Source organism: Oryza sativa, chromosome 3, assembly GCF_034140825.1.
Source record: "Oryza sativa Japonica Group chromosome 3, ASM3414082v1".
In the NCBI taxonomy this organism is placed as follows: Eukaryota; Viridiplantae; Streptophyta; class Magnoliopsida; order Poales; family Poaceae; genus Oryza; species Oryza sativa.
This window is the reverse complement of record NC_089037.1, coordinates 35,246,756-35,492,216: the sequence shown is the minus strand read 5'-3', so window position 1 is coordinate 35,492,216 and position 245,461 is coordinate 35,246,756. Positions and strand designations below refer to the sequence as shown.

General features: G+C 44.0%; 31 protein-coding genes, 6 long non-coding RNA genes and 3 other non-coding genes across 65 annotated transcripts; 20 read left to right on the top strand and 20 right to left on the bottom strand.

The window, feature by feature from the left end:
• The first annotated feature begins 7,763 nt into the window (after positions 1 to 7,763).
• Positions 7,764 to 10,781, top strand: LOC4334606 (expansin-A7-like). The gene is made up of 2 exons (NM_001402311.1): positions 7,764 to 8,469; positions 9,836 to 10,781. The coding sequence occupies exons 1-2, from the start codon at positions 7,985 to 7,987 to the stop codon at positions 10,143 to 10,145; spliced, it is 795 nt and encodes a 264-aa protein (NP_001389240.1). The 5' UTR covers positions 7,764 to 7,984; the 3' UTR covers positions 10,146 to 10,781.
• A 613-nt stretch (positions 10,782 to 11,394) lies between these two features.
• Positions 11,395 to 16,098, bottom strand: LOC4334605 (receptor-like cytoplasmic kinase 176). Of its 2 annotated transcripts, XM_015776450.3 has the most exons (6): positions 15,662 to 16,098; positions 13,392 to 13,717; positions 13,093 to 13,228; positions 12,836 to 12,978; positions 12,626 to 12,749; positions 11,395 to 12,067 (listed from the first exon to the last, which is right to left on the bottom strand). In XM_015776450.3, exons 1-6 carry the CDS (start codon positions 15,723 to 15,725, stop codon positions 11,586 to 11,588), a joined length of 1,275 nt encoding a protein of 424 aa, XP_015631936.1. In that variant the 5' UTR covers positions 15,726 to 16,098; the 3' UTR covers positions 11,395 to 11,585. The 2 variants fall into 2 exon arrangements, with proteins under 2 accessions (XP_015631936.1, XP_015631935.1); XM_015776449.3 differs by having other exon boundaries at positions 12,836 to 13,228.
• Positions 16,099 to 17,751: 1,653 nt separating this feature from the next.
• LOC4334604 (uncharacterized) lies at positions 17,752 to 20,830 on the top strand. Its single transcript, XM_015772944.3, has 11 exons — positions 17,752 to 17,950; positions 18,035 to 18,105; positions 18,217 to 18,274; positions 18,404 to 18,510; positions 18,645 to 18,690; positions 19,379 to 19,513; positions 19,654 to 19,743; positions 19,841 to 19,969; positions 20,075 to 20,158; positions 20,259 to 20,323; positions 20,403 to 20,830. The coding sequence occupies exons 1-11, from the start codon at positions 17,864 to 17,866 to the stop codon at positions 20,587 to 20,589; spliced, it is 1,059 nt and encodes a 352-aa protein (XP_015628430.1). The 5' UTR covers positions 17,752 to 17,863; the 3' UTR covers positions 20,590 to 20,830.
• Positions 20,831 to 22,132: 1,302 nt separating this feature from the next.
• LOC4334603 (pentatricopeptide repeat-containing protein At4g21065) lies at positions 22,133 to 25,842 on the top strand. Its single transcript, XM_015773470.3, has 2 exons — positions 22,133 to 24,172; positions 24,799 to 25,842. Exon 1 carries the CDS (start codon positions 22,199 to 22,201, stop codon positions 24,005 to 24,007), a length of 1,809 nt encoding a protein of 602 aa, XP_015628956.1. The 5' UTR covers positions 22,133 to 22,198; the 3' UTR covers positions 24,008 to 24,172; positions 24,799 to 25,842.
• Positions 25,843 to 29,789: 3,947 nt separating this feature from the next.
• TRNAS-UGA (transfer RNA serine (anticodon UGA)) lies at positions 29,790 to 29,877 on the top strand. The gene has a single exon. It is a non-coding gene; the product is annotated as a tRNA-Ser (tRNA).
• Positions 29,878 to 40,673: 10,796 nt separating this feature from the next.
• Positions 40,674 to 44,349, top strand: LOC4334600 (protein phosphatase 2C 35-like). Its single transcript, NM_001402310.1, has 4 exons — positions 40,674 to 42,259; positions 42,353 to 42,466; positions 43,536 to 43,800; positions 43,938 to 44,349. The coding sequence occupies exons 1-4, from the start codon at positions 40,835 to 40,837 to the stop codon at positions 44,051 to 44,053; spliced, it is 1,920 nt and encodes a 639-aa protein (NP_001389239.1). The 5' UTR covers positions 40,674 to 40,834; the 3' UTR covers positions 44,054 to 44,349.
• Positions 44,350 to 45,811: 1,462 nt separating this feature from the next.
• Positions 45,812 to 49,746, top strand: LOC136355749 (uncharacterized). 7 transcript variants are annotated; one of them, XR_010740081.1, is made up of 6 exons: positions 45,812 to 45,921; positions 46,013 to 46,116; positions 46,432 to 46,577; positions 47,211 to 47,374; positions 49,171 to 49,285; positions 49,439 to 49,746. It is a non-coding gene; the product is annotated as an uncharacterized lncRNA (long non-coding RNA). The 7 variants fall into 7 exon arrangements; XR_010740082.1 differs by having other exon boundaries at positions 46,013 to 46,121; XR_010740080.1 differs by having other exon boundaries at positions 46,013 to 46,121; positions 47,171 to 47,374.
• Positions 49,747 to 53,940: 4,194 nt separating this feature from the next.
• Positions 53,941 to 54,736, bottom strand: LOC9272554 (uncharacterized). Its single transcript, XR_010740074.1, has 2 exons — positions 54,393 to 54,736; positions 53,941 to 54,279 (listed from the first exon to the last, which is right to left on the bottom strand). It is a non-coding gene; the product is annotated as an uncharacterized lncRNA (long non-coding RNA).
• A 7,226-nt stretch (positions 54,737 to 61,962) lies between these two features.
• On the bottom strand, positions 61,963 to 64,398 carry LOC4334599 (dof zinc finger protein DOF2.4). 2 transcript variants are annotated; one of them, XM_015773320.3, is made up of 2 exons: positions 63,924 to 64,398; positions 61,963 to 63,629 (listed from the first exon to the last, which is right to left on the bottom strand). In XM_015773320.3, exons 1-2 carry the CDS (start codon positions 63,978 to 63,980, stop codon positions 62,442 to 62,444), a joined length of 1,245 nt encoding a protein of 414 aa, XP_015628806.1. In that variant the 5' UTR covers positions 63,981 to 64,398; the 3' UTR covers positions 61,963 to 62,441. The 2 variants fall into 2 exon arrangements, with proteins under 2 accessions (XP_015628806.1, XP_015628807.1); XM_015773321.3 differs by having other exon boundaries at positions 61,963 to 63,623; positions 63,924 to 64,256.
• A 3,979-nt stretch (positions 64,399 to 68,377) lies between these two features.
• On the bottom strand, positions 68,378 to 72,721 carry LOC4334598 (heat shock cognate 70 kDa protein 2). Its single transcript, XM_015775881.3, has 2 exons — positions 72,372 to 72,721; positions 68,378 to 70,313 (listed from the first exon to the last, which is right to left on the bottom strand). The coding sequence occupies exons 1-2, from the start codon at positions 72,586 to 72,588 to the stop codon at positions 68,581 to 68,583; spliced, it is 1,950 nt and encodes a 649-aa protein (XP_015631367.1). The 5' UTR covers positions 72,589 to 72,721; the 3' UTR covers positions 68,378 to 68,580.
• Positions 72,722 to 74,656: 1,935 nt separating this feature from the next.
• LOC4334597 (uncharacterized) lies at positions 74,657 to 79,692 on the top strand. 3 transcript variants are annotated; one of them, XM_015776228.3, is made up of 7 exons: positions 74,657 to 74,924; positions 75,539 to 75,988; positions 76,825 to 76,970; positions 77,147 to 77,242; positions 77,697 to 77,953; positions 78,270 to 78,490; positions 78,766 to 79,692. In XM_015776228.3, exons 2-7 carry the CDS (start codon positions 75,653 to 75,655, stop codon positions 79,132 to 79,134), a joined length of 1,425 nt encoding a protein of 474 aa, XP_015631714.1. In that variant the 5' UTR covers positions 74,657 to 74,924; positions 75,539 to 75,652; the 3' UTR covers positions 79,135 to 79,692. The 3 variants fall into 3 exon arrangements, with proteins under 3 accessions (XP_015631714.1, XP_015631715.1, XP_015631718.1); XM_015776229.3 differs by having other exon boundaries at positions 74,657 to 74,928; XM_015776232.3 differs by having other exon boundaries at positions 74,657 to 74,969.
• Positions 79,693 to 80,591: 899 nt separating this feature from the next.
• Positions 80,592 to 83,915, top strand: LOC4334596 (zinc finger protein GIS2). 3 transcript variants are annotated; one of them, XM_015776233.3, is made up of 4 exons: positions 80,592 to 81,016; positions 81,216 to 81,452; positions 82,822 to 82,911; positions 83,111 to 83,915. In XM_015776233.3, the coding sequence occupies exons 1-4, from the start codon at positions 80,970 to 80,972 to the stop codon at positions 83,616 to 83,618; spliced, it is 882 nt and encodes a 293-aa protein (XP_015631719.1). In that variant the 5' UTR covers positions 80,592 to 80,969; the 3' UTR covers positions 83,619 to 83,915. The 3 variants fall into 3 exon arrangements, with proteins under 3 accessions (XP_015631719.1, XP_015631720.1, XP_025879829.1); XM_015776234.3 differs by having other exon boundaries at positions 81,192 to 81,452; XM_026024044.2 differs by lacking the exon at positions 82,822 to 82,911.
• An 829-nt stretch (positions 83,916 to 84,744) lies between these two features.
• LOC4334595 (actin-depolymerizing factor 4-like) lies at positions 84,745 to 87,383 on the bottom strand. Its single transcript, NM_001418969.1, has 3 exons — positions 87,225 to 87,383; positions 85,318 to 85,583; positions 84,745 to 85,228 (listed from the first exon to the last, which is right to left on the bottom strand). Exons 1-3 carry the CDS (start codon positions 87,225 to 87,227, stop codon positions 85,078 to 85,080), a joined length of 420 nt encoding a protein of 139 aa, NP_001405898.1. The 5' UTR covers positions 87,228 to 87,383; the 3' UTR covers positions 84,745 to 85,077.
• Positions 87,384 to 87,660: 277 nt separating this feature from the next.
• LOC4334594 (actin-depolymerizing factor 3-like) lies at positions 87,661 to 88,586 on the bottom strand. Its single transcript, NM_001418968.1, has 2 exons — positions 88,458 to 88,586; positions 87,661 to 88,293 (listed from the first exon to the last, which is right to left on the bottom strand). The coding sequence occupies exons 1-2, from the start codon at positions 88,458 to 88,460 to the stop codon at positions 87,844 to 87,846; spliced, it is 453 nt and encodes a 150-aa protein (NP_001405897.1). The 5' UTR covers positions 88,461 to 88,586; the 3' UTR covers positions 87,661 to 87,843.
• A 2,058-nt stretch (positions 88,587 to 90,644) lies between these two features.
• LOC4334593 (zinc finger protein ZAT12) lies at positions 90,645 to 91,340 on the bottom strand. The gene has a single exon (XM_015773786.3). It carries the CDS (start codon positions 91,216 to 91,218, stop codon positions 90,784 to 90,786), a length of 435 nt encoding a protein of 144 aa, XP_015629272.1. The 5' UTR covers positions 91,219 to 91,340; the 3' UTR covers positions 90,645 to 90,783.
• A 2,671-nt stretch (positions 91,341 to 94,011) lies between these two features.
• Positions 94,012 to 94,860, bottom strand: LOC4334592 (zinc finger protein ZAT12). The gene has a single exon (XM_015773758.3). The coding sequence runs from the start codon at positions 94,784 to 94,786 to the stop codon at positions 94,274 to 94,276; it is 513 nt and encodes a 170-aa protein (XP_015629244.1). The 5' UTR covers positions 94,787 to 94,860; the 3' UTR covers positions 94,012 to 94,273.
• A 5,053-nt stretch (positions 94,861 to 99,913) lies between these two features.
• LOC4334591 (NEDD8-activating enzyme E1 regulatory subunit AXR1) lies at positions 99,914 to 106,156 on the bottom strand. Of its 6 annotated transcripts, none has more exons than XR_001543993.3 (15): positions 105,992 to 106,156; positions 105,191 to 105,363; positions 104,932 to 105,095; positions 104,513 to 104,623; positions 104,243 to 104,322; positions 103,991 to 104,141; positions 103,801 to 103,894; positions 103,121 to 103,209; positions 101,885 to 101,958; positions 101,609 to 101,771; positions 101,100 to 101,185; positions 100,716 to 100,889; positions 100,536 to 100,619; positions 100,264 to 100,444; positions 99,914 to 100,180 (listed from the first exon to the last, which is right to left on the bottom strand). XR_001543993.3 is itself a non-coding variant. In XM_015772276.3 (14 exons), exons 1-14 carry the CDS (start codon positions 106,051 to 106,053, stop codon positions 100,097 to 100,099), a joined length of 1,596 nt encoding a protein of 531 aa, XP_015627762.1. In that variant the 5' UTR covers positions 106,054 to 106,156; the 3' UTR covers positions 99,914 to 100,096. The 6 variants fall into 6 exon arrangements, 2 of the variants coding, with proteins under 2 accessions (XP_015627762.1, XP_015627763.1); XR_010740214.1 differs by having other exon boundaries at positions 100,264 to 100,420; XR_010740213.1 differs by having other exon boundaries at positions 100,755 to 100,889.
• Positions 106,157 to 107,124: 968 nt separating this feature from the next.
• On the top strand, positions 107,125 to 108,648 carry LOC107280342 (zinc finger protein ZAT12-like). Its single transcript, XM_026024043.2, has one exon. It carries the CDS (start codon positions 107,535 to 107,537, stop codon positions 108,180 to 108,182), a length of 648 nt encoding a protein of 215 aa, XP_025879828.1. The 5' UTR covers positions 107,125 to 107,534; the 3' UTR covers positions 108,183 to 108,648.
• A 19-nt stretch (positions 108,649 to 108,667) lies between these two features.
• On the bottom strand, positions 108,668 to 111,951 carry LOC4334590 (ras-related protein RABE1c). Its single transcript, XM_015772371.3, has 9 exons — positions 111,785 to 111,951; positions 111,607 to 111,703; positions 110,144 to 110,216; positions 109,958 to 110,058; positions 109,807 to 109,872; positions 109,621 to 109,718; positions 109,242 to 109,304; positions 109,004 to 109,096; positions 108,668 to 108,933 (listed from the first exon to the last, which is right to left on the bottom strand). The coding sequence occupies exons 2-9, from the start codon at positions 111,677 to 111,679 to the stop codon at positions 108,856 to 108,858; spliced, it is 645 nt and encodes a 214-aa protein (XP_015627857.1). The 5' UTR covers positions 111,680 to 111,703; positions 111,785 to 111,951; the 3' UTR covers positions 108,668 to 108,855.
• A 6,560-nt stretch (positions 111,952 to 118,511) lies between these two features.
• Positions 118,512 to 122,080, top strand: LOC4334589 (uncharacterized). The gene is made up of 5 exons (XM_015772529.3): positions 118,512 to 118,920; positions 119,526 to 119,617; positions 119,744 to 120,559; positions 120,743 to 120,875; positions 120,970 to 122,080. Exons 1-5 carry the CDS (start codon positions 118,767 to 118,769, stop codon positions 121,626 to 121,628), a joined length of 1,854 nt encoding a protein of 617 aa, XP_015628015.1. The 5' UTR covers positions 118,512 to 118,766; the 3' UTR covers positions 121,629 to 122,080.
• Positions 122,081 to 123,379: 1,299 nt separating this feature from the next.
• LOC4334588 (chalcone--flavonone isomerase-like) lies at positions 123,380 to 124,551 on the top strand. The gene is made up of 4 exons (NM_001418952.1): positions 123,380 to 123,559; positions 123,657 to 123,818; positions 123,895 to 124,118; positions 124,200 to 124,551. The coding sequence occupies exons 1-4, from the start codon at positions 123,463 to 123,465 to the stop codon at positions 124,416 to 124,418; spliced, it is 702 nt and encodes a 233-aa protein (NP_001405881.1). The 5' UTR covers positions 123,380 to 123,462; the 3' UTR covers positions 124,419 to 124,551.
• Positions 124,552 to 125,736: 1,185 nt separating this feature from the next.
• On the bottom strand, positions 125,737 to 127,622 carry LOC136355823 (uncharacterized). Its single transcript, XR_010740296.1, has 2 exons — positions 126,744 to 127,622; positions 125,737 to 126,627 (listed from the first exon to the last, which is right to left on the bottom strand). It is a non-coding gene; the product is annotated as an uncharacterized lncRNA (long non-coding RNA).
• Positions 127,623 to 130,869: 3,247 nt separating this feature from the next.
• Positions 130,870 to 132,868, top strand: LOC4334586 (protein SODIUM POTASSIUM ROOT DEFECTIVE 2). Its single transcript, XM_015773298.3, has 3 exons — positions 130,870 to 131,357; positions 131,922 to 131,997; positions 132,321 to 132,868. The coding sequence occupies exons 1-3, from the start codon at positions 130,962 to 130,964 to the stop codon at positions 132,458 to 132,460; spliced, it is 612 nt and encodes a 203-aa protein (XP_015628784.1). The 5' UTR covers positions 130,870 to 130,961; the 3' UTR covers positions 132,461 to 132,868.
• Positions 132,869 to 134,677: 1,809 nt separating this feature from the next.
• On the bottom strand, positions 134,678 to 136,558 carry LOC4334585 (glycine-rich protein A3). Of its 2 annotated transcripts, none has more exons than XM_015776841.3 (3): positions 136,175 to 136,345; positions 135,738 to 136,092; positions 134,678 to 135,509 (listed from the first exon to the last, which is right to left on the bottom strand). In XM_015776841.3, the coding sequence occupies exons 2-3, from the start codon at positions 136,066 to 136,068 to the stop codon at positions 135,283 to 135,285; spliced, it is 558 nt and encodes a 185-aa protein (XP_015632327.1). In that variant the 5' UTR covers positions 136,069 to 136,092; positions 136,175 to 136,345; the 3' UTR covers positions 134,678 to 135,282. The 2 variants fall into 2 exon arrangements, with proteins under 2 accessions (XP_015632327.1, NP_001405874.1); NM_001418945.1 differs by having other exon boundaries at positions 135,144 to 135,494; positions 136,175 to 136,558.
• Positions 136,559 to 136,560: 2 nt separating this feature from the next.
• TRNAE-CUC (transfer RNA glutamic acid (anticodon CUC)) lies at positions 136,561 to 136,633 on the top strand. The gene has a single exon. It is a non-coding gene; the product is annotated as a tRNA-Glu (tRNA).
• A 51-nt stretch (positions 136,634 to 136,684) lies between these two features.
• On the bottom strand, positions 136,685 to 140,882 carry LOC4334583 (Epoxide hydrolase). Its single transcript, NM_001418944.1, has 4 exons — positions 139,774 to 140,882; positions 139,062 to 139,295; positions 138,624 to 138,950; positions 136,685 to 137,204 (listed from the first exon to the last, which is right to left on the bottom strand). Exons 1-4 carry the CDS (start codon positions 140,755 to 140,757, stop codon positions 136,914 to 136,916), a joined length of 1,836 nt encoding a protein of 611 aa, NP_001405873.1. The 5' UTR covers positions 140,758 to 140,882; the 3' UTR covers positions 136,685 to 136,913.
• Positions 140,883 to 156,737: 15,855 nt separating this feature from the next.
• Positions 156,738 to 160,814, bottom strand: LOC4334582 (APETALA2-like protein 2). 3 transcript variants are annotated; one of them, XM_015772885.3, is made up of 10 exons: positions 159,871 to 160,814; positions 159,745 to 159,770; positions 159,602 to 159,632; positions 159,382 to 159,469; positions 159,124 to 159,269; positions 158,694 to 158,738; positions 158,497 to 158,600; positions 158,269 to 158,405; positions 157,869 to 157,979; positions 156,738 to 157,294 (listed from the first exon to the last, which is right to left on the bottom strand). In XM_015772885.3, the coding sequence occupies exons 1-10, from the start codon at positions 160,275 to 160,277 to the stop codon at positions 157,259 to 157,261; spliced, it is 1,131 nt and encodes a 376-aa protein (XP_015628371.1). In that variant the 5' UTR covers positions 160,278 to 160,814; the 3' UTR covers positions 156,738 to 157,258. The 3 variants fall into 3 exon arrangements, with proteins under 3 accessions (XP_015628371.1, XP_015628369.1, XP_015628370.1); XM_015772883.3 differs by having other exon boundaries at positions 156,738 to 157,175; XM_015772884.3 differs by having other exon boundaries at positions 156,738 to 157,175; positions 158,497 to 158,588.
• A 5,638-nt stretch (positions 160,815 to 166,452) lies between these two features.
• On the top strand, positions 166,453 to 167,705 carry LOC136355789 (uncharacterized). Its single transcript, XR_010740175.1, has 2 exons — positions 166,453 to 166,783; positions 166,865 to 167,705. It is a non-coding gene; the product is annotated as an uncharacterized lncRNA (long non-coding RNA).
• A 1,923-nt stretch (positions 167,706 to 169,628) lies between these two features.
• On the top strand, positions 169,629 to 171,869 carry LOC4334580 (40S ribosomal protein S23). Its single transcript, NM_001418942.1, has 4 exons — positions 169,629 to 169,799; positions 170,917 to 171,072; positions 171,149 to 171,275; positions 171,352 to 171,869. The coding sequence occupies exons 1-4, from the start codon at positions 169,795 to 169,797 to the stop codon at positions 171,490 to 171,492; spliced, it is 429 nt and encodes a 142-aa protein (NP_001405871.1). The 5' UTR covers positions 169,629 to 169,794; the 3' UTR covers positions 171,493 to 171,869.
• A 429-nt stretch (positions 171,870 to 172,298) lies between these two features.
• On the top strand, positions 172,299 to 175,902 carry LOC4334579 (PHD finger protein ALFIN-LIKE 3-like). Of its 2 annotated transcripts, NM_001418940.1 has the most exons (5): positions 172,299 to 172,524; positions 172,650 to 172,682; positions 172,814 to 173,036; positions 175,089 to 175,209; positions 175,290 to 175,902. In NM_001418940.1, the coding sequence occupies exons 1-5, from the start codon at positions 172,416 to 172,418 to the stop codon at positions 175,545 to 175,547; spliced, it is 744 nt and encodes a 247-aa protein (NP_001405869.1). In that variant the 5' UTR covers positions 172,299 to 172,415; the 3' UTR covers positions 175,548 to 175,902. The 2 variants fall into 2 exon arrangements, with proteins under 2 accessions (NP_001405869.1, XP_025879826.1); XM_026024041.2 differs by lacking the exon at positions 172,650 to 172,682 and having other exon boundaries at positions 175,290 to 175,899.
• On the bottom strand, positions 175,831 to 178,757 carry LOC4334578 (cinnamoyl-CoA reductase CAD2). Its single transcript, XM_015774368.3, has 6 exons — positions 178,565 to 178,757; positions 178,297 to 178,481; positions 177,998 to 178,186; positions 177,159 to 177,321; positions 176,398 to 176,584; positions 175,831 to 176,163 (listed from the first exon to the last, which is right to left on the bottom strand). The coding sequence occupies exons 1-6, from the start codon at positions 178,698 to 178,700 to the stop codon at positions 176,019 to 176,021; spliced, it is 1,005 nt and encodes a 334-aa protein (XP_015629854.1). The 5' UTR covers positions 178,701 to 178,757; the 3' UTR covers positions 175,831 to 176,018.
• Positions 178,758 to 178,921: 164 nt separating this feature from the next.
• Positions 178,922 to 184,251, bottom strand: LOC4334577 (uncharacterized). The gene is made up of 11 exons (XM_015774360.3): positions 184,070 to 184,251; positions 183,818 to 183,902; positions 183,202 to 183,501; positions 182,278 to 182,436; positions 181,638 to 181,778; positions 181,496 to 181,552; positions 180,958 to 181,096; positions 180,572 to 180,676; positions 180,254 to 180,471; positions 179,609 to 179,650; positions 178,922 to 179,494 (listed from the first exon to the last, which is right to left on the bottom strand). Exons 1-11 carry the CDS (start codon positions 184,207 to 184,209, stop codon positions 179,321 to 179,323), a joined length of 1,560 nt encoding a protein of 519 aa, XP_015629846.1. The 5' UTR covers positions 184,210 to 184,251; the 3' UTR covers positions 178,922 to 179,320.
• A 1,390-nt stretch (positions 184,252 to 185,641) lies between these two features.
• LOC112938389 (U1 spliceosomal RNA) lies at positions 185,642 to 185,801 on the bottom strand. The gene has a single exon (XR_003241588.1). It is a non-coding gene; the product is annotated as a U1 spliceosomal RNA (small nuclear RNA).
• A 492-nt stretch (positions 185,802 to 186,293) lies between these two features.
• On the bottom strand, positions 186,294 to 191,485 carry LOC4334576 (protein FLX-like 1). Its single transcript, NM_001418929.1, has 4 exons — positions 191,167 to 191,485; positions 188,164 to 188,336; positions 187,397 to 187,581; positions 186,294 to 186,765 (listed from the first exon to the last, which is right to left on the bottom strand). Exons 1-4 carry the CDS (start codon positions 191,190 to 191,192, stop codon positions 186,673 to 186,675), a joined length of 477 nt encoding a protein of 158 aa, NP_001405858.1. The 5' UTR covers positions 191,193 to 191,485; the 3' UTR covers positions 186,294 to 186,672.
• A 2,177-nt stretch (positions 191,486 to 193,662) lies between these two features.
• On the top strand, positions 193,663 to 198,636 carry LOC4334575 (protein trichome birefringence-like 33). The gene is made up of 6 exons (NM_001418935.1): positions 193,663 to 194,192; positions 194,280 to 194,503; positions 196,417 to 196,588; positions 196,867 to 197,066; positions 197,479 to 197,637; positions 197,785 to 198,636. Exons 1-6 carry the CDS (start codon positions 193,962 to 193,964, stop codon positions 198,122 to 198,124), a joined length of 1,326 nt encoding a protein of 441 aa, NP_001405864.1. The 5' UTR covers positions 193,663 to 193,961; the 3' UTR covers positions 198,125 to 198,636.
• A 5,610-nt stretch (positions 198,637 to 204,246) lies between these two features.
• LOC4334574 (protein trichome birefringence-like 33) lies at positions 204,247 to 207,886 on the top strand. Its single transcript, NM_001418924.1, has 4 exons — positions 204,247 to 204,395; positions 204,474 to 204,691; positions 206,275 to 206,649; positions 207,008 to 207,886. The coding sequence occupies exons 1-4, from the start codon at positions 204,315 to 204,317 to the stop codon at positions 207,513 to 207,515; spliced, it is 1,182 nt and encodes a 393-aa protein (NP_001405853.1). The 5' UTR covers positions 204,247 to 204,314; the 3' UTR covers positions 207,516 to 207,886.
• Positions 207,887 to 209,590: 1,704 nt separating this feature from the next.
• Positions 209,591 to 213,936, bottom strand: LOC107280356 (uncharacterized). 5 transcript variants are annotated; one of them, XR_010740307.1, is made up of 7 exons: positions 213,192 to 213,936; positions 212,969 to 213,082; positions 212,800 to 212,902; positions 211,662 to 211,745; positions 211,543 to 211,561; positions 210,563 to 210,640; positions 209,591 to 209,778 (listed from the first exon to the last, which is right to left on the bottom strand). It is a non-coding gene; the product is annotated as an uncharacterized lncRNA (long non-coding RNA). The 5 variants fall into 5 exon arrangements; XR_010740309.1 differs by lacking the exon at positions 209,591 to 209,778 and adding an exon at positions 211,903 to 212,009 and having other exon boundaries at positions 210,424 to 210,640; positions 213,192 to 213,768; XR_010740306.1 differs by lacking the exon at positions 209,591 to 209,778 and having other exon boundaries at positions 210,424 to 210,640.
• Positions 213,937 to 214,167: 231 nt separating this feature from the next.
• LOC107280358 (uncharacterized) lies at positions 214,168 to 217,828 on the top strand. The gene is made up of 4 exons (XR_001544370.3): positions 214,168 to 214,904; positions 215,416 to 215,535; positions 216,242 to 216,338; positions 217,418 to 217,828. It is a non-coding gene; the product is annotated as an uncharacterized lncRNA (long non-coding RNA).
• Positions 217,829 to 219,208: 1,380 nt separating this feature from the next.
• LOC107276675 (uncharacterized) lies at positions 219,209 to 221,327 on the bottom strand. The gene has a single exon (XM_026024042.2). The coding sequence runs from the start codon at positions 220,494 to 220,496 to the stop codon at positions 219,357 to 219,359; it is 1,140 nt and encodes a 379-aa protein (XP_025879827.1). The 5' UTR covers positions 220,497 to 221,327; the 3' UTR covers positions 219,209 to 219,356.
• Positions 221,328 to 226,117: 4,790 nt separating this feature from the next.
• Positions 226,118 to 229,185, top strand: LOC4334573 (protein trichome birefringence-like 34). The gene is made up of 4 exons (NM_001418911.1): positions 226,118 to 226,827; positions 227,503 to 227,674; positions 227,781 to 227,977; positions 228,503 to 229,185. The coding sequence occupies exons 1-4, from the start codon at positions 226,340 to 226,342 to the stop codon at positions 229,065 to 229,067; spliced, it is 1,422 nt and encodes a 473-aa protein (NP_001405840.1). The 5' UTR covers positions 226,118 to 226,339; the 3' UTR covers positions 229,068 to 229,185.
• Positions 229,186 to 245,461: the final 16,276 nt, after the last annotated feature.

Sequence of the window (245,461 nt, the reverse complement as noted above, 5' to 3'; positions counted from 1 at the left end):
GTCTTCTTCTTCGCATTTGCTTGCCGTGATCGGGCGGGAATTTTTTTATCAGTTTCCCTTTGTTCTCATCGTGGATCGGAAAAGCGACGGCATGATCGATCCACAACTACTACTGCTGCGATAGTACGTACATGAGTCGGGTTCCGAGGCGAGAGAAAGGCGAAAGTAGCACGTACGTTCTCCGCTTCTTCCTTTTGATTGGAACTTCGCTTGCCCTTCTGTTTGGCTTTATCTACTCCCTCTGTCAAAAAAATATAAATCATGGGTTTTTTTGTCCAACGTTTGACCATCCGTCTTATTTAAAAAAAGTATGAAAAAAATTAAAAAGACAAGTCACGCATAAAGTATTAATCATGTTTTATCATCTAACAATAATGAAAATACTAATTATAAAAATATTTTATATAAGACGAATAGACAAACGTTGGACACGAAGAACGAAGAACCATAGTTTGTTTTTTAGGACGGAGGGAGTATATCTTCGAGTCATATCATCTACTACTGCGTCTTTTATATGGGAAATACTTCCCCATCTATAAATATACTCTCTCAATTTCATATTATAAATCATTTGATTTTTTTTCTAATTAAATTTTATTAAGTTTAACCAAATTTATAGATAAATTTAACAACATCTAAAAAATTAAATTAATTTCATTAAATTTAATATTAAATATATTTTGATGGTATGTTTATTTTGTGTTAAAAATACTACTATATTTTTTTTATAAATTTAATCAAACTTAAAGAAATTTAACTAAGAAAAAGTTAAACAACTTATAATATGAAACGAGTGGAGTAGTATGTTCATCCTAAAATAATTTTACTTTTTATTTATCCCATACATATCATTACAATATGTGCTATAATACCATTTCCTTTACCAAATTCTAATGCATTTATCTCCTACTTTATATATATGCTTCTAATGTATTTATCTCGTACTTTTAAAAACTCTAATACAACAATTGCTTGGAATTAAGATGAACTTAATTTAGGATGGAGGGAGTAGCAATTTAATTAAGATCGGATAGAATACATCTCAATACTTTTAATTAAATTTATAGTAATATGATGCGTCCTACTTTTAGATTACTGTATGTTGGGAAAGGAGTATGCACGTAATCCTATAGCAAACGAGAACGACTAGTACTCTTCTTTCAGCTACGTCGTCTACGTGATGTGATGAAATGAAGAAGATATGGGATGGTTAGGCCGCAATTCTTGTAGCTAGAGTCGTCAACTTGTCAGACAACTAGTATGTCCATATGCATGTTTGCTCGGTTACCTAGAGGCCAACCCCCACCTTGATCTGTCCAACAAATAGCCGAAAAGTTCAGAGTTAGGGTTTGTTCACATCCATCTACTAGCTCCTTACTGCCGTCTCCTTTTACTGTGCTGCCACAAGTCTACAACACTACAATCGTCAGGTCAAATCGTTCCAACTTTGCCAAGGAAAACTCCAAAAGCAAGGTACTTAAGGCCATATTTTTTTCAGCTTAAGATTATTATAATCCAGATTATTGAGAGTAAGCTGAAAGAAACAGACAACTTATTGAAGTAGCTTATTATAATCTGGAGCCCAGCTTATTATTATTTGATAAGCTCATTTAGGTGAGCTTTTTCCAGATTATTAAGTGAAAAATTACCCACCATGCCACCCCACTCCCTTTTTAGACTTGCAAACCCAATAATCTAGGCTCTAATAATTCAGGAAAGAAACAACTAACCACTTATTCTACTATAAATTATAACAATCTAGCTTATAGTAATCTGAGTCAATAATCTAGATTATAATAATCCTAAACTGAAAGAAACAGTGGCCTAAATCCTACTACTGATTTGGTCCCATTAGCCGCGGCGAAGGCGGAGTTCATATATCAAAAGTGAAAGAAGAGTTTTGTGTGCAGTGCAGTGGCTTCCGTTTATTCGACCAACAGCACGAGATTGCCATCACATGGCTAGTTGATCTACCAGAAGAGGAGTCCTAGTAGAAGATATGGCCTACTCCTAGTACAACAACAACACCTTAACCTTTCACGAGGCTGCAACCAACCACCCTGGGTGGCTGGTGCTGTAGTAGCCTAGTAGAGCTGACCAACGGCGGCAGCAATGATTGACGACGAGTAAAGTAAATCGCCGTACAACTCTACGTACTATGAGCTCAGAGTTGACTTGTTTTCTTGCCGGTAAAACGCACCCAACCCTGCATCGCGTTGCATCTGATCGAGTGGGCATCACCAGCGAGCTGAGGCTGCAAATGAGATCAACCGAAGCGTAGATGCAAAGCAACCACACATATATATCAGACTATCAGTAGTGGTACATACATAGACTGTAGTAGTAGATGGAGATGGGCATAATAAACTCGGTGGCCGGATGCGACCAAGGAAACGGTTAGAGATGGTGCGGGTTTTGCTCGGTCACCAGCCACATGCGCCCGCGTACGTGGCCGAGACAGCGCGGCGGGCGTACGCTAGCTGCGTTAGTACGTGTGCCCCGCCCCCGCGCGTCGCCATCGCATTCACGCGCCGATCGATCGAGCCACGGGGGGTTCTCGCGCTCGCGCACGTACAGTCTACTTACCAAACCCCAGCCAAGACGCCCCGTCGCGTTGCGCCCATCGCGCCGCGTCGGGAGGTGCGGGCGCGCACCGGCCGCCTGTCTCGCGCGCGCGCGCACATCGCGACGTACGTTACGTTGGTGCGATACGTACGTGGCCCGCGGAGGGCGACCGCGACGGCTCACTTGCCGGGCTCTCGCTCGATCGGGCGCCGTCTTGTGCTGGCCTTGGCCTGATAGCTACTCCAGTCGCGACTTGGTAGGTGGATTTGTACGTACTACTACTTCGTTCGTAGTGGTGTCGTCAGCAAAGTGCAAAATGCAGCTACTGAAATTTACAGAGGATGCACAAATGCAAGGGAAAAAAACGTGAGCACTTTTCGTCGCGGTTGTGATTAAAAGAGAGGGCGTGTCACGCACTCACGTCTCACGGCACGCACCCACCGCGAGAGGCTAGCGGAGAGGAAGACGTATCCCGTTTGGGGTGACCCATGCGTACCTACCTAATCCCTCCGTCTAAAAAAACTCAATTCTTAAGTTGCCGTGTACAACATTTAACTATTTATCTTATATGAATTTTTTCTATAATTAGTATTTTTATTGTTGTTAGATGATAAAACATGGATAATATTTTTTGTGTGACTTATTTTTAATATTTTTTAAAAATAATACGGACGTTCAAACGCTAGACACGAAAATCCAAAAATTGAGTTTTTTTTAGAGGGAGGATATGCGAGACCCATCGACCGTACCATTTATATACGCAGGCGTGCGTCACGCATACGCAGTAAATAGGCATGGAGGCTCACTGCTTTGAAGTGCGGGTGGAAGAGGGAGGAGGGAGGCTCGATGGATGGATGGGTGTTTGTTCAGGCGCGCGGCGGGACCGGGCGCGGCGCGGGCGGGCGTGCCATGTGTGCGGGGAGATCAATTCTGGTGCGGTTTCGAGGCTCGAGGTGGGGGCACACCGGCGTGGAAGGGTGGGTGTGTACGGGCAAAGTCACCAAACCGAACAAGGGCTCCATCCCGCGCACGCGGAGGAATCCGAGGGCGCCGTCTGTGCCTGTGCCCCTGCGCGTCCTCCACTGTCTACGATGTGCATGGGGCGCACCTCATCGTGTTGAAATGCAAGGCTGCATTATCCACGGTTTCAACCGTAGCAATGAGGGTTTACCCTTGTATTGGCTCTTCCACTTTACATCCCGTACGTGCATGCGCTAGTAGCGGTAGGTAGCAGGAATAGGTGGTTGATCTTATAAAATCTAGATTTCAAAAATAACTAACTATGGGCTTTGGCATATAAAACGATCCTGACAAACTAGCACAATTTGATGATCAATAGTAGGTTCGACTAATCGACATGTGGTGTTGGATTATTGAGATCAACTGCTGACGTCTAGTGAGAATGGATATGGTTGCTTTACATTGCTACCGTCGAACATGTTCTTGGAATACGAGTATTTTGGTCATAGTTAGTAATAGAGGTTGTGTTTACTTCACACTAAAATTGAAAGTTTGGTTTAAATTAAAAGGATGTGATGGAAAAGTTGGAGGTTTGTGTGTAGGAAAGTTTTGATGTGATGAAAAAGTTAGAAGTTTAAAGAAAAACTTTAGAACTAAACACGGCGAGAGTTGGACAGAAATAGTGTTCAAAATAACCTTACAAACTTCAAATAGTATTAGAGTTCGCTTTAATTTTTTTGGGACATTTAAGAAACCTTACTAATCTAATGAAACCATTTTTTTCAAAATAAATAAATAAATGAAACAAGCATTTTTAGTGTATGGAACCAAAAAAACGGGAAGCTTGTCTGTAGATTACATGCTACAGGCAATTCAGGCCTCTTTTAGTTCCCAATTTTTATCACAAAAAGATCACGTCGAAACTTTAGACATATGCATAGAGCATCAAATATAGATAAAAATAAAAACTAATTGCACAGTTTGTATGAAAATCGTGAGACGAATCTTTTGAGCCTAATTAGTCAATGATTAGCCATAAGTGCTACAATAACCCACATGTGATAATGACGACTTAATTAGGCTCAAAAGATTCGTCTCGCGGTTTCCAGTCAAGTTATAAAATTAGATTTTTCATTCGTGTCCAAAAACTCTTTCCGACATACAGACAAACATCTGATGTGACACATAAATATTTTCTTTTCGCGAACTAAACACACCTTCAGTCCGATGCTCCATCCGTGATACTGCAACCATGACATCGATGGATGAGTGGCAACCCACATCTACACAGTGCAACTGTTTACGGCTGCCTGCATGATCAAATTAGTTCTTTTGCCGGAGCTATTTTGCCAATTTGGCCCACCCTAGATGTTTTTTTATCGATTTAGAGGGTGTGGTGCCAACTCACATGTTTCTATGGAGTCATAGAGTAACATCTACTCCTACAAACAGAGCACGCATGTGCTGCAATTGAAACACAGTTCTAATCATAGTTGATGTCTATCCTTGTGCAACAGTATATGTGTACATACAGTACAATTCGGTAGGTCGTATGTGTTAGAGTAGGATGTACGTTCTCTGCTTGTAGAATAAACGAAAACTATTCGCTGATTGCTGTTTACAATGCCGTACGAAATGTAGGAAATGAAGTGGATTTCGAGACAGGTACGGTGTAGAACACAGGCGTCGGTGAAATGTCCAAACGTGCAGGGACAGAGTTTCCTCTGTTCCAAGATGTCGCGTTTCTTCTGTTTCACCTGGTGGTTTTCCTGCCGTTTTGAACTTGAGGTTTTTTAAAAGTTTAAAACTCAACACCACTGCAAATCCAGGTTGTACAGTCGGCTAGAATGGATTTTCGCATATAGTTTGAGTGATCACCTATAACAAAAGGCCTATAAAAATAGTTTGATTTTCCACATAAATGTCCGGTTCTTCGAGAGGTTCGTATGCGAAAAACAATTTTCACATATGACAGTCCAAACAACCCCTCTTGTGCGGATGTATTTTAGCAAAAAAAAAAAAGTAAATTTAGATCCAATTTAACTTGCAGAGGATCACAAATTCCACAAAGCCCTAGCCACAATTGTCTTTGTAGTTGTTGAGTCGAAGGCCTCGCAGCGGCCACCATGAAGAATTCCATTGTGGATCGTTGTGGCATTGGTCGATTGCTGTTCTTTTAGGGCGGTTTGATTTGAAGTAAAAACTTACCCTACCAAGATATTGGCAAATTAAACAATAGTAGCCTGGTAATATTTGGTTTGCTACCAATACTTACTTATATCACACAGATGCTACCAAAAATATTTAGGGCCAATTTGGTTTGATGTCAAAATATGCACTACCAAATTGTTGGCATTTTGAATAGTAGTTTGGCTAGTGTTTGGTTTGCTACCAAAATGTGCCAATAAGACACATAAGTTGCTAAAGTATTTGGCATTACCAAAATTTGCCTATGATTTGGTATTGCCAATATTTTGACATGGTAGCAAACCAAACAAGCACTTATATTTGACAAAAGGATGCCCTTGATTTGGTATTGTCAACATTTTGCTATGGTAGCAAATCAAACCATCCCATAGTTACCTCGGCAGAAGAGTGTCCTTGTGGCCTATTATGGCATCCATTAGTCCTGTAAAGCTTGCACCTTATCCATTGTGTCATGTAAAGCTTGCATGCGTCTTTGAACTTGAAGAGTGACAGCATGATGGTCGGCTGGTCGCCATAGTTGGGTCTAACCTTACCCAGCACAGCTATGTTCAACAAAAGCATGCTACATTGCTACTTGCACAGTGTGGTACTACCAAGATCATTCTTGAGCACTCATCATTCTTTTGAGTCGCGGGCTGCATACAGTTCAATATCACAACATGGATGGCACAAATGCATGCATACATCGTGTTTAGTTCCAAAATTTTTCTTCAAACTTCTAACTTTTCCATCACATCAAAACTTTCATACACCACAAACTTCTAATTTTTCCGTCACATAGTTACAATTTCAACTAAACTTTTAATTTTGATGTGAAAACACACCCATACATACATACATTCAAGTGGTCAAGGAAGGTTCACGAGGCCGCGGCGGCAGATGGGGGGCTTCCCTCCATATTTTCCGGCGCCTTTTGTTCAAACATGGCATTGGCATCGAAACTTTAAACCACCACCACCGTATCGTATCGTCTAGCCTGCTATGCTACGTACTCGTCCTACTACCCCAGCAGAGCAGCAGCAGCTGATCGATGCGGTAGAAGAGGTGAAACCGCGCGCAAAGCAAAAGCAGTGGCCAAAACGAAAAGGAGAAGCCCCACACAAACGCAGGAGAACGTCAAGCCGTCAACCTGCACAGGCCACCGGCCATCCAGAGCCACAGCCGCGGCTGGCCGGCCGGCAGCGAGAGAGAGGTGCAGTGGATGGAAATCGGAATGGCACAACTTGCGATGGAAGCAAAGCGAAAGGCGAGCCAATCAACGCCCCAGCCGTTTGCTCCGTGTCCACGAACACGCGCCAGTGGCCGCGCCGCTTTTGGTCTCCCCTTTCCCTCCGCTGCCGCCGCTCCGTGTCATCGCGGCCGTCCATTTAGAACGAAGGGGATGACACATCTGCCACTGGCGTGTGGGGTCCCCGCTGTTTACACCGGCTGCGCGAAAGGCTGGAGCGCGAATGATAGGGCCAAAATCTGGCCGTGCCAATGCCATTGGCGAATTCGCGTTACGTCTACGAAAATGTGGTGTTGAACTTCTTTTTTTTGTTCGAGATGACAGTTACGAATTCCAAACGGATCGTTGGAGATTGTCGTGTTGGTGTTTGATGGGCAAAGATTTATGACTCGTGGGCTCATACCAGGATCCTGTACGATCTTGCAGCCGATTCCGCCGTGCATCATGCGATCGGATCACAACTTCACAAGCAATGCAAGGCAAGAGGTAATTGGCCGTGGAATCCAATACGATCCGAGTTACTCAATTCCGGATCCACTGCCCTGGCTTCCAACAGATTAATCACCACCAATCGGTGAAAAGAGAACAAACACTTCGCATGCATGCATGCACGCAAAGATTAATCTGCTCATGCTTTTGCTTTAGTTCGAACCAAGCCAAAAAAAAAAGAAAGAAAAAGGAGAATGAATAGTTCCAACTGCCCCGCGGTGCACGAGATGACGGCCGCAGCGAGGAGGCAAAATCACAGCTGTGGCAGTAGTACTTGTACGTACACACACAGTAGTAGTAGTGTACTACTGCTATTGCTACTACTACCACGCAGCGGGTGACACACACACACACAAAAAGTCACAAATCTCTACGTTTTTTTTCCTCGCGAGGCGTAGGGCGCGCATACGCGACGCGCGCCATTATTTGGTCCGCCTCGTGCCTCCATAAATACCGCCTCCGTCCCGTCCGCCTCCTCCCCCACACTCCACTCCACTCCACTCTCGCCGCTCGCCGTTGCCACTCGCACTCACAATGTCGCCGGCGCCGCGGGTGTTGGTGTTGGTGGTGGCCACAGTGGTGGCGCTGCAGGTGTCGCCGGCGGCGGGGCGGATCCCGGGGGCGTACGGGGGCGGGGAGTGGCAGAGCGCGCACGCAACGTTCTACGGGGGCAGCGACGCGTCAGGGACGATGGGCGGGGCGTGCGGGTACGGGAACCTGTACAGCCAGGGGTACGGGGTGAACAACGCGGCGCTGAGCACGGCGCTGTTCAACTCCGGGCAGAGCTGCGGCGCGTGCTTCGAGATCAAGTGCGTGAACCAGCCCGGGTGGGAGTGGTGCCACCCGGGGAGCCCCTCCATCCTCATCACCGCCACCAACTTCTGCCCGCCCAACTACGCCCTCCCCTCCGACAACGGCGGCTGGTGCAACCCTCCTCGCCCCCACTTCGACCTCGCCATGCCCATGTTCCTCCACATCGCCGAGTACCGCGCCGGCATCGTCCCCGTCTCCTACCGCCGGTAAATATAATCTCTCACCACCATTCTTGCTGCTAGTACTGCATTTCTTGGTGACGACATTCGCCTTGGTTAGAGGAGCAGGAACAGTAGTACTTCTAGGCTTGTTTTCTTGGTCCAATGGAAGCTTTTGTTTTGTTTTGTTTTCATTTCATTTCGCGTCTTTTGAGACGGCGTGGGGCTGCTGCTGCTGCTGCTTCTGCTTCTGCAGCGTTTTGGACTCCAGCCACTTCTGCTTCCGCACTGCTTTATTACTGTAGTAAATAAATTTGATACGGTATACTCCAGCGCGTAGTGGCTGCACGGCCAGGTGAGTAATATTTTCCGAGTGGGATGGAAATGTGCACCGACGGCGCGGCTTTAAAAGCGGAGGAGCGTGATAGTAGCGGCTAGAAACGCTGCTCACTGCCCGTAAAAAGTTGGCTTGGTACGTAGCTATAAATGGGGTGTCCCGTGTTCGCTTTGCCCTTGTGCATGTACTCGTGTACCGGCGCTACGCACCGTGGCTCGCATTGAGCCGAGCCCAAACTCTGCTTAGCGCTTAATCACTGCCAATTTTTTTTCCATACATTTGCTTGTAGTAGATCTCATGCTAGTGGTTACATTCCCATGCTTTAATTAACAGTACAGTAGAAAGGAGGAGTAGATTTTTGGGAGCATTGGCCTGAATAATTGTACCACTACACCATAAAGGGACACAAAAGATGTACAGGGAAAAAACAGCACTGTTACTGTGCAAATGTGTGTAGTGTAAGACCACTGGGCGCACTGGCAGCAGCGAGAGGCCCAGAGAAACATCCAACGCGAGTCAAGCGTGTAGTTGGGAGGAGTAGTAGAATTCCGTAGGGCCAAGGCGCACAGGCAAAACGCGCACACGCGCTTTTGACCTTTTTCGCTTTCCGCTGTGTTGTCCTGGCCCGGTTGGGTGGTTGGGTTGGTGCCGCCCCGTGATCCCGCTCCGTACCCGCGCCTCCCTCGCTTCGCTCTCCGCAACCTTGGCGTGGCGTCTCGCCGTCTCCCATGCCCTGGCGGGAAAGACGACGGTGTGAGGTGATGAGGTGAAATGGCAGGTCTGCCCCTCCGTTCCTTCTGTGGCTGGTCCCCTACTGCAGGGGCCTTCCCGTCCTTTCGTCCTGCCGGCACAACGTTACTACGCGTGAGGAGGCTGTGTGGCCCCATCTCTGCATGAACGACTGCACTCTCTTCCTGGTCATATGTCCTTGCCTCCTTTTGGCTCCTTGCTACCTATAGTTACAGCGAAATAATATTTGCTCCTACTACTAGTATTGTTCTGTTGATCTTGATTTTAATGTGATAATAATGCGTGGTTAATGAGTGATGAAAATGTTGGCGTGTGTGTGGTTTGCAGGGTGCCGTGCAGGAAGAAGGGAGGGGTTCGGTTCACGATAAACGGGTTCAGGTACTTCAACCTGGTGCTGATCACGAACGTGGCCGGGGCCGGGGACATCGTGAGGGCGAGCGTGAAGGGGACGAGCACCGGGTGGATGCCCATGTCGCGGAACTGGGGCCAGAACTGGCAGTCCAACTCCGTCCTCGTCGGCCAGGCGCTCTCGTTCCGCGTCACCGGCAGCGACCGCCGCACCTCCACATCCTGGAACGCCGCACCCGCCGGATGGCACTTCGGCCAGACCTTCGAGGGCAAGAACTTCCGGGTCTGAATTGAATGAAGCAAAACTGCAATATACCCTCTTATTTACTCATCTAGTAATTACTGTCATTATAGCGAGCAGGTGTGTTTTTTACCTTGGTTAAGTTTGGGTTCTTCTTCGGTTGGTGGCCTTGTCAAAGTGAGGGGCCGGGGGAAAACAGGTGGTAAAGACTAGTACTAGTGTCAATTAGGGTTAAACTGGTAAATTGCTAGTACTGCTGTTACTCATCATCATCATCGCTAGTGGTCACTGCTAGTAGTAGTTGTGCTAGTGCATGTATGGTTATGGATACTGCATCATGTTGGTTGGTGATGGATTTTGTCCATGTTTTGCCAAGGGGTTTGGTTTGGAGTTGGGGGTGATGGGGAGGATTTGTGCTCAAAGAGTGGCTGAAGTGGCTGCAAAGCTGCAGCTGAATTTGGGGGTGGTGAGTGTAGCCCGCAGCCGCTTGTGCCGTGTCATTTGTCTCTATGGCACTTGATGTTTATCATGGACTTGATTTATCATTATGGTGATTGGAGCTTGTAAGAAGATTAATTGCCTCTGTTCCTCTCGCTCTGTGTGTGTGTTTTATGTGATGTTCTGGTTGAGCATTTCAGCTTTGTAGTGCTGGAATGATGATTCTTGCCGGCTTCTTTCCGTGAATGCATTCTCTGTGTTCTCCGTGAGTTGCTCGATGGGGGAGTGCCGAAATTACGTGAAAGGGATAAAGGTGAAAGCAAAAGTGCGATGCGAGTAGACCGCTTTGGGAATGATTTTGCCTGTTCCGTTGCCTCAGTTCAGATGCAAGAATGGTTCATGATTGCGATGGCGTGATCGGCCATTCCATTCCTAAGCACGGCTTGCAGCATCATGCATTCATGCTGGCCTTGCAATTGCCATCGGAGGGCTACTTCAGGATTGGGAGTTATCAGTCTGCATCATCATGGGATGGAAGAACCAAATGCGCAACCTCTCTTCCTTAAAGTCAACATGCTGGATAGCCATCATCAGGTGTGTTGGGGCCGAAATCAATGGCTTTGACAGGGAGGTTAGCATTTGACAGTGTGGCTATAGCCCATAGCTATTTGATAAATTGTTATCCATCTCGCCGGAGATTTCGGCCCAAACCACTTCAGCATGACACCATCAGACCACTGAACACAACAGTAGACACCACTCAGTATGATCCAATGATGTGTTGATGACAATGTACCTATGGTGCATGCTGATCGATGAGCTACCAGGAAAGCTTGAACCCATTGAGACAGCCACGCCAGATTTGTAACATGAGCTCTACTTTAATGCCATGAGTTTCGACATACAACAGCATCTAGTTAGCTGAAGTTAAGAAGCTCATGATAATGCACAAAAAGGACTTGTTGCCAAAAGACTGATGACAACAAGGAATATGCACAACATATTTACAAACTACCAAATACCAACTAATGACACTCACATTCTGCCTTGCTAATGGGAGCGGACCAATGCTGTTGGATTCGGACCAATCTTTTCCCGAGTTTCTCCCAAGCTTTTCCGACGAGGCTTACCGCTGTTCTTGCTAGCATTTGCAGTAGGGGCTTTTTTGCCTGTACCTGTGGTGGATTCTTGACGCCTCTCTGCTGCTGGTTTCCTGTCCACATGGCTGGATTCTTGAAGCTCTTCAAGAATAGTGACCACAGCTTCCATAGAAGGCCTCATCTTAGCTTCGTACGACAGGCACTCAAGAGCAAGGGTGGCAACTGTTTGTGCTCCAACGTGAGAGTATTGACCTTCTAGCCTGGTATCCAGGACACGGAATATCTTGCGCTTATGTGTGAGGTATGGTCGGGCCCATTCCACAAGATTGTGTTCACCCTGGGGCCGGTTCTTGTCAATGGCACGACGACCTGACATCATCTCCAGCAGCACCACCCCAAAGCTATAAACATCACTCTTCGCAGTTAAATGGCCTGAAAGTATTGATACAATAAAACAAAGCTCAAGGCATATTGTACATGCACTTCTGGTACATCGTTCTAAAAATAACACGGTGATGTAAATCACTAAATGCACATAATTGCAACAGGTCCACAGTAAATAAAAGCTCACAACGTATGGCAAACAATGATTTGTTTCCCAACATCCTTCCATGTACATTTTGCAATTGAGATTAAACTAAACATCAAGCCATATATATCATTCCCCAAGGAGTGCGCATGCAGAAAAGGTGTATATGAAATTCATGGAAAGCAATACATTGGAGTGTTCATATGTTCATGCTTAGATGAGTTAGATTCTAAGCTAGATCACATTCCCAAAGTCAACAATGCAAAGAATGTCATAAAATGACATTTCCGATGTGGAGGATGCGTAAAAAACAATTCCACGTTATTAATATGCTTATAGCTATAACAATTCATGTAATTTACTGTAGACAACTACCTGGCCTGCCAATGTATGAATTTTCTAATCCAAGATCAGAAAACATGGAGAAAACTGAATACCAAAAACTACACTTCACAGGTTACCTGTTGAAAGATATTCTGGAGCAGCATAACCATATGTTCCCATCACCCTCGTGGATACATGGCTCTTCTCACCAACAGGACCATCCTTTGCCAATCCAAAATCAGATAGCTTTGCAGAATAGTCCTGAACAGTAATATAATACATTCCTTTCAGCAGGGATACATGCGCACTGAAGTGAAGTTGGTTATCAAAGATTTACTTTCACTTACTGTGTCAAGCAGAATATTGGAAGTCTTGAAATCTCGATAAATAACTTTTGCCTCTGAACTGTGAAGGTAAGCTAGTCCTTTTGCAGCTCCAAGTGCAACCTTCATTCTTAGGTTCCATGAAAGAGGCTGGAAATGCGAACCTCCTGCAACATGATTCAGATAGCAATTTATGATAAAAGGAACACGTGGCAATAGTGTATGCAATATGAAAAGAATGCCCCCAGATGAGCAGTGGAACAGGTCTTGTTTTAACTTACTCCTAAACAGATGATTTTCCAAGCTCCCACGTGGCATGAACTCATACACTAGCAGTCGATGCTCATCCTCTAAGCAATACCCAAATAGCTTCACAAGGTTGGGATGGCAAAACTGACCTAGGTAATTAACTTCTGCCTACATATTGAATATTTATACATCAAAGTTAGAAAATATCCAAGTAACCTTTCAAAAGGATAAAAAAAACAAGTATATGATTGACAAAAGCTGTATCCAATGGTATACTTAAAACAAGCATGGATTTGAAGGCAACACAACATAGAATAGCAGTCATACTCACCAACCATTCTCGGTGCCCTTGCAAACTCTCCTGGTTGAGTCTTTTCACAGCAACAGCAATTCCAGTGCCAGGCTTGCAAGCAGATAATGTATTCTCATCAATCCATCCTTTATAGACAGATCCAAACCCTCCTTCACCAAGTACACTGTCAGGACGGAAGTTCCTTGTGGCTATCCTGAGATCACTAAAACTGAAGATCTTCACATTGGCTGACTGCAGTATCTCACATTCAGTTTTCGCAGTTGGAGGCATGGAAGCTGAAGAGGCTCGACTACTGCAGCCACTAAGCCTACTCCCATCTTTAGCACCACTCCTTGAGAACATCCCTGCATACATTTGGTACAGTTATAATGAGTAGAAAGCACATGACTGCATTTAGCTGTAATCTAGAAGTTCTCTAGAAAAAAGTCCCAGTACTAATCTTTCCCAGGTCCATAGTATGATAGCACAGTAATAATGTATATAATGTTCTGAATGTTCAATTCTATTTTTAAAAGGAAGCTTTGCACATTAATTAGGAATCAACTAAATCAATCATCAGTTGATCCTTCGCTAAAATTTGGTATGAGTCCTGACAGATGAAGGATTTGCTATCAGCCAATTGCCACGCGCCTACATGTAGCACTACTAGATATACTAGATTTGCTATCAGCTTACGAATGATGATGTGCTCTGGTTTAAAATAACAAAATGACGATTTTGCATAGAGTAGTAGCCATGAATATAATGGGAACAGGGGGAGTTCCCACCCAACCAGAAACTGGAAACAATCATATGCGCTAGTAACCTTATTCCATCAGAAGTACATCCGCTACCATGCGGCTCTCCAGAAAGCTCATATTTATCTACTCTATCTTTAGTAATAATACATTTCTTAAGTAGCCGTTATGATATGAATCAACTAAGTTCAAATCAAAATGAAGCACCTGACATAGAAGTGAGCTATAGTCTTTGTAATTACATAGAACTTTAATGAGGCATACACGGTCATTTTCATATATTCAGATTACTGAATACTAAGCAAATAATCGATCTTGATACAACCAAAAAGTGTATGTTGTAACTGGAAAAGAGAAAAGGTTTGTGATGTTATGTCTAACCGCCTCAAGCCATGTAAAGTACATAATCAATTATTGACAGAACATTGCTAAATCTGGGCGGCAAACCAAATTAAATAGACAGGACGAGTAAAAAACACACACGATCCAATCTCATACCATAGCATCAAATTCAAACTAAATAAGAATCTAAGATTTTTCCTCATTCTATCAATAATTTATGAACTAACAACACATAAAAAAAATCAATTGCAATAGAGAAACAACTAATCTAACAGTATTGTTTTTCTTAACAAGCTGTCCCATAAATTCTTTTGAGACATTTTGCAACAAGAACATATAATATGTCAACTGCAAATATTCACAACAGAATGCCATAAAAAGGTTACTATACGCATTACTAGCAGACTTGCTTCAATCAAATGTTACCTTTCGTCGTCAACACAATATATTATAGACATCGTCATGCCAATTACGAGCTGCCATGGTTGGAGGAATCCAGTACTGGGTCTATCCAGTAGATGGTAGTACAACATTACTACACATGGTACTAGTTAACGATATCAAGCAATGAATGAAGCCTGGATATCCCCATCAATACACATAAGAATGTACCCCCTCACCTAATAATTTAAGGCCTTAGCTCCAATGGCACAACCACCTACAGAGCCTTACAGGCACAGCACAGCCGAAGCTTGAACTAAACTTCTCTAAAAAAAAAGTGATTGTAAAGTCTTACGTTGGCACATAGCTTAACATATTGAGGATGCCACGGTGTAGCTAAAGGGTTGAAATCATCTAGTCAAATTAACAATTGGATCATCAGGAGTATGCCTATCTAACAAGCCAAATCATCCAAACAAGATCGAAGTAGCTTATTCACCTGTACTGTGGAAATCAAAATTTCTAGAAGAAAATAACCCGAATGCTAATGTTCATACGATTGCAACACAAGCTAAATTCTGCGCAGCAACAAAGACTCCACGGCTTCGAAACTCCACCGGAATCACCATAAACTAATCGAACATGCCATCACATCTCGTGGCATAAACAATCCGAGTAAAATGGAAACGGACTGAAGGAATCATGCATCTACGCGATTGAAGCCGGCAACCCATCGAATCATGAAACAAAACAGCACCATAACCAGGCAAAGCAAGCACGCACGCAGGCAGCAAGAGAGAGAGAGAGAGGAAGGATCGCGAAGCATACCAGAGGCTCCCGGTTGCGGGCTCCCATCCTTGATCCGCGCGCCCCACCCACAGCAATTCCCCATCCCCCTCCAACAAGCGACTCGCCCGCGGCGCCGAGCCCAGTCAGGATCGAACCAACCCTCCCGCCGTCCCGACCCGGCGGCGCCGCATGGGGTGAGGGGGGAGGAGAGCTCCACCTAGGGTTTTGGGGGACACCAAGCGCGAGGCGGAGGCGGAGGCGGAGGCGTTGGCTATATAGCGACGAGGACGAGGTGCGCTCGCTGGCGAGAGATGTGGCGTGCGGCGCGTGAGGTGAGGCGAGCGAGTGAGGAGTTAATGGCGGGGGCAAGGGAAGCGGCCAAGCGGAGAGGGAGAGGGAGCGAGGCGGCCCGCGCAGCCACGCCGCTGCTGCTGGCTGCTGCTGCTTCCCGCGTGGCTTCTTCCGGGGAAAAGGGTGGTTGGTGACGGGGAGCGTGGGGAGGAGGAGAGGCGTCGTGGTGCTTGGTGTGTGACGCTGCCGCGCGGGGACCACCGGGCCTCCGGGTGCGACGATTTTTTATCTTTTTACCGCTTCACCTCTCCGAGTTACTGCGCGACTCTGTGAGTGAAGTTACAGTGACGTGAGACTCTGTGGGCTTTGGCCCGGTAGGCCCACTAATTTTATTATGGGCTCGACTTATTATGCGTGAGCATGGCCCAAATAAAATTGTTTACACGCCTGGGAACACCTGTAACTTGCCCTCCAACTTATCAACCGCGGCAAAAATTAAATTTTACAACTTCATTTTAGAGTAAAGTTTGATGTTTTTTGATCGGTGTTTATTTTTTAAGTATTTGCTTTTAAGTTGTTACAAACACATATAAATGTTTTACGTATAACTTTTTTTTGTTGCTAACAAGTGTTACGACATCTAATTAGTTGTAGGTGAAATGTACAGATTATTTTTTGATGTTGTCGTAATAGATTTCTGTCGGCAAAACGTGCAAATATCAAAGGAAGTTTTATGTAAGGGTGGAGCTAATGTATTTCCGCCAAAAAATTGCCCTATGAAGTACCTTTGGTGCAATTTTAATACCAACAATACAACATATAACGATCTCTTTCATTTGGATTGCGATATTCCTTTTTCCTCCAAATTAAATTCCTCTGTTGTAAAGTGGGCTTTCATGCCTAGTGTAGTGTATGGAAATATCTTGATTTCTTGAGCACAAATATAAAAAGTACGTACATATTGTATGTGACAAAGTGTACAGATCCTTTGAAACACAAAAATCGGGATCTCAAAACACATAGTATGGATTTGCGCCTTTGAATGGTCTATCCAATTGTTCAGTGCTACAGAACATCTATTTAGCGATGTATTAGGATTCATTCCCCTTGAACTCTGTCTTTATTAATAAAAGTTTATGAGTTTTTTTTAAAAAAAGAATGGTCTATCCAATTGTTCAAAAGGAATTTAGGGAGAAAAATATCCTAAAAATTATGACAGTTTAATCTTAGAAAAACTGATGTGGCACATTGTGATTCAATCTTGATTTTTATAACTATCCACTAATTAAATCTGACGGTTGAGATTCTTTTGTGTGTAAGAATTTAGCGTATAGCATCAAATTCGTACATGTTGATGGGTGAGAGGGTATAACTACATAATATGCCTCACTATTTTGTGTGGGGATACTGTAATCCCAATTGTAAGATCGGATACCGTAATAAACTGGTAAAACTAGACAAAAACTATCAAATATGGAGTTTTTGTTTTAAGTTTTTTTTAATCTAATCTGTTTCTGAGCTATTAACGTTACCAAAACCTTGTTAGTACGGTAAATCATGTTGCACACTCTGAACCGATCTTGCTTGATCATGACTAAATACGAATATTAAACCTTCGTGATACAATCATCTCATTTTTTAAATTCGAGTAATTTGGTATATGATGCATTTGTTCTACTCCAAGTACCTTCTAACCGATTTGAAAATGCTTACCTTAAACTCCACTACTCAACAACTACTAGCGTGGTTGTTTCTCTTTTGACAACCCGTTCAAACAAAAAGAGATGGGAAAAAAAAAACCGGCCTACAACCTTTGGGCCGGGCGTGTTGAACCCTTCGGACCCAGGCAGATCTCCCCATCTCCGGGACGGGACCCGGCGCGCACGCGACCCGACGCGACGACGCAAGCAGCAGTGGTGGGTAAGGGTGGACTCGACTCCGGCCGTCGCGATGGCGGCCGCCGGCTGGCCGCTCTCCTCCTCCGTCGCCGACCTCCTCCCCGCCTCCCTCTCGCTCACCCTCCTCCTCGCCTCCCTCGTACACCCTCTCCCCCCCTCTGCCCCCTTCCTCCTCCGCCTCCTCGCGCTACTTATCCCTTCTCCCCGCCCCTCCCGTGCGCAGGTGGTCGTCGTGGTGCTGGCCGCCGCCGCCTTCTTCTTCGAGCACATCCGCAAGATCGGATGCACGCACTCGTAAGCGATTCTGTGACTCCCCCCAATCCTGTCGTTGTTTTTGCTCATGGCGATCTGCGTGCGTGCGGTTGTTTGACTGGTGTGTTGTTTCTGGATCTCGGCCGCCTGCAGGCTGGAGAGGACTGAAGTCTCGGCCGCTTTCTTCGAGGACCCCAACTCGCTCAACAAGGTAAGCGAGGGATTCTGTTTACCCACTTCAAACTGAGTATCCTTTTCCCGCTATTTGTTTCCGGTTGCTCGGACTGTGAATGTTGTGCGCGTTAGGTGTTTGTTCATTTGCTCCTGTAAACTGTGCTAGGTTCGTTGCCCTTCAATTTACGACCCTGCTGAGAAGTACATTTCGTTGATCATCCCCGCTTATAACGAGGAGCACCGGCTTCCTGAGGCTCTCACAGAAACACTCAAGTAAGGCTCTGATATGAGCATTTCCTGTTCCTGTTGCTCCGTTGTTTGGAGTATCTTTGAATGATACAGTGGCTGTGTTGTTCTGGTCATTGCTCTGTTATGTTAATCTCTGTGTTCTTTTGTTTCTCTGGTAGCTACCTGAAACAACGTTCAGCTGTCGAGAAGTCATTTACTTACGAGGTATGTCAGGGCAGAACATGCTAACAGCTTTATTTGACACAGTAATACATCAGGGAAGAAAACGTTAGGCTGATTTTGCAAGCAAAACTAATCAAGCGTAAATGAGAAAGTATGCATTTCACCATCATGAGATATGTTAGCGAGCTGGTTAATCACTTCGCCACAATGGTGACACCGTGGCAGTCCATTAGTCTTGCAATAGTAACTGTTTCTATGTCATATATTCACTTTTTACCTGAGATATATCAATATCTTGTTTGGAATGACATTTGAATCACTGAATTTGTTAGCTAGGAAATGCACAGTGTGGGAGCCAAACACTATTGATCCAATAAAGCATTTACCTAAACTGGTGTGTCAGGTTGCTCGGACCTTAAAGATAGGACTTTGTATCTAGGGTAGTGATGTTTTGTTGATACCGCTTGCTCTTTAGATCAATTGAGACCATAAGCTATGATGCCTTTGCAATGCTTCTGAACATATCAGCCATATCTCTCAATTATATCATGCTCTTTAAACACATATTATGTATAACTCTTATTAACATTTGCACTATTATATACTGCATAACACCATAACCAGATATTTGGCATATTATTATTGCAGAACCTTTTATTCATAAATCCTGCTTAAATTAGCTAACATTGGAAATCGGAGAACTGATTTGCTTTTACTGAATTTCATAAAGGTCTTGATCGTTGATGATGGAAGTACTGATCATACATCAAAAGTTGCCTTCGAGTTTGTAAGGAAACATAAAATTGATAATGTTAGAGTTCTTCTACTTGGGAGAAACCATGGTAAAGGCGAAGCAGTCAGAAAAGTGAGTAAATGTACCAGTCGATCCCCCCCCCCCCCCCCAACTCCCCTCACTAGTTCAATAAACACACCCACCCTCACCCAAACTAGTTCAATGAAATAAGCACTGATTAATTCTTTCCCATCTGTGGAAAAATTGTACAGGGCATGCTCCATTCACGTGGTGAACTGTTACTCATGCTTGATGCTGATGGGGCAACTAAGGTTACTGATTTGGAAAAGCTTGAAGCCCAGGTCTGTCATAAGTTAAATCAAAACATGTTTTATAAAGTTTTGTTATGCATACTTTGATCGTGATTGGTAACATCTTGGAATCATATCGTGCTCCTAGGTTCGCGCATTGGCTAAAAAGGCTGAGTCCAGCCTAGCACCATCTAGCAGTCCATCTCAGAGACTATCTGATGCTGAAATTGCTGTTTTTGGTTCACGTGCTCATCTGGAGAAGCAGGCTCTTGCCACAGTAAGTGCCCCCCACCCCAAAACAAAAAACCTTTTCAATCGTGCGTTTTTGTTCTCTTAGATTTTCATGTTGTGTTGTATTTGTGCTTTTCCTGGCGTACTGCAGAGGAAATGGTATCGGAATTTTCTTATGAAAGGTTTCCACCTGGTAGTTTTATTGACAGCTGGTCCTGGGATCAGAGACACACAGGTATGCTTTGCAAACATAAGTCGTACCATTAATTCATGTGGACAGTTTTGCTTTGGTATTGTGCTATGAACTAAATTCCATTTTCTTATTGCTAATTTAGTGTGGTTTCAAGATGTTTACTCGAGCTGCTGCAAGGAAACTTTTTACAAATATCAGATTGAAGAGGTACCTTTGTTGTTATGTTCTCTAAATATTGTCATGCTTCTGTTTATCAAATCCTGTCTTATTTTTGGCGTGTAACCAGGTGGTGTTTTGATGTTGAGCTTGTATACCTATGCAAGCATCTCAGGATCCCAATGGCTGAAGTATCTGTAAACTGGACTGAAATACCTGGATCCAAAGTGCGTATGACAAGCATCCTGCATATGGTATTTGAGCTCCTGCTGATCAAAGTAGGTTATGGACTGAGCATATGGAAAATCTATTCATAGACCATATGCACGGTACGCTGACAATCACCATAGCTTATCATCACTGGACTGTATACCAAGCTTAGTCTCACATGTAAAATTTTTCCAAGATTTTCACCTAGAGAGAATCCATTTGTGGCGCTGAGTATTCCATCATAGATTTCAACAAAGATATAGATCACGTGTATTGTTCCTGCTGATGAAATTCTTTAATCATTTTTTTAGCATTTTACGAAGTTGGGAAGAATCGAAAATTTGACTACCCTTCATGTTTGATGTTTGATTTGACGGATCGTTTTGTTTTTAAAAAATTGGCTTGAAGTACTATGCCTTTTGGATGGTCTGAATGGTGAATAATGGTACCGATCATATAATCACTAAGTATACCATCTATATAGTTAAATCATTAGCTATGTAATAAATGAACAATGGTGTGCTTCACCGTCTCGGAGAAGACTGTCAAGAGGTTTTGTTGTCTGCCATGTAAAGGTTTGCTGAGAATTACAGAATGTGCTCCAGAAGCCATTTTGTGAAAGGACTTGAGCTGATGTTATAGGCTATCAGTTGTATGGCGATGTTGGTACAGATTCGACTGCCTATATACTTCTGACATCACCAATGCGGTTTTTTTAGTTTTCACTTAGGCTGTGTTTAGATCAGTACAAAGTTTGGATTTTGGTTGAAATTGGAGATGATGTGACTGAAAAGTTGTGTGTGTATGACAGGTACATGTGATGGAAAAAGTTAGAAGTTGGATCTAAACACAGCCTTAGCTATTCGCTCCATTCCTCTTCAATTCATTAGTATTTGAGTTGCAATAAATTATAGATGACTGAACATTTACACTCTACAGGTCTACCGGACTTTCTGGTAGATTATACTCTCTCAGATTCTTCATATTACAGTACGGTATCATGTATCAGCTGAATATCTCAGCTGGCAACAAAAGCATCTCTTCTTTTATCTCTTTAAAATATGTTTATAGCTGCCTTATAGTATGCTATGTACCTGCTCTAAATAGCTTAATACCATACCATTATCATTAAGTATACCATCTAGGAAGTTAAAACATTAATTAATAAAATAAATCTATTACAGTTAACTAAAGGTATTATACAAGTCGGAAAGATTGGAGTACTAAGGGTGTGTTCAGTTCATGCCAAAATTGGAAGTTCCGTTGAAATTGAAACGATGTGACGGAAAAGTTGGAAATTTATGTGTGTAGGAAAGTTTTGATGTGATGGAAAAGTTGGAAGTTTGAAGAAAAATTTTGGAACTAAACTCGGTCTAAATAACAGTTGATGTAAAAGCATACTAATATTTTGCAAAGAAGGCCCCGTTGTTTTCTTATTGAGATGTACAGTAGATTCTACCTTGGTTTCTATTATCATGTTTTTCAAAATATTAAATAGTATGTTTCGTGCAAAAACTTTATATATAAGTTTTTCTAAAATATCTAATAAATTTATTTTCAAGTTTATAATAATAAACATTTAATCAATTATACCCTAATGGCATCCGATACAGGAGTACTATAGTATCCAAGAGACGAGTGGGCTGATTTGCGAAAACGTATTCTGAAAGACCAAAACCGAGCCGCCCTGCCTCGGCGCGCCATGTGTTCGAGCAAATGCCTCCTCCAGTCTCCTCCCCGTCGGCTCCGCGCCTCTCGCCGTCCGCGGCGCGCGCGGCCGAGCAGCATTGCCTCCGCCTCCTCGCGGCCTCCTCGACGCCCACGTCCCTCCTCCAGTCGGTCGCCTTCCTCCTCAAGTCCGGCCTCCACGCCAACTCGCTCGTCCTCACCCGGCTCTTCGCCGCCTCCGCCTCCGCCGCGCCCGCGCTGCTCGATCCCCTCGTCACCGCCCTCCTCCGCCCCTCCGTCCCGCTCGACGCCTTCCTCGCCAACACCCTCATCCGCGCCCACGCCACCTCCCCGATCCACTCCCTCCGCCTCCGCGCCGCCGCCTTCTTCCCCCTCATGCTCCGCGGCGCCGTCGTTCCCAACAAGTTCACCTTCCCCTTCCTCCTCAAGGCGTGCGCCGCGCTCCCGGGATCCCCGGACGTCGGCCTCCAGGCCCACGCCGCCGCTCTCAAGTTCGGGTTCGCGACGGATCAGTACGTCTCCAATACTCTCATACACATGTACTCCTGCTTTGGCGGCGGGTTCCTTGGCGACGCGCGGAATGTGTTTGATAGAATGCCCAAGGAGAGTGCCGTTACCTGGAGTGCGATGATCGGCGGGTATGTGCGTGGGGGGCTGTCGAGTGATGCTGTCGATCTCTTCAGGGAGATGCAGGCCAATGGGGTACAGGCCGATGAGGTGACAGTGATTGGAGTCCTGGCGGCGGCCACAGATTTGGGTGCACTTGAGCTGGCTCGATGGGTCCGACGCTTTGTGGAGAGAGAGGGGATCGGGAAGTCTGTGACACTGTGCAATGCACTGATCGACACGCTTGCTAAGTGTGGAGATGTGGATGGGGCGGTGGCTGTGTTTGAGGGGATGCAGCAGCGGAGTGTTGTTTCATGGACATCGGTGATTGATGCGCTTGCGATGGAGGGTCGTGGGAAGGAGGCTGTGCGAGTGTTTGAAGAGATGAAGGTTGCAGGTGTTCCACCTGATGATGTTGCCTTCATTGGGGTGCTCACAGCTTGCAGCCATGCTGGTATGGTGGATGAAGGCTGTGGCTACTTTGATGCCATGAAAGTGGAGTATGGCATTGAGCCTAAGATTGAGCACTATGGTTGCATGGTTGACATGTTTGGTCGGGCTGGCATGGTTGAGCGGGCGATGGAATTCGTCCGTACAATGCCTATACAACCGAACCCAGTAATATGGCGATCACTTGTTTCTGCTTGTCGTGCGCATGGCCGCCTTGAGCTAGGTGAAAGCATCACAAGGAGCCTTCTTCATGAGTACCCGGCCCATGAGGCCAACTATATCATGCTCTCGAATGTCTTTGCACTAACACAGAGATGGAAGGAGAAGTCAGAGATAAGGAGAGAGATGAGCAAGAGAGGAATCAAGAAAGTGCCAGGCTGTAGTATAGTTGAGCTTGATGGAGAGGTCCATGAGTTCATAGCCGGAGATGAGTCTCACCCGCAGTACAAGGATATATACCGGATGGTTGAGGAAATGGCAAGAGAGCTAAGGCGCGTTGGGCACATTGCAGCTACCTCAGAGGTCTTACTTGATCTTGATGAGGAAGATAAGGAGGGTGCACTTCAGTGGCACAGTGAGAAGCTGGCAATTGCATTTGCACTACTGAGAACTCCTCCTGGAACACAGGTCCGAGTGGTTAAGAACCTACGTGTGTGCTCGGATTGTCATGCAGCTATAAAGTGCATTTCACAGGTTTATCGACGGGAGATTGTAGTGCGTGACCGGAGTCGTTTCCATCGCTTCAAGGATGGTTCCTGCTCATGCAAGGATTTCTGGTGATGAAATTGTGTTTTACAAGGTTATTCTGTTTTGGACAAGATGCTAATGAATTTTCCAGGGAGCTCCTGCAAGTCTCACACATCTGCATTGCAACACAAAGGTTTTCCACAGAAAAATGTGATGCTTATTCAAGGACGATGGAATCAGAATTGGAATATAATTCAGGTACTTCTTCTTGTAAACTGAGTCTTCTTGATACATGCTTTTCTTTTTGGATCAGCTGTCAGTATAATTCATAACTTTTATGCAAATGAACCGTATGCACATCCCCAGTTCTTGCATCAAAGGTTGTTCTAAAAGGCCTAGAGAAACATAAACAAAAATCACTATGATGCTAATCACACAAACAAAAATCACTATGATGCTAATCTGTGAGCAGTCCAACATTTTTATACAGTAACACACTCAGAAAGTGTGTTCTGGATTTTGACAGTCTATCTGAATATACGGTGCCCACATTTCTGATGCACAAGTCTTCATCTTATTTAGGCTATACACAAGTTTTGTCTTATTTCAAAATATGCATAAGCTTCATACGAAAATTTGGAAATTTCATGATGAGCACAAGTTAATTGCAAAAAACAAATTAGGCCATCTTCAAGTGCAGAGGGTTCCTACCTCATACTCCCACCGTCCCAAAATATAAGGGATTTTGGGTGGATGTGACATATCCTAGTATTACGAATCCTTATATTTTGGGATGGATGGAGTACTATTTATTCTGATTGCCGTTTTCATGTTTTTCTAATTTTGATCCATGTTTGCTGACAATAATTCACTTGATTTTGCAGAAAATATCAATTATCAAGGTTGAACTTTTCTTTTGTACATACACCAATAGATTGGATCGATCAATCCTGAGGCATCATTAAATTTTGATCTCTCGACAGTGTGAGGTTATGGATTCTGCCCGCCGCATGCATGAAAATGGGATCTTGATCTATCTGGAGCATAATAAATGACTGGTGTTAGCCCCATGGCTTGAACGATGGTTCCTGCTGCAAAGAATTCCGGTGATGGAACTTTGATTGACCAAGGTTGTGGAAAACCAAGGGGAGTGCTACGACTTTACGACAGACAAGAACGTTATGTTTGGAGGGGTGGAATTTTGAGACTAGATTGGGCACATTTCAGAAGAACACGAACTTTTCTTTTTATTTTTTGCCCTAAACAGGACAGCATGTGAGCTTGGTGGGATAGAGTTCGGTGGTTGCTGGTCGGAAATGAGATGTAAGATCATTTGAAGAACTGAGAGAAGAACATGGTAGAATTGCAGAGAGCCAGTGACAGATAAATGAAGTATTTCACTATTTCGGTTTAACAAAGACAGATGGTAATTGGTGACAAGCTAAAGACAGATAGTGACAAAAGATTGCCATTTGATATATGGTGGTCTATTATTGATGCGTTCAAATCTATATTTTCTGCGGACACAAGTTAACCAGGCTGTCAAAATATTCCATATCTTCCGCCAAGCTCTCCATGGAATGCACAAAGCTGCGGAGTTGATCTATTTCAAGGTCACATTCCATAATCTCTTTGTCGGCGATGGCTCTGACTGCATCGAGGACGCCGTAACCCTGTCGCTCAGCTTCCTTGAGGACATCGGCCCAGCGAGCCAGCCATTCCATTCTTCTTATGTCAAGTACTGGCACGATCTCGACGGACTCGCCGATATCAACCAAGGCTTGTTGGAGTCTTTCCTCTAGTTCATGGAGTTTCCAGGAATCTGCTCCTTCAGGTAGGGAAACGCCGTCTACCTGAGCGACTGAGTCATAATTATCAAATGACAACACTTCCATGTCGTTAAATGACAACACCCCCCCTTTTTTTAATACGCGAGGAGCATATCTTTATATTAAGAAGAAATAAATATATGTACAAAGCGGACGAAAAAAACAAAGCGAAAGGGACAGGGTACAGGAGGAGAACCAAAAACCAAAAGCCTAATCTTCTACTAAAATTTGCGACCCTTCTCCACTAACATGGGCTACCAAAACAGGGATTGCAGCTCTAGCTAAGCCGCCACAGCTCCGCTTCATCCGTTATAACCCTTGCAACCTCCGCCCAAGTTTTGCTCTTCTGGTTGAAGACATTGTTTTTTTTTCCTTCCAGATCGTCCATGCAACCAACGTTGCGATGGTGTTGAAACCTCGGCGATGTTCCTTGACCATCTTCTTACGACAGTCGCACAACCATGAAAATAAAGAGTGTTCATTGAGCGGTAAGCACTCCGAATGCCCGATAGCTCTGAGCGCAACCCACCACAGTAGCCGCGACTCCGGGCATGCGACCAAGAGATGATCAATCATCTCTTCGCATTGATCACAAAGAACACATCGATCTGAGTGCAACAAACCACAGCTCCGGAGGCGGTCCGCTATCCAGCAACGGTTAAGGGCGACCAACCAAAGGAAGTAGAGACGGCAAGGGGGCGCCAAAGATTGCTAAATTGGCTTGTGCTGGAGATGAGTTCTACCAAAAAAGAGAACACGATAAAGCCGAGCGGGAAGAGTATTCTCCTGAGGTCTCCCACCGCTAAGATAGAGACCGGTTCTTCGGAAAGCTACACTGACCGAAGGCAATCCCAAAGCTTAAAATATTCCAGGATCGCTTGAGTACCCAACACCGAACTGATGTCCTGGATCCATCTTTTGTCAGTTATTGCCTCGGCCACCGTGCGATGATTCCGGAGACGAGCAGGGACGGCTGCATAGACAGCCAACGCCAGCGACCGAATGGAGGAACCCTGCAGCCAGCAATCCTCCCAGAACAACACCGAATTCCCATCTCCCACCAAGCATACGTGGAAATCGATACTAGATTGCGCTTCTTCTGCGAGACCGGAATATTAAGCCCTTGCCGCGGCTTTTCCGGTGAAGTTCTCTGCTGCCAGAGCCATCTCAACCTCAGAGCGATTTCCAACCTCTCTAGATCGGGGATCCCCAAACCACCATACTCCTTGGGCGAGCAAACTTGAGCCCAGACGACCCGACAGACGCCGCCGTTTGCAGAAGCTTTGCCAGCCCAAAGAAAGCCGCGGCAGATCTTGTCAATCCCTTTGATAACCCACTTCGGTGCATTGATGGCCATGAGCAGGTAAACGGGAATTGAGCTCAGTACAACGTTCACCATGGTAGCCCGGCCAATAGGCGTCATCAAGTGAGACATCCAAGAAGGCAAACGGCGCGCGATTTTGTCAACCAGCGGCTGCAGGTCTTCCTTCTTCAGGCGGAAGATGGACAAAGGCAACCTAGGTATGTGCAAGGAAAGGAAGCGACGTGACATGGCAACTCATCATGAAGAGTTTGAAGATCCGTCTCATTGCACTGGATTGGAGCGCCGAACATTTAGCAAAATTTGTTCGAAGACCAGACACTTCTCCAAAAATGGCAAGAATTTGCATGGCTGTGCGAATCTCATCCACAGCTGGCCGTATAAATGCGACCACATCATCAGCATAGAGGGATACACAAAAAGGAATCCCTAGCGGCTGCAGCAAACCTTCAACCTCAGCCTTGGAGAAGATGGAACTCAGCACATTCATGGCTAAGATAAAAATCATCGGGGAAATTGGATCTCCCTGACGGACGCCTCGCCGATGCAAAATTGGGCAGCCTGGCTCACCATTGATTAAGACCCTCGAGCTAGTTGTTCGAAACAACATGGCAATCCATGAGCGCCACCGAAGGCCGAAGCCTTTGTGCTCCAAAACTTCCAAAATGAATTGCCATGAAATGGAATCGAAAGCTTGGGCAGTATCAAGCTTCAGCAGCGCCGATGGAGTCCTTCGATCATGCAAGCGTTTAGCTGATTGCCGCACTAGCATGAAATTGTCCTGGATGCAACGTTTCTTCACAAACGCACTCTGGTTTTTAGCGACCAATGCATCCAACTTCGGCGCAAGGCGGCGAGAGAGAACTTTTGTGAAAAGCTTCACAAAGCTATGTACCAGACTTATGGGCCGAAAGTCCTTGAGCTTCCTGGCATCCGACCTCTTAGGCAGTAAGGTGATGAAAGCCTTGTTAACCTTACCAAGGCTGGACCCATCCATTCGATGAAGTTGATTCAAAGCCGCCATAATGTCCTCCTTAATGATGTCCCAACAGCAGTAATAGAACTGACCAGAAAAACCATCCGGCCCCGGGGCGTTGTCACGAGGGCTGTCAGCGATTGCCTTCCACACCTCATCCACAGTGAACGGTTCCTCCAAGTCAGAGAGCTGCTGCCCCCTTGGCTCAAAGTAGTCAAGATCCACCGAAAACTCACGATGACTGACAGAGCCGACTTCAGAGAAGAAATTATGGGCAAGGGCGGCCTTTTCATCTGGGGCTGTGGCGATCTGCGAGTTGTGCTCGATTTGTTGCACAAAATTCTTTCGACGCCGCCAGGCGGAATGCTGATGAAGGAATCGTGTGTTGGCATCACCTTCCTGCAACCTAAATGACAACCCTTCCATGTTGTTTGAGGACATTTGGCTACGGCGCCGCTTTGGATTCGGCGAGGCCTCTAGCTGGAGCAACGCTATGAACTCCCCGATGTTCGCCGACTCTTTCTCCAGCGCCTCCACGGCGCCGTTCAGCTTCTTCACTTCCTCGTCACTGGAGAAGAGCGCGATGGCTATGGTGATGACGCGCTGTGCCATGCCTGATAGGGCCTTCCTTTTGAAGGACAAAGCAGTAGCAGGCACAGAACTGCTACTGCTGCCTTCCTCCTGCTGCTGCTGGTGGTCGCTGGCGTTCTGACCAGTGGCTTCGTCGACGTCTGCTTCCCGCTGCTGGAAGCTATGGAGAACCTCCTCACCACGGGAGGCGGCTTCTTTGAGCTTGTCCTGCCACTGGATCAACGCGGCGCTCTTGATGGCGCGCTTCTCTGACACCTCGATCGTGCTGTGGATTTTGATCAGCAGCATCTCCAGCCGCTGGAGCTTCTCGGCGGTGGCCGTTTGCTGGTTGAAGTTCTTGAGAATCTTGGACACCGCCCTGTCTGCGACCACGGCGGTCACTGCGGTGGTGATGGAGCGGCGGGAATCGAACCCGTATCCTCTCCTCGGCAAGGAGATGTTTTGCCGCCTGGGTCGACCGTCTATGTCTGGGTCGACCGTTTCATTTTCTATTTGAGTTTTCTTTTTATTAATTTAATTGTCTGTCAATCAATTCGGGGTGCAAATTGCATTTTAATGCGTCTCACAATCCGAATAAACGGCCCTTTTTTATTTTGTATTGGGCTACTAAATACTAAACACATTTAAGAAATGAGAGAATTTAGAATAGCTACCAGAAAGACCAGTCCAATCCATAATGATGTACCGGAAAATACAACGTTTTTATTGTTTGACCAACCATCAGGAGAAGCAAATACAAGGGGTACACTAATGACTAAGACTGAGGAAGTCACAATTAATGCAAAAACAGCTAATTGGAAAGCAATAGTCATATTTCTAATCCTCCAAGTTACCATCAAATAAAGTTGACTACATATTATATTTGATCCCTCACTTAATCAAAATTGTAATAAAATACAAGAAGTAAGAGGGGTTTAATCATGAATCCATTGATTCTTCTCTTTAAAACTTATTACTCACCACTTTTTTTATTTGGATATGGGGTTGAGGGGGTTTTATGCTTTATTTCACAAGCGGATATAGCGGATCCTGTATACATGGATACAGTATACAGAAATATATCGAAAAGGGACTTGTATTCGAGATGTTTCTAGAGGTTAGTGAGTCATTTCGTATGGCTATGTTCTATTTGTAGGAATAAAATAAGGATTAGGCTGTGGAGAGATGGCTGAGTGGTTGATAGCTCCGGTCTTGAAAACCGGTATAGTTCTAGGAACTATCGAGGGTTCGAATCCCTCTCTCTCCTTTTGCTTTCCTCTCTCTCTTTTCTTTTGCGTATTGAATACGTTTGTTTCTTTATTTGTTTTTTTTGTTTTGTCCCCTTATCTTTCTTTCATAGAAAGGAATGAATGGCTCGGCTAGATAGAATACCCGAGCCAGAACAGAAAAAAACAGTAGAACCCTAGATTGTTTCTTATGGCCATACCGCCTGAAGGATTTAATAGGGACTTGGTGACACAAACTAGGCGTGCCATAGACATAGTTGGTGTCATCATAAGGCCGACCCTCCATTTATATTTTTAATGGCGGAAATGGGCCAGCCCTGCATTTTTTTTAAAAAAATGGAGCTACTTCACATCAGCTAAGGGCCTAAGAACTCACTCAAGGCATATAAGTTCCATCGCCATTATTTTGTCCCTTTATAGTTGCACAACACTACACAAGGGCATCAAGTTAGTTCCACGGGCAAAGGTCCACCAAGAAGTTGAAACATGGCATGTCCAATGCCAACCTATCCACAGTACGCGCAAAGCCGTAAAGATCATCTGCTTTCTCACTGCCAGCTTTGCCATCGCCGTCACGGCCGGCGAAGATTGTGCCAACAAGGACGTTGCCTCTCTGCTCAGCCTCCCGTAGAATAGCCGCCCACTGTCCCAGCCATTTGAAATCGTCCAAGTTTCTTTCATCTGCCTCCTCGACAGCCCTGCCCATACAGATCAGCACTTGTTCTAGCATTTCGGCGAGCTCCTTCTGATCCTCCACTAGCACCTCTGTATTTTCAAGCTCCTCACTCGTGATGGTCTCCTCCGTCTTTTTAGTTGATATCTTCAGATTTTGCATTGGCAATGTCTGGGTGGATAATAGCCTATGAAGTGACATGACAATAGGTTCAGAACTCTCCTCCTCCGTCTTTTCAGTTGATACCTGCAGTTTTCGAATTGGCAATGTCAGGGTGGAGCATTTGGTTCTTCGGTCGAACTCAATATGTTGAGAACGCTTCATCCGTTTGCTAGGTCTCTTCTCCAGCTTCGGTGAGACCTCCAGTATAAACTCTTGGATATCTGGAGACAGCTCCCCCAACCTCTCCAACGATCCATTCAGCTTTTCCATGTCTTGGTCGCTCGCGAAGAGCGCCTTCATGGCGCTGTGCATCCGCCGTGCCATGCCAGAGAGAGCACTCCATGTGAAGAACACGGCAAGGGATGCGCCGGTGGCCACGCCGGCTCTGCTGCTGCCGCCGCCGCTGCTTTGCTGCTCATCATCGGAAGCCGCGAAGCGCCCGATAACCCTCCTCGACGGCTTCTCTGAGCTTCTGGCGCCACTGGAGCAGCGAGCTGCTCTCGATGGCGCTCCGGATCCTGAGCAGCAGCACCTCCAGCCGCTGCAGCTTCTCGTGTGCGGTAGCTGGCGCCTGCAGCCTCCGCCCAACGGTGGATATCGTCCGGTTAGTGATCTGGCCGACCACCGCGGAAGTGACTGCTTGTTCTGCCATCTCTCGGTAATGTTAATGTTAATACTCGTCGAGTGATCAATCTCGCCAGAGATCGATATATATACAACAAGTACGTTATATTCTGGAGAGAAAAACGTGAGCTTGATCTTACTAGTTTCATATATACACAACAAGTACGTAATATTCTGGAGAGAAACGTGAGCTTGATCTTACTAGTTTCCATCGCCTTACGGTGATGCTCTTGGGACAGAGGCAGACAACAACTGCAGATTGGCTGGGCACATAGTTTGTATCGGGCTAAGGCCTGCAAGAAATAAAATGGTCGTAACGACGTGTTGAGTTTATCAGTATGACAGTATCTGGCTGTCCTATTTAAAAAACGCCAGCACTGTCTCATCTCGGCTTCTTGGATGTACTACAATGCACAAGCTTCTTGGATACAGAGGAGCACAGCCTCACGCCCTCACGTGGAGTCACGGTTCTCATAGCATAGCGCGCAGTGGACACGGGTGATTCCTTCCTGCTGCTGCTGCTGATTTTTTTGGTGAACGCGTAAAAAAATTATACGTCGATATATTAGAGGAAAAAAAATTTTGTTACACAGTACAATCGCTGCTGCTGGGCTGCCCGCTGCTGTGGAAGCTGGGGAGAGCAGAGAGCCTCCTCGCCGTGGGAGGCGGTCTTTGTGGGCTTCACACGCCGGGGTGGTTTAGATGGGCCGCAACGGAGCACGTGGAAAGTGACCCCGTCCCAAGGCCTCTTGTAGGCCGTTGGAAGAGATTACGCGAAACATATGGGCCTCTTTTCGCCGATGTGATGTACTCAACCCACGGTCTTACAATGGGGCACGGCGCCAACCAGCAAGAGAACGAAACGCTGCTGATCCAGACGTCACAAGCGCAAGAACGCTAGCCATCTACCACCATGTACAGTAGTAACACGACGCCAACCCAAAGCTTCGTCAAAAGCCAAGGGGCCCCTCGTACTACAACTCTCTCTAGATCGATCGTCAGTTCTCTCGCTACGCCCGGCGAGAACAACGGCGAAAGCCGGAAAGAGACGTGACACCGCCGTTCCCCACCGCACGGGGCGTTACGACCGTTTCGCCGTAGCAACCAACTCATAATCACACATCCATGCAAAAAAACCGATCGAGCTGTTTCCCGGCCGTAGCAGCAGCAAAAGTCAATCCCTCACTTCTGGAAGCTTACTTAACATGCAAGTAAGAAAAACAAAATCCGACGCATGCATCGATCCATTTCTTTAATTTACGGTCAAATCAGTCCCATGAAAACCAGGAGGATCTTAGTAGCTTAATTATCTGTTGACCTACTGTGCATGTCCGTAATTTGGTGGCGCTGGCCTGAAAGCTTCTCCAGTTCTGACTTTTTGCAGGCAGAGTGTGTATAGCTAGTGCTCTGACTAATCCGGCTCTCGATCATCAGCTGATCTGCTTCTTGCTGGAGGTTTAACTGTGAAATGATGGTGTCTGCTCTGCTTTTCCCTTTGCTCCTTCTGGAAAGGAAAGCATAAACATTGACATAATGACAATTTCAGATCTTAGTGACGACTTAATCTTGGAGATCTTGCATGCAATTATGTCAGGGTCAAACTTTAATTGGTTAGTTTAGTCTCGACCTCTCGTTGTGTGCACCTCACTTAGAATGGTCAGCTAGCTACCATGCTTGCATGCATACATGAATTCATATATATACAAACTGGTTGAACAAAAGCTAGTAGTAGTAGATTAGTCAGACACTTCTCCTTTCGTTTAATTTTAGGTGTGTGAAATGGTCGTTGAACGCCAAAATGTCTAAGTGGGCTTGCACGAGTTCAACGTACGTACCACCAAATTAGCTTTCCTAGTCATAAATCACAAAGTACTGTAATGAGTACTAAAATAAGTCAGCTGGTGTCATCAATTATATATTTTCGTACTCCACGATTAGTCCATATATTTAATTTCAGTGGCTGACTAAAAACGCAAGCCAATTATAGCTTTTCCAGTACACAGTATTATAAGCCTGTCATATATACACATGATGTTGTTTCAAAATACTACTACAAATTTACTCGTATATATTGAACTACAATCAAGATACATTTGGGTATTTCCTCCGACCAGTTCGATTTTTATAGCTTCTTTAGTAATAGTAACCCAGTTTGGTTTATGAGCTATAGTGAAACGTTGAAATCAATACAATTGCCAGACAAAGTTTTTTATTAAAAAGATTGAGACTACAACAACCAAGTTTATTTATATACGGCAGCTGCTAGCGCACGATTTAAATATGCAACTCCATGATCCACATTTGACTACAAATCTACAAACTAATTTAATAAATACTAGTAGCAAATACATTAACTATTGAGTCAATCCATAGGGAGCACGCCTATGTAGACCTTGGCTTTGTTTGGAAAAAAAAAAGCAATATGTTTTTTGTTTAATCCCGTATGATTGTTATTTGCATGCCGACGTGAGGATCAACCTAATCCATGTTAGCATGATGGATGCAAAATGCAATTAAGTATTTGATTAGTAGGCCGGAGTTAGTGGGTGCTTACCAGTGTGCACACTTGGACCTTAACTTTTTCTTACTTGAAATACTATAAACAAATTAAATAAATCCTGCTCTTAGTAATTTGAATTATGGGGGTGTCGTCAACCATGCATTGATAATTAATTTAAGAGGCCATCACATACTAGGGCATTGACTTGTGCTACTGTCAATCCATTGGATTGGATTAGTTGTAACCCACCTGTTTTAAAACTTTTGATTTGTATTTCTTTTTAGGTCATCGGAAAGATACCAAGTACAACAAAAAATGTTGGTGCCTCTTGTCGGCTCTTGTTATAATGTCAGTATGGTAAAAGAAAAACTATTTGATTTATGGCAGATACAAATTTTGAGCTGGTGACCAGCTCGAGATCAATTGCAATGTCGTTTAATATATATTAAGGAATAATGATTGGAAAAGAAAGTCAAAACGATTTGAAAATATAATATGCACTGTATTGTATCGTACGTTTTCATGAAAATTCAAACTAATCTTTTACGTATCTGGGTCGGTACATCGATCTGCTTAATCTGTATTGAATACCACTTGAATGTTGAAGCCCAAAACGTCCAACAAAAACAGATCAATGAAACCAAATCTCACCAGCTCTGTTTTTTTTTCCTCTTGTACGACTCTAATTACGTGACGTATTAATTTTATCAACATGTTAACACAGAGTTGAGAAATACACATGACGCCACGATTTGGTAAACTGCCTGGTTGGTCTCCAACATCTGTTCTTTGACCAGGAGAAAAAAAGCAATTAATTAAAGCAGAACATATGCAAGACATCAAAAGGGTAAGTGAGCCTTTTGGTTAATTACTAAGTACATTTATCAGGGCATAGCAAGGTGAATAATTACATGTACTTCATTATGCATCGTGATGATGCATTTCCTGTACTGTTTGCACATGCATGCATGTGGGGTTGCACATGTTAGGTTAAGATGTTGCACTGTAAAGAGCCTTCAGTTTATTCAACAAATTACCACCTTTTTTTTTTCATTTACCTCCCAAATAACAAGACAAAGAACGCCACAGCTAGTAAAATATTTCACGGTGAATTCAGAGTTTGGGGCACATGCATGCATGAAAGCGAAATGGTAATGTTTTTTTTTTACTACCTTTGCTGACCACAGCTTTTTAATCTCCACCGGCTGCCTAAAAAAAATTCTGCCCTTTGTCAAAGCAAGTAATTAACAGCGCAGCTAGCTGAATGTGACTGTCCATCTGCCTTGCTATCTTGAGCTGTAAATTACTCATGCAGTTTACTTGTCTCCTGTCAGCTGGATAGATAAACAAAAGCCAAAACAAGGAACAGCAAGCTAGCTCAAATTGGAACCATATGTTCTTAGTATTTTCTTGTGTATAGCTAGTTTGATGGTGAGCTCTCCCTTTGTTTTCCATGAATTTGAGCCATGGGGTAGTTGAATGTTGGGGAACAAGTGATGGCGACCGGGAAAGGGGGTGACCTAAAAGTCCATCCATGCATGCATATATTCAATCCCAGCTGATCCCCACGACAACTGTAGTAGGAGTATATGTTTTTACAAGTCAACGATCAAGACGAGAGACGGGTCCCATTGCTGCTCCATATGTTAACTCATATGGTCCAGAACACTCATCTTAGCCATAGACCCGAATCAGATTCTTTGTAAGAGGTATATATGGGCAATATGGCCGTATAGGTATCGAGAGATACTAGCAATTAATCTTGTCAAAATGTCAATTATGTTATACCATTTTAGGATTCTACTCTTCTAATTAAGTGTCCTAATTCTACAATTCTAGATATTAGTATAGAATATATGATCTTATGATCGTACTTAGAGACCTGATTGGGTTTAATTTAACAGCCTTACTAACAGTTACTAGCACTAGAAAGTGTCAAAATGACTGTCACTCTACAAAAGATGCATCCTTAAACACTATCATAAATATTTAACGTTTATGATTAAATTTAGTCAAATGTTTAAAATTTAAACCACCATCAATTTTTAAATGCTTAGTTAGTGGAAAAAATATGGTTCGATATAGATTTAGCTTAAAAGACACCATCTAATACCAAATATTTATTATATTTTTTAAAACATAATACAAACACAGGCTTTGAAACACACGTGCACTGATCATCATCAAAGTTTCAAACTTTTAATAAAATCTTGTCCTAGCGTATTTACAAAGACGGAGTATATTAAAAATAAGAATTCTCTATCGCGCTTACCGCTATACAGAGTCGCCAAAGACCAAAGCTGTCATGTTGTTGAGGGCAACGGACTTGATCGCCGTGCACGAACGGTTGGGAGCGGCCTGCGGTCGGAGAATTGGACGAAAATTGCCAGCGGCGGTGCGTCGTTTCCCAGTCCATTTTTTGTTGTTGCGCTCCGGTTGCTTGCTTGCTTGCTTTCCCGTGATGCAGGGCAGCAAAAGCTGCCTCCGTCGCACACACGACCACCATGCCTTGCTCTGCAAATCTGTCTTTGCACCTGCACCACTGAATTTGTCTATGGCTCTTGTCTACTCTACGCACGCATGCATGCATGAACACATTAATAATTTTGCTTCTACAAATCTTACGAAAAGAAATACTGACCATTAATAATAATTCCAACTAAAACCATTTTTTTTCACATTAGGTTCTGCATGTATATAATTTCATGAATTATGTTTAACATGGTTTGGGTATATATTTGGAATACGTACGGGAAATAAACTAATTTATGAGGCGATTCCGTGAGATCTCATGGTACAAAAATACGGAGTACGTGTGATCGTCATGTTGACTTCTCCAAATACAAAGCGTCATGCAACCGGTACCTATCTCGGTTTACCGAGTTTGAATAATTAATACGAAAAGGTAATCCGGCGCCGGCCACGGCTCGGAAACCACACGAACGCGGTCGCGTCATGGGCCACAGAAAAAACTCGAGGTTATTCCACACTCACCCCCATCGTGATCCAGTGATTGATCATCAGTAGTAGGAGTACGTGCCACGAAAGGAGGGCAAAACGAAATGTCGTCTCGCGCGTTTTGTCCCCGCACACTGTTGTGTTTCCCCTTTGACCCGGGCAAGCAAGTAAGCAAGCAAGCAAAGCGTTCGCGTTGCCATCTACTCGTACGCACAACGCGTTGGTGGTCACCTGTCGTCGTTTGCGCCGGCGCGTTTCTGCCGGTGTTTGTCACGCATCTGCTCGTCAAATTCTTGCCTATTTCCCCACTCCCCAGCGAGAGAGCGTGCTGAGCGAAAGCGAGACGGAGCAGCAACGAAACAAACGCATTCGGCCAGAGCTTAGGTGACTCGGATCGGATGCCTTTGGAATTTGCAGGACCAGATCGTTGGCAATAAAGCGGTACTGCGGTAGGGATCCAATTGGACCTGAGAAAAGCACGTGCAGCAAGTAGCACCAGTGTGTGACTAGTGCAGCTTGCGACTGGCACACAGCGATATGATACAGCGTGCTGTGACTGTGCGTAGCTACCAAAAATGGAAAGCAGGTTGAAAATGGGCACATGGAAAAGCGCAGCTGGACTGTTGAGATCGAAGTCAATACTCCCTCCGTCCTTAAAAAAAAGATAAACCGCAGTTTTCTGTGCCAACGTTTGACTGTCCGTCTTATATGAAAATTTTTTATAATTAGTATTTTCATTGTTGTTAGATGATAAAACATGATTAATACTTTATGCATGACTTATTTTTTTAATTTTTTTCATAATTTTTTTTAAATAAGATGGACGGTTAAACGTTGGATACGGAAATCAGGGTTTGTCTTTTTTTTTTAAGGACGGAGGGAGTACTACTTACGCAACTACTACTACCGCTGGTACTAGTAGCGTTAGATTTGATATATATCGAGCAGCAACCAACCGGCGAGTTCCAAAAGCCTCCGATCATCCAACGCCGGCCACACGCGAGCGTACGTGCGAGAAGACTCTGACCGACTCAAACAACGGATCCTGAAATCATCTATTGTGGACCTCATCATCACTGACCCCCGACAATTAGTACTAGGAGAAGAGGGGGGAAAAAAAGATCCAACCGTCCCGCTGACTTGCGGTGTGTGGATAGCAGAAAGCGTACGTACGTTACGTAGCAGCAGCAGCAGCAGCAGCAGCAGTGGGCGTGAGCCGTGAGGTGAGCCACGGCCCACGCCCACGCGCGCGCCGTGCTGAAGCAGGAGCAGTCGGGATGCTCGCGTTGGCGCGGCGCCCACGTGAACCGAGGGCGCCACGGCTCTCTACAGTCTAGTACACCCCAGCCACACCCGCGGCTGCGGCTGCACGGCCGATCGATTCGGTCACCCAAACTGCGTGGCAGCGTGGGGGGCGCGCGCGGATGGACACCGCGTGAGTGCGTGGCCGCGGGCGCGGCGCGGCGCGACGATCGGCTACGCGGGCGTTGGGGTTGGGGACTTGGGGTAAACGGGGAACGCGTCCAGTGGCGGCTACGCACGCATGGAGGAGTCCTCTTCGGCGCCGCGGCTCGCGAGTCGCGACGCCCACGTACAGTAGGCCACTACGACCCGTTCTCCAGGCTGATGTCTCCGGCGCCGAGCAACTTGTGCCGTTGGGGAGTAATGGGGTGTAAATGGCGCAACGTAATACTGCTACTTGCGAGTTGCGATTTCACAAAACTATAGCTACATTATGGATTATTGTCGTTTTGTAACAAAACTATAAATTTAAGTTGCCACATGATCACTGTAGCCTATTGAGTTAATAATTCCCTGGGACATACTCCCTTCGTCTCTTAAAAAAAACCTTCTAGCAATATGTAGATAGAGTATGTACAGATTCATGATAGAAATTCGTTTTTATTCCTATGTCTAAATTCGTAGTCAGAAAATCATTTTTATATGACAGAGGGTGTACAATGCTATATAGATAGAAATACTCTAGAATATGTATTTTTCATGATACTATTTTGGTGTTAATATGTGGTTTTACGATATTATAATAATTTTGACGCTAAATTCTTAGTTTTGTTACTATATGTAATTTTACAAAACAATTTTTATTTTTTTTCAAATTACTTCGATTGCTAGGTTTTGCTTCTATAAATTTATTACTTTCACAAACTATAGCTATATATAGATTGTTTCTACTCAAACGTACTCCTTTCTGCGAAAGAAAAATAAAATCCTTTTTTAAGCTGTAAAGTTGATTTTTTTTATCAATATAAATTTACGGTAAGCTCTTCTTCACCTTTTCTTATAGGCACCTTTATATTTTCTATATTATAAGATTTGTCAAAGCACATGAATGCATCACGGTGAAGAAGAAAATAAAACAAAATTACATCCATATATAAACATAATATAGTGGCCAAATTGCTTTCCATTGGTGCGTACAAATTTAGTCAAACTATCTGCATTATTATTACAACATAAAAGACTATTTTAAAAGGTATAGAAAACAAAAGGTGAAAAAGAAGAACATGCTATTTTCTTTCTCGATGGTTGACAAAGGAAACCAACCGATCCAAGCAATGGCAACTGGCAAGACAAGGTGCGCCTCCTTCACAGTGTGGGCCACACGGACGCGGGGCGCAGAAGGTCGCATCAGGTTTCCCGCACCGAGGCGCCCGCCCGGACCCACCTCCCAGGTCCCGCGGCTGCTGCCTCGCCTCGCCTTTGGCGGGCTCGGACGCCCACACGGGTCAACGCCTAGAGGTGGAAACCACCTTAAAACGATTTTTGCTACTTCCGTTTCACAAATGTAAGTCATTCTAGTATTTCCCACATTAATATTAATGCTAATAAATCTAGATGTAAGTCATTTTAATATTTCTCACATTAATATTGATGCTAATGAATCTAAACATATATATCTATCTAAATTCATTAACATCAATATGAATATGGAAAATGCTAGAATGACTTACATTGTGAAATGGATGGAGTATATACTTATAGGCAAATTTTTTTTAAAAAAAATAATAGACGTAAATATTGTACAATACTACAATCATAGTGTAATTATATTGTGACATGTATATAACTATAATATAATGTAATTCGTGCAAGAGAGAAAATAATCACAACCCACACATGCGAGGGAATTTTAGGTGGTGTTCTTTTCTTCTAAAGATAAAGATGAAGATTAAATTTTTTTTATGCAAAACGAGGTGGTATTAACGTATGCTTGGTTGAGTTTTAATTATTACACACTTCAAAAATATATTAATATGATATTATAGAGCAACTTTTATTTAGAAAGTTTTCGCACGAAACACACCGTTTAGCAGTTTGAAAAGCTTTGCCTCAAAAAATCTTTATCTTCATCTAACTCTTATTGGAGAAATGAATGCGACCTTAGCACCATTATACATTCATTTTCACAAAGAAAATATATCACCTAGGAATTTTTAAAAGTTACATATAAGTTACGCTATAATTACATATCAATTTTGTTATATTTACATACTTTCTCCGTCCCAAAATATAATGAAATCAGATAATCGGATAGAACATTTCGTATTGCGAATTTGGACAGACAGCCCATATAGATTCTACCTCCATCTCAAATATATACGACCATGAGTTTCTATACCCAACTTTAATCTCCCGTCTTATTTGAATTTTTTTTATGATTAATATTTTTATTTTTATTACATGATAAAACATGAATAATACTTTATGTATGACTTCTATTTTTAAATTTTTCCAAATATTTTTAAATAAAACAGATAATTAAAACTGGATACGAAAAATTATAGCTTTGCTTAAAATGTGTATTATATTTTGGGAGGGAGAGAGAGAGAGAGCAGGAGTATGTCCAATATATAGGTAGTCGCCTAGTCCCTCTTAAAATATTCCGGCATTTCAACCCCACCCACTCCGCACCCCCGCAAGTCAACTCTCTTCCTTCCTCCTCCGTGCTTAATGCTCTCCGCATTATAACCACCCACCTCTCCTCCTCCCCCCACCTCCTCTCTCTCTATCTCCATCTCCACCGCTACGCTTCCCAGCCATGGGCAACTCCCTCGCCTGCTTCTGCTGCGGCGGCGGCGCCGGCGGCCGAGGCGGCCGCCACGTCGCCCCCGCCGCGCTCCCCTCCGACCCGGCCTACGACGAGGGCCTGGGCCACTCGTTCTGCTACGTCCGCCCCGACAAGTTCGTGGTTCCCTTCTCCGCGGATGATTTGGTGGCTGACGCGAAGGCGGCCGCGGCGGCGGAGGGGGAGGCGACCACGTTCCGGGCGATATCCGGGGCGGCGCTCAGTGCCAACGTATCCACGCCGCTGTCCACGTCCGTGCTGCTGCTGATGCCGGAGGAGTCGTCGGCGTCCGCCACCGCGTCGTCGGGGTTTGAGAGCTCGGAGTCGTTCGCTGCTGTGCCGCTGCAGCCGGTGCCGAGGTTCTCGTCCGGGCCGATCTCCGCGCCCTTCTCCGGCGGGTTCATGTCGGGGCCCTTGGAGAGGGGGTTCCAATCTGGGCCACTCGACGCCGCGCTCCTCTCGGGCCCTCTCCCTGGCACCGCCACCTCCGGTCGTATGGGTGGCGCCGTCCCTGCGCTCCGCCGGAGCCTCTCCCACGGTGGCCGCCGCCTCCGCAATTTCACCCGCGCGCTCCTCGCGCGCACCGAGAAGTTTCAGGATTCTGCGGATCTAGGCTCGCCGGACGCCGCCGCCGCCGCCGTCGCCGCCTGTGGGGGCGATCCCTGTGGTCTGCAGTGGGCGCAGGGGAAAGCCGGCGAGGACCGCGTCCACGTCGTCGTGTCGGAGGAGCGAGGCTGGGTGTTCGTCGGCATCTACGATGGGTTCAACGGCCCCGACGCCACCGACTTCCTGGTATCCAACCTCTACGCCGCCGTCCACCGCGAGCTCCGCGGCCTCCTCTGGGATCAGCGGGAGCAGAACGTGCAGCACGACCAGCGCCCCGACCAACCCGGCTCAGCCCCAAGCACCACGGCCTCAGATAACCAAGACCAGTGGGGTCGCCGCCGCCGCACCCGCCGCTCAAGACCGCCGCGTGGCGCCGACGACGACCAGCGGCGGTGGAAGTGCGAGTGGGAGCAGGAGCGGGATTGCTCCAACCTGAAGCCACCAACGCAGCAGCGTCTTCGTTGCAACAGCGAGAACGACCACGTCGCCGTGCTCAAGGCGCTGACCCGTGCGCTGCACAGGACCGAGGAGGCTTACCTGGACATCGCCGACAAGATGGTCGGCGAGTTCCCTGAGCTTGCGCTCATGGGCTCTTGTGTTCTTGCCATGCTCATGAAAGGAGAGGACATGTACATCATGAATGTTGGCGATAGCCGGGCTGTGTTGGCAACAATGGACAGCGTCGATCTCGAGCAGATCAGCCAGGGTTCATTCGATGGATCAGTCGGGGATTGCCCGCCATGCTTGTCGGCCGTGCAGCTCACGTCGGATCACAGCACTTCAGTGGAAGAGGTGATTGAATCGACTCATATCATGGTTCAATCCTATTGGAATTGCTGTTCTTAATGTTGCTTAAGTCTCATATTTGTTTCTGCCTGAATACAGGAAGTAATCAGAATACGAAACGAGCATCCTGATGATCCATCTGCCATCTCCAAGGATCGCGTGAAGGGCTCGCTGAAGGTGACCAGAGCATTTGGTGCTGGGTTTTTGAAACAGGTTAGTTCATTTGAATATGCCCTTTTTTTTTGCAGAAAGACATTTTTTTGTGCTCCGTTATGATTAAGCGTTTTGCCATTGGCCAAGTTTCAAAGTTGCGTATGTGGATTTATTTTTTGGCAAGTAATATGCAATTTCAGAATGACACAATTAGTCAATGTATGAAATAAGTATGTGACCTGACTTCCTTCCTTGAATTTGGGATCTGTATTGATGATAAAGCATACGGTCCAAACTTGATTATACCAGGAGCGGAATAATTAAGGTCAGTTTTGCTGCTATCCTGAGTCAAACACATAATTAAGGTCATAATTAAACTAGGTCAGAAAAAGGAAAACTGGATCTGGTCTAATTGGTCCAAAGTTTGAAAAGTAAAGTGAGCCACTCTAAATTCTCACTTCTTTGGGGTGAGAAATATGACCATCCTACACTGAAACTGACCATGTCTGACGGGGACATCATAAACCATATGCTAATTTCAATGGGCAAAAACTTCAACGCATGAAAACTAATTAGTTAAATTCTTGAGTCACCGCGTGTATAGCCAGTTCAAAATTTTGAATGAGAAGCTGCTCCAAGAGAAAATGAAGTTTCTTTTGCTTCTGTCCAAGTACAAAGAATCTGCTTGTGCAGTACTAAAATGTGGCCAGAAAAGAGTGAGTTGAGTGGCTTTGAAGGAAGGTACGTTTCTCCTCCCATGCGAAGAACTATTCTCTATTGTCAACTGCACAAATCTATCTTGCTGCTATGCAAGAGGGAAGTCTCTTTCTTGGACATAAAGTGAGCTATCTGATGAGACAGACATGGCGATCTGCGATATTTTGTCAATGAAGAAATCCCCCAAAGTTAAGCAGCACAGAGAATTGAACAAGTGCATGAGGCAGCCCTTTCTACTGATTTAGTTGTCGGTACAATTTTCAGATAGCCTGGTTGGAAGTTGCAAATAGTTAATTTTACAAGCAAATCCATAGCGAACAATACATGCATCATTTGTTTTTGCTCTCTGTCTGCACCTTATATCATAATTCCTTAGCATTTTGATCTCACAATTCTCTCTCTTTTTTAACAGCCCAAGTGGAATGATGCACTCCTGGAGATGTTCAGAATTGATTACGTTGGGTCCTCCCCATACATATCATGCAATCCATCCCTTTTTCATCATAAGCTCAGCACAAGGGATAGATTCTTGATATTATCTTCAGATGGACTTTACCAGTATTTCACCAACGAGGAGGCAGTTGCTCAGGTCGAAATGTTCATCGCAACAACCCCTGAAGGCGACCCTGCCCAACATCTTGTGGAGGAAGTTCTTTTCCGTGCTGCCAACAAAGCAGGTGTGTTTGCAAAGAAGTCACCATACATGTCAAATGTGTCGACCTCATTTTGCAGTAACTTTTGAACTTCTAGAACATGATGCTGAATTTTGTCAGTCAATGACCTGACCTCATTTTTACATCTATTGCTGTTGCAGGAATGGACTTTCATGAACTGATCGAGATACCACATGGTGATCGTCGGCGATACCATGACGATGTATCTGTCATCGTCATCTCTTTGGAGGGCAGGATTTGGAGATCCTGCGTGTAAATAGAAACAATAGTAGGCTAGTGAAACAAAACGTATAGAGGGGGTTCTTCCCATGCCTTCCTTGAGCTGAGAGGTGTTCTTGCGGCTACTCTACTCCTCTTCCCCCAGTTGCTACTGTACAATATCAACCAAGCACTGTGGGGGGTTGGATTCGGCTTGGGCTCTCGGCACATCCAGCTGAATCGCCATGAATCGCCCGCAGGGCTGGCCGCGTGGTATAATATGTTGATGTAAATGAGGATTTGTTCAATTATTAATAATTTATAAAATCGACCAATTGGTCAACTTTCTTTGACATTTTGCATGTGTTTTTGTTCATGCATTTGGGGGGTGAGAATTTGCATGTGCATGGGAGACTGATTCTAAGTTGGACTTGATGATTCTAGAGAAAGGGTTCCTTTTGGTCAGGAACCGTTTGCTGTGTTGACCTCTTAACTGATGATAGCACCAGAGCTACCCCAATTTGACCTTTTTTTAAGGCACACCATCTTGAACAATTCAGCAGGCACTGCCAGGTTGCCTGCCTTATCAGTTAACACGATGATCCCTGGGTTATCCTTGCCATGAATGAACCTAAGTTGACCTCTGATCTATTTACTACATACAATCAATGTGCCCTTGTGAAATTAATTTTGTGTCTTGGATTCAGCACCTCCTCTTCTGATTGGCTCAAAGATCAGGTGGCTGATTGCTCCTCACCAATAATTGACATTTCTGGCCATGTCTGCAAGTGGAATTGTAGATTATTTCCCACTTGCTTGCATGCACTCCTTGGTTTCAACAGAAATGATATCAAATGATGAACAAAGCTTATGTTAAAAGAAATATATTTCTATGCAATAAAGGATGACAAACCGGCGCGTATAGGCGTATATAGCTTTGAATTTTTTTCCCCATAATCTTAAAAGTGAGACATAGTCATCTTCGAATGTTTTAAATAGATAACACTATTGTTAAGCAAGAGAAAGTAGGAACAGGTGCTTTTCTTTAAAAAATGTATGTTTTTTTTTCTGATTGGTTGCTAGAGCGAAAAGAAAGGCGATCGTGCGAGGGCATTTTCCTGGTCATGTCTCTCCCTCCCACCACTATGCATACTGACGTTGAGTTCCATTTCTGCACTGCAAAGTTAGAACTGTTATTTTCCAAGCAAGGGACGCTTTTTTCATACGGTTGTAGAGGGGGTCCTTCTTTTAGGTACACAGAATTTTCTTTACGGTTTTTTAGGTACACAGTCACACAGAACACATAGTTGGTCATGGAGCTTACCACATTAAGGACCTGTTTGGTATAGCTCCAACTCCTAAATTTAGCTCCAAGAGTTAGATTTCTAGTGGAGTTGTGGAGCTGCTTAAATCCAGCTCCATCTCTCTAGCTAATTTTGTGAGAGAACTCCACCCAGCTTTGCTCCCATTTTAGGTGGAGCTAAAAACTGTTTGACTGAGCTTCAGCTCCAAAAGAGGTGGAGCTGGAGCTGTGCTAAACATGCCCTAAATTATTGGAAAGTATCATACGGCATAGATGAAATATTTCAGCATGTGGTTTCCTTTTCCTTTTACATGAACACAGTTCCTTAGAGGATAAATTCATTTTTTTCAAAGGCAAAACATGCTGCTAATTTGCAAAATCAGTAGTGCAAAAAAGAGAGAGAGAAGGGGGGCAAAATTTGCATTTTAGACGGGCCTAGCTAAAAAGGCCAAGCCCACCAATATTGTTCCCTTTGACCCATAAAACTATGGGCCATAGCCCTTCTGTGCCCCCGGGCCGCCACTCCTACTTAGCAGCAACCCCTCTCCGCCGCCTAAACCCTAGCGCCGCCGCCGCCGCCGTCGCCATCGCCGTTCTCACACTCCGTCGGCGTAAGCTCACAGGTACTCCCCACGATGACGACTTGCTTCTGGTGAGTTCGTGTGTTCAACTTTTGCGCCTACGGGATTCGATGGGAAGCTTTTGTTTGTGCAGGGACGGTAAGATGGCGCCGCCGCCGGCGAAGGGCGGCGCTGTTTGTTGGTCTGAGATCCATCGGCTACGGCTTAATGGCTATGACTATTGGGATCTGTAAATGAGTAAGGTTGCCCGCCGCCAACCTGATTGTTTATTTCTTGTGTTGAAAATTGAAATTGCTATGCTCGAGCTCGACTGCAGTGTTAATTAGTACCGTAAGTCTTTGAAATGCTAGCAAATCATACTAGTACGATTGTGATGCGGCTGTGCTTGATCAGATAGAGACATTTTCAGAATCCGAAGATGTCACTGTACTTCTGCGATTGTGCTTGATCGCCGCGTTATCTTTTGGTCACATTAGCCACGATGCTGAATCAGTTAACAATCTAGATACCGCTTTGCTTTCTGAAGTATATTTGTGTATAATTGTATACTAGGATTGCACGATCCCTGAAGATAGTTTTTCCCTTGATGGTTCTTACTTGATGAACTTGGATGTGCCGTGTGAAGCACATATTGTCTGTGGAAATTCCAATGACTATGTGACTATCTGTTGATCTACTGCTGCATGTATGAGAACATGGTATGCTGGCTTCAGTGCTTTCTATACCTTTAGCTATACTTGTGGTGACTTGCAGGTGCTATGATTAACCATGTCCTTGAAATTTATTTACACACTTGCAAAAAAGGAGTATTTTATTTTGCATATATGTTGTTGAGATCTTGATCTCCAGGATGAAAATTAGTTGATTCAATGATCAAATTTTTAAAACCAAAATTTGCTAAAGCGTTTAAGTAAGAAACGCTGAACCAAGTGCCCTAAGGGAATTCTACTGTTAGGTTTAGCTCATTTATTTTGTGTCTTATTTCCAGTCCTCAGCTTTTCAGTATAAAATTGGTGGCGAGTCACTTGTCTTAGAAGCTTATCCTCTTTTCTTTTTCTTTTTGTTTTGCATATGTTACACTGTTGCCATGTGTAATAAACATGATGCATGCATGATTGAGTGGCTTTCCCGCAGTGTACTTATGCTGTTCATTAAAGAAGTTATTGGATTTTCTTAATCTATATTGTTATCTTGTAATTTTTTGAACAGCATTAATGAAAGCAACGAGCTTTCATTTTCCATATGAAAAGATACAGTTGCATTATGAGTGTAATATTGAATTTTGTTTCAGAAAACTAACAAGAGGGTCCTTTTTGTTCCTACTTGCCTAGGCAAGTAGCCGGGTTAGCACCACATGAGAAACATATCACCGCGCTTCTGAAAGCCAGAAAAGAAAGAAAAACGTGCAGTCGTGCGCTGAAGGTAGCAAAAAGCACACTAGCTAGAGAGCTAAGACGAAGCGTGAGGAGATGGCCAACGTTGTTAGGAAGATGAGGTACGTTTCCTCCTATCTATCTCTCTCTTTTTGGTGGCGAAGAGAATGTTGCCAAATTTCTAAAGAGAACCTGCTTTTGTTCGAAGGCCATAAAGTTTAAGTATCAGAGCTGTTATGACTCTAACTAATCATCTAAAGTTGGACCAACTTGAACACAGGCCACCTTTGGCTTAGCCCTTTAGAATTGAGCTGTGCAGCAGTGCTATCCATACATCGCTATATATATCTCATTCAAAAAACGGTCATGTGGATGATAGTGTAGGATCATTATTGCATCAATACTATCAGTTGTTTTCATTCTTTGCCTACTTGAATTCTTAACTGCAATCTCTGAAGAATTGACAATTGGTGCAAGTTAAAATTTATATTTTCATTTTTGTCTCTTTGTATGCTACAAGATGATGTTCCTAAATTTTTTTGCTGCTGGACTTTGTCTGCCAATGTGAGGTTAATTTGGTGGCAGTTTTTCTGTTTTGGGACAATGTAATTCTTGAAAAGAATCCTTTTAAAAGAATCATCGATTCCTAGACTCGAAATTGTGGCAAAGCTTCTCTTTCACTAAATCAGTGAGTATACCAGCTATTGCTATTGATTGACTAACGATCATGCCATTAATTTTCCCTCCACTTCAACAATGCGTCAGACATGCTGTCTGTTATGTAACGTATATATTTTCAGAATCTTTGGCAGTTGTTGATTAGTTTCAGAACTGAGATTTATTTAAGATGTGTGTGCTAACACTTAAAGATAGTTGCATTGCAATATTCTGTACACATAAACAGATTCATAACAGTCATAAGTCATATACATTGAACCAATTATAAACTGCATGCTTTTCCTACAATTGAAATCATCATTGTATAGCACAAGGAAAACGAGAATGCCTTGGGATAAAATTATTGTCATAAAGAGGTTACCTAGTCTGCTACCCTCTACTGTTGTCATCCATTTATGTGCAAATGGAGGTTTAGGTCATGTTATATATGGATGTGGATTTTCATCCCTTGAGGGGACATTCCCTCTTTGTTTGCATGTCATCTAAATAGTTATAAAAAAAATTGAAAGAAAAAATGACAACATAGATTAATACGAATTATATCACTCCACAAACATGCAAGACCAAATTCAACTTCTATAAGTTGCAACAAAAATAACAAATTAAAGTGAAAATAGTTATCGCACATTCGCAGCTATATTTGTTGTTTTTGTTACAATTTGTAGAAGTTAAATTTAAAGTTGCATGTTTGTGGAGTGATATATTTCATATTAATCTATGTTGCCAAAATTTTTTTTCATATTTTTTGATGACTATTTAGGTGACATGCATGAAACGAGGGGATATCCCCTCGAGGGATGAATTTACTTTCCCGTTATATATGTCCATGACTCTACTTTTCATGATATATGCTGTGGTGTTTGGCATCCCACATGGAAGCTATCCAATTATTGTCCAAAGAGATGCTTGTATATCCTGTAGGATATAGACTAATAATAGGGAGGTGAGAGAACTATTTTGGGTCTTGGGATCCAGCATACATCTGAATTGTTCCTGTCAAAATCTGCCAGTAATTTTTTTTTGAAACAGACACGATGCAATGTTTCATATTGGTATAGCAGGAAAAATCTGACAGTAATAGTTGCACTCTTGCCTGAATATCCTCTACTGTAGTACTAAGCTACCGAAACCAACAAATTTATAGTGCAGGGATTGAGACCAAACTTTGAAATACAATGTTGATGTTGTGCCACCCTTGAACACTTTCTTATTGGTATTCACAATATACTCCATCTGAAAGTCTGCAGATCTGCTGGAGCTTCTGACAAGAAAAATGAAACAGTGCAACTTCGTGTGAAGACATGCGAGATGCGACCACTATGGTTGAAAAAAAGACATTGAACTTCGGTAACCAGGTGTGTTCAGTATAAGACATTACTGTTTTTCAGTTAGACTTAGTGTTGATGTTCGAATGTTCGACCATGCCCTTTATAGTTCATGAGCACTGCTACACTTACTAAATTCTCTTACGTACTAACAATGATTTCAACCATTTGATTTAACTGCAGGAAATCGAAAGGCATGACGCATCAGTATTAGTTTTTGGAAATTGCATGAACCCACATGTTTACACTCATGGAATTTAATTACAGGGACTGATTTTTGTCAAAACATTGTATGGTTAACCCCCAGCAGTGTACTTTAGTATTCCGGAGCTGCATGATAGAAATTAAGCTAACTTCTGCCCTTATTAGTATTACCTCCGAATGCATTTGGCACTTTGGCATTGGCATGTTGTAAGGAGTGCGGTTATCGATCCTGGAACAAACAGAACACGGTCAGTGGCTCGTCTCGTCCACTCGCCACTTCTAATCAACATTCTGTTGCCTACTCCATACTACTCCCTCCGTCCTATATTATAAGGCTTTTTAGATTATGCGACACATCTTAATACTATAAGATGTATTATATGTACCCAAAATCTTTTATAATATGAAACGGAGGGAGTACTATCTGCTATGACGCTGGATTTCTGTCACGACGGAGTTGTGGAGTGCTTCCCTGCAGCGCACATACTCTCTCCATCTCAAAAAGGATAATTTCTGGTTACGAATATAAATAAGATTCGTAGCTAGAAGTTTTGCTTGCCCGCAGCGTACATACTCTCTCCATTTCAAAAATGATAATTTCTGGTTATGAATATAAATAAGATTCGTACCTAGAAATTTATTTATTAGACAATTTATTTATTAGACAGGGGCGTAAGCTCCTGCCTCGCCATCCAATCCGTCGTAGCACGAGCGGCTGGAAATGAACGAAGACGTCACACATACAATCCGGCGAAAATTCCAAACTCGAGGTGGTCATTTCACCTCACCTGTTTGCAGAGGCGGCCAGGCAAGCGATGGATCGAGGCGACCTGTGTTTGTTGTTGTGCGCGCCAACGCGACATGCGCTCGCGCGGAGAGATTCCGTGTGCCGTACTACGCGCGCGGGCACCACCTTGCCTGCCTGTACGAGCGCTCGAGCTCGCTGCTATTACGTACCTACGCGCGCGCCGGGAAAAAACGCCAAAATACCGTGCAATCGGCCCGATTCTCCCGGGCGCCGCGTGGTGGCGGAATGGAATCGCTCAATCGCACATTCGCATTCAACTGTTCTCGTCAAACTTTCAACTTTTCTTTTTTCATATAGAACTTTTCTATACACAAGCTTTAAACTTTTCCGTTATATCTTTCTAATTTCTTCAAACTTCTAATTTTAGCGTGGAACTAAACACAGCCTAAACCTCATGATTTTTTACAGATCACATAATCATGATATATACAGTAATCGTACGACACAGCGAGTTGCTGAATGCTTATAGTGATAGTGCGAGTGTGAAGGTGAAGCAGCTGGTAGGGTAGAGGGCACATGTCATCCATGGAGGCCCAAAGTAAAGGGGGAGACAATGCAAAGGTGGTGGGCGGATTGGACGGGATAATCCCATTTCCCATAGAGACCGCGACGTCGAGAGAGAGTATCGTACGTTATCCCCGGGCGGGTGGGGGGACGGTGGACGAGAATCGAGGAGGGTGCAGCTGCAGTGCAGGGACAGGGGACCGATCCGAATCTGCAGTGCAGTTAAAGTTTGGGCAGCGGAGGCTTCTCCTTGACGCTTCCTCGATCGATCATCCTGGGCGCATGATAAAAAGCGGCTCATGTGCGCATGCATGACAAGGACGCTTGCCGCCGGCCTCGCGACCCAGAGATTCCACGGTCAAATCGCAGTGTCGATCGATCACCACCCCGTAAAACCACAGCTACTTCCTCTGTTTTATAATATAAGGCCATGTTTAGTTCGTGAAATAAAAATTTTTGGTTGTCACATCGGACGTTTAATCGGATGTCAGAAGGGGTTTTCGGATACGAATAAAAAAACTAATTTCATAACTCGCCTCGAAAACGCAAGACGAATTTTTTAAGTCTAATTAATCCGTCATTAGCACATGTGGATTACTGTAGCACTTATGGCTAATCATGTACTAATTAAGCTCAAAAGATTCGTCTCGTCATTTCCTCCCCAACTGTGTAATTAGTTTTTCTTTTAATCTACATTTAATACTTCATGCATGTGTCTAAAGATTCGATGTAATGTTTTTGGGAACTAAACGGGACCTAAGACTTTCTATATTACCAACATTTATTTAGATGTTAATGAATCTAGACATATGTACGTGTTTAAATTTATTAACATCTATATATATGTGGGTATTGATAGAAAGTATTACATTGTGAAACTGAGGGAGCACTACTACTCTCGATCTGGCGGAATAAAGCTAAGCTAATCCGACGGCCGGCCCAAAGCGAAGCGACCTGCCGAGAAACGCGAAGGAATTTCACCCCGCATGCGATCCCGATCCATCTCGCGCGCGGTGGATCGATCGTTGTATCCCACAGAACTCGTCCGCGCGGCCGTGTACACGGGCGCCGGGCGCAGATGGTACGTACTCCTACGAGACGTGCTGTGTCGCGCGCGATGCGTTGCCCACTGCTACTAGTCAATAATGCCAAGCAGTTCGATCGATTTGATGGTCTTGCATTGCGTGGTGATGACTCGATCGATGGATGTAGCGTCTCTGCGCGCAGCGTTCGTCGCTGTACGCGTACGTGTGGGTGTTGTCAGACTGGGCACCAAAATGCATGCACGTTCGTACGCACGCACTTGCAGGAGTAGTACTGTAGTAAGTACGTCGTCCATGCATGCACTCCATACGATATGATGGGCCCAGATTGTTTGCATTGCCACGCGGGCGAGTGTACGTACGTACCATGCATATATATATGGAGTAGTACTCTGGACGAGGCAGTCAAATTTAATTGTACGTGCGGCAGCTAGTACCATTCAATATCGTACCGGTCTTCGCCTGCTGGTTGTACGTACCGTGTATTAATTCAGTCAATCGATCATGCATATCGTATCGTATTATATTGGTTTTGTTTGAGGGGAGCCCGGCCGGCCGGCTAGCTTAGCTCTAGCTAGCTGACTAAATAAATGTACCCTCTTATACGTACAACTAGTAAAATCGAAATAAACCATACTAGAATCTACGTAGCACCTTGTGTTTTAAAATATGCTCCATCCATCTCAAAATATAAGAACAGACGGGACATTTTTTAGTACAACGAATTTGCATAAGCAGGACGGAGGGAGTAGCAAATAGATACTAGATTAGACACAATATATTACTACGAATCTAAATAGGAGAAGTACTAGCTAAGTTACAATAATTTAAAATTGAGGAAGTAATTAATTTGTGAGAAATACATGCAAATAATACATATGTACATTCTCTTAAACAGACAAATTCTAATGAACTGTGTTTTCGTCAGGCGGGTGTGGAACAAGCTATCTGCGCTTGGTAGGTTTGCATTCTAATGAAGTGTGTTTTTTCCTCAGGCGGGTGTGGAACAGGTTGCCTGCGCTTGGTAGGTTTGCATAACCTCTTTCCTGATCAGCAATAAGCGGTATTCCATCCTTGGTGGAAGCAATCTTGTGGTTGGATGCACGAGCACCTCAGAAAGGGGTTCGACGACTATGGTTACTTGGCAGCTTTGGTTGGAGTGAAATTCTCATGTTTTCGATAACGTTATTTTCCAAGTAGACACGGTGGTGGACATGATATTGCAAAGAGGCGACTCTGACATGAGGTGAAACATTCGCGTCTCTAGTAGTTTTTTTTTCCCACTTGTTCTCTTTAACTAGCTAACTCTTCCTCGCCCCTTTTCCTTTTTGGAGTCTGTTCCGGTTTAGTTAGCATGCTTTTTTTTGCTTGGTCCTCATCCCCTCCATAACCGTTACTTTTGTGTCAAAGTTGTATTCAAACTTCTTTCTTCTATATATATAGTAGTACTTCCTCCGTTTCATATTATAAGACTTTCTAGCATTGCTTACATTCATATATATATTAATAAATCTAGACATTAACATCTATATATATATGAATATAAGCAATGCTAGAAAGTTTTATAATATGAAAAGAAGGGAGTAGTATATATTATAGTGGTTGTGGGTTGCATCTACTATAACTGACTCTGAACTGCCCTATAACTCAAAACATGCATATACTTCATTCATTCCATATTAAGTTTATCTTCAGCTCTCTCTATTTGTCCCAAAATAAGTTTATTTTAGAGTGATCATATTGCATTAAATTTCACTACTAGAATCCACCAACTTCCCTAGAGCCAAATACACTAGGGATCAGGGGAAAAACTCTAGGGAACAGGTTTCCCTAGGGTAAACCCTAGGGATTTCGCTCTAGGGATCCATTCTACAGGAACAACCCAGTTCCCTAGAGTTTTTCCAGGAAAAGCTAGGGAAAGACTTCGTTCCGTAGAGTTTCACTCCCTAGGGACAGTTGTACATTTGGCATCTGAATCTGACGTGTAAAGTGGATTTCTTTTGGTTTTCAGCCAAATTTGGGGAAAATATTGGCATTTAAATAAAATATTTATTTCATTGTTTTATTTTGGTTTCTTTATTTTACGGTCTTCCTTTGCCTCAACATCAAAGCTAAAATATTACTAGTTGAAATAAAAATGCCATTCTATTATTAATAGAAAATACTCAATTACATTGATTCTTCATTTTACATTACATTGATTCTACGACAATGGAGCTGAAAATATTCCTCTCACAAACATATGATGGACACTTCAGATGTGCTGATGAACTGATTCTATCATCGCTCAGATCCAAACGATAATAAAATAAAATACAACACACGTTCTTGAAAGCAAATCTAAACCACTTGATTCTAGCTTGCTTCTGCAACAACAGTGGAAAGCTTGAAACTTGAAAAATTGCATCCGCAAAGAACTGAAGTTGAACTAATCTTCTTTGTTCTCCAATGCTTCCTGCCCTTGCCTCTTGAAAAGAAAACCCGAATAGCATGCTCAACAGCCCAGATCAAGATAATATGCAAATGGGCATGTATATGAAAGAAACTTCAGTTCGAGCTCAGTTGGAACAACACTTACTTGGATCATGATGGAGGCTGGAGCAACAGCAATCTTGTGGTGCTCACTGCTTGCCGGAGTGGGCTCTTGTGCTGCACGCTATGAAGAAAGAAAGTAGAGGAAAGGAGATGAGAAAGTTGGATCAGAACAACTAATGCAAGACGGAGACAACGGCGTGCGGTGAGAGAGGAGGCTCCGTCGAGCTCGTCGAGAGCGGTAGCTGTTGGGTGCTTGCTGTCGACCGGTTGCTGGAGCTCGAGCTTTGGTTGAGGAAAGGGAAGGGGCCGCCGCCGCGCGCCGGCCGGCCGCTGGGAAGAAGAAAAACGAGAGGATGTGGTTTGCTTGAGTTGTGGAGAAGATAAGGTGGGCCCAAACTTTACTGGGCACAAATTTTGTATGTCGAGGGCACGTTCCCAATCGCAGCAAGGAAAAAAATTGAAGAAAAAATATATTGGGAGTAATCAGACCACGATGCTGATGTGGAGCAGCTGTGTGTTCTTTTCAGCCAAAGTTCCCTAGGAATACTTCTTTCCCTTGAGTTTTTAGTTTGCACCCTAGGGATCATTTTGGTTTCCCTTGGATTGCTTTAACAACCTAGGGAACATTTTAAACTCTAGGAAACCCATTGAATTCTAGTAGTGATTATAGTTTGCAAAAATAGAGAATAATTGTATCGAGAGTAGATAAAGTAAAGAATATTTGCATTTGGATTTGATAAAGTAGGAGTATTCTAGTCTTTTGTTTCTATATTGGTATGTGTGAGATGGGTGAAAAATAAATGTATGTTGAGACGGAGGTACGTAGTTGGTAGTATATATATACTATAAGCATCGATCTGTGTAACTTTATCAGGTCGCAATTGACCAATGCAAACATCAATTTATGTCGTTGTTTCGTACGTGTCATCAGGTTGTCATGCATATATACGTCGTACTACTGTCTGCGTGTGTGCAGTAGTACGTTTGGATCGATGCACGTATATCGGTGAGTATATGTGTAACGACATGCCACCTAGCTAGTCCTTTGGTAAATATGGGCAGACACATTCTGGTCCCCCATTGAGAAGTGGCCTGCATGATTAATTTGTTTTCTATGAATTCCATCTAGCTACAAGATCATCACAGAACAGAGATCCTTGTCGGCCCCGCTAGCTAGCTAGCTATCGTGTACCTTGGTTATTTTATGCAGGTAGGATGTATTATATCAGTACAGTATATGTCATTGTATTCTTAATTTGTTAGTAGTAAGTAGTAGCACTTATGTTAAACAGGTATAAAGATCGACCACCAGTGCATATGCTAATGTAGATTATCCTAGATGATACGGTCTGGATCTTAACCTTTTTCTCTGAAAGTGCGAGTGGGCAGGATCTTAATATATGGGAACAGCGTTGTACTACTACTCTTGTAGGAGAGAATTAATTGAAGCATATGCAACCCAATGCCTAGCTAGATCTCTCTTGATTTACTTAAATATACAGAGTCCTAAACATTCGCAAATTAATCGAAGGAAATTAAAATTGATCGAGTAGCTTTACTATAGATACACACACAAGTACAAGCCAATGCAGTGGCATCAGATTCTTGAGCATTGGGATCTCTGCATTCATGTACACGCCAAGCCGCTCCTGATTAACCTATAATTTAGAACATACATTCCTTGGCACCTTCCCTGGGCCAAAACCAATTAGTAATACTCTCCTAGAATGTATAGAGTTTCCCAGTTTGCCATCACTGTATTATACACTTATACATAATGCATGTGCATGGGTCATGGGGTGCAAGCTTACAACTTGCAATGTATGATTGTGCTCATGTGATGCAACGTGAGCCCAACCACAGTATCTCTCTGTCTTAGACTCGCATACACACACATGTATGCAGATATATACTGCACAATTATAAGTTGTAAAACTAGATAAACTACTGTTGTTGCCGCGCACTAGAGACGACACGGATCTACTTCCTCCGTCCTAAAATGTTGCTACCTAAAGGACAACGAATCTGGACAGAACCTCTCTGCGACGGAGGTAGTAGCTAGCTACTAGCAAGAAGATGAGTAACCATGCGAGTAAATTATACTCCCTCTAGCTACCTTCAAATACTTGTCGATCGCCAGATATTATTTACAGTATCTTTAAACTTTGCACTTATCTTCTTTTAAAGAAAATATGCTTATACTCAAGTATTCCATATTAATGAAATGTATTGTATCCTAAATATCAGCGACGGAACCATAAATTATTGAAGAGGGAGGGCTAATGTAGGACTTAACTAATGAATTGTTAATTTTCTCAAATTTACATGCATGGTGATTTAAGATAATTTAATCATGATTTTGGAGGCAGAGCCTACGGCTCAAACTCTAGCTGTCTTAGAGCTGTCTCCGCCCCTGCTATATATATAGGGTGTGTTTAGTTCACGCTAAAATTGAAACGATGTGACGAAAAAGTTGGAAGTTTGTGTGTGTAGGAAAGTTTTGATGTGATGGAAAAGTTGGAAGTTTGAAGAAAAAGTTCGGAACTAAACCATGCCATAGTATGGTCATGAACTTTTGTATATCGTGGCATAACCATTATTTAAAATCTATTGATGACCAAAGTTAAAATTATATTGTTCAACAGCTGGAGATAGTTATTCGAAACCGGAGGAATTGAAGTACAAAAATTACAATTCAATTGTGTATTTGTCGTTCACATTTCAATCCATACAGGTAGAGGGCCGTAGCATAGGACCCAAGCAGAGGAGAAAAAAGTAAGGGTCTCTGGAGCTTGGGAGGGAGGGGCCTGGTGTATAAAGCTAAAGCTGCCATTTTTTCTGATCCCTCTCTCTATGCGTGTGATTTGTAGTACAGTCTGACAGGAATCTGATACCCCTGGCCTGCTGTCCTGTGCTAGTACCTCCCATTTGAAGATCACCACCTCAATCATCTCTCTCTCCACTCTCACCCACACATGTACACACACTCTCTGACACTGCACACACGCGTATGAAAATTACTCTCTCCGTCCCATAATAGATGACGTTTTTGACTTTTTATTTGCAACGTTTGACCATTCGTTTTTTTTGAAAAATTAGTGCAAATATAAAAAAGATAAGTCATATGTAAAGTACTTTTGATAATAAAGCAAATGACAAACAAAATAAATAATAATTTCAATTTTTTTTGAATAAGACGAATGATCAAACATTGACAAACAAAAACTCAAAAAGACAAGTAATATGGGACGGAGGTAATAACTAGCATGAATTTGATGTCTATACTATTTCTGCTTCCAGCTCTGAAATGAATTTGTGTTGTTCTGAAAGGCACAGTAGCACACTACTGGGAATTTCTCGATTGCAGGAGAAAAAAATGCAAGTGTCTAAGGCCACATGCGATGTTGCGCCAAGCGAGATGAGAGAGGCCGCGACAACGGCGGAAAGCTAGAGGATAATCGAGCGCCATTTGATTGATCCACCAATATCGATACAGATCTGTGTCGACGACAAATTAAAGCGCAGGGCGAGCGCCCAAGAGGTTAGATCTGACTAGCTGGTGTAACAGTTGAAATGGATGGTTGTAAGTGCATGCACACTACACTGATCTTTGGTACGGTGTATAGTGATGTAGTCTGTCATATCATTCATATGTAATCAATCGATATATCTTACATCTTGATCAAATAATATAATCTAACTTGTATAAGTTACACATCAAATGTTAATTTGTCTGGTTTGTCTGCATTGAATTTTTTGCTATCATGCATATATTGATGTCTGATTCTAAACATGAATTTTCTACTAACTACTAATATCTTTTACGCTAAAAATCTACATCTTAATTTAAGTTCAGCCCGAATTAAGCTCTGTGAAATTTGGGGCTCATGGGGAGGCAACAAGAGGACTGAAATGGTCGGTACATAATAAACTCTAATTAACGAACAAAAATCATGCTTCGATGTTAGTGCAGTGAGAAATCATAGGTACAAAATTTAAATAACAGGTAAATCCAAATAAGATGGAAAAGTGGAATACAGATATGCTATGGAAGTAATTTCTGACCTAATTTTATTTATTTTATGCCACTTGGATTACCCTATTTCGATTTAGTCTCCTCATTTCTTACTCAAAATATTCCTTGACCTACAATAACTAGAGAGAGTCTTGAGAGAATTTTATGCACAAGTCCACTAGTCTTCACCTATACCTTTCTTTATATGAAGTTGTATACTCCATCCGTCCCATAAAAAACCAACCCAGTATTGAATGTGACACATCCTAGTGCTATGAATCTGGACATACATTTGTCCAGATTCATTGTATTAGAATATATCATATTCAATATTAGATTTTTTTTTGGGACGGAGGGAGTATATATCTACGGTAGCTAATCGTCGGAGAACAAAATAGGCGAACATCCTTATTCCTTTCTCCATTATACATTGTTATATCCCTTTCTAGTTGCAGTGTGTATTCGATAATTAGCTAGGTCTCTGTTGTATTTTGTCAATATAAGGAATCATATTCTATTTTTGCCGGGCTCAGCGGAAACTGGTATAACAAATTAATATGCGTGCCAAGATGGTGAAAGGAATATATATTGTTCTCTCTCACAGTCGATAAAATCATTGTGACTCGAGTGTTTTTGACATATAATGTTGGAATTCAATGAGAATCTGCTTGTTGATTTATACTTCCTTTGCTTGAAAATATGTATATATATAAACCTGAAAAGAAATTTTCATTTAATTTCCCCCTAGCTAGTTATTCTAATGAGCTACTCCCTCCGGTTCTATATTAATTGACGTTTCGGATAAGGTTGAGGTCAAACCTTTATAACTTAGACTATTAATAACTTTAAAAATATTTAGTTTAAAGAAACTAGAACAATATATATAGATTTGTCTTTTAAAATACTATAATAAAAGTAAACATGCATTTATTTATTATATATATTATAATAGAAACATAAGGTCAAAGATGTATCATCTTTTAGACCGTGTCATTGTCCAAAACGTCAATTAAAATAAAACCGGAGGGAGTATTTATATAGACCTTGAAAAATGATAAGGATGCAAAGAAGAAGTGCGGCTGATTAGTTTTGTGATTGCATTGGAACTTCAATACTATTAATTTACATAGGATCATCAGTGATGGTCTTGTAATTAATTTGATGAAATCCAAACATATAAACACATGGGGTCAAGGTGAGGTCGTAGCCTTTATTCCCTCTCCAAGAGGGGAAGAGTACTGCATTGGACTGCGCGAAAGCAGACGAAAACTTAGATTCCCTCAGACAGCGACAGGCAAACAAACGAGAGAGAGATTGAGATTGAGGCTATACATCCAGCACTGAGCTTAACACTAATTAATTAATTGGAGTGCCAGGATAAATTTAATTACGAAATTTTAATTTTCATCGTCAATGACCACTAGGTGGCACTAGCTAGTTAGCTCTCTCTTTTAGTTACTGTACATTAACAAGGCTCTCTCTCTCTGCTGCGCTATATGAGCTGCACTGCACTGTGTGGCCGGTGTGCTAGCTAGCTTCTCCTGCATGAAGTAATCAGCTTAGCTTCTACATAAACAGACAAACAATCTTTTGCTTTCCACATTGCGTTGTCTATTACGCTTTCAGAATTCAGAGATCAGAAATTCAGAGCCTTGCTAGCAGCAGCTAGCATCGATATCGTAGATTTATCTCCTAAAGTGGTAGGCAAACCACGGCATACGCATCAATTTTAGCGCGCGCGCGAACACTATCGATTCATCGTGATTCGTGAGTCGACCATCTCCTTAATTTTTTCAGTTCGTCGATGCTCTATCGATCGGAGTTAGTAGCTATATGTCAACAATTAATGTCATCCACGATCAATAATTTGATTATATCATTTCAAGTTTTCATATGATCATCGATCAAATTAGGTCAAGTATATGATTTAACCCTGACTGGTTTCTCTTGATGGACAGTTTATGCTCATTCCTGATGCATATGGTATGGTTGTTAGCTGTCGGGGAATTTCTGCATTCTGGTAGTGGCATAGGCAACACATGGTATATGCTGCAAGCTTACCCATACATTGAAACAGATAGCTAGATTTATATATATTATTGATCGAGTATTCTGGAATCAACAGACAAATGAAAATAATCGAATTAATTACGATACAATATATCTGCTGCTGCAGGTTGAGCAGGATGAATATGCACACTTTGATGTGGCATTCAGTCAATGGCCGGCCGGTTGGCTTCAAACCTCTAGAAATGCAAAGCTACTGACGGCCGGCCGTTGCCATGACTCCCATCTCCTCTCCTCGATCGAGTAGCTAAAGGTAAAAAGATGGCAAATGGGGGGCCAAAAGAAGCAAAAGAACAAATTCTTTGAGCACAACTAAGCAGATTGCTCGCCATTTCCTGCACACTTCTGAATTGCAGTCAGTACACTAGCTAGCTTGGTTACTGGCCGGCTGGCCCCTTCAATTCATTCTTCCTTGGGGTGTGCATGCACATGAATAAATGTCTGTCTCTCTGCCTGCACTGTGGGGACATTTGCCATGATTACCGTGGTCAGGGGAAAAAAAAGGCTTTGAATGGAGATTGGTGCTTGGAAACCTAGAAACCTACACTATCTCATTCCCATCTCACATAGAAGAGAGATAGAGAGTGAGGAGAGATGTGGCTAATGCTACTAGCTAGGACCATATATGCATGCATGGAGAACTGGGTCACTATAGTGCATGCATGATCACTGATACTGCTTATACTATGTGTGTATGTGTGTGTGTGTTTGTGTGCCGTCAGAAGTCTGTGTGATCTCTCAAAAGATGAGAAAATGGAACCACTAGTTTAGAGCTTCTATGGATCCCTCATGCTCCATTCTTTGCGTTGGTTATAGTTGAGCCGCATTTGCAAAGATTCATCTGGATAGCTAAAGGAACACATACATTATATTCAACATGTGTCTGCATAATATAATAGTTGCATGGATGATGTCTTGTGTTCAGTACTTGCAAATATATGTGTGAATATTCGATGTTGGTTATTCATCAAAGTACTGTATGCGTATGCCGGCGAGAGTGGGTGCAGAAGATGATTAGCAAAGGATCATTCTTGTATGCATGACCTAGCTAGCTAGCTAGCTTAATTTGTGTGTTAACAAGTACTACAAATGGAGTCTATGTGCACCTATATATATGTATAGATGCACATATCATCTAGTCTCCACAAGACACTGAAAGTGATCATGGTTTCCTAAATGTGCATAATCTCTTCTCTTTTTTTTGGCAAATGTTTGCAGAATTGGAGCATTGCCAATCACGACCTTATTCATTCTGAAATGATAAAGTGTGTAATTCAATGCAACATCATCACTGATGTGTGTGCATGTTTGGAAACTTCTTCTCAACGATGCATATACATTAATAATACTTTGGTGAAGTAAAAAACATCGCATACATGCATGCATTATTATATGCATTACATCAAGTAACCGACAACCATATATCAAAATGCAATTCAGCTAGCTCACACATATGAAGAGATTGCATGCATCATTATATATATGTGGACCAAATTAAATTAACTAACTCCCATTGAGTACTCTCGTAGTCTTGTAGATAAATATATATCACCTTAATTCCACCATGAACACATTGCACCAATCTAGTAAACCTTACCTAGCAACAGCATATATAGCAAGTTTACAACACATATTGAAAATGGAGAACAATATAGAGAGGAGAAATATAATCCCACCATCTTATACGCGACAAGTACAAGAACCAACAAGAGAAGCAGAAAGAGATAAGAACAGCGAGAGGAAAAACTCAAAAGCAAAAACTAGCATCGCCTAGCATTTCTCTAGACAAATTGGGTTTGAAGCAGCTCGATCGATCACGAACAATATATATGGAGATATATATCAATGCAGCCCTAATCTTGTACTTGCACCACACACAACTCCTTAATTCTCCTTTGATCTTTCTCAGAGAAGCCATGACTAAAATTAAGCTTCAGGGCTCGTTAGGGTTCTACCTCTTTTGCAGCATTGATCCATTCCATCATCCATTTCGCCGGCAAATGCGTCGTGTCACAGTATGTTCCCCGACGACGACGAGTTGAATCCGGAGAGATCAGCCCATCCGCCGCCGCTGCCGCCGCCTCCCGGAGCGACACCGGCGCCGCTGCCGCCGGTGGCGCCGTCTCCATTGCCGCCGGGTCCCGCGCCGTTGCCACCGCCCCAGAATTGGAGGTTGCCGGGGAGGCCCAAGAACTCCCTCGGCGAGCTGTTCATCGCCGCGGACTGAGCGTTGCTGTCCTCCATCTTGACGGATGCGAGCTGCGTGATCAGGCCCGACGAGCCGGGCACCTTGGTGCCGGCCAGCAACTGGCCGGCGAAGCCGGCGGCGTCGGCGGCGGCCTCCGCGTCGAACGGGTAAATGCCGGACATTGGCGGCGGCATGGCGTCGTTGCGGCTCAAGAAGGGGAATTGCTGTATCTGCGGGAGGCGCCACTGCTCTAGCCCGATGGCGGCGGCGGCGGCGGCGCCGCCGCCGAGCTGGTAGTCGACGGGATCCAGCGAGCTCAATCCGGGAAACCCTAGCCTGGACGCACCGGAGCTGTAGTGATCGCCGCCGCCGAGCGGGTGGTGCAACGAGGCCAGGAACGGCAGCTGCGCCTGCGGCGGCATCATCGCCGCGGCCGCCGCGGCGCTGCTGCTGCCACCCGTGGCGGTCGACGATGTGGACGACGACGTGCCGCCGGTGGCGGAGGCCGAGCCGGCGGCCGACGTCGACGAGGACGACTTGGACGACTTGGTGCGCTTGTTGCGGCGGCACCCGCCGCCGACGGGGACGTTGCGGAGCGCTCCGCCGCGCGTCCAGTAGCGGCGGCACGTCTTGCAGAAGTGGCGCGGCTGCGAGAGCGAGTAGTTGTTGAAGTAGCAGAACTTGGTGTTGGTGGACTCGCAGCGCGGGCACTTGAGCCCCGGCTCCGGCTGCGGGATCTTCGCCAGCCGAGCCCGTTCCGTCATCGAGCCCGGCCGCACCGCCGTGCCGCCGGTCGGGCCGCCGCCGCCACCGCCGCCGCCGCTCGCCGCGACGGCCGCTGCTACCATGTCAGGCCGAGGCGCCATGAGGCCGCCGTGATGCGGCGGCATCGGCGGCAGCTGGTGGTGGTGGTGGTGGTGGTGGTGGTGCGCGTCCACTCCACCTCCGCCGCCGCCGCCGCCGCCGCCGTTGCCGCCACTTGGAAGCTGACCGTGGTGAGCTTGCTGTTGCTGAAAGCACCACCATTAATTCCAAATCAAACACGTACACACATGCACCAAAGAAAGAGAATTAAAGGCGACGAGAAATCAAGATCACAAACTAAAAGACGAGACGGTATATTCAACAAGAGATCGATTTAATTCTCAAAAGAGCGTAGGAATATTTCCTCAGCGCATTTTATTTGGTTTTGCTTTTTTCATGAAGAAGCCATACATACATACATATATGGCCATCATCCTACATAAAAAAGAAAGAAAGGAGAGAGCAAAAAAAGATCTTGGCCAAGCAAGAAAAAATTTCACCTGCTGGTTCCAATTGGGTGGATCAAGATAGACGGCCGGAACCGAAGAAAAGACCATGGTATAGAATTGATTTCTTTTGATCTTTTCCTACTTGGGGCCTTCTTTTTTGGGTTTTGTTTGTTCCTCTCCTCTCTTCTTTGTGAGATAAGGGTATATAGCTGCTTTAGGCCCAGGATCATGCAAGGATGGGGAGGCGGATCGATAAAAGGCGGCGAATAACACACCCACTAGCAAGCTGGAAATTGTGTGTGAGCTCTATCTAATCTAGCTGAGCTGAGCTGCTTGTGAGAAGAGAGAAACTATATCACTACTACTACTACTCTGGCCTGCGTGGTGATGAGTTAGCTGGTACAAAGAGAGGAGGAGGAGGAGGAGGAGAATGAAGAGAGGAGGGAAGCTAGAGAAAGGGAAAGAGATTGGGGTGAGAGGGAATGAAAGGGAGAGGGAATAAAAGGGAGAAGGGGGGCTTGCCACCCCTTTATTTTCCTTTATTTTTTTGTGTCTTAGTGGTGTGCTTGCATTATATATATTGGGTTGTGAAACATATGCATGGGAGGAGTTGAATGGTGAAGAGTGATGTTTCCTTAGCTCATAAGCATGTGTGTGTGTGTGTGTGATGCATGGATATATAATGGATGTGGCATGGCTAGCCAGCTAGCTAGGGATCAGTATGAGAGATCATCAGAGAATGGGGTTTTATGCAGGGAGAAAGCTGATGAAAACCCTAGATTTCTAGGAGAAGGAGAGGTGGCCTTGGCTGCTAGCTGCATGCACTGTTTATTGGAAGTCTCTGCTGGATTTGTTTGTTTGCTGTTCTAGCTTGGCTGGTTATTAGTTAATTATCAACCAGCTGATCTATATATCTATCTTGGTGTTTAACAGTACTGGATCAGGCAGAGCTAGCTAGAGGTTATCAAAATGATGTGAGCTAGCAGCTACAGGTGTCTAGGGGTGGCATTCTAGTGTGTATTTTGCAGGGTGTTCAACTTTATGTCCATTTTGATGAAAGAGATAAATCAGTAAAGCTGGTCTTGCTAGTTTTAGTCCTCTTGGACTCTTTGGCCAGTGGTGCAGCAGGTTGTGGTGTAGAATTCTCCTTCTCCTTCTTTCTCTAAACAAAGTTTATACTGCTAAGTACTACTAATTAACAAGTATATAGTATATGGCTAGCTATAGCTAGCTGACGTACAGTAGTCTCATGTGGTAATATATATGAGTAGGTAATTAGCTTTATGTGCATATAGATATATGCATGTTAATTGAATTCTTTGGTCTGTATTCACAATATATATATAATACTACATGGTTATTAATTTCATCCAAGTCTTTCTAGCTCCTGTAGCTTGACATGTCTGTGTGCAGAATATGTGATACTGGTAGTTCAGTGTGCAAGTACTGGGAAACTTCAGGACATGCATCAATTCATGGCCTCATGGATGATAGGCTACATAGATGAATAGATCTATGCAAGCTTTGTTGCCTTTTGTTCTTTTTTTTCCTCCCTCCTCCACATTGTACAAACTAAGCAAACATGGCATTTGAATACACTAACGATCGTAAAGCTTTACACATTTGAATTGTGCAAGATCTGAAAAGATCACAGTCCATATTCTTATTCTGTTCTGGTCGTCCGATAACTAAAATTTAACTGACTTTCATGCATGGCATTCCCTTAATATAATACATGGGCAGAATCTTTCCTGTCAAATATTCTGCTTTTGCCACCACAATATCACATATACTGATTATTTTTCTGCAAATGATGAGAGAACAAATGCAAGCTAGCTAGGATCAGTGCTCATTAGCGCTTATAATTAGGTTATTATTATTCTCCCTAGTTTAGATAGGTAGCTAGCTACCGGTTAACTTAATCGAGCAGAATAGACCCCACTTTTCCTTGTCCATGACTGATTAGAGAGATTGGACAGAAGATAACAATTTTGATTAACAATAGGATCTAACTAGTGTGCCCAGCTCATGTACCGATGAGCTCTCATTCAGACATTCAGTCATATGGGGATCGATGAGAAATCAGATACAGAGACAAATTAACTAGCTAGATAGAGTAGTACGTAGTTGTACAAGTGATTGATCGATCAGACATGGAGGACTCCAAAAGATTCAGGTAATGCGTTCCAGAGTGCAGCTGATTGGAGCATGATGTATAAGCGGCTACCATCTAGTGCTGCCCCATTTACAGTATACACACTGCTAGCTAGATATCTGTGTGTCCTTGCTCGCTACCTGATAAACTAGGGTGTCAAATTATTTTATATTAAATTTGTTGATCTATGGAGTCAAATTTCTCAATCATGTCTGCAAACCCTTCATTGTTCATGCATGTATATTCAATCCGGATTAACTAGTATAGTAAACTGCATATATTTTGAAGGTGCCACACCTGCAGCTGTATATTTATGCTATAAGGTTCTTATGCTGTTTATGTTCAAAATGTCGACAGGAAAGTTCAGATGGGCGATGTTGCTTGGCTATACTCAAGTAATCTTTCATCATTCGACTTTGTGGCGAATTGCTTTAGCAGTTAAGATTCTGCTCCGCTTTTGCTTCCTCTGATAATTTGTATCATTGTGTGCGCACTACTGCAACTGCTCATTTCTGCTTTGGAGATTGTACGTGGCGCAGTGAAGCCTCAACACTGACAAAATAATTAACCCATTAGATAAGGTCTGGATTCCTCTTGGACCGAGAGAACAGCATCACCTTTTGTTAAAAACATGACCCTTGAGGTATTAATTTAGAAGGAATTCTAGATAGTATCATGGAATCATCAGTGGCAGGTAATTAACTAACTTAATTAGCTCACGAACATGTAAGCTCGCTAGAATCACCGAAACTCTATGTAAAGAAAAGGAATTGTAATTTCATCTTACTTGACTGTGTATACACAGCATATGTCGAAGATGTAAATCATTTTTATTATAAAAAATATATATCTCAATCTCAAAGTCGATCTTGCCGGTTTGCATGGGCAGCTAGCCATCCTGCCATCCATGTCGAACATGTGGAACTCTAGAACACACATACAAGTGATTGAGGCACAGGCTGATGGGCTGATCAGCAAGTGCTCAAAATGGAGGAATTTTACGTCAATCAGGCATACGTCAGGACTGGATTTCCAACTGCCGGTGAAAAGCGCAACCCCAGAATGCCGATAAAGTGATAAACGCTCGCCCTGCTTTTGTTTCCTTTATTTTCTCCTTTTTAATACTGACAGTCCATCACACTGTTCTCTGCTGCAGTCTGCAGAACAAGTGCAGTATTGCTACTGGTGCTGAATTGCAGATGAAATCAATATTGAGCAGTTAGATTGTGTAGCGAATTGGTAATATTCTTTAGGATAATAGAAGTTCTCGCTCATCAATGAAGGCATCTAAGCCTCTACACCGGCTGATATCAGGGCAGATACAAGCCTAACGCAGCTAGGGCTTTAGACGCAGGCTTCCTCTATAACCATGTTTATATCCTCTGAATTCACCACTGAAAAATAGAAAAAAACCTACAATTTATTAGCAGAGCTCCAGGTGAGCATTAGGCTTTGGTAATTTCTGGCTTTGTACCTGGCTGATATGATGGTCATCATGAATGTACAGTGATGTTTAGTATTAACTTTCTAACTTGCTCCTGGTAGTACAAGCCAGAGATCACCTGAGCAAATCATGTGTTGGGAACACAGGATTAAAGAGGTGAGGTGATGCACGTAATGATGATTAAGGCAGAGATACCGGGTGTGGGTTCTTTGGGCGGGTAGGACCAGGGAGTGGTCGCTTTGGCCTGCATTATTATTGCTTATGACTCATTGGGCCTGCTGATTAAAGCGAAAGACGCAGCAGTATAGTCCCTCGTAGTGTGTATGTCCCCAGCGAGATCACATTGTGTGACTTTCCTTTTCTTCTCCCGACATCGCAGGATGTGAGCGAGATTCCGGGACATGCAACACATGTACTAGTAATCCGAGCTTTATCGTCGGACTAATCCGAGAACCTTTAGGTTTATCGTCGGTCGAGCTAAGCTGAGTACACAGCTTAACCAACCTGCGTGAGTGCGTGACGACTGACGATGATAATTGCATCGCAACAGCAACGGGGGCAGCATGTTTGGAGCCAGGGGTTAATTAATCACAGCGGCACGGCACTAAGTAACAAGACATATAGGACTATCAAGGATAGCATTAGCTAGCAGCATTATGAAAAGCACAGGCCTGGTCTAGCTATTACATGTGTTTCCACCCCGGTTCAAGATAAACTGGACAGTGGAACACTCTCATCAACAGATCAGCAAATAACGCTGTTTCACTAACAAAACATTTAAAACATTTAAAGCATATTAAACATTTAAAACATATTTAAGTAACCGGGGGCCAAACCCACCTAGCATAATCAATTGCAATTGTAATACAGCAGTAAAACAAAAGGGGTAATTCTGCCGCGGCCACCTGGTAAAAACTGAAACATCATCACATTACTGAATGTCTGTTCGAATCTGAGACTAGAAGTCCAAACTCAAGCATCAGGTGATAATAAGTCTTTAGTTAACAGAAAGTACGAGTAGCCCAAGTGGTATGATTGCCAACTGGGATTTGAAAACAAAAGGTGTATGATCAATATTTTTCTCATCACATATACGAAGGTGTATTGATTTAGTCGACCTCCTCAATCTTAGGGCCAGCACCACTCCCACCAGCAGCCGGAGCATCATCGTCCATTCCACCACCCATGTCGGCACCAGCACCCTGGTACATCTTGGCAATAATTGGGTTGCACAGGCCCTCCAGCTCCTTCATCTTGTCTTCGAACTCTTCAACCTCAGCGAGCTGGTTGTTGTCCAGCCACTGGATCGCCTGCTCGACCGCGTCCTCAATCTTTTTCTTGTCGTCAGCTGGCAGCTTGGAAGCAATCTTCTCGTCTTGGATAGTGTTCCTCATGTTGTAAGCATAGTTCTCCAGGGAATTCTTGGCGTCAACTTTCTTTTTGTGCTCTTCATCCTCGGACTTGTACTTCTCGGCGTCCTGAACCATCTTCTCTATCTCCTCTTTGCTCAGCCTTCCCTTGTCATTTGTGATGGTTATCTTGTTCTTCTGGCCAGTTGTCTTGTCTTCGGCAGACACATTCAGGATACCGTTGGCATCAATGTCAAAGCAGACAGTGATCTGAGGGACTCCCCTAGGGGCAGGAGGGATTCCAGACAGCTCAAATTTGCCAAGGAGATTGTTGTCCCTGGTCCGTGTCCTCTCACCCTCATAGACCTGAATCAACACACCAGGCTGGTTATCGGAGTAGGTGGAGAAGACCTGCTCCTTCTTGGTAGGAATGGTGGTGTTCCTTGGGATGAGCACTGTCATCACACCTCCCGCTGTCTCGAGACCAAGAGACAGTGGAGTCACATCAAGGAGAAGAAGATCCTGCACCTTCTCGTTCCCCTCTCCACTAAGGATAGCAGCCTGGACGGCAGCACCGTATGCCACAGCTTCATCAGGGTTAATGCTCTTGCAGAGTTCCTTCCCATTGAAGAAATCCTGCAGAAGCTGCTGAACCCTAGGGATTCTAGTTGAACCACCAACAAGGACAACATCATGGACAGTGCTCTTGTCCATCTTTGCATCCCTCAGGCACTTCTCCACAGGCTCCATACATTTCCTGAAGAGGTCCATGTTAAGCTCCTCAAACCTGGCTCTGGTGATGGTGGAATAGAAATCAACACCCTCAAAGAGGGAATCAATTTCAATAGTAGTTTGGGCAGTGGAGGAGAGGGTCCTCTTTGCCCTTTCACATGATGTTCTGAGCCTCCTCAAAGCCCTGGGGTTCCCGCTGATATCCTTCTTATGCTTTCTCTTGAACTCTTGGACAAAGTGGTTCACCAGGCGGTTGTCAAAGTCCTCCCCACCAAGGTGAGTGTCACCAGCTGTTGCTTTCACCTCAAAAATACCCTCCTCAATGGTAAGGAGGGAGACATCAAAAGTACCACCACCAAGGTCAAAAATGAGCACGTTCTTCTCACCAACACTAGTCGCCTTCTTGTCAAGACCATAAGCAATTGCAGCAGCTGTTGGCTCATTGATGATACGCATAACATTAAGACCCGCAATAACACCTGCATCTTTAGTTGCCTGCCTCTGGGAATCATTGAAGTATGCAGGAACAGTGACAACAGCATTCTTCACAGTTGACCCTAGGTAAGCTTCAGCGATCTCACGCATCTTGATAAGAACCATGGATGAAATTTCTTCGGCAGAGAATTGCTTCTCCTCACCCTTGTACTGCACTACAATCATAGGCTTATCCCCTGGGCCAGGAATAACCTTGTAAGGCCACATCTTGATATCGCTCTGGACAGAGGCATCAGAAAACCGTCTGCCGATAAGACGCTTGGCATCTGCAAAGTGAAAGATGTATTCAGAAATCTCAATTGGATATATTGGCATTAATCAAGAAAAGGTAATTGTTAACATGAATAGAAGATAAAGAAGTTAAGATAATAAAGATGATTGCAAAATATTATTCATGTCCTTGCTTTGAGTTGGACGAGAAAAGATAGTGAACCATTATAGTAGCGGACGAAAGAGACTGCTAATCTTATTGTTCATCACAAAGGTTTTGCCTGTTTTGCATTTATCAGCTAGATTTTTTTCAAAACAGGAAAGAAGCACAAGTTCAAGAACATCACAGCTGCTGAATGAAGCTGCAATGATCATAACAATTACAGCTCGCAAACAAGAAATCGTCAAGTAAAAAGTGTTGGTGGAATAGTTTTAAATCTAACAACATGCAAGATAACATTATCTGAATTCAATAAAAAGTCTAGTTTAAAACTTTATAGATAAATTAAAAATAAGCCAATTGTGACTATCCTGGTTTTCATGGTAATAGTAGCCTACTTTAATCAGCAGGTACCTTAAAATAGAGAATTAAAACAACAAATAAAAAATTAAATAATACCAACAAAAGCAAATAACCAAACAATACAAACAAAAGCAGATATCCTAAATTATTTCTCAAGAACAGTATTTACTTTCAATACACCAGCCTGCTTTCATAACAATTCTAATTTATGAGCAATAAAACGTTGAAAATTGAGGGTATAAGCATAAATGCGAAAATATACAACGTTTATTGGCGCTTTTACAAACACATAATATAGCTTAAGGTGTATGGGTGAAACTTAATTATATTTAATGCCCGGACATTTGCAAGTAATGTACTAACTAAATTCCTGTGGATCAAAACAGGTTGTGCAATGGCGTCAGTTACTTTTGGGAAATAAACCTGTTGAATAACAATCTTCAGCATATGCAGAAACTAAAATGTATATATAGCCTACTTACATGAGAAAAGAAAGTATAATCAAGAGCAATGAGAAACAGAGCAGCAAAAAATAATCTAATATAATTTATAGCTGTGCAATAATCAATTTAAACAAAGAAAAAACAGATACATTCCAAGCGGCTGGATCCATTCCAAGTGGCTGGCTGTTGGTAGTGAGCAACTGAGCATAGCAAACCATTCAATAAAGCATGAAGAGAACTATTGAATATGACGAGTTGCACACCTAATACAGAATGGATTACTAAGATAATTGACATGCAGCTTTTCAGTCACAAAAGGACAGTTTGACTCTCATTTATCAGGAATAACAGCCAACTTTAGTTCCATTTTTTTGACATCCTAAGCATGATTCAGAAAGCACTTTCATGTAAAGGCCTCTCTGTTTCATTAATTCTAATTCACACTAGGCCCTAACAGCACCATAGCAATGCAATGTAAAAATAAGTGCAAGTTGCCACACGCCGACTGATTCAATCTTTCCCTTCCATAACATCAACATATGCAAATAGCAGTTCAGTCCAAAAGTGACAGCACAATTTTATAGGGAGACAAAGAAAGAACGTACATGAAAGAACTGTACATGATTACAAACAACTGATTCTTCTATCCAACAGTTCTGATTGAAACTAGAGTGATTATTTTCTACCGGCAAGTTCCTACGTGGCCAACAAATCAACAACACAGAGCCATAGAAATTAATCGACTATGCTCCTGCTATATAGATCTACCTTGTACTGAATATATTCAGACGTCACTATGAAATTATATAATAATGATGGTGATAAAATCAGTGGTGTAATCTTAAAAAATTTCAGCGCGTGCTCTTCCCCAGCCCAACGAAAAAACTGTGATACCAAATCACCAGTCGTTTTCTGTTAAAAACATCGCCTATTTTCACCTACAATATCATAATGCAGATCTTATTCCGCCTACCGGCTAGTACATCAAGCATTGCGTCTCTCGCATTGGAGCAGTGCTAAACATGTACTAGACTTGACGGATCTAGCAAATCGGGCATCACATTACGCGAAACACAGATCACACATCTAGTCGCAACAGTACACAGATCGAATCAGAAACAGGGCAAAAGCGTCGTGGCGTTACTCACCGAAGACGGTGTTGATGGGGTTCATGGCGACCTGGTTCTTGGCGGCATCCCCGATGAGGCGCTCGGTGTCCGTGAACCCGACGTAGGAGGGGGTGGTGCGGTTCCCCTGGTCGTTGGCGATGATCTCGACGCGGTCGTGCTGCCACACCCCCACGCACGAGTAGGTCGTCCCGAGGTCGATGCCGATCGCTGGCCCCTCCCCCTTGGTCGGCGCCATGGCTCCTCCTCCCGCTCGCGGGTCGCGGCGGCGGCGCGAGGAACGAGTGAACGAGGAGAGAGAGAGAGGAGGCTAGGGTTTCCGCGGATGCGGGAGGAGGAGTGGAGGAGAGGAGGCGAGTGCGGCTGCGGCCTCCGTGTGCGGCGGCGAGGCGGTGCTTTTATAGTGGCGGGCACGGTCGGCCTCTTCCCCTCCCGGAATCGCGGGGGCGTGGCCCATCCAGGCCCAGTTCGTACATTAAACTATTGTTACTGCAAGTTGGGCCCCCACAGGTCAAATGTCCATGTAGTAGGAGTAGGAGTACTCCATTTTTCACGCGTATCGAGCATGGTTTCTCTCTCTGCAGGTGGGGTCCCAGTTGGGCTCCCACAGGTCAAGTGTCGATGTAGTAGGTGTATTTTTCACGCGTATCGAGCATGGTTTCTCTCTGCAGGTGGGGTCCCGAACATTCGTGTACACCAGTGGGTCCCACGTACAGCCTCTGAGAGGTGATCTTTCGTTATGTGTGGCGGACTTGTGGGAACGAGTCGTTTGGTCAGGGAGTGGGTGCCAATATTTGGGGAAGAAGTTTCTACGGACAGAGGCTTTTTTGTGGACAGGATCAGTAATATGCGCATAAAGCACTCTTTGATGTCGCTACAACCATTTGATCGCGTTCGAAGGGTTTGGATTAACCGGACGACTCACGCAGCTTGAGTTATCACACAACAACTGAACAATGCTGGTATGGATCATCCAATAAGCTATGTTGGGGTTACAGTCAAAGTTCCAAAGGTCTTCGGACCCATCAGCTGCCCTAAAAAGAATAAGCCAAAGTTAAATTTTAAATTTAAATTTTAAGATCTTTTTAACATAGTTTCTTTTTCAACATACTCCCTCTGTTTCAAGTTATTTACGTTTTGATTTAGTCAAAGTCAAACTGCTTTAAATTTGACTAAATTTGTAGAAAAAAGTAGTAACATTTTTAATCCAAGACAAATTTACTATGAAAATATATTTAATTATTGATTTGATGAAACTAAGTTAGTATTATAAATATTACTATATTTGTCTACAAACTTAGTCAAACTTAAAACAGTTTGTCTTTGACTGAAGTCAAAATGTCTTAAAACCTGAAAAGGATGGAGTATCTTTTAAATCGCTAAGAATGCATATAAAAAAGTTTTACATGCAGTTTTTTTTAATAGACGTTGTGGCTTATAGTCACCTTCTGCGTAATCAATGAAACCCTTTGGCTAGTGTCGTGTCACGTGACTGGTTATTAGAGGCTACCAATGATACGGACGATACTAGCAAGAGTTGGAAGTAGGGAAGTTTAATGCATCGATGTCTTGGGATTCGTAACGCCAATATTTTCAACGGTATGGTGTGCTCATTTTCTTCATGTATAAATTAGGGTGGTTTGAAGTGCGAAAGGTAAAATATTGGTTAAATGATTATCAAAACAAGACAATGATAATAAAGTAACTAAAATGAAATGTACTCGCTTTCCTTTTATTTGTTAAGATGGTGGTTTGACGATCGTTCGTGCAGGTACAACTACATATCACATATCTAGGCTATATTATTTGGGTTGGACCAAGTTAGTGTTTGGTACATTGGCATTTTTTCTTTGGAATTGTGAGATTTTTTTCGAAAAATTTCCAACCGATTTCTAATAGATAGTAGTTTATGTTTATGAGAAAAAAATTCAAATTCATTTATGTTTTAAAAAATTTCAAAAAAATATATCTCCCTATTCCTAAAAATAGGACAAAAGCAAATACTTTTCACCGGTTTCACGCTAAGCATCTAATGTCTCGGAGCCTCATCGGTTACCCATATTCACTAATAAATCAAAACTAATAAATCAAAACAGCTTATCAAGAATAAAAATCATTTTAGAAGTAAAACTTTTATATATCTATCCATCAATACTAATAAAAATAGGTTAAAAATATCTAAAAATCAACTACGAAATCAAATTTAAAAAATTTAATTTACTTATTGGGTGCTCTCGATTATTTTCCCCGTCAGTTGACAGGCAGAGACAGAGACAAGGAGGAGGTCGTGCGAGACCGCGAGAGGCGTGTGCGCCGTGCGCGTGTCCTCTGCCCCTTCCCTTCTCCCCATCTCGCCTCGCTCCCTTCCCTTCTCTTGCCCACCGCCACCGCCCCGCACCCACCCACCTCTGCCTAGATCCGTCTCCACCATCGATCTCCCTCCCATCCCCGGATGCGCAAGGTGGAAGGCAAGATCGAACCCTAACCGGCGACGGAGGAGGAGCGGCTCCACCACCACCACCTCGAAGGAGTTGACAGGCGGGGGATGGATTCTGCAGCGTGATTTCATTTGTGGTTGGTACGGAAGCCCTAATGCAGCATGCTTGGATTGCTCGTAGGGTAATTTGTTGTTTGAGCAACCAATCTAATTTGTCCTGTCCAATCCATCCTGCTATTTGTGGGTTTTGTTGGATTGCTCTCATACCAGCTTGTTTCCCAAAATTTTGGGGGAAAGTACATAACCTGCTTTGGGTCGGGTTTCCGACGATTAGTGGGAGATACTCTGATTGTGTTTGATTAGTAGCTAGGTGCCATATTGTTTGGACTTGGTGGTAGTATAGATGGAGATTTTTCGTCATAAATTGGGAGAACTGGATAATTAGAGTCCCCCTATGTTGCTTGGATCATTTTTAGTATTATTATTGTTTTTGCTGGGAGATTTATATGTATGATAGTGCTGGACCGTATGCTTCCATTGTAGCTAGATAAAGATCAGTTATAGAACCAAGAGAAGTGACATTCATATCAGACAATATATCCATATCTCATTTCACCATATAGTTAGGAATAGTCAATGAAGACTGTTCTGTTTGCTGGTTTGATTCTTAAAAAGTTAGTATCAGTATTTTTTTTGTTTACTTTTCTAACACCTCATGCTGATGGGATTCACTTCTTGTTTGTTTTTTCAGCTCCATTTCCTGCTGGTTCGATGCAACTGCTTTGTAACTGTTGATTGATGTGGTGATACATTTCAAAACCAGGGATTAGATTCTGTTTATGCCTATGCTTCATAAATCATAACGATGGCCAGTTCAAGCAAAAACTTCCAGTCATCAAGCAAACCAGGCAGTGACAGGAAGTACCAGGGTGCATTGGTTGCTTCTCCAGCAAAAGCCATTTCACCCAAGACAGTCAAGCAGATCGTGCCAGGAAAACATTTAATCTTGAGCGGGGAGTCTACAAGTCATCTGGCATCTTTTTTGGTAAAGGTTATTGCCTTGGAAGTAGTAAGAAGATTTTCAAAAGCAAGATGCCCTTTTATATGGAATTCTATTCAAGCATTGCAAGTTCTTGGGTACCCTCCATTTAGGTGGATTCAACAGTGGGCGCCACTCAAATTTATTGTGCAAGGCATTCAGGTTGTTTTACCTCTCGGTCCTTCAAGGCCTTAACTCTCTTTTTTTAGATAATGGAAGTAAAGACCTTGATTCTCTTGATTTCCTAGATACACACAATTATTTTTCTTCTATCAGCTTGTGCTTTTGAAAATTGCTTGCTTAAATGAGATATATTTCTCTTGTTGCCTCTCAACTAAGTAGCAATTACCAATAAGAACTGTCACTTATGTTGATTGTAGCATTTTATATTCCACTTTTGACACTTCTGGTTGCAACCATAACATGCACCAGGTTCAGATGCAAGCCACACACTCTGTCCACTTAATCATGCTCAACCTGGACTTAAATTTTCACGGAGAAATGAATATAGGTCCAGCACTATTATTCTTCACATAGGCTTTTAGGCTGCTATAATTTTCTTTTCACCATTACTATATTCTTTGCTGACAGCAACACTAGACCATTGTATTACAGGTTTTTACATATGAACGATTCCATTTGGCTTGGAGTTTGTTTTGGCATAGGTTATCTATTTATCATGCATGTTGGGCTTTTTGAAGCATGTTCTGGGCTTCCACTTAGTTAAAGATTAAGAAACTAGAAATGACCATGTCTTACAATTTCTTGCGACGTATGTTAGCTACTTACTGAGTTAACATAGTGAATCCCAGATCAATTCATGTGAATAATATGATGGATATGTCCATCTATGCTAGACTAAACCTGCTTCAATCCTCGTTTTGAACATGGTTGTGGGTTTTTACTAGTTTGATGAATTGGTGCACTGTGACACTTCTGCTATGCTGTTTCACTTGTTTCTTTAATAATTTCTTTCTGAATATTTTTCTCCTATACAGAAATTATCGACACCACTGTTGTTTCTTTCTGTCACAACAACATTATGTGACCGGTCCTCTAAGCGCAATGATGAATTGGGTAGCAATACAGAAGCTCCTGATGTACCTTCTGAATCAGATGAAACAGCATCAACTTCTGGTATAAGGTTGGTTAAGACTAAAGAAAGAAATACTAGAAGTATCTCTTAGCTGAGGAATGTGTTGCTAGCTTCTTTTCATTGAATCATAGCGTTCTAGTTCTGACCATATCACATCACAATAATGAAATAAACTTACGGAAAGAGGGCTAAATTTTCATCTAGTGTTTTATTTCTTGTTTTAGGGATGTTGCTGATGGCACAAAGGATACCGAGCCAGATAACTGGCTCATATCACTGTTCAAGGAACTTGAGAAACAAGGCATCACTTTGCCTGAAAGGTAAATCTAAAAGTTTGTTTGTTTTTATGAACGATACATTTCTATATGTATCAATTATTCCCATCCAGGGTGCAGGATTAAAAAAATACAACATCTTGAAATGGATTTTCTAATGCAGCTCTTGTTATTGTGATGTATCCAGTACTAAAAGTGCCAACTTACATATAAGAGTGGGAAGTGCACAGATGTGTACAGAAGTGTGATATAGGTCAAATAAAGCTTTATATATTTTGAATTTCATGAGTTGTATCTTGTGGGTATAGCTGAGGGTTTCAGGCTATGTAAGCCTAGTTTGGTGTATGAGCTGGTGTTGAGCTTATTTGCATTGAGCTTAGTGTTCAAACATGTCTTTCTGTGCGATTCTGAAGTCTTGTTATAGTTGTATATACACACCAGTGCCCTGAGCTGCAAAAATGACATATAGCTGAGAGAATTTACCTTATGGACATTTCAGGTTCAATGAGGATGAACTACGCAGATTTTACATTGCAGCCAATGGTGACTTTTCAAGTTTGCTCTCTTCAGTTAAGAAGACAATTCGTTGGAGGGAAACCTTCCATATACTTACATTGCACGAACTCGAGAAGTGGTCCCATTTAGTTTTTTGGCATGGATTCGATACTATGCTTCGGCCCTGTTTAATAGTCCGTCTTGGTCTTGCATGCTCTAGTCTAGCCCCTTCTGATAGACCTCGGTTTGGGCAAGCAGTAGGTAACTTCTCAGCCTGCTCTATACACCCATTCATTTATGTCCTAGATTGTCTTCATGTGATAGTTTTTATCATCTTTGAACTGGGAAGGAACATATAGTGTGGGAAATTGCTTTGTTGCTTGCAGTAAGATATTTTCTTTTTCAATAAATATGGTTCATCTAGCAAGATACTGTCCATCAGCAGTTAGTTTGACAGAAAGAAGGCCATCTTTCTTTAACAACATTGTCTATCCAAGTTTTGAGCAGATAATAGGATTCTGTCCGGCTGATTTACCAAGAGGATCACTAATAGTAATCTCTAACATTTTCTTTTCAGTTTCTCAAATCGACAATGGTATTGTATACTTGACCAACAAAGAAGATCCGAGAATAACTGTTTTGCTGGATTGTCATGGGATTTCTCCATTCAGATTTCCAATGCAAATGATGAGGTCGTTTATCACTATAGTTCAAGAAAACTATCCAAATCGTCTTGGGGTACTATTTATTGTGCGTCTTCCTCCTGTTGTCAGAGTAATTGCGCAGACTCTTATTCAGGTAACTTTCTCCACCTACATGTCATCTCAATAACTATTTAACTGTCCCCACTGACCACAAATGAACAAGAGCATGTCCCACAGACATTTGTTAGGGGGGGCATAGTTCATTCATGAGCACAATTGCTTGAGTTTTGACTACTTGGACTATCTGCCTAAACAAGGATGGCTACAAATCAGAACTAGCATTAGTTATGACTGTGAGATGACAAACAATTGTGTCCTGCTTCCTCACCACATCTAATGTTACTTATATGTTCTTTCTAATCTACCTAGGTTCTGAAACCATCCACAAAGCAGAAGTTGCGTTTTGAGGGAGAATCATATAAGAAGACATTAGCCGAGTTCTTGCAGATTGTGCCAACTTTTCTTGGTGGCAAATGCAGCTGCCCGCAATGTGAGAAGCCGCGTAATATTTCAGTAATACAGGCAGGGGAAGGCAGCAAGAGCCAACCTCGCCAGATAACCATTGATGATGGATCACCTGTCGCAAGCATGAACTTTGATGAGGCGGAGCTTCCATCTCCTTATAGCTGCGAGAATGCCATAAGGGCTGCCATCATTGGTGTTCTAATGCTGTGGGTCTTCATTGCATTTCTCGCTGGGATGAACGACCCAGAGTCCATCTCGTCCCATGCCCCCTAAAGGGCCTTGCATTTTTTTGCCATGTCAACCAGGATCCACAGAACCACCTGAGCTGTCAGTTGTCTTCCATTTGCATCTGTGGTTGCTAGAGGCGTTTTTCATAGCAGATTTTCGTGGTCTGTACTATGTGCGCCACATGCTAAAGCATCAAAAGAGTATCTTCGAGTCGCTCACTGGGAGGTCATATGAGGTGTGCGATTCAGCATTACCTTGAAATAGTCAGTTAGAACAAGACAATTCCTTGTTTTGTTTTGGTGCCATCTTAGTATATATAGTAGTATTAGTTTGTCTGTAAGTTTGCCGACTTGTCAGTTTATCGTGGGTGGCTATATAGTATCTAGAAGATGGTTCTTACACTTAATACTTCCTGGAAAATTCTACGAACGCTACTTGAAAACTGGAATTTCTCATCTGAGAAGCCAGGTCCCTGTGCTATGTATGGGTGAACGGAGAATCCAGTCTGGTGCTGAACTACTAATGAATGAATGCACGTGCTTGTCGAACTCCTAAATAATATCTTTTTTAAATAAAATCTTTCTACATATGATTTTCTTGTAATCTGTTCTAAATCTATTTTTAACATTATAATAGTTATTTGTTTATTTGTACCTTAAATAATTATCACGTATCCTTGGGCTATTCAGATATTCAGCTCAAGAACACGGCCGTCAGATCATGTGTGGACGGTCACGATTACCAAGAAGCTTAAGGTTCCGTTGGTTTATTTTGGGACGGAGGAAGTAGTCGTATAGACTCTTGTATAACTCGCCAGTGTCCTTGTTCTAAAATGTCAAATATTTAGGATCCTTATCATCAAAGTTTTTGATCGAATTTTGTTCTAAAATGTCAAATATTTAGGATCCGGAAAAATATTTTGGGAAGGAGAGTATAAAAATATAAACACTTTACTTTATCATATATCCAAACTTTTTAAGAACCTGTTTGATAACTTACATAAATAAAATGAGATGCATATCATTTCTCGCAATATAGCTGGGCAGTTGTAAAAATTGATACAGTCGAAGTCAAACAGCCGGTGATGAAACTAGGTATATGGATAACAACATAGGAATGTTCGCTGTCGATGGATTGTGTGAGCAAGCCAATGGTAAGGTATAGTTTCCCGCGGTAGCATTTCCTTTTAATTGGTATTATTTGCTCAATCCAACACACTCCAATTGAACAGCTAGGTTGTCCGGTGTAGAAAATGTTACAAGAAAGCACCGCCGAACCTCCCAATGCTTAAAAGTCAACATAGTCATATATTTAAAAACGAAATAAGTAATTATTTTTTATTTGAAATGATATTATAGCCCACTTACTCTGTAATAAAAGTAGAGGGATTTTACTCTACTACTCCCATACAGTATATGTAGTGAAAGGTTTTTTCACCAATTGTACCACAGACAAATCCAAACCAACTTTAAAGTTGGGTTGAGTGAAAGTGGCAAAGGAGCAATTTCCTCGAACCCTACCCTAACGCCATTCCCCACCCCAGCAGCAGCAGCAGCAGACGCCAGTCACCTCGCAATCTCACGCGGTCACCCGCCGCATGACCGCGGCTCGATAGCGCCGCCGCCTCGCCGCCGGGCGTCCTCCTCCCCGGCGCCACCGCGTCGGCCTCCCTCCCCTCCCCTCCCCTCCCCTCCCCTCCCCGAGCGCCCACCGCGTCGACCTCCAACCCCCGGGCCCCCACACCGCGTCCTCTTCGAGATCCGCATCCGCCCCCGCCGCCGCCTCTTGTCCTCTTCCCCGGCCGCCGCTGTTCCTCGATCCTGATTTGCTGGTGGCCGGCCGCCGGCGGAGCAGCCCGGAAGGTCTACGGCGCGCCGGCGATGTCGCCCAGCACCCTCGCTGCGTCGACCAGTATGAAATGGAGCAGGTCAGTTTCGAACCCAAAAAATTGTAATCCATTTCATGAGCCGGCATGGACAGATTAGGGATCCATTTGGAATTCGATTGATGTTTCTCCTGTCGAATTAATTCATCCAGTTTCGTCCCGATTTGATTTACTAATAGCAATTCGTTTCCATTTTATTTATTTATTTGTGGTTCAGCTGAATCCCCAAGCCTCACTTTAGGTCTGCCGCTGTTACAATGAGTCCATCAAGGAGCAGGAGCAACAGCAGGAGCAGAAGCAGAAGCAGAAGCGGGAGCAAGAGCAAGAGCAAGAGCAAGAGCAGGAGTCGCAGCAGGAGCAGGAGCCGAAGCCGAAGCCCTCGGCGAGAAAGGCTGCGTAGTGAGCGTGTATCACGTCGCAGCCGCAGCCGCAGCCGTAGCCGTAGCCCAATTCGTAGAAGAGAACATCGCGGCCACAGGTGTGTCTCCAAATCTTGCTTGCAAGTGATGCTACATTGAGTTGTATATTTGCGTAGTTCTAGGAGCAGATGCCGGAGTAGGGTAGCTAAAGGCTTCATCTCTATTGCGAAGCTCAAATACCATGTAGATTACCCTGCTAAGTTCTAAAAAATTAGGAACTAAAAACCCACTTGTGTAAAATTATACTAGCCCAGCCCTAGGTGAGAGCTAAATCTGGCTCCGCCCCTGCACGGGGTGTTTATATTACCTGAATGGTACATCCAATAATAACATTGAGTTCACACAATTTTTGTTTGCCTCCATTATTGTGTTCATTGTCTGCTCTTCACTACATTTTGGTCATGGACATACGTTAGCTCCATTGAGGGAAATGGATTGTTAACCAAAATTTGGCTTGTGGTCAACTGGTCACGGAGGTGTTAGGATAATTGCATGGCAAATGTATGGTAGGGTTGGCGAAAAGCCCAGAGGAAGAAAGAGAAACATGTTAATTTATTTAGTTGTTCTGCCAATCCCCCAGACTTGACCCACCTCAACCCCCAAGGTATTATAAAGCTTGTTTCAGGGTTCAGTCCTATTAAGCTATAACTATGAAGTAAGTTTAAACTTATTAAAGCATAATATCTTTGAACTGCTGGTTCAATGATCCAACCATTATTCAGACCTATTAGACGTTGAATTGGTCATGTAACCAGTTTTTAGAATCTGTGGTATGGATTCTGGAGGGGCCTTTACTGTTTCCATCAACAAATATAGCATGAAAAAAAATCTAAATGGTAGGGCTTAACTAGTGGGATAAATGTTGAGAAATTTTAAGAAAAAAAACTATTATTCATCAGGGCCTGACGTTGTCATCTGTAGTTCTCTGGTACAAATTTGAGAAACAAGGCTAACTCAGTATCAGGAAGTATGGAATGTAATAACCGCAACTCTGTTACAATGCCTTAACAGCGCCCTCACTGAACTGTGTTATATTTGTGATAACTAGCACATTATTGAAAGTATTTCAAATCAGACAATGCTATTCTGAAGCAAATGCAATGATGTTTTCCCCCATCAGTATGAGCCCTTGGCAGTTGTCCCACTACATGTATTATGTATAATGGTGTGCACTTGTAATCCATGATCCACTTTTCAAATTCCAATCACATTAAAGACCTGAGCACAAATTTACTTAGTGCAGATACACCATGTATATCCACTAGAAAGTGTCAATTACTCGTGTCATTTATAAATCTATGCTCTCAATTAAGAAGACACATGCCCTTTGAATCTAGTTATGCCAAATGTGTTTTTTTTTCTGTATATTGGAGTACAATCTGTCGAACCCTCAAGGGAATAACCATGTTAATATGAATAATTTTCCAGGGATCTTATATGCAAGAATTGCAGGAGGCCTGGTCACTTTGCTAGGGATTGCCAATCTACTGCTACATGCAACAGATGCAATCTTCCAGGGTAAAATGAGATGAAACACTCACTTAATGTAGCTGCATCTGCTTCATTTTGGGGGGAATCTAGATGTTGTTATCATTAAGTGTTTCGGGCCTAGTACTGTTAACTTGCTCTTGTGTTCCATTTTCTGCTGCCATCTTTTAGTCTTGGAAATATATTGAAGAAAGTGCGCTAACTTCTTTTTGGGCGTTATTTTAAACAGACACTTCGCAGCAGAATGCACTTCTGAAACTGTTTGTTGGAACTGCAAGCAGTCTGGCCACATTGCTACCGAATGCAAGAATGACGCCCTGTGTCACACCTGCAGCAAGACAGGTCATCTGGCACGTGATTGCCCAAGTTCAGGATCTAGTAAGCTATGCAACAAATGTTTTAAGCCAGGCCACATTGCTGTTGACTGCACCAACGAGCGGGCTTGCAACAACTGTCGTCAGCCTGGGCACATAGCTCGGGAGTGCACGAACGAGCCTGTTTGCAACCTGTGCAATGTCTCTGGGCATCTTGCTCGGAACTGTCAAAAAACGACCATTTCTTCAGAGATACAGGGCGGCCCTTTCCGTGACATTACCTGCCGCTTGTGTGGCAAGCCAGGGCACATCAGCCGCAACTGCATGACAACCATGATCTGTGGCACCTGCGGTGGGAGGGGTCATATGTCATATGAGTGCCCATCTGCAAGGATGTTTGATCGTGGGCTCCGCAGGTTCTGATGACAGCCATCCATACGCACTGCTGGTTCTGATGCTCGGAATTTCGCATTGTTCCATTGATTCTGCTTAGATAGCTTGCTTGACTATACCGAAACGGTTCTTTTATACCTTTTGCTCTCTGGGAGTTGAGGAATGATTCTGTAGGATGTATTTGGGTGAAACTTTTGCTTGTGTTAATCAGGGTGTTGTAGCCTTTCGTGGGGGAACAAAATGATGTATCTTCCCAAGAGAGACATCCAGAAAAACTGCTTTGGTAGACCAGGCCATATCAAGTATTGTGCATGACTGTTTGAGCTATTTGACTCCTCCAAGCTTGCTCCTCCCCACTGACTGTTGCGTCGAGTTGTCCTCATTGTTCTGTATTCTCATATTATCTTCCTGGAAGAAAAGTTGACGAGTGAGATCAGGATAATCAGATTATGACAGTTCTCTGATGGTCTTTGCCTTTAGGCTGATTTGGTTAAGGAAAAAAAGCTCACATCTTCCTAAAAACATTGCGTTTGCCCAAAGAAAATTTATAGTTCATATTTGCATATTTTGATTATGTGTTTTGTATTTTTTTTAAACCTTTTCCAGTTCATATTTTGATTATGTTTTATTTTTTTGTCTTTTCCCAATTTTTATGCATTTGCCCAAAGAAAATTTACACTTCATATTTAGATTATTATTATTTTCTGCATTTTGCCAAAGAAAATTAGCACTTCATATTTTGATTATGTTTTTATTTTGTCCCACAAGCGCATTTTCCCAAAATCACACATCATATTTTCCCACAAGTGAATTTGCCCAAGAGGTTATCTTTTAATTTAGTCCCACAAGTGCATTTGGCCAAAGCCAAAGTCACGTTGTATCCAACAAAAAGAGGGGAACTATCTTTATCTTTTAATTTTGTCCCACAAGTGCATTTGCCCAAACCGCACTTTCATATTTTATCCAACAAAGAAGCAAACGAACCGAAACGCTACATCACTCAACCTTGATGAATAACATAGAACCACACAAATCATCCAAAACATTTGATATTTATCAAAATAAAGAGCAAACGAACTGAAATGCTGTATTGCTTAACCTCGATGAGCTAACATAAACCACACAATCCTCCCGAAGCATTTTATACTTTATCAAATAAAGAGCAAACGAACGGAAACGCTGCATTACTCAACCTCCATGAGTAGTCAGAACCATACAATCCTCCCAAGGTGTCCATGAGAACTGAGAACATATCAGCAATTTATTCTGTAACTTGAACATTGACACATCTCAATTAAACTTGGAACAGTGCATCACAGGCCCATACATTCTGAGCGCAACAACGAAATACAGGATAGAGCCATATCTCCATGGTTCCATGAACAAACCCACAAACCATCAAGCAGTCTCACACTACCAAATTTATAGTGACACACAAATCCATAATAGACAAGTCCATATTGCAAGATCATGAAAGGCATGGCAATGCTTATTTCACACGATCTTTGAGCGCATCGAGACTGATTTCGCCGGCGTCAGTAGCCTGCACTTCCAACTGAATGCCATTCAGCTCCTTCTTGAATCTTTCGTTGGAGCTAGCATAAAGCATCTTGCTCCTCACTTTTGCATTGTCTGGGGACCTTCAATTCAATCACAACATATCTCATAAGCGGTAAGGGTAGGCCTACAGTAAAGTAACTATGGAATAGACGGGGCACAGAAGCAATACCATAAGATATAGAATATCCTGCTCTTTGGCACATCCTCTGCAGTAAGGAAGTCAAAGTCATAGATTGCAAACCGGCAGTCCCCTTCAGGCAGGCTGCTAGTGAAATCCTCATAGCTTGTTGTGCGATCCCCAATCTTGTCCACAATGATCTCTTTCCCCTTGTTATCCATCATGAAAGTTATGAAGCGGTGCATCCTTTTGGACTGTAGCTCATTGAACTTCAGCTTGCAATCATCATGAATTGCAACTCCAGATGATGAATTTGCCTGTGTGTAATGTAACATCATGTAAGGAAATCTATGTCAGTTCATAGTTACTCGAGTAATTCAACCTTGACCTTTTCCTTCAAACAATATAAACTCGTGTGAACTTAGCATTCAACATATGCATGCAGTTGCTTCACCTCTTATAGCGTTGCCAATTATAATTTACATCCTAAAATCAGACTGTTCTTCAGTTTATTCAGGTAGAGCTTTATCGTTTTTAATTAGTTAATCCGCTGTAGTTATTTGTTCTCTCAAACCTGATGGGGAGTCTCAATATAAAACTAGACTGGTGGTGCTACCGTGCTACTGCTACCTCAACAGATGTGCCCCCAAATTAAACAATTTAGGGATTAATAGGAATGTTCATTAAACACTATGCAATTCAATTGGCATGGTCGAAAAGACCAATGAGAAAATATCCAGCCAGTAATAGGCAAAGAGGTGTGTGCCATATGAGACCAAATGATAATATCTAAACCATCAACACACACTCCAGTATCCATATCTGCAGGCGAAGGTCACAACAAAAAAAAAAGATGAGTGATACAGTGTGCATGAAGATGTTCGATTCAAAGGTGAATCCTGTTCTATGCAATCCTTTTCATGCACATTCACTGTTATTTTTGCAACAGTTATTACACCAAGTGCCACATACAAAGTTGCAAATTGGCAGCAAAAGGACATAAAAAGGATTGTATGAAATAATTTTTACAAGCTATGACTATCATGCAAGGATATGGACTACAAAAATATGGATGCTGACGTACTGTATCATATAGTCTACGTTTTGTGCACGGTCACTTGTTGCTGGTGGTTTCATCAGTGCCAATTGGAAGGTGTAGTCATTGCACTAACCATTCCCTTGTTAATGGCACACGTCCATAGGGATCGCATTAAACCACATTTAGCTGTCTTATACCAGAGATATCCCCATAAGATCAATAGAATCAGTGGGATCTGAATAAACTGAAGAATCCTGATGAGAAACAACATGCAGCAACACACTCTTTTCGCTGCTAATTCCAGAAAGGCTAGCTGGCAGCTATCTCATCATATCTGGACATATTGCAGTGGTCTAACCTCAGTCAGCATGTGATCCAGATACAGATCAACTTAAATTCCACGACTACTCGACGTCTGACGATCTGAATCTAACAATCTGGAGCTCATCAGCTAGAAGCTGCCAGATTCCCAGGCTTAAATCTACATCCACGCGAATCTCATCACACCGCCCCCGCATGTGTGCTTTGACTTGGTTCCGCTAATCTCAAGACCGGACAGTGTCACTCCAACAACCCAAGCGAAGACCTCACCGATCGACGAGAAGACAACATCCAAAATTCCTCACGATCCAGTCGGCGGCGATGAGAAAAACATCAAACCTTACCCCGCCGCAACATAAAGGAACAGCCGATCCACAACCGGAAGGGCCCCAAATCCCCCTCGATCCACCTCGATTCACGACCACCACACCTACTATCCCGCTTCTACGCCCCCCAAACTCCACCAAAAATCAACCAAAGGAACACAGCCACGAACCCCGGAACCGATCTGAAACACATCTACCGAAACCGACGCAAAACATCGCAGACACACGGGGGAGGGGGAGGAGGAGGAAGAGGAGAAGGAAGGCGTACGTACCATTGCTGAGCTCGGAGGGGAAGGGAGGGGAGCGGAATCGGCGGCGGCGGCGGCGGAGGCGGCGGCGCAGCAGCAGCAGCAGCAGCAAAGGGGAAAGCGAGACGCTTCTGCTACTGCAGCGAGCTCGGGCTTTTGTTCTCGTGTCTTTGTGTTGTGTTTGATGGAGTCGCCGCGGCGTCCACTGCTCCCAAGTTCCCAACCCAAGTGGTTGGCCTACCTCTACACGCCTCCGCGGTCGTCGGATTCCCGGATGGACGGCTGAGATGAGGCGTGACGGCCTATCATTGCTGCCGAGAAAAGTTGTCCAGGCGAAATGTCCTTGCTAAAAGCGAGATTTTTTCCCCCGTATTTTATTTATTTATTTTTATATTTTATTTTACCCTTTTATAGAGGACACGTCGTTATATGCTTGTGCTGATCTGTTCCATGGACGAAATTAAGGTGCAAGCGCGATCGACCGATCACCGGTTTAATCGTCTCTTTATTATTCGCGTAATGTAAATTAACCACACACGTACACAATCCAAACACCAAGCAAGCCGTACAAACCACACATACACATGGGCTGCAATGCCAACGTAATTACTTGGAAAATCGAGGTAATTAACGGCGTGATTAATTAGGAGGTGTGGTCCTTGAGCACGTCGAGGGTGAGCTCGCTGGGGTCGGTGGCCTGCAGGTCGATCTGGACGCCGTCGAGCTCCTTCTTGAACCCTTCGTTGGAGCTCGCGTACACCATCTTGCTCCTCACGTCCGCCGCCGCCGGCGACCACGACACGAAGAAGATCTTGCTGCGCGGCGCCTCGCCGCCCTCGCCGGCGGCCGCCGTGGCCGTGGCGTCGCTGACGGTGAAGTCGTGGTCGTACACGGCGTAGCGGCAGCCGTCGGCGGGGAGGCTGGCGGTGAGCTCGTCGAAGCCGGCGTCGCGTGGGCCCACCCTGTCGACCACCACCTGCCGCATCGCGTCGTCGATCTTGAACACCACGAACCTGTGGGCCCGCCCCGCCCTCAGCTCCTGGAACCTCGCCTTGCACTCCTCGCTCACCGCCACACCCGACGTCGCGTTCGCCTGCACAAACACACGCATAAAGTTCTGAATTCTGAAACTTCGAACAAACTGATCACTGAATTATGACCAAATCAGTGAAGAACTGATCACTGAATTCTTGGCAAATTCAGTTGGCAAGACAACAACCTGAATTCTGAAGCAGTGAGCAGCTTTATCATGCTTACCATGTTTCGTTCGAAGTGTCCTGGAGAATGCTCTGAAGAAGTCTGAAGAAACAATTAGTTGGATTCTGCAATGGTCGATCAGAAGTTCGCAGAAAGTAGTTGCAATTGAAGATTTGCACTCAGTAGCTTGTGAGTGTTTTATCAGAATATTGGATCCTTTAATAGGATGTCCGAGTCCTTTTCGAAGAAATAATTTAGAGGGAGATGTGTACACGTGTGAGCATACTGTGGCTTTGTTAGTTTTGCTCTGGGATAGATGGTTCCAGTCTTCCAGATGGTGTCTTGACGTGGCAGCAGGAAGCCTAACTCAAGCCACAAACACTCTCCCAGCCAAAACTGAAACTACAAAACTCCAAATTCCGCTTGTGCGTCGTTTCTCTCACAAGCTTCTCTTGATTAATTCAAATCAGCTACGTCTTGCTGACTGAACTAGTCATGACGTTGAAGCTTTCCATATGCGATCAGAAATGATAATAATTAGCTCTAATACCGTTACAGCGAATTCATGATGAGTCCACGTTGTCATGCATATGTTGAGGATCGATGCGAGAAATATGACACCATGACAGTAAACAACTGAAAAAGCTTCAGAATTCGCAGCTGTTGCGTACTAATCGTCTGACCTGTGCAAGGTAGCTGCCCCGTCACACTTTGCTGTGCAAATGGACCAAATCCACCGAAACAAATCGGCCGGCCGGTGACTTTCCAGGACGGCACCGGCGCACCAGTTGCTCGTCGCCACCGTGTTTTCTTTTTATCAAGGGAAGAAACTCAACTGAAATGCGCCCAGCTTGGCATGTCTGTACTATGCACTGCCTTGACAGTGCCACGTACACAGACTCGAACGACTAGCCGCGTTTCCTTCTGATAGCTTGCGTATATGAGCTTTTCTGATCTGTGACGCCTGGTAAAGTGGTAATATCATGTACGGTCAATTCACCGCTGTTAGGCGTTACTAGCTGTGAGCCTGTGATGTCTGACAGACCATAGAATGGAATGGGAACCATCGGATTAGCTAATAACGGACGGTCATTTTTGTTCAGCACCTCAAACGTACACAAGAACTGTAATTCCCAGGGCGAAAAAAATTAAAAACGGCACTTATTAACCATTTCCCACCTCCACTGAGGAAAAAAAAAAGACTACATTTTTAAGCACATAGAGGTACCAATTTTAGATAAAAGTCTATGCCTATAATATTAATATATTTTTTAAAATATAATACTTATAATATATCATAGATGTCATCACTACAAGCTGAGCGTGCCACGTGGGGAAAAAACGACGTGTGGCATGGGAGCCAAATATATATGGTTCTCCTTATGCCCTTATCCTCAGCTTCTCCCGCTCCAGCTCTCTTCTCTTCCTCTCCATCCGCGCCTCTCCCCAGCGACCAGTGGTCGGCCTCGCACCCTCCCCCCCTCTAGTGCTTGGCAGCTAGAGGCCCCGTTTATCCCCAGCCCTCTTGTGTCGGATTCTTTAGTGACGGCAAGGGTGGTGGCTCCAATGCCAGATCTAACATGTCCGAGCTCGAAGACCTCCAGATTTGGCCCCGCGCGGTGCCCTCCACCAGATCTGCTCTCGATGACCTCAATAGCAATCTTTCCTCAACAACCGCCTTGCCTCAGTCGATGCTCAGTGGCCAACGGCCTTCCCTAGACGTCGTGAAGTGAATGGTCGACGGGTTTAATTTGCTGATTTGCGAAAAAAAATTTGTTGTCTTTGATTATGTGTATGCCCACGTTATGTGATTTTCAATCGATCTTGGTGACGATCTAATTTGGATTTGAGATTTGAATTGGAGTTGGGGTAACGAGGAGTAACTCGATGTATCAGCTCGATTTCTCAATTGAGCCTTAAATGTGCTGGTTATGGAACTGGCACCAATGACTCGGAGTCATCTACGCCACCCGTAATGCCGGTTGGAAAATTCGGCACCTATAGGGATTTCGCAATAGACACCGATGGTCTTTCTGTAACAGTGGTATGGTGTAGATTATGTGTATGTACACAGAACAAACTACGCTTCCATCATGTGAGTAAGATCTCTGTTATCTAAATTATTCTGGCATGTACATGTGTGGTACATATATAAATCAATATTTGAAAACAGGGAACAATGGACGTAGAACACAGCCGATTCGATCGAACAGTCTGACACAGATAAAATTCGATTGGAGAATTGACTAATGAATGAATGAATGAATTAGTATATCCAGCGTAAAGCAATTCCTACAATGGTAAAATCTCTATCTGAAAAAAGAAAAATAATGAATGCAATAGCCACAATCGTGCACCAATATGTACAGGCAGCAATCGCACGAATCTAAACGAAGAGCTCGAGCAGAACGGGCGGCGCGTGCACCGCCGCGGCGGCGGCGGCGGCCTCCTCGCGGTGGCGGCGCATGTGGCCGCCGAGCGCCTGGCCCATCTCGAAGCCTTGGCCGCAGATGTGGCACTCGTGGGTCGCCGCCGCCGCCGGCTTCTCCTGCACCTTCTTGGTGGTCTCCTTGGCCGTGGCGGCGGCGAGGCCGAGCGCGAGCCCGTGGCGGCCGCGCAGGTGGCTGGTCCGGTGGCCGCCCAGCGCCTGGAACGACGGGAACGCGCGGCTGCACGTCTTGCAGACGAAGTCCCCACTCCCGGACGCCGCCGGCGACGACCCGCGCCGCGGCTTCTTCCGCTCGCCGCTATCCGCGGCAGCGCCGAGCGTGAGCGACAGCGAGAGGCTGATCACCTCGCCGTCCCTCGGATGCTTGGTCATGGTCAAGAAAGAAACCGAACGAACTGGAGATCGATCGAACACAAGATGATCGACGAGACGAGTTTTAGCTAGCTAGCTTCTGACTCGATCGAGAGAATGGTTAATATTGCTGTGCTGGTGTTGGGACTGGGTGTTATGCATGGGGTGGCTCTTATATACGGTACGAAAGGAGATGAGATTGTCACGTGCACGCCACGGCGCAGGCGCGGTGGAGGACGCCATGGCGAGCGCGTCGGTCGCAGTCGGCGAATCGTCTGAAACGTCGGAACCTTCTGTACGTACGCTTTGGGTGGGACGCGTTTACTACCTTGGGCCGGCTGGCTTGGCTTGGCTCAGATGTGCGTGTGCGCTGGCCTCACACCGACCGCGCGGCCCGCGGACAAGACAGGAAGGGTCCACGAAATAGTCAAGTGGGCGTTAACATAAACGGTGGGGGTTACGTTAGAACTCCGTATAAAAAAGAGTGTAGTTTTACAGTGCTCACATCCAAAGTTTAACCGTTTATCTTATTTAAATTTTTTATAATTAGTATTTTTTTATTTTTAGATGATAAAATATAAATAATACTTTATATATCACTATTTTTTTAAATAAAATTATAAATTTTTTAAATAAAACGGATGGTAAAATATTTGACACGGAAACTTGTATCTGTACTCAAATTGGGACGAAGGCTGTGTTTAGTTCAGCGTAAAGTTTAGATTTTAGTTAAAATTGGAGATAATATGACTGAAAAGTTGTGTGTGTATAACAGATTGATGTTATGAAAAAGGACTGAAGTTTAAATACAAACTTTGGATCTAAACACAGCCGAAGGCAGTAGCTGCGAGTAGAAAGGGTGTGTGGGGCCCACTGGTGCTGCACCGTTGGATGGTTCGGGGTGGTGGGGTCCAACCGACGTTTGGTTTTGACCGGTCAGAGTGCTAGTCTTGCACCCGAAGAAGAAAGTGAGTAAACTTCCGTTATTTGGTGCCTTCGCGTTGGATTGATATCGTCATGCGTACTCACGTGAGGTCAGTACTAGTAGTAGAAGTACTTGGCAGGAAATATCAGGTACTAGCAACCTACCACTTCCAGATTTGGATCCGCGCGTGTTCTCCAAACAAGATTGTGGATAAAACAAACGGAACATGTAAGGTGTTTGTGCTGTCAATTGTATGATACTACGTACTTTCCCGTGAAGTATACGTAGCACATACAAGCAACTAACGCGCTCAAGATTATTCACCCGTACGTACTCGGTACTCCTATGTGAGACCATTCAATTCATACCTGAAGAGAAGTGCTGAATATTGGCTTGCTGTTTCTTACGAACAAAGACTCGTTTCAGTTTCAGGTTCGGTCCTAGCTTCCTGTCACTTTCCTTGTTCCATCCTTACGAAACAATTATACTAGTATATAGTAATACTAATACTGCGAAGTATCCGAAGGGGATTGATTAGCTCTAGCTTGATTAGTTTAATTTACAGCTCCTTTCGATGGACATGCATATGTATGCATGTGTGTGTGCTTGCTCCTGCTGTGACTACGTCTACAAGCGTGTGCTCAAAAACTGTGTAAATTAATATCTACTATGTGATCGTTTAGTCGGTGATCTGTTTGCTAGGGAATCAATTAATTAGTGAACTGACGGGCGCGTCTTCGGTCGTAAATCCCTGAAATCCTTCTCCTTGATCAGCTTGAAGAGGTCCAAATGTGTTAATTTCCCCCAACTAGCGTCAATAATTGAAGAAAAATGATAATTCAAAGAGAGTGTTGTTTTCTGCCAAGTGTTGCCCTATGCTAATATTGCTGAAGCAGTTTCTCTCTTTGACAAATGTCCCTCGTGGATGAGATCAATTGCATTATAGTTTCTATCCAGCTAGCTAGGGACAATTTTCTGTTGTTTTCTCTCAAATGTTTGGGTAGGCACTTAATTAATGGATGAGAGTATGGAAGAATCACACATGATCGTACCTATACAGTGGTGGTTAATCTTGATTTCTTTTTTTTTCTTAAGAACAAGGGCGAGATTTGTCTAGCCTGTATTATGTAATTTCGGAGTACTTGAGGTAAATTAACAGAGAGTGGATATATGTACATACTTCCTCCGTCCCAGTAAAATTGACGTTTCAACGCCCCAAGCTTGTCCCAAAAAATGTGTCGCTACACAGAGAAGATGCACTCCTGGACGCCAAAGCAAGTTTAATTGTTGATTCAAATTTTTGAATATGTTAATGATGGCTTTGCCCCTTTATCAAACATGTGGCCAAGGCGCCAATTTGTGTACTCCCCGTAACACGTGGTAGTGAGTTGTGGTTACTTCATTACTGCTGGAAACATCCTCTAGAATATTCGGAATGCATGTATAAATGCTGGAAATGACAGCTGAATCAAATCATGGGGATAATTTGGTAATTTTGCACAACAGCTAATCTTGGATGCTAACCTTAAAACATCAATTTTACTGGGACGGAGGAAGTATCAGATATGTCCCCCCAGTAAGGATCTAGTCAGATCACATTTAGAGGTTGAAAGGGATATGACGTGGCTACACGTATAAGGAACAAATTCACAGATATATGTGTGTCTCCGTCAGATTCTGCACGCAACAGTGCAACACTGTTATTACGCATATCGAAGCTCAGTTGAACTTGGACTGCAAATTTGCAATCAGGGACTGGGAAATTTAAATATCTTTTTTGCTTGAAGAATAATCTGGGGATAAAATTTCGGAAATAATGATCAGGAGGAACAGCGCGCTGAATTTATTTCTGGCACAAACATAAATGTTGCATATATTTACAAGAGGTATAGCTATGAATGAAAGAATTATATTACATCTGTGTGTGTATATACATCTGAACTCAACAAATCTCCACCAAACGGTTCAAAAACTGACCGATTCAAAACCGAACAACCCAAACGCTAATGAAAAAAAAAATTAAACCCCTATCATAGTTACAAGATCGATGAACCTGACTTTTTTTTTCTAGACATGTACATGAACTAATTAATGGTGACACACACTGCGTCAGTTCAAAACTTGGACGAAACTAATGGAGACCAGCGGTAACTAGGCGAACAACTCCAGCAACACCGGTGGCTCGGCGGCGATCCCCTCCGGCCGCGCGTCGCAGCGCCAGACCCAGTCGTCGGCGGAGGATCCACCGCCGGCGGCGGCCATCTCCTCGCGGTGGCGCCGCATGTGTCCGCCGAGCGCCTGGCCCATCTCGAAGCCGAGGCCGCAGATGTGGCACTCGTGCTTGTCCCTGTGCTCCTTGTCGGCCGCCCTGTGCAGCCTGATCGCCTTGTCGCCGATGGCGCCGAGGTCGAGCCCGTTGCTCCGGCCGCGGAGGTGGCTGGTCCGGTGGCCCCCGAGCGCCTGGAAGGTCGGGAACGCGCGGCTGCAAGTCTTGCACACGAACTCCCCTTCCCCCGACGTCGCCACCACGCTCCTCCGCCGCGCCCTCTTCCTCCTCGCCGCGCCGCCCGCCGCCGCCGCCGACGAGTCCGACGCCGTCGACGAGCAGTCCGTGCTCAGCGCCAGCGCCAGCGACACCTCCTCCTCCTGCCTCGGGTGCTTCATCTCCGATTCGATAAGCTTGTGAATTAATGGATCGATGGATTGAGAGAGAGATTTTTGGTTGGGGGGAGATCGATGGATGGGTTGGTGGCGCGCGCCGCGCTTATATATAGGTTTTGGAGACGAGGCGGTGGGGGCTTACGTGTTTGCCAAGGAGGTGAGGGGGAAGCGACCGACATAGTGGCGAGGTGGCGTGGCTGCGCCAATCGCGTGCGGCCAACGCGACGAGCGGCGAGGTGGACGGCTTGGATTTGGATGGGGTCGGGGGGAGTGGGATGCGGGCGAGACGGACGTGTGGGTGGGCAGTGACCTCATCAGCTGGCACGGCATGGCAAACCATGGCGCGTGGCGGCTGTTGGTTGCTTAGCCGCGGGGGCAACGTCGTCGCCCGCGCCGCCACCGCCCGCGGCGGATAATCCACTCAATTATTTTATTCCGATCGATTATATTAGCACTAGTTGGGCCCTGCTTGGGGTTGCTGGAAGGGCCTAGAACGTTCTCGAGCTCGATTTGCTGAGCGATGGATTGTGTCTATGATCGCGGGATTAAGGGCTGGTTTGGTTTGAGGTCTAAATTAGCCTTATCAATATTTATCAATTTCAATAGTGTTTACTGTTTATATGGTTTGAAACCAAATTTAGGTATACCTAAGAAAATAGGTCATTTCAATAGTTAACTTAGGCTATTTTAGCTCTAATCCAGACATAAATTTGCCTTGCCAAAATTAACCATACAAAAACTTGCTAAAATTTAGTATCGACGAAAATTGGTAAGACCAATTTAGGTCACAAACCAAACCAGCCCTAATTAATTAAAGCACCTATAGTGGTCAATCGACCGTGACCATCCAGAACATTTGAACCCGGTCTACTGCAGTACTTTTATGGAGTACTAGTATTGGTTTTACTATTTGTTACGGTGAACCGTGAATCCAGACCATAGACACAGTTGTAAACCTGTCTCCGTTTTGTGCGGCCGGGGATAGTCAAACGTATATACATCGCGATGCATGTACAGTCTCGATTTCCTCTCAGACCTGTAGAGCTGTGTAGAAACTGTACGTATGACCTGTGACCGTGATGTGAATTCCGTCCCACCACACACGTACGGGAAGTCGGAACGGGAGGGCGCGTGCGATTAACCGAGCCGCGCCTTTCGCGGAGGCCGGCCGCCGCGCGATCCACTCCACGCACGCACGTAATTACGTACGCCCCCGGTCGGTGACAGCTAGCGGCTTACGCCCATCAACGGCAGGCGGGCATCAGGCCGGCTTAACCCCAGCGCGGCGCGCTGCGACGCGGCGATGAGATTGGCAGCACGGCCGAATCGTGAGGAAAAATGGCAGAATCTACCGCGATATTCTCACGTTCTCCATTTTCCCCACAAGCGTACTAGTCCAAGCCGCACGGGCGCGCGGCTTCCGTTTGCCTCGCGCGCAAGGAGCGGTGGTTCCTGTCGTTGCGTCGCGTGCGCGTTGCGCGATGATGTGTAACCGGTGTTGCCGCTTGCTAGTGGAAACTGCTCGTACTAGTCAGCGGAGTTTGGTCCTACTGGCTACTAGTACTACTCGGTTGCATCATGTTGGTTCGTATCTGATGCCACGACTTTTTATCTTTTTTTTCCCTGCATTGAATTTCTAGAGAGTTGGGGGTTGGGTACGGAGAACCTGGCCTTTTTTTTCTTTTTTTTTCTGGGAATACAGAACATCGATCTCTGGTTTTGTTTATGCTGGTTCCGGGAGGCCGCCTGCCTTGGTCAACAGTACTTCGAAGAACGAACCGGCAACAACCTCTAGAGGGAGCATTAGATTTGCAGTGATGTCATGGCAACGGTTGTTAGTGCTCTTTCTTTTGCTCAAATTTACGTGTGCCCCAAGTGGGCAGGAGTCTGAACGCGTACTAAAAATTCTTAGGCGCCGGACATGAGCTTCATGATCATAACTACAGAAACTAGATAAATGGATAAGGACATCACATGGATCAGCATCGGCGTCTCTATCCTGATTTAAAATATAAATCAGGAGAGAGAATAGCAGCGGGCTACAGATTTATATCCAGCTGTAGCACGGACTCCAAGACGCAGTGTATCTATGACATGTGAGACTAGATATTAATAGTGTATTATATAACTATTGTATAAATGAGCTATTAGATTGGCTATAGATGAATTGGAGCTAGTAGTTGGCTATACTATTGAACTTTCTCTTACATCGTCAAGTGTCTACGCGGTTAAGCAGGTCGGTCTGTTCTTGCGCAAAAGGCTAATAATATCTACTCCCTCCATACTCCGTTTTATATTATAAGTTGCTTGTTATTCTTTGCAGTAGAACTTTATCAAGTTTGACTAAATTTATAATAACAACTAGAATATCTAATTAGTTTTATTAAATATATTTTAATAATATATTTATTTTATGTTGAATATTATTTTTTTATAAATTTAATTAAATTTAAAAATATTTTATTAGAAAAAAAAGTTAAATGATTTATAATATAAAACGGAGGGAGTATATATACATGTCATCGACGACATGATACCTGGTCGTCGAATCAGAGACGAGTAGTGCAGTACGGAGTAGTCCTGAACGAGTCCTGACCCCATACTTGGACGGTAGTTCTTGGATGGATTTCGCGTGAGTTTCGTTGATTGAGCTCCATATGGTACGGTGCAAATTAGGCGGCGTGTTTTCCTTATATCTGAAGTTCCTTACCGGGCGCCGCTTGCTGCGTGACAGCTTGAGCTGATCACCTGCTATAGGTTTCTACATGCGCCTCTGTTCTTCGTGTGAACAGTGAGCTAGCTTACTGCTGTGAGCCTGTGAGCTGTATATATGGTGGATCAATCATGTATACTTCTACTTGGGTTGCCGACATCAACAGCTTCCCTGCCTACTGAGGCCTGTTTCTTTCATCTTAAAATTATTATAATCCAGATTATTAGAAGTAAACTAAAAAAACAGACAACTTATTAAAGTAGCTTATTAAAATCTGGAGCCCAGCTTATTATAATCTGATAAGCTCATTTAGGTAAGCTTTTTCTAGATTATTAGGTGAAAAATTACCCACCATGCCACCCCACTCCCTCTTTAGACTTGCAAACCTAATAATCTAGGAAAGAAACAACTAACCGCTTATTCTACTACAGATTATAACAATCTAGCTTACAGTAATCTGACTCAATAATCTAGATTATAATAATCTTAAGTCGAAAGAAACAGAGCCTGAGTTAAGGCCTTGTATAGATTAAAAAATTTTAGCCAAAAACGTCACATCAAATATTTGGTCACAGGCATGGAGCTTTAAATATAGGGAAAAAACCAATTGAACAGTTTGTATGTAAATTACGAGACGAATCTTTTTAAACCTAATTACGCCATGATTTGACAATGTGATACTACAGTAAACATTTGCTAATGATAGATTAATTAGGCTTAATAAATTCGTCTCACAGTTTATAGGTGAAATATGTAATTTATTTTATTATTAGTCTACGTTTAATACTTCACATGTATGTCTATATACCTCAAAGTTTTTACATCTGAAGAACTAAACACACCCTAAAAACCAAAACTTGAAAACGCGTTGCACCTAATATCCCTGCAGTACATAGGCTGACAATTGATATGGAATCAGGACATGATTGTAACATGAAACTTGTAGTGATAAGAACGACGTGTATACGTGTGTACCGTGTACGTATATGCGGTGTGAGCGTGTTACTTGCATCTAAATATTATCTAGAAAAATAATAATATCACAAACATGGCTATTTGTGTCGTTAGGTTAATAGGAACCAGAAGCTATACTTGTATTTTACTCCGTTTTGTTAGTTCAGCAGGGTCGATCGACGAACTCAAGGAGTGGGTAATCGTATACACTTATTTACTCCATAACTGGTTGCGCGTCAACCCATTTATCTTTAATCTAGCTTATCAACCATGGTTAAATTTAAATTTTAACACTTAATTTTGTAGTAGTGGATTTTTTATGTTTGTTTTATCCGAGATTTTTTTTTACGTTAACTCTTAAGTAGCTAGGAACAAATATATATAAGTTTTTACTCATAAATTATTTTTAAGCTGCTAATAAACATTACAATTTATAGCAACGAAGAAACTGATTGTTAGAAAGAAAAATCTGACGATAATAAGTGAGCCACAAATAGAAAGGACACCGACCAACTGCTGTCCACTGTTGTTAGTCCGGTGATTTTGGTATGCTAAGAGCAAGTTCAATAGTATAGCCTACTACTAACTCCAATTTATTTATAGCCGATCTAATAGCCAATTCATACAATAGTTACTTACTATACTATTACTATACTATTAACATATGGTCCCACCTGTTATACACATATTGTGTCTTAAAATCCATGCTGCAGCTGGCTACAGATCTGTAGCCCGCTGCTTTTCTTTTTTATTTTTTATCTTATTAAAATATGTTTATAGCTGGCTAATAGTATTGTACCTGCTCTAACGCAGACTCTAGACTGCTTAGCATACTTCCATTGCGGCCATCTGGCTTTTAGTCGGTTAGCATACACGGTTGAGCTCACAGCGTACTGACGTTTTGTCCCATGAAAACGACGTCGGTGATGACGTGTTCTCCTGTACACGAAGAGATAGAGCTCAGCCGACATGCTTCACGTTACGTGTCGTACTTTTATTAGAGGCAAACAACCTGAAGCAGTACACGTTTTCGTCAGCCTGATGACAGGTTAATCCACTGTAAACAATCAAAATTCATAATCCGCGTGCCTTGCAGGGTTTGACTACGTTATTTACTGGTATTCGTCCGAACAGAATAACACATGACTACGTTTCAGATGCAAGCTCCTACCGCCATACGCTATGCGCGAAATTGCCACCTTGAAGATGCGTCATGCCCTTGGGATACTTTTCCTCATTTCACTCACTCTTGAAAGCCACAAACTGCCTAGCCTGGTTTAAGGCTCCCCTGATCAAAACATTTCTCTAGGCAGACGGTCAATTTTTGATTGTTTAATAAGTTCCTGGCAAAATTAAAAACAGCATCGAACAAGAAATTTCTTCTCTATTAGGACCTAAATCTACCTACAGAAACACAGCACGCTATATTGGTAGAGAAGAACACGGAGATCTCACAAAATTCATACTGTTTCAAGGGGTATTTTGACCTTTTCCCATGTAAATACGATGATAATTCCAAATCTGACAATGATCATTTATATGGACAAGTGATTTTCATTGCACCGGAAGGCCATAATACAAAATCTGGGGCAACTCTAATGTAATTAATTGGGTGAGGTTCCGAAAAGCTCTATACCAGATTGATGTTATAACGCCAAAACTTGAGATTTGTGATCAATCCCGTTGAATATAAATGTTCCCAGCAAAGGCACAAACTGTTTGGTGACCAGCTGGAAAAGGGAATGAGTAGTTAGTGCGATGAAAGAACAATTAATGGTTGTCCACAAATTACCGTCACGAGATCAAAACACACCTTAATTACTTCTTGGGATGCTACTCCGCCAATGAAGGCAGCCACGGGATGAATCTCTGCACCCCCAAACCGGCACATTTCAGTAATCAGGTCTTCAGACAAAGGTGCCCCGTTCATACCCATCTCACTCATTACTGAAACAGCAGCTGTCTTCAGCCTAGGCACATCCTCATCAATCTCACTACCGAATCCAGTGTATTATTAGTATTATAAATACATGTACGATGTTATAATGTTCACCGAAAGTGAATGAACATTTTACTCATGCTTACCTTTCAAAGATTCCAGGGCATCTGTTATAGTTGGCTGCAAGTCGATCAACAGCACGTAGCAGAACATAGAAGTTCATTGCAAAGCTGCAGCCAAATTTGCTTGTCATTTGAATAACAAATAAATCAATAAGAACAAGATAACAATGGCTAGTCATTCTAACAACAGTTCCGGCAACATACAAAGCAAAGGAAGAAACAATAGCTGACTTCTCCACCTACTCCAAAGTTGCACTGCATGCTACAGTGTGACCAACTATTGGTTTGAAAGAAAACTTGTGTTTGCAACAAGACGATGAAACCACAATTCGAAGCAGAAAAAGTCTTCAATAGGTTCAATCAAGGCATCTTGTAATCCTGGTATTGCATTACAATTCAGTTTAACAGGTATTTTCAATTTCTATGATTTAGGATAGGCTGATATTCTAGGATGCAGCAACAGCAGTACTACCTTTGTAACAGCTGCATGGAGCTTGAAAACTAAAGTAAAGATGCCAAAGTATATGAACAGAGAAAGTTCCATAACATTAAAAAAATGACAAGCACAAAGGAGTAAAAGGTACTGACCAGTAGTCTTCATCGGTGAAGTATATTTGAACTTCAGAAAGAACAGGAGAGCTAAACTCTTCCTCCATACTGCGGTACCTACAGACCTAGACAGCAGATATCACTTACTCAATAACTATCAGGTATAGTTCTACAATATTTATCAATCATGATATTTAAAGTGAGAGATAAGAATTAGCATGTTATGTCAAATAGAAAATTGAACACATGCATTCCAGTGGAGGAAAATAAATCAGGAGTGGCATAGTTTAAAAGGGACAATTGCACCTCTTGTACAATTTAATTCTTTTGAAACAAGTGCAAAAGCAATGATCAGTACTAGCTAGTAGCTAGTATACCATACACATACAATCAGCTTTGTCTTTATCAAATATATGGAATATGGATAGGGTACAAAATACTACAAGGTTCTTCTCAATTAAAACTAGTTAGATCAAATGATTATCAAGCACATCATTGTAGCCATCCCAAACAGGTGTTACAATGTATATTTAAAGAAAGCAGCTTACTCTGAGTTTTCTAGCATTTTTGCAAAATGTTTTTATGTATGCCCGTGAAATAGAATCAGGGTCTCTATCAATTCGCTTCAAGATATCCTTTACATGATGCTCCAAGGCAAGGCAGTCAGATTCAGCCTTAGCTTGGTAAATCTTTTGCAGGCTAACATAGTACCTGTAAGGTTATAAAAGAGAAACAGCTGCATTCATGTGATAGAAGAAAATAGTTCGGCAGAAGTTGACTGAATCTGAGATCATTGCAAAGCTAGATGACTGCAGGGCACTAACTCAGTAAGTGAAGTCATATCAGGTATCGTCCCCTCAAGAGGTAGCTCACCGTTGCCCTCATTTGCAATAAATTCCTGTAAGTAGCAAGCGAGAGAAAGAAATCCAAATTGAGACATGAATGCTAATAAAAAACAATAATTTCAACCAAAAAAAGAAAGCATAAAGTATGAGTAAGTCCATGTTACACCCCTGAACTCTCAAAGAAATTTAATACCCTCCAAAATAATATCATATATTCAGAAGCTATATACGCTTTCTTCCGGTGGCACTCAAGAGTCAGACTCACTACCATTGGAAATGTCAATGCTGTATTTCTTTTTCTTGTTTGGATGGTTTAGACAACTAAGCAAGCTAACCTTTTGAATTATACCCATGATGTTACTGTCGATATAGCAAAAGAACAGAGTTTTTTTTAATCAGAAAGAACACCTTGAGTTGGATTCATGCCAGCAACTGCGGCTCCTCCAAAAACACTTTGGGTTGAAAATTTACCAGGTTTACTAAATTTTTGGTGCTCGATAATCAATTTTGTACTTGTCAGTGTTCGATATATTTCCTGAGAAGTTGAGGTGCGTTTAGTAGACTTCTTGCTAAGCTGAGGGATGTAAAATGGAAACATTCCTAAAGGGATATATGGTGCAACTTTACAGATGGTAAGTGTGAAGATAGTTCATAAACAACACATTATTTCAGGCTTTTTAATATACATTCATTATGAAAGCAGCTTCAGACACACAAAGCTTCTAGAGCTTTTTTGTTCTAAATGAGCATTCTCCAGGGAGAGAACTCATATGCAGCTTTAGCATAAGTATCAAAATTCCAAAGCTACCTGACATTTGCTTCAGGTTATATGAGGCATCTGGCTAGAGAGAAGATTAACCTTTTGGATCTGACTTGTTATTTTAGCCCAAAAAATAAAACTAGAACTGGGTGTCTAGATCATGCAGGTTCATTGAATATCGCAGAGACACCTCAACTAACATATGATTCACTTTTTTAAAACAAAGAATCATTGAATAGCGCCGAGAGACCTCAACAACATATGATACACTTTTTTAAAAAAGAAAAGTATCATTGAATATTGCTGACACCTCAACAACGTATGATACTTTCCAATTTGGTTTCAACAACAAACTTTATCAAGAGTGCCTGGAACCTCAGATAACAGCTCAGTGGTATGGCATATCAGACAATAGAAGTTGGCATTCCATAATTGTAAATCACAATTATAACTACCTTCAAAGCAGCCACTAAAACCCAGAAATCTGAAGAAGATGAATTCACTTCAGCGGAGCTATCATCAATTATCTGACGGATCTCATCACCTAGAAGAAATTAACCACTAATTAGAACTTGCAGTTCTGCACAGAAGCTATGTTATATTGTGTACACGTGCATGGCTGCAGGAACATACAACAAGAATACAACAGATATTTATAAATAAGTTAAAATATTTATGGGTTCAAAAAGAGACTACGGCTGTGTTCGGTATCCTTAGTTCCCAACACCTCTTCCTCGTGTTCCGCGCGCACGCTTTTCAAACTGCTAAACCATGCGTTTTTTTAAAAAAAGCTTCTATACGAAAGTTGCTTAAAAAATCATATTAATCCATTTTTGAAAAAAAAATTACGTAATACTTAATTAATCATGTGTTAATGGACCGTTCTGTTTTCCATGCGCAGGATAAGTGTTCCCAACCCTGATGTCCGAACACAGCCTACATGTAAGTACAAGACCCAGGAGGTGTTTGTTAACACATAGGCCACATTCATTCATTATGTAAACTAGAGTGACAACTTCAAGTTAATTCAAGTAGTTTTTACTAGTGGTATTTAAGAAAGGAAATAGTCAAGCACACAAAATTATGTCTGCAAGTAAAATTATGCTGATAGAAGAACATTTAAAAATAAACTTACTGATCCCTGGAGTAACAGAGACTTTATACGAGGACTCCACTGCTTCTTTGTAGTTTTCTTCATCTAAATTAAGCATATATTCTCGAATCAGTGCCTGAAGAAGATATTAGATTAGTCAATAACCTGACAGTCCCCAAAACACATTAGCAACCACTTTTTACTGATTGGGGCAACAACCCAAAACACGTACCTTGAATTCATTTTTCTCTTGCCTAGTCGAAGGTAAGCGCCCATCATGTGCATCTGCCCATTTTTCTGCAAGCCTCACAAGGATAACAATGTAGGGAGTGTGCTTGTGCACAACAGGATCTTTATCATTTATATCAATTGACTTTGCAAATCTGAAAAACATAAGCATTAAGATCAACAGTGATTTCATCTAGAATGAGAAAAGGATCATGCAACTTGCTATGCCAACAATGTAGGTACAAATAACTCTTACTGCTTGAGTTCAACCCATGGATTGTGAAGGCGTAAATCATCCAGGAAGTGGTCCGGTTTTGATTCTATAACATTGTGCTCCTGCTCAATAGTTAGGGAAACAGTTTTCAGTCTGGTGAAAATGCTTTGGCTCATGACTACTGTGGAAATGAAAACCGCCAAGCAACATTAATAAGTCCTAAATAATGAGGTCAGGAAACAAGATGCAGTCCACCGCTAAAAGTCAAATAAAGAACAACTCAGAAACTCTTGCACAGATCAATAAAGGTACCTTAACGCTGATCCTGACTAGACCAGTTAGACCATATGAACGTGCAGCAACCAACACAATATTTGCTTTCCTGCAGATATCATCTAGTTTCAGTAAAGATCTCTCTGGAAGCTGCAGTAGAAAAAACTGGGTATCAGCAAAATTTGGCCGCGAGAGGAAAAACTACGTGCACATTGTTCCTAACAATCCATGTGTAGTAAATAGCTAAAATAATAAAAGTTTGACTGTCCACACTAAAAAAGCATCTCTTACTAGAGGGAGTATATCTATGAATATCTAATGCGCCTGTGCGATTATAAAAACTTGCCAATTCTCATTTCCTTGACTTTTAAATCTTCTTGTTAAATGTTCTGGCTACGCAGAGAAGTCAAGAAAATCAATCACTGATTTTGCATCTTACCATAAGAGTAAACACACACCTGAGTAGCAATGACTACGGTAAATTGGGAAAAGAATGAAGGGTTTGTGTCTATGAGAGCCAGAGGAGACTCCTCGACAAACTTGGCATTTACAGCATCATTCAGCTCTTGCAGGAACGAACATACAGATTTTGCTCTTGATTGCCCCAAGCATTCTGCATCCACTGAACATAAACAGAGTACTCGGAACATGAGTTCCATTGCTTTACTGGAAATTTATCGAAATGGAACAGGAATAAACGCGGAGCACAGAAATTACACAGGAAATTGTTTCCCATGTCAGATTGTTCAACTTTGGAACCATCAACAACAGTAACACTCCCTACTCCTCCAAGCACAAGGTTCTTCATCGCTTCAGTTCCTGTAGGGCCACAGGTAAGCAAGCATATGCTAGCCTTCTCCAGTGCAGCCTGTCCTTGATCACCCCATATCCTGTACTTTGCATTAACAGAATCATAACAGGTAGTTTTTAGTATGTGGGTTGCTTCTTCCTACTCGGATGCAAAATAAGCAGAGAATAAGAAGAATACACAAGTCGCAGGCTGGAAAAATGAAGGTCAAATTTTATAAAGTAAAACTGAACTGTGCTATTTATATATGCAACTGAACTACCCATGTGAAGCACAACTACAGCTCAGATAATCAGATGCACATAAGAAAACACCCAATTAAGCCACAGACTAGACCACCAACACCAATTATGGACCCCTAACATAATCCACTAGGGTCTTAGTAATCAGCAAAGTGCTATCAGTCGGTATCCCCAACTACATGTGAACAACGTAAACAATATTTCAACCAACCAAGCTCCAATGCATGACCGGCAGCGTTCGAAACAATTTCTGTCAGAGAAAATCCCTCCAGCTCTTGACCACCCGTCACCCGAACAGAAGGAGCTCCAAAACCCTAGATCAGAGACCGCGCCCACTCGAACCGCACCCGAACAGCGGTGCCGGAATTCCACCACCGCGAAGAGCCCTAAACCCTAGGATCGAACGGCAAGCGCCCGGAATCTACCCGTCGGAGATGAGAGAGCGCAGATGCGCGCCGGTTGCGTTACCTGAGCTGGCGATCGTACTTGGTCTTGGGCTCCGCGAAGGCGGCGGCGGTGGCGGCGGCCATGGCTTCCGGCGGCGGCGTGGTCTCCTCTCCGCGTGTGGAGTGGGCTCTGCCGCTCTTCCGAGGTTTTGCTTTGCTTCGCCTTCGCCTTCTCCTCCTCCTCCCTGAGCGAGGAATAAAGCGGTCTCAAGCTAAGTGGAGGCGGAGCAAGGAGAAGGGGATCGTGGGCTTTGGAGGCCAATGACATGGGCCTAATCGTACGCCCCAATATTGTAGCTACTTGGGCCTATTGGGCCGATCCAGTTTAGTTAGCATCTACCATCTCTACACCAACTAAACAACTGCACTTGCCATAAACAAGTGGGATTAGCGACATGATCTTACTTGTTTGACTTAAAGTGTTATTAGTGGAAGATAATTAAGGATTAGGAAGGTTCGTTAGTCGTTGGGGGAGACGACCAGACATGGCTAGATTCATTGTACCAATTGGGCCATTACCAGACAGCAGTACAGCACGATACTACTGAATAAGCGTTGCTGGATATTGAAGATATACGCAATTGGAGCTCTTGCTCTGATTGGTTCCACGCAAGGAGAAAACTACACATAATAGCTCCGCTTTTGAATTTTAATTTGAGCTAATTAGTCATGGCTTACGATCGATTGAGTCGAACATTTACGTGCTGTCCTTTCTTTCTCAGCACTCTTTTCTTTTTAATAAACAGTGCATAAACTTAACCTGGTTTTCAATTTGAACTAACTGCTCGATTATGGCTTACAGTTAAGGTTGATCGGTTCAGCCATTAAGGTGATCTTTTTTTCGCCATTTCTTGTTTATTAAACTGGATCAATGAGGTGGTTGCAGATGCTTATAGTTGAAAAACGGATTTCAGCGCTTGTTAAATGTTAATTATGCGAGTCCAAACTCAAAAGTCAGAATTGTTAGACAGTACCAATTCGGAAATTAGTGAGTCAAATGATATAAAATAATCCACCTCGACCAAACATGAGAAGTTCAGCTTGCAAAATTAACAATTCATTGCTCTATGATGAAGTTTATCCGACTAATAACTACTCCTAACTAGATAAGATAAACACCAATATTTTACTAAACAGCAACATAGCTAGTAATTAAAAACAAATTTGATTTCCTTGCTGAAAGAAAAATACATCAACCCCCGGAATGCCGCGGTTACACGCCAATGCTCTATTTGATTTTTAACCATGCAACAAACTGAGATTGAAACAGTACTTAATTAGCACTAGCGTAATCAACTAATCGTTGTCAATGTACACGTGAGCTCGACTTAGATTTCATGGCTAGCAAACCAGCTTTTCTCTAGTTTAAAAGTCCATCTTTCTGAAATTTTAATGGAACAACCAGTAACAGAAGTCTACTTGTACCTAGTTTATTATTAGTACAACTAGATGAAGCAGCAAGTCAACTAGTAGCGCACAGCCAAAGTCGAACACCACTCTTCGTTCTCTTCGCACCCAAGAAATCCATTTTTGCGAGCTTGGTCATCACCGAAATCTCATTGGCCATGGAAGAATCTTATATAAATAGATGGAACACCTACCTCTCCCACGATCGCAACGAATTGAAGCATTTCGTCTCGAGGCGCGGCACGATGAAGAGGCTGACATTCGGCGCGGAACCGGAGATGGTGGACAGCGCAAGCATAGCTCAGGAGGTCATGCTGCTCCTCGCGCGGAGCGGCGGCGGCGGCGCCGGCTATGTCGTCGGCCACGGCGGCGAGGCTCCGCGCGTCTTCGAGTGCAAGACGTGCAGGCGCCGGTTCCCGTCGTTCCAGGCGCTCGGCGGCCACCGCGCGAGCCACAAGCGGCCGCGGGGTGGTGGCGGTGGTGGCGCGGCCGCCGCCGTAGCCGCCGCGGCGGGCGAGGGGGAGGCGGGTGTCGCGCTCTCGCTCGCGGCGGGGACGCCGGCCGTGAAGGCCTCACGCGCGCACGGGTGCGCGGTGTGCGGCGTGGAGTTCGCGCTCGGGCAGGCGCTCGGCGGCCACATGCGGCGGCACCGCATCGCCGGCGCCGAGGCCGACGAGGCGGTGAGCGCCCGCGGCGGCGAGCCGGCGCCCGAGCGGAATCCACGCGAGGCGAGGGGTGTGGTTGGCTTGGACCTGAACGCTGCTCCCGCCGACGACACAGGCCTCCTGCTGGTAGACTGCCTGTAATGGCATTCTGCCCTACCTAACCATGTGATCGTTTCTTCTTTTTATCGTTTTTTTTGGTTTTGTAAATTTGAAAAATTGGCAGCTGTTCTCCAAAAAAACAGTAGGATCAATAGTTCAAAATACAACATGAATACGATTTGATTACAGACTTGTAATTACAGAATTGTAGTTTGCCTTTCTTGCATGAATCGTGCAAGATCATTCTTTCTTTGTAATAAAATAAAATAAAATAAATACTATGGGTGATACTGGGCTTGCAGCGGGCATCGGCCAATAGACAAATTCTGGAGTTGATTATGTTATAGTTCGTGGTCTTCGATTTCTTCTACGTTCTACGTGATCAGTAACCCAGTGTCGCAAGTAACTGTAGTTGAACACTGCAGAAACGCAATTAACTACATAAAAAAATTTGCATACTTCTATGTTATCTACTGGCTGTAGCCTCAACATCAGCACAGCCAACCCAATTCTATATGCGCTCATCATTATCAAGAGCAAGAGTTACTTTCCACCAATATTCAAAGTAATTGTTCTCACTTAACACCCATTTGTCCAAATCAAGACAATTGCAATAAGTTAAATAACGCACAAAGAGAGTAGCTGACAAAGAATGAAATGATAAAAATTACAAGCACCATTTCACCACCATTTTATCCATGTAGTGAGAACCCTTCTAAGATCCACAGCAAGCTGATTTCTGAGCCGCCGCTGCCTCGGCTTCCCCTTCCGATTTGATCTTGATGGTTCGGTCCTGCAATCAAAAGAACACAATAAGGAAAGGCGTTATTGAAAAAAAGTATGTCAAACCAGTTAATTCATACCTCAGGCTTGGAATCAGTCTCTGAGAGTCTTTGTTTGATATCTCTTGCTATAGAAAAGAAAACCTGCTCAACATTCAGGTTTGTCTTTGCACTCTGCAGTAGTCATAATGAAACGAAATTATGCATGGGATTGGCTACAGAGGTTCGGGCATCAATGCTTAGGAGAAAGCAACATTTATTGTCACCAACAAGTTACGATGAAGGAATACCAGAACAGAAGTTGTGACTTCGCACTAACCGTTTCAAAGAACTTGATTCCGTATTCATCAGCAAGAGCCTGTCCCTTTGAAGTGGGTACAGCCTGCACGAATGAAATTCAGCCGATATGAATAAGAGAGCTAAGAAATATTCCAAACATACAATTTGAGAAGGTCATTGGGAACTGTAATGGTAGGTGCATAATGTCGAACACGTTTTCTATTATGTTTACGCTTTGACACAACATAAATATATCTAGTGATGACCATGCTAGATGGATCAGAGTAACACCACAGGATGCAAATCTTATTCACGAAATGTTTTTCATACTGCATATGAAACTAACCATTCCAGAGCATGAAATAAAAATGAGATGACAGAATAAACATGTGGAAACAGCTAAGCCAAGTAGATTATACCCTTTTGCTTTCATCCATATCAGCTTTGTTCCCCACCAAAATTTTGTTCACATTATCAGAGGCATGTTGTTCGATGTTTCTGATCCAATTTCTTATGTCTGAAATCCAGCAACAATGGAAATATTCAGAAATTTTTGAGCTTAAGTACTATATCAAACAAAGCATCTGAAGTAAAGTGGTCAATACTGTTGAATGAAGATTCATCGGTGACATCATAAACGAGTAAAATGCCCATTGCTCCCCTGTAGTAAGCTGAAACAATGAAGCCCATTTCAGAAGCTTGATCAATGCAATTGCCAGAAGCAAACTTAGCTTTGTTGAAAGTAAACAAACATACCAGTGGTAATAGTTCGAAAGCGTTCTTGGCCAGCAGTATCCCAGATTTGCAATTTAATCCGTTTACCATCCAACTCAACGGTCCTTATCTTGAAGTCAATACTGTTTCAGAGAATTCAGTGAGGACAATATATAAGGTGATGCTATCATTCAGATGTTTCCTTTGGGGACTTTTTACAGGACATACCCAATTGTGGTAATGAAACTAGTCGTGAAAGAGCCATCTGAGAACCGTAGGAGGAGACAACTTTTTCCTACACCTGTATAATGTATATAAACCTTTTAAATAGAATGTACGTGCCACTAAACACTGAAACATAGTATGAATATCAAGTAAGGCCACAAAAGGAAATACAAATACAAGAAAAAACATTGATGTGGAAACAAAATCAACATGAGTTAAAGGGCTCCCCTAGGTACACAGAACCAGACAGATGCTATTTACTCACTCCGCTTCATATTATAAGTCGCTTTGACTTTTTTTCTAGCCAAACTTCCTTAAGTTTGACCAAGTCTATAGAAAAATTTAACAATATCTACTGCACCAAATTAGTTTCATCAGAACTAAAATTAAATATATTTTGATAGCATGTTTGTTTTGTATTGAAAATGTTGTTATATTTTTCTATAAACTTGGCCAAACTTAATTAAGTTTGACTAGGAAAAGAAAATCAAAGTGACTTATATTATGAAACGGAGGTACCAGTTTCATTTTATTGTCAAACTAGAAGACCACCATACCGTAAATATGGACCAGGCCACATAAGCACAAGGAAGATAGTTTAGTTGAACTCTGCTTGCAAAGCTGCTAGTGAGTGGGAAGGAAATGTTATTGTATGATTTTTACACATATCCTCAAATATTTACTCTTTCAAGGATGAAAATGAACAATGCTTTCACATAGTAGAAAACAAACAGCATGATTACAGAAACCCTTTAGTAAACTTTTATGTGGTACAAATATTATTCGAGCCTCAAAATACTGTGGTGGGAGGGCTGGGCTGGGTGAAAATATCATAGAATATACTTGGAGCCTAAGCCTGCGCAAAATTCTAAAACATATGAATCTCAGCAGCTCCCAGGCCTGAGACGAACCACAGCCTTGAACTTGGCTTGCCTCAACGGCTAAAAAAAACACAGAGCGAGGTTCCAACAGTGCACGTCAGGTCATCAGGTGAAAGTGTTGAAACCATTGTCAGTTCTCTTATAATGACTTAATGAGAACCCTTACAACAAACAAAAGTAACCACAACAGCTACTTACAGGCGTTAGTTTCACCAATAAACTATTCATGACTTCATATGGCGATCAATCTAACAATACCAGCATTTTAATGTGTGTCTCAGTTTGAGAATATATCAGGTCATAATCACATGATTGTCGCAAGCAGGAACAGAATCGCTATTACAAAACACTTATGCGTAGAAAACTGAAACAATTGTTGCCAACGGTTTCGCATGCTTCGATTCATTCACCCATTCAAATTTCACACACACACACAAAAAAAAATCCCCACAAACTGATCCAGATAACAGATCCCGCTCGAATCCTCGGATCAAACGAAACAACACACTTCACGCCGGAGGAACCAGATCTCGCGCGCGTAGATCGAGGGAGTGAGAGAGAGAGGAGGGGCCCGCGGCTACTCACCGCTGTCGCCAATGAGGAGCAGCTTGATGAGATAATCGTAGTCGGCCCGAGCCCTAGCCGGCGGCGCCGCCATCGCTACCAATCAATCCCCCAAGCCCTAACACACAATCAACATCGATCAGATCGGATCAAGCAACGAAACAGCAAGCCGAAAACGAGCAATGGCGAGCCGCAATACCGTGGTACACGCGCGGCGGGGGGGCGCGGCCGTCCGAGGCGGCGGCGGCGGCGGCGGCGATCTCCTCCGGCGTCGTCTCCCCCTCACGAGCAGCGGCAGCGCAGGCGGCGAGTTGCGTGGGGGAGGGGAGGAGATTCGCGAGGCGGAGAGGGGGATCGAAGCACCGCGCCAGCCTGGGTTGGGTGGTCGTCTACTTGGGTTGGGTTGGCTCGGTCGGAAGCGTCGTGGTGGAACCGGTCCACTCGTCTGACTTTTCACAGGTGTCGCGCGCGTGCGCCCGACTGGGTCCTAGGCCCGGCCCATTCAGGCCCATTAGGATAAGGGCCCAGTGCGAAGAACGAGGCCTGAATGCTGTGTGGGCTGTCTGGCCCGATGAAACATGATGGATTTTAGTTTTTTTATTTCAAAAATGAATTCGGATTTTTTGTTCAACTAAATGCCAAACCATGTGTGGATTTGAGCAAATAAACATTTTAGACATAGAAAATCTCCACTTGTCAGGGGGGCCGAAACTATTTAAATTTCGCGGCGCGCGAGTAGGTCTGCGGTCGCGGTCGATAGTCGACTTAATTTGCTTATCAGCAAACGTTGCGCGCTTTGCGTAAGCACTGTCTTTATCCTAGTGAACCACAACACGAAATTTCAAGTCTTCTCGATTACGCCATTTGCAATTCGAATTTCGAAATATTTAGACTTACAGTTTTGATGTCTGTCCCGCGCATTTTTCGGTGCAAATGCAGCTAACCAACAAATATCTAGCATATTCGGTGTGTTGTCTTTCATGCTTGCTTGCTGTCACGCCCCGAACTAGTACCGACCGGAACTAGCCCGTGACGCTCCAATTTAACCTGTTAATCGATACCAGTCCCAGGACACAGTGCTGATATCACAGGAAGACAGATTATCACAGCAACAGAGGTCTCTTTATTATAGAGTAGATGTACAGTCATGTTGGGCTGCGGACAGATCCCGATCTCACAACTGCATTACAAAAGGGAAACGGAAGCCGGGACTTGGACCAAACAACACAGGCGCGACTTGGGAACTAGGCCGAAACCCTAAAACTCATCGTAGCCGGCTTGCTCCTGGAAGAACTCCTCATCAGCAGGATCCGCTTCGTCTTCTTCAGCGACTGGGGGGGATTATTTATATAGAGCAAGGGTGAGTACGGGGAGTACTCAGCAAGCCAAGGGAAATAAGTGTTTAATGCAGGCTTCAAGGAAAGGCCGTTGTTTTTGCAATTGATTTTAGTTGAACTCTTTTCTGAAAACAACTAAGTGAGTGCTTCTCAAACGACACGGTTGTGACAGTGCGTCTCGTCCGGTCGGAGTATGTGCAATGTATCAGTCTTTAGAATTGAAACAAGGTTGGCACCCGGCCAACAGCTTTTCAAACGGCCACCCGGGCCAACAACTTTTTAAACGGCCACCCGGGCCAACAACCTTCAAACGGCCACCCGGGCCTAGCTGATCCCATCAGCTGCAGATTTTTCAAACATCGAACCCCTTTCCACAACAGCAATTTCACAAGCAGTAGTCAAACAAAACTACGCTAGGAATCACCTCACATCCGCCCATGACCGTGGGCACGGCTGTTCGAACAGTTTGTTAACCTCTGCAGAGGGGGTACACTTTACCCACATGACATTACTAACCCGGATCACCCAGCCCGTGGGGATCAGCCACGTCGGGAGACCTCCAAGCTTTCATGACAAGGCATTTCCAAAGCCGATACAGGTTTACCATATGCCGACGAGAGGGGTCCCAGACCAACAACAGGTTAGGTCCCAGACCATACTGTGCCAGGAAGCCCAGGGGTCCTCCCCGACACCACACCGGCGAATCCACATGTCTCTCGACATCAAGGCTCCCCTGATAAGCTAGTTACTCAACCAGGGGTGTCCCATTCCACCCATGTGGTCTTACTTGTCTTATGTTTGGATGAAATTCCAAGGAATCGGTCCTTAAGTGCGAGAGCGGGAAAACCGTACACCCGGTACGTTCCCCGGTCCGCGGTTTTGGAAATTCATTTAGTTCACAAGCACCGACCCAGGTGTCGGGTTTTCCAAGTCTTTTGTAAAACTCAAGTTTTACCCAAGAAGTTGCTCAGATTTTAAATTTGAAGGCGCCCTTCGGTACTCGCACAGATTGCACGATTTCCGAGGCGCAACTGGGTGGTTACAAGGGAACATGGTATAACAATTAACAAAGGAAGGATCAAATGCAACAAACTAGGTAGATCCGCCAATCTGCCTTGCAGACGGGACAACAGATTAAGTGCGATCCTATCAATGCATAATATTTTGCAAGCAACATAATTAAATTTCAAGTATAGGCTCAAGATGTTCAAAGGTGGCTTGCCTTGCTCGAGATCTGGAGCTTGATCCTCGAAATCCTCGCACTGCGGGTCTTCGGGCTCCGGAACTACACGCGAAACGGGACAACTCAACAAACGGCGAAAATGAAGCCCTAATAATGACCTCTAAGCGTGCCATTTGATAGATCTCGAGATTTGAGGAATTTTGGAAGTTGAACGGAGTCAAACGGATCTACGGTTGGAAGATATTGAATTTCTAAGATTATTGGATTTTTGGTCTAAAGGAAAAGGATTTAATTAAATCCTTTTTGGAAAAGAAAAAGAAAATAAAAGGGAAAGAGGGAGGGATTATAGACTTCTCCTCGGGCGGCTAGGGCGTGGCCCAAGGGAAAAGGAGCGGACCGGCCGAGCTAAATGGGCCGGCCGGCCCAAGGCGGCCCAAGTGCGCGCGCGCGGGAGGGGAGGAGAGAGAGGGCCGGTGGACCGGGCTCACCGTGCGCGGTCCCGGGTGGGACCCGCTTGTCAGCGGTTCGGCTCACCGTGCGGAGGGAGCACGCGGCGCATGCGCGCGGGCGGGGGAGGGACGCGGTGCACGCGCGCGGTCTGCGGAGGAACGGATGCGGTGGGCCCACGCGCAGCCTCACGGCTCGCGGTGGAACGCGCGCACGGGAGGGGCTGACCGGGGTCGGCCCGTCCCGACCTCGGCTGAGCTGGCGCCTACGTGGCTGCCACGCGGGCCGGTGGGAGGTAGACGACGACGCCGGCCGGAACGGACGGCGGACAACAGCGGCGAGCGGCGGAGCGAACCACGGCAATACCGGCGAAAGCGAGCACACCGGGTGGTTGCACGAGACGAGGGGAGACGAGCCAACGGCTCGGATTCGCCGGAGGAAACTTGACGGCGGCGAATCGCGGCGGCGGCAACCGGCGGGGAGGGAAGAGGGAAACGGCGACGAGGTCACGAGGGGCCGATTCCCGGCGGTGAGAGCATCTACGCGGCCACGGGAATCCGATGCTAGCGTCGGATTGGGCGGAGCTACGCCGAGCGAGGCTGGCGACGAGCGGGTGCTACGGAGCTCGTGCGGCGACGGCGGCGAGCACACGGCGGGCGACGGCAACGGTCGGGGCGGCGCCGGCTAGCTACGGGGAGGCTACTCGTGCTACCACCGAAAACTAAGGGGGGAGATGGAGCGAGGAGGAAGAACGGAGGGAGGCATCACCGAGGTGAGGAGGGGCGCTATGACGAGAGGCCGACGGCGCGGGAGGGATCTCTCCGGCCTCGGGCCGGGGAAGAGGAGGAAGACGAGCGCCCGGAGTCCCCTTCCGCGTCCTAGTGCGCACCGGCTCCTCCGGCACACACGCGACGGCTGCGGTCGGCGAGAGGGACGGCAATGGCGCGGGCGAGAAACAGGGAAGAGTGGGAGAAAAGGGAAGGGAGGGCGTCTGGGTTTATAGGGGGCGGCAATGTCGGTTTGGAAACCGACTTTGGCGGTCAAGGCGCGAGCTGGCGCTCCGGCTAGCGGCCAAAACGGCGACAGGAGGGAGGGAGGATGACGCCGGCGGGAGGAAAAGGGGAAAAAGGAGGGAGAGAAAGGGGGGCTCGCCCCTTTCTTCTTGGGAAAAAGGGGGAGGGGAGCGGGGGCGTCGCGGCAGAGGGAGGAGGGCTCGGCCTCCGTCCCTTGGCGGCTTGCGCGCGGAGTGGCGGGGCCGAGGCGATGACGACGGCGATGACGGCGGGGCGGTTTGGAGCGGCGCGACGACACGGGCGACAGGCGCGGGCTGGCGCGGCAGAGGGTGACGGCGGCGGCGACCAGACGGTCGGCCACTCGGCACGCGCGCGCGGCTTGCAACGGGAGGGCGCGGCGGATGGAGAGGCGCGGCTCGAGCACGCGCGCTGGCTGCGGGGCCGAGCGGCTGCAGGCGCGGCAGGGCAGCGGGGCCGGGCGGCGCAAACGCGACGCGGGCGAGGACCACGCGGGGAGCGGCAGCGAAGGGGCTTAAAGGAGGGCTCGGCTCGGCGCGGGCGGCTCGCGCGCTCGCGCGCGGGGCGCGCGGGCGGAGCGGAGGGAGAGGGAGGCGCTTGGCGCGGCGGCTCATGCACGCGCGGACAGAGCGGAGGGAGCGGAGGAGGGGCGCTCGACGCGGCTCGCGCGCTCGCGCACGCAGCGCGCGGGCGGAGCGGGGCGGAGGGAGAGGGGGAGAGGGAGCGCGCTGGGGGAGGGGAGGGGGAGATGGGCCGAGAGGGAATCGGCCCATCGACCCCGGGGGAGGCCAAATAGACTTTTGCGGAGGAAAATGATTTGGAAGGATTTGGATTCGGAAATGAACTCGACGATAGATCGGGGATTGAGATCTTGAGATGGCACGGACACTAGACGACAAGCGAAGAAACAAATTTCGCAATTAGGGTTTTTAAGAGATAATTTTCCCGCTAGGCGCCACGACGGAACGGGCGCTACACTTGCCTACGTACACGCGCCAACTATGGGAAACTATTCTAATCTCTCGAGGGGATGCTCCCTCGTTTACTCAAAAACCATCTAAATGGTTATGAAAAATTCTGGAAAAATTTGACAACATTCATACAACACATATATACAACTTCACAAAATCTTAAGTCCAAACTCAACTCACACATCGAGATATAAAAAAGACAAATTTAGCGTATGAATAGTAGCGTACTGTTTATATCTAAATTTGTCTTTTTTGTTTCTCGATGTGTAGATCGAATTTGAACATGAATTTTGGTGGACTAGTAGGTATCATTATACTCTACACTGTCAATTTTTTTCAGATTTTTTCACAACTATTTGCATCGAATTTGTAAAAAAAGGTATACGAGGGGATATCCCCTCGAGGGATTAGAATCCACTCCCACCAACTATTGAATGACAGTCCATTTAGTCCGTTATGCTCCCTCCGTCCCATAATATATGGGGTTTTGAGTTTTTCTTGCAACATTTGACCACTCGTCTTATTTAAATTTTTTTAAAATTATTATTTATTTTATTTGTGATTTACTTTATTATCTACCGTACTTTAAGCACAACTTTTCATTTTTTGTATTTGCAAAAAGAATTTGAATAAGACGAGTGGTCAAATGTTACAAGTCAAAACTCAAAATCCACGATCCTTATATCGTGGGACGGAGGGAGTAATAATTAGGAAAAAACCAAATCATTTGGTCCTAATCAAACTAGCTCAATTTGTTTATGCAAGCTCGCCTCCTCCTTGGACATAATTAATGTGCGTGCCCAACATGCGTACGTTGCCGGCCTGCCCAACTACTTCTAGTAATAATTATCATTGTTCTGCTGACATCGATCACAAGGATTAACCGTGCTAAGCACTCAACCGCACGTACGTAGCGGTACTTGGATCAATTTAACCACACACATGAAAATATACTCCATGATCCATGATCCATGATCCATGAAAATACTAACATGGAGTATACTAAATAATACCGTACCGCATGATTTGGTTTTTACTGCACTGATTGCTCGTTTCCGATGTCCTTTAGTACTGTACTTATCAATATGTTCAATTTTAACTCCACACTATCCAATAGTACCATGTTAAATACTATATGTCATCTAACAATTTTTTTCCGACCACCTTCCACGACGACCCGGCACGATTTTGATAATCGGATGCTAGTTGATACTTGCATTGCACGACCGCCGTTGCTTCAGATAGCCCAAATATTACACCACAATGGTACAAATCCAGCACATACACACTACTAGTACTAACATTGACGCTGACAAGCTATAGTTCGCACACAAGATTATACATTAAATCTCAGCTGTAAAACACATTAGTATCTCGTTTATTACAGCGACGCGGTCTCTAAAATACAAATTTGACTTTTTTTATCTATAAAAATATTTATTAAAATATTATATATATATATATACTTTCATGAAAGCTTTTTCAAGACAAATCTATTCATATAATTTTTACATTTTTAAACTCAACAACTTTAGAGTTATTTGTGATTTATATTCTCAAGAATTAATTTAAATATTTTTCTAAACGATTTTTTTTACGAGTAAGAGGGAGGGAGTACTAATTTATTTCTTGTTTATTTCGCGCCGGACCAACCAATACATTGCTTGTTCAGTTAAGCGCGTACACACACATTAATAATTATCCGTTTAAGTGAACACGTATCACAAGTTTTAATTCAGTCAATATATCGGTCAAACAGCACACTTCTTCGCCAAAAATATTCAAATATACGCGGCCATAATATAAATAAAAGTACGAAACTACTATACGCATCTTTCTGAGAACAGACAGAAACATGCGAAAATAAATAAATAAAACGAAACTGAAACGCAAGTGCAATTCCACGGAGGCAGCGCAAGCAAGCAGCCAAGAAGGCAGGCAGGCAGGGTGGTGGGTTGAAAAGGCAGGCGCCGAATCCCACGCGGCCGCTGCCGCGCAGCGCAAGCGCCGCCACCGAACGCGCCCCCCCGCCTCCTCGCGCCGAGGCGACGCGACGCGACGCCCGCGCCGCTCTCGCCGCCGCCGATCCAGCCCCCCTGCCCGCCTATATCTGCTCGGCTGATTTCGCGCGCGATCCCGCTCGGCGCTCGGAGAATCATCATCATCCGAGGCTTGTTTTGGGCGGTTGCCGCGGCGGAGTCGGAGGGCTTGGATGGGCGGGCAGGGCGCGGGCGGGGGCGGCGGGCGGAGGTGGACGCAGCGGCCCTGCCGTACGGGAGGGGGCGGGGTCGTCAGGCGGACGGTGGCGGCGCTGGCGAAGGAGCAAGGGGCCACGGCCGCGGCCGCAGTCCCGCGGCGTGCGGAAGGTTAGCGCCAGTTGCTCGTTACTATGGTTGTTTTTGGCGTGGCGTTTGAATTTGTTCATGGTTATGTGGTTGATTTCACTGCTTGGGAGTTGCGATCGCGTGTTCACGTTTTCCGTCGATTTCGCGGCTGATTTCGCATGGTGGGTTAGTGCTTGCTTCCAGGAATGGAAGTTTATTAGTAGGAATTAGGATCGTTGAAGCGAGGGGCTTTGCTTACGTCTTCCTTGCATTTTGTTGGGTTGCTTGCAGGAACAAAATTAGTTTGAAATAATGGAAATAGTGAAAATCGAAGCTCCTTTCCGTTTTGTTTCTGTGTTTATCCGAGAGACAGAAACTCCTATGAACACAAAAGGGTAGTAAAATCATGAAAATCAAAACAAAACGGGGTGTCCTGCTATGCGTTGCGGGTGAGATTAGTGTTTCGAATTCTCAAGTGTCCTATAGAACAAACTATATTTATGGAAGCTTTGTGAATTTGTGACGTCGTTAATGTTACATCTTATAGGCTTATAGCATCTTTGAATGGTTCTTGTTATGGAACTGAAAAAGAGGACTATTTGCTTTGGGGTTGACTTATTTCCTGTGCTGCCATTTCTTGTTATCAGGAACAGGACTTTCGCTTGTGGGCAAACAACGATGTATCCGTGGAGTATCAAATTTCAGAAGCAACACTGGATCCACAACCGAAAATGATTATGTAAGTTATTCATAACTTCAAATCGTTCAGTGATCTCCTATGAGAAATATTAATACTATTAGTACACTACAAACTTGGAAATTTTCTATGCCGTTTCTTGTTTCTGAAACATATTTGTTGCTACAGATTTGTTCAGACTCTAGGGTATTCAATTACAGAAATTCTAGTGGCACTTCTACAAGATGTTCTGCCGGTGAACAACTGAAAAATGGAATGGGAAGTTGTCATTCACAGCCTTCTGTGTTGGCAGAATTAATGCATCTTGATACAGCAAAGGCAGAAACTTCCTTTTCGAGTTCAAGACGGAGCAAATTCTCTTACAATTGGAAATCGCTTCATGGAAGTAGTACTACCTCAAGTTATGGATCACCCTGTCATCCTATGTTCAACCTCAGCAAACACAGTACTAATCCGAAGCCACCTCCACCATTAAAGAACTCCGCACGGATGAGTAATTTCAGTTATCAATTGGTTAGAAGTGCTGAAAGTCCAAAGAATGCAAAATATTCCCTATCAGAGAAAATGTCACACTTACTAAAACCACCTAATAGTAGCAGTCATCAGAATGGAAACTTCACTGTTGGTGCTTTAAAGAGGCGTCATAATATTGCACATTTTGGAGGAGCAATCAACAAGCTTTTGAAAAATGAGGTTCATAAGAAGGCCACCCCATCAGAGGGAAGACATTGGCAGACTTTATTGGATAACTCATTAATCCGACAGAATAAATTGTACTGTTCAGAGCCACGCAATGAAGAATCAACTGAACAATCATGGAGCTCTACAGACAGTGAGTCTGAGAAGGCTGTGTGCTTTTCCTCCAGTGGCAGCATTGCTGATTTGCATGCATCGGTTTCAACTGACACCAGTGACTCAAGTGACCACTCTATGTCATCTTCGTGCCTATCAGTAAATGATCGATGGAAGATGACTTTTAAGAAGGTAAATATTGGAAAATGTTCTTTTAGAAGAACTCTTCAATTGTGATAACATTCTTGACAGGAAAAGTTTAGCTAGTATTAGTATTTGTCTTCTCTATTCAAATAGCCATATTTATTTAGCTTTTATTATTGCTTTCCTTCAAATCTGCTAGTTATGTTGAGCTTCTCAAATGTTATGTGTCAGGTACACTGTGCCCTTGCTGCAAATTTAGACTCTATGTATGTCACTAACCACAAGGAGCTAGAGCAGCCAAGTCCAGTATCTGTTCTTGAAATTCCAGATGAGGATTTCTCTGTCACTAAAAGCATCAAGCTAGGTACAGAAGATCCTCTTGATCTGATACTGTTCACTTCCTATGTTACACTTTCCTTTTATTGTAGTTAACTTTATTTTCTACCTCTGTATTGCAGATCTCCATCCAGAAAGTGAACTTGTTAGATGTCCATCTGTTGAGAGTACAGCTGAGGTAGGAGAAATTGGAATCAGTGATTATGCTTTGGGGGTGGATGGACTAGATGCTAGTCTGAACGGTGAAGCAATACAGCTTGTTGAAGATATCTTTGAAGAATTTGGAGATGAAGAGGAAAGAGAATTTTCTTACGTGCTGGATATACTGATTGTTTCTGGCATTCATGGCACCGCGGAGGATCAGCTGTACAAGGTATGCCAATCTCTTGATTGTCCCGCAGGCTATGATGTGTTTGAGAAGCTTGAAAAGAAGTACATGAAAGTTGCTGAATGGTCAAGATCAGACAGGAAGCTTATCTTTGATATGGTTAACACCATATTATCAGAAATTCTTGCACCATGTTTGGACATGCACCCGTGGGTGAAATCTGCTAGAAAAATGGCACCAGTATGGGGTTCAGAGGGTCTCCTGGAGAAGATTTTGCAGATGTTGGTTCAGAGACGGGAAGAACTTGGGCTAAGTAAGACTAAGCCTGAGAAGAAAGCGTTAGATCGGAAGTGGCCAGATTTATCGGATTGCATTGACAGGGTAGGGAGGGATGTGGAGAACATGATAAAAGATGATCTTTTGGAAGAGATGCTTTTGGATCTGTTCAGTTAGGCTGTTGGCTGCTTTCAGAGTTTCAGGTTTCCATGGCACAATACACTTGCTTCCCCCTTATTTAGTTTTTGATTTTTCTTAGGTACTTCTCAGCTTGTAATGTTTCTTCGTTGGTTCATAAGGTCAAAAGTTTTTTTTTTTTTTGGTTTGTTGAAGCAGTGGTTGACGAGTTTTTTAGTTGAGTCGCCGTGCTTGAGGTATAGAGCAAGTTGTAAATTTTGTTAGTTTAGATCAGGTCCGTAGATTAAATTCTTTTAGAACGAGAAAGGGCATCCCATAGGTTGTAAGTCTTTGGCGGAATGTATAAGGAGTATAGTGGCTCTCTATTTGTTGGATTTTCTCAGTTGAAGGCATTTAAGTCTGTAAATCGGGGAAATAGTACCCTGCCAACATTTGTATTGTTCATTGGAGAATAAATGAAGTGTGTACTTCTGAGTTTTGGTTGAGAGAAACATATCGGGTAAGAGTAAAAAATAGTCTGCTTGAATGTGATTATTGTAGTTTAGTATATGTAACATAGAGCTGTTTAGATGATGGGCATGTCTCTATTGAAAAATAGATCCTGCATGGCTGCATCCCTAATTCCTCTGGTTCTTGAATGAATTGTGTGGTTAGCATAGCATGCGAAGCTCCTGATTAATTGTTAAGTTCGACGGCATATTCTCTCTTCGATTTCAAACATAGATGTTTTGGACTTTATAACTTGTCTCCACACCCAAGTCGTAGAATCTTTACTGATTGAATGCTATCACTCGTCATTTCCACAAGCCTAACCTGTAGGAACAATTAATTATGTTTGACTTAATTTGTGATATACTAAAAGGAAGCTTTTGTATAAATCCACCTTATAAAATGACTAATTTCCACGTCCCAATTGCTCCCAACCATCCTAACCATGCTTCGTATGGACCGTAATAAAAAAAAAACAGCCTTCCAAAGTGAAGACACTCGCCAAGAATCTCAAGGAAAATACCAGTACCTTCTTATAGCACACAAAACAATACTCAACTCTAGCCAACTACTCCTCCGTTCCAAAACAAATGTAATTTCGCACTATTCTTATCTAATGTTTGACATTTCATCTTATTTAATTTTTTTTATGATTAGTATTTTTATTGTTATTAGATGATAAGTCATAAATAGTATTTTATGTGTGACTAATATTTTTAAATTTTTTTATAAATTTTTTTAAATAAGACAGACGGTCAAACGTTGGATACATATACCCTCGGCTATATTTATTTTGGGATGGATATAGTAGTAACAATAAAGTAACAGAGTCCAACGCAAAAATCAACTTGATATAAAAGTGGCATGATAGCTCTAATTTCACGAACACATGCTATTGTTGTCAAACTTGCCACCAAACAGCACGGCAGCTCCGACTACACAGTGATAGCATCATCTTGGCCAAAGATATCATCAAAATGAACAAACATCACCGATTTCTCACAGTCGACATTAGAATCATTCTTACCTGTAAAATTCTAAACAAAACATTGCTTGTAAAAGTGCAAGAAGGCTTGCAGGCCAGAGATAGAGACAAGACATCCCCGTTCACCAGCAGCACAAAAGAACGTAGCAACGATCAGTGGCAGCGTTGCAATTACGGACCGGTGTGGCGGTGTTGTTGCCCATCCCATCAATTTAGCAGCTGCGATGTCACCACCACAACTATTCATTATAGCCACCCAGCTAACACCATCTCGTGCGCTCGTGGCCCTTGGATTCAACTACCCCCGCGCCTTGATATTTGCAACTGCAAATTTGTCTATATACAAAATTTGTCTCCACGTTTTCTTGGATAGTTAGTTGCTCACCCGATCCTGTATCCATGGCGGCCGTGTCGGAGGTGGAGGTCGACGGCGTCGTGTTCCCGCCGGTGGCCCGCCCGCCGGGCTCCGGCCACGCCCACTTCCTCGCCGGCGCAGGTTTGTTTGTGTTTGCGTTGTGTGTTCCGTGTCAGTGGAGAAGTGGAAATGCCGTGCAAGCGAACTTGCTTGCTGGTTTGATCGATCCGTCGTGCAGGTGTGAGGGGAGTGGAGATCGCCGGCAACTTCATCAAGTTCACGGCCATCGGCGTGTACCTGGAGGAGGGCGCGGCCGTGCCGGCGCTGGCCAAGAAGTGGGCCGGCAAGTCCGCCGACGAGCTCGCCGCCGACGCCGCCTTCTTCCGCGACGTCGTCACCGGTAACTCATCTCGCTAAATTTGTTGCTCGTGTCGACGGGCGGCGCGACATGACATGGGCGTCGTCTCGCGTTGCAGGCGATTTCGAGAAGTTCACGAGGGTGACGATGATCCTGCCGCTCACCGGCGAGCAGTACTCGGACAAGGTGACGGAGAACTGCGTCGCGGCGTGGAAGGCCGCCGGCGTGTACACGGACGCCGAGGGCGCGGCCGCGGACAAGTTCAAGGAGGCCTTCAAGCCCCACAGCTTCCCTCCGGGCGCGTCCATCCTCTTCACCCACTCCCCGCCCGGCGTCCTCACCGTGAGCACCAATCCGTTGTTGCCGATTACTCCGATGCGTGATTTGCTTCGTGATTTGGACTCCGTTTGATTCGATTTGCAGGTCGCGTTCTCCAAGGACTCGTCGGTGCCAGAGGGCGCCGTGGCGGCGGCGGCGATCGAGAACAGGGCGCTCTGCGAGGCGGTGCTGGATTCCATCATCGGCGAGCACGGGGTCTCGCCGGCGGCGAAGCGGAGCATAGCGGCCCGCGTCTCGCAGCTCCTGAAGGCGGAATCCACCGGCGACGTGGCGGCGGCGGAGCCCGCGCCGGTGTCCGCGTGAAAATCGAGCTGCGAATTAACCGCGCATCTAAGAGCTCCTCCTACACTTCTTGTACACTTCTACTGCCCTCGTGTTTGACAATGAAATAAAAGGAAAGGAGAAATCGCGGCTGTTCTTCCGTTCCATCTCTGAATTGCCTGTGCACGGCTCGCCACGGTAGAGGTGAAAATGGTTACGAAAATTCTCGATCGACGCCATTTCTGTATAATGGGTACCGTTTTCGATCTTATTATTTTTAGCTATTTATAATATTTTATACATTATAGTATTAATTAATATAAACATTAAATAGTTTAAATAATAAATATAGTTAATTATCCTGATCGAACGTCGTTTTCAAAAGATGCTACCAATTCAGATCGTTTTCACTTATACGACCGGTGAGTACGGGATATTTTCTGCGATTAGGTAGACGCGAATGGCTGATGTGAGTGGCTACGCAATTATGCGAAGCGAGCGAATGCGAGACACGGCTTTCCGCTAATGGGGCCCGGCCCAATTGGCTTAAGTAGATAGGGTGGGCCAGTCAAGGGAGGATCTTTGGTTGGGCCGGCATTAACAACGGTGCTGAAACCGTGAGAAATAAGTCCATCTTCCACCCTCAACTAATGCTCTTTGTAGGGTTTCATAATGTCTATAAAATGAAGACACATGACTATGGCAGATGTGAACGACTATGCAGTTACACGAAGCAAGCGAAAGGGGGCAGCTAATGGGCGGGTGATAAGCTACTCTCTCACTTCCTCCTCCCCTCTTCTCTTCCTACTACACTATATATTTTTTAAAAAATAAAAAAATAAAATTGTAAAAATTCATGTATAGAAATACTATGTATAAAAAATATTTGAATTCAAATTCAAATTTGAAACTGTATGTAAACTTTTGACCTATAAACTTTGGGTCTATAAACTTTAGGTGTATAAACTTTACATGCATAGAAATACTATATATAAAAAAATATTTGAATTCAAATTCAAATTTGAATTTGAAATATAATTCAAATTCAAATTTGAAATCAGGTATATAAACTTTTGACTTATAAACTTTGGGTCTACAAACTTTAGGTGTATAAACTTTAGATGTATAGAAATACTATATATATAAAAAATATTTGAATTCAAATTTAAATTTGAATCGGATATATAAACTTTTGACTTATAAACTTTGGGTCTCTAAATTTTATATGTGTAAACTTGAGGTGTATAAATTTAATAAAATAGGAAAGTAATTTGGTGCCGAAAAAGGAAACCATCTGAAGAGAAGGGGGAGCGCGCTGGGGCGATCGCTGGGGGCGATCAATCGCCCCTTAGCCTTTCCGAAGCGAAAGCGGGCACTGTTTCTGCTAATATGGTCCGGCCCAACTGGAGCAGTGTGGGCAAGGCAAGGGAGGATGTCTGCTTGGGCCGACCTTTACACCGGTGCCGAAAACGAAGGGAAAAAGTACACCGAAGGTCCCTCAACTTATCATCGAGTTTACAAGATCGTCCCTCAACCACAAAAACAGATACTGACGTCCCTCAACTAACAAAACCGTTCACTTTAGATCTTCTGGTGGTTTTTATCCCGGTTTTGTGTGGCTTGAGTCAGCGTGGGACCCACGTGGGCCCCACATGTCAGAATGCCAGTTCATCTCTCTCCTCCCCTCTTCTCTCCTTTCCTCATGTCTATCTGACTTCTCCCCGATTTGACGGCGACGCGGCTGCGGTGGTGGCGGCGACGGGCGACGCGGCAGCAGTGGGGGGAGGACCTGCGGGCGGGCAGTGGTGGAGGGGCGGCGGGGGTAGGAGCGGCGCGCGGGCTCCCCCCCGGCCGCCACCCACGAGGCCCACGACCACGAGGCGGCGTGTGCAGCGTCAAGTTCGGCTGCTCCACCACGACGGCCGGCTCGTTCCCGGCCGACGGGCTGGTCGGGCTCAGCGGCGACGCGGTCTCCCTCGTGACGCAGCTCGGCGGCGAGGCGTCGCTCGGCCGGAGATTCTCCTACTGCCTCGTCCCGCACTCCGTCAACACATCGTCGGCGTTCAACTTCGGCACCCTCGCCAACGTCACCGAGCTCGGCGCAGCGAGCACGCCGCTCGTCGCCGGGGACGTGGACACGTACTACACCGTGGTCCTCGACTTCGTCAAGGTCGGCAACAAGACGGTGCATCGGCGGCGAGCTCCCGCATCATCGTGGACTCCGGCAATGCAAAAATAAGCTTTGTTACTCCTGCAAATTGCAAGTGAACAAAACAATCTCAAGCTAAGTTGTTCTTTAATCAGAAGAACGGTATATGAACATGCAGAATTTCAAGATATTTTGTGGCGCCGGTTTCGCTTTCTTACCTCGCTATAGATTCTGTGAGAGATCAAATTACATGACCCATAAATTGTAGAGCAATGCAGGAGTAACACTCCCAGCTAAGAAATTGATTGATGTATAACACTCCGATCTTCTATCTTCGTTGGGCGATGCAATGAGAATTCAGAATTCTCACTAACAGCCAGCTTGCTAGAATAGAGTATGAGTTACTGATCTTGAATGACCTCATGTGTACATCCAGCAGGAAGCAAACCGAACAAGCGAGTCCGGACTTGACGCTGGAGTTCGGCGGCGGCGGCGGCCGCGCGGCGGTGGCGCTGAAGCCGGAGAACGCGTCCGTGACGGTGCAGGAGGGGACGCTGTGCCTGGTAATCGTGGCGACGACGAAGCAGCAGCCGGTGTCCATCCTCGGGAACCTGGCGCAGCAGAACATCCACGTCGGCTACGACCTCGACGCCGGCACGGTCACCTTCGCCACCGCCGACTGCGCGGGGAGCGGCCGGCCGACGGAGCAGACGAGCGGCGGGCAGGCGCGCTGCGGGAGAGGAAGAGAGCGCCGACGGGGAGCGGGGCGGGGGGAGCGAGGACGTCGCCGCCGTCGTCATCCATGGCCGCAGTTCTCGCGCCCGCGCCGTCAGCGGCGTCGCCGGCGGGAGTGTGTGAGCGCGGGGCAGCGGCGGGCGAAGCAGGCGGTGGAGGGCAGAGCGGGCACGACGCCGAAGACAGCTTCTTCCCGCGCCGGCGCCACCGGCCGCCTCTCCCTTCTCAAGCGTCGCCGCCGCCGCCGCCTCCCGGGCCTCTCCGACGGTCCGACCCCGAGGTCGCATGCGCCGCCGCCGGCTGCCGGACCTCCTCCCTACCCGCCAGCGGCCCTGCAGAGAGGAGAGAAATGAGAGGGAGAGATGAGGAAGGGAGAGAAGAGGAGGGAGAGATGACCTGTCATTCTGATATATGGGGTCCACGTGGGTTTTACGCTAACTCAGCCGCCACCTTAGATAAAATCGGGTCAAAATCACCGGAGTATCTAAATTGAACTGTTTCGTTAGTTGAGAGATGTCGGTATCTGGTTTTGCGGTTAGGGAACGATTTTATAACTCGATAACAAGTTGAGGGACCTTCGGTGTACTTTTTCCAAAACGAAGCTCAGGTAAGCCTTCGAGTCCATGTCCCATGGGTTTCATCCTCTGCTGTCCAAATTCCAGTATGCTGGATGCTGCACGCCTGAACCGAGCTGTACTTACGTAGTGTTTGGATCCATGAACTTAGCTTTAATCCCTGTATTTTGAGTATTAAATATATACTACTTACAAAACTAATTACATAAATAAAAGCTAATTCGCGAGACAAATTTTTTAAGCATAATTAATCCATAATTAGATAATGTTTACTGTAGCATCACATAGGCTAATCATAGATTAATTAGGCTCAATAAATTCGTCTCGCGAATTAGTCCAAGATTATGAATGAGTTTTATTAATAGTCTACGTTTAATATTTATAATTAGTGTCTAAACATCCGATGTGATAGGGAATTAAAAGTTTTAGTCCTATCTAAACATGGTCTTATTCGTTGATGATTGGTCACCAATAAAACAACATAAACTGCCCAATACACTACAAACTGCCCTGTATACAGTACACATTCCAATCGGAGCACACTCTTTCGTTGGAAGAAATAGAAAAAAAAAACGTTCTAGGCTTCATGTTACCGCTGCATCCAGCCATTCAGATGGGCAGAACTAGTTGTTGTTCGGCTTGCACGGAAGATGATGTGCCGTATAGAGAGATCTCCTGACTCACTCACCGGCATTTAATACCTTACCTTCGCGACTGCGACCCAGTTTTACCTGGGACCCTTGGATCTTCTCGTGAGGTTACTGCAACGAGCCGTTGGTGGCGTACGGGACGCACAGTTTGGGACGAGCAGCTCGCGCAGGCGGCACCCGCGGTTTTTACCCCGACACGGCCAGCGCCACTCACGTACAACACGACGAGCCCTCCCATCACGTGCGCGCCACTGACACGCACGCACCGCTAGCAACGGCTCGCTCGCTGCTGCCGCCATCTCGTCCAGTAGCCAAATCCAAGTAGCCGAGTGGTTTCACGGTTTTCACCTCGCGAGCCAAGCCAAAGCCGGTTGTGCACTTGTGCTTTGTGCTCGCGCGCGCGACCGCGTCAAAACCTGCCTCATCTATCGCTAAAAATCACGGCGTCTCGCGGCTCTCTCTCGGCGTACGTGCGTCTCGCTCGCTCTCGCGGGCGGAATCCGTGACGCCGACTCGGCAACTGTTCCCCCCCGGTGAAAAGGGGTGGAGAAGTTGGGAGAAGAATCTGATGCTGCTTTGCGCGTGCAGGCGATCGATCGCGAGAGGCCGGCCACTGTGTCTGTGGCTGTGCGCGCGCACACACAGATACTCCTCGCTTTAGGCCACATTTACAATCATACATGCATGGTACATACAGCTGCTGAATTCTTTCTTATTACCAGAGACAAGAAGGTACTACCATGATTTGTGTACATCTGTGGTAGACTCTAGCCATGCAAAATGATGATTCATGGATTCAAACGAGAACAACAAGTACAGTAACTTGCAAACATTGCGCTGCAACCGTCTCACTCTCCATGTCCTCCTGATTTCCGTTCGAATTATTGTGAAAGGAAAACTGTTGACTCTTCATCATTAAGAAATTCGGCATGCCTTTGTTCTGTCTACCAATACGCTGGTTTCTTGACAGGTTTTGATACTCCTGGCCATGGATTGCTATCGGATAGCTAGCTTTCGTCCAAGGCTTTATTTTTCTTTTGGACGTGTAGACATTCCTTGAATTATTCGGAGTTGTACCGTTTCAGCCACCTTAGCAATCCTGCCTCATCCTTTGTCGAGGAAAAGAAATGGAGAATCCTTCTACACTTTTAGAAGCTGTTCATGAAAGAGCAAGGAGGATATATCTAGAAGAAAGATTGGAACAATCCATGTTTCTTCAACTTGAACCACTAGCTTAACTGAGGATCAGATAACCTGTTTGATGCTACGATTAGTACTATAAAATCTGAACCTGTTTGACGATTCGGTGTTCTGTCCAGATTCGTTATCCTAGAATGTGTCAAATCCCATTAAACTAGATTCATTAGGTAGCAACATTTTAAAACGACGGAGGAAGTAATCCATTAGTGCTTGTTACATCAATCTCAACTACTATATTAATTTCTTGACAGGGCTTTCTGTGGTGGAAACACAAGAGTCATCATGCAGCTAGAGATAAGCAACTGAAGAAGTGAACCATACGACAACGTGGCTGAAACCAGGAAAGCCTGAACACGCCAGGACCATCACGGTAATCTGGCAACTTAGCAGTAAAGCTAAAAACGAGCCGTTTCTCTGAAGCCAACATGTGTACCAACTCTTCTTTTTTTTTTTCTTGTGATATAAAAAATCGTACACACCCTAGCTATTATGCCTAACTTTTTTTTTAAACCGCATTATGCCTAACTTTGCCCAGAAACCGCATTCATGACTTCTTGTTTGTTTTAACCTCCATATGTTTTTGTTTCTCTTGGTAGCAAGGGTGTGTTTAGTTTCACACCAACATTAGAAATTTAACTAAAATTGGAAGTTTGAAGAAAAAAAAGTTGAAAGTTTATGTGTATAGGAAAGTTTTGATGTGATGGAAAAGTTTGAAGAAAAAGTTATTATTTCCTCCGTTTCACAATGTAAGACTTTTTAGCATCGCTCATATTTATATTAATGTTAATGAATCTAGACACATATATGCGTCTATATTCATTCACATATATATATGAATATGAATAATGCTAGAAAGTTTTACATTGTGAAACGGAGGGAGTAGTAACTAAACAAGCGCTAAATGGGAAAATAAGGGGAAATTTAACTATTTGCCACTCTTGTGACATGGCAATTAACGATTTGCCACCCCCTGTCAATGATATGTGGGCCCTCATGTGTCTGTGACATGTGGGTCTAGTGCCAAATCGTTAAGCATTATTTGTAAGAGTGGCAAATGGTTAAAAGCCCCGAAAATAAGAGCATTTTTTAGCAGTTAGCACAGCTTCTACCCTACCGTAGTGCTAACCATGGATAGCAAAGTTGTCTTCTCCTATATAAGCTAAGATACTCTTCCACTCTTCCTTGCTCCATCAGTATTACACCACCCAACACAAGCTCAGCCAGTTTACCACTCACACTAGCTGAGCTAGAACTCACCACTCACTGCAGTTGCAGCATGGCGCCTTTGCTGTTCAAGGACATGAAGAGCCTCTCGTGCTCGTCGCCGGCGTCCACGGCGATATGCCCGAGCTTGGAGCGGCAGCCGATGGTCCGGCCACACAAGGGCGGCGCCATTGCTGCGAGCCCTCTCTGCCAGGTCCCCGGTGAGCCAAGAACGGTTCACAGGCAAGACTGCAGGAGAGGGCAGCAGCATCAGCACAAGGCGGCTGCCGCGAATGGCGGCGAGCTCGTCAGCCCCGCCGGCTCATCCAGGTACCTGCTCAGCAGCCGCGCCGCCGCCGCCGAGGAGATCCAGGAGGTGGAGGCTTCGGCTGCTCCGGCCGTCGATGCCAAGGTGGTCAGGGAAGAGCAAGCTGGTAGTGATGTGAAGAACACTCTGACGCAGGAGCAGGTGAGTAATTACTACACAGAGTTTGTGTTTTGATTTTTCAAGGTTTAATATGCACTTCATTTTCTTTTCCTTTTGCGAAGATACCAAGTTTTGTTCATAAAAGGAGAAGATAAATTAAGTTGTACAAAAGTACTACTCAATAGATGATGCAAATAATTAGTACTAATATCAGGATTTGTATGCTATGATTTTCTATTAGATACTGTGGAACTTCCACCTAAAGAAAGGCAAATATCATGATGACGAATTGACATACATGCTACCTTCTTGATTTCAGTGAGATTTGTACGTATATTAAAATTGCTGGATAACTGACTCGTAGGCTCGTAACTAAGCATGAGAGATTCAGACCAATCCATAGAAAAAAGAGGAGATTCAGCACGTATCCCTTAAACAAAGAGAGATTCAGAACATGACAGTATTTTAAGACTACAACATGACAACTTGCTACAAACATGACAGCACTGCACATCTGCATCGTTTCTGTTTTAAATTTCAAAAAGCCAACACATAGTTGCTTTGAATTAATTAACCACCGGCATTTGCATTGGGTATCTTTTTCAGGTGGTTGTACTGAAGGTATCACTGCACTGCAAAGCGTGCGCGGGCAAAGTGAAGAAGCACCTCGCCAAGATGGAAGGTGAGCCTATCTATCTATCTGCTAGTATCTCGGAGCAACCAAACACAGAAATCAAGATCTGACGCTTTCTCTTCAGAAACACTGAAGATAAATTAAAGATGCCCATTGTAATATGTATGCATGAACAGAGAAACCCCTAGAGTTTTTCCGACTAGCTCTACAATGGGATGGGCTAGACGACCTGGATTCGAAGCCTCACCCTTTATAATTACTCTCTCCGTCACATAATATAAGATATTTTGGTTGAATGTGACACATCCTATTACTCCGAATCTAGATATAGAGTACTAATATCTGCGTCTTTTATATGTATGCATGAATAGGAGTGACATCTTTCAACATAGACTTCGCGGCGAAGAAGGTGACGGTGGTCGGCGACGTGACGCCGCTGGGGGTGCTGAACAGCGTGTCCAAGGTGAAGAACGCCCAGTTCTGGGCGGCGCCGCCGGCGATAGCCGCCTGATGAGAGATGAAAACGCATAGGATCCTCTCTGGTTAATTAGGTGCGGAAGCATGTGGGTCACTGATGCTGGACCAGCTCGCTCTGCTGTCTGTGTGATGGTGGTGGTGGTGTCTCCTAGATCGATGAGAGCATGCGTGTGTGTGCGCGTCGTCCTGACTGATCCTGAAGCAAAGCATGCAGATGCAGCTTTGCTTCTTACTGTGATCCTTTTGGTTTCTTGTGGTTGGCACCATGCTGAGCTACATGCCCGTCACTGTGCTTCTTCTTCCGTAGACTGATGAGAGTGTTTGTGACTATATATCTGCTCTAAGTGTAAGTGGTGGTGTTGTTCTTTTGCATGCTCTTACTGTAATATAAACGTTTCACTGCAAGTCTGCAATACTGCATTATTGTTGTGTCGTACTGCAACTGTAGGTGGTGATCGCGTAGGTTGAGGTGGGATCGAGATCCTCTGCCTTCAAAACACCATACTTTTATCGCTGAAAGGTGAACCTATGATTCATCAAGTTCATATGTCAGTGATAAAGACATGTACATTTGAAGGTAGAGGAACATGATCCGTTGTGGTGGTGAGTAAACAGCAGCATCAGCCTAATTTGCTTGCAAGGTCAATAACATTTTTTAGATCAATAACATGTAGTAGCAGAACTCTCAAATGGAAAATAATGATTTATCCCTAGTACAATAAAATGCTTGTATGTGTACTGCTGGAAGAAACTTTGAGCCAACCGGGAGATGATGAACACATATGCCGAAGTAACAGCCTTCTGAACTCTGAAGATCGATGCCGTCGGAGAGGACTCCAACGGCACATCTGACTTGGGAGATGCGGCCCATTTAAATGAGGTCTGAACGGGATAGTGACTTGCATATAGCCCATTTGAGTTGGCCCTTAAACATGATAGTGGTAGGAGAGTGTTTTCGCGAACTGATTTTGGATGAGCCTCAACGATCTTGCCACTAAACTGTGCCACCCTCAAGCTCCCAACAACCGTAGAATTCAATTCGCTAATGGATCCTTCGCTCCGGCATATACAGGCAGTGGTGGTGACCTCCTTAGGCCGCCTCCTGTCGTCGGCGTGCTGCCCGCGGCTGCAGACGAAGCTAAGCCTGAATGATGTAATGGGGTTCACGGAGCTAAAGCTCGACGCGGGCCGGGAGCCCGGGACGATGTAGCTGTGTTGTCAGGGCCGGTTCTATAATTTTGAGGGCTCTAGGGCAAACTTGACAGCATGAGCCTTAACGCGCTCTCCCCTACAGAGAGACGTGTTATATACATACTCACACTTTTTAGGGTTGTTCAGATTGATGTCATTTCAAACCATACCAATTTTTAGTAAAATTGTCAAAGATGTATATTCATTTAGTTTTTTTACAAAACTTTAGTAAATATATAAGAAATCCTGCTAAAACTTGGCAATATGACTAAATTGTCAAAATTTTGACATTGTCAAAATTTGGTAAAATTTATTTTGGTTACAATCTGAACAACCCCTTTTATTTTTAAAGTGTGTTTTCAAATCTAATCATGAAAGAAATGAACATATATAACATTTCATATATATGTTGTTAGAAATAGAAAAAAAAATCGACACTTAAACTGACCTTATTTATTTTTCCCCTTTACTTAGCGAAAAAAAGCTTCTAGAGTAAAATTACAACTTTTCAGTACCTAAAAATTTTAGAGGAAATATATATTATCAACAAGAATCTATCTATACATACAATTTTGATTGTTGAATCTACAATCTTTATTAATTCACTAATCAGTACTCCCTCCGTTCCAAATTTATCTACATATTTCATAGGTACACCAAGATCAATAAAAGCTAATAGCTCTCTCATACTATATTTACTCTAACAACAAACTCAATGCATATACCATCCCCACTATTTCCTAGCCAATAGTAAATCAAGATATTGTATGTGGGTTATAAATACTTGTATGCATGGATGCATGCATCAATGTCCATTTACTCTAATGCACAAATAACGAATAGAATTAATGAATAAACACAAATATGTAGATCATTTAGGAAGAATAAATATGTAGATACTAGTAGATAAGCCAGGAGTAGTAGATAGTACGGAATTATTCACTAGTCTTAAATACCACTTTAGCTCATACAGTACTCATACATATTTAGGCATGGCCCCTAGCCAGGACGGGCCCTAGGCCATCGTCCTCTTTGCCCTGCCTCAGAGCCGGGCCTGCAGTTGTTGATAGTATCTTTTTCTCATATTTTATTTCCATTTCAGAAACAGGTTACATGATTTATCGTACAATTTTCTGAACTAAAATGGCTTTTCATATCTTCATAACTCCTAATACTAGAATAAGTTAGATGAGAAAATATCCTGACAATCGTAGGCTGGAGTACTCAGTTGTTTGGGCTCTCACGGCTAATTGTTGGTTTTGGCAAGAATGTCCACACGCATGCATCGTCTAAGGATGGATGTGATTAGTTAGGTGCATGAGGCTGGATGAGTTTGGTTTGTGGGAAATAAGAGTTCGATGATTGGATTCGGCGGATTTAACCGGATATAGCCATTCACATGTGGCCTATTCTGATTGCTTATGGTGGGTTTAATTTTCTGTTAGCAAGCTCAAAATGTTTTTTCTCCTAAACCTTTTTTCTAATTTGTGATCCATTACACCATTATATTTATTACAATTATCTTTAAAATAAGATCTCGTATGGTTATATTTCGATGAATATATATATATATATATGGTAAATGGACACTTAATCCCATCATGCTATAGCACTTCAACCAAACAAGAAACCGGAGGCAAACTGCAGTGCAATTTAGTTTGCTTATCACTTCCACTTGCGCCCAAACTTCTTGTGCTTGCCGTACTTGCCATGCTTGAACTTTCCTTTCTTGAATTTGCCACCATGGTGGCCGAACATCCCGTGGCCGCCACCGCCGCCGGGTCGTACCATGTGAGCTCCCACCGCAGCAGCCGCCACCGCGGCGCCTCCGGCGAGCAGCGCTCCATAGCCAGATGCGCCTGCACCATGCCCACCTCCTAACATACCACCACCTATTACAATATGGAACTTGGAAGTGGGATAAATTCAATTGCATATACTCGCTCCGTCTAAAAAAAACTCAACCTAGAAGAGGGATGTGATCTCTCCTAGGACAACGAATTTGGACAAATAATAGTCCAGATTCGTAAGGTTGAGTTTTTTTGAATGGAGGAAGTAGTGCTTTGCATCATTCACCAAGTTACATGATAGTTACACAGGAAATGCAAGAGAGAGCATACCTTGCATGGGTGGACCATGGCCATGACCTGGGTAACCAGCTGGCGGGTAGCCTGGTTGTTGTGGATATCCTGATGGTGGATACGCTCCTGGAGGGTACCCACCTTGTGATGGAGGGTAACCGCTTGGTGGATATTGTGCACCAGGGTACCCACCGGCTGGTGGGTATTGTCCCGGTGGTGCACTAGGGTATCCACCGGGAGTCGGATATTGTCCAGGTGAATTAGGGTATCCTTGCATTAGGGGATATGCACCAGGGTAACCGCTTGGATACGCTCCATGGAACCCTTTGTCGGCATTTGAGGAGTCATGATTGTCCTTTCTGCCTCCCATTTTTGTGACCTTTTTAGCACTTGACTGAAACATAGGGAAATCAAGATTACACCATGACCATTTTGTCGTGCAAAATATATATAAGATTTGCAGAGACAGAGAGTACCTGGATATCTTAGGTGAACATGCAGATCATAAACTTCTCAAGAAGGTGGCACCAACAGTGACCTACCTAAGACTTGAAAAGAATTTTTGAACAAGATTCAAGTTGACCTATGGCTTCTCCTCTCATGCCATGGGCTTGTATACATACACACATGAGGTGGACACTAAAGCAAGCCTCCTACCAAAACCAGATTACCACGAGCTGCTATGTTTAGAAGTGCTAAGCTATTTGTTTGGTGTGGTTGTACATGAAGATAGGAAAGGCTTCTTCCCGGCCCCCGCACCCTTCGGTTCTTTGCATGGTCATTTGTAATTTTGGGCTAAATAAGCTCCATAACACACAGCAAAATATAATCAATAAATGTCTAAGAAATATAGCTAGCAAAATCCGTTGTAGTCTAGCTGGTTGGGATACTCGGCTCTCACCCGAGAGACCCGGGTTCGAGTCCCGGCAACGGAAGTTTTTTTTCCTAGCACTTTCATTTTTACACATAGATGTACACAGAAAATTGCATTGGGAAGGCACAACAACTCATAGGACCAGGAAATTTTGATGCGCAGTCACAATTCACAATTGTATACCGTCAGGACACAGTTTTGAGCTCCCAGTTTTTCCCAGGGTTACTCCAGAGAGCGATAATTTATGAAACTACTAGTGAGCAACAAGTCGATAAACATCAAATGTTCTTCCTACTTTAGGTTCAGCAATATATAGGATATATAAAAGGATAGGTTTCGGCTTAGCCATGCTTCGAGAGGATGCTCTCTGCGACGCTACGAGCGATGGGATGATAGAATTCATGCGCCTCTGAGAAGATCCTATGGGCAAGCATCTTCTCCTCCCCGGAGCATCGAGCCAGCGAGCTGTAGAGCGGGCGAAGGTACTTCATCCTCCCCACTTGCTTCAAGCATTTCTCAACCTCGTTGAAGTAGCATCTGCAGCCGGTGGGAATTGCAAGCTGGAGAAACGCGACTTTGACCTCGTAGTCACAGCTTTCTGATAGCTTGTACCGCTCATCGAGAGCAGTGACCTGTATAAGGAACAATGAATGGCCATGGAAGCAGTTAAGTTAAAGACATACAAATGTGTTACACACCAAGCTCCCACAGTATACCATGTAATAACAAAAATGGCAAATACTGACCACCAACAGTGTTGATTGAAAACTACAAATGATCGGCTAATAGCCCTGAACAACTCCCAAGCATAAATAGCTACAGATTTCCTTTCAACATCTTATAGTCAGTAGACAGCTTTCAACTTTCATTTGTACTCCAAAGATGACAGCCACAAATGATAGCCCATCTTTCATTGTAGATGCTCAATCAGGAAAAGCAGCGATGTGTTACTAATTAGTGATTAACTGATTATTGAGTCCAAAGATGATTTTCATGTATGTCACCATCTCTTCTGACAAGGCCCATGGTTATCATATGAACACTGAAATATTGGGTTGCAAAGTACACTGAAATGTACTAGGGCTGTAAATGCAATACTGATCTGTACCTGCAGATAGGAGAATGTCCAAACTACTGCTAGTCTGCCCCACCCTTCTATGATGGCAAAAAGTGTCCACCATGTCCATATAATGTCCCCCTCCGAACAAGTGATGTTTGAGCTAGAGACTGATTGACTATGCGATAAATCCATTCAATCCATTTCAAATCCAACTAATAAGCAGAACCTGGTTCTAGTATCGTTCATGAGTGAAGCATAATGCACTTAAGATTATGACTGCACACTTTTGCCACTTTGTACAGTGTAATTTACATCTGATTCAGGGTCCACTTTCCTCGGTAAACAAAAGTCTCCAGATTTAATTTTTTTTTGTGGCCAGCATTTCTTAAAAAGCATGACTATGACATGTAGGGGAATTCATAATTTGACAATGGATACACCATCATTGGTCTCAGGCCAGATGCACCTAACCAAACTTCATGCAACAGAACTAAGATCATATAAAGACTGGTAAATTAAACATGGATTATATGTCCGTAGAAGTATTGCTTAATACTATTGGCCTGATCCATATATGTAATAGTATAATAATAATATAAAGACAAAATCACAGCAGAATGTAAGGATAGTCCTTATTTTACAAACACATGGAAGCAGAAAACCCAACCATCTAAACTGATCAGCACGGGTGATGCAACATTCTGCTATGCTTGAGATTTGTGATTGGGTGAAATAGCAAATTGCAACCTACAAATCACTGGTGCTGAACTAAACCATCAAAGGGAACAGAGAAAATTCAATGTATAAGTCTACATGACAGGCAACCAATTTCAGTTTCAGCTTAGCTGATCTAGAAACCACAAAACCAGAACTAAACAGTGGGTAAGTAAAAATATGCAGTAAGCTTATACGAACATGGAACAAATCAACAATTATAGACTGGAGGTATGAAAAAGAAGTGTGAGAACTGAGAATAGACGAGAATTCATACCTGTGAAGCTTCAACATCTGTGGGTAAGTTTTCCAAGTAAAGTTCCCATTCCTGTCCACTCCAGTCTGCTACCTCATCTTCACTTGGAAGTTTTCCAGACTTAAACTCTGCAGCTAGGGAGCAAATCTTTTTATAAATAGCTGACTCTGGTTCCATGGCATCCGGAGGGATACCAGTCCCCTCGATCCACAGTTGAAGGTCAATTTGGTTTTCTATTCCAGGTACATTGGTTTTCAGGAATTCAAGGAATGTCTCTGTGTCTATCGACTTGAACTTAAATGTGGATATGTAATTCTTCAGGAATTCATCAAATGCAGGTCGACCAATCTAACAGGGGAAAAAGAATGAAACATCACGACAAGTCATGAAAAACTCATTGATTTTGATTAAAGAACGTTGCAAAACAGTTGAAACAAATAGTCGCAATTTTGCACTCACCTGACGCTCAATGCGCCAAAGGAATTGGAAGCCTTTCTCATAGGGAACTTCTGAGTACACATCATCAGGGTCAATCCCTGCCATCTTTGGCTTCAGCTTAGTATACTCCATGTTATCTTTAAACCTCTCCATCATTCTGTTCAAACCCCGCCATCCAATTCCCATGTTTAAGGCTGCCCGCTCCTCCCCTTGCACCACCTCAACAATCCTCCGCTCCGCATATGTTGTGAAACCCTGTGCGCGAAAACAATAGTATGGTTACATGACAGCAAGAGAGTTTTAGTTGAACGCGTGTGCCTCATTTCTAACAGTTGGGACAAAGAGGATGTCAAACTATTATAAAACACTTTTAGCTGAATGAAATTGCAAGTGAGGTAATCTGATGTAACTGAAAGTTATATCGCTTAAGGCATTCACCCTAAGTAATAGTTGGCATTGTAGCTTGGTGCCTTTTTTTTTTCTAATTGATGTTTTATACTAATCCTTGAGACCTTTGACCATGCAAAGTGTACCCCCAGGGTTTATGCACAGGTTAACAGGTAGTAGTGACAGAGTTCGTTCCAAATCATTTGTTCTACCCTATTGTTAAATTGGCATGTGAATGCAAAGTACATAGACACAATTTCAAATTTCACCGGCTTTAACAATCATCTAAGTACCTAAAAGCACATCTAGACGACAACTAGAACAAATGGAGGGTTCATCACTTCACCTCATTTAGCCAGAAATCTTCATTGGTCTTGTTAGTGATCAGGTTGCCAGTCCAGCTGTGCGCGAGCTCATGCGCCACCACTTGCGCCCCAGCAGCGTCCCCCTTGATCACCGTGGGCGTGAGGAACACCATTCTAGGGTTCTCCATGCCACCGTAGGGGAAACTGGGCGGCAACACCAGCAGATCAAACCTCTCCCACTCATACGGCCCAAACAGCGACTCCCCAACCTTGACCATCTCCTCGACGCCGGCGAACTCCCTCGCCGCCTCGTCGAGAACCTTGTCCCCTCCCTCGGCATACACCCGCGTCCTCGGGCCGAGGTCCCTGAACCCGATCCCGCCTGCGGCGAACGCGAAGAGGTAGGGCGGCACGGACTGCTCCATCTGGAACTCCTCCACGATGCGGCCCGGCGCGCACCACAGCGCGTCGTCGCAGGCGCCCCGGTGGTCGGAGGGCAGGGGGTCGCGGCGGGAGACGTGGCGCGCGGCGGCGACCGCGGAGAGCTGGGTGGGGACGTTGAGGAGGAGGTCGAAGGTGATGCGCGCGGCGGGGGTGTCGTGGCAGGGGAAGACGGAGCGGGCGTGGATGGACTGGCACTGGGAGAAGACGAAGGGGAGCGAGGAGGCGGTCTGCGGCGGCGAGAGCCACTGCAGCGCGGAGGCGGAGGGGGAGGTGGAGAAGGTGAGGAGGAAGGAGGTGGTGTCGGGGGGCAGGGTGAGCGTGAGGGCGGAGCCGAGGACGGGGTCGGCGGCGTCGGCGAGGGAGAAGGGGATGGGGGAGGGCGGGCCGGAGGCGGTGGAGGCGGAGTGGACGGCGAGGGCGCGGGTGTCGAGGAGGAGGTCGCCGGAGTGCGGGGCGGAGAGGGTGAGCAGCGCGGAGGCGTGGATGGTGGAGGCGGCGAAGTCGAGGTAGAAGGCGAGGGCGGCCTTGGCGGTGACCGGGTGGTCGCCGTCGGTGTACGAGTGGGGATCCACCGGCGGCATGGCTGAGCTGCAGCGGCGGAGGAGGAGGAGATCGGAGTGGAGGGTAGGGAGGGAGGGACAGGGTTTGGCTTTGGCCTGTGTGGATTTGGTCGAACTCGAATCGAGACAGGATTGAAAGAAGCAATGCAACACCTCTTCAGGGAAAAGGAGCTTCAAACCTCGAATTGAAAGAAGCAAATCACATGCTTAACTTTTTTTTTTAAAAAAAGAATACAGTACTCCATCCGTCCAGAATATAAGAAGATTTAGAGTTGACACGGCTATTAAGAAAGTATGAATAATTAAATGGTGAAAGATTGGGATTGGTTGAAAAGTGAAGGTAGGTGGGGAAATTAAATGGTGGAGGGTTGTGATTGGTTAAGAAAAAAATGTTAGTGGAGAAGTTGTTATATTTTAGGACAAATTAAAAATACTAAAAGTTATTATATTTTAGAATGGAGGAAGTACATTATTAACTTTTAAATTATATACTCACACTATATCTATATATAGTACATTATTAGTTTCTTTAATATACTAGTAGATTGATCGTAAGTAATGTGTATACGTTTTTTCTACGTGTCGGTCCGAGATCATACAACATATACTATACTCGCACTAAGTCAAAACAATATACTAATAGATTGATCGTAAGTTGTCAGGGTTATGGATACCACATATCTAATAATAGTTGACTAAATCTCGACAAGACCCACCACATACCATGTCTTATACGGAAACAACCTTCAGATATAGGAGGAGTTCCGCATAAGGAAGGATGAATAGAGTTATACATGGAAACGATAAGGACTACTCGGATGGTATCCATATTGGTTTCCCTAGTTCTACTTGGACAAGGGGACACCTATGGGTATAAATACAAGGCCCCCTAGGAGGAAGGGGGAGACAGAACAATAGATCAAGACACAAGATCAACATACAAGCCAACATACATCAAGACAAGACGCCGGATATCGACTTCAGAGATAGGCATGGCTGATCCCCTACGGTGCCTATGGCTACTGTCAGGAGAGATATAGCGTTGTCTCTGATCTTGCCGGATGCGGATTCGAGGAGGAAGACTACCCTGTTGTCGACTACGAGTCAAACCTTCAGATCGCCATGTCGACAACAGTTAGATAGGCTATCCCAAATATTGTACTGGTGTGATTATGGTGAATAAGAGCAATGACGGCTTCGGCCAACAGGATGTAGGGTTATTACCTGACAATTCAGGGGCCCGAACCTGTATAAAAATCCTCGTTTTCATCTCTTTTATCTAAGTCTCGCATATATCCTAGTACCAACGATCCCCGTACTATTCAAATACCGGAATCGCGACATCAAACGTCGACATAAGTAATGTGTACACGTTTTTCCTACGTGTTAGTCCGAGATCATACAACACATACTCGCACTAAGTCAAAAAGAAATAAGTGATACTTTCGTAATCCAAATTTGATCACCAAAAAAGAAACAAAAGGGAAAATGATCAGCGTGTAACGTTGAGAGGCCTTTTTTTCTCAATAGGATGCAATGTGCTTGGGCATAGAGATTGTTCACATTGTAGTAATTTTAGTCAAAATTACTACAAGATTGTCAAAATTTTAGTAATTTAATAATATTGCTAGGTTTTAGCAAGATTTCTTATGTATTTATCAAAGTTTAATAAAAAAAACTAAATGTTTGCGTACATTTAACAACTTTTTTAAAAATAGGATGGTTTGAAATGATGTCGATATGAGCAACCCATAATCGTGCGAGTGAGTACAACCTTGTAGTTCCTTCAATAATGGGAAGTTATTTGTTCTCCTTGATCTTGATACCCCTATTTTATGTGGTGATCGATATACGGAACACTTAATTTTTTTAAATAAGACGAATAATCAAACATCATATTAAAAAAAGGCAACGTCTCATCTATTTTAAAACTAAGATAGCATGTTTTGGTAAATAGGATATATTTTCAACTATCTCAAGATTTATTAATAGAAAATGTCTAAGTTTGAGCGTATGTAGTGTTGGGTGATAAGCATATATTGTCGACGTTTGATGTCGCGATTCCGGTATTTGCATGGTATGGGGATCGTTGGTACTAGGGTATACACGAGACTAAGGTAAAAGAGACGGAGATGGGGATTTTTATACAGGTTCGGGCCCCTCAATTGTCAGGTAATAACCCTACATCCTGTTGGCCGAAGCCGGTATTGCTCTTATTCACCATAATCACACCAGTACAATATTTGGGGTAGTCTATCTAACTGTTGTCGACATGGTGGTCTGAAGGTCTGACTCGTAGTCGACAACAGGGTAGTCTTCCTCCTCGAGTTCGTGCCCGGCGAGATCAGAGATAACGCTTTCTTCTCTCCTGACAGTATCCGGAGACACCGTAGGGGACTAGCTGTGCTTATCCCTGAAGTCGATATCCGGCGTCTTGTCTTGGCGTATGTTGGCTTGTATGTTGATCTATGTTCCGTGTATGTTGATTGTGATGGGTGTGTATTGTCCCTGTTGTCTGTTGATTGTGGTGGGTGTTGATTGTGTGGTCGTGCGTGTCCTCCCCTCTCCTCCTAGGGGGTCTTGTATTTATATCCATAGGTGTCCTCTTGTCCAAGTAGAACTAGGGAAACCAATATGGATATAATCCGAGTAGTCCTTGTCGTTTCCATGTAGAACTCTGGTTGTCTTTCCTTATTCGGAACTCCCTCCATATCCGAAGTCAGTTTCCGTATAGGACATGGTATGTGGTGGGTCCTGCCGAGATTTAGTTAACTACTATTAGGTATGTGGTATCCATAACCCTGACAGTAGCCCCCGACTTCAATGCAAATGAACGAATTCATATTCTCGACCGCAGACCATGGAGTAACTGTTATCGAGCTCAAGTGACCGTTCTCGGTGAGTTCAGAGATAACGTTAGACTTCCTTTATCAGCCTCGTGCGGGCACCTAAAGGGTTTGTCTGAGTCAATCTCTGACGTCAACCAAGAAAGTACAGAGCATACAACTAAGTCTCACGTCTTGCCGTAATCGAGAATTTGGATTGAAGTCAAGAAATTTTATCTCGGCGGGTACACCATCTCTTCATTCCGTATTCCTTGTCGAGATCCACCAAACCATTCTCGAGTGATCGAGAAGGCGTAGAGTCTGCGACGGAGCCTTGTCAACATTTGTCGTACTCGCCTTAGTCGATCTTGGTGTGGAACCATAGAGACATGGAGTCTTCGATAATGTCGAATAGAATTTTCCTAAAATCAATACTCAGAAAAGAATATTAGATAGAAATAGCCCCCGAGCGAATGCTCAAAGGGTGACATGTTATAATATGACAGACTAGTGAATTGAATGTACAGACCAGTGTTTTGTATATGAGCGTCTTCTCTCTTACCGACTCCGATCAGTCAGTTTGTAGAGTCATACACTCCCCCTAGCCCCCAGCCTTGTCGTCGGAGAATCGTTCTCGGATGATAAGGCTCTTGGACCTTTGACCTGCTTCGGTTGAACAAGCACTAATCCTAGCCCCCAGCCGTGAAGTTGGAAAACTCAATTTCCGATTACACGGCTTAGTTAATACGCACGGCGAGAACTCTTACACGATCAGATCTTATATGGTCTTTTATCTCTACAGGATCCGACAAGGCCTTATCGGCTCTGGGCGTCCCCAGCCGAAGTTTCCTTAGGTTCCTCGGAGGCCTTGTCAAGACGGCGTCAAGGGACAGTAGGATAGGTTTCAACGCTAGGTGTCATCGTGGTAAGGGATCTCTGGGTAAAACACTTGGCGATCTTGTGTACCTGATATCAACTTTGTTGGAGTAGAGGTAATGGGAGAATCGCTATACCTCTGGTCGGGGACTAGGTAGTAGTCGTAACTCAACCACTTGAAGTGGAAATAGTGGGAGAATCGCTACACCGCTGGTCGAGGACCTGGTGTAGTCTAAACCCGACCACTAGAAGTAAGGGTAGTGGGAGAATCGCTACACCGCTGGTCGAGAACCTGGTGTAGTCTAAACTCGACCACTAGAAGTAATTGTACGAGAGATCGCTACGATTGACTGGTTGAGAACTAGTGAGTAGGTGTCTCTCGATCATTTGAAGTCGTCTGAAGTCGTAGTGCAAGGACCGCTACTCTGCTGGTCGAAGACCAGTCATAGTCGTACCTCAACCGTCTAAAGTCATCTGAAATCGTGGTGCTAGGACCGCTACTCTGCTGCCGGTCAAAGACCAGTCGTAATCGTACCTTGACCATCTGAAGTTAAGGCGCGAGAGATTGCTATGATTTACTGGTTTGAGAACCAGTGAGCGAATAGAATTATCTCTCGAACGCCAATGGAAGTCGCGGTGTGAGAGATTGCTGCTGTCGAATGGTTCGGGAACCAGCGAGTTGAATTATCTCTCAAACGCCAATGGGAGTTACGGAGCGAGAGATTGCTACGTACTGGTTCGGGAACCAGCGAGCGAGCAGAATTATCTCTCGAACACCAATGGAAGCTGCAGTGCGAGAGATTGCTACGTACTAGTTCGGGAACCAGCGAGCGAGCAGAATTATCTCTCGAACACCAATGGAAGCTGCGGTGCGAGAGATTGCTACGTACTGGTTCGGGAACCAACGAGCGAGTAGAATTATCTCTCGGACACCAATGGAGGTCGCGGTGCGAGAGATTGCTACGCACTGGTTCGAGGATCAACGAATGTGTAGAATTATCTCTCGGACACCAATAGAGGTGTTGCGGTGCGAGAGATTGCTACGTACTAGTTCGAGGACCAGTGAACGTGTAGAATTATCTCTCGGACACCAATAGAGGTGCTGCGGTGTGAGAGATTGCTACGTACTGGTTCGAGGACCAGCGAACGTGTAGGATTATCTCTCGGACACCAATAGAGGTGCTGCGGTGCGAGAGATTGCTACGTACTAGTTCGAGAACCAGCGAGCGAGCAGAATTATCTCTCAAACACCAATGGAAGCTGTGGTGCGAGAGATTGCTACGTACTGGTTCGGGAACCAGCGAGCGAGTAGAATTATCTCTCGAACACCAATGGAAGCTGTGGTGCGAGAGATTGCTACGTACTGGTTCAAGAACCAGCGAGCGAGCAGAATTATCTCTCGAACACCAATGGAGGTTGCGGTGCGAGAGATTTCTACGCACTGGTTCGAGGACCAGTGAACGTGTAGAATTATCTCTCGGACACCAATAGAGGTGTTGCAGTGCGAGAGATTGCTACGTACTGGTTCGGGAACCAGCGAGTGAGTAGAATCATCTCTCAAACACCAATGGAAGTTTGCGGTGCGAGAGATTGCTACGTACTAGTTCGAGAACCAGCGAGCGAGTAGAATTATCTCTCGGACACCAATGGAGGTTGCGGTGCGAGAGATTGCTACGCACTGGTTCGAGGACCAGCGAACGTGTAGAATTATCTCTCGCACACCAATGGAGGTGCTAGAGTTGGTTTATTACATGTGCGTCTCATGTGGCCAGCATGACTCACACACCCAACTTGTAGCATATCCGGATGTCCGTTCACAATCATGTCGGGTGATCAAGCCGACGGCGTTCGCGAGGAATTATCCGTTAACAACCTTTTCTCGAGTAGTCCAGCCACGGCCGGTGCTATGAGATAGGTCGTCGGTCTTCGTTGGTAGGTTCGGCGCGACGACTCTGCATTTGTCGAGATCGTTCTCGATAATGCGGTGTACTCGACCACGACCTAATCGAGTGCTTAATTGTTCCTGAAAAATATTTTCTAGAAGGCAAGATATATAGCAGAGAATATCGAGTATGTAATCAAAAAACTGCATGGATCTTCTAGTATTATCAGGATATAACAAGCAGATGTAAATATCAGGCATTATGTAAACCGTAAACAAGCATGATTTATACAGAAGAGAACAGAGCGAGCCCCCAGCGTTAGACCGTAGTCGGTTTTACGTCGGAAACATTCGCGCAATAGATATTGTATAAAAAATATGCTCTAGGTAAACATAATAAATTATAGATCTGACAATGCTGTATGATCTGAATAGATACGATAAATTACGTATAAAATATTACGTACCTTTGTATATACATACCGGATGTATCTACGAAATTAGTAGATCAATTTAAAAAATCAATCTCATAATTACCTTTGTTTATGCCTGCTACAGTCGACAAGCATGTAGTAGAGTTGGACGTGATTACTTTGTTGGTCCTGAAAAACATGCCGACCTGTCATATGCTTACACGTGTGTGTTTGTGCACGTGACATGTCTAGGCCAATATGCTTTGTTGACCATCTCCGGGCAAAACACGTGATAGCACAAGTGCACTGGTACTCGGATGAATCCCGGCGGTGCGGCGTTGCATTGTGCTCGGCTTGGACATGGTGGCGTGTTGGATCTGGACTCGGTCAGCCGGTGCTTGCGCAGCAGCCATACCAGCTGATGTCGTAGGCGGAGGTCTTGGCAGTTGATTCTCCGCGGCGTTGATGTTGGATGATCTCGGTAGATCAAATTGTTGATGACGATGATTCCGATCTTGTCGGGGGACATACTCCGGTCAGGTTAGATCTTCCCACAGCGAAGTCGTCGAGTATCTTGTTGTCGAAGAATCTATCTTTTGAACTCATCTCGTCGAAATCCTAGAGCACCAAAGTCCCCTACCTGGCGCGCCACTATCGATGTTTGATGTCGCGATTCCGGTATTTGCATAGTATGGGGATCGTTGGTACTAGGGTATACGCGAGACTAAGGTAAAAGTGACAAAGACGGGGATTTTTATACAGGTTCGGGCCCCTCAATTGTCAGGTAATAACCCTATATCTTGTTGGCCGAAGCCGGTATTGCTCTTATTCACCATAATCACACCAGTACAATATTTGGGGTAGCCTATCTAACTGTTGTCGACATGGTGGTCTGAAGGTCTGACTCGTAGTCGACAACAGGGTAGTCTTCCTCCTCGAGTTCGTGCCCGGCGAGATCAGAGATAACGCTTTCGTCTCTCTTGACAGTATCCGGAGACACCGTAGGGGACTAGCCGTGCTTATCCCTGAAGTCGATATCCGGCGTCTTGTCTTGGCGTATGTTGGCTTGTATGTTGATCTATGTTCCGTGTATGTTGATTGTGATGGGTGTGTATTGTCCCTGTTATCTGTTGATTGTGGTGGGTGTTGATTGTGTGGTCGTGTGTGTCCTCCCCTCTCCTCCTAGGGGGTCTTGTATTTATATCCATAGGTGTCCTCTTGTCCAAGTAGAACTAGGGAAAACAATATGGATACAATCCGAGTAGTCCTTGTCGTTTTCATGTAGAACTCTGGTTGTCTTTCCTTATTCGGAACTCCCTCCATATCCGAAGTCAGTTTCCGTATAGGACATGGTATGTGGTGAGTCCTGCCGAGATTTAGTTAACTACTATTAGGTAGGTGGTATCCATAACCCTGACATATGTATTTATATTTTTTTTAAAAAAAAGATGAGACTGTACACGCATTTCCCTGTTTTAGTGTTTTATCATTATGGGGGTGCTCTCCTTCCGGTCCAAAGCAATGTTCTCTTTGTCGTCAAACAATCAAATTGATCTATTTAATCTCTTAATTATGAGATGCACTCCTTTGAGTTCAAATCAAATTGCTCTATATTATCTCTTTCTTAGAAGATGCTATCTTTTGTCCTTCACTTGTTAAAGAAAAAATACTAGGCCACTAGGGGGGTCAGCTTCATCTTCAAGGTCCCCCGAGCGTTATCTTTCCGAAAAGTTGTTCATGACATGGGTTAGATTTGTTTTATACGCACAACCGAAGGCCAAACAAGATGTACCTTTCCTCTCGTCGAATGGTACTCTTCTGGTTTTGTTTTCCTGTCTCGTGCAGACTTCAACACATTTGTCCAGTGAAAAAACAGCTCCTTCAGAAGAAGAACGAAAGTGTCAAGCTGCGAATTTCTTCATCCAGCACCCTGTTTCCCAAGATATCGACTCAGATTTGGTTTGATGAATTTGATCCAAGATGTTATTTTGCTCATATATTCTTAGAGATGGATCGTACACTAACTCACTGCACTGATAACTTGCTCCCTCTTGATAGTTTGCTTTTCCAGGATTACATTTTCTAGCTAATGCTAAGTTTGGGCAGCGGGATTTTTGAAAACACGTACGGAAATGAAAATCTCACATGAAACAGTTGGTTGGAGCATAGAAAAAACACAAGATTTTTAGAAGAAAAAGCTATACACGAAGGAAAAAATTTTAGCGTTTTAGCTGACAATAGGAATCGTTCAAAATTTCTATGAAACATATAATTCCATATAATTTTTAAAGGAATTATAGTGTCTCGATCCTTTGTTTCAAAGTAAATCATAGGGATTTTTTTCTACTGGATTCAAATTATTTAAAAAATCTTATATGTTTCCTTTGTTCTCATATGCATATCACGGTTAATACTCAAACCTTTTAATCTCTAAAATTTTGGGGTTTCCACCTAGCTTCATCCAGAACCTCGTATCTGACCACAAACAAGAACCGGCACGACAACCATTAGCGGACAAGAACCATTAGATTGTTAGAACATGTATGTAAGAATTTTATTTTTTATTTTTAAATATGCTATTTCGTTTTTTCCTCCAATATACTAAAAGCAAAGGTTAAAAATAAACTACAATAAAAAAAAACTTTAAAATCAACTTAAATTTAAATTTAGGACTAAAAAAATTAAAATTTAGCTAATAAGGGTCTGTTTAGTTCGTGAAAAGGAAATTTTTGGGTGTCACGTCGGACGTTTGACCGGATGTCGAAAGGAGTTTTCGTACACGAAAGAAAAAACTAATTTCATAACTTGTCTGGAAACCACGAGACGAATCTTTTGAGCCTAATTAATCCGTCATTAGCACATATGGGTTACTATAGCACTTATGGCTAATTATGGACTAATTAGGCTCAAAATATTCGTCTCGCGATTTCTCCTCTAACTACTGTTAACGACCAAATTTGGTAATATCAGCATCGGAAAAGGAGATTAGATCAAGGTGGAGTCGAAGGCGGAGATTGATCCGAGAACAGAGCAAGAATCGGCTGAAGTCCAGATTGGCTACGATTAGAATCGGCTGGGTCTGAGTCGGACTAGGTGAGCCGATGCGGCCGATTCTGACAGTATAATTTGATGTATGACATTGGGTTGAATTGAGGTGCTTCAAGATGATTGCCGCACATGGATAAAGTCCTGAGAAGGCAATTGTATCTATTAATTTGGATGTTTTATATAACTTCCTTAGAGATATGTTTGGGCAAAAGTCTGCCGCAAAGACTTATGGTATCTTAGAGTTTTTTAGAGATAGTGGTCGTGTCCGGTATGGACATATCTTGTAATTCTCGAGTATAAATAGACCCCGAGCCCTATGTAATTTTAGAACACACACGTTCAATATAATTTCGGTGCATCGCCACATTTTTGCTTTAGTTTTGTTTCGACGAGTTCTTGCTTTCGGGTTGAGCTGCATCGGTTTCGATCTTCAACAAGAGGTAATACTTGTTATGACGACTTGCGTTCTCGAGATTAGTGCTTCCATCTTTATAACACTCTAATCTTGTCTATATAATTCGTCAAGTTATCATATATCCTACATAATCTTTGGTAATATCGTCATCTAACCTACAATCGGCTAACATCTGTTAATAGAAGGCAACCAATTAGGTTAAATAGCGACATTGTCCTAGATTATATAAGATATCTACCACTTTATGAAACACCCAGCGGTTTGATTGTCTAGATATTGTTCTTCTTTTCATACTTAATGCTGCATCAGTTGAGTTTGATCTATTAAGTCGTGCTTAGAATATCAATCTCTAGCCTGTCCTCTGGTTGCCGATTAGGGTAGTATCGGAGTTTCAGCCGATCTTATTTGATTTAACCATATTCGATCTATATGCTTCAATGACATGTTAAATCCGCCCTTTATGTCAGGATCTTATTGCATTTAAGTATATTAAGCTTTTGTTTGGTATATGATATTTGTTTTGATATCTTTATATAAAGTAGTATCGGAGTATTAGCCGATACATGCTAGATCTATCTGATCGGCTATGCTATAAACATATATAATCTTGTTATTAATATATATTTCGATCTAAGTGATTTATACTGTCTCGGCATGATGACCGATCTATCCCAATCACTTGATTTAAGTATATATTAATATAAGAACTATATATCGTTAATATCTACAGCCGATCGAATAGATTTAGTTCCTTACTATCTATTTATAACCGCCGATCGATTCATATATGACATCGGCTCAAAGATAAATGATATGTCATCGGCACCCAGCCGATCGGCTATCATTTATAGATTTAACCACGAATTCTTTGTCTCTATTTCTTGTTGATTATAGGATCAAATCAACTGGCACGCTCATACATTCGAAGGCGAGCTTTGGACCTGCACTGGAGTTAAGCAGATCTCCCAGGCCTCGTGTTTTCTGTCAACAACTATGCAATTAGTTTTTTTAATTTATCTATATTTAATACTCCATGCATGTGTCTAAAGATTCGATATGATGTTTTTAGGAAAAAGTTTTTGGAACTAAACAGGGCCTAAGTACTCCCTCCGTCCCAAAATATAGCAATCTAGAACCAGATGGGATATATCCTAATACTACAAAGCTAGACATGTCCCCTATCCATATTCGTAGTAATATGATACGTCCCATCCGGTTTTAGGGTGTTATATTCTACTCTCTCCGTTTCACAATGTAAGACTTTCTAGCATTACCCATATTCATGTAGATGTTAATGAATCTAAACACATATATGCGTTTAGATTCATTAACATCTATATGATTATGGGTAATGCTAAAAAATCTTACATTGTGAAACGGAGGAAGTAGGACGGAGGGAGTATAAGGTAAAGGAAAAGACAAGGCTATTCGTTGGCATCTCGGAAGTCGAAAGCACACGAAGCAAGGCAAAGCATTTTAGGCCACAACCACAACGAAAACGCTTCGTATCGAGCGTCCGATACGAGACAAACTCCGGACGGTCGATGGGGCCCACCTTTCCCCCATCTTATCCTCTTCCTTCTCATCCCCAACCTCTCGTTTAACTTCTTCTCAGCGTCTCCACGCTGCACATGCGGCCGCGGTGTCATCAGCCGGTGCCGCCACCGCCGCCGCAGACGGCGGGGCTGCCGTCGCGGATGGCCGGATTCTGGCGCCGCCGGCGACGTTCGTTAGCGGCGTCGTGTGGCAGGCGCGGTGGCCGTGTTCCGGGCGGCACTGGTAATGGAGGCGCCGGGCGGCGTCAAACAGCGACGACCGCGCGCCGCTGTTCTTCACCTTCTCCCTGATGACGGATGGAAGAGGAAGCGTGGGGTGGTGCTCGTCGCCAGCGAGGACTACCATGCGCTCGAGCGGTGGCCGGTGCAGCAGTTCCGGCGGCGGGATGCGGTGAGCGCCGGCACCCACGTTGGCAGCAACGGGGCAGCACGACGGAAATGCTTGAGACGCCATCACCTGAGAGGGTTCTGAGCTCGGCGACGAAGGTGAGGAGGCTGCACACTACATGTTTTTTTGTTGCACATAGTGTGTTCCTAATGTTGCAATCCGTTTTTTCTGGATGTTTCTTAAATCGGTAATGGATGTTGCATTTAGTTTCTTCGGATGTTGCATATATTGGTTTTTTTTGTTGCAGACAACATTATCGAGTGTTGCATTCGATTGAAACATCTTCGATAAAGTGGTGAAACATTTTTTTTCGAGCGGTGAAACATTCAATGAAAGATGAAACATCGAGAAACAATTTTTGTTGAAACATTTTTTCCGAGCGGTGAAACATTGCAATATTCATTCAACATACTGTGAAACATCGTCTGGAGATTTTATGTTGAAACATTACAATATTCATTCAACATACAGTGAAACATCGTCCGGAAACGTCCAATGCGTAGCTTTCTCCTAACCACAACCGCTGCCGCCGTCATTGCGGCACACCGGATAGGAGGTGATCCGGATCGGAGCCAGTGCCATGGGACGGGCCGGGTATGTTCATGGGCAAATTTTTTACTGGCGGTGGGCTTGGTCTCAAAAGCCGAGTTTGACTGGTACTGTGCTCGCGTGGGCCACGGGCCACGGCCTCCACTCTTCTTGCCTCTCTCACTGTGCCCAAAACCAGATCAAAGCTACTGGTCTCACTCTCACGGTCTCACCTCAACATATGTTTTCCCTCTTGCCGCGATGGTCGCTCGAGTTGTTGATGCTATTGATCAGCTAGTTATTCCCCGGATAAAATCCTTTCCATTGACGCTGCACATATAAGAATTCTCACTACTAGTAGTACTACTACTAGTACTACTACAGTACTACCTAGCAGCATGGTACTAGTATAAAGTATGTGTCCTGGTATAGAATTACTACATGTGCAAATTGGCACTATGATGGTACAGTGCACGGGACGAATCGCCAAACCAGAACTAGCATAGGAGTAGCTAGATGCATGGTCAGCTAGGCATGGAGTATGGTCCTCCGATCCTAGGAGAGGTGATCATCGAGCACACATCGATCGATCCATCGATCTAGCACGTTTGTCTTGAGTTTTACTCCTACATGCACATGTCGTCCTCGGAATGAATAAGGTGGCTCCACGTACTACTACTCATCTCCCTTCTCCAACTCCAATCGATCCATGGCAATAATATCTGCACTGAAACGAACTGTCACCTGTTGTGTTGCTGCTGGTACGAGTAGTAGGACCAGCAATGAGCAAAATGGTACAGTACTACTCCTCCAATAGCTAACGCTACTAGTACTCGTGCTACAGCACTGGATGTCATGCCGGCCAACGACCAAAATGGTACAGTACCAGTGTACCACTTCCACCACAAATCAACAGCTACAGTATAGTATAGGCTGTATAGTCATGCATGGAAATCGTTGGATTAGGAGTACAATTAAGGGGGTCAAAAGGAGAAAGTCAGGGCTCGTTTAGTTGGAAAAAAAATTACCGTTGCATGTCACATCGGATATACGGATGTACATTTAAAATATTAAACGTAATCTAATAACAAAACAAATTACAGATTCCGCCAGAAAATTGCGAGACGAATTTATTAGGTATAATTAATCCGTCATTAGCAAATGTTTACTATAGCACCATACTATCAAATCATGACACAATTAGGCTTAAAAGATTTGTCTCGCAATTTCCTGGTGAATTGTGTAATTGGTTTTTTTTGTCTACATTTAATACTCTATACATGTGTCCAAACATTCGATGTGACAGCGTGAAAAATTTTGTTTGGGAACTAAACAGGCCCTCACTCTATCCATCCGAAAATAAACTAACTCTTACCTTCGTAAGTCGAGAAAATTTATTACTTCAATATCCCTTACGTACCAACTAATACTAGCATACAATATTTACATTAAATAAGGATATTGTGGGGTTTTTTTCTCTCCTTAAAATTACTTTGACATGCTAGGGTTCGAGATTTTGGGGGTATATTGGGAGTGAATCCAGAGGCCGGGATCAGCATGGAGAGACAGCACTGCTGAGCAACAAAGCAAGCATCCCAGCACAGCATCTGATTCCCCTGCCCATCCGATGAAACATTCGTTGCAGCGAAAAAACACAAAAGTCGTCGTCGTCGTCGTCGATGAAAAGGCACCGGATCGATCGAGGTATGATTGCATGGTGGTCATGGTCAAATGCTGCTTGGGCATATGCTGCTGCTAGCGGCGGGAGGGCCCCGGCCGGCCGTCGATCGACTGCAGTTGGAACAGCGGCCGTGAGAGCCACCTTTACCCACCACACCCATCCAGCGGCAAGGCAGGGGATCGACCCGGACAGACAGCCGCGGAAAAGGTTGCCGGCCGGTGAGCCATCAGCCATATGGACACCACCACCGTCTGTCACTCTCTCACTCTGTCATCAGTCTGTGTCACTCACACTGTCAGTCACTTGCCACTCCAAACAAGCATATGGAGTTCGGCCCTGTTTAAATACCACCTAAAATTTTTCATCATATCATATCAAACGTTTGAATTATTAAACACCTAAAGTATTAAATATAGGTTAAAAAAATAACTAATTATACAAATTACGACTAATTTGCGAGATAAATCTTTTAAGCCTAATTGCTCCAAGATTTGACAATGTGGTGATACAGTAAATATTTACTAATGATATATTAATTAGGCTTAATAAATTCGTCTCGGTTTACCGACGGATTCTATAATTATTTTTTTATTAATACCCAAATACTCTTATATGACATCTTATGTGACACGATAAAGCTTTACACTCCTGCGTCAAAAAACACCCCTGGTAGAAGTACTAGCAGAGTAATGTAGTGGTAGTAGTAGCATATGCACGGATCACCAAAAGAGGTGGATTTGCCAGCAGAGTGGTACACGTCTCCTGCAGCTGAGCTCGCCGTTGGACTGGACGCCCAGCTACTAGCCCTCGCCATTGTCGCGCGCCTCGGAAGTCGGGACCGAGTAGGAGTAGTGCGGGAATCCCATGCATGCATGCACGCGTAGCCGGAGGCCGGAGCATATGCCGAAGAGAAAGCCGGCCGGGGAGGAGGGCGCCGACGTCGACGCCGGCTGGCCGCAGTACTGTGGTTCTCTCCCCAGTCATTGGCCGATAAAAGCAGCGGCGAGCGAGAGCAGCATGCCTGGGATGGTTTTATTAACGCATGTTTAATTAAATATTAGTCATAAAAATAAGAGAATGGATAAATATAATTTTTACAAGTACTTTTTTTTATAAAAGATTTTCTTTTTAAAAATAAAAATAAGAGAGAAAATTTCTAACATAGAACACACCTTAAGTTGTGTTCGTTTTTTTTTTTGCTGGGAACTGATTATTTTCCACATACCTTATTAGCACACGATTAATTAAATATTAATTTTAAAAAACTTAAAAAATAAATTAATACGATTATTTTAAAATATATATATAATTTTTTATAGAAAAATATTTAATAATTTGGAAAACGTATGCTCAAAAGACGAGTGAGTGAAGTTAGGAAAGGTATCCAAATAACACATGCTTATGCTCCGTTTTGAGATCTCATTTAACTTTTGCTCTTTTACCACCGCAGTACAAGAAATATGATTAAACTTGAAAAACAGATTTATTTGATTTCTTTTTTAAGAAACTTAAAAACATTAAAAAAGGGGGAGAATATATTAGAAAACGCACGAAAACATGTTCATTAAAAAATGAGGGAGTTGCGGAGAACGCACCGTGTGCTACACTACCAGTCAGTAGGCGTCTAGTAGGCCGAGTATAGGCCATTGCCAGCGGCGACGATGCAACAGCGCTGTCCTAGGCTCCTAGTGCTAGCTGCGCAAGACGACGATGATACCCGAAGAGCTTTCACTGCACTGTGCTGACTTAACTCTGACAGTAGCGCTGCGTTTCACAGCCCCATCAATCAGAGTTCTTTCTCCTTTCTCCCCTAAACCAAACAATCTCCGTCAGCTGGTAGCTGGAGAGTACTCCATCCGTCCCAAAATATAACAACTACTCCCTCCGTCCTATAATATAAGAGATTTTAAATTTTTATTTGTAATATTTGACCACTCATCTTATTCAATTTTTTTATAAATATATAAAACAAAAATTTATGCTTAAAGTACTATAGATAATAAAGTAAGTCACAAATAAAATAAATAATAATTTCAAAAAAATTTGAATAAGACAAGTAGTCAAACGTTGCAAACAAAAACTCAAAATCCCTTATATTATGGGACAAAGAGAGTAACTTTTAGCTCTTAAAATTTGTCCTGAAATATAATAATTTCTCTACCAACATTATATTCCCATCCAATCACGACCCTCAACCATTCACTTTTCTCACCTACCTCCACTACCCATCCAATCATAACCCTCCACCACTTACTTTTATCTATTTTCTTAATAACCGTGTCTAATTCTAAAATTTATTATATTCTGGGACCGACGGAGTACTCGGTTTCACCCGGCCAAACATGTCAGTCACACATGAATGAGCACAACTTGTCAAGCTCCATGCCCATGATGAATTCATTAATTATATTCATGGCACGATACGTACAGTAGCAGCAGTATTAACACGGAGAAGACAGAGAGATCAATGAGCTGTGGGTGTCAATGCACCTGGCTAGTACTACCTCACTGCCTTAATACTGTATATAAATTTGCAAGAACAGTTAATGGTGTTTCACCGGCAAGGCGATCGATCCGAAGTCGAACGCCGTGCAAACACGTGAACCGCGATGGTCTGTCAGGCGGTTGGCGGGAAGTAGAAGGGGTGATCCGCCGGGAACGGCGGCTGCCGGCGGGTGGCGGCGGCGACGCCGGCGCCGGCGCCGGCAGAGAATCCTGATGATGCTGCAGCGTGGAGCAATGGCAAGTGAGAAGGGGCCTGCATTTGCCAAGCCTGTGTTGGGAACGGCATGGGACCCAGCTCAGGCCTTCTGTCCATTGGCCTCTCCTGCAGTTCCATTGCAATTTGCAACAGAGCAATCATCTATATGAGCTTTTTTTTTTTCACATTGCACTGTATCTTTCATGCTATCACAGCATAGGATTCTTAATGCTATAATGCTTCTCCTGCAGTTGGAACAGTACATATTCTAACTAAATAAAAATTTCAAAAGGAACAGATGGCACAATTGATTGGTTGTTCGTTACATTAACCTTAGTTATGCATGCGTGCAGTGTGCCAGCAGCCAGCAATATAAAGGATGGAAAAGCAAGATATAGTAGATCACTCAGAGCCGTGCAAGCTTTTAAACAGTATCTGAATCTAGAGCATCTTGAGGGTTAAAAGCTGCGCCAGGTGATCAGTGTACTAACTTGAAGTTATATCAGAACTGTAATACTGGAATGCTTTTTCAAAGAAAAAATCATGCTGACAGAACCACCTGACGAAATACTCAGGTATTTATCTACCCATCAGAATTCACAAGGGAAACGGTATCTAACAACTAATAGCTGCAGATAAATACCTGTACTCGAGGTAGAAGTACTAACAAAGGTAGTAAAAAGTAATGTTTGAACTTGCTAGATGACTGTTCTTAAGGCAGAAAGCATAGTATTCAGTTATAGAATCCTAAGCTCGTTAACGATAATTTATTTGACAAACCCATTAGAATTGGTAAGCAAGGGGTGTTGATAATAATACCTGTAGGTTCGGGAGGAAGCCAAGACAATGAGATGGGTACAAACGTTGATGCTGAGGGGGCAGTGGTGTGCTTTGGTGATGCACAGTCCATTGGGGAGACGAGCCCATTGGCTACAGCAACGCCAAAAGGTTAAACAAACGTTATAATATCCGGTCTTTCAGAACTTGGATCATCGACAACGTACTGATAAAAACAAGAAGTACAGTCCATCTTTATAGGAGGTTACATGGATAAGAGAAAGCTACAGTTGTTTCCATTCTACTACCATTTTTTTTTTTTTGCATGCACTTTTTTTCGACAGATATATACTTGCAGAGAAAATCATAAAAACAGGAAAAAAAATTGAAACTAAAAACAGAATTGAGAATTTATTACTTTCTATAAGCATTACGGCATTACCTGGTGGACTGTAATATTTGAAGATTCAGGGGAATCACAAGTTAACTGGAGGCCAGTTGTGGCGACATCGCTTTTGGAGTCACGCGCATTAGGTTGCGAAATCCGCAAATCCAAATCAAGATCGCCATCAACAATTGCTAAAGAAAAAAACAGTGATGGCTATGAGAAATGGTGTTTGGTGTGCTTCGGCTGAAACGGAAAATTCGATGGTGAGACTGATTGTAGTACCCTCATTTCCGGCGTCTGGTAAAGCATCCACATTGTAGGATGCAGGCTCGAAGTTGGTAACAGCTTCCCTCCCATTGAAGCGAATAGCTGCCCTGTCATATGCTCTACCAAATTCAACCAGACATGAATCGAAAGTGAGCGAGAAACCAGGAAGTTCATGACTCGTCATGCATGTCACTTCATCAAAGGAATAGTACCTTGCAGCTTCAACTTCGGTGTCAAAGAGCCCAAGGTATATGTACCTGCAAGAAGATATTTCTGAATTCTGAGACCACTTCAGATCAGAAAAGCGTAGTACATGCCTAACTGCTAGCTAGACTCTTTGATGACAATACTGTCTCTCCAGCTGAGAAAGTACATGTGTTTTCCCCAATATTGGCTGCGAATTGATGCACTGAGAATTGGAGATGTGGACCTCTCACCCGAATCATATTAAGACGCCCCAACCGGAAACAACTTGTGTCACACTAGCATGGCCATGGACTCAATTAATTAGCTTAAACTCATTATCATTCCTAACCTGAACATCTCACATCTGTACTTTCGTTTGTCACTCCTAATTATACGGTTGTGAAATTGAAGTATTGATGAAGGGGGATCACTAGCTAGCTAGCTAATTAAGCTTACTTCTTGCCAAGAAGTTGGCCCATGCGTGCCTCCCAGCGGCCGCACTTGTGCAGCGTGACGCCGCGGAACTTGGAGCTCCCCCTCGCGAATCCCGTGCTCTGTCGCCGGAGTATGTGCACGAACTCCTCCTTGGTCCAGTTCCTCATCTGCAGCAACCCAGCTCAGTTCACTCACATGAGATCGAAAGGTCGAGACGAGCTAGCTAGCTAGCATGGAGTATCATACTACGATTAGTATGTAATCATATATCTAGATCACCTGCTTCAGATCGTCCTCGTAGTCGCTCAGGTTGAAGTTGATGTCAGCCTCCAGTCCCCGGAACTTGATCGCAGCGCGATCGTAAGCCCTGCGTAAACATGATCGATCGATGCAAATTTAGCAACAAGTACATCAACCTCGATGAATCAATATGATTACCAGTTAATCCAACAAGGTTAATTAATTCTATTCACGCGATCGAGCTTAATTAATACATCACCTTGCTGCCGCGTGCGCCGTGTCGAAACCACCTGATGATAAATTTCATCAGCGTTAGCACAATACTACAAGATAGAGAGCTATAGCCAGCAATCGAATTCACAGCAACTAATGAAACTGATAATTAGTTGAATTGCTCATCACCTAGGTAGACTTGCTTCCCGCAATCCCTGCAGAGATTAGGAGGAAGAAAGCGAGGGATTAATGGCGGTAATCAGCTAGACACGGATGTGGATTAATCAGTTGATGATTAGTTGATTGATTAATTACCATATGTGCGACTCCCAGCGGCCGGTCCTCCTGTAGAAGGTGACGCCCCTGTACTGCGAGCTCCGCGACCTCGGCCCGCGCCGCGTCTTCTTCGCGACCACCGGCCGCTGCGCGAGGGCGGCATCCTCCGCCGCGCGGCGCGGCGGCTGCCACGCCGGCGCCGGCGACGGCGCCGCGGGAGGCGGAGGCGGGAGGAGCTGACGCGTCACGATCCCCGAGGCGGCCGGCAACTGATGCTGCTCCCCGGAGCACTCGTCGTCGTCGGGGCTGCTCGCGAGGAGGTCGAACCGGAATAATCCTCCGCCACCGCCACCGCCACCGCCGCCTCCGGCGTCCCCGGAGTTTAGCACCGAGGAGCTCGACGTGCCGGACCGTTCCGGCGACTCCACATTGAGATCCAACAACATCTCCAATCCTCACCACACCGGCAACCCAACCAAACACTTCCACCCTCTCTCGCTCTTCCGACTTCGATCGAGTTCAACTCACCACCAACTCTCCTCGCCTTCTGCTTCACCCTGGCTATAGCTCAGCTCGATCGTTGGCGCCTCGACTGACGACGACTCACTCACCGGCTTCGAGCGGTGGCGAGGCAGGAGCAGCAGCAACCACAGCACCAGGTGGTGGTCGCCATGGGGGGTTGGATGAAGAAGAAGAGGAGGAGGAGAGAGAGAGGTGGGGAGCAGCGGGAGAAAAGGAAATAGAGAGAGATGGATGGGACGTCGAAGTGGCGGAGGAGGGTATCTCAGGGAGGAGATGAGAAACTATCGCACAGGGGATTAGAATTTCGCTACGGCCACACGCGCAGCGGACGCCTCCGGTGGTAGGGACGGCGGCGGTGGCTAACGTGTCGCACGGCGATCGGCTCGCCGGAGATGGCCGGTCTCCACTCCCAAGTCCCCAACCTCTGGTCCTTTGGGAGAGAGACGATGATGAGCGGGTTTGCATTTGCGTGGGTTTTTCTAGGCGCTTATACTCGATAAAGAACTACTGTACCCAATTGGGGCGATTTTGTATGCGACAAATAGGACACCACATGGGTGTTAGTTTATTCAAAGTCGGCAGATTCTGACGTTAATTATAGCATATTAATAATCCGGATGATAGTTGGGCTTTGGGTTGAGTTTTTTTTTAAGACGTTACTTTATATATAATCATAGGCTAGATTTGTTGTGTACTAGTTGTGTCAGGTGAATTGTTATTATAAAATGAAGGACGTTGTCAAGGTGGTTATATGACTCGTGCGATATTACTTTTATTCGTGAATGTACTATGAAAGTATAAGTGAGTGATGTGATTTACAAATCATGTAAACCAAAGACTACAGGTGGAATATTCTAAACGTTCTTTAGAGCTTCCGATATGTTATTACATGGTGGTAGGATAAAGTAAAGTGAACCATATAAAAAAAGTCAAAGTATAAGTCTATTGAACAATAATGAAACCTTTTTATAATATACATAGCAATATTTAACACCATATAATTTACTAGTATAATAAGTATTATAAGATGTATTCCTAAAACAGACAGTGTATAGTGTATGGGACACATGGCCATTCATATCTTATTGTACTAGTAGCTAAAACCAAATAAACTTATAAATATCTTCATCGCAGAACAGGTTTTCTTTATCGTAAAAAAGGGAACAACCGTACCCTCTTGTTGGATAGTTTAGCCATTTGAGGCCACCAGCCAAGCGCGCAGCCGGGAGAGGGAGCACGGTCCAGACCGTGCACGTTGGATTTGACAGCCACAATCAGGAATCAACAACAGCAACAACAACGCGGAAAAGTGCACCGGGTAAGATTAGTTAGGCTACGTTACACCAGTGGCCAATCAGCAACGAACCATATGTGCATTGCATGCACACTGGCGTGCACCAGACAATTCCATTGCCCTCCACTTCAACTTTTTTTCATTTTTCACGGCACCGCGCGCGACAGCCATAATGGCAGGCAGCATCAAAACTCCTGTGGCATCCAACACGCTGAAAGCGCCGAACGCCGTACAGCCTCGGGCGCAGCCGTTTTAGGATGTGTTTAGTTCACGCAAAAATTAAAAGTTTGGTTAAAATTGAAACGATGTGATTGAAAAGTTGGAAGTTTACGTGTGTAGAAAAGTTTTGATGTGATGAAAAAGTTGAAAGTTTGAAGAAAAAGTTTGGAACTAAGGCCCTGTTTAGTTCCCAAATTTTTTTCCCAAAAACATCACATCGAATCTTTGAACACATGCATGAAGCATTAAATATAGATAAATGAAAAAATTAATTGCATAGTTAGGGAGGAAATCGTGAGACGAATATTTTGAGCCTAATTAGTCCATGATTAGCTATAAGTGCTATAGTAATCCACATGTGCTAATAACGGATTAATTAGGCTCAAAAGATTCGTCTCGCGGTTTCCATGCAAGTTATGAAATTATTTTTTTTCATTCGTGTCCGAAAAAACCCTTCAGACATCCGATGTGGCATCCAAAATTTTTCTTTTCATAAACTAAACAGGCCCTAAACAAGGCCTTAGGCCATTCTCAACCCAATGACTAGAATGGTGTCTATAGCATTAAATAAGCTGCCACCTAAAATGAAAAATGATGTAGCAAGTGAATAAATGAGGAATGAGAAGGAAAACATATCTTGCATGAGACATGGTTTCTACACAACATTCAAGACATCATGTGAGATAAGTGGCATTAATTGAAGTATGGATTAGTGATATTTACATTGGAATAGTAGTGTCTAGTACTAATTTCTTGATGATGTGGAGCTTACAGAAACTATGTCTAGTGTCATGGGTTGAGAATGGCCTTAGCCGCACTTGTACAGGCAAAGTGGAGTATATCCATCCATCACGCACGGCACGGTGAGTGGACTTAGCCGCGGCGGGCCGTGCAGTTGCAGTCGCTGCCCGCGCCGCGAGCGTGGAGGTCAAACCGCCCGTGCGCCACCGCGCAGCCGCCCGCTCGTGCCGTCGCCGCGCGCGGCGCGCGGCGCGTGGCTGGCTGTACGCTGGCCTCGGTTACGCCGCGCGCGGTCTCGCGGCGCGCACGGCGCACGTTTCTTCGTTTCACCGCGGCCGCGCGGCGCATGCTGCTTTGCGGCGCCGAAATTATAACTCGTAGTAACTCGTAACAGATCGATGGATGTGTGTACGATATGGATCGATCGGCTAAGTCTACGTCGCGTTGATGAACTCAACACGTTAGGCCAACTGTTACTATAGTCTAATAACTGGGCCCGTGTATAGCTGTGTACATGGGCGAAAATTATGCTATGTACCCGGCCGGCCCATGGCGTGCCATGGCCGTACGGTGTACCGGCTCTCCGATCCTGGACAGTGCAGAGGCCGCCGTACGTGCACGATCGATCGATCGATCCAAGCGGGGAAACGTTATTCGTTTCTAGAAAAAGCTTTTATTGGCGTAGGGCGACCCGTATAGCGTATGTACAGGTTTGACGTGAGAAGTGAGCGAATACGTAGCTCGCTAGCTGGATAAGCCGCGTTTTGTGCCGTGCGCACGAACGACTCGCGCGTGAAACTCTTTTAATCACTTTAGTCGACGTCAACTTAATAATTACATATAAACTTAAACAGGGACGGATCTAGAAAGGATTAATTAATAAATAAGAGGGCTTAAATAAACTATACAAAATTATATCCCTCTTCTAATAAATATATGACAGAAAATTTTAATAAGATCCCATGGTTAAAATCGCCCACTGGTGGAGAAACCATCTTTCGTCGGTCGGGCTATTTCCACAATAGTCCCGGTTGCAATAAAAACCGGGACTAAAGACCGGTTAAAAAGGGTAACAGGCATATTTGATCTTTAGTCCCCGTTGGTAACACCAACCGGGACTAAAGATGATCCTTAGTCCTAGTTCAAATGTTATCAGGGCTTGTCAGGCCTCCCCAGGAACCAACCGGGATTAAAGATCTATTTATAGTCCCGGTTGATAACACTAACTGGAATAAAAGATCGGCATGCGCAACATGGGCGCCGGAGAGTACGAGGCTAGATCGAAGAGGAGGAGGAGCAGTTAATATATTCTATCTCCTCCCTGGCCTTATCTCTTCCTCCTCCATATCTCTTCCTCTTCCTCCTCCTCTCCTTTGAACTTCTCTCCTCCTTTTCCTCTTTCTCCTCTACGAGCGCCGACGGGCGGAGGGCCTGGTGGCCGGCGGCGTGCCGGCGCGGCGGCGCGGCGCTAGGCGATGCGGCAGCACAGCGGCCTGGGCAGCCTCTTGGGCGGGGGGCCGCGCGCGGCGGCGGCGGCCGGCGGGGCCGCGCCCCGCGGCGACGGGCAGGCGGCCGGCGGGGCCACGCCTCCCGGCGGCGGCGCCCCGCGGCGGCGGGCAGGCGGCCGACGGCCGGTTGGGCCACGCCCGGCGGCAGCGAGCGGCCGTTTTTTTTTATAATCTGTGATTATTGAGATGTATAATTTTGTGATTCATTGGACATTTGTATAGATCTGAGATGTATAATCTGTGATGTATTTTGTATTGTTTAGGATTTGGGATGTATTTGATTTGTGTGTATGAGTAACTTTAAGATTTGTGATGTGGAGTTGAGATGTTATTTGATTTGGGGATTTGGGGATGTGCATGCCACTCGATTCGGGAGAAAATAAAAAGAAAATAAAAGAAAAGAAAACCATCTGGACTACCCGCTACTCTCTCTTTAGTCCCGGTTGATAAGAACAGCCGGGACTAAAGATCCCTCTTTTTTACTCCGGCTGTTGTTATCAACCGGGACTAAAGATCAATCTTTAGTCCCGGTTATTTTAACCGGGACTAAAGATACCTATCTTTAGTCCCGGATTGCTACTCTCGGTTGAAAACCCGAGATTAAAAGGGGTTACCAACCAGGAGTAAAGAAGGTTTCTCCACCAGTGGCCATCGCCATCGTCCTTACGACGTCGTGGTCTAGTTCACTGTGGGGATTGCTATTCAACCACCTTATCCTGGTCCTCGAAAAAGAATGGACAACTGTTCGGGATTAGCTAATGACCATTATCATTCATGAATAGCACTAGTACTTGGTTCGTGGCCACACGTCCATATATATTCTACTCCCTCCATTTTATAATATAAGTCATTCTAGCATTGTTTATATTTATATAGATGTTAATAAATCTAGATATAAACATATATATCGATTTATTAATATCTGTATGTATATGGACAATGCTAGAATGACTTATATTATGAGGAAATACTGTTTTTAAACAAGTGTTTGGTTCTCTGTTACTCATGTTAGAGCATGTTAGCGTACCACATATACTATTTTTAGCGTGCTCCATGTGTGCCAATAGTCCCGGTTTTTCAAGTCAATTTTGCTGTCGAAGTTGTGGTGCCGTGCACCAATGGAAAGAAGGATTTGCAGCCAAATGTGTCATTACCTTAGTATTATCCATTCAACTGCACTATGACTATCACTCAATAAAATAATAGTTAATTTGCAAGGTCGGAGATAAACTTCAGAGTGCAATAGCAAACGGTGAGTGGTTTTAATCCTGAGATTTATGTTCAATCCCTAACACGCTTACAATTTCTTTTTAAAAAAGTTTGGAGCGCTCACAATTTCTTTTTAGAAAAGTTTGGAGGGATGTGTCTCCCTCCAAATCTTGTTTTAAATTTGCAACGTTGTGTTTGCTACCAAATTTGTAATTAGCTCGGTATTATTACCAGTTGCACGCTGATTATATAAAATAGTGAATTTTCAAGTTTGTGTTTAATACCAAATTTATCATTAGCTTACGGCCTGTTTGGTAGAGCTCTAGCTCCTAAATTTAGCTCCAGGAGTTGGGTCTGGAGTGGAGTTGTGGAGCTGTCTAAACCCAGCTCCACAACTCTAGTTTATTTTGTGAGAGAGCTCCACCCAGCTCCATTCCTAATTTTAGTGGAGCTAAAACTGTTTGGCTGAGCGAGGGATGGAGCTGGAGCTAGAGCTGTGCCAAACAGGCCCTTAGTGTTATCATTGAGTTGCCCTCTGACTCTCTTTATAATATAGAAAATTTGCTCTCTTTTTTTATCGACGGAGACGAGTGTTTTTTAAAAGGAAAAAGTACACCCAAGGTCCCTCAACTTGTTATCGAGATACAAAATCGTCCCTCAATCACAAAACCAGATACTGGGCGTTCCCTAACTAACAAAACCATTCGTTTTAGGTCCCTCGGTGGTTTTGATCCTGGTTTTGTCCGACGTGGTGGCTGAGTCAGCGTGGGCCCCACGTGGACCCCACATATCAGACAATCCACGTCAGCCTCCTCTCTCTTCCCCTCCTCTCTCTCTCTCCCCTCCTCGGTTCCTCCTCTTTCTCACCCTTCTCTGCCTCTGACTAGGCTGGTCAGTGGGCGCGAGGCGAGAGAGGAGGAAGGCGGCGCAGCGGCGACGGTTGGCGGCGGCGGCAGCGGCGGGGGCGGTGACAGGAGAGAAGGGAGGGCGTCGGCATCGGCGGCGGTGACGACGGCGACGTGGGAGAAGGAGAGGGCGTTGCCGTGCGGGCGAGGTCGAGGACGGAGACCCCGGCGGCGGCCCGGCGGAGCATCGGCGGCGGCGGCGGTGGCGGTAGCGCGTCTGACTAGGAGAGCTCCGTCGGCGGCGACGACTGTAGCGCGTCCGCGCGTCGGTGGCGGCGGGGGTAGCGCGTCTGACTAGGAGAGCTCCGTCGGCGGCGACGACTGTAGCGCGTCCGCGCGTCGGTGGCGGCGGGGGTAGCGCGTCTGACTAGGAGCGGCTCCGTCGGCAGCGACAACTGTAGCGCGTCCTACCCTGGAGCGGCTCCGTCGGCGGCGGCGGCTGTAGCGCGTCGGTGCGTCTCCGTCGTCGCCGCCGCCGGCGATAACCTTCTGGAATTGGTACCGTCATCGCGGGCACCATCATAGGAGCGGCGGGAGCAGATGAGGGCGACTGGGTACATGGACGTTTGGTACTTGCTATGCTATCTTAGTCTGAAGTTCGCCATTGACATTTACTCAATTTGTTTATCCATCAGGTGCGCAGTCTGCCAATCATGGATTCTTGGATGCATCCAAGTACACAATCATACAGGCCGAGGTTCCAGCGGAGGAGGTCGACGATGTGGAAGCGACGAGGCGGGAGAGGAGGCAAAGGCGGCGGCGGGCGGCGGCGGTGGCTGCGAGGCGGGAGAGGAGATCCGGCGCCCGGCGACGCGGCGCCGGGCGACGAGGCGGTGGCGGGTGCGCCCTCGCCTTCCTCAAGCTCCGGCACCCAGCGCTCGCCCACGACGCACGCGCACGGCCGCTGCACGCCCACGTCGTTCCCGCCTCGCTACGCCTCCCCGGGCCCATCTTCGCCACCGCCGACGCTCCGCCGGGCCGCTGCCGGTGTCTCCGTCCTCGACCTCGCCCGCACGACGTCGCCCTCTCCTTCTCCCACGTCGCCGCCGCCGCCGATGCCGACGCCCTCCCTTCTACCCCGTCACCGCCCCCGTCGCTGCCGCCGCCACGGCGCCGCCCTCCTCTCTCGCCTCGCGCCCAACGGCCGGCCTAGTCAGAGGCAGAGAAGCGTGAGAAAGAGGAGGGGAGAGAGAGAGAGAAGGGGGAAGAGAGAGGAGGCTGATGTGGATTGTTTGAAATGTGGGGCCCACGTGGGTCCCACGCTGACTCAGCCGCCACGTCGGACAAAACCACCGAGGGACCTAATGCGAACGGTTTTGTTAGTTGAGGGAGGCCAGTTATCTGGTTTTGCGATTGGGGGACGATTTTGTATCTCGATGACAAGTTGAGGGACCTTGGTTGTACTTTTTCCTTTTTAAAATCGGTCATGCCTACATAATCCGATTGGAAAGCAACGGAAGGGATGGTTTATGGGCCTTTTTTGGGCAGCAAAAGGCGCATGTATATGGGCTGCCAGTCCACACAATCGAAGTGTCTTACTGGGCCTAATGCTTATGGCCTCAAAACATAAGAAAATATCAGAATAAGTCCACCTTTAAAAGTGACCCGAATCTAATTCATAACCCTAAACTGCAAAATCTAATTCATAACCCTAAACTGTAAAACCGGATGTCTTGACCACCCAAACTGTTGAAACCGGTGCAATTTGACTCCTTTGGTGGTTTTGGAGGGCGGTTTAGCTGACGTGACGCTTATGTGGTGGTGTTGATCTAGTCTTCGGGGTTGACGTGGCGCTTAGGTGGCATTTGAGTTAAAAACGTATACGTGGGACCCGTTTGTCATTCACACACATAAAAAATTGTGGGGCCCACAGACATGTGGGCCCCACATGTCATACTTCTTCTCCCTGCCACTGACATGCGGCGCTGATGGCATTGAAACCACCGGGGCGTGGCACGGGACGGAACACCTGCCCGCCGCTTCCGCAGCTGCCATGGCTGAGCTCGCTACGGTTCAATCCCGTTGGGCTCTCGGGCCGGGGGCTCACGTACTTGCACGGTTGGTTGATCTCGCCGCCGTCGACGCCGGCGCCGACCTCCATGGTGGTGGCGGTGGCGAGCTTCCGCTTGAGGGAGGAGTTCTAGTGATTCTTGACGGTGTTGTTGGTGCGGCCGGGGAGGAGCCACGTGATGGTGGCCCACCAGTTGCCGAGGCGGTCACCGTCCAATTCCTCGTCGTCCAATCCCTCGCCCCATGCCACTCCACTAGCCGCCACAGCGCCTCATCCTCCTCGGGACTTCATGGCCCCTTTATCCTATCACACTCTCCTTCCACCCCCATATCCAAATGATTTCCTCCTCCTCCTTCCTCGAGCTGCTCTAATGGCGGCGTGGGTGATTAGCGATGTGGATGTCTCATACTCGCCATCACCACTTTAGCTCCCGCCGCCGCTGCCGCTTCAACTCCTGCCCGTGCTCCCTGGCTCCCCGCAGCCGGCCGAAGGACTGAGAAAGAGAAAGAAAGAGAGAAGGGAGGAAGAGGGGATGGAAGGCCCGCGCGACGAGCTATTAGCTCAGTGGTAGAGCGTGCCCCTGATAATTGCGTCGTTGTACCATGGCTGTGAGGGCTCTCAGCCACATGGATAGTTCAATGTGCTCATCAGCGCCTGACACGAAGATGTGGATCATCCAAGGCACATTAGCATGGCGTACTCCTCCTGTTTGAATCGGAGTTTGAAACCAAACAAACTTCTCCTCAGGAGGATAGATGGGGCAATTCAGGTGAGATCCCATGTAGATCTAACTTTCTATTCACTCGTGGGTTCCGGGCGGTCCGGGGGCACTACGGCTCCTCTCTTCTCAAGAATCCATACATCCCTTATCAGTGTATGGAGAGCTATCTCTCGAGCACAGATTGAGGTTCGTCCTCGATGGGAAAATAGAGCACCCAACAACGCATCTTCACAGACCAAGAACTACGAGATCATGTTGGGGAAGAAGAAAGAGATGATGACATGTGGGGCCACATGTCAGTGTGTCCCACAATTTTTTAATGTGTGTGAATGACACGGATCCCACGTATATGTTTTTAATTCAAATACCACCTAAGCGCCACGTTAACTAAACATACTAGGTCAACACCGCCATGTCAGCGCCACGTCAGCGAAACCGCCCTCCAAAACCACGAAGGGAGTCAAACTGCACCGGTTTCAATAGTTCGGCGTCGAAATATCTGGTTTTGCGGTTTAGGGTCATGGATTAGATTCGGGTCACTTTTAAGGGAGTCCAAGTGGACTTATTCCGAAAATATCTGGTCATTTAGCCCATAAAAAACAGGTCCATAAGATTCTCTCCTAAGCTAAGCCACTTATACTTGAGCACGTATCGTAAGGAAAATCCACCGGTCGTCGCAAGCCCGCATCAACGAGCAGGAGGGATATAAAACCCTCCGCCCCCTCCTCCCCCAAACCCTTCCGCCGCCGCCGTCGCCGTCGCCTGCTCCAGCGCGCTCGCCGCCGGCCGCCCTACTCCCGCTCCAGGCCCGTCACCGCCGTCGCCGATCCAACATGGGGTAATGGATCCTCTATACTCTGCATCTAATCGCCGTCGCTCTATCCCTTGCGATTTCTAGCGTTCGTCAGATCTGTAGGAATAGTGTTTTGGGGTATTCAGGTCTACAAGCGCGAAGTTAGGAGTCCCATCCAATTTGTCCAACCAGAACGGATTTTTCCTTCTGTTTTATTCTATTTCGTTCATCTAACGATGTGCTGTTGTGATTTTACTTGTCTGATTCCATTCCAGAGACTTTGTTTGATGTAGTTTCAAATAATTTAGTGGCATATTGAGAGATATAGTGTCCATGAGCTATAAGATGCCTCTTGTGGCTGGAGCTGATTTAGTTGCTGTTCGAAATTATGAATTACCCTCCAGGTCTCCCTAGTCATTAGCAATCTATACATTTTTACGTTTTGCTACGGCAGTGTACACTATATGCTGAAATATGGATCATAATCTCATGGGTGTAGTAACTCTTTCTGATGAAATGCTCTCAATTCACTGGCTTAAGCAATCAGCATAGCATTCACCCCTAATTCAATATTTCCATGGCTAGACTCCACTGGAGTGTAAATATAGCAGGCTTGTTAACATTTTCTGTCTGCTGGATTGTGCTCTACTGATTTAAGTAGTAGTCACCACAACCATATCTAGTTGCATACATCTGTTTGCTATGCTATTGCCTTGTAGGAGTATTGCATAGTGGATGCATATTAGACGCATAGTGTTTCCCTTGGGAAATGTTTTCCAATTGGAGGCGACTATAAGAGGTGGTGGGACATTTGCGTTTGCCCTTAGCCTGATCGAACTTAAATTGCACTGTCGAATCTCTTTTGCTGCTTTCCCTTTAGCAAATTGGTTGTTCATGAGTGATGCTTGCAGTAAACTGGTTGTTGAGTCCTCAAAATTCGTCTCATACTTTTGGGTAGTTGAATCTTCTTCAATGGAGTGATCTGTCAGACAGAGTTGTACCTATGTACTTTTAGAACAAAAGCAATTACACTCATCTTAATATACCACTGTGCTAATATTTCTAGTTCCTTTGATGCTCATGTTGAAACTGTTTGACGTATAGCTTTAGAACTTTATTGATGCACTTGGTGTTTACATATATTTCTTGGATGCAATTGCAGTAAGACACGTGGTATGGGAGCTGGGCGCAAGCTCAAGACCCACAGGAGAAACCAGAGGTGGGCCGACAAAGCATACAAGAAGAGCCATCTTGGCAATGAATGGAAGAAACCCTTTGCTGGTTCATCTCATGCAAAGGGCATTGTCCTTGAAAAGATGTAAGTGCAATAAACGTAGAGCAATTATTTGCTCTGAAGAACATTCAATAACCAACATGCATTACTTTATCTGCAGTGGCATTGAAGCTAAGCAGCCAAACTCTGCTATCCGTAAGTGTGCTCGTGTTCAGTTGGTGAAGAATGGGAAGAAGATAGCTGCCTTTGTGCCGAACGATGGTTGCTTGAACTTCATCGAGGAAAATGTATGTTCAACTGCTGCCATACAGAGCTTTCTTGTTGCTTATCATGTTCTTACCATTTTCCGTTCGGGATATGCAGGACGAGGTGCTCATCGCTGGGTTTGGTCGTAAGGGACATGCTGTGGGAGACATTCCCGGTGTCCGTTTCAAGGTGGTGAAGGTCTCCGGCGTCTCTCTCCTCGCCCTCTTCAAGGAGAAGAAGGAGAAGCCAAGATCTTAAATCCTATTCCCCTCCATTGCAAGCAGCTGGAGCGGCATGGCGGCTATAAGAAGTACAATTAGCTACATTCAGCTAATGAATTCTGGGGCCTTCCTTTTCTGCTTCTGGCAGCTAATCTCTCTCTGAAATTCAGACTCGATGTTGTGGTGAACATGTCAATCGTATTTTTACCCCCCCTAATCACCTGAATTCAAATTCCATATAGAAGTAGCAGCGGATTTGGTTTCCTTCAGCGCGATTTTAAAATTCAAACCTGGAATGTCGTGGAGTGAAGTAGTGTCATCATATGCTTGTGAATCTCTGCAAGTTGCAAGCAGCCTATTTTGTTGTTTTCTTGTGGCGCGGTTTGAATCTTGAATGAAGTCATCATTTTGAAATCTCTCCCTCTATGCTGAAACGGAACGGATCTGATCTGATCCACGTGCGGGTTCATCTGAGCCGTTGGCGGCGAGATCGGACGGCCCAAGAAAGGCCTCGCGGCCGCAACGAACCGGATAAACCCGGGCCTCCGTCCCCATTGGACCCGGTTGAAAACCCCACGGGCCATCCCGATCTGTGCCAGGTCAGCAGCCTATCCGGGCCCACACGCATAGGACATAGCTCCCCCTACCCATCAACTCACACCAATACTTTTACCCAACCCCACCCACTTCCACGTGGGTCCCATGACTCGCCTCAGGTTGTGGGCCCACCATGTCAGCCTCATTTCACCTGCCGGGTAGAGCCGCGAGTCGGGACCAAACAAAACCGGGCCCCTTTTACATCGGCCCGGTGTAATAAAGAAGCGAAGGAAGCAGCCGGAATCCAGTTTTCTGTGTCCGGCTCGGCTCGTCGGCGACGCCTCGCACCGTCGCCGCTCACCGGCGCTCCTCCGCCGCCGCTCGCCGCCGGAGGAGGGATAGAGTGCTCGTCGGTGCGGTTTGATGGAAATGGCCCCCGCGGCGCAGGTGGCGTCGAACCCGCGGACGGTGGAGGACATCTTCAAGGATTACTCGGCGCGGCGCGGCGCGCTCGTCCGCGCGCTCACCTCAGGTAAGGTCTCCCCGCGTCCGCGTCCGCGTCCGCCTCCGCCTCCTCCAGTTCGTGCGGCACTGACTCCCTGCGCAGATCTAACGCTAGGCTTCGCGTCTGTCTGTCTCTCGTGTGCTGCCGTGCAGATGTGGACGAGTTCTTCGGGCTCTGCGACCCAGGTGAGTTGAGTGAGGGGGTGGATTCGATTTCCGCTCGCGGCGAGGTGTTCGTCCGGGTGCGTGTGGGCGGCGGTGGATCCGGGTGGTGGTGGTGGTGGGGGGACTGAGCGGATCGGATTTGCCTTTTGTAGATAAGGAGAATTTGTGCCTGTACGGCCTCGCCAACGGGAGCTGGGAGGTGGCGCTGCCGGCGGAGGAGGTGCCGCCGGAGCTGCCCGAGCCGGCGCTCGGCATCAACTTCGCCCGCGACGGGATGAACCGCCGGGACTGGCTCTCCCTCGTCGCCGTCCACTCCGACTCGTGGCTCGTCTCCGTCGCCTTCTTCTTCGCCGCGCGGCTCAACGGAAACGAACGGTACTACTCGCTCGCATCCGCAATTCCGCATACCTTCCCCGAATTCAATTTCTTGGCTGGAAAAAAAAGAAAGTCAGTAAAATTTTCAGTGTCTCTTTCCTGACAGAAAGATTTGTGCAGTTCAAAGCTGCCTTTCGGTACAGTAGTTTGCTTGATTGTTAGGTGAAGGAGGATTCGCGTGATCGATTTCATGGTCTAATTTTTGTTTCAGTTGGCGCATGTGTCTGCATGTGCACATGTATCCCGTGCTCTTCTTTTTGTTTCCTTTCTTTGCTTTGAGTGAATTGGAGTCATGCGTTCTGGATGTGCTGGCTGTAGTGTACTGGCCGTTCTATGTGAGTTTTACATCCTTACCCTTCTTTCATGATAGAATTATCAATTCATACTCTAGGGTTCATATTGATTCATGGTAGCTGCTCGTAAGAATTTAGTGCCTATCCTATCCCATTTTAGTTTTTGAATTGAAAAACTTTTCCAGAACTTGATTTAATGAGTCGCAGAGTCTAGCAAATGCAGGCTTTAAAGATTGAAGTAGCACCTACAAGACTCTTATATTAAATGAAGGGCCATTCATTTCTGCATTTTTCTGGCATGTCAACTGCGCCACAACTTACTCCATTTCATTGTGGTTGGAGAAGGTGTACATTTACTAGTACTAGTTGATATAGGAGTAATGTGTATACGGAGCAAATATGACAATACGTGTATATGCCTACATAGTACTATTCCCGTCTTAAAATAAGTTCACTTTTATACATAAATCTAGACACTTATTTTGGGACAGAGGTAGCAAGCCATTACTTGATTCCTTGGTCAAGTGCTATGCAAGTAGGTCTCTATTATTCTCCTTTTAGAGCTTTTGGCATTTTAGCTGGCATGATATATCATATATGACCAAATTATTCTAAGATTTTCGTAGCATTTGTTACCAGAAATTTTAGATTAGTAGTGGAGTTTAGCACACAATGCATGCCAGAAAAATATGCTTTCCATCTACTTATGTACTTCATGATGTATCTGTGCTGAAGTTAAATTTTCTTTACTAAGGTGAATAAATCAATGAGGTCATGACAAAAGGAGTACTTGATGCTCGCATCGATGTTAAGCATCAAAATGCCCCTTATTTCAGCTTTCTTGTTCATCCCATCGTTGTTCATTTGTCTAGAGACAGTTGTAGCTAATTGCGGGTATGGGATGTTATATCTAGAACTTAGGAGCACATAATGACATTTTCTGCTAGACATAATCCTACCACTTTTATTCCAATATAGTCTACTGCTGGTATGTCGACAATGCAATCAAAGGGATTAGGCAACATATTTAGGCTTTACTTATTGTTCAACTCTGCGCATATAGTTTGTGGCAGAGGTGTTCTGTTGATAAAAGCGATAACTTGTTTCTTCTTAGTTTAAGAAGTCTGCGTATGCTATGTCCTGGTATGCTATTAGGGTCGTAATCCAGAATCTCGTGTTTTCCACATCAATGTATTTCTCTGTACTAGTTTAGTTTTATGTTATTCATTTTTTTCTTCTTATTTTTCAGGATTAGATGTGTATTTTAACTGAAGAAATGATGTATAGTATTTCTGTTTATGCTACTGAGCTACTCTATTATACTACATGTTAGTCACTTAGTCTCGTCTTTGGCATGCTATCCATGATGGTGTGTTACTATTCTCATGTACATGTATCTGCCCCATCACCTTAAAATTCAATGTTTGCCAAAAAAAAAAAAGTTCCGCAATGCTTACGAGTAGTTTCTTTGCTGCTGACTGTATGTTGACTTTAGGCTGTTACTGAATACTCTCCCGGGCTAATAATATTAGTCATTTTGAACAAGGGTAAAGTCAAACTTTAAAATCTTTGACTATCTAAAATATTTATCTTAAAAATATGGAAACATATGTGTAGATTAGTCTTAAAAAATACTTCAATAAAATTATATATTTGTTGATATTTCTATATATATTATAATAGAAAATAGTTGCTAAAGTTACTTTTTGGAGACCATGCGCTTGGAGGGAGTTACAATATTGCTCCTTTTGTTTCTCAGGAAGCGGCTCTTCAACATGATCAATGATCTACCTACTGTATATGAAGCATTGGTTGACAGGAAGCACGTCAGGGATAGGTCTGGTGTCGATAGCAGCGGAAAATCCAAACATTCAACAAAGGTTAGTATTTCCCTCCCCCAAAATTCAGAAACTTCAAATGCAGTTACTTCAGATTTTGTAACCTAAGCTACAATACACAGAGAACAGGCGAAGGGCAGGTAAAGCGCTCCAGGGTTGTCGCAGAGGAGTACGAGGACGACGACGAAGAACACAACGAGACATTCTGCGGAACTTGCGGTGGCCTCTACAACGCGAACGAGTTCTGGATCGGGTGCGACATCTGTGAGCGGTGGTTCCACGGCAAATGCGTCAGGATAACCCCGGCTAAGGCGGAGCACATCAAGCACTACAAGTGCCCTGACTGCAGCAGCAGCTCCTCCAAGAAAACCAGGCTATAGGTTAAATTGTGGTGTGTGCAATCTCCTCTGACCAATCTGATCAAACGACAATCTGTCCTGCCACTAGGAAAAAAAAGATGGTGAAGCTGTTCTTCGGTCCAATGTCGTAGCTTAGCTAGATGTGAAGTCATCTAGACATTGTGCTGTGTGGTAGATGAGGCAAAAAAGAGTGAACTGAAAAGACGGGAAAAACGTATTCGATCTTTAGCTTTGTTTTATAAATGTTTTCTTCATTGTCACCGATGTGCTTTGGGTTTTTTCAGACTTCAGAGCATGGGTATCGTTGTTGAATTGTAGCTGCATGCATTGCATGATATATTTGTCAAGTGCTCAACAACTGGAGCATTCCCAATCATAGCGTCTCTGCACATTTCCATTATTCATAAACACAGAGTGCTTGCTGAAAATGGCATAATAACACATTAACACACGAGTAATCTACTCAGGCAGAAGGATTAATGCATAGAAGGATCAAGAGATGAAGCCTCTGCTCTTGAGGCTTTCCACTGAATCCCTGATGATCTTCTCCATGGGACTGAACTGCAAACCCAGCGCGATCAGCTTCTTCGACGCAGCCTCTGCTCTCACCAGCCCAGGCTGCGTTTCCTTGGGTAATCTGCCACACAAAAACCAAAAATAATTTATCAGTTAGTGATATTTGCAATTGCAGCTGCATCATTCACAGTTTGATATAGTCATGGAAGCATTTGGAGATTTATGTGGTACGTCTAAGGTTTTTGCCGGGAAGGCCGAAGGAGGCCATCCGAATGTATTAAGAAGGTACGTCTAAGGTTTGGCGTGGCAACCTTTGGCTGCGAACCAAACAGGCCCTACAGTCCACTAAACTCACTTTGGCACTTTGTACTCGGGGTAGAGCTCGGCGACTTTGGAAGCGAAATCGCTCCAGTGAGCAATGGACTGCACGCAGAGGTGCCTCCCGGATGCAGATGGGTTCTCGTACAGCAGAATATGGGCAAGAGCAACGTCTTCCACATGGACTGGCCCCATGTAAAAATCCGCATACTCCTCTGTGCAACCTGCATTGTCACAATGGTGAGCATGTTTAGGTGTTTCCTTGCAGTAGCAATCACAGCTGGAAGAGGCAACCATTCAATCAAGAATTTCTAGGCACACAAAATTGCCATTCTATCCCTCACACTGAATCAAACAAGAGAAGTTTTTGAGTAGCACATGCATGGTCATTTAGGAATCAACGGTTCTCTTTTATGCCAACTGAACTGAAGAAGCCTATTTTTCATGTCATTACATCAAGTGTTGAGGGATAGCAAAACATGCGGTTTCACTCTCTGGTGATACTAATCACTGTGACATATTCAGTGCAGCACTATCAGCTTCCTAGTATTCTCAGTATTTGTGGTAATTTTTTTTTTGGAACAAGTATTTGTGGTAATTTACCTAGAGCAATCAATCTTAACATACTTGATACTTTCTGAGGGTTATAAGTTCCTAGTTTGTGCAAGCACATGAATCAGTTTCCCTCTTCCACACATTAATCACATTGATTGGAAACAATATCACTTGTCCTAGAATAGTACTATTCAGACTTAACTATGGTTAAGATCAGCTACATGATTGATCCAAAATGCATACCTTCGAGTAGGCGAACAAGCATGGCCATGCTAGCATTGATCGTCGGTGGGATTACCAGGCCCATGACAGTTCCTGGGTTAACCACAACCACATCCAATCCATTCTCCTCTGCAAACTTCCATGCTGCCTTCTCTGCCAATGTTTTTGAAGCAGGGTACCAAACCTATGCACAACCAACCAAAGCGTGCCTCAGATACCAGCGAAAAGGTTCATATAATTGCAGCGATGTGTGGGCTGCATGATGTAAATTCTGCAGTCCTTTTCCATGTTATCATTGACTGAATTTTGTTCCCATTGGGTCTAGGAGAATCAAATGCAGAAAGCAACATGTAAAAGAAATTATTGATATCATTTTCATCTCACCAAACAGCACTGGCATGCATGGAGAGTGCAGCCTTTTCTTGTCTTGCTAGAAACTTATTTCCCCCCTCTAAACTGATAATAATAATAGAGTAAATTTCAGAAAACTACAACTATTTTGTCAAAAGTATCAATTTGCTACAATTTTAATTTTAGCTAAGCATTTCAGAGAACTGCAACAATAGTGTCCGATTTTATCATAGAACTATAACTTTATTTGCTCGACAATTTTAGACCCGCATGCCATACACACACGAGGGGATAAAGTTGTAGCATTATGCTAAAAATGTTTGCTATTATTGCAGTTTTGTGAAACACGTTGCTAAAGTCCCAGCAAAATGATAGTTTTAACCAAACAGTTGCAGTTTTGTGAAATTTACTCGTTATAATATCATCATCAATTTGCACTTCGCACACTGTCAAATAATTCCAATGAGAATGGAAGAAAAATGGAGATGCCAAGACACAAGACTGCTCACCCCGTTCTTCTCGCAGTAGTCAAGGTCAGTCCAGCAGCGCTCGTCGCGCACCTCGCCGGCCGGCCAGCCGGGGCTGGGCACGATGGCGGAGATGGACGAGGTCACCACCACCCGCCGCACTCCGCCGGCGTCCTTGGCCGCGCGCAGCACGTTCAGCGTCCCCTCCACCGCCGGCACCATCAGCTGCGCCTGCAAACAACGGGAACACGGCCGGAGGCGGTGAGCCTGGAGCCCGCCGACGCCGACGCCGACGAGGCCGGTACGGACGTCGAGAGGAGAAGAGTCGCCGGCCGGTGTACCTGGGGGTCGAGGACGCGGTCCACGATGCAGGGGGAGGCGAGGTGGAAGACGCCGGAGCAGCCCCGCGCGGCGGCGAGGAGGGCGGCGCCGTCGAGGAGGTCGCCCGGGAACACGCGGAGGCGGCGGCCCTCGCCGCCGCCGGCGGCGGCGAGCGCGTGGAGGTGGTCCGTCTCGGCCTTGTCATCTGCACAGCACAACACCATTGTCTTCATCACCTCCTCCGCCTTGCAAGCAAACAAGCAGCAGTAATGGCGGTTTCGCACTGACCGGGGTTGAGGACGGCGGCGTGGACGGAGTAGCCGCGGGCGAGGAGGCGGCGAACGAGACACGAGCCGATGAAGCCGCTCGCGCCGGTGACCAGCACCGTCTCCCCCTCCCCTCCTCCGCCGCCGCCGCTCGCCATTGTCGCCGACGAGAGAGACTCGAGCTCTCGTGTGAGAGAGCTGTGGCTTGTGAGCCTGGAGCTTTTATTGTCGATGTGGCTGGTACCTACTAGTAGCACTGTAGCACAGTACAGTACAAAGCTTGACTGACAGAAGCAGAAGCAGATGCAGAAGCAGCCAACTTTTTGGATCTTTCACAGCCTCACAAGTGACAGTCACACGGATGATTTGTCATGATTCATCTCGAATTGGGGATCTCCCAAATCTGGATTGATTGAGCTGAAAGCTTGAAACGGATTGTCCAAGTAGTAGTACATGATCTCAACCTACCACAAGGGCCACAATCACAACCGTGTGCTAGTACTTTCAGTTTGATCTCAACAGAGTCAGCAGTTGAGCACTAGAGAAAGTCCAGATTAAAACAAAGATTACATTGATCAACAAACGTCTTCTATCTGAAAGAAGAGGGGCACCAGTGATAGCGTGTTGTTACACATTGGACTCGCTCATCAAACTGAGGGTTGCAAGTACAGAAACACCGTAGTTTAGTCCACGAGTCAGTCCCTTGGTTATCCATGGTAGATGGATAGTAGCAGCTTAGTGCGAAAGGTAGAAGATGCACCATCTGCCTAGTATAAACCTACAGCTCCGACTTCACATCCTGAGCACTAACACGGTATCCTTTCTGCGAGAACAAACCTAGGAAGAAATTGGACATCCTGGAACTGAAGGAGGAAGGCTCCTCTCTTGCCACCGGCCTTATCTTGCATAGGGCGTCGTAGTCATGCTTCAGGTGGGGTTCAACTATCTTCTCCTGTAAATGTAGACTGGCATTAACGAGAGATGCTCAGCAGGTAACTGCTAAGGGGATTCATGTTTGTTTCTTGAATACGATGCCTGAACATTAGCACCAGGCAATTTTATTTACCTTGAACTCTTCAAATGGGCAGAAATCTTTGTTCCCGCATCCCTGGAGGAAAAAAAAAAGCCTGATTAGGAGGTTCTTCATAAATTAGCTTACAAAAAAACTCAGATGACTATGCCGGCATGCTTATAAATACTCTTTCTTAATGAAATTTGGCCGACCTACTCTTTGGCCGGCCAGGCAAAAACAAGTTATATGTAAAACCTATACACAACTTTTTGAAAGTGTTTGTTAATGGCACTTACTATGCGATAATGTCAGTTTGTTTTTGTTGTTATATAAATTACTACATTAAAAAATGGAAAGGAACAATTGTTGGATTAAGTCCTTAAAGTTAATAAAGCCTGTCCGATGCCAAAAGATATTAGACGTGAATTCTCCTTGAGCCATTTATTCTGTTACCACGGCATGAACTAAGAAAGTATCAAAGCCCAAAATTATGAGGGTTCAAGCTCAAGCAAAGGGCTCACAAGAGCATTTTGGGCATAACATGAACTACAGAACTTGTAATCTTATATCATCAAACAAATCCAACGATTTTGGGCATAAAAGGGGTGTAATAATGCAGGATGTTGTCCAAGTGACCAGTCCCCAGAAATTGGGAAGAACACATAAAAATAAACCACAAATTAGAAGCTATAATCTTACCGGCATTGAAACTGGAGCTTCATTGTGTATAACCTGCACGAAGTATGAGCTCTTCTGATCCCGAGAAATCTTACCACCATCAGTTTTTCCTGGGCACTGGTACAAAGCCAACATATTGTTACCAGCAAAAGGTGCAACAACACTGCCCTTCCAATTTCTTCCCTGTGGTGGCACAGGAGGTATGTCCAATGATTCCTCCCGTTGTATCTTCGCAAAATCTACATATGAAAGACAAGGAAATGGGCAATTAGTTACATGCTACATTATTCATGGAGAATGATTATGTGTGAATGGAATTTTCTCAATAACGAAAGATACCTGATCCTTCAAGAAAAAGACCAAGAAGACATGAGAAAGGGACAACAGTTTCAGCATGTGCAAATCGGAGCCTTGCCTTCTCATATGTACCATCAGGGTGGTTTTCTACAATTTCAAGAATTGAAAATGTCGATTTTAGATTTTACACCTCAATGTTACCTGTAATAAGGCTGTATATCTCAAGTACTGTTTACAATTTGGCATTGCAAATTTGCAAGCTCTAACTAAACATTTAGCACACGCTAAGGAAACCGTCATGCAAATAATCATCTGATACGACAAGAATTTCAATATCAGTTGAAGACAAAGGCATAGAATGTAGGAAGGCAGAGGCGGTAGTATCAACGAACTTATTTGATAAACTTAAACTTGGGAGGAACCACTACCTTCTTTAGCAACGATTGCTTCTTCCATTGACTGGACAACGTCCTTGAGCAATGGCAGTCCCATCCGATAGTTTATTGACTCACCATAACCTTTTAGCACAAAGCCCTCCAGATCATCTGTCCACTCTAGAAAATAAACCTGACCAAACAAATGTGTTAGTCATTAATCAAAATCAGTCGAGGCACACTAATGTTTTGGTAACTTGCACACAATTATCCAAAAAGAACCTACGAGCTACCTACGAGCTAAAAAGTATTATGATGATTAATGCTCTAGAAGCATTCATGTGCAGTGTATATAGTTTCCAGATGTTATCCAGTGTAAATACTACTGTTCTACAACAACCAGATAACAGAAAGTACATAGTGCAGTTGAGAAATAGGTCTGTCTGAGTAATCTTATCACTGAACTGATAACTGCTAAGGAGGCATAGCATGTCAGGCTCATAACATTTTCATATTACTGGACACAAGCTAGTTAAGTATAGTCATCAATAGTGGTATAATTGAGAAAAACTGAAATCCAAAAGCAACCTACCTCAGCTTCATTAAAAAGTTGACAAGCTTGATTGGTTATATTCATTAAAGATGCTTCCTGCAAAATGAACCATTAATTCAACTTATTGAATATCCATAGGTATTACTGAATCGAACACTAGTGTCCTCAGGCAAGTTGTTACCTGCTTGCAAAGGAACCAGAGGGAAGAAACATCTTTTGGTGTAAAATTGAGATGATAACGGTTAACTAATGCCGATGTGACGTGTTCTAAAATTGGTTCCTTTTGCTTTTCAACATCAGGCTCCTTTCTTTTCCTGTAGTCCTGAAAATAGTATTGTAGTTACAATCCTTTGTCAAAGTAACAATTCAATAGCAGTTGTATGAACAGAGGAAAGTTATCTTATACAGCATATCGAACTAAAAAGAACATTTTACTATCACTGACTGAATAGAGATTGATAATCACATGGCAAAACAAGAAGTCCAGAGAGAATAGCCAACAGACATAAGCAGAAGTATGAATGCACCATGCATAAAACAGTACATGAAAAACCCGTCAAATGCATGTACAGAGTACAGAGTACAGAGTATAGAGTACAGAGTGATCACACAAGTGCATGTAGCAGTATGTTTGATTAGCTGAACAAATCTGTTCAAAATTGGTAATTAAGATATCCATCCAACATTTGCATGTCTTATAAATATAAAATGTCTGCATCCAAAGAGAAGGGAACAAATATGTCGAGATACAAGATCACATTATTCTTCTCCAAATATGTTTATTATTTTATCTCATTGTTACCATAGTTCATCAATAGTACCTTGTATGTTTCACAGCTATCAAAGAATCGCAGACAAATATCACTTGCACGACTCTCACTCAGAACAGAAAAGGCACGGTTTTTCACAGGTCCAAGCTTCCCTTTCCCAGAAAGTAGACCCAAACCAAATGCTACTGCACTAGCTGATGCCCGAGGAACCTGCATTCTCAAACAGAGAGCAATAGTTAACCGTACTGCACTGAAGTAGTTTTAACAGCATTTATCAGCTTAAGATCATTAAACAAAGTCAACAGAGAATTGTGCTACATGTTGAAACTATATGTGCATTTCAGGCAGTAGGATTCACTCTTATGAAGATCAACCATATTATGTTTACTTTCTAAAATAAATAAAAAACAGCAAGCCAAAATAGCCCTCTAATGTAGGCATTTTGGCTCAAGTGTGCAAAAAATGTGTGTATTATAGCCCAAAGCCATCGCATGTGAAGTTGGGAGCTTCTGAAAACTGGGGTATAGCATCAATTTAAGGCATTATACAAGAAGAGGCCCCACAAGTTATGATTAAAATTAATTTAAATAAGATAGTTCAGTGTACACAATAAAGAAGACAAAATAGCTGCAGGAGAGGCTTTTAGTTTTACTGGTTTCCAGCTTTCTTGTTCCAAGTTCTAAAGCAGATAATGGCGGCAGAGAGCAGAGGAGTTGTCAAAAGAAAGTGTAGCGCGAGTAGATGTAAAAGTAAACAAAATTGTTTAACTATGATTAATCGCATAGCAAAGCTGGGATTAAAAGTTACTATGTTCCAGCCACATCTGACTCACAGTAAACTGGGCTTATACTAAGGCTCCATATTTCGTGGTATTTTGTCAGATGATAAGATTGTAAAGCCATGAACCCATGATTCCTTAGTATTTTGAAAAATAATAATTTATTAAGCAAATGCAATAAACCTCATTGAGCTGACCTGAGTTGCTCTTATTGAATACACATCAGGGTGATATTCCTCATCAAATAGGCCTTGAAACCTCTCCTTGACTCTGATAGCAAGGTTGTATAGCTCTTCCTCCCCTTCACTGACCAGCTCACCACCTTTCACCCTACCTTTCCAGGGTGACTCCCACCCTTTCATCCATGAAGGAATTTTTTTCAGGGAGTCACTTTCAGGCCCTTGTTTTGCTTCATCGATAAGAGCCTTCAACCGAACCGCCAGTCTATCCAGCTCTTTGATTCTCTTTTTGGTAGGTGCGCGAGTCCCATGTCTTGCCTGGAGAACAAAAATCACCAAATCAACTGCCATTTTTTTATCATGGCTGAAGTACATTTCAGCATTTTGGAGAGGAAATGTAACCAACAGTGAAAAGACTAAACATATACAGCAGTGCACATTGTTCTATTTAAATTAGTTTTTGGACTGCTAATCGTTCAGAGAAATTCTGGCAAACTAAGTTAAGCCCTTAGAACCGTTCATGATGGCTATTACTGCAATCTCTATCTCCTTCACACAACACTGAACTAACATGGGTGAATTTACTAAAACTGTGTGGCGAAAGCAAAATGAAAAATGCAGGAATGGTAATTACCACGAGATTGAGGTGGATCACGCGGCACTCATCCGACATAGACGGCGCGGAGGACACACTATTGGATCCCCTCGCCACATCGTACCTGAAAAATCACAAAGGGATTAAACCCTTTTCCATCCCCGCCAAACCCTAGCTCCACGGTCCCAGACTGAGTAAAAGGATGCAAACACCGTATCATCCAAAACTAACAAAAATCCCACCACCACCACATGACAAATGCTCAGATCAGCGATCGAAGCAGCTGCGTACCTGGTGACGGTGGAGAGGTGGCGGCGGACGTCGAACGCGGCGGCACCGGTCTCGGCCGCCGGCGAGAGGGGAGCCGCCGCGAGGAGCGCGGCGGAGACGAGGAGGAGGACGAGGGGGAGAGGCGTGCGGGGAGCAGCCATGGCGAATCGATTTGCCCTTCTCTTCTTCTTTTTTTTCTCTTTAATTTAATTTGATTTTGGGAGCTTTACTTGTGTGGGTGCGAAGTGGGAAGAGACGATTCGAGTTTTGATAGTACATCGGAAATATCGGATGGCGACTTTTGATAAAGGGTCGGAGTGACACGTCACCCCGCCACGTGGAGGTCGATGGCGAGGCGGGCAGCGTCGCGCTGGAAGACCAGATTTGAAACGGCTCAAACCGACCAACGAAATCTAAGGGTGTGTTTGAGGAGAAAGAGATCAGGAGATTGGGAAGATACGTAAAACGATGTGAGCTATTAGCGCATGATTAATTGAGTATTAACTATTTTAAATTTTAAAAATGAATTAATATGATTTTTTTAAAGCAACTTTCCTATAAAAAATTTTTATAAAAAATACACCGTTTAATAGTTTGGGAAGCGTGCGCGTGGAAAACGAGGTGCTTTCTCACCCTATATCACACCCAAGCGAACGCAGCCTAAGGGCCCATTTGAATCAAAGGATTTATTTAGGAATTTCATATGATTTAAATCCTATAGGAATTTTTTTCTATTTGGCCCTTTGATTCAAAAGATTGAAGCTTTCTAAATCTTATGAAATTCCTTGTATGTGGATTTTGGAGGAAATTTAGCAAGAGCTCCAACCTCTTGGAAAATTTCCTTTGAGTCTATCTCTCTCATCTAATTTCTGCGTTTTTCCTACGCTCCAATCAAACGATCATTCTTGTGTTTTGCAATCCTCTGTTTTATACTTCAATTACTATCAGAATCCTGTGTTTTTCTCTCTCATCTAATTTCTGCGTTTTTCCTACGCTCCAATCAAACGATCATTCTTGTGTTTTGCAATCCTCTGTTTTATACTTCAATTACTATCAGAATCCTGTGTTTTTCTTATTCCTCCGTTTTGAATCCTGTGTTTTTCTTATTCCTCCGTTTTTTCTACCCTGCGATTCAAAGAGGCCTAAGCGTCTCCTGATTTTTAGAAAACCGTAAGAGTCGCCTGATTTGAAAAACAGCACAGCATCGCACAATAAAATAATTATGGAGGACTTAAGTAGGACAAAATTTTAATTATAGGTTTGGACATAAATACTTTAAGGAGGACAGAAATTTAAATTTAGCTTTGGACACTAAAATGTATTTGGAGGACTAGAATGTTTATAGGAAGGACACATTTAAATTCACTTTTGAACGTTTATTTTTGTTGGACTTACTAATAATTGTTAGAAGGACAAAAACCACCACATATTTTTTTTGAAAACTTAATCTAAACCCCACACAATTTTTCAGTCAGAAAATTGAGTAAGTTTCAGAAATTTATTACTACTTCCTATTAAGAGGGACTTGACTTCATAATTTTCCAATTGCAAGCCAACGCTAGCAAAGTACCAACATTTAATTTTGAAACTTGGCAGGGGCCGCGCGGACGCGTACCCCCCCTACCACAAATTATGACGTCCACTCTCCCACTTGGGGAGATGGTAAGCCAACGCGCCCACCAAGTGCAATGTGGGCCATTGGCCTAGGCCACGAGCCTTCTTGATCGCCCGTTGACCCCGTCCAGGTAAGTATGGAGCAACGTTGCACGGGGCTCTCTACTTATACCCATCTCTCCCACCCGCACCTCCTCGACTCCGCGAGGTGGTACTAAACCGAGGGAGCGGAGTCCTTCCCCTTCGCTCTGCTTCCCCGCTCTCTGACTCTGACTCAGAGTTGGAGTTCGTGACGGTCGTTGGTTGGGCTAGCTTTCAGCCTCATGGGCTGACAAGCAAGGAGGTGGTAATGGGCCATCGAAGAAGGGGCCTAGTCTATTGGGCGGGCCACTGGGCCGGTCATGGTGTTATTGGTTGTTTATTTATTTATTTTGAGCCAGATATCATTTCCCTGATAATCATCTGCCCTTTTATTGCGACAAATAATTTACAACGTTCGTGCAAAAACACTACTCCAGTTGATAAGCTTTTGAATTGGCAGAATTCCAGTAATCAGTAAACCATCTAATCAAATAGATAGGCAACTACTCTTGTTCAGACTTCAGAGCATGAACAGGTTTGCATATTTCATAGGCAAACAAAATGTAACGCATCATGCATGAGAACGGCTTGTTACCATTGGACCATTATCCACTATATATTTACAAAGGAAAATGCTGCAGCACTACATTTGCGAATAATCACAATCCCTGACTAAAAAGACTGAGCTGCGGTCTCACTAATCCATGGTTCATCAGGGTGATACATCGACAATTTGCAGAAAGATTTTGACTTCAGGCAACTGGCTCGAGCATTCCGGAACTGGTTAATGAAAAGATAGGGGAAAAACAGTGTATCCATCACTTCCATGGAATGAATTCCTGCAGATAACCTTAAATTTGGTGAACCCAGCAACTACATTGACAAATGCCAGGATTACACCCAAGGTCAAAGCTACCCTGACTCATCATTCATCTTTGCACATTGGTGTGCTGGCTGTCATACTGCGCATAATGAACAGGTGGAGCCATGTAATGAGGATTGCCATCGGTGCGGGTATGAGCCTGTGATAAAGAAGACACAGCAATCACTAATAATATATAGAGGCACTAGGAAGTTGGAGCATAATTTGGTATTTTCAAGCCTGGAACAGAAACCAAATTCAAAATACACCCATGATCCAACAATTAAGGGAGAGAAGCTTTAATGGTTTTCCCTCACCAGGAACTATTAGTCCCTAATAGAACAGAGCATATGTTTACACTTTACAGTTTAGAGCAAGTGGTACCCATACTAATTAACCTATAGCATAGACCACAAAATGTAGCTTGTAAATACCTAATGCTGTTGACGTTGACAGGGGAAGATGTAAAAGAGTTACACCTATAGGTTATAGAATACAATGGGCTACCATCCATGTTTTCCTTCACTAAAAAGACATATTTCGTTGAATTCCTTATGGAGGGGTGGAAAACTTCAGAAACAATACATGGCACAACGAATCATTTCAAGACCAACAGTGAAATAAAAAGAGGAGCAAATATTCAAACTACTAACTAAAATACATCTGTTCAAGTAATAATGGATTTCAGTCCTTGAGTGCGTATCCTTTGACATGCATAACAATGAAAGCAAAAAGATATACTTGACACCAGAAATGAAACAAGAGAACAATGATAAGGGAATGTAACCAACCTGATTAGTGCTATAAGCATCAGAATTTCCATATGCTGCTGCATATGCTGCCTCAGAACTTCCATATGTTGATGCATATGCTGCCTCAGTATTACCATACGTTGGTGCATATGTTGTCTCAGAGTTACCATATGCTGCAGGTGCTGGATATGTTGCCTCAGAATTGCCATATGTTGTAGGGAACCCTGAAATAGGATATGAAAGAACCAATTCAAAATAATGATACAATCAAATCAATGCAATTCAGAGTGACAATTCAATAGTGTCCAGCCAAATATCTCCATACAACTTTTTGAGAAGTTCAAGCCTACCTATTGAAAGAAGCTAAGAGACATGGATAGTGGCTTTTATGCTATGCTTCTAAACCTCTCCCAACCAATCACCCTTGCAAGTTAACACTCTTACCAAATACCAATGCCTTTACAGGTTTCTATATGGTTGAAAGGAGCTTTGTTAGCCATGGCAGGAAATTGTCTAATTGGACTGGGTATAGATTCCCACAAGTAACTAAGTACCTATATTTCAGAATGGAGGGCATCAACTGCAAATTGACTAATTGACTACTAAAAGCAAATGCTGCAATCCCATGATGTCTCCCTAACTAGCAATTTTATGAACGAAACTTTCACATTTGCCATTGGGTTCAGTAATTGTAATCTATTAAAAAAGGCTATGCAAAAAACTGGGAATATAATAATTTAAGGCTACCCACCCCGATTACACAGAAAAGGGAAGTGACAATAGACTCCTGAGATCCAGTGCAATACCAGGATTAGCTACAGGTGCTGTTGCGGTGACAGCAGTGGCCCGCTTTTCAGCATTTGCAAGATCTCCTCTTAGCTTCTCAATCTCACTGGCTACAGCAATCATATTTTTCTCCATTGCTTTACTTTGTTCAAGGTTATCAGCATGTGCCTTCTTTTCAAATTCAACCGCAGCCCTGCCAAAATTTAAAAGATCCTTAGAGAAAATAGCTTATCCATAGATCTGGACCTGTACTGCTTAAAAAGGAGTTGGTGGTGGTGATGGCGCATTCTATGCCAGTCAATTAGGATAATTTGTGGGTGGATTTATATAGACCTGTATGTGTTAATTGGGATCTTTTGGTAAAGTACTGCCTTATTTGCACATGTGCAGATGTAGTCGCTGATTAATATGATATATCTATATTTGCGTCATGTGGGTCCACACCTACAGTGGTAGGCGCACAGCAAAGGGTGTGCCCCACACGGCTGGTGTGCCAGCCATCATGGCTTCTCCACAAGCTTGAGAGCAGGACTCCCTCCCTCCCATCCCACCAGCCTCAGCTACACACTATGATCCTTACCTGGAAATCCCCTAACCGAGGCCATTTGGGAAATTATCTAGACTAGAGGGTTTTCTTTTTCTTTTCTTAAACTCAGAACTTCCGGTGTATTTATTTGAGAACCATCACAATGCATTGGCATTGTTCAAATGACATAAAATATCTCAGAGAAAGCTTGCTGACTGGTGAGCTTTGTGAATGTGTGAAAAGGTAGTACCAGAATTGGGGCTCAAGACACGTCCTAAATGATCCAACAACCCTACACCAGAATTCTGCATCAGCTGGGAGCAAGGTTCTAAAAGCGGTAAGCGGTGTGGTGCGGTCACTACAACTTGTAGTGCTTAAGCGGAAAGCGACCTTGTAAGTGGTTTTAAGGGTTTTTTTAATCTAAAATGTGAAGTATATACACACACATATATTGAACATACATATGCATTTTTATACACTAATACAATACAATATTACCATCTAACCCATCTTTCTGTGTGAACAATGAACATAGGTTTATAGGATGAAAGTCATACAAAAGTACATGGGCCATTTGATACGTGAAGGTCAAGATGGATAGGATCAATCAAGGATTCGGCTGATCGCAGTGTTTGGTTGGATGAACCAAATCAATCCGTCTGGGATGGTAGGATCCAACTTTAGAGAATATTATCTCAAAATCCTGGATGGTCTTGTTCGACAAAAAATCAAAAATAATGCCGTACGGGACAGTGTTCACCCAAACATTCGCTGGTGGACTAGCTGCATTGCCTAGGAGGAGGAGGCAGACATCTGGACTAATCAAAAGTGAAAACCCAACACATCATTAATAGCTGATCTCTGAAGCTTAAGAAAAAAAAGGAAAAAAAATGCAATGACAAGATAGATGAAAAGGAAATAATCAGTCCCATCGTTTGGCATATGCTGATTATAAGCCATAATGGCTTATCAGCAATCAAAAATAATTTTGTGGGTAAAACTTTTATATGTGTGTCCTTAGCGATTTAAAACCAATGCTGAAAAATAAACTACGATGAAAAAACCTCAAAATAAACTCTCAAATTAAGTTTTAAAATTCAAATTTTGGCAACGGCTAATAAGCTGAAAGGCAAAAGATGGAGCTCATTACTGTATGGGGTTAATTTGTATTACCAAATCAAATTCATTCATCCTACCAAACGAATTCCCGTACGATACCATCCCATATCATACAAGTAACCAGACAAACTGTTGTACGTTTCCATACCTCTAAGCAAATAACTGAGTTGTATCATGTACTATCGCATCCTATACACTCTAATCCCTCCAACCAAATACATCCTTAATCGGCCTTGTATGCGGTAAATGGGTTGCATATCCGCATGTGCTGCCCACTTAACATCATAAGCCTTGAAAACGAAGCGATTACAATACTCAGAAAGGTTTGGCAACCTTGTACACTTAGGGTGTGTTTGGTTCATGGTCATGCATGGATGGGATATGGCCATCCATATTTAAGCGGCTGCACGACCACTTTTTAGAACACTAGCTGGGAGTGCTTGAAAGCAATAGGTAGTTCTCACCACCTTCATCTTTCAAGGGCAGTACATTACCACTCCAATCATCAAAGAATCATCTGCCAGCATACAATATTATAATTTATGCCTTATGATGAGCAAAGCTCATTTTAGTAATTTCGAACTTGAAAGTGTTGTGACTAAGAGTTAAGAATTGTGCGTGGAAGCGCCGATGCAGTGGCATATCCATGGAAACTAGGCTTATCAGAATTAACACCCTTAGCAAGAATCCTATTCCTAGGCCTAGACTATCTGGACTTAGTCAGGTATATGTGAATATTTTTTGTGAAAATAACTACTGCTGATAACATGTGAAATAGAAGTGATTTCTAGTCTCCAGCTAAATCATGAGCAAAGCATGTTCAACAACTCACCCTGGACATCCTATCTAATACACTTCAATTATGCTTAAAATGACAACAGTGCCATATAGAGCTAGCAATTTGCTGGACAAAGAAACACAGTACTGTGATCATGTATAGGCCACAGGTTTGGACTCATACAAACATAAGCAAGCAGAAATCGAAAGGTTCTGGAAAACCAGATTGATCAAATATACTAGCATCTAAACAGGCTACATGTCTAAGTGAAATTCTGAGGCATCATCAACCTACTCTAACTAAACACAAACTGACTTGCTAAAATGTAGAAGCTCTAAGCAGCTCGATTGACTAACAAAGAACACAACTCGCTTAAGCAATGTGCTCAAGTCACGGGCTCACGCCAACTCTGTGAAACATTATCCTCATCAGGCCTAAAGTTAAGCTATGAAGTGCACAATTTCTTCCTTGCAATGCATGAGATGGAACACTCATGTGCATTCACAAAATGTAAACACGAAATCACGAATAATCCAAGCAGACATTTAGTGTTGAAATGGTAGCATTAAAACTGGGGGTTGAGATAAACCAACAGAATACCTGCCCTTCTGGATCTCCCGGCGCATGGTTTCAACCTGGGCACGGACGGACTCAGTCTTACCCGCCTCGGCCTGGAAGCGCGCGAGCTGCCCGCGGAGGTCCTGCAACCGGTCCACGAGTTCAGTGCGCGCGCCGGCGAGCACCTGAACGTCCGCGTGGACCTGGTCGACCTCCGCGCGCGCGGCGACGGCGGCCCGAGCCTCGGCCTCTATGCGCGCGGCCTGCTCCGCAAGGGCGCGGACCTCATCCTCGCGCTCGGCACGCGCCCTCGTGGCGGCGATGGACACCACCCGGAGCTCGTGCTGGGCCGCGATGAGCTGCTGCTGGAGCGCGACGTGGGTGGCCGCGAACCGCTGGTTGTCGACGAGGAGCTCCTGGATGTCGCGGTCGCGGACGGCGAGCCGGTCCTCGAGCGCCGCGACGGCGGGGTGGGGCGCGAGCCCCCCTCGTGGGTGGTGGACCAGCACGGCCGACGGCGGCGGGAGCTCGTCTCGGGGGCCAGGCGGCGGCGGCATCGGCGCGCGGCCGAGCAGCGCCGGGGCGGAGTCGTGCAGCTTGATTACGTGCGGGCCGCGGCGGGCGGCCATGGCAGGCGGCGGCGGCGGCGGCGAGGATTAGCGCCGCCTGATTGGTTGGGTCGCACGAGGGCAAAGCGAAGGGGAACGAGAGGAAGGAAGGGGAAGACGAGACGGGGACACGGGGCCTTCCTCTTGGGCTTTTTGTGGGCTCTAGTGGGCCTCATCGCCTACACGGCCCATAATTCCATTAAGCCCATAACTCTGGCTACTTACTTTTTCTTGGCCCACTATCTCTGTCGGTCGACGAAGGCCCATATCTCGGCCCACTGATAAAGTCCAGTGGGCCTACTTGCCTGTGGGTGACGTGTCAGCTGGCGTGGCATTTTCATGGTAGTCAACGTCTGACCGCGCGTGATTAGCGCAGCGCGTTGACATTGGTCGTCCCTCCGCCAGAGCCCGGGAGTGTCTGAATATTTTTGGAACAAGTAGGCATCAGGTTTGGGGAATTTCAACTTCGTTTTCTGACCAATCATGTGGTGCCAATGTGCCATTTGGTGTTAGAAAACAAATTATTATTAGTACTAACAGACATGCAGTGGCTAAGCTACGACGCTGTTGAGTGAGGCGTGTCAGCAACTACAAGACTGAAAGAGGCATCTGCCTGAATGATTAGAACTCAGCAAATGATTCATCAGCCAAAAAAGTTCAGACATATCCATCAAATTTAGGTCGTCAGTAGTCAAATGAAATTAGCCTCCATGCATTCTGCACAAGCAGAAAGGAAAAGATTGTCTGAATTTTCACATGCAAGTGAGATTGTGAGAACTGACGAACTTGTGTTCAAGAAACACAGCTATTTTGATAAAACGCTAGGCTTTCTGATCTGAATTATGAAAAATGTTATTGCTCACTACCCCACCACAACTATTTTGGAATATGAAGATACTGCAACCGATAGTAGTTGGGGCGTTGGGGACATAAAAGCAGCAATGTTTCTGAAATTAATATTGTTCCAATCACTAGTGCTATACTTCATTAATCACCATCAATCTTCTTGCAACTTTGCAAAGAATCGTTCTCATAAACTGAAAGGACCAACCAAATGGTCCAGAGCAATGGACCAGCAAATTCAGGATATTGTTTTTCGTCTGATGTGGCCCTAGCTACCCAGAACACGTGGAAGGGAAGCTCTCCGTGCCAAGGAGGGCAGGATGATGTTGCTTGGCTACACAAGTAGAAGTACTAGTACTATTAAACAGGTGTTTAGCAACCTCTGAAAACGACCATTGTTCAGACAAAACCACTTCCGTACAAAAAAAATGAATCTTGAGTATTTTTGTACTACTAGTTGCAAGTAGCAAATGATATCAAGATTACCTCTTGCTAGCAGTTACCTTAACTTGGTGGTTTTCAATTCAAGGAGTCAGCTGTTACTATCAGATGATTATAATACAATTAGAGAGATTCCAATTTCCTAACTTAAGAGGTAGGAGTGTTCTTATCAGATAATTATAATACTATTAATGACCATCCAGTTTGTTAACTGAAAAAAGGTATAGGAGTATTTCATCTTGGTGATTTTCTCTTCACAGATACAACTGTTGTTAGGAGGTAACTACAATACAATTAATGACATCCAATTTGTTAAGTTGTTAACCAAAAAGGTAGAGTGTTATTTTAGCTTGGTGATTTTCTCTTGACAGAGAGAGCTGTTATTATCAGATAATTATAATACAATTAATGAACAACCAATTTGTTAACTGAAAAGGTAGAGGGTTATTTTAACTTGGTGGTTTTCTCTTCATAGTGACAGCTGTTATTATCAGATGATTACAATACAATAAATGACCATCCAATTACTCCAGTTCATTATCAAATCATTATAATACAATTAATAAATATCCAATTTGTTTCCTCTAACCGAAAAAAAAAAGTAGAGGAGGAGTATTTGTTAATTGTTCCAATTCTCTCATCTACTACTACTTTGAGGTTTTCAGCTGGAGCCACCCACCTCTGCACTTCTCTACCCACTACCAGTAACCAGTAGTCGGCCACGCCATTCAACCATTTTCAAGCCTACTCCACCAAAGTGCAAGAAAGGGGGAGGCCCCATCACCAAAAGCCACTCCTCTCCTCTCATTGCAGACTGCAGAGCCAAGAACACATCCATCTTCTCCTTCTCCCATTGCTCCAGATCCCATCAGATCCTCACCGAGATCATCAGATCAGAGCAAGAGGAGGTAGCTCGATGCGCGGGGCGGCGGCGGCGGGGAGGAGATGATGAAGCCGCAGCACGGCGGCATGGCGGGGCATGGAGGAGGAAGGACGAGGAGCCCCTTCCTGACGTCGTACGCGCTCACGCTCGCCTTCATCACCTTCGTCTCCGTCCTCTACTTCAAGGACTTCTCCTCCACGCTCCACCAACCCTTCCTCACCCGCCCTCCTCCCCACCGCCGCCAGATCGCCCGCCCCCGCGCCCCGAGCCACCACCATGGCGGCGGCAGCAGCGTAAGCTTCGCTAGCTAGCTCCCTCTGTATCAGTGTATCAATCCTCTATCTGCCAATGCCTGCTGATAACTCGGGTTCTTTGCCCAGTCCGGTGGCGGCGATGTGGTGCCGCCGTTCGCGGTGGGGGCGGCGGCGGCGGCGGGGTGCGACGTCGGGGTGGGGGAGTGGGTGTACGACGAGGCGGCGCGGCCGTGGTACGAGGAGGAGGAGTGCCCCTACATCCAGCCGCAGCTGACGTGCCAGGCGCACGGCCGCCCCGACACGGCGTACCAGCACTGGCGGTGGCAGCCGCGCGGCTGCTCGCTCCCCAGGTAACCCCCCCCCCCCCCCTTTTTTCCTTCTCCGGTCACCTTCTCGTCGGCGTCGGCGTCGCGAACAATGGCAGTAAATTCCCTCCTGATTTAGTTCGATCTTTTGCATTAAAGAACTGTAAAAAGAAGAAGAAGAAGAAGAACATTTGGTAAAGAAATCGAGTTGTTGAACGCGCACCAACTAGATCGAGCGAAGAGAGCACGCATGTTCCAAAAAAAAGATTTGATGTTGAGTAGATTAGTTACTACTCAATATTATCCCTGAATAAAAATCGACGTGTCACGTGGGTCTCCTGCCTGGCCATGGTTTCAGGTTCAGCCGTTCAGGCGGAATCGCCGCGAAACGGTAGAAACTCCGGCGAGATTTTGCCGGGAGACCTGACCGCGCGTTGCGTGGGCGAGCGGCCGAGTAGCGCGGCGCGTGTCTCGGGCTGTCGGGTGTCGGCTCAGGCGGGTGGGTGGGTGTAGGTGAGGTGAGGTGAGCGGTACGGCATGGCTGGCGGTGGGCGGTGGGCGGTGGGCTTGGTGCGAGACAGCGAGACGTGTTCGTGCGGCGAGGGCGCCACGGCTCGACGCGCGGCAGCAACCTGGTGTAGCCGCGTAGCAATGCGCATTGATGATTCTTGCTGCTCTTCTTGGCTGCAATGGCGGGCCTTGCCTAACATGGCGTCTACTGTAGAACAGGCCAGCCTCGTTGAACCGGTACAGCCATGGCCGGCCCGGCCGACGGAGCACAGTGCACCGTGCAGCCGTTCGCCGCCGGCAGCCAGCCGTGGCTGCTGACTGGTTCAACCATACTCACTGGGTCACGGTGAAACAAGTGAAAGTGCCAAACTCTCGTGGGCATCTCGCTGCATTTGCATAATCACATGAGGGCTCCAGTTTGTCGCAGCTGTGTGACATTGAGGGAGCAGGTGTCACATGGGAGAGCATGGGGGTTTGAGGGAGAGGAGGATGAGGGCCGGCCGGCCATGGCAAGGGAACTCCTTTGCGTGTGCTCTGCATTGGCTTAATGTTAATGCAATGGCATGGAGGCATGGACCCATCTCCATCTTGCAAGGTTTGGGGGGGTTCCTTTATTATACTTCTCTTTCTGCGGATCTGGTCTTGATTCAGCGATAGTTCTGATGATGAGGGGGGGCCGTTTGGTGTACTGTTGCTGTCTGGCCTCATCCTAATCTTTGCCTTAGACTATCATTTGGTTCAATTTAAATGTGCATTTGATAATTCATGCAGTTTTGGCGCATCTATAGTCTGTACACATATGGAGGACTGGATGTTCATGCACCATTTTGTCCATTTAATGTACCTTGAGGTTGCTACAAGTTTTCAAATTTAAACAAAACAAATGCCCTATTCTTCTAAGTTCTAAGCACAAATTGTAGTGCGCTTTAAATATATGCCATGGTGCATGAGCATCCAGATATGCATGTAGATGGATTCTTTCCCCCAACTGCCTGCCTGAACTTACCAACTTGTTTGTAATTTTTTCCTTGTGCACAGCTCCTCAAAAAATTTTGGCTCATATGTGGGTCATACTACGGGCCATGGCCCAAGGCCTGGGATTCAAAGCCCACTTTAATGTGCTTTTTTTCCACCATGTAATTGACATGGCCCAGCACAAAATGCAATGGGCTGGCAGCTGGCCCAGGTCTTGGGTCACCATCTGGGCCTGGACAGATACTATGTGGCACTGAACTCGCTAGACAGCTCTTAAATAATGTTGAAAAAAAATATTTATGAAAGAATATCAGGTGCTCTTAAATAGTTAAACGAATCTCAACATGGTAGCAGTTTAGTGCTGTACATGAAAGCGGCAGTTGAACCACAACCGAAATGCTAAATTGTTGATCAAGCTCTTCAGTTGGTTCTGCTTATCCCATTCTAATGCCTAATAATGGCATGCATTGCAGCTTTAATGCAACTCTTATGTTGGAGATGCTGCGGGGGAAGCGCATGATGTTTGTTGGAGATTCTCTGAACCGTGGACAGTATGTGTCATTGGTGTGCCTCCTACACCGGTCCATCCCTGAGAGCTCAAAGTCCATGGAAACTTTTGACTCGCTTACGGTTTTCAGAGCAAAGGTATCCCTTGTTTGTTTTGTTTTATGGTTTTCTTTTTCTAATGGAAGCTTACAGGACAGATTGTAACTTAAAATGTGTTCATGATTACTGAACCTACTGCGAAATTTAAAAATGTTTCTCAAAACATTGCTAGAGCAGACACAAAGAGAGCAACAGGATCCAAATTTAGAAATATTTTACATCTATTTTTTAATTATATAATGAGTTTTCCATCCTAATAGCTTGCTGAATAGTCTCATTCACACTGAATATGCTTTTGGTTTTTCTCTTTTTGCTAGAACTATAATGCCACCATTGAGTTCTACTGGGCTCCCTTTCTAGCTGAATCAAATTCTGATGATGCTGTTGTTCACCGTATTGCGGATAGAATTGTAAGGGGGACAGCCCTTGAAAAGCATGCCAGGTTTTGGAAGGGAGCTGACATCTTGGTATTCAACAGCTACCTTTGGTGGATGACTGGACAAAAGATGAAAATTCTGTAAGTATCTTCTATTGTTACAAGTTATTACTCACATGAAGGCTAAAGCTTACATTATATTTGAAGAGCACATTAATATTCATTTATCCTTCCATTTATATCATTATATGTGGTATGTTTCAGAACATTTCTCATATTTCTTGTTCTCCTACACTTCAAATGCACTGTCTTTGGATAGATAAAATTTGAGAGGATGTGGAAATTTTCAGCAGAGAAGATCATATTTTGTTGAACATTGCATTGCTTTTTTCCAGACCAGCATTGCATTGCTAATTGATTTATTTAAATTCAGAGGTGCATGATTATTGAATTCATGAAATGCAGAAGTTGTAGATTGTCTAGACCACAAGATTACTTATTTAAGCTGGAGTTGATCAGATACTAATGTTAATTCTGAACACATTACTTCCAGGCAAGGTTCTTTTGAAGATAAGAGTAAGGATATTGTAGAAATGGAAACAGAGGAAGCCTATGGGATGGTACTGAATGCGGTCGTGAGGTGGGTGGAGAACAACATGAACCCCAGAAATTCAAGGGTCTTTTTCGTCACAATGTCACCCACTCATACCAGGTAAAACATCATATGCACGTACACAAAACATGATTATACAGTTAAGTTGTAAAGTTACACCAGACTGGAATCATCCTATGCTGAAACCGCACAGGTATCTGATTATATATCAAAGTTTTGAGTTGTATTTCTATCTTTTGCCCTCAGGAGCAAAGATTGGGGTGATGATTCGGATGGAAATTGCTACAACCAAACTACTCCGATCAGAGATTTGTCATACTGGGGTCCAGGAACTAGCAAGGGCTTGATGCGCGTCATTGGAGAAGTGTTCAGCACATCTAAGGTCCCTGTGGGGATCGTCAACATCACCCAGCTTTCCGAGTACCGCAAAGATGCTCACACTCAGATATACAAGAAGCAGTGGAACCCGCTAACCCCGGAGCAGATCGCGAACCCGAAGAGCTACGCGGATTGCACGCATTGGTGCCTCCCAGGTCTCCAGGACACATGGAATGAGCTGCTCTACTCCAAGCTGTTCTTTCCTTGAGCAAAAGAACAGTTTCTGATATTTGAGTTTGGAGCACTGATCCCTATGTCTGAACTCTGAAGAGAATTTTGCTGAATGCCACGTCCAAGTTGTGAGTATATCAGATCACCTGGGGAGTTTCTGACCTTCTGGAGGAGAGTCAGTCAGTCTAACATCATATAGGTCCAAACATTCTGAAGATTACGATTGAATCATAAATATACAAGGAGCACTAGATGGAAATATCATGGAAAATGCTGAGCTCGTTGAAAAGCCACATGCTCATACTGTACTAATCACATGGCTGTTGATTTTGTTGGACATGAATATCGAGGCGACAATATTCTTGCAGTCGCATGGAGAATATTATGTGGCCTTTCCGAGTTAATGGAAGCTAATCACATGCTGTTGATTTTGCTGCACATTCTTTTTTGAGTAAAATGCACCGGCAGTCCTTAAACTTGTCAGGAGGTTTCACTTAGATCCACAAACTTGCAAAGCATACATCAAGGTTCTTAAACTTGGTTTATTGTATCATCCCGGTCCAAAGCCGCGTTTGACCATGGTCTTACCTACGTAACACGCTATGTGGATGATGACATGGAATCTTTTTATTTTTTTCTCCCTTCTTTTTTTTTCTCTTTCTTCCTTGTCGAAAAGACGAAAATGCCTTGTACATGTCATCGTCCATGTCATCGTATTTTCATAAAAGAGAAAAAAAAGAACATAAAAGAGAAAAAAAAGAACATGTGGCTTTTCTCAAAAAAGCCAAGTGCCCAACACTGGTAAGCACCGACACTGGGGGCACGAGGTACACAGTGACTGAAAAAGATTAGGCCAGCTCATAACTTATTTTGAACCCAGAAGCAACAGAACCTGTTTTAAACAAAACTTGGTTTGATTTTGCTGCTATAAAGTTGCTAACCGTATAAGATTGATCTAACGAGCCTACTATATAGTATGATTGATCTATGCATAAACAATCATCAGACTTGGTCTATGAATGGCAGGATCAACAAACACCTGCATTTTGTACTGGCATGTTGCTAGATGGAACTGAGTTAATTATGCATGGAGAAGAGTTGATAAAGGCAAAGCTTTCTTGGAAGATGAGAGCGGTGGACAACACAAAGATCGTACTAGTACTCGTAGGTTGACTTTTGATTCTTGCAGTATTAAAAGTTTTAAACTACTCGCTACGGCTACCGACAGGCATCTCGTGTGACTTTTGTTCTCTTGCTGATATTAGCCTGGTACCAGTGCCTATACTACTACAGTACTGCGTGCCTGTGTGCGTATCTCGTCGAGTCGTCGTCTCCTACCGTGCAGCCATGTAGTTGTAGGAGTACTCCTTTTCAGCTTGGGACAGGACACGACTCGGCACCAACCTACCTGTCCTGAAAGACAGATTTCCTGCAAGCATTGAGAAAGAGTAGTAGGAGCACTTACTCTCTCCTTAAAGATGCATGGCCACTAATATTGAGTCACTGGTCCATCCGTCCTAAAATATAGCAACCTAAAATGGAATGAGACACATCCTAAAACAACGAATCTGAGCATAAGGCGGGACGAGACACATCCTAGAAAACGAATCTGGACATAAGACAGGATGAGACACATCCTAGAACAACGAATCTGGACATGAGGCATGATAAAACACATCCTAGAACAACGAATCTGGACATGAGGCATGATAAAACACATCCTAGAACAACGAATCTGGACATGACGATGTGTCTCATCCTATCCTAGATTGCTATATTTTGGGACAGATCGAGTGTAGATTTTTTTCGGATGGAGGGATATTTAATAATTACTCTCTAAAAAAATCAACCTAGTATAAGATTGGAACAAATCTAGATTATGTCTTATTCTATAATAGGTTAGATTTTTTTAAGTAGGGAGGGAGTGCTTCTAGTCCTACTCAAGGTGATTGGTGTTAGGGTTTACCTTCCCGTTTTAAGTGAAAATAGCTCTCACCGGTTTACCCAAGACAGAGCAAATTAGTCGATAAAAACCAGCATCTTATTGTTAAATCCATATCAAAAGTTCAAAACCCGCTAAAACTGTTTAGTTTTTACAAACTGACCATCAACGGTTTCATGAAAACCGAGCGACAGTTTTCAACTTCTAGTGGATTGTGATACAACTGATCCAACTCGGTAATAAAATGTCAGGTTGAAGATTAAAAAAAAAACGAGTGACAGTTTTGTTAACCCTGATTTATGCAGCAAAACATAAAAGAATAAAGTTAATGTGAGAATGAAATGAATTTATAATTGCATGAATATACTTTGTGTTCACAAGAAAAGGTAGCAGTTAAGTTTCATGTTTCTCAGCCTTTCGGGTTAAAGAAAAAGTTTCATGTTTTCTGAATTTCAGATGCATCACATCAGTGCAAAAAGTTTCAGATCATTAACGAATCTGCTGCTCCATTATTTAATTCAGCACATCAACTAACTGGTATTCCAGCTAGGATTATTTGCTTTGATTGCAACACAAGCATAATTGCGTTGGTTGCTTTTTTACTACTAATCCGTTTGGTGCGCGTCTCTTCTCGTCGCGTCCAATCCAAACCACCGATTTGATCGCCACCAATAAAAGAAGAAAAAGAGAGGTTGCTACTACACTGCTGGTGCTGCAGGCAGATCGATGCTTAATTGCTACTACTAATTAAGTCTGCAAAGACATCATATTTTCTCCCTCTAAAAACACTTGCAGGGTGCAGGATTATCAGTAGCAACTCGTACAAATTAGTAGTCACTTTAAACAGGATGTTGACGCTGCGTTTACCGAGAACCATTGCTGGATCGAAGCATTTTGGGACGACCAAAATTGCACGAGAAAGAAAGAATTGGATTGTTGGGTGCGGTTGCTGTCTGAACCGGTGGTTCGGCTATCTGAATTTTGAATGGCACTGTACGATGCTACGAAGTATTAGCTACAGTAGTGAGCTGATGCTGATATACGGATCTACCTGCTGCAGTTCAGACTGTTCCATCGTGGTGAGTACGTGACCGTACTAGATCCATCCAAAGGCAATGGATCCTGTTCTAGAACGTATGAAAATTTCGTAATAACAGTGTAAAATTCTTCCTCGCAAAAAAAAAGGTAAAAAATCTCCCAATGAAATCGTGAAAATCTCATGCATCCAAAATGAAGCAAGACAAAATTGTCCACTGAGATAGGGTACAATTTTGATACCTCTCGATGCCTTAGGGTATTATGATATATCAAACTTTATATTAGAAAATGTTATACACGTATCTTTTTAATGGCAGTAAAATTTGTAATGAAAAGAAGTGCATCGAGTCTGTATGTTGCCTCTTCTCAAAGATGATAAAATCACTCGTGGTTAGGTGGTGTAGCAGGTGACACCACCCGATTCTTGGAAAGATGAGATAAGATCAGCTCGATCTGGACCTCGAGCACTCCATTGTCAAAAGGAGAATGAATAAACCAAGACAGTTTTTGCCATTTCGTCCCTACCCTACGTACGGCCGGTGGCGAGTGACAGCGTAACGCCCGCATGCACTCACCCTCACCGGCGGTCATGTGTGTCTCTCCGGCCGGGCCGTGCTACCTAACTTCTTCTGCTGTTTCTGCAGGTCTCAAAGTGTGGCTGTTAGCTATAGCTACTAGTCGGCAAGCATCTTGCAGTGTAGTACATGTGTGTGTGTTTTTTCAAGTGCTTTTGACCTGCACAGTCTGGGTGATCTGGTGAGAGATGTTCGTTCATCAACGTTGCTAAATCTGCACGTTTTGGGGTGGAGCCTGATCCTGATATTAATAAAAGGAGAGGATGCACCTGCAGGCTGCAGATCATGTCTGAATGTTTTTTTTCCTTGGGATTGAATGCTTGATCTGATGGCACATTTCAGAAGCAACATGTAACCTACTTAAGTACGACAGAAATTCAGAAGCATTTTTTCAGATAATTGCCTGAAATCAACTTATTACGAAGAGGAAAAAAAGCTGTATGTATTTGGTGACCAAGATACAGGCAAACTAAAGAATAATCTTCCATTTATAATCCAGCTGCACTTCTTCAGAGGTGCATGAAGCTGAATTCCCATTTTGGCTTTCTTATTAACCGAGGTAAGGGGGGTCGGAGTTTTAGTCTCCAAACCCTCAAAGGTAGTGTATTTTGCTTCCGTCTCTCTCCAAGCGAGGTCAGGGGGTTCGGAGTTATAATCTCCAACCCCCATGAGACGGCAATTTAATTTAATCCCCGACTCACTTGAACTTGATCTGGTTGCCAAGAAGAGATGCATGCGATTACCGCTGTCAATGACCAAAAATTTCAGAAACAAACCTTCCTTTTTTAGATAATCAGAAACAAATCATCTGAACCAAAGCCTGTTAGAAATGCATGAGGCCATGGTGTCTACTATATTAACATTTCAGAAACAACTTATCTGAAGTCTGAACCAAAGCCTGAATTATCTTTGTGCTTCTTAACAGAGGTCATGGAGGTTCGGAGTTTTAATCTCCGAGCCCCTTTGCATTTGGTCTCGTCGCCAAGAAGAGATAACGGCCAAAATGGTAATTCAGTTTCAGATAAATTTCTGAACCGGCCTTTATTTACGAAATTCATAAGCGTTTTCAGGTAATGGTCTGAAATCAACTTATTACGAAGAAAAAATAAGTTGGATATATTTTCTTCCCGCTTGATTCCGGCTAGCAAGATACAGGCAACCTCAATTATAATCTTCCAGTAATTCAGCTGCACTTCTTCAGAAGCGCATGAAGCTGAATTACCAATTCTGTTTTGTTCTGAACCGAGGTCAAGGGGGGTCGGAGTTGTAGTCTCCGAAGGTAGTGTATTTTCCTTTCAGTCTGCTCCCGAGCGAGGTAGGTTCGGAACCCGTTGCACTCGATCTGGTGGCAAGAAGAGATGCATGCAATTCCCGCTGTCATCTGTCCAAAGATCTCAGAAACAACAGATGTTTACCCCGAATATTTTCCCCTAGGGCTTGATCTGATTAGACACTTCTTATTATCATCACGGCCATGGTTTCCCACGGGCTTGATCTGAAGTCTGAACCAAAGGCTGAATTATCTTTGTAGAGGTCAGGGGGTTCGGAGTTTTAATCTCCGGACCCCTTTGAATTTGATCCGAGATGCATGCTTGTAAATTTCTGAACCAAGGCCTGTCAGAAATTCAGAAGCAGTTCAGATAACGGCCTGAAATCAACTTATTATGAAGAAACAAAGAAAAGCTAGTTGTATTTACGAATTTGAGAGCCTTTTCTATTTGTTTTTTCAGCCGATTTTCAGTAGCGTCGGCTGCTCTATCTACTTGCATTGCCTGTTTCAGAAACACCAAACCTCACCAAACGGCAAGCACTACGTACCGTCCCTGTTCACTGGCCACCTGCTCCTTTTGCCTGTCCAAATCCTCATTCTTTCCCTTTAGCCTTTGCTTAGACTCTACAGAAAAAAAAACGTCTCCTTTTCAATTTGTTGGTAGTACATGTTTTCTGCTTTACGATATTGCTTTCAGTACACCATGTCCTACAATATTGTAAAACAAAAAACGATTTGCTGTATGTTTGGTCTATCACTTTTAGAGAACATGCTTGAAAGTGATGATTTAATTAGTGGATAGAATTTAGGTGCACCAAATGCTGGCAATATGAACCGTGGAGTAAACGAGTAAACGACCCTCACCTAAAAGAAGTTTAAAGGTAGTCACAAGTAACAACAGCTAAAAAATTCTCTCCAGATTTTCAGGCATGACGTGAAAAAGATGGATTAATCGTCCTGGCTTACAAAATTAATCCACACAAAAACAGAATTCCAACCAAGAGAATCCTGTCTAGCTAACTCTAACCAAATCTTCAGTCTAGCAGCAGTAAAACGTAAAAGTTGTCAAGAAAAAAAGACGCATCTGCCGTACGGTGCTAGCACAGTGAACAGTGATGAACACTGCAGGTCTGCAGCAGTAAATTGTGGAGGAAAAAAAAATGTTGTTTGTTTTGTAAAAGTTTTGGATTTGAAATTAAAAATGGTGGCCTGAATTCGTAGGGCAGGAGAAGGTGTGTCCAATGTCGTCGTCCCTACGGTGCGGTTGTTGGGGGATAGACATAGTTAGAGCCGCTGTCCCTGCGTTATATCTGAACCAACCCTCCATCTCCTTCACTAGCCTTCTCTACCACCCTCACTCGCGAGCTCGGCTCAGCTCAGCTCACCTCGCACCCAGATCCCAATGCACCAACCAGCCATAATGCAGCGGGCTCTCGCCGTCGTCGCCCTCCTCGCCGCCGCAGCCGCCATCGCCGCCGCCCAGGTACGCACGCGTAGTGTCAACTTCGTGTACGTTCTTTTCCCGGACGCATGCATGCTGATGCTTTGGGCAACAATGCAGGGGGAGTCGCCGGAGTTGCTGCCGTTCGCGGTGGGGGCGGCGCCGGAGGGGTGCGACGTCGGGGAAGGGGAGTGGGTGTTCGACGAGGCGGCGCGGCCGTGGTACGCCGAGGAGGAGTGCCCCTACATCCAGCCCGACCTCACCTGCCAGGCTCACGGCCGCCCCGACGCCGCCTACCAGCGCTGGCGCTGGCAGCCGCGCGACTGCTCCCTCCCAAGGTAAGCTCATCCACCTCCTCCTCCTCCGGCCAGCCATTGTCGCCGCCGGCGACCACCACCTCGCTTGCTCCGTGAACAAGGATAGAATCCAATGCGCGGCTTTACCCAAAGAAGCAGGCCGTGACTGTGACTTTGCTTTGCTCAACTGCAACGAGATGCAGGGGGGAAGGGGCAGTTATTACTGGGATTTAATTATGCTTTTTTTTTTTTACAAAGGGGTTAAAAAGAGAACGGGTTTAACCGTGGTATAGGAAAGGAGATGGGCTGCATCTCGACTGCCGTGCTAGTTTGTGATGACATCCAGGAAGGACGCCAATAATGCATTGTGCAGTAGTAGGGCATTGCATGGAAGGACAGCTGGTAGGTTAGGTCATGTCCATGACAATTGTAAAAGTAAATTTACTTCCTCCTAGTACTAGCAGTAACAACAGGAGGAGGAGTACAATTTTCAGTTCATATAGGTGTGAGCATTCCAAGATCCATGCACTCACTGCACTCACTCAATGATCAGTGCACATTTGCAGTAACTGATACTCCCTCCATCCCTTAAATAATTTAAAAATTATTATTTATTTTATTTATGACTTACTTTATTATCCAAAGTATTTTAAGTATAACTTTTTGTTTTTCATATTTGCACAAATTTTATTGAATAAGACGAGTGGTTAAACCATATAAGTAAAATATCAAAATCCCTTATATTGGGGGGACGGAGGGAGTAATAGAATCACATAAATGAAATGAGTTTCATTAGCTCTAGCAGATTAGGCAGATGACCCATGCTACCAACTCTCCCCGTGGTGATTATTTTATCTGCATGTCTTGGCGTCTGCACATCGTATGCCTCTCTTTAGAGGAAAGATTTCATTTTGTGATGATTCACTCTTGGAAAGTTTGGTTTCAAAATGGAGGTTTCAGTGAAGGAAGTAGACAAACATGCACCGTGTGGTCCTCATACGTGCCAGATATTGGTTGTTTTGGTGGGTCAGCCGGTCAGGTATCCATCATGCAGTGGACTCCAGCCTTGTCGAGTCAGAACACTAAAAAAAAGGACTAAAAATTGACCACAAATTTTGTATAATCATCTTTAAAAAAGACGTAAACATGTTACCAGATGCAAAATTCCAATGCAAAGATTTGTTTTTTTGATTGTTTTCCTTTTGTCTTTCTCAACCGCTATGTGGACTGCTAGTACAAACAAATTTCATTATAAAAAAGTATTCATTCCGTCTTAAAATAAATTTAAATTTTACCCATCACATGCATACCAATAAAAATAAAAAATAGAATACTCCTATTTTATTAAATCTCAATACAATTATTTCCCACTTTATTTACTCACAATACATTTATTTCCTGCTTCCACAAACTTCGATGTAACGATTACTTAAAAAAAATTTATTTTGAGACAAATGAAAAGAGCTAGAAAAGAGCTAAAAAGAATGAAATTATTTTTTGATGAAAAAAGAATGAAATTATTATAGAAGAGAGTATTTCTTTTTACAAAGAGTCATCTGAATTCAAGTTTCCATGGGAAAGAAAAAAACATCATCTGATCTGATCACTCTGCACTTGGTTTGCAGCTTCAACGCGACGGGGATGCTGGAGATGCTGCGGGGGAAGCGGATGCTGTTCGTCGGGGACTCGCTGCTCCGGGGGCAGTACACGTCGCTGCTCTGCCTCCTCCACCGCGGCGCTCCCGGCGGCGGCGGCGGGTCCAGATCCTTCGAGACGGTGGATTCGCTCAGTATCTTCAGGGCCAAGGACTACGACGCCACCATCGAGTTCTACTGGGCGCCCATGCTCGCCGAGTCCAACTCCGACGGCGCCGCCGTCCCCGACGACCGCCTCATCCGCGGCGCCCCCATGAACAAGCACTCCTCCTTCTGGAAGGGCGCCGACGTCCTCGTCTTCAACTCCTACCTCTGGTGGATGACCGGCGACAAGATCCAGATCCTGTAAGCTGCTACTCCCTCCATTGCAGGTTTCAGGTTATAAAACGTTTTAACTTTGGTCAAAACAAATTGTTTTAAATTTAATTAAGTTTATAGACAAATATAGTAATATTTATAATATTAAATTAGTTTTATCAAATCAATGATTGAATATATTTTCATAATAAATTTATCTTAGGTTGAAAATGTTACTACTTTTTTGAAAAAAATGATTAAATTTAAAGTAGTTTGATTTTGACTAAAGGAAAAAACGTATTATAACCTATAAAACGGAGGGAGTAGCTAGCAAATACGGATTCATCCATGGCGTGAACGATCGATGGATTCGTTTGTGAGATTGTTTGTGTGATCTGGTTGGCAGGAGAGGCGCGGACGAGGACATGAGCAAGGACATCGTGGAGATGGAGGCGGCGGAGGCGTACAGGCTGGTGCTGCACCAGGTGACGCGGTGGCTGGAGGGCAACGTGGACCCCAAGAGCGCGCGGGTGTTCTTCGTCACGGCGTCGCCGTCGCACGCCGGCGCCGGCGGCGAGTGCTACGACCAGACGACGCCGGTGGGCGCGGCCGACGCGGCGTCGTACTGCGGGAGCACGAGCCGGCGGATGGTGCAGGTCGCCGGCGAGGTGCTGGGGGCATCGCGGGTGCCCGTCGGGGTGGTGAACGTCACCCGGATGTCGGAGCTCCGCCGCGACGCGCACACGCAGGTGTACAGGGAGCAGCGGTGGGCGAAGCCGACGGCGGAGCAGCTCGCCGCCGACCCGAGGAGCTACGCCGACTGCACCCACTGGTGCCTCCCCGGCGTCCCCGACGCGTGGAACGAGCTGCTCTACTGGAAGCTCTTCTTCCCCGCGCGCGACGAGGCGATCTGACCTCATGACGTCACGCCGCCGCCATCGTCGTCGTCGTCGTCGTCACTAATCGGTGTAATCTGCTCCGTTCCCGCCATTTCTTTTCTTGGCGATCGATGTAATCAAATCTCTCTATACTTGCTCCTCTTCTCTCCTCTTCTCTTTTTGAACGAAGTGAAAATACAGAAGCTAGCATTATTTGCTTGCATGTGTACAAAATCCACGATCTTGCATCAAGATTAACTAATGTGATCACCAATTCAGGATCACTCTGTTGAGCAAGAACCTGGAGTTGCACAGATGTTTTTGGATCTCACATCCAGAATTGGAGGTTGCCTTTTGATGGGCCGAAATTACAAAAACAAGGCGGGCTTATGAGGCCCAATTATAGAGATTATTTGGGCCATAACGAGAGGGGTCGGAAACTAAAAATCCGAATCCCTAATAAACGAGGTCAATTTTCTTCGAATGCGCGTGCCACTATATCGATGCAATTTTTTTTATTCACGCCATACTTTTTTTGTTTGGAATAATTGTTATCAGTTGCTTCTTAATTGCGGGAAGCAAGAACTCTGGTCAATTCATGGTAGAACTCACCAACTCTCTCTAGTCTCCACCTTACTGTCTAGTGGCTGCTGCAGTGTCTCGTCAGATAATGAGATAAACATGTTTAATGCTGGAAAAAAATATCATGAAATTAGAGGAGTTACAGACGCCTATCTGGTTATCTGAAGACTCTGATTTCTAAGCTGTTCAGCCGGGTATTCGACAGTTATATGATCTCTACTCCAAACTGATGCTGACTTCAGCAGATAAGAAGAACTGTTCATGTCGATGGCATGAACGGTAGTAGGTTTACACCTCCTCTCCGTTGGTTTTATTGTCACCATCATTTCGTGATGTGATTCGGTTAAGATCGAATATAGTAGACTGATGATATGAACAACGGGATGCATTCTTCTGAACTTTTGTGTTCAGCAAGCTTTTCTCGCCTCAGTCTTGGAAGGAAAGGAAGATCTATTTGATTCAGGTTTCAGTTGTGCTGTCAAGTTAGAATTGCTTGTTTGTGGCGCTTGCTCTAGTGCTTATCAATGTCATAACTCATAAGTACAACCTTGACAAATTTTCTTGAAAAGTCGGAACAAAGATAAGGCCTGGTAGTAGATATTCAGGCCTGGTTTAGTTCCCAACTTTTTCTTCGAACTTCCAACTTTTCCATCACATCAAAACTTTCGTACACACATAAACTTTTAACTTTTTCATCATATCGTTCTAATTTCAATCAAACTTCTAATTTTGGCGTGAACTAAACACACCCTCAGCCATTCTGAAAACAACATGTTCCATGTTCCAACCATAGACTGACAGGCTGACATGCATATATTGGTTCATAACTTCTTTTTCTTTTCCTTTTTTGAGGGACCAGTTCATAACTTCATAGTTAGTCCTTCCTTCTGATAGCACAGTTTTATTCATCAGAGTTTAATCAAAATCAACAGATGAGAGTAGTAAGGAGTACTTTGGAGGTTGGCAGTCAAGTTTCGCTACAGAAAGAAACTTAAACAATCACAATCCAGGATTTGCTAGTGAAAGTTTTGCACAAGTTTTATTCTCCAACACGATATTGAGTACCAATTGATCACCGTCACTCTGTTGAGCAACAACATGGAGTTCAGTTGTGGTTGGATCTCATCCAGGAATGGCTTTTCGTTGGGCTCAAATTATTGGGCCGTTTCGAAATTTATTTAGTGTTTAATCACATCAGGCCTTGAGGTCAAGGGAACTCCGAACCTCCAAAGACGTTTTCTTTTCCTCCTTTTATTTGCATTTTTCTTCAGATGGAAATGTGAAAGGCACAGTTTCAGGTACTAGTGTATACCTTTTTAAATAATGGAAGCTTTATTAAGACTCAATCAAATACACCAAGACGACACATTCCAACTGAGCTCACCCCTGACCTCTGCATAAAATGCACACAGCCATAAAAGGACAAAACAAAAACCCCATCAGAAAACATAGATATTAGTGACTATCAATCCGTAGACTAGATCGCCACCCATGCTCCTAGGTAACTGGACGTTTGGACTAGTGTATACCTGACAAAGGCATCATTTTGCATCAAGGTTGATTAAATCTTGTAATCGTTCTTGAGCACCAATGTGATCATCAATGCACAAATTCAGGATCATTCTATTGAACAAGAACCAGGAGTTGCAAACTTGCAGTTGTGTTTGGATCTCATCCTTCCTTCGGAGTATTATGATATCTAACTTCATACGCCGCCCTGATCAATCAAAGCGTAAGGTGAGGACAAATTTAGTGGTCAAACAAAGAGAACGTTGCCAACAAATCATTTTAGATAGCACCAGTAATGTCAGCTTATATATATCTAGTAATATGCCCGTGCTAACCGCTACGGTGCAATTCAATTTGTCACACAAGGCACACGTTGACCGCAGCCCATTGAGAACATAACATAAGGGCGTGAATATAAATCCAAATAACAGTTTGATATGATACAAATATCAAAGTAATAGTTTCATAATGTATATAACAATTGTTGGTCATCGCGTTAACATCTTCTTCAATATCTACACGGGACGACTACTAAAATTTACCAATGGCAAAAGTACATATTTAGACACAAGTGTTAACATATAGTATGAAACAGAGCAGACCATGAGATTGATGTGCCAGAAGGATTAAAGAGAACTATATGCTCAAGTGGAACTTAAGTGTGCATGTTGTGCTGCTGAATATAAATTTGTCCAGAGCCTAGTGAAAAAAAAATCATAGCATTTATGTAAGATGACAATGTTATCCATGCCCATTAAGACATCAACAAGCAACATATATTTTTACAGAGCACTAAATGATTTTATTTACACACTGTCAATCATGCCATGTAAAAGCCAACAAGACGGTAAGATCACCCAAATCCACATCACATACTTCCTAGGATCAAACACATATCGCATACAATTTTTTCCATGATGTTTATGTAGTCATCAGGAGTGAGGCCAATCCAATTTGGAGAAAGTTCTGTGCGACTGATCCAGTTGCAGTACCTATACCAATTTTGTTCACCAATGTGACTGGAAAGAAATTGGTACAGCTAGTGATCCCTCAAATAGCTTCACTTGTGTCTGATATGAGCCAACAGTACGAGTAAGGATATAAAACAGTTATTAGTAAAACGTGATGGCTGAATATAAAAGCAAGGGCATATAAACAATAAATTTCAGTATACGCTCCAGGGCATATAAATAATAAACTTAAGTTTGCACTCCACGCAAATAAATGACTCAAAGTTTAACAGTATACTGAAAGTTATATCAGATTTGAGTAAGAGCTGCTAGCATCGGTTGCTATCCTAGCTAAATGTACAAAGAACAATACTCCATGCGTGTGTTTAGCTTACTATCGCATAGCTGTTTTGAGAAAGTCAGCAATTTGTCTCAACATTGAAACTATCACAGTTAATAGGTCACATGGGAAATAAATCTATTTTCACATTAAATAAATAAAAAACCTCTCACATTCAATTATTAAGGAGAATCACTAAGTGCATTTATCAGGAACATCCATTGAAAAGGACTATTTGCAGGAAGCTGTAACCTACTAATTTATGACATGTACAAGACACAATACAGATTGGACCCCTTAAGTTGTACACCTTGCAATAATAACCCAATATAGTAAAGGAATCAAGGTGGGAAGGGACATTATTTTCAGCATAGGTTGCAACAACACATTGACCAGAAGAGATTAATGTGAAGCATGTAAATTCCGCCTGCATTAAAATATTTTGCTTCTCCATGTTAAGTATGGTGGTTTGGTGAGAATTTCAGCTGATAATTTTCTGAGCGAGTAACCCAGTCATTCATCTTGGAACAACCCAGGTTCCACCACATGGATACAAACTTCATTCAATTCGTTATGTAACATAAAATTTACTGAAGTAATTGATCTGATAATACATTCTGAATTCAGCCAGAAGATATGAACAGGAGTACATGAGTAGGTAATAATAGGAATAGAGACATACCTGATTTGAGCAATTCCTTCTGCACAAAGGGTGCCATGAAGAAATTAAACACCTAATCTGCAGCTCTGAACAGAAAAGATCTTTAATTAAATTAAACGTGGGGTTCTGCAATTTCTTACCGGCGGTGGAAACCAGACGACAGGGGAGGTGGCGGTGCAGAGGTTGCCCGCCGGGGTTGCCGGCGCAGTGTGGAGCTCAATTTTCTAATAAGATTCAAGACACAATCAAATCACTCAAGTACTTGAATTGAGTTCTATGCTGGCATTTAAGTGCTCAGAGCACCAATGCTATGGAGCTCCTAAATAAAAAACACAACATTTTCATGCGAAAAGGCATATAAATATGCTAGAACAGTATTACCATTTATACTAATTATGCTAGTCCAGATCAAATCAGTGCAGGGCCATTATATGCAAAGATCAAATCACCCGTCCAGTCAGTAGAGGGTTAGTATATATATGTAAAGTCTACATAGAAGAGTAGAAAAGTATTAATAAGGATTCAGTGGCTGCAAATATTTTGAATTCTTGAATCATATAGACAAATATGGGTAACGAGACACTCTTATTTGAGTCTAATAATTGTGCCTAATATTTTCTCAGATGATTATCAGTTTGCAGATCCAACTTGTTGAAAAGGCTTAGCAGCTTTGACAAAGGTTCATGTAGACCAGTTACTGGGAAAGGGTCTTCAGTCTTATGCACAATTACCGAGCAAATCAACAAAGTTATGAGAAATGTGAAAAAAAATAAACTTCTTATGAGCTGTATTTTATAGCTCAACAGTACTGCCAGTACTTCTGTGTAAGATTGACTGGATAATGGCTGCAATTTAAGGTCAAATTTTACATCAATTAAGCATTTCACCCAGATCAAGACCAGTCCTATAAATCTGGTCTTGATCTGGGTGAAATGCTGGAAAAATATTTGGCCCATAAATCTGAAACAATGTTGGCCCAGTTTTAGATGGCTATCGGTATTTCGAATACAAAGTCCAGCTATGTTGGCTTTACAGGGAACAAGTCCGAACGTAAATTATGCAGTTAACCCACAATAATAAACATACAAGTGTATTACTATGGTTTCCCCAAAAAGTGGCCTGTAAAATGCCATGGAACATATAGTATTCACCATTTGGGAAAGCGAAAATAAACAGATAGTTGATATGTATGACTGATAGCATATGTTCATATAAACACCGATAGCACACCTTGTACATATTAACAATAGCAGAAACAATAGGTCAAACTGTCTTTACCATCACTGCATGGGACCAACGAAAATGGATTTCCAGATTGAAACTACAAAGCGGTCTTTTTGTTTGAAGCTATGGGACCAAAAGCCCAGTGTTCTCGATGCAACTGTATGATGAACTGACAATAATCAGATAATGCAGTTACATATGAAACTACAAATTAAGAGCTCACCTCGTCGATCGGCACTGTCAATCAGTCTATGACACAAGTACTGCTCCAGTTATCTCCTTCCTAGCTATCCTGCACCTCGGCAGCGAACTGCAGGCATATCTACATGATCATGACCTTTGAAATGCAGCGATGCTATTAGTATAACTTTATACTGAGATTTTGGAGTCTTTTCATCAACCGATTAACAATTGCAATATACAAGTAGAAAATCATGCTTATTTACCTTTAGAACAACGGTCATGAGCCACTGAATTAAATTTTCTGAACCTCTCTTCCAATCTTCCAAATTTTTTTCTATTTTGTCTTCTCTCTGTTTTTAACTTTTTATTTCTCTTTCCATCCCTCAATTTTTTTTTATGCTCCTTCCCCTCCCTTAAGGCTGGAGCTCGTGACTCCCATCCTCTCGCGCACGCTGCGTCGTCGTCTCCCAGCCACACCATACAAGCTGCCGCATCAGAGCTCTAGCTAGCCACAAACACATCGTCAAGACGTTAGCTAGCTAGCTAGGTGGTCGGCAGGAGCGACTTGCTGAGGAGTCTATCGTCGTCGTCGTGGCGGCGCGGCGAGGAGCAGCTCGGTGCGGAAGGCGTCGGCAGCGACCTGGCAGCAGGGATCGGTGGCGGCGAGGAGCAGCTCGGTGTGGAATGCATTGGCGGAGACCTGGCGACAGAAGGGCTTCCGGCGGGGGGTCGGTGGAGGGCGAGCTGGCAGCGGGGATCGGTGACGGTGAGGAACAGATCGGCGCAGAGGGCATCGGCGGCGACGTGATTCCTGCCCGAGGACGGATTCGATGACGACGGAGTGGGCGGCGATGTAGACTGCGGCGAGCCGGCACCCTTGACGACGTGCGGGGCAGATCGGCGAGGCTGTTGGGGAGGGGAGCGCTGATGGCGGAGCAGTTTCCGGCGTCAGCGCGTGCGGGAGCGGGATTGGGGATGCGGCGCTGGCGCAGGTGCGAGTGGGAGAGCGAGAGAGAGAGAGAGAGGGGAGGGGTGCGCCGCGATTGAGGGAAGTGGGAGGTGGGATCGATCTCAGCCGTTCGGATTTCACCGAGTTAATCTGGACCGTTCCATGAGGAATGAAAGAATGAGTGTAACGGTTGATATCATCTTGGTGAAATCTCAACGATCCCACCTACCTCAATCGCCGTGCCCGTACGCCCCCTCCCTCGCGCCGCACGGCCCGTCTCCCTCTCTCTCGCTCTCCCACTCGCACCCGCGCCTCTCACAAATTCCGCTCCCGCACGCGCGACGCCGGAAACCGCTCCGCCATCAGCGCTCCCCTCCCTATCAGCCGTCGCGCCGTCCTCTGCCTCACCGATCTGCCACCGCCGCCGGCTCGCCCTCCACCGATCCCCATCGCCTGTCCTCCGCCAGGATTCACGTCGCCGCTGACGCCTTCCACGCCGTTCTGCTCCACCGATCCCCGGCGCACGAAGTCCTCCCGTCGCCTGCACGCGTTGACGCCGGAAAGGCGGAAATCGCTCCGCCATCAGCTGTCCACCTCTTCAACCATCTCTCCTCCGTCGCCGACGCATTGGTGCCTCAGCCCCTCTCCACCCCCTCCCATTCCAAAACCTAGCCGCTTATTGCTCAAAATTATAATGGCGCCGTCGTCGATTCCCCACCACCGGATGGTTGTCGACCATTGCGCATCCTCGCGGTGTCCTCCGGCCGTTGCCGCCGCCCGAATTCGTGGCCGACGCAGCGTCTCCCCGGTCCCCAGCGCCGCCGCCAAGATCTCCATCGGGCTAGCGCCGCCAGTCCACGGACGACCCCCAGTCCAAGCTCCTGCCTCGTCGCTGATCCCCTGTCTCCAGAACCCCGCAGTCAAAAGCATCTACGCTGATCCTCCATCACTCTGTCTGCAGTTGAATGCACCGATCCTCTCCAGATCACGGCGAAAAGCGCTCGCTGTTTAGATCACAGCACTCAACGTAAGACACTTCTCCCTTCTTTTTTAGTATATCTTTTTCTTCATTCTGTGATGTCAAGTGCTGTTATATATACACATATTTCAAATGTCTGTGACAACAATTGGCAACACAAAAGTTGTCGACACAAAAGGAACACCGACTCCGTACCATATTCTGAGAATTTTCCTTGATCCAAGGAGTCTACATTTTGCTGACTGGCTCACGATTGGAATTTACAGTTGTTTTGATTGTATAGTTTATTGTCCTAATATTCAAATATAATGCAATGTAATATAGACCACAACCTGTACAGACTATAATTTCAAATCATATAATATGCATAGTACACAATATACATTTTGATGATTCATTATCTTGCAGCTTCAACTCAATTATAATATTTGAGGGTCAAGCATATGAGACGATTAAAGACTATCTTCACACATTTCAATATTTCTTTATAAATTTACAGTAAGACATTGCCTTGCTTTGTTAGGAAAAATTACAATAAGACATTAACTTGCTTTGTTAGGATAAAAAACAACATTTATGCGACATCGGCAGCAGTGATCTGCCGTGCGTGACCCCGCCGATTAGAGACATCCTGTTCCCATATCTGCTGTTTCCCATCGACACCCAGTGCTCCACTCAGGTCTGATCCCAATCCGCTGCCTGCTCCACTCCTTTGATTGTTATTCCCCTTTCTTCCACATAATTGCACACTTAGGCAGATTCAACCAAATTTTGTTTTTCAGATATATTGTGATATAGTGTTACACAATGAGAATTCCTCCTCACAAATAAATGGCTCCACGTGCTTCTGTTTTCTTGGAATGCTATACGTTAGTTTTTAGATGCAGCGATTAAGCGAGTATAATCTGTGAGCTATCTAAGTAGGATATGACTTAATTCGTGCAAGGTTAATCGCAATAGCAGCCATATTGTAGATTAGTATTCTTGAGAAATGCCATATAGGAAATGGATCATTTCACCAATCATATCATTTTATTCCTAGTTTCAATAGTAAGGCAATGAATCTGCATACTTCATCATGTTAACAAGCCGGCCCAATTAACTACTGATCAATATTTTTTTTGGAAAATAAATTTCATTTAATAATGCCATGGATTGGAGAAGGTTGAGAAAACAAATTACTAGACAAGATTCGGTGGTATCCACTTTAGACTTCTTATTGGCAAAGTCTTGAACATTTTAGGTTTATATATTTTGGGATGAAATGCTAGGCTCATATATTTTTTATTTGCATTCTCCTTCTTACCCTCTGAGTAAATAACTGAAAATAGATGTTTTAGCTTCTTTTCAATTCTCAGAAATTTCGCTAATTTTCACAAGTTCAGGAGATCGTCGTGCGTGACTTGCCTATCGGAGACCTCCTGTGCCCATATCCTGCTGTTTCCCATCGACATCCTCAGTTCATCATTACCTTAATTGAAGGTAAAAGCAGTTTCTTCTCTTTTTTTTTTCCTGTTTTCCTTGAGTGATTGATATGAGCAAATATTCTTTTTCTTTTTTTTCTTTTGCATCTGTGCATGTGGATTTACTCATCTGAAATACCCTTGAGACTTTGACTTCTATATATTCCTTGCAAAGGGGAATAATGTCTGTTTTCTATCCTGACTCGTTTGGTTGTCTCTCATATACAAGGGAAGGAATTTGCAAGAGCTGTAGCCATACTACCTTCTCTCCAATTATATCGGTTAACAGAAAGATAGAACCATTATTCCATTTTGCCACACAATCCCAACAGGACAGATCCCGGAGTTGCTCAGACTTTGAGGATTAAAATACTAACTTTGTAATTTCTCACATCATTATTTTTCCTTCTGTGAAACAACGTGAAATTAAAAAATGGTGAAAAAAAGACAGATTCCATCCCCTGAGGTGGAAGGTGCGTTAGTGCATCACACATGAAATTTGTACTTAGCTGGAACCATCAGGTAAAGACTTAAGAGCTGTTAAGCTTAATAAAGGAATTCAGTTGTTGAATAAGCAGGTAGATCCTGACCTGTGGATTAGTACCTATTTGTGTGTTTATAAGATGAATTGATTGTTCATATGTTACCGCGAGTTAATTTGGAAAAGAAATGAGCATAGGGTGAAAACAGCAGAGTTATTATTTCATTTGCACTCTGAATGAAAAATAAGTAAATAACAATTCAATAAGAAGTTATAAATGCAACAAATTGATTTACCTCTGTACATGATTCAAGATTCAAGTGCAACAGCTAAAAGGTTTCTTCCCCTGGTCAAAATAGAGTGAATCTCAACAGCCATGTATAATACCAACGTTCTACAGTATTCTAAAATTAATCATCCCAATGTTTTCTTTTGATCAATGGTGTAATCCTACCAATTTGGAATTGGGATACATCGTACATCCAGTTTGCATGTTCTAAGTGTGCACATTTCTTACTCCCTGGCCGCTATCACAAAGCTTGACCAGTATAAAAGTCTACGACATAACTGTAATCTTATTTGCATACTTTATGAATTCATTCCTTCTCTGTTTGCAGGTTGGTACGTAGGCATGCCAAAAATCTACCATCATTTGATTGTACAACCTGTAAATAAATATGCTGGAGATGGAGTGATCAGAATGAATAACAATGTCATCCATCAGATCGCCTTTGGCTTTGAACAAGCTCTATGAGATGGTCAAAGATTTTTTAATCTTCTGCTTACCATTAATTGGTTACCTGATAGGAGCCAAGGTCACAGTAATAGAGGGAGGCTTAATGAATATTCCCTTGATTGAATTTTTCTGACTCCATATGTATAATAAAAAGTTAGTATGGCCATATTATTTGGGTATAACCCTGTTAGGAACCCAAAGGCATAAAATTCAGACTAGGGAAAACTGCTCCCCTTTTTTCTAATATAGAAATACTTCCAGCTGGAAGCTGCTGGTCATTTGTTAGTATATATCTTGATGATTTTTTCCTCTATTGCTACTTTCCATTTTTATAGCAAATGAAATAAGTTACTAAGATACGCCATACAGTCAATATTATTTTTGAACTTGTTTTACAGCCACAACAAATTAATGGAATAACTCTATCATTCATTTTTTGTATGTGTGGACATATATTGTTCTATATTGTACTCCCTCCATTTCTACATATTTGACACCGTTGATTTTATAGCACATGTTTGACCGTTCATCTTATATAAAAACTTTTGTGAAATATGTAAAACTATATGTATACATATAAGTATATTTAACAATGAATCAAATGATAGAAAAAGGATTAATAGTTACTTAAATTTTTAAATTTTTTGAATAAGACGAACGGTTAAACATATTTAAAAAAGTCAACGGCATCAAATATTTAAAAACGGAGGGAGTATATTAAAGTGATTGGATATAATGGTCGATGCCCTCGATATCATAGTATTGTGTTGTGCCTTAAATATATTTATATATGATCTGAATGGAATTAAAACTTAATTGGATGGATTCTAGAAAAGTTATTTTCTCAAACATGAAATTTTAACAATTTATTAAAAAAAATTATGACAACGTAGCGTTAGCACGGGTATATTACTAGTGATGAGTGAAACCATTTGTTGAACTATAGGGTAGATTTATGATGATTTTTTATCCAGTTTATCTGGCATTACATGTTGATAACCGGCAAATCTTTTCTGAAGAATAGTACTATTACTTGCAACAGCTACTGAGCACCAAATTATAGTCAGTGAGTCAGGATGGCAACACAACAATTCAAGCTCCCTGCTACCCTCTCTAGTCTCCACCTTACTACAGTCTAGTGGCTGCTGCTGTGTCTCGTCAGATAATGAGATAAACATGTTTGTTTCCTGAACTAATGCTGGAAAAATATCATGAAATTAGAGGAGTTACAGACGCCTATCTTGGTTATCTGAAGACTCTGATGTTTAAGCTGTTCAGCCGGGTATTTGACAGTTATATGATCTCTACTCCAAATTGATGCCGACTTCAACAGACAAGAAGAACTGGTCGAATCGGAGGGCTGGCCCTCGTGCCGCTCATCCCCAGGGCGGCGACCAGGCGAGCGCGCCACCGCCAACCTCTTCCTCTCCTCCCCTCCATCTCGCTGCCACTCGAGCGGCCGCCAGCAAAGCCGGGGACGCAATGATGACGGTGGCGGGGCTCCCTACCTCCTCTCGCGGGCGCGGCGGCCTAGGGCAGTAGACTCGCTGCTCCGGGGTCAGGACTTGCTCAGCATCTTCAGGGCCAAGGACTACGACGCCACCGTCGAGTTCTACTAGGCGTCTAAATATTCGATGTGACATCTATTTTTTTTCGTAAACTAAACAAGGCATTTGACCAATATGAAAACGATATGTAACGGAGGGAGTACATTTCAACACCAAACATAATAGTAAGAGATATCATGGGTGGACAAATACTAGTAGCAGCAGATAAATAACACAAGAAGAAGAATAAGCAGCAGCAGCAGCAGCTTCTTCTCACAAAGAGGGCTGGAGGAGGAAGATCTCTTGTGCTCGGTTTGACATGAGGTAGCAGCGCGCCTTGTGCTTCACAAGGCGCAGCTGTCCTTCTTCTCCGGCGACGGCGACGACTTGGACAGCCATGAGGAGGAGGGCGAAGCGCGTGGGCATATTAGAATAGCCGTATTGCTCGCCGAACTCGACGATGATGGTCCAGCCGATGCACAACCTGCCATCTCCCAGGTAGGCCAGGCTCGCCGGCCCATGCGGGAAATATCCCCGCTCCAGGCACTCGCGAGGGTACGTCTCCTCCACCCACGCGTACCTGGTCACCGGCGCCGCCGCCGCCGGCTCGGCGGAGGGGACGTCGAAGGCGCAGAGGCAGTACCTTGTCCGGCACATGGCGAAGCAAAGGTTGAGTTCGGGCACGAACACGGCGCGCCGCACCCATGGAAGCTCCCAGTCGCCTACCTTGCGCCACGCCATGGCATTCCCATGGGCGGTGGTGTCGAAGGAGTAGGTGCCCCTGTCCGGCGCGGACACCCAGATGCGCGCGCCGGCGGCCACGAAGGCCGTGGTGTTGCAGAAGATCATCGCGGGGGCCGGACGGACCATGGAGAAGTCGGCCGGTGGATCGGGCAGCGCGCGCCACGACCAATGGCGCCGGCGCCGGCCGCCGGACCCGGCGACAGGGGTGGCGGGCGGGAGGAGGACCTGGAAGCAGGGGTCGGGCTCGCACGGGCGGTTGTCCATGGCGTAGAGTCGGGTCCCCAGCAGGATGAGGGCCGTGCCGCCGATCGTCGCGTGCCGGAGCTCCGGACCGTTCGACACCACGGCGGCGGCGGTGTCGTAGAGGAGGGTGCGCTTCTGCGTGCTGACAGCGACGACGTTGGATCCGACCAGGGCGAAGTCGAGGCGCTCGGCGCACCGCTCCAGCGAATCGAACGGCGCGATTGGAGGAGGTAAGGCCCTCATCGTTGCCCAATCGTCGTCGTCGCCGGCGTCGGCGAACATGGGCTTGAGATTTAGGGTGAAGACGAAGTATATGCCGTTGCCACCAGTATCCAGCCTCTTCTCATCCACCACGAAAAATATGCGATTTCTCCTCCTCCCCTTGCTCTTCTTACGCTGCTGCTCGCTTGCGCCGCCTGATTCCATCTGCCCTGCCCTGATGAATCGGTGGAGACGGCGAAAATGCTTTGGTACGGGAGATGCAGAGATCAACCAAGAAAGACGTGGCAGATTATCGCCTTAAAAAAGTTTACTCTATTTTATCGACATCATCGCTCCCTCACCGACATCAGCGTGGCGGCCGCCAATCCGTTCCGCAGTGGATTCCGACTCTCTGTTTGAGTTCCCTGCCGACGGAATCAGAATAGGACTGGGAGAAAATAAATACTCCCTCGATACCAAAATATAGTAGTAAGGATATCTACAATCAAAACTAAATTAGAGTGTTCTCGCTAACTGAGGATGATCTCCGGAAAACTCATCTCTTAATGGCGGACACTCCAGATGGACTCCTCAAAATCTAGAGTAAGTTGGAAGAGATACTCCAGCCTACAACGGTTATCCTAGACCACAAAACCCATGTATATTTTTACTACCCTACCCCTAATCTCTCCCTCCCGCACAAAATCTCTCTTTTTTCGCCGCCGCCCCTCCACTTCTCTTTTTCTTCGCCTCTCTCTCTCTCCCTCTCGCCGCCGCCGTCAATCGCCTCTCTGTCGCCTGTGGCCACGAGGAGGACGAGTAGGGCCACCTCCCTCTCTCTCTCATCGCCGCCCATCGCATCCCTCTCTCCCGTCGCCGGATCTAGGCCCCCCGCGGCCAGATCGGGGAGGAGACGTTGGCGGACACGGCGCTGGCGGAGGAGGCCGGGGAGGGAGGTTGGCGGCGGTGGCTTGGTGCATTCGGACACTAGTATAGTAGTGTCATAAAGGAGTAGTGTATAGCAAGCGCTTCTAACTGCATCAAGATTAACTAAAATCCTGTGATCTTGAGAAAATCAATCTTGGATTGTTGAGTACCAAAGTGATCACCTGTTCAGGATCACTCTGTTCAGCAAGAACCTGGAGTTGCAGTTTGTATTTGCGAACTTTGGATCTGATCCAGGAATTGGAGGTTGCATTTTAGTGGGCCGAAATTAGAAAAAGAAAAGACTAAGGCTTTGTTTGCAAGTTTGGGCACGAAAAACGGAACGGTCTATTAGCACGTGATTAATTAAATATTTGCTATTTTTTTTAAAAAATGGATCAATATGTTTTTAAGCAACTCTTGTATGTAAACTTTTTGTAAAAAAACACACCGTTTAACCGTTTGAAAAGCATGCGCGTGGAAAATGAGAGTAGAGAGTTGGGAAAGGGGGATTCCGAACACTGCCTAAGATTACATGAAAGGTCAAGGTAGACGAGTGGGCTAATGAATTCGCAATACTTTCGCAAATTCGCCGTCTCCTCCACCGTCCCCGACGACGGCGCCAGACCGGCTCCCTCGTCGTGCTCAATTAATTTGTCTTTCTTGGTGAAAGTGCTCCATCTTCTGCGTTTATCTTTCTTGGTGACTGGGAAAGTGCCATTAATTTGTGCTAAATTTCACTAATCTGAAATCTGCTCTAGTAGTAGTACTATAGAAACATCTGAACACTAGTGAGTCTGGTTAAATTTTTGGGTGGATAGTTAATTTAGTCTCTCAAGTTTTACTCAAGGCTTAATTTGATACTTCAAGTTTTATTTTGTCTATATATGTCCTCTAAATATATGTTTTGGCTTAAAATCATCCTTGGGCCTATTTAATATGCCATATGGCTATTTCTAGTCAACATTTATGTTAGAAAAATTTCCCTTTTTACCTTTAATTTATATACAATTATACACTAGAAAAGAGAAACCAAGATGAATAAACAACATTGCAAATATACTTCCCGTTATTTTAACATGTGCACATGAAACTTGAGCCTAATGGCTATCGTATATACTTGAAAATATATAATTTATTTTCGTTTTACATAAATTATTATGCATTATTCATAAAAAAAATTCATTGCACGCATTTTTTTCTTATATATGTGAATAAGGGGTATAAGTTTCATTTATCAAGAGAAGTTGTTGGTTATATTTAGCCATGTGACTTCTAAGTAGGTTCAAGGATAAGTTTGAACTAAAATGAAAACTTGAAGGACTAATATGGACAGATTGAAACTTTAAGGACTAAACTAAGCCTCAGATAAAACTTGGAGAACCACTTTGTCTATTCACCCTAAAATTTTCAATGTTCTGAATTACCATGAACTGTGGAAACCTGAAGCACAAGAATTACCATGTGTTTAGTAATCACTGTAGAATCCCCAAATTACACAGTTTTGTATAGTTTAATGGTGAAGATTTTTAATATTGGGGATAAGTAATGTCAATTGAACTCAACTCGATGTAAAGTTGAGGGATGAATGTGAACTTATTCCTTCCGTGATTTTGTTGGCCCTTCTTTTACTCGGCCCAGCTGGAATACATTGTCAAGGGGTTCGATGAAATAAAACTCCGAACCCCCAATCGGCGTTTTTTCCAAACGACGTCAATTTTCTTCGGATGTGCATGCAGGCCACTAGAGTATGCAAATTTCTTCGGATGCACGCTATATTTTTTTTACTCGGATGCAAATATAATCAGTTGTCTAGTGGCTGCTTCAGTGTATCGTCAGATAAAGATGTTCGTTTTTTGAGATGGAAAAAACTCATCAAATTATATGAGTTACAGACACCTATCTGGTTATATGAAGACACTGAATTTTAAGCTGTTCAGTCGGATATTCGACAGTTATATGATCTCTTCTCCAAAGTCCAAACTGATGCCGACTTCGGGCAGACAACAAGAACTGTTTAGGTCGATGGCATGAACGGTAGTAGGTTACATCTCCTCTCTATGGGTTTGACTGTCACCATCATTTCGTGATGTGATTCAGTTAAGATCGAGTATAGTAGATCGATATGATATGAACAACGGGATGCCTTCTTCTGAACTTTTGTGTTCAGCAAGTTTTTCTGGCCTCCATTTAGAAGGAAAAGGAAGATATCCATCTATTCTATTTGATTCAGGTTTCAGTTGTGCAGTCAAGTTAGAATTGTTTGTTTGTGGGGCGCTTGCTCTAGTGCTGATCAATGTCATAAGTACAACCTTGACAAATTTGCTTGAGAAGTCGGAATACAGATAGGCCAAAACATATTCATCCATTCTGAAAACAACCTGTTCCAACCGTAGTCTGTCAGGCTGGCATACATATATACCAGTTCAGAACTCCATAGTTAGTCCTTCAGATAAGACAAATTTATTCATCAGAGTTTAAGCAAACACCAACAGATCAGAGTTTTGCTACTGAAATTAAAGTAAATTAAACAAATGCAATCCAGGGATTGCTATCAGAAAAGGAAAACCCAATTAGATTTCAGTAAGGTCAAGCGAGGATAGTGTGCTCATGAAATAGGTTTTGTGAGGCCCAAATCTATAGATTTTATTTGGGCCGTTTTGAAATGCAGTTAATGTTTAAGACGCTCATTCTTGGATTTGGAGGTTAAATTTATCTCATTTTTTTCCTCAATCAGATAAAAGTATTATGCTTCATTTTTCCAACCTTAATTTAGTACTATGTGCTGGACAACTAAAAGGAGTTGCAACTTACAAACACCTATATCTGGCTGTTTCAAGAGTCTGATTCTCTGCTCCTATCACTTTTCGAGAATTAGTAGTATGCAGAAAGATGACCTTACAGGCTGGAGAAGGAACTTCTATCTCATGAAATTCAGTTGAGTATTCGACAGTTATGTGCTATCTGCTACCAAGTGTCCAAGTCCCAAGTAATGTCGATTTCAGCAGACAAGAACAACTGTTCAGGTCTATGTTATGCAACGGGTAGGTTATACACCCTCTCTCTATGGGTTTGATGGTCAATATCATCTCGTGAACTTTTGTGTTCGTTAAGTTTTTCTTTCCTCAGACTTAGAAGCGAAGTAAGACATCAAATTGTTTGATTTGATTAAGGTTTCAGTTCTATCGTCAAGCAAGAGTTGCCTATTTGTCATGCTTGCTTTAGTGCTGATCAATACCAAAAGTTTTGTGCTATCAGTTATCATAAGTTCAACCTTGAAAATTTTGCTTGAGAACTCGGAATTAATACAGATAAGGCCTGGTAGTCTGGTAGATTGAAACATATTGGTGTCATCCATTCTGAGAAAAAAAAATGTTCCAAGTGCAGACTATCGGGCATTCAGGCTGACATGCGTACACTTCTTTGGAACTTCAGAGTTTTAAGCAACATCAACAGAAGAGAGAAATACGTAAGGAGTATTTGAAATTAGACTGTCAGTTTTGCTAATGAAAGTAACTTACAAAAGTGATAAGAAAGAAAGAACTGAAAGAGCACATTTTCAGGGTACTAGTGTGTACCTGACAAAAGGCGTGACCAACTGTTCCTCTAACTAGTCGGATATGACACTCCACAGACATAATCCCTGAAAACCAAACTTAAAGTTTCATTAGTAGCTCTATTAATCTAATCAATCTCTGTAGTTAGCACTAGTTTGTAGGGCAAGTATGTGTACTATTGACCTTTGTTAGAATCATGGAACCTTCACCAAACGATGTTGGTAATTGGTCATCTGCTCCACATATATACTACTCCTACTTGCCCCAATTCCCGCAAAAACCTTTACTTGCAAGACATCAAGAAATTAATTTTCACTTTACAAATCAAGTACAACACCAGTAGTAGTAATCAACAGATTTTCTTCAGACAGAAAGCTAAATACCCTCCATCCAAGGGTGAAAACGGTAATGTGAATTCCAAAACAGTAACGAAAATTTTCGGTCGACCGATATTCGTTTCTGATTTTGTACCGACCGAGCCATATGGAAATGGTAATCGACCGAAATAAAAATAGAAATGGTAAAAAAATATAAATAAAAATTAAAATGGTTTTGATGTTGTACCGATCATTTCCGTATTTACTGTATTCTTGTGGAGATTACCGTTTCTTATAATATAGTAATTACCGTATTTCTAAATATGTCGATATTATAGAGTATGTCGCTATTTTACCCGCAATTTAGAGACAAATTGACTCTTTAATTAAATCCATAACTTGAGTGCATGGTTAAAATAGAGTTAATTTGTAATTTATATAGTATAAACTTGAAGTTATTTATATGTATTACATAGTTACACAAAGTTAAATATATTTTTTATAGTTTAATGTTTTCGTATTTGTTACCAGTTTTCGATTTGTACCGACATGTTTCCGTCCATATTATTCTGTTTCCCTTTTTTATATTTCCGATTTTATTTTCGTTTCTAACTTTACCATTTTTAATTCCATTTCCAAAAAAAAAAAGGTTGAGACGATTTTCCAATCGTTTCCGACCGTTTTCATCCCGACTCCATCCAATCCGCTAGTTGTTTAGTCGTCAGAATCACTTCTCAGCTATTCTCCATCACTACGATATTAGTACTATAATTTCTTCAAATGTACAAATATGCGATGTGCCAATAGTAATTAGCTTTCCGATCGTTTCCCGGCTCCATCCAATCCACTAGTTGTTTATTCGTCAGAATCACTTCTCAGGTCTTCTCCATCAGTACGATATTAGTACTATAATTTCTTCAAATGTGCAAATATGCCATGTGCCAATGCCCAATAGCAACTATTTCTACGTTGATTTGATTCGTTGACGAAGTTTAGGTGCACCAAAACGAGGCCAGTTGTATAGGCAGCAAGAACGTACTCTCTCACCTAATCAAAGGGATACTTGTGCTGTAAGCGATGGACAGCACGCTGAAACACTGCACTGACCACTGAGCTGAACCTACTCCCCACTCTCCCATGCATGCAGCTGCACGCGAGCTATTTGTATTTGATCGCGATCTCGCGTGCCAGTGAGCAAACAAACCGTTCGCGCGCGCCACCGATCGAATTCACGACTGAATTAGTTTCTTCTTCGTCGTCGTCGTCGTCGATGACGACGACCGGGAGCACTCCGCCGCGGAAGAACCGGAGCAATGTCACCGGCGGCGAGGGGGGGAGCCTCGAGGAGTACGCGTGGCGGGCGGCGGGCGAGGCTGCAGCTGCGAAGAAGGCGACGAGGGCGTGGGGCGTCAGCGTCAGCCTCCGGAGCCACTTCAGCTCGCTCGTGCTGCTCCTGCTGCTCCTCCTCGTCGCCCTCGCCGTCTCCGCCACCACCAAGAACGGCGACCCCGCCGAGACGCCTCACGCGCCGCCGCTTCCACCGCCGGCGTCAATAAAGCTCCCGTCGTCGTCGTCGTCCGGCGGCGGCGAGTGCGACCTCTTCTCCGGGAGGTGGGTGTACGACGAGGCGGCGTACCCGCTGTACAGGGAGAGCGCGTGCAGGGTGATGTCGGAGCAGTCGGCGTGCGAGAAGTACGGGAGGACGGACCTCCGGTACCAGCATTGGAGGTGGCAACCCCATGGCTGCGACCTTCCTAGGTACGTATACGTATACTATACGTTGCACACATCGTACGTATACGTACGTAGTGTGTACATTGTAGTAGATCTTGGCGTGATGAACAAAAATAGTCTGCCGGTTGTTCATCAACTGGATCATGTAGATGCATGTTGGTAGCTAGAAGCACACTGCAGTTTCCTAACAACTCAAATTTAATTAAGTACGTAGAGATCGAGATGATGCTCATTTGGGGTAAATTAAAATACACGTAACTTAAAATATACTTCCCAGAATACTTGTAACTTTAAGTTTTTTTTATAATTTTGATCTTTCGTCTTATTCAAGAAATTATGAAATTATTTTTTTTTATGATTTGCTTTATTATAAAAAGTACTTTAAGTATCACTTCTCCATTTTTATATTTGCACTAATTTTTCAAATAAAATGAATGGTCAAACGCTACAAGAAAAAAGTCAAAGCGACTATTAATCTGGAACGGAGATAGTATGAGTACTAGTTTAATTGGTTGTGTAGTGACTAGTGAGTCAGTAGAAATAATCTGAAACCCCTACAGTCCTAGTACTACTCAAGAACTGTCATTTTCATGTTTGGATAATTATGGCCGAATTCATTTTTTTACTACTGTGTGTGTGTCCAAATATAAATCTTAAACAGACTGGACTTAAACTGCATTATACGTACTCAACTTATAGGTTTGACGCGGAGAAGTTTCTGGGGAAGCTAAGGAACAAGCGGCTGGTGTTCGTGGGCGACTCGCTGAACCGCAACCAGTGGGCTTCCATGCTCTGCCTCATCGACACCGGCGCCCCTGAACTCCACACCTCAATCAACTCCTCCCGATCTCTCACCACCTTCAAAATTCACGTAAATATAACTGAACGATTCCAAAATACTACTGAATTTTGCCCATATTATGTACGAGTTTCATATGCGTGATTTGAGACGATAAAATACAATGGCGCGCGTGCAGGAGTACAACGCGTCGGTGGATTTCTACTGGTCGCCGTTGCTGGTGGAGTCCAACTCCGACCACCCGCTGCGCCACCGCGTCGCCGACCGGACCGTCCGCGCCGCCTCCATCAACAAGCACGCCGCCCACTGGACCAACGCCGACGTCCTCGTCTTCAACTCCTACCTCTGGTGGCAGCGTCCCGCCATGAAAGTCCTGTGAGTTTTAGCTACTCTCTCCGTCTTAAATTATAAGACGTTTTGTCTTTGGTCAAAGTTAAACTACTATAATTTTAACTAATTTTGTAGAAAAAACTAGTAATAATTTTAACATAAAACTAATATATTATGAAAATTATTTAATTATAGATTTAATGAAACTATTCTGATGTTGTAAATATTACTCCATCCGTTCTATAATATAAGAGATTTTGACATTTTATTTGTACTGTTTGACCACTCGTATGGTTAAAAAAATTGTATAAATATAAAAAATAAAAAATTGTGCTTAAAGCACTTTAGATAATAAAATAAGTCAAAAAAATAAATAATAATTCTAAATTTTTTAATAAGATGAATGGTCAAACAGTACAATCAAGAACAGAGAGAGGACTACTTTTTTTATATAGAGTTAGTCAAACTTTACAGACACGAAAGAGAGAGAGTAGCTAGTAGCAAGCTTGCATCGATCCATGGATGCAGTTGATCACCTCGCTCTCGCTGACGGACGCGTTCTTGCTGCAGGTGGGGGTCGTTTGACAATCCGGCGGCGGTGGTGGCGGCGGCGGCGGAGGAAGGGGACGAGTACGCGGTGTCCAAGGTGATTGACAGCCTGCGCGCGTACGAGCTGGCGGTGAGGACGTGGGCCGACTGGATGGAGTTCCACGTCGACCGCGCCCGCACCCAGCTCTTCTTCATGACCATGTCGCCGACGCACCTCCGCTCCGACGAGTGGGAGGACGCCGCCGCCGCCGCCGCCGGCGGAAACCACGGGTGCTACGGCGAGACGGAGCCGATCGCGGCGGAGGAGTACAGGGGGACAAGCGGGACGGACATGGCGTTCGCGAGGGCGGTGGAGGCGGAGGCGCGGCGGCTCGGGGAGCGCAGCGTGGCGGTGCGGCTGATCAACGTGACGCGGCTGTCGGAGCGGCGCAAGGACGCGCACCCGTCGGTGCACCGCCGGTACTGGGACCCCGTCACCGACGAGCAGCGGCGCAACCCCAGCAGCTACGCCGACTGCATCCACTGGTGCCTCCCCGGCGTCCCCGACGTCTGGAACCAGCTCCTCTACGCACACATCGTCTCATGAGCCATGAGACCTCATATCGCATCTCCTTTTTGATATATTTTTTTCTCTTCTTGTATGCTTTCAAAAAAACAAATGTAAATCCTCCAACAATTGATAAGTATTCCGTCACTTTCAAAACACAAACATTTCTAGATTGTTTAGTATAGTACTACTAAGGTTAAGAAAAAATAATTAATAGTAATCTCTTTGCCCTGAAAAAAAAACAACTTTTAGTCACGAAATCTGGAAATAGATATATCTAGACGAAGGTGGATTCTAAACACTCAAGTGGATGTCCACTCATTAAGTGCATGTCAACTAAATGATCATGAAAAAAATTCAAAAAAATTTACAAGATAAATTGATATATAATATATCACTACACAAACATGCAACTTAAAATTCAACTTTTATAAGTTGTAACGAAAATAACAAAATTAATTGCGAATATACGTATGCTAATCAGAGTTTGATTTTTTATTTTTGTTACAACTTGTAGAAGTCAAATTTGAACTTGCATGTTTGTGGGGGTGATATATTACATATGATTCTATCTTGTCAAATTTTTTGAATTTTTTTCATACACATTTAGTTGACATGCAACAAATGGGTGGATGTCCACCTAGGCGATTAGAAGTGTTTCCCATATCTAGATTTATAATCAGAAGTTATTTTTTTTCTAGCGCGGAGAGCCTTAGGCTTGACTTGAAAATTCACCAACATTCGCATTTCTTTCCTTTGTGCAAAATGTAGTTTGTATAAAAGGGTTAACCTTTTTGCAAAGTGGTCAAACATTATTTGAATTCTGAATTGCTTACATTTTCCTCCCAAGCATCCGGTTGGTTGGAAAATGTATAGATTTATGTGTATTGAAATCAATGTCCTACAAATGCTTATATTCTGATACAATTTTGAATTCTAGATCGAAATGTTTATATTTTGAAACTGAGGTAGTACCACGTACATACCCAAAATTCACTGAATCATTCTGCATTTGTGTGACCGGAGTAGTAATAAGCACTGACAAAACTGAAGGTTTCAGTCTTGAATGGGCCTGAGGCCCGAATGGAGGTCACACGCTTGGACCAGGTAGGTGATCTGCCACAAAGCAGATCGCCACTCAATATAGGAATAAGTTCATCTAAGGTCCCTTAACTTTACACTGAGTTCGATATTCATCCCTGAATCACAATACCAGATATAATGGGTCCCTCAACTATCAAAACCGGTGTAGATGAGATCCCTCAGTGGTTTAGATGGCGGTTTTAACTGATGTGGCGCTGACGTGGCTAGTTTGACTTAGTCCTAGTCCTATGTGGCGGTGACGTGGTACTTGGAAGCAAAATAAAAGGTGGGACCCATGTGTCAGTCTAAAAAATAGTGGACCCACATGTCAGTGGGCCCACCCTGCTCTCTATCTTCACCGTGCCGTCGTCCTTTCCCTTCTCCCTCCCAGCCATTCTTCATCCTTCCTCGAGCTCCCTCGCTGGCCGGCGAGCGCATGGAGAGGGAGAAGGGCGCCGGTGGGGAGAAGTGCGGAGGGCGCCAGCCATTGGGCGGGGAGGGTAGGTCGGCGTGCGCACGACGGGAGAGGAAGGAGCGGCGGCCAGAGCTGCACGACCTCGGCCCCGCCGCCGATGAAGACTCCTGCTGCGCCGCCGCATCGATCTGCACGAGTTGCAATCTTCATCTACAGCCTTGCCTTCAGGCCAGTTAGGATTTACCATCGCAGCAGAGACATATGACACCACCACAACCCTCCCAAGTCCCAACCTTGCTTCTGAACAAGCCTTCCGCACATTTGTCGTGCCCGTTACAGCAGCAGCAAGTGTATGAACCTACAGCAACATCAATTCATTTAGCTACAAGAACATGACGATTTAATTACAACTCTGCAGACTTCAGCTACTACTGGTTGTTGAGAAATCAACAGTTTTGATAAATCATTTTTAGTAGAAACTGTTGATTTTTGTCGATTTTCAGTAACTGCAATCTACAGTTTGAACCAGTCAATGGAGTAGAAAAGGAATTATTTTGCTGAAAAAAGAGAGATGTGTGCCCCTGGGTTAGGGGCGGAGAGGAGCACGGGGCAGGCCACATGGAAGACGTCGTCGCAGCCGGCGATGGCCGCCGCCACGCTACCGTAGTCGAGCAGGTCGGCCTTGAACAGCCGCAGCCTCTCCGCGGCGACGTCCAGAGACACCAGGTGGGCGTTCTTCGCGTCGTCTTTGCACAAATCATCCGCACTAGCACACCAATCAATCAATCCACCAGAACAAGAGCAGAACGCCATGAATATCAAAAACTTTGATGCATATGGAGGGGATTGGGGAAGTGGGCAGCGGCGGCTGCGACTGCGAGCTCGAGTCCCGGGCCCCGTCAGCGCCACGCTGACCGTGTCCCGCGGCTGTGAGCTCGCCGTCGCCGCAACTCGTGCAGATCGATGCGGTGGCGCCGGAGGAGGGGGGGCGATGTCGTGCAGCTCCGGCCGCCGCTCTCTCGCCTGCCGCCGCGCGCTCGCCGGCCTACCCGTTCCGCTCGTTGGCCTCCCCACCTACTCCCTCTCTACGCACGCTCGCCGGCCTCCCCACCCGATGGCTGGCGCCCTTCTCCCTCTCCGCACGCGCTCGCCGGCCGGCTAGGGAGCTCGAGGAAGGATGAAGAATGGCCGGGAGGGAGAAGGGACAAGGACGACGGCGCGGGGGAGATAGAGAGCAGGGTGGGTCCCACTATTTTTAATGACTGACACGTGGGTCCGACCTTTTATTTTGCTTCCAAGTGCCACATCACCACCACATACGATGAGGACTAAGTCAAACTAGCCACATCAGCGTCACATCAGTCAAAACCGCCATCTAAACCGCTGAGGGACCTCATCTACATCGGTTTTGACAGTTGAGAGACCCATGGTATCTGGTATTGTGATTCAGGGACGAAAATCGGACTCGGTGTAAAGTTAAGGGACCTCATATGAACTTATTCCCTCAATATATCCTGTACAACCCAGCAAGCACAATAAAAAGAAGATGAAATTTGATCCAACTTTTTTTCCGAGTCAGGTACGTACGGCGCAGATTCAAAGATTTGAAAATAGTACAGTACGCATTTGAAATTAATCACGTGTCCTTTGAGGAGCGAGTACACTTAAATTTCTCGTTCTCGATCTGTTCAGTAGTCAACTGTACGAGTTGCAGTAATTATTAATCTATCACTGCGGATTAGTGGAAACGACCACTTCGATCTATAGAAACAGACTTTTGTTTTCGAGGAGCCTGCATTGATGAGAGTTGGAGGTGAGGCTAGAACAAGTTTAATAGGATAGTCATCTATTAGCTAGAAATCATCTATAGTCAATCTAATAGACAATCCATATAATAGTTACCTATAAACATATTAATATCTGGTTCCACCTATCATACTCACATTGTATTTTTAGAGTCCGTACTGTAGCTGGCTACAAATCTATAGGTCACTGTTCTTCTCTCTCATCTTTATCGTCTTAAAATATGTTTATAGTTGGCTTATGGCCGGCTATTGTACCTACTTTTAGATGCGAGTAAACAAGAACTAATATATAGATGGATGCAGCTTAGAATACAAGGCATGCAATCCCTCCATCCATTGCTTGCACTTCAAACTAGTGTTTCAGATAATATTCTTTTCACAATGTGTCAATGTTAATGAACTGATCTCGACGGCTGCATTATCTATTTTTATCAGGTTTTTGTGCGTGGATGTTTATCCATCAAAATTAAGAGCCAAGTTATCACGTGCGATATTGTCACGCCTGATCTCTTCTTCTTCTTGGGACTCACCGTAGTTTATGCACGCCTGAAACACACACAAAAAAACACATGACAGTGACTGGTTCAAAAAAAAACAAACCTTTTGTGAATAGGAGTAGTACTCTAGATGTGTATTTGGTTAAAGGGATGGAATGAATTGGATTAGATCGAACTTATTTTTCAATGTTTAATTAGTTTAGACATACACCCTCCGTCCTAAAATATAGTAATTTTTAGCTCTCAGGATTTGTCCCAGAATATAATAACTTCTTCATCTACATTCTCTTCCCAACCAATCACAACCCTCCACCATTTATTTTTCCCACCTAACTTCATAACTCATCCAATCACAATCCTCTATCATTCACTTCTATCGATTTTCTTAATAACCGTGTCCAACTCTAAAACTTATTATATTCGGGACAGAGGGAGTAGATGAAATGGGATGGTTCTTGTTAGCGAATATTACTCTAAGATCTAGTTTAGACCGATCCCTAAAAAACTAGTATCACTATCGGAGTAATCCAACCTGATTTTCTTTCGGGGTGACATGCGGCCATCATATCTCTCATGTTAAATGCATAGACAAGACTATCTTATCTAAAAAAAAGGGATGAGTCCAATACAACCAATATTATTCTCAAACCAAACATGATGTTAAACTTCTTGATTTGGACTGTTAATTTACCTGATAATCCCTCCATCCCATAAAAAACAAATCTAGGACCGGATATGACATATTATAGTCCAACAGATTTATTGTACTATAGTATGTCACATCCGGTCCTAGATTCGTTTTTTATGGGACGGAGGGAGTAGAGTAGTATACATGTAGTAGTGTTAGGAGTAGTATTAGGGTGTGTTTAGTTCTTTGGGTGTAAAGTTTTTGAAGTATACGGACATACATTTGAAGTATTAAATGCACAGTAATAACAAAACAAATTACATATTCCGCTCGTAAACTGCGAGACAAATTTATTAAGCCTAATTAATCTATCATTAGCAAATGTTTACTCTAGTATCACACTGTCAAATCATGGCGTAATTAGGCTCAAAAGATTCGTCTCGCAATTTACATGTAAACTGTGCAATTGATTTTTTTCCCCACATTTAATGCCCCATGCATGTGTCAAACATTTGATGTGATGTTTTTGGCCAATTTTTTTTATCTAAACAAGGCCTTAAGCTGTGTTTAGTTCCCTTCAAACTTTCAACTTTTCCGTCACATCAAATGTTTGGACACATGCATGGAGCATTAAATGTGAAAAAAAAACCAATTGCACAATTTACATGTAAATTACGAGACGAATCTTTTGAGCCTAATTACACCATGATTTGACAATGTAGTGCTACAGTAAACATTTGCCAATGATGGATTAATTAGGCTTAATAGATTTGTCTCACAATTTACAAGCGAAATTTGTAATTTGTTTTGTTATTAGTCTACGTTTAATACTTTAAATGTATATCCGTATACTTTAAAAACTTTACACCCAAATAACTAAATTTAGTGGCATGTGCAATGAATCAGTCGTGCATGCACTAGAAACTCGCAAGTTGAGGCCCTAGGAATCAGTAAACCTGACGAGTTTGGCCGCTCCAGGAGAGGCATCCATCCATCCATCAGACTTGGCAACACGTAGCCGGAGCTAGCTAGCCCAAGTCTATTTCGTCGTTGCATTTGATCGTGTGTGTGGCCGGAGCCCGGAGTAGTACACTGTTCAAGTCGAGGAGTAGTGTGTGGGAGAGAGTAGTCTAGGAGTAGCTAGCTATAGGAAGCGAGATCATCGAGGCAATGGAACTTTTGGCAGAGAAACCAACCAACCTGGCCGTCCGTCGTCGTCGTCGTCGTCCACCCTGGGCGGCTGCCTTGTCCTGCCTTTGGGAGACCCTATGTCAGGCTGCTTAACTAATGATCCTGTACTGCCATGCCTTTACACACACACACACAAAAACACACAGAAAGAAAGAGGAGATATGATCTGGAGAGTCGAGTGACTGACAAGCACGCACACGCAGCTGCAGGTATTGCAGATAGTGGTGGAGTTGAAAGCAGCCATGGCGATCGATCCATCCGTCTCCGTCTCCGTCTCCGACTGACGATCGACTGTGCTCGTGGCGCCTAGTAGTGGTACTGCGAATGCAGGGCTCAATCTCGCGTGCAGTAAAGGCGGCCAGGTACCCTACCCTAGCTAGCCTGCGTAGTGCGTACCCTGAACCTAGGCATCCTGCAGCTACTAGCCATAGCAGCGCAGCAAGCCAGGCGGCCATCCCATGCCACGCCAAGAAGAAAAACCAATCGATCCATCCTCCCTACCGAGGAGGCTCGCAGTGCAATCTGTGATCGATCGCCATGGAGAGCTTTGATGCTTATTATTTGTGCCTTGTAAAACGATATTGACTAGTGGATGTTTCTTTATTTCTTTAGAGAACAAAGAATATAGAAAGCATTTACGTGAAATACCTCATCATTACTAGTATAATAAGTGTGCTAAAAAAGACCGAACAAATAACCCGTAAGTACTCCGGCCCCCTACTCTTAAAAGAGATCGTTTTACCTATAAACATTGCTATTATAGAAGTAGCCAATTTTAAAACAAAATTAGGTACAAGTAGCGATATATTAGGATGAGGGAGTAGATAGCAAAAATTCAGTAAAGAAAAACAAAAGGGGGTTAATTTCTAGTTTTCAGTCTAGTAAAACCCCTAAAATTTAAGCCACTTTTTAGACGGTCGAGATCGAGATTCACACGTGAAGAGTGAACCTTATATGCTCATTTGTTTTTCTCCTCCCCTCATTCCCGCTCGCGCGGGAGAGATCAAGCGATCCGGTGCCGCCCTCCCCCTCCCCTAGCCCTCCTCTTACCCCAACGTCCACCCTCAGACCCTAAATTCTAAACCTAGTGCGGCAGTCACCTATTGCGCCATCACCGGAGAAGACATTGTCACTATAAGTCCTGGCCGACCTTCCCTCTCTTTTCTCTCTAGAGCTTAAAGATCTATTGCCTTCTATGGTCTCTTTTGCTGGAGCTTAAAGATGACTTCTTGACGGTTAGAGAGCAGGTGAGCGAGATTTTTGGAGATCTTAGGGCTTGTTTGGTTCTTGGCCACGTTTTACCAACCTAAGCTTAGGCATGCAACGAGTACTTAGGTTACTTGGAGTTTGCTTTTCTACTAACCATAGGCTTGCTATAACTTGATATGCATGTTTCTGCATGCTCGTTGTGTCTTTTTTCCCCCAAATTTTATAGTGTTCCGTCACAAATACGGTAACTATCTTACCTTAGACATGGCAACTTTAGGGGTTGTATGGTTTGTAACCACACGTTGCTATGCTTTGCCACACCTCAACTTAGGTAGCTCTGACTAAGTTAGCTATGCGTTTGGTTCATTTCTACACTTGCGGTGAGATTCTTTTTCTATCACTTTGGTCTCACACATCATCGTCTTAGAAAAGTGTGATAAGGTCGTGGATTGCTAGCCAAAGTGTATCGAATTTGTTCGCCTAACCTTAGACAAGCCGAAAAAAAAAACTATAGTAACCCTTGGCAATATTACTATGTGAACAAAACAACCCCTTAATCAACTGAGATGCTGAGAACTATAGGAGCAGCAAATTCGTTAAAACAAATTTGTAGTGAAGCCATTTTTTCATATGGAGAGCTGTTCAACAGTTCAGGTGTACAGCAGCTAGTACTGCTACTAGCTTGCTAATGCTTTTATCAGTGTACTGCTCGTACTAGCTGTGGAGTAAAAAAGAAAACAGCTGGCTGGTTTACTAGGACAGGTGGTCAACGGAGGTGGCAGCAGCTACAACTCCATAGGAGCAGGTACAATAGCAGGCTATAAGGGCAAGTGCTATGGTAAATGTGACTAACACCTCCAAATTTATCTATTTTATTCACTTACGAACTAAGAGTCAACCCATACAATGTATCACCTCTAACACACAAATACCAATATCTTTAATACTTTAACACACTTCTTAAAATTTGTGTGGAGGTTGTCTCTTGATTTAGGGGTGGCTCATCTTCTCTCTCTCCACTTCTCTCCTCCACCTCATCACCCAATCCAATGTGACATTCTTAGGGGCAACATATGAGATATTATAGTACTTGCCCTAAGCCAGCTGCAAACATATTTTAAGAAGATAAATCAGGAGAGAGAAGAGCAGCGGGCTACAGATTTGTAGCCAGCTGTAGCACGGACTCCAATACGCAGTGTGTCTATGACAGGTGGGACTAGGTATTAATAGTGTAGTATGTAACTATTGTATGAATAAGCTATTAAATTGACTATAGATGAATTAGAGTTAGTAGTTGGCTATACTATTGAACTTGCTCTGGTACGGTGTCAGTGGTGTGCGTGCGTTGCATGGGAGGATGCATGAAGTAGTGGCCACCTAGGCGCAAGTTCCCATGTCCGGCGGCCCAAAAAGCCCATCACCCCACTGTCACGTACTAGGAGTACTCCATCTCCATGCATGCACGTATGGTATCCCGGCCGTCAGATCCAGCTAGCCTTCTGTGCCCCGCACAAAGGGCCACGATTGTAATCCTTGAAAAGTCAAAAGAAATCCCTTATTTTTTTAAAAAAAAATAATAAAACTAATTTTACATACTATATACAGTTTCTTTCTCCTAAAGTTGTTGGGTAATAAATTCCTAACTACTCTCTCTGGATCGAAAAATATAAACACTTAAAGTTTTTCGTCTGAATTGAACGAGAAGTGAAGTTGAATGAGGATTTTCAAATGTAAAATGCAATCTCATTAGCATTTTTGCATAAACGAGAAAAAACATAGGATTGCCATCTATTTTAGCCGTTTCCCCATCCATCTGGTGTGGGGTGGATCCAACATAGAGGCGGCGGGGTATCGAGCCTCCACTATTAGCGTGAAGACTACGAGAGCTCCCACTAAAATTTTTTACCATATGTAGATGGGAAGAGGGACTGTAACTCTATCTATATTGCTCAGACCACATTACTATTTCTTTTAGATCCGCCACTAATTCTAGTTAAAAGTTACATCTAACCTCACTTCCAATATACTCCTACACATTAATCCCAACTCCTCCCCACCTCCCACCCAACCACTTTCACATCTCACGTGAGCAATGTACTCCCTCTGTCCCATAAAAACTTAACATAGTATCGGATGTGACACACCTTAATACTACGAATCTGAACAGATTGGTTTAAAATTATAGTATTAGAATGTATTATATATATCTCGTACTAGGTTTGTTTTTTATAAGACTAAGGGATTACCTAGTTTGTTTTGCATGTATGAATGCGCCTCCTCCCTCAACGTCCGCACGCGAGATTGCTGGCGACCGCCATGGCTATCGTTGCCACAACAAAAATGGTCATGGCGCTATCCCATCTTTTTATGCTTCCGTATCACTCTAAGGAGATTTCTCTATGTCACTATTTTTCTTGACGTCTCCCATCACCTAACCATTTACCCAAATGCCCTCACGTCCCTTCATCTCAACCCTCTCCCCATCTTCCTCACCCTGCATTTAGGTTACTGGAGCCAGAGGGGATGATTGTGGAGCATGAATCGTGAAGCAAAGTCGAAGGCAACAAAACCATAAGGATTTGATCATTTTTTGAATATTTTCAGTCGCATGATATTAGCAAATCCAAAAAAATTATTGTGTTAATGTACCAGTCGAAAGTAAAACACGATCTACCGAACTGACAGCAGGCTTGAAAAAGGAAGCATTGCTAAGGTACAGTGAGTTATGGAGCCATTACAGTGAGGGAAGTACTGATCATCTCTCCAAGAATGACCTAAAACACGCATCTGACTCCACTAGTCTTTGCAGGTTATCGTCATCAACCACAGTGTGACAATATCCTTTAACTTCATCTCTCATCAGAGTCAATATATTGTTCAAAACTTTATCAGCCTAGCTTATCATGTGTGGTATGACCAAGTACTAATTTTTTATAGGATATTTGTCTAGTCAATGACTGATGAATAGTGGAATATATACTCTTATAAAAGAAAATAATAGTGGTAACATATAATCTTATAAAATATAGCAATAGTGGTGACAGTAAATTTGTCACCCGTAAACTCTATTTTATAATATTAAATTTCATCAACTTTTTTAATACCATGTTTAACTCTAAAACTTCTTGTATTTTTAGAATAGACGTAGTACTGGATGTGTTCCATCCTGTAGTACCCATGTAGTATTTGTGAACGGAGAGAGAGGAAAGTACTGCCATGGCCATCGTTTCGCTTATTCGCAGAATAAACTAAACGACATATTTGCAAACGAAAAGTAATTTGTAAATAAAACTTTTATATACGTGTTTTTAGCCATCTAAAAGCAAAGACTGAAAATTAAACTTCGATGAAAAAACCCTCAAAATCAACTCCAAATTTAAGGTTGAAAATTCAAATGTTGACTGATAAGCATAAGCATAAGCGAAAAGATGATGCCTTGGTGTCCCATTCTATAATAGTATACTCCCTCCGTCAAAAAAAAATCAACTTCTAGAATTTGAATTTTGTCCCAAAAAACCAACTTCTATCATCCTACCCATCATCAACACGTAAAACGAGAAGTTTTATCCTTTCGATACCCTTTATCTACCTATCACTCTTACTACTTTTTTCAATGATAAAGAGCATTTTAGTCATTCTCACTCTCTAATAATTCTATCTTGTGATAATAGGAATAGATTTTTTGTGGGACGGAGTAGGTTGGTATATTACGGAATGGAGAAAGTAGGGTTTTTTTTTTCAGGGAAGAAAGTAGGGTTTTTTTTTCGGGGAAGAAAGTAGGTTTTTTTTAACCACATTACGAGTGTATAGTCCAGAACCGTACGTGGAGGGGGGGGGGGGGGGGCGCGGGCTGGCTGCCTCTGCCTTGGGTAGCAGTAGGTAGTCAGAGTTGGGCATAAACAATACCCCCACTATTTATTTATGGATGGATTCAGGAATGAGCTTTCAGTGACAGAGAATTCTCCCCACACCAGCTCAGCTCATCACCCTCTCTCTGTGCAGCCTTTTCTATTACTGCACTCTCTCTCTCTCTCTCTCTCTCTCTCTCTCTGTGCGCGCAAGCAAGACTGCAATGCTGCTGTGATGAGGAGGGGGAGTAGTGAGTGAGAGTATGAGCTTGTACTACCTGGACATGCATGAGGCCGGCCATCCCCTGTGTTTAAATGTCACATGGGTGTAATTTATGTCCAATCTGGACCATCCAGTAAAGTAGTGTAGTGCTTTCTTTTGTGTTGACTCCTCCCAATTCCATGCATGCATCGGATCAAAACATGATACTCTCAAATCTTAATCCCCTAGTAGCTTAATCAAAGATTAAATCTATATCGATCGTCTGTGAATGGAACTAAACTCTACATGCTAGTACGTGGTAATGTACCACTATCGGACTTAAGAGCTAGGGTGATTTTATCATCTTGAGAAGTACCGTGGTGTACCATATTTTCTAGTGTAAAATTTAGTATCTCGAGATATCAAAATTTTTAGTGTAAAATCTTGATATCTTCAGATACTTTATCAAGGATCATAAAATTTCTCAGCGGGTGTGAAACCGTCAGAAAAATACATTTTATCATCAGGGTAGCTTCAAAGTATAAATGGTAGGGTGCCATTGCGTGGATTCAGATAATCTGTGAAGAACATTAATCCACAACTACACATGAATTAACCTAGCTTGTTGCTAGAGCTAGGTAATTAATATGCAGAAGATATATGCAAGGTGTGGTTGAGCATTGGGCTTAAGGCAGTGTACGTACGACGATGGATACCTTGAATGAGATGGATGCCGAGGAAAAGAAGCCAACAACGATGGATGCACCATAGCCAGCCAGCCAGCCAGCTTTAATTCCCCACGGAAAGCTGGAGATCGTCATCTGACATTTGCCATGAAGAGGTGCCCCTGATCAGGAGATATCTTGTACCAACCACTCAGATCAGATCTCTTGCGAATCCATACCTCTGTGGCCATACCCTAGCGCTAACAATGCATTTGTGATTGATCTCGATCTTCATGTGTGTAGCATCATAACACATTTTCTTTTTCTAATAATTGACTCGTAGATAGGTGTATAAACCAATGTTTCCGCAATTCTGTTAGATAGGGTACCTTTGTGGTGGTCTATATTCTACGTCGGTATTATTACAAGTACAAGTTATCTGAATCGTTAATTTTTTGTACTCCCTCCGTACTCATAAAGGAAGTCGTTTTGGACAGCGACACGATCTCCAAAATATAACATTGACTTCTTGTTTCTATAAAAATATTTATTAAAAAATAATATATGTATACTTTTATGAAAGTATTTTTCAAGACAAATCTATTCATATAATTTTTACATTCTCAAATTCAACAACTTTAGAGTTATTCATGATTTATATTCCCAATGTTTGATTTAAACATTATCCTAAACGACTTCCTTTACGAGTACGGAGGGAGTACCATATATATATAGCTACCAGTAGTCAGGGGCGAAGCTAGCATCAAAACAAGAGGGGTGCACTACCATTGAGAATCTAGAAAATTTCAGAACAACACTATACATTCTACTGTTTTTGAGTGAGAAATTAGAAATTTGGGGGGTTCATGTGCACCCCCAAGAACAGTATAGCTTCGCCACTGCAGGGGCGAAGCTAGCATCAAAACAAGAGGGGTGCACTACCATTGAGAATCTAGAAAATTTCAAAACAACACTGTACATTCTACTGTTTTTGAGTGAGAAATTAGAAATTTGGGGGGTTCATGTGCACCCCCCAAGAACAGTATAGCTTCGCCACTGCCAGTAGTTAAGGTGGTAATATACATATGATCCATTACACTAGAAAATTTAACGCTTAGAAATGCTTAGATGGATTCAATAAATGGAGACCTCCTTAAAACATCTATTTAGATAATATAAATGAATTTACATTCCCAGTGTAACCTCTATCGTTAGTCACATGGCCAGGGTTGCAAAGTTTCTATTGTAAAATTTCAATATTTGAGTGATATTTTAAGCCACACAACAAGCTACTCAATGTGTACTGTACTACCATTTGGCAATAAAGAAAAAGAAACACGTATATGTACATAATGCACGATCGATGATGTTCTAAAGGCATGCAGTTCCAGCTGTGGGAGCCAGTCTCTTTTTATGACTGTACTACAAACATCCACTGGATTGTTCGTGAATGCTACATTGATGAACATGATTTAGGCACATCCATGTATTGTTTTAAATGCCCTGTCGATCGATCGATTGATGTGTTTTTCCCTGCCAAGCATGTATGATAAATTTAATCTTCTTAATTCCATCTAGCCGTTGATTCCCTGTAGAAGCTACCAGCAGTGTACAGCTATGTACATTGGACGAGTTGTGTGTTGAGCCTAGTGCACAAGCAGTACACATACTGTATATATAGTTCATGCATAGCATACATTCTCTTCCTCTAAAATCAAACTGAGCTTAAGAATTTTATGTTTGCTTCTTGTTTCCTTTTACCTGTTGCTATAGGAAGGTAATTATGGGATAATCATTTGAGCATGGAATGGATATGCAATGTGTGTACATTGCTTGTCTTATATTGGCAATTGACTATCTATATTGGTCAAGGGCTATCTCACATCATGGACAAATCAACCGAAAGCTAGATCCCTTTTTTAGAGTAACCAAAAGCTAGATCCATGATACCTGACCAAAAAGCTATCTCACTTGTCTAATCTCACAGAGTAGAGATAAACGATTCTGTAGAAGAAAAGCTAGATAGCGCTAGCTCCATTCAAATCATCAAATAAAAGCAGCAGAGAAAACAAACAAACAAAAAGAAACAGTTTCTGGTTTTACAAATGCGTTTCAGACTTTCAGAATCAGAAATACTAGTATATAATACAGTACAGTTTCTTTTGAACAGTTCCCTGCTTGTTGGAAGTTTCTTTTTTCTTTTTTCTATGAATTGAAGGACGCACATCGCTTCTAGTATATATGTTGACTAGATATGTTGGATAACACAGTAGCACATAGCCACATACTGTTCGATGTATACTGCTATATAGTGCAGCAGTTAATTTGACGTAGACTTGGCCGAAATTTGCAAAATATTCAACTGATGTATTCAGTCAGTACAAGAGTTTATATATACAAGTATGTATATATATGCATGTTGGTGATAGGTCACAGGGATTACATTGATGAGAATGATTTAGTGTCAGATATCTTTGCATGCATGCTAGCTAGCTCTAGCTAGCAACTGTACCAGATTTTTCATTTGATGCATATGGCCAATGCCCTTGTCTCTAGCATTTGTCACCTTGTTCTTGATACGGGATCAAAAATGGTACATGGATGGAGAAAGATGAAATGAGGCCTGGAGTTGTGGTACCAAGTGGTGACACTAGCCACTTTTATTAGGGCAGGATCCATCCAAGTAGTTGATCTGATGATGCATCATGCATAGATGGCCATGGGCACCCATGTATTGGCATATATTGCAGTAACAGTAAGTATAGGCAGCTTGCAATTGCAATGCATTGCTTCAATTAAAAGCAAGAGCTAGCTGGAGATGGAGAGAACTTACACACAGATCAAAGAGAAGACTCTCTTCCCCCTCCTCCTCCCCCTCTCCCTCCCCCATACCTCAAGAAATGTGACAGTTGTCTCCTTTCACATTTCACAAAAACATGAGAGAGAGAGAGAAGAGAAGAGAAGAGGAGAGAGAGAGAGATTGATACTACTCCAGCTACTAGTATTATTCTCTCACTATAAATAGAGCAAGAGGCACCACTGGGCCAATCCATCCTCACTTCTTCCCCTATCATCACCTCACTCATCAACACCTTCATTACTTCTCTAGCTAGCTCACTTCTCTCCACCATGCATGAAGGATCTCATGGCCTTTGTTTCTTCTTCTTCTTCTTCATCCACCTCTTGTCGAGGGAAGTGAGGACTCTTTTAGGCGTTCAAAGGGAGAGATGTTTTGAGGAAGGGTATGGAACAATCCTTGAAGCTCAGGAGGGATAGCGCCTCGAAATCAAACTAGGCGCTATCTATCCTGAGCTCCATGGTTTGTTCTTACCACACGACCAATTAAATCTGCAGTCTCCACGCACACCTCTGAAGTTTTCATTGCTTGCCACAGTTCAGTACCGAAAGGTGAGCTATTTGCATATAGCTGTCTGTTCTACTCTGTCCATGAGATGGGCATGCACTCTATAGCTAGCTTAGCTTGATTACCTCTTTGCTTTTCTTGCACCTGGTCATGCCATGGTGCTAACTATAGCTTTTGCTTCTTCTGACTTCTCTTGGTTAGTTTACTGTATACTCCATGCATCTATGTGCATGAAACCATGCATGTATAAATGTATTCATTCATGAACCAGCATGCATGCATGTCGTTGATTGATAGGTTATGGGCATGGCCTTAACTTGCTACCCTACAAGAACGAAGTAAATGCTGACCTAACCAATTCATGAGCATGTTCCATGATAATGCAAAATATCAATAATCCTGCAGTCTGCCAAAGACCACACAAGCCATTCCCTCCATATCTACCTCTAATAAACCTTGGAGAAATACTTCTTTTGAACTCTTTTTTCATAAGTTAGATTTTCAAAATAAATGCGCACATAAATTTTTTATATATACATTATAAACACAGACGCTAAACCACATACTTTTATTATTATTGTTGTTGGTGGTGGTGGTGTTGTTCTCTGGTTTGCGTGATTGTCTGTGCAACTTTGCGTGCATGTTTCAGTTCTGCAACAAGTGTACTCCATATATTCAGTTGAGTTGCAGGGAAGGTGCAGCTACGAGTGATGGGTGTAATGCAGGATGAGACCCATACGAGCTAGCACATGATGCAACAGCTATAGCTGCCTCTCCCTGCAAAATTGGTTGTAAAAAAGGCCTATCATTCATTTACCTGTGTGCGCATTTGATGGCTAGCTGCCACTTCAGGTGGTCCGTCCGATCCTCTATGGCTGATAACTCAATGGCCCAGAATGCGCCACGTAGGTAAGTATACATACCGTAGTGTGTACTATTGGGGCAGTATAACGTACCAAGATCTCCCTGTTTTCCATTGGTTTTTCTCAAGGAAAATTTCTACAGTAGTTATTGTAACTAGATGCAGTACACTGCACAGCAGAGGAGCGTCTGATTCTTTCTTTTCGTCTTTTTTTCTATTGCAAGCTTGTACAGTACGTACCTTTATAGAGTACAGGTACTAGTACTATATTTTTCTACATATTTTTGTTGTATCAGTAAATATAGCGCAGAGAGTACATCTGTACAGGCTATGTGTACTAGATGCCCAGTATATATGGTAGAGTATTAGAAAAGAGACAGAGCTCTTTTTTTAATGGTAATTTCTCAGTCTTCGACAAATTACTGTACCTTATTAGCTACGTTATCATCTTGAGGCGCGAGCTAATTAGCACAAATTTTACACTACATACAAACTGCCGTGCACGTCACGGAGCCACGGAGTAATTAATTAATCATTTTCCTTTTTGTTTGAAAGAACATAAAATTCATATTTACTCTACCCATTTTAGAGTATAAATATATCCGGCTACCTTTCTTTTTAGAAACATAATAAAACGTAAACACTCATAACACGCATATACTTA

Coding starts and splice junctions, on each gene's coding strand:
- LOC4334578 (XM_015774368.3), bottom strand. CDS start 178,700: ATGGCGAGCGGCGGCGGCGGAGGAGGGGAGGGGGAGACGGTGCTGGTC. Junction 178,187..178,296: donor ACCGCGTCCTCGACCCCCAG/GTACACCGGCCG, acceptor CGTTGTTTGCAG/GCGCAGCTGATGGTGCCGGC. Junction 177,322..177,997: donor ACTACTGCGAGAAGAACGGG/GTGAGCAGTCTT, acceptor GGTTGTGCATAG/GTTTGGTACCCTGCTTCAAA.
- LOC4334603 (XM_015773470.3), top strand. CDS start 22,199: ATGCCTCCTCCAGTCTCCTCCCCGTCGGCTCCGCGCCTCTCGCCGTCC.
- LOC4334588 (NM_001418952.1), top strand. CDS start 123,463: ATGGCGGCCGTGTCGGAGGTGGAGGTCGACGGCGTCGTGTTCCCGCCG. Junction 123,819..123,894: donor CTTCCGCGACGTCGTCACCG/GTAACTCATCTC, acceptor CTCGCGTTGCAG/GCGATTTCGAGAAGTTCACG. Junction 124,119..124,199: donor CCCCGCCCGGCGTCCTCACC/GTGAGCACCAAT, acceptor TTCGATTTGCAG/GTCGCGTTCTCCAAGGACTC.
- LOC4334600 (NM_001402310.1), top strand. CDS start 40,835: ATGGGCAACTCCCTCGCCTGCTTCTGCTGCGGCGGCGGCGCCGGCGGC. Junction 42,260..42,352: donor ACAGCACTTCAGTGGAAGAG/GTGATTGAATCG, acceptor GCCTGAATACAG/GAAGTAATCAGAATACGAAA. Junction 43,801..43,937: donor CCGTGCTGCCAACAAAGCAG/GTGTGTTTGCAA, acceptor TTGCTGTTGCAG/GAATGGACTTTCATGAACTG.
- LOC4334599 (XM_015773320.3), bottom strand. CDS start 63,980: ATGGTCTTTTCTTCGGTTCCGGCCGTCTATCTTGATCCACCCAATTGG. Junction 63,630..63,923: donor CACCCAATTGGAACCAGCAG/GTGAAATTTTTT, acceptor TGGTGCTTTCAG/CAACAGCAAGCTCACCACGG.
- LOC4334606 (NM_001402311.1), top strand. CDS start 7,985: ATGTCGCCGGCGCCGCGGGTGTTGGTGTTGGTGGTGGCCACAGTGGTG. Junction 8,470..9,835: donor GTCCCCGTCTCCTACCGCCG/GTAAATATAATC, acceptor TGTGGTTTGCAG/GGTGCCGTGCAGGAAGAAGG.
- LOC4334582 (XM_015772883.3), bottom strand. CDS start 160,277: ATGTTGTTGGATCTCAATGTGGAGTCGCCGGAACGGTCCGGCACGTCG. Junction 159,771..159,870: donor CGCTGGGAGTCGCACATATG/GTAATTAATCAA, acceptor TAATCTCTGCAG/GGATTGCGGGAAGCAAGTCT. Junction 157,980..158,268: donor CAAATATTACAGTCCACCAG/GTAATGCCGTAA, acceptor GCGTTGCTGTAG/CCAATGGGCTCGTCTCCCCA.
- LOC4334598 (XM_015775881.3), bottom strand. CDS start 72,588: ATGGCGCCGACCAAGGGGGAGGGGCCAGCGATCGGCATCGACCTCGGG. Junction 70,314..72,371: donor CCCCATCAACACCGTCTTCG/GTGAGTAACGCC, acceptor TTCACTTTGCAG/ATGCCAAGCGTCTTATCGGC.
- LOC4334592 (XM_015773758.3), bottom strand. CDS start 94,786: ATGAAGCACCCGAGGCAGGAGGAGGAGGTGTCGCTGGCGCTGGCGCTG.
- LOC4334604 (XM_015772944.3), top strand. CDS start 17,864: ATGGCGGCCGCCGGCTGGCCGCTCTCCTCCTCCGTCGCCGACCTCCTC. Junction 19,514..19,653: donor AAGGCGAAGCAGTCAGAAAA/GTGAGTAAATGT, acceptor AAAATTGTACAG/GGCATGCTCCATTCACGTGG. Junction 20,324..20,402: donor ACAAATATCAGATTGAAGAG/GTACCTTTGTTG, acceptor GCGTGTAACCAG/GTGGTGTTTTGATGTTGAGC.
- LOC4334589 (XM_015772529.3), top strand. CDS start 118,767: ATGGGCGGGCAGGGCGCGGGCGGGGGCGGCGGGCGGAGGTGGACGCAG. Junction 118,921..119,525: donor AGTCCCGCGGCGTGCGGAAG/GTTAGCGCCAGT, acceptor TCTTGTTATCAG/GAACAGGACTTTCGCTTGTG. Junction 119,618..119,743: donor CCACAACCGAAAATGATTAT/GTAAGTTATTCA, acceptor TTGTTGCTACAG/ATTTGTTCAGACTCTAGGGT.
- LOC4334580 (NM_001418942.1), top strand. Junction 171,073..171,148: donor GGCATTGTCCTTGAAAAGAT/GTAAGTGCAATA, acceptor CTTTATCTGCAG/TGGCATTGAAGCTAAGCAGC. Junction 171,276..171,351: donor TGAACTTCATCGAGGAAAAT/GTATGTTCAACT, acceptor CGGGATATGCAG/GACGAGGTGCTCATCGCTGG.
- LOC4334605 (XM_015776449.3), bottom strand. CDS start 15,725: ATGGGGAATTGCTGTGGGTGGGGCGCGCGGATCAAGGATGGGAGCCCG. Junction 13,229..13,391: donor AAGGGCACCGAGAATGGTTG/GTGAGTATGACT, acceptor TTCAATATGTAG/GCAGAAGTTAATTACCTAGG. Junction 12,750..12,835: donor CCAATATTCTGCTTGACACA/GTAAGTGAAAGT, acceptor ATTACTGTTCAG/GACTATTCTGCAAAGCTATC.
- LOC4334597 (XM_015776228.3), top strand. CDS start 75,653: ATGGCCAGTTCAAGCAAAAACTTCCAGTCATCAAGCAAACCAGGCAGT. Junction 75,989..76,824: donor TTATTGTGCAAGGCATTCAG/GTTGTTTTACCT, acceptor TCTCCTATACAG/AAATTATCGACACCACTGTT. Junction 77,954..78,269: donor TCGGTTTGGGCAAGCAGTAG/GTAACTTCTCAG, acceptor TTTTCTTTTCAG/TTTCTCAAATCGACAATGGT.
- LOC4334574 (NM_001418924.1), top strand. CDS start 204,315: ATGCACCAACCAGCCATAATGCAGCGGGCTCTCGCCGTCGTCGCCCTC. Junction 204,396..204,473: donor CCGCCATCGCCGCCGCCCAG/GTACGCACGCGT, acceptor GCAACAATGCAG/GGGGAGTCGCCGGAGTTGCT. Junction 204,692..206,274: donor CGCGACTGCTCCCTCCCAAG/GTAAGCTCATCC, acceptor CTTGGTTTGCAG/CTTCAACGCGACGGGGATGC.
- LOC4334595 (NM_001418969.1), bottom strand. Junction 85,229..85,317: donor AGGATATTCTATATCTTATG/GTATTGCTTCTG, acceptor ATTGAATTGAAG/GTCCCCAGACAATGCAAAAG.
- LOC4334583 (NM_001418944.1), bottom strand. CDS start 140,757: ATGCCGCCGGTGGATCCCCACTCGTACACCGACGGCGACCACCCGGTC. Junction 139,296..139,773: donor AAGATTTCTGGCTAAATGAG/GTGAAGTGATGA, acceptor TTTCGCGCACAG/GGTTTCACAACATATGCGGA. Junction 137,205..138,623: donor CAGATGTTGAAGCTTCACAG/GTATGAATTCTC, acceptor TTCCTTATACAG/GTCACTGCTCTCGATGAGCG.
- LOC4334577 (XM_015774360.3), bottom strand. CDS start 184,209: ATGGCTGCTCCCCGCACGCCTCTCCCCCTCGTCCTCCTCCTCGTCTCC. Junction 181,779..182,277: donor ATAGCTGTGAAACATACAAG/GTACTATTGATG, acceptor TACTATTTTCAG/GACTACAGGAAAAGAAAGGA. Junction 179,495..179,608: donor GCCCATTTGAAGAGTTCAAG/GTAAATAAAATT, acceptor CTACATTTACAG/GAGAAGATAGTTGAACCCCA.
- LOC4334575 (NM_001418935.1), top strand. CDS start 193,962: ATGATGAAGCCGCAGCACGGCGGCATGGCGGGGCATGGAGGAGGAAGG. Junction 194,193..194,279: donor ACCATGGCGGCGGCAGCAGC/GTAAGCTTCGCT, acceptor TTCTTTGCCCAG/TCCGGTGGCGGCGATGTGGT. Junction 197,067..197,478: donor GGACAAAAGATGAAAATTCT/GTAAGTATCTTC, acceptor CATTACTTCCAG/GCAAGGTTCTTTTGAAGATA.
- LOC4334579 (NM_001418940.1), top strand. CDS start 172,416: ATGGAAATGGCCCCCGCGGCGCAGGTGGCGTCGAACCCGCGGACGGTG. Junction 172,525..172,649: donor CGTCCGCGCGCTCACCTCAG/GTAAGGTCTCCC, acceptor GCTGCCGTGCAG/ATGTGGACGAGTTCTTCGGG. Junction 173,037..175,088: donor CGGCTCAACGGAAACGAACG/GTACTACTCGCT, acceptor TTTGTTTCTCAG/GAAGCGGCTCTTCAACATGA.
- LOC4334585 (XM_015776841.3), bottom strand. CDS start 136,068: ATGGGAGGCAGAAAGGACAATCATGACTCCTCAAATGCCGACAAAGGG. Junction 135,510..135,737: donor CCATGGTCCACCCATGCAAG/GTATGCTCTCTC, acceptor ATATTGTAATAG/GTGGTGGTATGTTAGGAGGT.
- LOC4334590 (XM_015772371.3), bottom strand. CDS start 111,679: ATGGCGGCGCCGCCGGCTAGGGCTCGGGCCGACTACGATTATCTCATC. Junction 110,059..110,143: donor AGTTTCATTACCACAATTGG/GTATGTCCTGTA, acceptor TCTCTGAAACAG/TATTGACTTCAAGATAAGGA. Junction 109,873..109,957: donor CTTTCGAACTATTACCACTG/GTATGTTTGTTT, acceptor TCATTGTTTCAG/CTTACTACAGGGGAGCAATG.
- LOC4334593 (XM_015773786.3), bottom strand. CDS start 91,218: ATGACCAAGCATCCGAGGGACGGCGAGGTGATCAGCCTCTCGCTGTCG.
- LOC107276675 (XM_026024042.2), bottom strand. CDS start 220,496: ATGGAATCAGGCGGCGCAAGCGAGCAGCAGCGTAAGAAGAGCAAGGGG.
- LOC4334573 (NM_001418911.1), top strand. CDS start 226,340: ATGACGACGACCGGGAGCACTCCGCCGCGGAAGAACCGGAGCAATGTC. Junction 226,828..227,502: donor CATGGCTGCGACCTTCCTAG/GTACGTATACGT, acceptor CTCAACTTATAG/GTTTGACGCGGAGAAGTTTC. Junction 227,675..227,780: donor TCACCACCTTCAAAATTCAC/GTAAATATAACT, acceptor GCGCGCGTGCAG/GAGTACAACGCGTCGGTGGA.
- LOC4334586 (XM_015773298.3), top strand. CDS start 130,962: ATGGCGCCTTTGCTGTTCAAGGACATGAAGAGCCTCTCGTGCTCGTCG. Junction 131,358..131,921: donor ACACTCTGACGCAGGAGCAG/GTGAGTAATTAC, acceptor TATCTTTTTCAG/GTGGTTGTACTGAAGGTATC. Junction 131,998..132,320: donor GCACCTCGCCAAGATGGAAG/GTGAGCCTATCT, acceptor ATGCATGAATAG/GAGTGACATCTTTCAACATA.
- LOC4334596 (XM_015776233.3), top strand. CDS start 80,970: ATGTCGCCCAGCACCCTCGCTGCGTCGACCAGTATGAAATGGAGCAG. Junction 81,453..82,821: donor AGAGAACATCGCGGCCACAG/GTGTGTCTCCAA, acceptor ATAATTTTCCAG/GGATCTTATATGCAAGAATT. Junction 82,912..83,110: donor AACAGATGCAATCTTCCAGG/GTAAAATGAGAT, acceptor TATTTTAAACAG/ACACTTCGCAGCAGAATGCA.
- LOC4334591 (XM_015772276.3), bottom strand. CDS start 106,053: ATGGCCGCCGCCACCGCCGCCGCCTTCGCGGAGCCCAAGACCAAGTAC. Junction 103,210..103,800: donor CTCTGTTACTCCAGGGATCA/GTAAGTTTATTT, acceptor AATTTCTTCTAG/GTGATGAGATCCGTCAGATA. Junction 100,620..101,099: donor TTCACCGATGAAGACTACTG/GTCAGTACCTTT, acceptor ATTTGGCTGCAG/CTTTGCAATGAACTTCTATG.
- LOC4334576 (NM_001418929.1), bottom strand. CDS start 191,192: ATGCGCCGGGAGATCCAGAAGGGCAG. Junction 188,337..191,166: donor CGGGAGATCCAGAAGGGCAG/GTATTCTGTTGG, acceptor AAATTTTGGCAG/GGCTGCGGTTGAATTTGAAA. Junction 187,582..188,163: donor AGCACCTGTAGCTAATCCTG/GTATTGCACTGG, acceptor ATCCTATTTCAG/GGTTCCCTACAACATATGGC.
- LOC107280342 (XM_026024043.2), top strand. CDS start 107,535: ATGGAAGAATCTTATATAAATAGATGGAACACCTACCTCTCCCACGAT.